General features: G+C 41.9%; 10 protein-coding genes and 1 long non-coding RNA gene across 22 annotated transcripts in view; 4 read left to right on the forward strand and 7 right to left on the reverse strand.

Moving 5' to 3' along the window:
• LOC125017850 (alsin-like) overlaps positions 1 to 11,931 on the forward strand; it is a 24,442-nt gene extending 12,511 nt beyond the window's left edge. The window contains exons 21-41 of one of the 3 annotated variants that reach the window (XM_047601368.1): positions 536 to 664; positions 930 to 953; positions 2,071 to 2,141; positions 2,341 to 2,407; positions 2,491 to 2,669; positions 3,587 to 3,652; positions 3,802 to 3,900; positions 4,247 to 4,411; positions 4,608 to 4,719; positions 4,897 to 4,974; positions 5,091 to 5,227; positions 5,344 to 5,499; positions 6,393 to 6,507; positions 6,839 to 6,996; positions 7,178 to 7,276; positions 7,541 to 7,720; positions 7,805 to 7,850; positions 7,955 to 8,016; positions 8,163 to 8,312; positions 8,789 to 8,885; positions 9,281 to 11,931. In XM_047601368.1, coding sequence (XP_047457324.1) covers positions 536 to 664; positions 930 to 953; positions 2,071 to 2,141; positions 2,341 to 2,407; positions 2,491 to 2,669; positions 3,587 to 3,652; positions 3,802 to 3,900; positions 4,247 to 4,411; positions 4,608 to 4,719; positions 4,897 to 4,974; positions 5,091 to 5,227; positions 5,344 to 5,499; positions 6,393 to 6,507; positions 6,839 to 6,996; positions 7,178 to 7,276; positions 7,541 to 7,720; positions 7,805 to 7,850; positions 7,955 to 8,016; positions 8,163 to 8,312; positions 8,789 to 8,885; positions 9,281 to 9,319 — 2,229 coding nt within the window. In that variant the 3' untranslated portion in view covers positions 9,320 to 11,931. The remainder of the gene's footprint in view (positions 1 to 535; positions 665 to 929; positions 954 to 2,070; positions 2,142 to 2,340; positions 2,408 to 2,490; positions 2,670 to 3,586; positions 3,653 to 3,801; positions 3,901 to 4,246; positions 4,412 to 4,607; positions 4,720 to 4,896; positions 4,975 to 5,090; positions 5,228 to 5,343; positions 5,500 to 6,392; positions 6,508 to 6,838; positions 6,997 to 7,177; positions 7,277 to 7,540; positions 7,721 to 7,804; positions 7,851 to 7,954; positions 8,017 to 8,162; positions 8,313 to 8,788; positions 8,886 to 9,280) is intronic. The other 2 variants (XM_047601369.1, XM_047601370.1) reach the window with 2 other exon arrangements.
• Positions 11,932 to 37,137: 25,206 nt separating this feature from the next.
• LOC125017723 lies at positions 37,138 to 42,199 on the forward strand. Its single transcript, XR_007113877.1, has 4 exons — positions 37,138 to 37,398; positions 38,960 to 39,117; positions 39,387 to 39,459; positions 41,697 to 42,199. It is a non-coding gene; the product is annotated as an uncharacterized LOC125017723 (long non-coding RNA).
• A 1,222-nt stretch (positions 42,200 to 43,421) lies between these two features.
• Positions 43,422 to 73,620, reverse strand: LOC125017470 (TSC22 domain family protein 1-like). Its single transcript, XM_047600709.1, has 3 exons — positions 70,315 to 73,620; positions 46,729 to 46,780; positions 43,422 to 45,178 (listed from the first exon to the last, which is right to left on the reverse strand). Exons 1-3 carry the CDS (start codon positions 72,948 to 72,950, stop codon positions 44,909 to 44,911), a joined length of 2,958 nt encoding a protein of 985 aa, XP_047456665.1. The 5' UTR covers positions 72,951 to 73,620; the 3' UTR covers positions 43,422 to 44,908.
• A 9,560-nt stretch (positions 73,621 to 83,180) lies between these two features.
• LOC125017495 (general transcription factor IIF subunit 2-like) lies at positions 83,181 to 127,037 on the forward strand. 2 transcript variants are annotated; one of them, XM_047600751.1, is made up of 8 exons: positions 83,181 to 83,357; positions 83,668 to 83,741; positions 83,958 to 83,976; positions 84,306 to 84,450; positions 119,504 to 119,585; positions 122,935 to 123,034; positions 124,086 to 124,229; positions 125,747 to 127,037. In XM_047600751.1, exons 1-8 carry the CDS (start codon positions 83,292 to 83,294, stop codon positions 125,879 to 125,881), a joined length of 765 nt encoding a protein of 254 aa, XP_047456707.1. In that variant the 5' UTR covers positions 83,181 to 83,291; the 3' UTR covers positions 125,882 to 127,037. The 2 variants fall into 2 exon arrangements, with proteins under 2 accessions (XP_047456707.1, XP_047456709.1); XM_047600753.1 differs by lacking the exons at positions 83,668 to 83,741; positions 83,958 to 83,976.
• kctd4 (potassium channel tetramerization domain containing 4) lies at positions 101,997 to 103,988 on the reverse strand. Its single transcript, XM_047600750.1, has one exon. It carries the CDS (start codon positions 103,655 to 103,657, stop codon positions 102,881 to 102,883), a length of 777 nt encoding a protein of 258 aa, XP_047456706.1. The 5' UTR covers positions 103,658 to 103,988; the 3' UTR covers positions 101,997 to 102,880.
• tpt1 (tumor protein, translationally-controlled 1) lies at positions 126,710 to 129,654 on the reverse strand. Its single transcript, XM_047600754.1, has 6 exons — positions 129,496 to 129,654; positions 128,504 to 128,577; positions 127,979 to 128,163; positions 127,753 to 127,858; positions 127,547 to 127,660; positions 126,710 to 127,127 (listed from the first exon to the last, which is right to left on the reverse strand). Exons 1-6 carry the CDS (start codon positions 129,521 to 129,523, stop codon positions 127,125 to 127,127), a joined length of 510 nt encoding a protein of 169 aa, XP_047456710.1. The 5' UTR covers positions 129,524 to 129,654; the 3' UTR covers positions 126,710 to 127,124.
• A 762-nt stretch (positions 129,655 to 130,416) lies between these two features.
• On the reverse strand, positions 130,417 to 150,433 carry ranbp2 (RAN binding protein 2). 3 transcript variants are annotated; one of them, XM_047600099.1, is made up of 30 exons: positions 150,253 to 150,433; positions 148,936 to 149,003; positions 148,732 to 148,843; positions 146,087 to 146,239; positions 145,721 to 145,951; positions 145,499 to 145,641; positions 145,152 to 145,347; positions 144,766 to 144,906; positions 144,411 to 144,570; positions 144,088 to 144,269; positions 143,614 to 143,822; positions 143,233 to 143,356; positions 142,431 to 142,592; positions 142,026 to 142,163; positions 141,397 to 141,528; positions 141,013 to 141,243; positions 140,789 to 140,872; positions 140,572 to 140,713; positions 140,392 to 140,453; positions 135,866 to 140,306; positions 135,449 to 135,526; positions 134,370 to 134,546; positions 134,014 to 134,100; positions 133,681 to 133,856; positions 133,184 to 133,488; positions 132,707 to 132,804; positions 132,473 to 132,621; positions 132,113 to 132,386; positions 131,670 to 132,019; positions 130,417 to 131,464 (listed from the first exon to the last, which is right to left on the reverse strand). In XM_047600099.1, exons 1-30 carry the CDS (start codon positions 150,322 to 150,324, stop codon positions 131,159 to 131,161), a joined length of 9,183 nt encoding a protein of 3,060 aa, XP_047456055.1. In that variant the 5' UTR covers positions 150,325 to 150,433; the 3' UTR covers positions 130,417 to 131,158. The 3 variants fall into 3 exon arrangements, with proteins under 3 accessions (XP_047456055.1, XP_047456054.1, XP_047456056.1); XM_047600098.1 differs by having other exon boundaries at positions 132,707 to 132,802; positions 133,179 to 133,488; XM_047600100.1 differs by lacking the exon at positions 135,449 to 135,526 and having other exon boundaries at positions 132,707 to 132,802; positions 133,179 to 133,488.
• A 527-nt stretch (positions 150,434 to 150,960) lies between these two features.
• On the reverse strand, positions 150,961 to 177,261 carry LOC125017440 (LIM and senescent cell antigen-like-containing domain protein 1). Of its 6 annotated transcripts, none has more exons than XM_047600623.1 (11): positions 177,020 to 177,261; positions 159,464 to 159,623; positions 157,771 to 157,837; positions 157,513 to 157,633; positions 157,015 to 157,164; positions 156,471 to 156,621; positions 155,493 to 155,585; positions 154,861 to 154,909; positions 154,651 to 154,726; positions 154,120 to 154,310; positions 150,961 to 153,028 (listed from the first exon to the last, which is right to left on the reverse strand). In XM_047600623.1, exons 1-10 carry the CDS (start codon positions 177,046 to 177,048, stop codon positions 154,166 to 154,168), a joined length of 1,041 nt encoding a protein of 346 aa, XP_047456579.1. In that variant the 5' UTR covers positions 177,049 to 177,261; the 3' UTR covers positions 150,961 to 153,028; positions 154,120 to 154,165. The 6 variants fall into 6 exon arrangements, with proteins under 6 accessions (XP_047456579.1, XP_047456580.1, XP_047456578.1 ...); XM_047600624.1 differs by lacking the exon at positions 177,020 to 177,261 and adding an exon at positions 172,467 to 172,578; XM_047600622.1 differs by lacking the exon at positions 177,020 to 177,261 and adding an exon at positions 169,764 to 170,042.
• A 2,437-nt stretch (positions 177,262 to 179,698) lies between these two features.
• On the reverse strand, positions 179,699 to 198,762 carry LOC125017589 (GRIP and coiled-coil domain-containing protein 2). Its single transcript, XM_047600947.1, has 24 exons — positions 198,564 to 198,762; positions 197,483 to 197,545; positions 197,269 to 197,353; positions 197,107 to 197,186; positions 196,886 to 196,990; positions 196,257 to 196,743; positions 194,305 to 196,121; positions 193,994 to 194,057; positions 193,746 to 193,846; positions 193,486 to 193,584; positions 192,659 to 192,778; positions 191,540 to 191,704; positions 191,224 to 191,328; positions 189,274 to 189,436; positions 188,717 to 188,817; positions 188,344 to 188,421; positions 188,078 to 188,215; positions 186,753 to 186,874; positions 185,954 to 186,130; positions 185,463 to 185,671; positions 183,705 to 183,932; positions 183,471 to 183,610; positions 181,430 to 181,631; positions 179,699 to 181,147 (listed from the first exon to the last, which is right to left on the reverse strand). Exons 1-24 carry the CDS (start codon positions 198,567 to 198,569, stop codon positions 181,074 to 181,076), a joined length of 4,929 nt encoding a protein of 1,642 aa, XP_047456903.1. The 5' UTR covers positions 198,570 to 198,762; the 3' UTR covers positions 179,699 to 181,073.
• On the forward strand, positions 181,683 to 183,215 carry tmem223 (transmembrane protein 223). Its single transcript, XM_047600948.1, has one exon. It carries the CDS (start codon positions 182,366 to 182,368, stop codon positions 183,131 to 183,133), a length of 768 nt encoding a protein of 255 aa, XP_047456904.1. The 5' UTR covers positions 181,683 to 182,365; the 3' UTR covers positions 183,134 to 183,215.
• A 24,920-nt stretch (positions 198,763 to 223,682) lies between the features above and the next one.
• LOC125017255 (high-affinity choline transporter 1-like) overlaps positions 223,683 to 230,966 on the reverse strand; it is an 11,439-nt gene continuing 4,155 nt past the window's right edge. For both annotated transcript variants that reach the window (XM_047600157.1, XM_047600156.1), the window contains 5 exons: positions 230,752 to 230,900; positions 230,434 to 230,577; positions 230,064 to 230,217; positions 228,437 to 228,654; positions 223,683 to 227,684 (listed from right to left, as the gene is read on the reverse strand). In XM_047600157.1, coding sequence (XP_047456113.1) covers positions 227,031 to 227,684; positions 228,437 to 228,654; positions 230,064 to 230,217; positions 230,434 to 230,577; positions 230,752 to 230,900 — 1,319 coding nt within the window. In that variant the 3' untranslated portion in view covers positions 223,683 to 227,030. The remainder of the gene's footprint in view (positions 227,685 to 228,436; positions 228,655 to 230,063; positions 230,218 to 230,433; positions 230,578 to 230,751; positions 230,901 to 230,966) is intronic.

Here is a 230,966-nt window from a genome sequence, read left to right on the forward strand (position 1 = left end):
TATTACTGGGGTTAAAACCTGGTTTAATACACACAGCTCAGGAGTGCAGTTGTCATCAGTGCACAGTAAATGCTACATACACAGTGTGCACTGATCAGGCGTAGCATTATGACCACCGTGGTCGTCAGTGGTTTTAATGTTGTGGCTGATCTGTGTTTGTCAGTGCTCAGATTTATATTATTTGTCGCCATAGATGTGACGATTAAAGCTGACAGCACTGATATACAGAACAAAGTGTGTTTGCTCGCGTGGTAGCGGTGGTCATATGTAAATACAGGTTGTCCCTCTGCTGAGTTTGTCCACCTGGTTAATGGTGGAGTCCTCAGCTGTTCCCACGTGTTATTTTTGGAGCCATGTTTGTCGATAGCGAAGAAGCAGACAGGAAGCGGAGGGAGACGGGAGGGCGTGACGCGCAGAAACGGAGAAGGACTCGAACCGTAGAAGTTGTGATTATGTGGCGCCTGTCGTTGACTGTTCACCTGGCAGAGTGCACCAGTCTGCGAGATTGTGATCTACACGTGTGTTTGTTCTTCAGGAGGTTCTGCGCCTCCCGCGGCGTCGAGTGGTGTGTGAAAGCAGCAACAGATCCCTGACTCCGCAGAACGCCGGGCGGTTCTCCAATCACTGGTTCATACTGTTCAACGACGTGCTGGTTCACACACAGGTACTCAGACACACACACACAGACAGAAAAAAATAACACAAACTAAGCTTTTGTTCTTCTATTGGTGGGGCAGTGCACTTTTTTAGTAGAGACCATGTATTTTTTTCTTAATTACTTAAGTTTATATGCCAAGAAAATATCCACAGGATTGTTGTGTTTCAGATCACACCCAAGCTTCCACTCCAATCTCTGTCTCGCTGACGTTTCTGGACACCTGCGCATAAAGTTTACATGTGTAAAATGTGTTTTTCGTTCATTCATTCAGGGTTCCATTCCCTCTCAAAACTTTGTAAGTATATCTGGCATCAGTTTGCCCTAATTTCACCTCCAGCCACCTGAGCAGTTTAACCCTGAGCTGCAGCAGCTTTGTTGGCCGGCCTCTGTTCAGGGCTTCCACTCTGACAGGTTGGAATGGGATTTCAAGTCAAACTAATAAATGGTAATACAGGACCTCATGCACATTAAAGCTACTATTCAATCAAATCCATTTACCTTTACCTCCTCTGTGCAGTTATTTAGTGAGCAAGTTCCTCAAACTAGACTATAACAGCCAAAATGAATAATAATTTTAATTTAAATTAATTTTATTATTATTTTAATAATTAATTTTATTACATCTATTGTATGTGTGTATGTACATACAGTATAATGTTAAGTCGACTTGAGTTTATGTTCAACAGCATTGGTAGTGTTACATACTTTAACACTGAAGATGTCCTGTGTTATCATTTATTTTTTGCATGTTCTTCTGTCGACTGTTTCTGCCCATGCTGGACTTGAGCTGCTGCCAAACATCCCGCTGTGTGTAGATTTGGGTTTAGAAGACGAGCTTAGGTCTTAGTGGTCGTAGGTCTCAGACAGTGAGGGTCATAGTGAAAGGATCCAAGTCTAATCCAAGAGACAACATCACCTGCTCCAAACTGGTGGACATAACTGTTAAGGAATAAAATACGTTTCGTTGCCTTGTTCTTTGTGTTTCCTCCTCACTGGTTTGGTGTTTGTTTTAGAAAAGTCTAGGTTTTCCCTTCCTTTCCATTTGGTGTGGTGTGATAATAGAAAACCCTGCCACGTCTCTTGTTTAGCATATTTGGAATATAACTGGGAAATGATGCACATTCCTCTTCCTCTTCTATTTCACTCCTTTTTACAGCCCTTTCTGCTCACGTGCACTCAGTAAAACTGAAATCACACTGGACATGTTTTTTGTAACTTCCCTAATTTACCAGCACATGGACTAAACCACAATTGAGCACTAACAGAGGCAAACCTTTTGGTCGTTCTGGTTGCGGTCATGCCTCAAGATACGAGTTTTGCAATCTCAGATTGTGCGATGTTACCAAATATGAGAATTTAAGAAATACACTGTTCTCTCTTTTCTTTTCCTATTCATTTGTGTGTGCTTGCAGTTCTCCACGCATCACGTTTATCCTCTGAGTTGTCTGTGGGTGAAACCAGTTACTGAGGACAGCAGCGGACTGTAAGTGTGTTAATGAATGTCAAAGCTAATATGACTAAAAAACATCCTTCTGGTTGGTGGATACTTCACATTGATTCTGTAACTACAGTCCTAATAAAATTTAAGAAGGAATGGTCAATGTTGTAGAAATGTAGCATTGAATATGTCTTTTTAGTTTTTAGTTCACATTAATTATTGTCTATATGTTGTGTATTTTAAGCTATGCCATCCAAATAACATGTCCAGAGGAGAGTTTCACTTTGGTGGCTTCAACGCCTCAAGAAAAGGTACATTTATGGTTTATACTCTTGGTACCCACTTCTGGTAGCCTGGTTTCCAATAACAGTTGGTTTACCTTGTCTCCCGACAGAACAAGTGGCTACGATCTCTAAACCAGGCGGTGGATCAGGTGATGGGCGGTGGGGGTCAGGGGTCATCGCCCGGGATGACGGCAATGTCTCGCACGGCCTCCTACGCATTCACTGCCGATGAGCGATTCAAAGACGCTCGGTACACCGGGAGCTGGCTGGCGGGACGGGTTCATGGACGGTTAGAGAACTCATTTTACTTTTTGCTTCTTGGTGTTCGTGTGTGCGTCACGAATCTCTGATTTCTATCACTGCAGCCTTTTTGTTAAGGTTGAATGTTCCCTGCTCATACCTCTGACGTTAAACAATTTCACTGCATGTGTAGTTAAGTAGTTAAAATGTCCAGAACCACAAGCATAGTGGACTCAGTACGTTTACCCTGTGCAAAAAAACTAATTATTGCCTTAATCCGACTTTAACTGGACAACTTAAGTGCATGTAAATACGTTGCGCCAACTAAAATCTCCTTATCTGATTAAGACACCCAGATAATGAGGTTGGAAATCGATTTTCTCCAGCGTGTATACGCCTTAATTTGACTTTTAACTGGACAACGCGTGTGCGCATGCACTACAACCGGTGTGCTGGTGTATGATCCTGGAACAAAAATATCCAAGAAAGCTGGTCGCAGAAGAAGAAGATGGTATACAGAGTCGGTAGAAGAACCACCTGAGGGATAGTGCCATGTTATCTGCACCAGAAGTAGCGCGCACATATGTACAAGATTAAAAATAGCTGTACTATTATCTATCTGGTTGTTCTTTGAAATACCACTCTGCCCTATGAAGGACTCTTGTTTTTTATATGACATATTAGGTCCGGAAAGAGGGCCGTATTAACCTCCTGACAAGACACATATCGCCACCTAGTGTGGAGGAGGAGGAGGATATGCTCCCTGTGCATGTAAACGCACTGACTGAGAGAGGGACTGTTCATGATTCTCAAAGCAGGAAACATTTGTGTCAGGACAGCAATGATTACGAACAATTAATTTACATAATTTGCAACACTCCTGTGTCAAGTTCTTGTTTGTTTACCTCCAAACAGCAGCTCTTTAAATGTCAGCTGTGTAAAATAATCACATGTTGTTCTTTACAGAGGAACCATGAAATGGCCGGATGGACGGACGTACAGTGGGAACTTTAAGAATGGACTGGAGGACGGGTCAGTGCTCTAACCTGGTGTAGTAATGATTATCATATTTAGTTAACATATTTAAATACTTGGTGGTGACTATTAGATATTTGCCCACTACAACTGTTCAACTGACAAACAAGGATAAAACTGCTCCTTCAGCATATCTTTCTTTTCAGCTATGGGGAGTGTATAATGCCAAACAAAGTGCTGAACAAAGCAGACATCTATCAGGGACAATGGCGAGAGGGCAAGATCCATGGTTTTGGCAAGTACAAGTCAGTATACACTTTCTACTCCTGTTTTTACAGATAGTCTGTACATAAAGAGACAGCGTCTTCACAAGCTTAGTCATCTTCCTCGTCTCTGAGATGCCTCTGTCTGGTGTTAAGTAGCTGTACTCGACACCAGGTCAGAAAGGTCGGAGTCTTAAAGTCATTAACTCAGGTTAAACAGTGACTCTGGTCACAGGTCAGCAAAACTGAAACATCTCCACAGCACTTTGCCTTGAGCAACCAGCGAGGCGATTGAACCCATAATTTCAGCTGCCTTAGTGCCTTTCTCTGTACTTTTACACGTGGGTCACTGGCTGTGTGTGTTTGTGCGGCTGTGGGTTACACACAGATACGCCACCGGCGAGGTGTACGAGGGCTGTTTCTGTGACGGACAGCGGCACGGCTATGGCATGCTGAGCTCTGGTAAACTGGCCAGGACTTCCTCCAGCGTTTTCATTGGCCACTGGGTTCACGACAAGAAGACGGGATACGGAGTCCACGACGACATCACCAGGTCTCGTTTAAGGCATATTGTGTTAGGCAATTTTTGCGACTGCATCTCCTTCAACAATCTAATAACCTCCTTCAATGATGTAATAATCTCCTTCATAAATCTAATCGTCTCCTTCAGTAATCTAATACGTTTTCTGACCGAACTCTCTGGTTATGCGTCTGCTGTTGTTAGACCTTGATCTCGTTTGTTTCTCAAGAGGTGAGAAGTACATGGGTCTGTGGCTGGATGACCAGCGGCATGGCAACGCTGTGGTCGTCACCCAGCACGGCGTGTACTTCGAAGGGACTTTCAGAGAGAACAAGATGAGTGTAAGTGCACCCACGGGTATGCAAATCTCACTGTTGGTTTTACTGAGTCAACCAGGGCCAGGGGACAAATCCTACTATTGTGATATTACACAAAACTCTAAACTGATGCGGTGAAACAGTTTGAATAATTTATTCTACATTAGATACAGTCTTTGATGGATGAATGTTTCCTCTCAGGGTCCTGGTCTGTTGGTGTCAGAGGATGACACCACTTTTCATGGGGAGTTCTCTGAAGACTGGACCATCAGTGGGAAGGTAGAACACATCTCTGTTTAATCTGACCTGCTTCCTGTTGGTGTATAACATATATATATATATATATATATATGTTTTTCTATCAAATGTATTTCTCCTCACTCCTTCCTCTTCAGGGTGTTTTGACCCTGTCTAACGGTGACTCTCTGGACGGCCAGTTCAGTGGAGAGTGGCGCACGGGGCTGAAGGTGGTCGGAGTGTACAACAAACCAGGCTTCGAGGAGCCTGAAAACAAAGAGAGAAGCAACCTCCAGTCAGTATTATTTATGATTAAAGCTGGCATCGCTTTCCTCAAACACAACCATTATGTTTGTGTGCATTTGTTGCCAGCTGATGACGAGCGTGATGTAACGGTGTAATTGCGCACAGCAGGTTGGGTCTGTACGCGGTGCCTGCAGATCAGAGGTGGATCTGCGTGTTTGATGAGTGCTGGAGTCGCCTGGGCTGTGAAGCCGCTGAGAGAGGAGAGAGGACTACAGCCTGGGAGAACATCGCTGTCACTATAACAACTGCACGACGACAGAGGTAGACACGCGTTCGGCCCCGACCGCGAGCATCTGGGCAGCTTTGCTCATCGGCTTCTGTGATTCTGCTAATGTGATTTGAAATGAAACAAAAGACACAGCATGAAAATATCAGCTTAAATCTGACTGTTTTCACGCCAACGCCGAAACAACTGTGTCGGAGATATAGCTCTTTGTGCACATCCTGTCCAAATGGCAACGGTTCAGAAGTAATTACACACTCGGACTCTAAATGGTTGTGGAGCAGCTGCACGTTTAGACTGATGCAGCTGTCTGTCGGTGTGCGGAGTGAAATGGTGACCGTGCAAGCTAAGAAAGCAATAAAGAAGCTAAAAAAAAACTCTATTGAAAAGATGTCACACATAGTTCATAAAGCAGGTGTGCGACAAATGTTGAAAAATGTAGAGCGAGGGAAAACTTTCTGACTGCACGGAATTCTTTCTTTGTTATGTGGGCGGCCATGTTTCCTTGTCAACAGTGAGGAGAAGACCTGATCGGAATCTCCACCTAGGAATTCAAACCACAGCCGCAAAGAGAAAACCATGGCTGCAGTTCGTAAAACGCACAAAAAAGAAGCCAGTAGAGTCCAGAACAAACTTTGACGGGCTGACAATAAAAAAAAAAAAAAAAAAAACGAAATCAAAGACACGGAAAGAGGAAAGTGTTAAGAAAGCCTCTTCTTGTTCTGTCATGGCGAGCCATGTTCTGCCACGGCCGCATTCACGCACATCCACTAAAAGAGCTGAGACTCTGATGTGGTTTAAGTAATTATCCTGAAACCCTCATAGCTTTAAGGACAAATGTGGAACAAATGCTTAATGTAATCCAATGAGTGCTAATCTTGTACACAGTTGTCAGCTTTAAACTGTGTGACTGTGTGTGTGTGTCTTGTAGCCCAAACCTCAGTAGGTCCCAGAGCAAAGTGCTGGAGTGTTTGGAGTGTATCCCTCAGTATGGAGAACCAGTCACCACTGCGAACTATGACAACGTACGGAGATACCTCACTAAGGTACAAGCGAAGAGAGAAATGATCTGTGACCATCTTTGACCCCCACCGCCTACATCCCTGTCTTTATCTGTGCTTTGAAACAGAAACACTTCTCTATGCAAATCAATACAGTTCAACAGCTCAAAACTACTGATCAGCGCCTTTTTGTGTCATCAGAGCTTCCTCTAAAAGTGTTAAACAGGCAGCTGAGTGCGCATGTGGTTAGAAAGTCCGTGTTGCTTTTGGTTAATACTGTATTTTTAGTGTGAGGTGTGTGCAACTGAATCAAGGTGGTTGTTTTGTAGGTGTAACGCTTTTCCGTTTTTGCTGTGTGTGTGTCCGTGGTTGTCAGGCTTGCGAGACCCCCCACCACCCTCTGGGCTGGCTGCTGGAGACGCTGGTGACGGCCTACAGGATGACCTACGTTGGCGTGGGATCGAACCGCAGGCTGCTCAGACCGGCCGTCCAAGAGGTCCAGGCCTACCTCATACATTTCTACAGGATCATCAGGTCAGATCCTTGTCTTTGTCGGATCTTTGTCCGCCTTCTCGCTGCTCAGTGTCAGCCCGGCCTTCGGTTTGACCCTCGGCGTGTGTTTACAAGTCTTGAACGGAGCTTCAGCTCCGACTCTGAGACGGTGCAGCTGGCCACGCAAACACTTACTGACGCGGAGAAAACGTCTTTCCTGTAGATTTCTGTTTCCGGGGTTACCGGATGATGGGTGCATCCTCCCGGAGCCTCTTCCCCCTCCATCCCAAAGGAGACGTAACTCAAGCAGATCGGACCAAGGGTGAGTGTCATCGCTGCATTCAGAAACACATGCTTCAACTTCACACAATGTGTGTAATGTTGTAGTTCTAATACAGTTTGGAGTTAACAAGTAATTTGCATGCGACATTTCCATTTGTGTACTAGATATGTGGCTCGATGTAACTGGTTCTTTACGCAGTCTGCATTTGACGTTCTAATTCTCGTTTGAACTCACAAATACTGGAAGGATCACGTTGCATTAAATGCTGAACGTCTCCTCCTCCACTGTCTTGTTCTCCTGCAGCGTTGTGGTGGTGAGCTGCTCCTCTCTGCTCCTCCCGCTGCTCCTCCCTCGGCTCTATCCCCCTCTCTTCACTCTGTACAGTCTGGAGGAGGAGCGCGAGGAAGCGCAGTACTGGGAGCGCATCCTTCAGCTCAACAAACAGCCGGACCAGTCCCTGCTCAGCTCTCTGGGGGTGCAGGAGTGAGTTCCCGCGAGCAAACGCACAATCTCCACTCTTTCTGCAAGAAAACCTAAAGCAAAATTTTTTTCCCCTCCCACTTGTAGGAAGTTCTGGCCGTTGTGGAGGTCGATTCTTGGGGAGAAGAAGCAGGTCAGATATTATCTGCTGTCCACCTTGTTATCGCTTTCTGTAAAGATGTGCTGCATTTGTATACACTTATAACTTTTGTCATGTTCTCTGTATCGGCATCACAGATTGTACCCAGCAGTAAAGACGCCTGCTTTGCTTCTGCTGTAGAGACCCTCCAACAAATCAGGTAGCTGCTTTGACTTGATGAGACGTTTCCTTTATGGTTTTATGGGTATTTTAGCCCAGATTTGAGACTGTCAGGGAGTGCGTAGCTCAGTTGCAGGGTCTCTAACAAATTGCTTTAATTATTCATTTTTCCTCCCATGCGTGCAGCACCACATTTACTCCATCAGACAAACTGCTGGTCATCCAGAAGACGTTTGAGGAGTTGAACCTGGAGATAAAACCTTTGCTGGTTGGAGATTACCTGTGGTGCATGGATGATCTGCTGCCGCTCTTCATTTATGTGGTGGTCAGAGCGAGGTGGGCTGTCGCACGTTTTGTTGGTATAACTGCAAGTTGTAGGCGTTTAACGGCCTCAGTTGTGCGTCACATCCACTTCTATTCATACTCTTTGATAATTTAGATCAGGGGTGTTCAACGTTTTTCATGCCAAGGAACCTAAACTGATGGAGAGGTTAAGTAGGGACCCCCAACTACCATATGTGTGTTGTATATTAAGCTCGGCCTAGTGCTGTTTATAAATATACATGATTATTATCATTTTGCATTAAATATTAAGCTATTCAAACATTGCATAGGTTCAAAAACTTCAGGGTGGCCGTGCAACTTCCATAAACATACATACAAACATGGGATTTCACTTGGAGGCTGAAGAGAGTCCCTGCAGTACCCTTGCGGACCCCCTAGGGGTCACGGACCCCTGGTTGGAGACGTATGATTTAGATCAATACTTGTCTGACTGCACGCTGACATGTTTCTGCTGCTCTGCTCTCTAGGATCAGGAACCTCGGAGCTGAGGTCAACCTGATAGATGATCTGATGGACCCCAACATTCAGCACGGAGAGCTGGGACTGATGTTCACGACACTAAAAGTGCGAGCAACGAATTTACTACATAGACACAGAAAAGTACATCACAAACGGTCTCATTTGAGTTTCCGCTGCATCTGAACTTAGATGAACGTTGTACATGTACTTTCTATCCTCATATCAGTACTGGAGCACTTCCTTAATTTGTGAATGAAACTGTGGTAGGTTCAACGTCACTGCTAAAGCAAACTTCATTCCTAAAGTTCCTACATGTTTGGAAAGTACTTCCTCAACATCAGCAACATGGTTAGCATCTGCAGCTATCATACAAGAACTACATATAGCCTCGTCCCTACTTTCTGTGGCTCTCGCGTTTAGTTCCTCAGTCTCTTTTTGACATGTCTTCTCACCTTGACCCATCACCAGCTCAGCTCTGTGTCTGTGTGTCTCCGCTGTAGGCCTGTTACATCCAGATCCGGGAAGAGACAATTATGTAGACAGGAAGTGACTGTCCAGTCCCAGGAAGTGGAAACGGCGACGAACAGAACACACCCAACAGTGGAACATTCAGTTCATCACAGGAAGAGGAAGTCTGACACCTGGCACGCTGTTAAAATTAACGGTATGCTACGTCACGGCATAGGTCCGTTTTCACAGGGCAGCAACACACTGCCCTCTTCTGGACATGTTAGAAAACTGCACGTCTTCATGACGTTTGTTTAGGATTTTCTTTTTTTAGGTTTTCCAATTTCAAGACATTTCAAGAAGTGACAAAGATGAAACAACTGCACTTTTTTTTAGCATTTTATAGTATAAACATGAAGGGTAAGTCACTAGAATTCAGTTTATACTGCACTGTAATTACTTTCTTGGTTAATCTGAGGAAACACTTGAGGAAAAGGGAGTTAACTACGTCACTGACAAAGTCTGGGACATGATTTAATTTTAAGAGGTTAACTGAACTAATCATTTAAATATTTCTCCAGTTAGATCATCAGATGTTTAAATTCACTGAATACTAATACACTGAAACTGGCAGAAAAATGTATTGTAAACTTTGTAAAATAGAAGATGGAAGATTCACACTTGGGCTTGGTTTCAACACATCGTTTTTTTAGGTTTTTACAGAGTGATGTGAGTGCGGGAAAGCCCTCAGTACTTTTCACTGATCTCAGAGCATCTGCAGGAGACACAGGTGGAGTTTAGAGCAGCTGGGTCAAACTGAGCTGACCAGAGATCAGGTTTTACTCGTTTAACGATATCAAACGAGCTGCGAAAATCACAGTTAGCCGACTCGATGAGTTTTATTGTTTGAAGGAGAATGCCTGTGGTTTACCTCCTCGGAAAACAAACTGAACCAAAATCACCAGAACAGAAAGCTATACGTAAAGAGTAAAGACACATTTGACACAGAAAGCAGTTCTGCTTTCACAAACATTCAGTTTCTACATTCCTGTCCTATAACACAGCAGTGAATGTGATCTGGCTGAACTCAGGTCTGGACCTCCTGATGCACCTAACCAGTATAAATTTGACCATCAGGGCAGTGACATGTCGTCACGGAGGGAAATGATTTTGCTCTTGATTAAATAGAATTAATGAGGGAACACGGACTAGCTCAGCAGGAAGGTTAATTCCTCTCTTTGTTATTCTTTGCAGTGTGTGTGTGTGAGTGTGTGTGTGTGTGTGAGAGTGTGTGTGAGAGAGAATGAGTAGATTAAGAACAAATCCAACAAGAAACACTTTTGATTTTAGTTACCATCATCAAAAATGTCCTTGTTGAGCTTCTGCACTGACTTAAATGAAAAGAACGTCTCCACGTCTGCTACGATTGTCTATCACTGCGTGTACTTTATGCATTTAAAGCACCTGTAAACGTGTATTTTTACATCTGGATATTTTAGGGACATGAGAATATTATTTTTAAACCTTCAGTATCTTTCTAAATTGCCACTGTCGTCGAACAAGAAGATTTTTCTGTTCTGACCAAACTTCCATTTCTAGCTCTGATCACTGTCGCAGCCATACGAGTCTTCTTTGAGCATTATCTCCTTTCTTTCCTTAGGAGATCGATGAGATTCATCACTTTTAGAGGGTTTATATGACTTAATTTATTTGTGATTAGAAAGTAATTTAAAGTATTTATTGAAGAATATATTGGTATAAATCATTTCTATAATATAAAAAAAATCTAAATCAAGAATTCCTCTGAAATCCCACCAGCAGCGCCTCTTCTATAATCTGTTGTAACTAAGGACACGTCCACTATTCAGTTCACTGAGAGCTGTGATGTGCTGAGACGTAGACCCAGTGTCATAGGTTAGATTAGCAGCTGTGTGTGCTGCTGTCATGTTAGTGACTTAATGAACTGAGCCTGAACAGACTGGAAAAGACTCGACATACTCTCGTTCAAGTCTCTTGAAATTCCGGACATTTCAACATAAAAGAAATTCTACTGTCTGTTCGGTTTGTGCTGAATGTTTACCTTCAGAAACCTGTTTAAATCCAGGAAGTGACTTCCATGTGTTTCTTTATTTTGGCTGCGCCGCAGGCGTGTGAGGGAGACTGACTTCTTTGACCTCCACTAATATCATTGTTACTGTAAGTTTAAAAGACCACAGATGTTTTCCATGTCTCAGCTCGTCGACGTTAGCTCGTCATCCTCAGAGCTGAAGCTCACATTCGGTCTTCTGTTGTCTTGTATGTGGATTTTCTAACTTTTCGGCAGCCGTTGGTTTGAGATCCACTCAAAATGTTAGAAAGTGTGTGTGCACAGGTTTCAAATGTGCAAGAACTTGTGCATTAATACATTTTAACAACAGTTCTTTCCAGCGTCATATGCTGCGCCATAATGTAGCTGTGGGTGTTTTGCTCCTTCTAAAAAGAACAGAAACCAGCGGCTGCCTGGGAGAAAGAAAACCGCCAGGAGGAAAGAGTCAATGTTGATGTTGTCAATGAGCTGACACATGTAAAATATTTAAGGTGATTATTTTTCTAACCAGGTTTATATTTTTGTAACTTCATGGAAAGAGGTGGTCAGATGAACAGATGAAGATGAAGTGGATGTGTGTTTATTAAGAAAGGGCAATAAACAGATTATGCAAATGTCTCCTTGGGAATGTTTTCTTTCTTTTCCACAGCAGGAAGAAAATATATATGTAAAAGAAATGTACTCAGACCACCGCTGAGGCCTTACTCGCAGCGGAGATTAACAGGATGAAAAGGGAGTCTCATTTTTAACGCTGTATGTCTGTGTTCTCACACATTTTCACCAAAAATGTTGCTACAAATAAACATTGTCTTAATTGTGTCTGCTGTCACCAGTTTAGGACGTACCTAGAAGTAGCCTAAAGAGGGATTTAAAGACCTGACAGGAGCTGGTGGGGACGGCTGATAGCATGGACGTCACGTCTTCGTCTCATAATAAGCTGAACATGGTAAAAAATAATCAGTATTTCTGTACGTGAAAAAGGAATATTATGAGAAGCGGTCAAAAGCCAGACGTAGAGGCCACCTCACTATTTGGCAACTTAACAACGAATCCCCTCTCAGTTTGGATCTCATTTTGGATTCTGGTGCTGTCAAAGTTACTGTGTTAATTGCGGCAATTACTTTAAAGAATTTAACTGGAGAACTGGAAAAAAAAAATGATGTAATTAATGCTGTTGTATTTACTCCTGGTGGCACTTGACCCATTCATTACCTTTCGTCACGTGCACAAACTAGCCAGGTTTGGTTAGGATAACCGCCAGCCTTGTGGCACGAAGATGGATAAGGACGGACTTTTAGGTGGACACTTTCATTTTAAAGAGATGCCCGACGGCATGTTAGACGAAACTAAAGTAATTTGCGCTGAATTTAAGTACCATAAAAGTAACTTGTCTCTGTCGTATCACCTCTAAGCAAAACGCCCCCGTGGGGCCTCGCCAGTCTGCACAAATAAAAAGAAAATAATTTAAACACTTTGTAAATTAATAAACTTAATTCATTTACAATATATTATGTGAATCCTGATATAGATAGATCGATAATCCTTCAGCCTGGAAAACGAGTATAACCCCAACATCCTCCAAACAGGTAAAATGTTCAGTAATCAAAAATGGACACAAGAGGGAGCTAATGTGTCATGAAGGGCAGAAGGACGGAGGTTTTGTCTCCAGGAGTCATCCAGTGTCTGATGGTTCAGTTCAATGTTGCTCTCTGTCTGGACATTTGGACTCATCAGGACTACGTGGCTCGTGCTGAGACAGCAGCTGTAGCCTTCACACACACACACACACACACACACACACACTCCTTACACTCAGGTTGCTGCGACAGTGATGCTGACACCAGGAAATAGCGTGCGTCTGCCTTGATGTCTCTGTCAGGTTCGCTCTCCTGCAGCTGATCCCGTTAAGATGGAGCCGCCCGTGTCACAGCTGCCTTCGGCTGGAGTGGGATCGCACATTAGCACCGGCGTTATGTAACAGGATCAGGTGTCTTTCCCTTGAATAATGCATGTGATTGTTACTCACCAAATGTCGTCACCTGTGTGCCGAGCAGACACGATGATGGATCTCTAATGATATCAGGCCCTGAGCCTGTATCTACAGCATGGGAAGTAAATACTGAACCTGCTGAACCTTTAACGTTTACATATGGGGTTTCTGGGACTGTGCTGGTATTTTTATTTAATTTAACTAACAAACGAGGGAAACACGGTTAATTACTGACATTGTGGTTTTCTATACATCTCCATTTACTGCCAAGAAAAACAGAACTTCCAACTTCTGCTAAATCAGCAGCAGCCTTTAACTGTTCTCTCGTACGGTTTATAATGAATCATTTGACGTTTGACATTTGACACATTCTGTGCAAATCAAAAGTAAAATGACTTCATATTGACTGCTCCAACCTTTTATTTGGTTGTGTTTCTATCAGTTTATACCGTCACTGTCCAGCTGAGAGGTTATTTCTGAAGGAGTGCAGTGATATAAATGTGGTGCATGAATAAAACACCATTTATCAGGAGGTGCAGGTGCAATAAAAAGGTTTCTAAGAGGAGACAAACCCCAGATCACAATAGTGGGCTTTTTCTTTTCTTTTCTTTTTTCTTTTTTATATACCATGACCTGCATGATTGAGAATCTTCATCCTCTTTGATCGTAAACCTGATGAATTACCACCAGACACTATATCTGACGCGTGGTTATTAATATTATTAGTTTAAACATTTCCTCTTTCCAGTCTCGGTGATCTGTAAACCTGGTGTCAAAGCCACGGGTAGTTCAAGGAAACACAGGAACTGCAGGGTGTTTAAAAAAAAAAAAAAAAAAAAAAAAAAGATGTTTGTTTTGGAAAGACTGGAAGAAAAGCTGCTGTTAGTAGACATGGAAACAGTCTGACCTTTAGGAGCTCAGGCGAACCTGCAGCACAGCACACACTCAGAGCTTCTGCCTGTGTCACGATTACACACTTGTATGTGGTTCAAAAATTAAAGGACACAAAAAAGTGAAGCATCCGTTAGAGATAAACTAGTGATCCCTGCAGATGGTTAAAAAGTACAAAAAGAAACTTAGGTTAAATGTAACGGCAAATGTTAGCCTTTATTTGTACGAACCGTTAAAGTAACAGACATGCTCGCTGCAACTGATAGTGTCCCAGGTCTCCAGGATATCTGCGTCCATAACTACAGGAATAAAGAGAAGCAGACATGACATCGTCAGAGGCAGGAAGGAAACAGGCTGAACAAGTGAAAGCATCTGGAGCAAACTGTGTTACTTAGCCTGGCTGGCACTACGGCTACATGGATGGACTCTCATGATTGCCATGAGTTTTTTGTACAAACGTATAAATGGGTTCAGATTTGACTGAAGTAAAGTGGTAAAACTGTGGTAGATGTTTTTTCTTCATCATGCACTTGGAGAAAAAAGTTGAAATTTCGAGAATAAAGTCGAAAGTAGAAAGTAGTGCTGCCTTGTCCACTGATGGAGGGACGTAAACTCCCAGGGTGCGTCTGTGCCTGGCTTCGGGACTCTATGGGTGGATAAGGACACACTCCCAAGCCTTGGAGTTTATGTCGCCACGTCAGCCGACACACTCAAAATTTCAACTTTATTCTTAAAATTTTGACAGAAAAACCTCCTCTGATTTTTTCCTCATGGGTGGCCCTAATACTCTTCTGTAGTTCTCCGTGGCCGCTACGTCATCCACGCCCTTTTTGACAGTTTCTTGGTGCAGATGCTGTCAGCCTGCTCAACCGTGCAGGTTCAAACAGAAATGAAGCTGGAAGGCGCTGAACTGATGACACTGGCTGTAACATCCGTCCTGACAAGTCACCTCTCGATTGTTTCCTCTGCATCATTGGACGCTCCCTTGTTCCACGGAGGACTGTCCTCATCTTTTCCATTTCCTATTTTTCTTTCTCAAAGGCGTTCCTTTCCTAGCATCTCCTTCTGCGTCCAAGACTTTCCTCTTCCTTTATTTTACCTTCAGTTCTTTATTGAAGGCTTTTCTTTCTTTCTTCTTCTCCTGCTGGAAACCTTCTCTTATCTTCTGGATGCCAGGCTTTTCCTTCATGTAGTCCTTCCTCATCATGGCCATCTCTTCCGTCTCTATCATGAAGGATTCATGAAGAATCGGTTTCAGCGTTGAAGGCTTTCCTCTTCATGCCTTCAGTTCTTTACTGAAAGTTTCTCTTTCTCTCTCGGTCTTCTCTTTCTCGGGCTGGTAGACTTTCCTCTCTGTCTTCACTCTCTGCCGTTCTATCTCCAGCCGCTTTTTCTTCCTTTTTATGCGCTCTTCTTTGGGCTAAAGTTCTTCATAGATGTCCTCAAGAGAGAGTCTATTTGGCTTCGGACCTGCATCTGGACCTCCAGCATGTCTTACAACTTCATCACAAATCCAGGTTACACAAACTAATTAACATGTGCAGTATATCTCTATGAGGGTCAGCATTAACCCTGGACCAGTGTGGCAGTCCATCTGTTTTCCTTTCCCGTCATCTTTAGTTTTTTCTTTCTCTATTTTTTCTGATCATCGGTGCTCAGTATGATGAGATGACAGCTCAGCGTCGCTCTCTCGAGTCTCTTCCCATTATGACGATTCATGGAAGCAGTCGACCTCAGCGTGAGGTCACGTCAACTCAAATAAACTCCATCAAGAGTCAAGAGACAAGAGTCAAACGGTAAAATCAAACACTACATGCAGCACCCTTAGGATAATATTAATGCATCAGTTTTGTACAGGAATTTATCATAGACACTCAAAGATGCTTTACATCAGATACATCATTCATTCACTCACACAGTCGCCCCCTAGTGGCCGTAAACTACGTCAGTAGTCACAACTGCCCTGGAGCAGACTGACAGAAACATGGTGGCCAATGCAGCCATGGCGGCCTCACCACCACCAAACATCGCTCACTCACAATCCTACACTGGAGAGTTCCCACTGGAAGCAAAGTGGGTTAAGTGTCTTTCCCAAAGAAACAACGGACAGACTAGAGATAGCATGTTTCAACTTAATGTGGCTGTGACTTTTAGAAGCAGAAATCCAGTATATTTGGGAACAAAGCTGCCATTTGCTTCTGCATTTCAGGGCGTAAATACATTTTCCAACATGGAATCGAGTTAAAACCATCGATTAGATTTAGTTACAGCGTCATCTATGTGGAAGAAAACCAAGTTTAAAGTTAAATAAAAAACATCTATAACATCTAAAGTTTATTGATTGACTTTACGTGAATATATGTATTTAAATAAGGAGAGCTAATCAAGATGCAGCATAAATATTTATTGCAGAAACCTGGACATGTGAATTCCTGTGGTTTTAGGACAGTGGCTTCATGGAGCCGACGAGAAGAGGTGCGGATGGAGCGGAGGAGGACGGCTGCACTGGCTCCGGCCGACAAAAAATACCAATCTCATTATGAATTCACCTTTGCGTAAGATACTCTGTCATTCACCATGCTTGTTTACTGTGTAGTGTAGTGTTGTAGTGCACCTGCCAACATTATGTAAGTGACCTTTAACAATCGTGGACACTTTTCACATTGTTCAGCCAGGTGTGTCTTCACATAACTGCTCCCCACTGTGAAGTATGAATGCCCTTATCCCATACTTGTATTTGTCATTGTGAATGACAACAGACAGAGACAAGGGAGGAAGTGTATTACATTCTCCAAAGGGGAGGATACGACGGCGGGCGTTTCGCCCTGCCTTTTAGAGAGGCCATTGAAGATGTGTACGAATGGTTGTGCCCTCAGACCAGCCCAGTCACGTAACAAGTTTACTCCGTTACTCCTTTATTACGAAGTAGAATCAGACACAACAAAATCACTTTCTAATAGTTTAGGTTTTGAGCATTTTTATTAGTGCATGAAACAATGTCAATAGTGCGGTATTAAATGTAAGAAAAACTAAAATAGTTTGTTTAAAATGTTGAAAAAAAAATGTCCTGCAGCTGAAAATCTAAAGACAATATCACAGACTAGAGGACAAAATGAGCAAAACATTTATTTTTCTAAGGGGCCCACATCGCTCTCTTTTTCTACACAAGAAATTTACTTTTATTGAATTTTTTCAATAATTTTTTTTTTAATGATCAAATGCTTCCTTGTACACACTCAAATGTGCTAACAATTTCCTCAAGATGTACTTGAAATGCCTCATATTAAATGCTGGTACAGCATGTGTTATTGGTCCTTGATCTCCCCTTGACTGTCTGTGAAAATCCACCGTCCTCATTCTGCAGAAACACTGAGCAGAGCTGTAAAGTCAAACTAGCAGCGTCGGTCAGCCCAGAGGTAGATAACAGGGATCTGATTTTTTAGTACGAAGTTGTGTAGTGTCGAGTCATTCATCCCTGTAACCATCAGCTCCACAAACACATTCAGTTTGTTTTGATGACATGCAGAGGATGGGGGTGGAAACGCTTTTTTTTATTTTTTTTTTTTCCATTCAGAAGTTGTTTGAGCTGCAAACTGGCACGTCTTTAAAGAAAAGAAAACGTGCGGCCCTTCCTCCTGATAAAGACTGCTTCTAGTTAACTTTCTCTTTGGTCTAGGTCTGGATTCCCTAACCCTTCTGTGACAATGATCAGTATGTAATGACTCAGTCCTGGCTCAGTGTGACCCAACAGTCTGTTCTACAGGAGGATAACAACCATGTAAGAGCTTGATCCAGTTGTTTCTCTCTGGATTAAATAAATACACTCTCTCTGTGGATGTTTGCTTCACGTCATCAACACTTTATAATTTCTAATTTCGGCACTTATATATGTTTACTGTACACACACACACACACACACACACACACACACACACACACCCATGTATATATCTACATGTACATATATGTATGTGTGTACAATATATTTGACCAAATCTATACCATGTAAGTCACACGGTTCCCTCTCTGTTCATTTGGTCTTTATCAAACTTTAGATGTGCAGCGGTTCTCTTGTGGGAGAGCGGTGATGGTGACATGCACAGCATTCAGCTTCAGTGTTTGTTTGATGGTAGACATTAGGCAAGGCCCGCAGGTACTTAACTGTCACCCCTTTCTTCTCTCGTGAGCCTGAATGATTGTTTTTAGATGGCGTTGAGTTGGATTATTGTCTAGTTTTAAGCCTTAGATTAGGATCTGTTTAGGTTCAGCTCAATAGAATAAAAGAGAGAAAAGTTTTAGTTACATACGCTGCTTCAGTCCCGTGTTAAAGTGTGTGTGAGGGAGTTTGAGAAAACATTTTGACGTGAATTAATGATGTTAATATATTTCTGGCTTGTAGCTTATATATTGTTTAATTGTTTTCACTGCAGTACTCTCACGCCGTCCCTTGTCAGGATCCAGGAGAAAGGGGAGCGACACCGAGAGGAACATTTGTCATCTGGTCACTGTGACTTAATTAGCTGCTCCCATGCTATGTGCTCATTATGGCGACATTCAGTCACCACTCAGGGTGTCGTGTTTCCCAAAGACACGCATAAACACACAGGCAAGTGCACGCAACTACGCCCGCGCACACACCCGCACACACACATACACACGCACACACACGCACACACACGCCCTGGAGCTATACGAGCTGCTGGATGAGAGCTGTGTCTGCCACTAGTCTACATGGCAGTCTGCCGCCACAACAGCTCTTTGTTTGCACTGGTGAAACCAAAGTGACTGAACTTCTCACGAAAGATAAACTCAGCTTGACCTGATCTGACCTGCGCTGTCCCTCAGACGGAGAGAAACCTTTCCTCTGACAGATCTTCTTGTATAATATTTTCTTTCCCTCCGGACTGACCGCAGTTTCCGCATCCATCTCAAAGAGTTTCCTTGTCTTCATCTGTCTTTCATGTGGCTGTTCTGACTTTTTTGACATTTTATTAATAAAAAAACAGGATCTATTGGAAAAATCTCAACATAGTATTGATCATTTTTACATACCTTTACCTATCAATCATTGTGTTTTCCTTCCCTAGCTTAGAACAACTCATTAGCAGATCCCCTTTCAGGTATTCAGCAGGCAGACTAAACACTATTCAGCTCCATTCATTCTCCTCTCATCTTCTGTAACCACTTGTCCTCTAGAGGGTCGTGGGGTAGTTGGAGCCTTTCCCAGCTGTCCTCAGGCGAGAGGCGGGGTAAACCCTGGACAGTCTATCACAGGCTAACACAGAGAGACAGACAACCATTCACACTCAACCTAATGAGCACAATAAGTTGATCACATCTAACTGATCTTAGTCATCAAAAATGTCATTCTTAAAGCAACGAGTTTGCTTTTTTTTTTTTTTAAATTAAAGTCAACTTATTATACTTTACAGTGCAGACACAGGGAGAACGTGCAAACTCCACACATAAGGACTCACTTCCATTCAATTCAGCTTTATTTATATAGCGTCAGTAATGATACAAAACCTGAAACCTCCAGAGCACGCATGAAAGCGACGGTGACAAGGAAAAACTTCTTTTAACAGAAAAAAAGACAGAGAACGAACATCTGTCATAGATACAGATACATCTGACTAAAGCGTACATGCAGAATCTGATGACGACACAAAAACAAGATGTAGCTGATGATGATACATGACAGTTTAACAATATAAGAGGAATCACGGGCAGGTTGGAGCGTTGTTCGTTCAGGTAGGAGCGGATCACTGCAGGCCATGAAGACTGGTTGATGGTTGAAAAACACACCTCCACAAGATGTTTGGTGGTTAATATTCAGTTCAGTTTAATTTGATTTGTGCAGTGCCACTAACAATCTAATATTGTGTCAAGGTGTTGTACAAAGTACGAAAGGCCCAGAACAAGCCCTAATGCAAAAAGTTACTTTCAGTGGAAGCCGGTGGTTTAGAATGACACAGGTCAAAGTTTAACTTACGACCTCTTTTGTGGAGTGAATGAAGCATAAGGCGATGGTGGTCACCCAAACGTCTAGCTGCACTAATGCTCGATGTCACCTTAGCTTTCTGAACTGTGATCACTTATCTCAGGCAATTTACATCATACATAAACAACTCTCTTAGGTTGTTTACCGTAGCAACATGCTGTGTTGATACAGTAAACTGTGCTATTCGTGCAGCATCTAGCGATCCGGTTCCATCTGGATGCACCATTAGGAGCGACGTGAGGATCTTCCCGTAAGCAAGATGTTAATTCACTCGTAGATCTTTCTGTTGATTCTGTAAAAATCAATATTGATATGTGCCTCAGACTTCAAACAGCCAACAGCGAAATTCTAATCGGGCGAGGAGAAGTAAAAATTGAAGAAATGCCAGAGGTTGTTGGCTGAAAACACATCTCTTCTGCTACATGTTCGTACAGTGATGACACAGGCGCCGTCTGCCGTGGTGGTTCACTCTGCAAGGTACCTGGAAGATGAGTCATACACGTTTACTTAGAAATAGTCCTCTGTCTGCTGATGCTTAATTGTAATAATAGTAGTTTATTAGTAGTAGTGGTAGAAGTAAAGGTATTAACTGAAGGTACTCTAACTTTTCTAAGACCAGGGCCTTTTCTCCTCGCCCTCCGTGAGTCCCGTACAATGAAATAATGTTTTACAGATGAAATATGGATTCTGTAAAAGAGCCCGTTGCACAACTAATGTGAGTGCTTTTCTTTCTTTCTTTCTTTTTCTTTGTGCATGCTCTTGGATCCACCTACCGCGGCTTTCCAGTCAAGATCATCAAGCGAGAATTTCCAGGGAAATGCTCCTTAATGAATTACACATGACTCTCTCTGTCAGAGAGAGGCCTGGTCATGTGGAGCATCTTACATCTGTGGAAATAAAAGAAGCGCTAACGGGAGACAGGGTTTACATTCCTGCACCGTGTCACCGTCTCAGCCAACACACACAGTTGCGTCACTGGTGGAGGTCCTCCTTCACATCCGGATGAGGAATGTTGGGGTTAACCATTGTCTACACACAAACAGCCAGGCTAAATATTACCTCAGGGTGATGGTGAAGCAAGCACCATCACTCTCTAGGAATGGGGTCTATACTACCCCAGAACCTAGAGCCGGTGATTTTTAACACGATATACTGACACACAACTACCGCGCTGTACAAAACCACTTGCTTTCAGTTTCGTACGTGCCTACGTTTCAGTTAATTTCGCGCAGAATAAATAAAACATTACCAGTAAAGTTGTGAAACTACTTGGCAGAGAGGTTGCTCCAGGCGTCAGTGTTGTATAAGCGATGTTTGCACGCATAATCAATGCTGAAATCGTGCATATTAGTGGTAACGGTTCAGCTGTTTGCGTATCAAATGTAATATAAAATGATCCGATAAGATACAGTGTTTAAATTCCTCCTGACATCGTAAGACATAAGATGTTTATTTATCCCACGTATGGGGAAATTACCTTGTCACAGCAGCGCAGATATAGGTACGAAAATATGTTCAAGGAACAATAAAAGATAATATCAAATATGAGAGAATGTACAGAATATACAAGAATATACAGCCCTCTCACAGGCAGTTTATACAGAGTGGGCAGGGAATTTAAAAAAAAAATGCTATAAATTGATATAAATTTCTAGGATCAGTTAACATGGACATTGAGGTAATAAGTGCAAGATGTGCAGTGCAATAAAGCCGATTGTTGAGTCTGTAAAAAGGACAAATCAGGTCAAAAAGACGGCCCCAGTTGTGAGTTATTGTTAACTCAGGCTGGTGTGGCCAGGATGGAACTGACACGCTCCAAGTTGTTCTGGCCGCTGTGGGCCGTTGAATCAGTCAAGAGTATAACAGAAGAAGGAAAATAAGATGCTTCCCTTATTTACAACAATGGATTCATTCAGTAGAGGAACATGGTAAAAACAGGCCGTTTTCAGCTGAATCCCGTATTGGTTCCAGCTCATTTCAACTTTTCAGTCACTACCTCCATGTTTCTTTCACTCCTGGAAACTCGTTACAATAACTTGACGTTCACCAGAACTTGTTTATTGCAACCAGAGAATCATATCGGACAGATCGCCAAAGGACCGCGCTGCCCCTCTCAGTCTGATGAAATTCTTTCAGAACTCGATCTTTCAGAACTGTGGTCACCGATTATTAGCAGAACATTAGTGTCTGCGTAAACTGAGCCTTCTCTCTCTTCATGCTCTCCCAGACTTGATGATGGAGAGATCAGGACTCTGTGTGGGTCAGACCATCTGCTGAAGGACTGTATGTTCTCCTCCTGGCTTCTTCTTCCGCACAACTCAATGTCAATCTGGAACAAATCAGAAAACTCCCTGAAGGTTTCACGTGATGGACAGGAATTTAAACACAACTGTTTTTTGATCATAGGGTTGCATTTAGTCATGTATTTCAGATATGGCAGCATGTGTTGATATTTTTTGTTTTGTTTTGTTTTTTTAGCAGCTTGGATGTCCTTTTTGTTTGGTGTGTGAGAGCTCAGTCAGACAATCAGAGCCTGAGTCTGGACAGGAGAGTTTGTGATTATCTACCATGTACCCAAACACAAGGGCAGTGATGTAATCAGGACAGACACTGTCCACTGTGTGTACACACACACACACACTGTTCTTCCCACGTCATCATCTGGGAAAATGAAATAAATAGTCACAGCCTTTCCCTCCCTCGCTCTTGTTTTTGCTGAATTTCCCACCGAGTGCACTGGTCACATGGTGTTAATTAAAGCAAGGGCTTTTTACAGCTCTCGCTGAATGATAGCGGGGAGAATAATGAGCTACAAAAAAACAGTCCACACAGAGTGGCCAGCGTTTCTAGGAAAAGGCCCTTGATCTACGCTGAATTCCTGAAAGTAGTTTAAAAGTGGATGTGAGTCAGTCTAAAAGATTCCCAGAGAGTCTCAGCTTCCTCCACGACTAGTTTCCTTTGAACTTCACCGTGACTCATCGGAGAAACTATCAGGGATGACACTAGCCAGCGGCGGCTGGTGATGAAATTTGATGGGTGGGCTAATAATTGCATAACACCGATTAAATAGTTAACACAGCAGCAAAAGAAACATCGCCTACAACACACACAGTTACATCACTTACAGGTACACTGTGCTTTTTTAGTGCTCTATGCTAGTGGTTCTCATCTGGTCCGGCTTCAGGACCCATCATCTCCCCTTGGTGACAAGCTGTGACCCAAATCAAAGAACATTTTTAACTAAACTAAATTTATCTGCATTTTAATTCAAACCAGAACTCTTCACTTCAGCAACTTAAGACTCAGACACTTAACAGACTTAACAACAAGTGAAAAATCCAACTGCTGAGAAATATTAACAAAAAATGAAAAAATAAAAATTGAATTATGTAGCTTTAGCTGAGAATCCTCAACACCGCACACTGGAAAAAAATAAATTTTCAGTCTAAAGATTTCAGCTCCCCACATGGTAGCCAGCTCACTAACCACTGTATCATCTAACCATGTGTCTCACCATGCTGAATCAGCATTTTTCCGAGTTGTGCTTGTGCTGCATAAATGTTTCAAATCCACAATTCCTTGTTGGGTCCATGCCGTATCTCATCTAAAAAGCAGGCAGGGAAAACAGAAAAGTGAGTTCTAGGACCGATGTGATTCCGGTATCTTAACTTTTCCTCTGAAGACATTGAGGAAAATGGTTTAGGAAGCAAGAAATCCACCTCGTTCATGCTAACGCCGCCATAGCTGAACTTTTTCTACCTCCTCACACTCTGGTAACGGCAGCACCTGTGTCCAATAACCAGCGCCCTGAGGGCTCTGACTGGATTTAGCCCAAATGATCAGTGAAAGAGGGGGCGTGACATGACACCTGTCAATCACTTACAAGAATTAAATGAATGAAAGCAGAATCTATGAGATAGGGCTGTAAAAAATCATCCCATGAAGAGATACTCTATGTTTTTCTTTTGAATCTTTGGTGCTGTAGCTGCCCTTGGTTTCACCAAAACTTGAAACAATCTGTTGCAAGTTATTTAAGAAATACTTTTTTGTGTTACCTTGGGAGGGCTTAGGCTAGTTAGCCCATTTATATCAGCCATCCCTGACTGTAACGTTATATTTAAAGGAAACGTGACAATACATGGAACATGATTTTTTTTTTTTTTTTTTTTTACATGTGCGTTATCTTATTATATATCTTATTCCATACAACACATACCCAATCTACACTCCTGTTTAAAATCTTAACACCAGTTACAAAATTGCAAGAATTTGCATTTTGCACCGTTGGATCTTAAGATGTTTCTAAGTCGACCTTCAAAATGCAGAAATGGGAGGAAGAGACCAAAAAATAACAATTCAACTGAAATAGGCTGTTCATCAGCTGATCAAAAGTTTAAGACCATAGCTCAAAAATCCCCCTCTAAACAGAAATGTTTAGTCTCAAAAAAGGACTCAGTGATGAGTAGCTCCACAGTTCTTGTTGATCACTTCAAAAATTCGTTTTGGCATGCTTGATACAAGTGTTTCCAGAAGGCTAGTGGGAACGTTGCTCCAGGTGGTGAAGATGGCTTCATGAATGGCATCTACTGTTTGGAACTGACGTCCCTTTTTTTAAACTCCCCTTGCCATCCATCTCCAAATGTTCTCAGTTGGATTTAAATCAGGGGAACACGCAGGATGATTCAAAAGAGCGGTGTTATTCTCCTGGAAGAAGTCTTTTGTCTGGTGGGCATTGTGAACTGCAGCATTGTCTTTCTAAAAATCCGGTCATTGCCACACAGACGAGGGCCCTCAGTCGTGAGGGATGCCTGCCGCAACATCTCCACATCACCTGTTTGACGCCCCTGCACAACCTGAAGCTCCATTGTTCCACTGAACGAAAAAGCACCCCAGACGATGATGGCACCCCGTCCACTGTACCGCATAGAAAACATCTCAGGTGGCATCTCCTCATCATGCCAATAACGATGGAAAGCATCAGGACCATCACGTTTATTTTTTTCTCGTCAGGGAATAAAACTTTATTCCACCTTTGAATGTCTCATGTTTGGTGCTTCCTTGCAAAGTCCAAACGGGCAATATTGTGGCGTTGAAGTAGACGTGTCCTTTGAAGACGTTTTATGTTTTTGAAGCTCTTCCCTCGCAGATGCCATCTGATGGTTATTTGGCTGCAGTCGGCACCGGTAATAGACTTAATTTGAGTTGAGGATAGTCCCACGTCTTGGCAGACAGCCAATCGAATGCTCCGGCTCAGTGCTGGTGAGTTTTCTTTGGGTCTACCACTTGACTTTTTTGTTCCATAACCGTCAGGAGCTTTTAAGAAATTCAGTCTGTTATTTTGTAGCTCTGACAGTAAACATCGAGAAGAACCTGTGAATGATTAGCTTTTTGGCTAAATCCCCCAATTAACTCCTGATTAACTCACCTCAAAGTCAAGGGTATTTGAGGTGACTGGCTACTCCTGCTCAACATATAAAACCTCAGTAGCTAGTGTGGCTGGCAGGACGGTATCATAATAAGAGGTGTGTTTGGATCAGTCAGCATTTACTGTGGCCTTAAGAGACCCCAGAATGTTATTTTTTTCCCCCCAGGACACATGTTGTATTTTTGTACCCTCAACCAGGAAGCTTCTGCTCACTCCTCCCATCACTTTCAAGGTTCATACAAGTAGGGCTTTTAACCGTGTTGTTTTTTAGGCGTGTGCTCCTGGTTCTGGTCCAGCTACACCCTGGTTTCAATGGATGAAATGATGGAATTCACAATGGAGACCACCCAGGACAATCACAGCTGGTTGCTGAGCATGTGTGCTCCCAGTCTGTGAGGGACACTGAGGACGGCGATATCAAAAGTTAGGAAATGTCTTTTCCTTAGCTCTTATTTCTGCTTCGAGGGCGAACGTTTGTTTTTTAAGCTTCAGGTTCAAATAAGGAAACTTAAAGGGGGGAAAAAAAACACATCTGCACATGTGGATGTGTATATGTATATACATATGTGTGTATGTGTGTGTGTCTTTGGCTCGCCAAGTGCTGACCCAGTTTCCCGCTGTGGGCTGGCATCACCTGCGAGCAGCAGACAGCTGCACAGAGAGTCATTCACACCGCTGCAAGCATACACACACATATACACCGAGAAGCAGAAACGTGATTGCGTTTGGATCCGTACATTAATGAGTGTGCAGTGCCATATAAGCACGGTGTGAGCATATGTGTGTGTGTGTGTGTTGACCTTGGCAGGCTGATGGAGAGAGGCTTGATGCTCTTTAAACAGTTTTGGACGATTCTGTGGCAGGAAGAGGACATTTTTCCAGCGTGTTTATCCAAAACACACACACACACACACACACACACACACACACACACACACACACACACACTCTCTCTCTCTCAAGTCCTCCGGGTAAAAATAAGCTCACATCTGTGCACTTTAGTCCCTGACGATGATTCTAAATAACTTTTGTTGAAGCGTCCCGCTCACGTATGTTGCATGTCTTACGCTTTCAAAAATACGTGCAGGATGAAAAACAAGCAAGAATCTGCATAAACACACACACATCTTCACGTGACGAAAGGATATCTCTGCTGAATAATTATGTTATTCTTGACTTCAGTTTGTTTTGTGTGTGTGTGCTTGTCGCCTCTGCATATTCATGGTGGAATTCATTCAGGAGGAATATTGAAGTGATCAAGTAGTGAAAGGCCTTTTATTCCACGTTAAAATGATAAACCGGACTCCTTCTTTCACACAGCGTTTTCATCTGAGAGGACACCAACATGGAGGAGAAAAAAAATAGATTGTGTTGCTCATACTGTGAGTGAAATTTAATCACAATGTTTGCTTTCAAATAGACTTCGTTCAGGCTACACCCCATAACACAGATTATAACAAAGACTGTAAATCTGCATTGCAGTCATCATACGTACGGTGGCTTTAACTTGCGTTAAATGTGCAAACTAATATTAATTAGTTTGCACAATAATGGCTGCTGATCAGAGGTGGGTTATAACACACTTATAAAATACATATTCAAAGCAAAGCAAGTCGAACACCTGAACAACGCTCGCGTGCCTCAGAAAATGTGTGCACCTGCAGTGGATGAATACCAGGGCAAAACATGACTCCGGGTTTGTTTATCACAGTAATTGCACACTGTCAAAGCAAAACGGCATGTTGTCAGAACTGTGTGAATCTGGAGGAATGGTGGAGTAAAGCGTAAAGCTGGTCAACCCTAAAGAGAAACAGGTGGATGCAGGTAGAACAGTAAGAAAGCAGAAGACCAGAAGGAGGCTTGTGAACTCTGGCGGAGGCTGAAAAGTAAAGAAAAAGGAGGTATCGTAGAAGCGAGGGAATGCTGTTGTTGCGGAAAAGAGAGCTGAACTTGCACTGAGCCCAAACTTCAGCGCATTCATCTTGACGTCCTCTCTGACGGCAGCCATTTAGCCGATAGAGTGGGGCCAGCTGCACGCAGACAGACGCACACAGGATGAGCTGAAAGTGTTGCCGTGATTTTCTTTGGCTCATTTTGCTGATCCCGAGTGCTGTGCGTTTTTGCTGGCTTCTGCATTTACACTTTGGTCCCCGTCCCCACGTGTGAGTGTGTGTGATCTGTGAGCACGTCTTTGCCGTCGCACACGTACTGTAAGTGCGAACACACGTGTATGTGTGCGCGTGTGTTGGTGACCTCTGACCCTTGTTCTTGCCGTCTCTCGGGGTTTCAGGCTTGCCGCCATTGTGCGCCTTTTGTCTGCGGTTGCTTTGTTTTTCTAATGACTGGCCAGTAAAACCGCAGCGGTTAGCTTGCTAAACCAGTGTGCCGTTTTTGTGTCTCAACACGGCAGGACAATATGAAGCGAACCAGAGCTACACAACTATCGCAAGACCCAAACAAAGAAGTGCTGGGAGCACTAATCGTCAGGACAAAGAGGGATGAGAGACCAAAGACCCAAAGTATCTCCTGTAGGGGGGGCAAGAGAAGGGTGTCCCCAAAGAGAGATGTTTTGAACTAAAAGGCCTTAGTGGCAGCTTTACCTGGGAAAAGTTCTCAAATATGAATGAACGCCACTGTTCTGTGACGTCTCTATCTGATTTCGTGACCCTGTAGCCCTCTGTTTGGGCGTGGCCTCTTACGCACCTGCGTGGAGTTCAGTGACTGTTGTAAGTCTGAAACAACACGTTTTACATTTTATATTCTTCTTAGCAGGTTCCCTTCTTTTTTAAGACTTGACATGGTTGTCCTATCCATCTTAATGGGGTTTAGATGTGGTGATTGTAGAGGCCAGGTCGGCTTATTTTCTTTTGAGTTTCTCTTTAGTTCTTAAGCTTTACTAAACTGACTTTAATATCTTAATGGTGTTTGTGTTGTTTCTCTTTGCAAATTTCAGAGGAGTACATTCTGGATGTGAATGTCTACAGTACTTGAATGGGCTCTTCGTTGTGTACCAACACTGCCTGGACACAGCACAACTGCTATTCTCAAATAAATACAAAATCCTGCTAATTAACTTTGGACAAGTCTCGCCCATCGACTGAGATCAAGTGGCTACTTAATACTGCTAAATATAACAAATACGTTGGATTGACTCAGTTGTCATTGTGACTATTTCAGAATCCTGGAGAAACCTTTTGATGAGAGAGATTGTTATTCTAGCCCGCGTACTGGTTTCTGATGGTTGCTGGCTACCTGACTACCTGAGTGATGTAACACAAACACAAACAACGGTAACAACAACGTGTAACTTCTGGAGTGATCAAAAACATCTTATCTGTCTGTAATTGGAGAAAGTACACATTTATATAAAATCTGGATGTCTTCACTCTTAGTATTGTTATTGACACTATATAGATAAGATCAAAATAAACGGAGTTGGCTTTAGTTTATAGTTTAGAGTCTGTAGTAACGAAGCTACAGGATGCCAGCTTCCAAACACTCAGCAGAGAAAGTCACGTCATAGTGGAAAACAAACACAACACGCTGACTCACGACAGAACACGCTGACGATGATGACCTTGTTGATTAACGCCATGAGATGCATTTGAAATCTTCAGAAAAGAAAATGAGGACTCTTTGGGAGTCATTCGGGCAAAGAAATACAAGTGACTGGACCCTTGTAGACGGCACCAAGCTTGAATTTTGGTTCAAAACAGTGTCTCCCGCTGGCACGCACGTTTCTGAGTAACTGTTGTTGAAAGATGGATGAGTGAGAGGAAACGATAGCGAATCTGAGTCATCACAGCTATCTGTTGTTGGCTGGATTATATGTGCAATGCTTGGAAAGCATGAGGGCACGAGGGCGGGGGCACGAGTGACTTCATGCTCTGGAATGAGAAAGTCAGTGTGCACGTCCAGCCACGTGTGATGTTTAGGTTCACGCATGTGGGTGTGTATCGTGTATCGATCTGGCTTCAGATTACTCGCTTTGAGGAACTCATAGAAATCCTGGGAACTCTCAGGAACTTCATCTCACGTTCAACGACAGGAGTCGAATTTCGATCCTGAAAAGGAGGTTTGCAGTTGCAGATCGTTTCCGTTATGCCATATGTTGCTGTACGTCTTTCACCCACTGTGAAACAACCAGTCAGTGACTCTGTTGTTTCTTTGTGCATCTCAAACAACTCTGCGTTTTCATACTTTATGAAGCTTCTTTCTCGCTTCGTCTTGTTGCTGAGAAGGGTCAGAAAACCAAACTGAAAAGTTATAAGGTGACTTTTAATTATAAAAAAAATAAATTTCAACTCTTAGAAGGTATTACGTCATTCTCCACGAATTCCATCATGTTTTAGTCTATGAGCTATACTTTCAGAGAACAGGTTCACCAACGGGTGGCATCAATTATCCTCTCTGCAAGTAAATGATCCTGGTTACACAGTGTCACTCTCTGAGTCAGATGGAAGATGAGAACATAATAAACAGTATTTAATCAGGAAAAGACTTTTATATTTACCAAATCTTAAGTAGAAACAACTTTTCTCCAACACAATAAATGTGCAAAACTGACATTAAATTAAACAATGTTATGTCTTTATTCTCGGAAATTTGTCTTGGTTGCATTTTGCATATGCTCTTATTAACATGTCATAATCATTATTTCTTCTGTTTGATGTTTAGACTCGGAGACGACCGGCTCTCACACATTCACATCTCAAGGCAGTGCTTGAGTCTGGCATTCAAAGTGGGTCACATAGCTGCTGAGGGAGGGGGTGTTTAGCACTGCGGCACCTCACTCCCCCAGTCTCAGGGGACAGATGAACCAGTTCAGGTAAAACGATGCTCTGAAGTGTTGCTGGGATTATTCTTCTCCTCTCAGTTGTCTTTGTTTTTGCTTTAAAAAGCTGAACGGCTTGTGTGTCAAAGCTGTGGATTTGGAAGATACAAATATACAAATGAAACAACGCGTTTCCTCCAGTCAAGCCAACTTTAATTCAGACTGTTGTCCTTGTTCTGTTTTTTCCCTTCTTTCATCCACTCTTCATTCTCTGTGTTTTCGCTCAGAGATCGTTTTTTTCTACACCCATTTCCAACTACAAAATGCAGCCAGAGTCTGTGAGTGACAGAAGAACACGGAGTGTTTTTCTCTATAATGATCTTCAAAGTAGTGGCCTATGTCTTGTCTTCAACTCTCTCTGTTAAGTAGAACAGTTATATGCGGGCAAAAGCCTTTCATCACAAGTCACAGTTATTCTTGTCACATTGCAAATACCATGTGTTGTAATATGGCTCACTGGTATCCTGGTATCCTCGTACTCCTGAGCGGCTGTTGTTAGCTGTTGTTTTTAGTCTTTTTAGCCTTTTTAGTTTGTCGTGAGGCACTGTTTTTATGGGATCATCCTTGTGCTCCCCAGGTCCTATGTTCTTCTTCTTTCCTCTGTTCCACTTTGTATGTGACCAGGCAACATAGGACCCTAAAAAATAAATAAATAAAAGGGTTAGGGTTAGGGACCCAGGGAACATAGGTACGCCCCCGTTTTTAGTCTGTTGTTAGCCATTGTTTTCAGTATTTTTAGTCTTTTTCAGTCTTTTTATTACTTGTTGATTTTGCTGTCATGTTTTGTTATGTTGATGTCTGTGTGTGGGTGTACAAGCTACTGGAAACTAGACTTTCCCTCCCGGGGATGAATAAATTATTTTTCTATTTCTGTTTCTACATCAAATTTGTCTCAAGATACTTACATATCCCAGAGGGCTATTGTGCTATGCTGGTCAGTGAGTAAATCATCAGCTGTGTTAACTTACTCTCTGAAATACAAATAATGGTGAGTGGAACAAAGTGGCTCATATTTCATATTGGAGAATATGTTAATAAATGTTGATCAACACCAATTTTTACCGAAATCACTGTAACACAGAAAAGAGAGAAGACAACTGAGCAGATGGTTGTGTTGGAGGCAGAATGAAGAAATATTATCTGTGCTTGTCTGGTGCTGGCGGTGGAAGGACACAGATGAGAAAATGTATTTTGGAGCTATCACAGTTGTTGTGGTCAGGTTAAAATTCTGGGAAGATGTAACTAGATATGATGAACTCCCTACAAACCACACCCCATCAACCTTCCACCGTTGAGCACTTTAACTTTACAGGGAAAACATATTCACACTGTGCATAATCTATAACTGAGGGAATGATATTTGGATGCATGTTACTTTATGGACAGCCCCATCTGAGTGACTTCACAGTTGACACTGTTAGCCATGTTGTTAGCCGCGGGCTTCAGCCAAAACTTATCCAAGGCGAGACCGGTGCTAACCTGCTGTGGAAAAGAGATCACAAATTTACGTTTAGTCATTGCGAATGTGCCTGATTATAGTCATAATATTTAAAAATTAAAATTGTTGTCTCAGATTTATATACAGTAGAGACTGATATAACACAGCTTTGAATACATACTTTTTTTAAATGCGATGGGAGCAGCGGCTCGTTTGTGCTCTGAGTGCTGCACTTTTCTGCAGCTTTTAGACCATAAAAAGAAAAGTTTGACATTTTGCGTCTGGCTGAGAGATCGATGAGAGGATCGATAGCAGATAGTTGCTAGACTCTGAGGAAAAAGAAATGCGTTAGGTCTCGCACAAACAGCTATTCCACCTAGAGATCATTTTTAACTTTAGCAGTACTTATTATTATGTTTTCTTGCAGCACGTCTCCACAAGTCCAATGAACATACTCACTCACTCACAAATTGTTGTGCAGAAGAAAGTTTTTCCACAACCTGGCAACCCAGAAGCTGTTAATATTATATATGACTTGAAACTCATCAGCAAAACTTCCATAGCTTAACAACTTTCCATCTTTTACGCCTCATTAGAAAGTGGCACGGTGATTTAATAGTAAATATTTTCAGAAGGGATGTCCTTGCTGGCCGTGTGTGCGACTGTGTTTTGGGGAAAAACACCGCTGGAATATTTTCCTGGGCCCTGCTACAGGCCTGCGCACGTGCGGCAGGAAGTGTCTAAGCTGCAGTGAGATTGACTGCCTCCGTTTGCTGACACAAGGAAGAGCCGAACGCTGGATGTGTGTGAGCTACTGTATATGAAATCACACTCGACGCTCTGTCTGGCAGCATCGAGGGCCAGGTGGCAAATGAGCCTGGCCGATCAAAAGGAAAGAGGGGACTCTGTTTGGGCCGTAACGAGCTCCAGCCCGGCCCGTATGTTTTCATGCAGAGCTTATATGTTTGTTGGAGTCACACCCTCACATGCAGACATCAAATATTTCCTTCTCCTCGCCCGCGGCACCGTCTCCCTTTACCTGAGTACGTCTCTCACGTTTCAGGTTTATTTGACCAGGGTTAACTACTGTTTACACTGCTTTCGTGTCATGGTTGAAATACATGTTTGCGCTGCACATGGTGCCTTTGGACCATAATTACAGAAGCAGCTTTGAGCTAAACAAGCCAGAATTTAGGTCACATACTCTCAATGTCATGGGCTACTGTGGGCGTGGTTTTCTTCAAATGCTTTGAAGTGACAAAAATGATTATGAGTAAAGTCACTTTTGTCGTGCAGAGATGTGCTTCACCTGTGCGCACTCATATATTACCCATCCACATAAATCTCGTCTTTAACGGGGCTCACGTGACATCTCAGGTATTTCCCCCCGTTAAAGTCAGCCACAGCCGCTGTGCCGCACCTGCGTGTGCGCTCACGTTAAGTCGTCTGAACGCCATCCTGCAGACCTTTTACATAATTATCACCCTGAGGAGCTTAAAACGGCCTCGCCGCTCCTGTCTGCGTTCAGTTTGGACTGACAAAGAGCAAAAACATACAGGTCGCTACTCGGTGTTGCTTCCACGATCGGTTATCGCCATGTGTAAATTTAAAACACAGTGTTTGAACAGGTGGGGGGCTTCTGCACGTCTGGTGTGCATACTTGGCCTCGTAGGTTTCTGTGCACTAAACTGAATGCTCTGCATGTTTGACATTGCCGGTTTCTTCGCTGCCAACACACTGACCTCTGACTATACGGCTTATTTTTTAAAAGACATTTTGATAGAGGTGGTCCCACGGCAGACTAAAACTCATCTGAAGGCAAGTTTGAAAGAATATTTATTTTTAAGTGACTGTAAAAAGTAGAAGATGAGACACATGTCACAGAGTCTTCTGCATGAAACTGCAGCAGAAACGACACGGGAGTCTGTCTCGTGTGCTGTAATGACAAAAACATGCTCGTCTACCAGAAGTTTCTCAACCAGCCAATAACAAGTGTGTTTACTCTGAAATGAGTCCATTAGTGTGCGATTTGAACATTTCAACTCAAAGCCAAAAAATGCTGAGATCTGGCATCCACCTGTATTCTCTGTAACGTGACCATGATCTCGGTTTAGTCTTCTCCCCTGCAGCACAGCTCGGTCCTCTCTCTGTCTCTCTCTCTGTCTCTCACACACACACAATGGAGACCCCAGGGTATGTGAAAGAGAGAAGCTTTAAATCCAGGTCGTGCATTGATGGTGACTTTGAACACACAAGGATATTTGATCCGCAGCCACTACCTCTGTTTACTTCCTCACAGCTCTTCAGCCGTCTCTGGCTCTCTCTCTCTCTCATGAAAAGACCATTTTTTCTCTGGAGAACCGGAGCGCAGCAGCTGCAGACCTGTCGTCAGGACGGTGAAGCTGAAGGTTTGCTAAAAGGGGGCGCGTGGAGAAAAGCCTCAGATCAAAACTTCTGCTGTTTTGTTGGCGACTGCTGTTGTAGAGGGTTGCAGCAGAGGAGTCTCAGGAAGACTCGATTAGTGTTCTGTCCAGGGTAAATAAATGAGATAATTTTATTCATCGCACTCATGTTTCCTCTTCTGGGAGTAATTTACACAAATTGTTACAGATTCGCTCATAACCTGGGTCATGACATGCCCTCAATGCCATAAGCGGCTTCGTGATTAGTCCTGATTGTTTGAAAATGGAGCATCACTCCAAATCAAAGTGGGTTGACAATCTGTCTGACCACCGTCAGCGTCGTTTGCTGTGTTCACATCAGCCAAAAAACAGACCTTGGTGAATGGGCGAATGGTTCCTGGTTTCAAAACAACAAGCTAGGTGTGAAAGCACCTTAAGTTTTATCATGACGTTACATGGATGCTGAACATCTCATCTCACTGCAGGAAAAAAAATGTTTTCCACAACGAAACATGGCTTTAATGGAGCACTGTGTTACATAACGCTGGCAGTAATAATCATCCACTGGTCCATCCATTGGTAATTATCGGTACCCTGGAGATCTGGGACTGGAAGCAGCATTTCGAGACAAACAAAATAAATCCGCTGAAAAAGAGCAAAACACTATAAAACACAAAAGTCGCGAATGAGAAGAGATATATTATCAGAGGGAGTAGCCATTAAGGCCGCGAGGACATGGCAAATCCACCCATCAGTGGCATAAAAGCACAATGACAACACTACACAAGATATGTATGTATGATTCTGGACAGTCAGCGTCGTCGCTAAGTTCACAGACGAGCAGCTGGTTATCTAAGTGCACTCCAGACAACAAACAGAGTCCTTCCCTTTGTGCTCGTCAGTCAGCACTTGATCATGAGTCGGCTGCTCAGGCTAGACCTTCTCGTCTCTGCCTCTCTCCATTGGCGGAGTCTGCGTGTCTCTCCCCGAGCAAACCCTTTGATTCAGTTGCCAGGCAACCTCTGCTCTGCCTCTGCCCTCCTTTCACTCGGAGTGGCATACGAGCTCATCCTGTCAGGGAGAATAATTGATGTAAGTAGACTATAAGTGAAACTGAAAACACGGACAAATTAAAGGAATCTGAGTCGTTATTCCTTTAGTCTGCGCGACACAGTCAGGTGTTCAGTCTGCAAAATGAAATGTGAAAACGGTGAGCACGTATCACACTGACCTTAACGGAGCCTGCAAATTGGTGGAAAAGGGCTTTGCTTTAAGGTGCTTTGGAGTCTATCAGCATGAAAAGTCAAGGACTATTTCACTGGGATTTCCAACGATCCCTTAACTCAGTGAGACCTCACGCTACTCCACAAAGATAACAACATTCTCGCAGACGGTTTTTCAGAGGGTAAAACACAACATGTAAAATGCATTAAGAAAAATGTACCCTGCTCATTACGTACTCAGGTGAATTTGTCTTCATGAAGGCTGTAACATTTAGTTTCTGTGAAGCTAACTTTCAGACCAGCTGCGCGATGCACAAGAAACATTCTCGTACATCTTGTGCTAAGTTATAATTAAGTGTTACACAGAGTGCACTTTTCAGAATCTCATCTGGCGAGTATAAACAGTCCAGATCAGGGGGATATATGCAGCCACTCTCCTTGTAATTTCAGTCATGTGTTCTTTTTCGCCTTTTGGAGGTTGTTGTGATTTTATCAAAGGTGTTTTGTGCCCAGCTAAATATGGATCCTTATACCGCAAGATCGGGAATCTCTATAAATTTGTCACACGGCAGTGCCTCGTAAATGGATGTACTGGCTTTCGCGTCCCTCTTGGCAAGATGACATTACTTTTATGGAAGTCTGTGGTTCAGGCATGTGATGTTAGAAAAAATAATATTTGAGTTGGAAAAAAATATGTACATTTTCAGTTACAACTGACCTCTTTTATTAATTATTCAGTTCTTTACTAAAACAGATAGATTCCATGTTAGCTGATCAGTCCAGTGTGTGATCCAGCTGTAGACACAGGTACTTTTGGGTCTGAACCACCTTTGCACACTTCCCGTTGATGGTTGTAGGCTGCAGGTGGGGCCTGGACCTCTGGAAATCCACAATCATCTCTTTGGTTTTGATTTTATTGAGCAGGTGTTGGTTCGCTCTGGACCATGAGGCGATCACTAGATTCTTTTACTCCTTGCTCCTGTCTATCTCTGATACATCTGAATTGCACGGTCATCTGTGAATTTCTGCATATGACATGACTGTGTTTTGCTGAGGTGAATAGCAGATTACTATTATTATTTTGTTCTCATTGTGCTATATCTATTAATGTTCCCACGTATGTTCCCCTAATAAAATGTACTATAACGTACAGAAAAAAATAAACTTTATGGGGCAATTTTTATGGCAAAACAATTTTACATTTATCACACACCAATAAAAAACAAAACAAAATAAAGAACTGACAATAAACAATTGCTCAATGAAGAGAAGAGGCTATTAAAAGAAAAAAATGTGGGCACCATTATAATGAGTTACAATTTATAATCTTATGCGTATGCTCTATATTATTATTATTTATTTATTTATTTATTTACTGTAAATCTAAGTCTGTTATCAGCAGCTGGAGCGCGCCCTGGCCACGCGATCCTCTCCTCCGGCTGCAAAGGGGAACAGTTGTGAAGCTCGCCACTATAAAGCCCGCAGCTTCCTGTAACAACCTTCAAAATAAGAGCTTTTTGCAAACATTTCACCTTTGCGCTCCTTTTGAAACACAGCAAATGACTAAATATTAACCTCACAATGTCTATAAAAGGCAACACGTGATTTTTGTACGCGCTCTTCAAAATACGACACAAGACACGGATTGTCAATGCCCGAACGTGTTTCCGGTTTGGTCGCGGTGCAGGTGTGGTGGCTTGACGCGGGGGTTTGCTGTCGTCAGCCTGCAGCATCAGAAGAAGAATAACAGGCTAAAAACAGACTAATTCATCCCGGCTGCTGCGCTTGTCTTGGAAGATGGTGGCTAAACAGAGGATCCGCATGGCCAACGAGAAACACAGCAAGAACATCACTCAGAGAGGAAACGTGGCCAAGACGCTGGTGAGCCCTAAACCGTCTGAGATGCCAGCTTGACATTATCTCAGATAGGCGACGTTCAGCCCGGCATGAGCACAGCGGCATGATGATGATGATGATGATGATGGTGGTGGTGGTGGTGGTGGTGCCAGCTGTTAGATAAACGTGTCTCACACATACTACCGACGCCACTACCTGTCTGTGATTTATTCACAAGACGTGTTATGAGCCACAGGCTTCAGTTCATTCAGGTGTAATGTATTCAGGTGGATTCAGGCTGCTCGTTACCGCCCTCCGCAACGGATCTGTACGTTTACTTTACACAGGTCAGAGAGTGACAATGAAGGATGAACATGTATTATTAAATTTAATAATAGAATCCATAGAAAACAACCCAAGACAAGGCTGCTATTTTTATGTATAGAAAAACACCATACTTAACATATGTTGCATTTCTAAATGGATTTCCGATGAGACAAGTCAATCAAAATATATTTTATTATTGAATCATTTTATAATAAATGTAATCACCCACTCAGTTCTTCTCAAATCTATTTGAAGATGATCCTGATAAAGCCGGAGGTAGCCCCTTGGTTGAACCCATTGACTGTATATATTACAGTATATAGATTACAGTCAATGGTTTCAACCAAGGGGCTACCTCCGGCTCGGTACAAAGTAAAGATGCAGTTCATCAAGTGACCGCTTGAGGCTGGCTCCAAAAGGGAGCAAACCCCATAGACCCCCCATGTTAAAAAGCCGAATTTTACAGCAATATTAAACATGTTTACAGCCTGGTACAAAGAAAAAAGTGGTTTATTTCACTGTTCAGTACAACTGTTAAGGTTTTATTAAGGTAAATTATTAAGGAATTAAAATTCTGAATAATTAAGGCTGTTCCCACTATGAGTGACAGGCCAGTTTTAGCTCAGTTTTTAGGGTTTCAACTAGGGCCTGTAGGCAGAAAACATAATTCTGCATGCCATTGTATACGATAGTCCTACAACCAATCAGAGCATTGCATGCTTCTCACAAATGCTTTAATCGCTGTAAACCTTTGGTCCTTTTGAGACAATATAGACTTTTCCGATAGCGGCCATTTTGTAAACAAAACCAACTCTGCGGTGCTCAGATTACATCGTTGTTACTCTTCTGCCAGTCGCCACATAAAGCCCACCCAAATGGTCTAATTAGTTCAGCAGAAAATAATTAATTCCGAACTCACAACTAAAATTAGATGGTTGGCTGGCTTGCTTCCAGGATAATAATTTCTGATTATTGCTACTGATTGTTATAAATTTGGTGCCACAATATTCTTGATGCCGTTTTGATAGTCTATTAACCTTTCAAATCTACCGTGGACTTTCCCATGTCTACAGAGAGTGGGCTCTGGGTTGTTCGTTATTGTTCTGCAGTTTACATAGTGGAAGAAAGACTGAGGAGGGTTGTGTATCACTGTATCCATCACAGAACCTTTCTTTCTTTAGACTTTAAGGTCAGCGCTGAGTAAAATCGTAGCTCTTTGTGCATTCCTTAATCTGTAGCTAAAAACACACATCTTTCCACCCCTCTTCTCTTTCTCCAGCGTGGTTTACATCATCACTGAATCACTGACAGGAGAAGCTTCCCCCACAACAGCAGACAAACATGTAGCATGTCCAAACAGATGATATCATCGCGACGATGACAGTCCATCCACTGATGAGCCACAGTGTGATAAACTGCTAACCCTGCACGTTTCAGGTTATAATTACTAGATCCTGGGGTTTCTGCAGTGAGGCTGAGCAACCTTATTTTTATCTTGTTGGATTTGGAAAAACAAGATAAGTTGTCACTGTGGACTTTAAAGCAGAGGGAGAGTCCCAGAAGGAGAAGGAAAAACAACCATCTGAAGGAAACTGGAAACCTCTTTGTAAACCTATCTAGCAGTTTTACTTTCAGTCTGCAGCATCATGTACATTTCTGTTGTAGCAGCGGCGCTAATCTACAATATGTGTGTTTCTTTCCCATAGCGACCGCAGGAGGAGAAGTATCCCGTGGGTCCCTGGCTGCTCGCCCTCTTTGTATTTGTTGTGTGTGGATCAGGTACATAACTTACGTACATATTTTTACCCACACTGAAATACTCTGTGGAAGATCCTTTATTTATAAGGTGCTATCGACATTGTACGATCCATTAGCCTACGGTGTTGGTTAAAAGTATTTATGCCCCTCAAATCTTCTACATTTCTGCGTGAAATTACTCAAAACGAGCAAGGAGACAAGTAGAACCTAATCATTAGCTTTCTGTAACCATTTGTCCCCTTTAGGGTCAGTTTAGTATCACCAGCTAACCTAATGAGCAAATCTGTAGATGGTGGGAGGGGGATCCGCACAGAACATGCAAACACCACTAAACTGTGCCGCCTGAGAACCCAATCAAACAAATTGAAATATTATACTTGTGCATTTATTTCTTCAAGAAAACGAATAATTTGCACGCATCTGTGCATTGCAAAAGCATGTGAACCCTTGTTTTCAGTATCTGCTGTGACCAACAGTAACACCAACTAAATGATTCTGGTAACTGCTGATCAGTCGCCTGCAGCGGCTTGGAGGAATTTTAGCCCATTCCTCAGTTTTGAGATGTTGGTGGGTGTTCTCAGATGAACTGCTGGCTTCAGTTCCTTCCGCAACATTTCTATTGGACTGCGGCTGCGTTCTTTAGCATGGGCGCCGCCATCTTGTATCATCTTGCTGTGCTGTGGCCCGTGATGTCACAGGATTGATTGGCTTGTGATTCCTGTAGTGACAGATAGTGAAAGGGGGAAGAGAGAGCTTGAGAAAGAGTGAAGGTGAAAGATAGATAGCAGAAGACAGGTTATTTTAGTCAGATAGTGAAAGATCCATAGTATGTACTTGTTTAATATTGCATTTTAACGCGTGGTTACAGCTAGCTTAGTTTACCTGCTCCAGCGAGGCGTTGCATGTGTTTCCTCTCGGACATCTTTCAGTGAAAGCACTGCCACTTCCAACACACATAATGTTAAAAGTATGCACGGCAGTGAATACAGGGCTGCAGATTGACTCTGAAACGTTTAGCATCAGTGTACAATAGGTCACACTGACACCAGGTCCTAACTCTAAGCTCTTCTATCCAAATCACCAGTTTGACCACTTCTTCCGCTCTTAGTGGTACCACTGCAGAGTTTTCACGCTGTATCGGTTCAAAACCATATCCAATACGATTTATACCGGGCTCAAGATCTCAAGATCCTCGCCCAGCCTGTGACCTAATCGATTACGTCACTCCGTAGCAGGCAAGCCAGGTGGAAATTACCAAAAATAAACTTCTTAAATCTAGCTTTTAAGAAGCAATTTAGCAACTTTTTAAGATTTGACTTGTTATTTCAGATATAGTTTGCAGTATTAGGATCAATACGTGTACGTTTCATTTCCCCTATAAATGTCCTTTTGTAAAACAACTTGTGTGCTTGGGGTTGTCTTGCTGATGATCCCTGCTTTTTTCTTTCTTTAAAGAAACAGCATTGAACATCACCTGGGTTTTAGTAAATTGATTGGAAACACTTCTGAATGGATGGACTCTAGTTTGGCTTCGATATGAATTTGTAATCCTAGAAGTGCCCTTACTTTTGCATCTCACAGATATGCCATGCTGGCTTATTTGTGTGAAAATCCACCTGATGTTAAGAAAATACTGAGGAATGTAACATCTTTTAAGCTGCACCGTGGTATAAGCTAAGGCATTTTATATGACCCAATATATACTATATATACCTTAAACTTTCAAAGAAACAGCTGGCAGAGTATGTTAGCGTTCGTAAGCACCACCTATACATGTTTAAGCTGAGAGTCGAAGAGGTGATGAATGAGGAGGAAGGGATGATAAAATTCACGCAAGTGTTAAGTTGGATGTAAAATTAGTACACGCCCTCGAGTGCAGGATGAGTCATCAACATGTTTTAAGTTGTTTTTCAGGAAACTCTGATTCCAAAATACCACTAAAAATATGATTTTTTTTTTTTTTGTGAATGTCAGTCTAGGTATTGGTGTATGGGTGACAAATTTTAATGTAGGTCCAGAGTCCAGATAATTCAATTAACTTGAACAGAGAACCTTTTTTCACCATGCTGAGTAAAAAATCAAACATTTCATATACAGGAGCAGTTTTATGTAATGGATTCTTAGTCCTTCAGATCCTTTGAATCCAGTGGAGTATGTCTTGTATCTGCTTTGTCAAACTTACTCTGCAGCCATTTCCTCTGCAGACAATTTTGATTTGTCATTTCAAACTGGCCAGTGACAAGTCTGTGTGCTCTCAGCCATATTTCAGATAATCCAGAGCATTCGTATGGGGATGTGATACAGAAGGTCATTCTCTGTCCCCCTCTTCATGCCTTCACTGAACCCGCCGCCTGCGCACACGCTACCCCACCCCCTCTCTCCAGAGGCCCAGAAACGGATGCCAGACCTTGGAGACAGAAGCTTCCCCCGACCGACCGACCGACCGGCCGACCGCACCACCCACCCCTCCCTTCAGACATCACCCTGCCCTCAGTCAGCGTTTACAGTGTTGCAGTCTGTGGTACTGACAGCTTTTCTATGGACAGTCTAAAACCACGCCGGCTGGAGAACATGTGTGTCTCATTATTTTCACTTGGCACCTGTGCGTACATGTGTAGTGTGTATGTGTGTGTGTGTATGTGAGGGCGTAAGACCGAGCGGCCAGTGACTCCTGCTAACAATGTGCCATACCTGTCTATTTTCACTGTTTGTCTGTGCTGTGTGAGAGGAAGGTTTTTTTCAAATAAATGTTGAGCATTCAGGGATCGCTCACTTTTAATTCTGTTCCCGCAGACTCTCTGTGATTATCAGCGCACGCAATCACCTATGCACGGTGTGCTGGTGTGTTTTGGTGAGTCAAGTTTGAGAACAAACTTGTAGTGGAAATCAGCACGTTGTATATTTAAGTAACTTATTATAAACTGATATACCACAAAATAGGAGGGAATGAACGTATCTGTACGCTCATGTGGTTAGTCACGGTGTATCACATGTTTTTTTTATGGTCAGAATATAATCTAAGAGACATAAAAATACTTAAACGTGTTAAACCCCCCGTCTCTCCTTAAAAGAACTGATTCTCTTCCATTGTTCACACATACGGTAAGAGAAATACACTGGTCAGGCATAACATTATGACCACCTTCCCAATATTGTGTGAGCCTCCCTTGTGCCTCAGTGGCGACTCATCGGAGACTGGACATGGGACTTTTTGAGGGTGTCCTGTGGAGTCTGGTAACAGTATTATTTGTGGGGGGCCTTTGGGTCTTACCGGTTGAGGGAAGGGGATCATCCCACAGATGAGTTTGGGATCTAGTGAATTTGGACACAAACACCTCGTGCTGTTCCGAGTTGTACTTAAACCGTGTTAACGTTAAATTATAACAAGACGGTCATGATGTTGTGGCTGATTGGTGTATGTGCTAATATGATGGTGCTTAACACCATCTGATGTATGTGTATGAGTTCTAAGACAGTGTACGGCTAGTTTGTGTATAGAATCGTATAACCTTAACAATCTCAGGTCTCCAAATGAACAAAACTTCTCTTTGAAGAGCAGGTGTATTCAAAATTGTGTTCATTTATATTAACTAATCAGCCATTATTGAAACGACCAAGCTGAATTGTATGATTGGCCCATGCACACTTCACTGTCGACCTGCTGAACTCCAGCAAAAACACCACTTCACGCTAGTTCAGCAATATGTGCATATGTTTTTAAAATTGAAATATCTCTAAATGAAGTCAGAACAGGTCACCAGTGAAGTCTAAACAGCTAACAAGAGCAGAGCGGCCATTAACCTTGGATTCAATGACAACCTAGAGCGGAGAGGAATTCAGCTGCAGGCCTACTTAACATACCGCGCACACGGGAAACAGTGCGACTCTACAAGTGACTGGCCTCTCAAAAAAATAAAAATAAAACTTAAAACTCCCTGCTCCGACGAGACGCGGAGGCTAAGTAAGAGGCGGTGGGCAGAGCGTTACTCTTCAGTAAGCACGTTTATTGAAAGTTGTGAAGTGCAGCTGTCAAGTGCAGTTGGGGGTATGTATGTTACAATATCTCATCCGGTCTTTGCGGAAAACATGCACAGAACATGAGCATACAACTGATACACAGAGTGAAAAAAGAAAGAACATCTCCAGTTTGTGTGTGTGGTTTTTTTTTTCCTTAAGTAATTGATCCAAAAACTACTTCACTGTCAAAAAAAAAAAAAAAAAGGAAAGAAGGTGCAATAGTCCATAGAGAAACAGAGAGAGCAGAGTGAGAATGGTTTTACAGTTAATGTTGTAGTTAGGGGTATGGACCACGTTGTTGGCTGCGTGTCATCAGTTAAATAACCCAAACTCCTGCCGGTCGACGGTCCTGAAAATACAGCATTAAAAATAGATGACACAGACTGGGCAAGACCAGCGCATTCCTCGCTCATCTGAATCAATCCGTGTGACCTAGATAGCATCTGTTGTTTTTCTTCTTCTCCTCCTCCTCCTCCTCCTCGCTATTTTACAAGGTACTTACACTATACAGAAATATACATCATCTTCTGCCCATCAAACTTTTTAGGAAAAAAAAAAAAAAAAAGTAAATGCAGCTTTAGCCCAATGTCTCAACCCTCACAGTAAAAGTTTAAATTACATGCCACCGCAGGGTCGAGGAAACAGCAATGATGAGCTTTGTCCAGGGCAAAAATGAGGAAAGTGAAATACTGAAAATAGAATATCATCCTCTCCATAAGAAACCGTGATTTGTTCATCCCATCAACCCACAGTTGAAGTAACATCATCAATGCTGCCAAAGTGTTGTTCAAAATTGCCACCCCCCCCCTTCCCTCCCTCCCCCCCTCCCTCCCCATCTCCCCCCATTCCAGATGGGGACTTTGTCATGATAATAGTTGCTCACATTCTTCATTTGTCACTCTGAGAAGGCTTTTTGTCTCTCTCTCTCTCTCTCTCTCTCTCAAGACTATCAACGTGAAACTTAGCCTTGAGAGAGAACCACTTTTATTTACATCATTCAGCAAAATGGGTAACAACAAATGCAATCCTCCATCTCCTACTGCTCAATCACCACCGTCAGTATAATCGACATCACTTAAAATCCAGACACAGGCACAGTGATTTTTTTTTTTTAATCTATAGTTTACGTATATTGTCGCCACTGATAAGCTGTTTTGTTTCTTCTTGGTAAGACATTCTACTTGATGACCAAGGGTTATTTGGCAAATGTTCGATGACAGATCCTCTTCAGAAAACAACCCCCCCATGAAGCGTCATGAGATTGTCGCCCTCCACTGTTCCTTAAAGCGCAGCGCCGCTCGTCCCGCTGGCCGCATCCTTCTGAGATAAATATGTGCAAATTCTTGTCTTAACAGCGCGACCTCCAGCTGTAGAAGGCAAAGTTTGGCTCTGCAGCTGCAGCAGAACTCAGAAAACTGTCAAGTTAGTCAAGTCTGTTGCGTTCAGACCCGGGCTACGCCGAGGGACCGGAGCTGTGCGAGGCGGGCTGGGCGAGGGCGGCGGTGCTCGGGGGTCCCGGCGTGGCGGCCGTCGCGGGGGCGGGCGGGGAACCGGTCTGAACCTGGGCCTGGAACTGGGCCATCTGCTCTGGGCTGGCCAGAGTCTTCAGCAGCGTGTTCTCCTGCTCCAGCTGGGAGTTACGCTCGATCAGTTCCTTGATCTGCTCCTTCAGGACCTCCACCTCCTCACGCACGGCGTACATCAGGTGACTTTTCACCAGGTCCTGAAACAGACGGAGGTGCAGGTTTTATGACTGGAAGTCGTCAATGAAAAGCTCACCTTAAGACTGTCAACCTTATCTAGCATGTGGCTGTCTTGGATTTCTTATCCAAAGTTAAATCACATATCATGAATCGCTGGCCAGAGGATTTATAACAACCTAGGAGAGCTTGACCTCGCAACCCAGACATATACTCATTTGTCAGTTCATTAGGTACACCACCACCACCACCTTTTCTACTACTACTACTACTACTACTACTAGTAAAATTAATGCACTTGAATAATGCACTAAATCTTAGCTTCATGGTATTCAGTACTATGGTAGTTCAAAGTTACCCAGAGAGTCTTGTGTCATTAAATGAACTTTGATAATGTAAAGCATTTATTCAAAATGTAGTACTATTTGTATTTTGGTCAGTGGCTTGTGTTTGATTCAATCCAATTTATTAACAGCACCAAAAACTACATCCTCCAAAACGATCATATAGTTGAATCACCAGATTTCTTACAACGTTTCAAAACAAACTGAACAGTATAACAGCCATGAAGGGACTGTTATATTAGAGTTTATTCCCTTCCACTAGTGCACCTAATGAACTGGGGAGTGAGTGTTGATGTGGCTCATTTATGTGGCTATCAAATGTCTTTCTTTTAAGAGATGGAGACGTGGATCAATGCGACCGATCTGACGCAGACATTATCTCAAAGCATAAGGGACTTTGTAAAGTACATACAGAGCATCTTCACATACATACTTAACTTTCTTGACTTTCTTTTTAAGAGAGCGGAGCCAAATGCAACTCGAGAGTAACACGAGAGACAACATTCCCAAGATCGTCTCACTAAAACCACAATTAGTGATGTCATGCAACAGGGAGAAATTATTTTGCAATAATGTGACACATTGTGTAGAAATGCATATGCACTCCAAATGCATGACAAGGACCAACAAGCACAACAACATGAATTTTTTCCCTAAAAAATAATCCCAACGTGCATATGCATGAAGAAGTGTGTATCTTCATCATATCTGGTGTTAACTCAATAAGCTTTCGATCAAAGTGAAAGCGCGAGGGACAACATTCTCCAGGCGCTACGTCCCGGCCCACTTTTAAGTGTCAGCCAATCAGAGGCCGAGATATTTATAACCACGGGTGTGAGTCTCTGAGTTTGCCTAGCAACAGACCTGACAGCGGCGACAACAGAAACTGAGAAACAAAACAAAACCCGGTGCGACTTTCTGGGAATAAAGCACTGCACATCTACTTTTATGACAACTCAAGGGAGCTCGTTTTCTTATCACGAATTAAAACAATAAAAATGAATCAACAAAAACAATGAAAGTACTCTCACGGCCGTGGATATCTGGATTTAAGTTACACTATTGTCACGTTAGCATAAACAAATGTGCGCATGTAATAATCCTTATTATTATTTTTACTCCACCGTTAGCTGCCGTTTTGTTGCCAGGTGATGAAAAAGTAAATTTCCCGTTACAGTCATATATTTCCCAGGGTGTAGAAAAAGGAAAAAGAGTAGATGAAAACTCACCATTGCCTGCTCAATCTTGTTGTCTATGGCCACAACGCTGGCTCCAGACGAACTGCAAGAGAAGAGACGGAGAGAGAAACACGTTTAAAACCCATCCCGTGCTGCCATGTGTGAAGATGGAGAGAAGCGGAGGCTCCTAACCAGCCTCTTCTCCCTCCACAGAAACGTTGAGTCGTTACAGGAAGCGTCTGGAAATTTCTATAAAATCAAAGGCCGGAGTCTGACTGAACTGAAACCATTCCTTTCCTGGACATCGTTCACGGGGGGGGGGGACACACCGACACACGACTACCTCCATCCCACAGCGGGGACATGACTGAGCCGTACACACACAGGGGCTCCGCGGGGATGTATTTACCTATTGTCGAGCTTGAGGTTGGAGTTGTCCGCGCTCAGTAGCGACGACAGGAACGATATGGAGAAATTTCTCAGCTGGCAGACGCCTAGATCCATGGCCACGGTGTAGCACGGCGTATTCATGCTGTTCATTTTTTTTTTTTTACAGTCCTTTTACAAACAGCCCCGTGTCCCGACTCAACCTCAAAGAGACCAGCTCCGCGAGACACATTCACACGCGCTCTGTCTTTTGTGTGTCTTTCTTTTTTTTTTTTCCCTTTTAAATCAGGTAAAGCTTGTGCACCGATGGCAGCGGTACTGATGCAATCCAAGGTCAGCTCATCTCGACGATGCACAGAAATCTGCAGCTCCGGGCAAGCCCGAATAATTTATCCAGCGACACATCGAGGAGCCGGCTCCTGATTGGCCGAGGCGTGAGGCTGTTTGAATAATTTATGCAGGAACGCCCCCACCTGCCGCTCAGCTGACACGGTTTTGTATAAAATATACGGGCAGCGGAGAGGAGGTGGATGGAACCGGGAAAAACCGGATGGGAGAGGGAAGAAGAAAGAGCCGTAGCACAGAAAAACAGGGCCAGGAAGGAGAGATTTAGGACTGTAAATTACTGCGACAGCGCACATAAATCAGCCCTTCCTCCACTGCTAGTGCAGCCTTGGGCATTTTAAACAGAAAAGAAACTCCCTTTATGTTAACCTTAAAGGTGGAATCTAGGTTGTTTTTTTGTCATGTACGGGAAATAGGAAATATTATAGGTTATTACCCCTATAAACTGAGCAGCATCGGTTAGTAATTCTCATCCTCTAAATGTCTGTTTTACAAGCTATTTGTAATTTTATGCATCATTTACCACAATTTTACTTACTAAGATTGGTAAAATCAACCAAAGCACAGGGTTAATTGTGACCCCTAACACTGTTTACTGTACTCAGACATATATTCAGTGTGGCCCAAAAGAACACAAATTCACACATATTTTCATTCTAAATGTGGATGACTATTGATTATATGTTTTACGCAACGCATATGATGTGCAGAAAAGACAAAATATAAAGTGGATTGGATTACTGAAGCATTTTTCAGATCAGTCAGAAATAAAAGCATGCAGGAGCAAAATGCTTAAGATGGCCAGTGGTACTGTCTTACACGTACAGATGTTGCCCCCGTGAGGCGCTTTATAGTACTGCACAACTGTGGGGCTGAGCCACATTATGATCTAATTAAAAAAAAGTTAATATAGTGAGCACTGAGGAAAGGATGAGAAAATAAAATAAACAGATGACGAAGTAAAAACCTGAAGCTTCTGGAAAGTACATATCCATTCATGCAAAAGATGCCACATTTAAAAACCTTACGTACAACTGACAGTCTAGTGGTTTAACTATACTCAATCCAAGCTTGCTGCCAGATATGGATCTCACAGTTCAGTCTGTCAAATGTCTGTGGTAAGGAGACGGCCCAAAGGGTCTTTGCAACACTGTCTGGTGTGTAGGGAGTATCAGATACACCTAAACCTCCTCCTCCAAACAAAAATTGCCTCAACACCACACACTCACACACACACACACACACACACACACACACACACACACACACACACACACACACACACACACACACACACACACACACACAAAAGCAATTGTCACACATTCCATCTCCACCCAAAATTCTAAACCTCAGCTGTGCAGACAAATTTCCAAGGGAGTCGTTTTTATTTTGTTCATTTCTTTGCAACCATCAGATAAGCCAGCGATGTTTCAGAGGTCATTTAAGAGCAGGCCTAGATTTAGACAGACTTTAACGATCCACAAGGGAAATTACTTGGTCACAGAAACCTTTTTTTTTTCCATAAAAGTAAACGCTCTTAAAAAACACAAGAAAGATAAAATAAAATAAGATTGGATTCAAATAAATTAAAATAATTATTATCCAGTAAAATAAACAGTGCAATCAAAAAAATTTAACTTCAACCTCCACAAGCTTGTATTATCTTTAAAACAGAATAAAGACAAAGAAACAATGCAAAACCATTCATTCATCCCATCATCTTGCTCAACATTATCATCATTATTATTATTATACCTAACTTACAAAAGTGCTTTTAAATCCATTAGCCAGCCAGGGTTTATCAGAGGTAAATATTCCCTACTAGACGTTATCTTTAACACTTTCACCACCAAGGAAACTGCACAGGTCCTATCAAGGGATTTGGATGTAACATTTGATTATGTGGTGGGAAGTATCGGCTCAATGCTGCAGAAAAATGGATTAAGCTTCTCGGTTAATTTATGTGGAATAAGTAGCCACTCACATTACAGAGCATTTTATTCCAACCACTGTTCCTACTTTATTAGGTGGCATGATATCAGCCATTATCTTACTCACAGGCGTCTGATTTTACATACTGGATCTGCCTCACTGCTGACCAACCTTTTTCCAGAATGGTGACATCTGGGAAAGACCACGTGCCAGTCAACTTCACCAGCCCCCATTTCCCCTCTCATCTGACTAATACCAGGATACCATGATACCATGATACCAGGCCTTCTGTGGCTCTGTCAAACAACCAAAGCTCAGTCAAGGAGCCCAAACTAGCTACGGCATATTCCTCTTCGAAAATCTGCTTCTCCTATTCTTATTGCCTCTATTTAGTCTTATATTCACCTATTGTAACTGCAATTAACTGAATCATATCAGTATACCTGTAGAGCCAGAGCATTAGCTCAGTTAGCTGAGCTCAGTTAGGGAAAGACTAAATGATGTCCTCTCATACTGGAGCTGAAAACGGTTCAAATACATGTTCCGCTCTGCACTTGTTTGTTTAAAGGAAAACAATGAAACGATTTGTGAACGTGAGTACTCCTGACACCCTTTTCCCTGGTCACACCCATAAACGCACTCTACAGGCCTCACATTACAAGGTCACATTGAAGATGTGCAATCTTAGGTCGGCTGTACAATTAACCTTTGGGACACTGAATAGTGCTGATGGGTGGCCTTTTCCTCAGGGACTTGAATGATGAAATTCAAATTTACCCACAATTCACAGTTGGGGAAAAGTCTGCCCTAGTTGTGGACAGTGCAATTAGTAGTGTGAACTGATTGTCAGCCCAATTTAAAAAACGTGTCGCCAACTGCCAATGATAAAGAGAAGGTGACAAGAATATGGTGAAGAGTGAGAACGAGAGAGAAAAAGAACCTGGACCAAAGGAACGGAGGAGAGATTCATCGAGTTGTGGCAGCAACACAAGTGTCTAAATAATGTAAGTCGCGGTGCACACCACAACTGTCGCCCTCACAAGAGTTTAGACAAGAGTTTGATGTGTTCAGTTGGCTTTGGTTGTGATCCCTCATCAGGCGCAGTTGTTAAGTTGTTAGGAGGCTTAAGCTAATTTAGGTATCAGCCACACAGTGCGTTAAGCACAAAGTATTAAGCTTTATTAAGCATCAGTACCATGAAGAGAGGCTCAATGATGTCAGCTTCTGCTCACTCTTTATCAGGAGGACAAACACCTAATCCACACTTAACTCTTCCGGTCTCGTCTTTGACTGGAAGAGGTTTTAAGCAATTATCAACACCCAATTAGCCAGTACAGTACAGTACAGTACAGTACAGTACAGTACAGTACAGCCGCTACTCTCGAGAAATAAAACCAACGTGTAACGTCATTTAACTTAGAAGTGCATCTTGGTCTGACAGGATCTATACACGGGTCAAATCTTTTCAATGATTTAAACTACAAATCCAGAGTTAACACGCTACACAACACCAGAGAACAACTGGATTTAAGTCACCGTTTTATAATTCTGTTCAAGGCTTCTTTAAACTTGTTTACATTTTTACTGCTTCACTTGAGACAGGCACAGTGGTACATCATTCAGTTATCTTCACTAAAAGGTTTACAGTATTATTGAGGTTGTCTGATACTTTGCAGACATGTAAACATGTCAAGAATTCTGTTTATTAGTTCTTGCCCCTGACGTGCCGCAAAACACTGGAGAGTTTCGACTGTGTGCGCCCTAACAAGCAGTTGTTGTAGGTAGGTCAGCCAACTGATGTCCTCACTGTAAAACAACACTAGCCCAGTGACCTACTGACAAGAGAAATAACCCAAACTGTATCGAGCCCGCGAATGAGATGCTCTACTTTATGCTGTCTGATGGTAATTAATAGTGAGGGGCGCTATTTTTAAGAAAATCTCCAAAAAAAAAATGTAAATATACCTCAGTTGTAAGACTCAGTTCTCGTGCAAAAACAATAAAAAGCATCTGAAAGGCTTATCTAGTTAAGCAAACACACTGTGGGCTGCACGTGTTGCTATATTGCTGAAAAGTAGGTTAACTTCATGTGAGGTGGACCAGATGGTCGGCAGAATACGACGAGCAATGCAGCGATACAAAAAATAAACACGGTGTGGGTTTCATTACTCATAGCCCCCGAAGATATTAGTAGGTGGGACGTATTTGTACCAAAGCTGCACAAGATCTACTCCGTCTCCACATTCATACGTTTTTACTACACACTCTGTCCTGTTTATTTATCACACATGCAACCTTAAAAGAGTAAAAACAACTGACAGTGTAAACCAACTACTCCTTAATGCTAATGGAAGCTCTGGAGGCATGAACGTCTGAACAGAAAGGACAATATAGCCGTGCAGCCTTTTGTGTGCAGCTACTGTAGTGATTGGGCCGGGCTGCACGACAGTGCACAGACTCCTCGGGGACTCCCTGTCTCTTATTTTACCTTTTGAGATGCTGCTCCAGCTCCCAGAACAAAAGCTTCATCGCCATCTCGTCATGGCCTTGCACTCGCATCCCCCGCGCTCTCATGGATCCGTCCGTCAGCAGGAACATGTACACTCCGAAGTGACCCGGCAGCGCGCCCCGAGCGTCTTTGTTTAGTGTTTTCTAACACTCCCCCCCCCCGCCTTGTTCTTTCTTAAACACAGTGAATAGATCTTGCTCCTATAGATGCATTAGCGACTGCAGCTGCATGGTGAATTAAACGCAGCGTGCCAGGTTACAATGACTGGATACTGTATGTGTGTGCTCCTCATTCTTCCCCTGTGTCATCCATTCGTGTTGAATGGCTGAAGAGTGAGTGAATGAATACAGACACTTACTGGGCGGGTGATGACGTGTGATCATGTGACACCAGGAGTTACATAAACCCTCAACAGAGATTAGCGTGTGGCTCAGTGATTTCCCAGCTCCTACAGTGCGAGCCCTCTGCCCTCTGTGGTCTGTGACATGGCTACGCAAATAAGTCATTTTCACCATCCACTCTTCACCAATTTCAGTCCCACCTAACCGCACTAAACAACCCTGGTGACCAATTAAATTGTCATTAACACATAGTGTTTCTAAGAATATAAACAAATGTTTATAAAAAAAAAAAACAGCATCATTCCCAGTAAGGCATCAAACACATTCAATCAAACTTTGTAAGTTCATTGAACACGTCTTTGTTTCCCCGTGAATTAAAGTGGACGCGCTGGTACAGACGTCAGAGGTGACGGAGATTAAAATGTTTTTCTTGCACATAAGGGTTGGTCACAATCTCTCAGAACTCATTTTCAGTCTTCTCGTCAAAGCTTTAAAAGCAGCCCAGGCATTGAAATCGTGACATTTCACGGAACGTGTGCAGGTTTACGTCGCAGCCCTGTGCGTGATAAAGATAAGACCCTGTGCCCCCGGGTCTTATCCTGTCAATTCTCATTGAAAGTCGGCCTTAAGATGGCTTAAATAGCAAACACAACATGGGCCGCGCGGGGCCTCCTCCGGCTTAGAGACGGGCGGCCGAGAAACAACAGGTAAAGGGTGATCGCAATCCCGGGGATTTCGCTTGTCCTGACACACTCGGACTGCCGCGGTGAATCAGCAGCACATTGGGTGGGTTGTGCGGTGCTATCACAGCGCGCTTACGGCATTTATCTTTGGCTAATCAACCACACTCTCAGTAACACACCTTGACTCACACTCTGACCCTCTGGCCACCTCTCTGCAAACAAACAAATCTGGACTTGTAACTACTTCACGGACTATTTGCTAGTAACTGAATAGTTATTACTTGGTAAAAAAAAATTTCAATTGTCATTAAATCAACATCAAAAACACAGAAAAGAACAAACGTGCATCTTGCTATACTGATTTTGAGCTTCACCAACTCTTCATCAAGACACCAAATAGCACCTGGAAGCAAGAGTTGTCTATTTGTGCATCATCTCAACAAAGTGTTACCACTACAGACAGGAACAGATGGTAATAACAACCTTTTCAGATAATACGCTGTAAAGTACGGGAGATTTACATGACTCCTCATGTGCACGAATGAAACAAACATTTAAAAGTTGGTCCGTGACATCCTCATTACGGTTTTGCCAGTATTTCTTTTATTTTTATTTTTTTCACGTAGATCGTCTTTGTTCTTGGTTTACTTCCCATTTGATTTATTTTCCCCTGAAATATTCTGCAGTGAGTTTCTGGGGGAAATGCAAACTCTAAATGCTAATAAAAGAGTCCTGGCATGTCGCATGAAAAAAAAAAAAAGAGGCCTATTGAATTGTTGAATTGTAAAGGCTTTTGGCTGAGCTGTAGTTTGATAGTGGAAAGCACACACAGACTTTACCAGTAAACCCTGGCAGTGGTTTTTCCATAGTCACACCCTGACTATGGAGAACGACAGAGAGCCACTGAGTGAGTCAGTCAGAGAGGCACGGAGGAATGATGAGTGGTCATTTTGACCTCCATACGTAAGAGAGAGAGAGGCGCTATTGGAGAATTCGGGCTGACAGCAGCAAGTCCTTAGTCCTCACTCTGTGCTAAACTCTGACACACAAGGGAGAGGCAGAGGGAGAGAAGGAGGGACACAGAGAGAGTCAGCCAGAGACAGAAGGCCTGGAATCAACCAGATTCACCGCCTCAGCACAACTACGGTCTCACCGAGTAATGAACTAAGGAAGAAGACAAGCGCTAACAAATGCAAGTTTTAAATGCAGCTTCACTTACGGACTCACTTGATGTCTGATATTCTGAGCAACTTATAACCTCCCTGAGTGGTTGAAATCACAGAGCATTTACATAATCTTACCTTCACCGCTCTAAAAATGTTGAGAGTATGTGCACACACTTTGATACTAAAGAATCAACAAGTAAATACCCTGTAGAGAGAACTGTAATAGCTTTTACACACAATGTGCTTAAAATACTTCATTCAATCAAAATGTAATAGATGATGATTTGCCATTTGTATTTGATTACACTCTGCGCCGCGAAACAGTTTCAGACCAGATCCTTTTCAATGTAGCGCTTCTTAATACACACGGTGCCTGACTGTGTCACTGTGAAGCGTCTCGAAGATGGAAAGTCTGAAAATTCAGTCAGTCTACTGCATTAACTCCTCTTCCAACTAGTAGAACTTATTATAATGATTATGCATGGAAAAAATACTGTGATATACCGTCATACAGACGTTTGAAATAAACTGTCAAAGCCACTTCATTAGTTTCTAGTAGTTATTTAGTATCGATCAAAACTAATCATCATTCACCAGGACTAGGAAATCATTCGTTTTCAGTCCTGATGTGCGTACATTTTGTTTAATGTTTCAGGTGCTACATGAAGCTGCCAGTCGACACATAAGATCCACATAAAACACACGTACACAAAGGACCTTCTGCCTCTGATTGTGGATGATGCCTGCAGTAAGTTTCTCAGTAGATAGCGACAGGAAAAGCAACCCGTTTCAGAATAGGTTCCAATCCTTCCGACCATCACAAGTTACGCAACCCGGACGGTGTGTATGTCGGGTGTGTGAGCACCAGGTTTGAATGATGTGGAGTGAAACCTGGTATTAGAAGGATTAGCAGCTAAAGAACACACAGCGCCGGGTCCAGGGAGCACAGGACAGAAATCATGCTCGCAGCAGCAATAATAAGGGAGGACCAGAAGGGTGAAAGGAGTGGGACGTATCTCCTTACAGAGATGGCAGTTAAGAGTCAATAGTTAACGATGGTCGGAGACTTGAGTGGGCTGAATGAAGATCATGTGCATGTGATGTTTCTTCCGTGGGATTCTCACAGGAAGAGAATCAATGTCACTATTAGGGATGTCCCAATCTGATCACAATCTTATCCCGAACATTTAATATCGAGCCAATCCCAGTACCTGTAAATAAATAAACAACATTTCCTCCACTGAGATTCATAAAGCCTTTTCTTTTTTCTTTCTTTTACTTGTATTCTCCTAGATCACACGCGCACCTACAAATAATTTCCAGAGTAAAGTACTTCCACACGGCACACATGTTTAGTCATGTGGTTACACTCCTCCTCCTTCATTTTTTGGCAGCTTTGACCGAGCCGGCCTCCATTAAAACAAAAGAAAAAAGAGAATGATGTTTTGGTGCTACAGGGATGTGGTTTTGGTTTATAGGAGACCTTAAATAAATAACTACAAACGATCAGGCTTAGCTGATGCCCAGCCTTACGTGATCATGTTAAACATGTCTGGATTGGCCTCTGACTCATCTGGCCTCTTAAAAAAACAACACAGGAACAAATATCCAAACCCATGTAAACCTCTAGAGCAGGTGGTGGTGCCAGACTAGCAGTTAAATAAATCAAAACAGTCTCTAAGCTCAGCTCCCTGTTTCACTACTAGTGTACATCACCTCAATACAGTACCTCTTGTGAGTTGTTCTCGTTTACCTCTCACTAACACGTCTTATCTTTTAGATATGGCGAGATAAGAAAAATGACTCTCGCTGTTGTTGTCTAGGTCACAAGCTGCACAACACGCACACACCTGCTAGACTCCCATACAGCAGAATGTACTCAGCGTGTTTGTGTCGAATGGTGGGAGGCTGATTTTCTCCGAACAGAACTGAGTCATGTGTGTCTCCCTACTCTCCATCTCAACAAACCTCCCTCCAGCATTTTCAGCATTTCTCTGTGACAAATCAGTCCAAGGAGTGGGTAGATGCACAGGCGCTGCGATGCATGTGTAACAGCATCAGTGTCCCCTCAGCGAACCGATGAAGACGTTCAGTCTGCACTGCATGCCTTCCTGCTTTCTTCCTCATTTGTAAGGGAAATGTCCAATCTGACCTAAAATGATCTCAAACTGACCCTGACAATTAGCAAAGTCAACTCTCTTGAGATGGAAGTCAAGTGGACGCTGACCAGTTGCTGATAATGTCACTAATAAAAACTCTGTAGAAGATAATGCTTTGCAACAATGAAATCTACACTCATCAGCCATAACATTATGACCACTCACAGGAGAAGTAAATAACATTAAACCATCTTGTGACAATTCAGTGTTCTGCTGGGAAACTTTTGGACCTGATTCATTCATGTTGTTACTTAGACCAGACTAGGCACCTCCACCTCATAGCAATGACATTCCCTGATGGCAGCATCCATCCCCAGCAGGATGCAGCCTGACACAGACAGAATGGGCTTCATCTTTAGTGAAGTGTTTCCACACACTTGATGACAGGCTGCTAGTTTGCTGCCATGACCCACTGGGCTTCTCACCCGTCTTCTCCGAGGCATCGATGTTGTTATTGTCTCCTGATCACTGACTGGTCCACATCATGCTTAAAGTGTCGTGTCACGGCGGTAAAGTTGGCTGGTCTGCACGGCCTCTAGTGTGTCGTGCTTCTCTCTGACCCACCCAGTGCCGGTACTTGGCAAAATACCAAACCCCACCAAATGTTGATGATGTGTGCAAATATACTCCATGTTGATTTAGGCTGGAGGCCAACATACCAAACACACTGAGGGCCAGGGTGCAGCAGCATTGATCCAGCACTGATCCACCATTGATCCACCATGAAATTCATTAGTTGCTTGCTTCAGCCTTCTCCAGACCTTTCTAAAAATCAGTTTCTTCAAAGCACGCCCATTTCATGAATTGATTCTTGAATCTCCGAGGCAATAACAGATTTAATTTTGCTAACAAATATACAACAATAATACAGCTGACAGAGCAACTGGGAAAGGAAAACAATCATGGATCGGTTTCCCTTGCCTTTCCATCAGCTGCCAAAAGAGGTCAGGGGAGTTAATTACATCAATAACAAGAAAAATTAGGCTACAATCCCCGACCCAGTTCCCTGCCTGAACCCACGTTCAGGGGAGACGCGAGTGCAGAGCAGTGAGTGGATTAACCAGCGGAGGCTCCACCGTCACTGGGCCTAAATCTCTGACGGCAGCAGGGCTATCATAAGCACGGCTTAGTAACCAACCAACCAACAGTCAGAACAATACCGACAGTCCCACCAAGAGTACACAACTTTCACTGAAATGACTACTCTCCAGTCATGTGGGCTCAGGATTTCCTTGTATGGCGTATCAGTTCCCTAGATCTGTTGAGGTACCGGCACACGAAACCGTCATGAAAGAATTGCTGGTAAACAGAGTCGACTGTGATGCCACTTCACGTCAAGGTGTCAAGGTCCAAAACCACAAAGGTTACTATGGAAGTCCAGATACGTACACGTACATCCATCTATATGGAAAAAAAATAGCCGTTCATAGAAACAAGAAGTGCTACGATTAGCTGAGAGGGAAGTTAGAACTACACACAGTCGTACAGATCTGGCCTCTCCTGAATACTGATCATACTGAGCGGTTGGTCTATAGCTTATCCATTTAAGACAACATAAGCGGTAAAAGATGATGGATGGATGGATGATTTATTTACTTCTGACACTTCCATGCTCTCCTGCACCGGTTCTCTGGGCTGAGCAGCTCTCTCATCGACTCCCCTGATGATTCAACACTCTCCGAGGGCAAAACACCATTAAAAACAACCAACCCTCGGCTTAGTTCAGACGCAGTTACAGCTACTGATTAAGCAAACGGGAGGAGGCCTGTCTGCTACTTAATGCAGCTCCCATATGTTTTCTTAACTTGCCGTTAAATATTGCATCAGTTCTGCTCAGTCCCTGCTTTCTGAGTTGCCCTGTTATGGCAAAAGAATGAGGAGGAGACTTCTCATAAGATAGCTACGAGCAGAAAAACTAATCCACAACGCCACCTCCTGGTGACAACCAGTATTCATTTAAGTGATGCCCTATGATTCCTCCAGGAAACTTTCAGCAATTTCAACAAGGGAGACAATTTATTGATTTCTACGCAGACTTTATTTTGCTTTCAAGCTGATGTTAATATGTAACTCTGACCTCTTGAAACTTTGCATTAAAAAAAAGAAAAGAAAAAAAAAACAACAACACATAAAGTGCTGACTCAGTCAAAGACCAACACTGTGAGGTAACATGCTGACGCTATTTGGCCTCGGCCATCAAACGAAGACAAAGGCCAAATAAATCAATCACGCATCAATAAATCCATCCTGCGCAGTCAGGCTACATGCACACGCCCTGCTGGCTGTCTGAAGGTACATGGAGACGTTTGAAGCAGAGGCTGGTGCACACTGCCATCTGCTGTCACATAACGGCTAAACCATGCCTCACTATTAAGTCACTGCCCTTCTAGGTTGCGTGCTCGACTCTAAATAAATGCAGACTCTACACCCGTCTTGCTAATTCACAAGGTATGTCACAAAGCCCTGTCAAATACTTTGCTCCTGTCAGGTATGAAATAACAAGTGTGACTAAATCATTTCTGAAGCTTTGTCATCTCACTGTAGACACTTCTGAAGTCAATGATGTAGTTCTGACGTGCTCGCTAATTAAACACACACGCACAAAAAAACATTTTTTGTAGACAGCTTGTGTATACAGTGTTAAGACCTGAAAAGAAATTTGTGATGCTGTGATGACAGTGTTGATGAACTAAGAAGTTGAGAAAAACAAGTACTTATGTTGAAAAAAAAAAAAAAAGGAAAGAGATTGACTGGTTTCACTATAGTGGAGTTGTATGAGGTACTTATCTTAAATCAGTGAAATAATGGCAGTAGGTTTGGTGGGTCTTGTTTTAGGTAGCTGAAAGATGCATTACCTTTAACCTTATTGAAGTCAATGGGCACACGGGCTTAACTCAGTGCTGAGGTCCTGCCATGACACCGCTGCGAGAATTAATTCATATATTCAAGCGTATAAGAGCAGCATAATGTCCTCAGACACCCTGCGTCACTGGGAGAAAAGAACAGTCCATTCTGTCCACAGCTAATCCCCCTTTTCATTCACAAATAAACATCCTCATTACCTGTCATCACTTATTAAAGCCTATAAGAAGACCTGTCAGCGAAGGTGTACATGGGTGTTTCTCAAATAACAGCCCATTTTCCTCTGGCTTCGGAGTGTAACATTTCACCACTAATTGCCCTATCCACAGTTTGGAAGGGATTTTGGGTCACGGTTAACCTCAATCCAAGAGTTGGATGCGTTACAGCAGCTCAGTGGCCTCAGTGCTGCTCAACAATTCAGTATCCCAACATTTTCCTCAGTATCTCTCGCTCTCTGTTGCAGTTCAATTTAAAATGTGCTCTGTGAAAGATGCTTTGTGCCCCGTAAATGTCACATGACTGCTCCTCAGATGCCGAGGCACATGAAGGCTTTTCAAAAGGATTTTAAACTGCAGCGCTACACTGAATATGTAAATGTCAGAAGAGTTATGAATAACTGACCATCTGAAGCAGGAAACGAAAATCTAAAAACCAACCTTCATAATTTAGCAAAAGGAATATAAACAAAAGAAAAATGAGAGCCATGTGTAATTAAAGATAAGGAAAATACATAAAAAGACACAAGAGGGCTGGAAAACTGGTTTAAGATTTACTTTACTGCATCTGTTTTCTGCCCCAGCAGGAAGGTTAACATGCCTGGAAAGTAGCGCTAAAGCCACGACCCTTTCTGGACAACCTAACAAATATGGCCTCTTTAGGGCCATCACATCGCACAAAGCCTACACGCAGTAGGAAGGGCCTAATGTATGCAGGCTGTTGACAGCTTTCCAACCAGCAGGGGGTAGTACCGCACTGTGTGCAGAGCTGAAAACGGTGTGCAGCAGGCCAGGGTTGGCATTAACGTTCCACTGCCAATAGCTGGAAATGTACCGGCCGTGTTAAGCTGAGAGCAAAACAATGCGAAACTATGGCTGACATATTTGTTGGATCATCTGAAGTAAAGAAACTAGTCTGACAAGTTGACGATATCTGTGGTTTCTGTAAAGGGATGAAGAGCATTGTGCTGCAAATGCTTCAATATGCAGCCAGTCTGGTTTCAAACAGTGGATTCAAAGCTTAATAGCTAAACCTATTTGTCATTCGATTGCAATTCAACAATAGATTGTCACGTGTAAAGTATATGAAATGCCTCTTTACGTGAGCAGCCTAAATACATGTGCGATGAGAACAGTGAATGGAAGTTGAAGTAGAGTGCAGGACGCAGACATGACGAACAGCCAAGTATCTCCGCGCTTTCATCATGCTAATAAAAGAGGCAGCTGGCTAGACTATTGAGGAAAAAAAGGATTTAAAAAAAGAAAAAAAGAAAAAGAAAATTTAACCCCCTCCCTCCAGCAGCCTTCCTCATTCAGCCACAGAGAACAGAGAAGAGGATTAGCTCACACAAAGCGAGAGTGAATGAATTTTAAACCCTATGGGAAAAGACATTCACTGGCTGGAACTCCCACGTCATCACAGCCGAGCAGAAAGGCTGAAGCTATCAGACTCTATTAACTTGAGCAAAGCAGATACCTATAAAATTCTTATTGGCACTTGTTAATAGGCATATTTTTTAGCTTTTCCCAGAGATATGGAAGCCTCTTTATTCACGCCTCGAGCCAAAGGCTTTTGAGAAACATCCTTAAACCAAGTTTTCTGCATGTTTTGCTGGGACAGCTTAAACTCAGGTGCCAACCTCCAAAGAGAAATGATGCCAAGTATTAAAAACTGCAGTTCCTTAAAAGACACAAAAGCGAGTGACGACGTGACGACGGTCATTATAGTTAATTTCCCCAACATTAGCCAATTCACTGGTAACTGGGATAACAAAATCGTAATTCTTTAAGAAAAATGGATGATTCATTGGGTTCGGTGTCACGAACAAGGACACTTCAGCATGAGGTTCATATACCAGGAATAGTACCACTAACCTTCTGGTTTGTGGACAACCCGCTCTACCTGCCAAGCCACAGTCACACAGTCAGACAAAACTTGGTTTGTCTGACTGTGGTTTGTCTTGGGATTTGGATGACGAAACGTATTTGCCTTAAAATAAAAAATAATGAGCCAGTTTGTTCAATCTCACAAGCTCACTGATGAATAAAAGAATTACGACCTGCTACTTTATCAATTACTACTTAGTCTCTATATATTTAGGGTTCCTTTGTAGTTTCAGGTGAACTGACAGAAGCTGAATAGCTGGAAAAGGGAAGGGCTATTTACGCTGATAGCAAAGTCATCCATTGCATTTCTGTGAGTGAGTGTTAAATTCTTGGGGCTGACTGGACAGTGTTCTGCCACAGGAATGTCGGCCATGATTCAGCACATTGCCAGCATGTTTAGTGGGATGACAGCGGCAACCCACCGAAGCCTAAATATAAAAATGCGTGGCTGAAGATGAAACCTCAATCAACACCATTTCATAGTGTTCCACAAATATGTCACATGGTGACGATAACATGAGGTTTCAGAAACCACAAACGTAATTAATTCTTTCCAGCGAGCCTGTCTGTCGGACCAACGTTGAAAGGCTGCACATTTAAAGATCCATTGCGTAGGATTTAGAGGGGTTGTGATAACAATGACGTATAAAACATACTACAAAAAACCATATCACAATCCGAATCATTGCATTTCAGCCATCTTGACTGAGAATGAGCCCTTCGTCATATCTACACAGAGGGTCCGTTCTCCTCCACAGAGTACGCCATGTTGTACTGCCACGTCTCTACAGTAGACTAGACTAGACAAACCAAACATGGCACTAGAGAGGACCTCTTGTGTTTGTTACAGCCGCTGTGGGTTCTGATGCACATGTGGACACATATAGAGATTCTTAATAAAAGCCCCTAGTTATGATGCCATTCCAACTATTAAGAACAAAGTATACAGTATATGAAATTAATACGAAAACATGATCATGTGTTTTCTATCAGTCCCTCTTTAAATTATCGCAGTAATGTGGATATTGGATTTGGCGACAAATAGCGGCAGCCTGGTGGTGGTCCACCTACAAGACTACTGAACATAAACAACCGACTTTCAATCTAACCTTGCCTGCTAGTTCTTATAAAAGTTAAGCTAGTTTATATGTCTGGAGTTGCTTCATCTGGGTTTTAAACCAACTCTCTTTAAATAACTCTCCATGGTCTAACAACAAACAAACATTGGGTTTTTAACAGTGGCGTCAATTACTATTATATAGCTTCACGTGAACGACCAGTGTGAGTCTTTGGGGAGGGGGTTTTGGGGAGGGGAAGGAGCAATAATCCTTTTGGGAGCAATAGGTAAAACAACACAAGTGCAACGTTGCGACAACGATTCGTTACGAGACCGTGGCGGAGTAAATTAGACCCTGGCTGGCCACTGCAGTGTTAACGTCTGAAATGAACGAGCCAACTGGTCATATGCATAACGCTAAATAATCCACTTAAACTGATTACGCTGTAATGACAAAAGATGACAATTTAGTGCAAAAAGAACTATAATAACAATAATACTACTAATTATAATAATAATAGCTTCATCTGGAGCCGTTTTTCATCAAAGTTAGGCAACCAGGGCGATGTGTGCTTGTGTGAATGTGTCCAGGTTGGGAGGGTAATTTTCCTATAGATGAAAGGCGCACTAAAAACACAATCCATTACCATCCATTACAGGCCATTAGTTTCCCACCACACTCTTAAGTGAAACAATCCTGTTTATTGATGGAAAAATAAACCATCAGCAAGAAGGGGGCGCAGACAAACAAAATCAATGACGTAATCGCACGAAGCATACAAATAAGCAGCGAAGACACGGAGCGCTTAATACAGTATTTATCTCCGTTACTCCGTCGTGCACACACGCGCACAAAACAAACAACTTTGTCATTCAGTTCCATTTTGTCATTCATATTTTCACCGCTTGACTTGAAAAGACATAGTAAATATTCAGCAGTGCGTAGCGAACCTCCTGCTCTCTCGCCCTCTCCCACTCACACACAGCATGTTGTCGCTCTGCTGTGTTCTGGTGCTCTCTGGCTCGGTCTATGTAGTAGCAATGGGAGAGGTGTCAGCAGCATAACAAACAACAATTGCTGTTTACTTTTAGCGAAACGCGTTAGCGACGGGCAAACAATCCCCGCATAAAAGGACGTGAGTGAACATGACATTAAGATTTGTGCATTTGTATTAAGTCCGTGGCTCATTTACATGCATGATGTAGGTAAATGATCGAGGTAATGTGGATAAAACAATTTAAAAAAAGCCACAACATTTGGCTAAAAGTGAGTCCTTTGTGTCCTTTTAGTTGGGACTGACATTATTCTCTTGGACAAATTTGTTAATTTGTTTGCTGGGTTTATAAAGAAAGCAACCAATAGGCCCATTTGGATTCTGCACATTACGTCCTGTTTCGTTACAGTTTATCTTAACATGTAACTATACGGTTAAGATGAGGAAAATGTAGGTTACACATCGTAACCTCTGACTCTATGAGTAAAACCTATTCTCATAGAATCATGGGTTATGTGGGGCTGTCACTACTGGGTGAAATTGGATGAAGTTAATACCCTTCTGTGACCCTAAAGGTCCACAAAGGTAAAAACACAGCAACGTACGGGCACAAGCTTTGGACACGTAATAAGGAAAGAATGAATTGGATACTGTACCCCCGGAGCACGCAATAAAGTGGGACTTTACACACTGTAATGGCCCTCATACAGTCCATGGTGAGAGAAAGAAGAAACAGCCTCTTGGCGAGTTTGCAGCAGTGTCACATCTGACACGACTGATAGGCGGCCTATGCTTCCACGTTAATCTGCAATTTTCAAATTCTTTTTGGATTGATAAACAATCTGTGCGGTTAAATGAGGAGGTTGGGAGATACAGACATTTGTATGACTCATGTTGGGCAAAATTTCGGCGGAAGTTTCAGTGGCCATTGTTGAAAGTATAGCAGGAAGTAAAAACAAAAATGTCTATGTGCGTAGGTTATGGCGTCGAGGTTCTGCAGCGCTCTAAAAGAGTCTCGAGTGAGGGAAAACAAATACATTGTGCTAAAAGAAGCAGATGACAGGGCATAGAGGAGCCCAGGATGCCACTTGGCAGACGTCACCATCATCCCTCTAAGGAGGGCTGCGGATGTGAAGTGGATGCTTCTGGTCCTGCTGCAATGTAAGACAGCACAATGGTATCCCGCAGTCAGTGAGGCAACCGCTGTTAACTGCGTTGTGAGCATCCTCTGTAGTGAACAAACAAAGGATGAGTCTGGCTAGCCACAGGTAATAGTTAAGCAGTGGATAGTGCCACCTCATCCGCTGCACTGCTCCGAAGCAGGGGGAAAAGTCTCAGATGAGATAATTCATGAGGAGCTACTCATTCTCTGAAGCATATAAAAACATCTGCCTTCTTTTACGGTAAGGCACGACAGTAAATCTGACAGTCGAGTGCTTTTCGGCCTTAGCTGAAACCGGAGCTAAGAGGAGGAACGTCACAAGATATTTCAGGTATTGGCTCAAAAAGGGGGTTTTCCCAGAGCCTGCAGCGCCGGCGCCTTTCAAACAAGTTCCGATGCTTAAAGCCCAGAACGTTATCATAGATGGAGGTAATTCCTTATCTGGGCCTGTGAAATACTTCACATAAGTGCATGGCACCCAGCCATGGTGAAGCTTCAGAAATCTGAGCCATTACAGAGAGTTGGCCAAACTGTACTGCTAAAAACCGGAGCATCTGGGCACCATGTCTGACATAGTGTACGTTACGAGATTCCATAAGTCAGTGCTCACTAAATCCTAAACAGTACACGGTGGTCAAGAAAACAGAAGACACAATGGGAGGATTGATAAGAACCGCAACAGATGGGTGACAACGCTCAGTCTGGTTCCATGTCTGCTGTGTCCTCGGTGGTTTAAAGTGGCTTCAGTAGACCTGACTAAGTTGGGCTGGGTCAGCTCGGGTTACTTCCGCTGTGCGCTGTGAATTTTGGGGATCTCGTTGATCTCCACACAATGAGCGACAGCCCCAGCACACACCAACTGCCTGCGTTGCCAGAGGGAAGATTACATTCAAAGCAGCCAGCAGCAGAGATAGCCATCATGATGCCAGCCAGCCGGCCACATTCCCCTGAGCTTTCACACATTCAAACACACACACAGACACACACACACACACACTTAGGCCTCGTTCAGACCAACAAAAGCTATGCCACCTCGTTTAATTCAACTAAAAACAAAACTAAAAAATATAGCCTTCTAATTTGTTTTAATTAAAATTTTAGTGTAATAGGGCTTTGGCAAAAATATGCGTTTTGTTAAAAACATCGTTCCTGCTTTAACTTCTCCCACAGTGCAATGCGTTACTGTGGTCACTATGTACAGCGGTCAACGCAATCATAATGTCACATAAACAGTGAGGCCCAACTATGACCACTATGGCCGTGCTGTTTTCTGTCAAAACAACCATTATTAATACTGAACACGCCACAGTTGTTAAACGCTGCTGATACCTGAAACAAGATGTTAAAAAATGACATCTCGAAATACAATACACATTTAATTGACCAGGTGAAAAAAAAATAAATAAACAAGCCGGAGCAAAGCCAGTCGCCAATGTTTGGACACTGTTGCAAGATTAGCCACTATTTATGTAATATGAACGTCGGTGGTGACTGTAGCTTCCTGACTTATTCTGCTCACCGTGTCTGTGAAATGCCAACATATACCGGGGTACACGCAGCACGTCCAGCTCGTGGACGTGGCCAAGTTTCAAATCCTCTGTCCTCACTTCACATAAGCAACATTACCTCACTGTGTGCCAAAATACTGAAAAAAAAAAACACAACCTGAATTGTTTAACACTCCATAACACAAAGCCGTGTAAATAGTGCAGTCGTTGAGGAGAACACTTGTTCAACATTGAACCACCTCACTCTGTTCCTATTACTTTGCAAGCCAAACATGACGTTAGGTGACAAAAACAACCTCACTCAATGGTCAGCTGTACTTTTGTTCTTGTTTTTCCAGTTTGAGATCTTTAAGAGGTACCACCTCTGTTCTAGTGACAAGTAAGACTTTCATGCATTGTAAGAGACAACTGAAAAAATCCATTGGTGTTGGCCAACAAAAATCATAACTGCAAAAATTCACTGAAGAAGAATTGAGCAAAGCCTCGGTTTGTTCTAAGCACCTCAGTTTATGGCTGCTCCCTCGTGTCCATATCCTCTAACGATGTCAATGCAGCTGCAGCCTCTAATTCTCTCCACGGGATCGCTCCTTCCCTTCTACGTAAATATCTTGTCTATTGTCTAACACATATCCTTGTTAATAGCATTTTCTGCCTCATAGTAAAAGATTCCTTTTTTGTTGTTGAAAACATGTTGTTGCAATACAATCACAGATAGATTTTGAACAGTGTTTAGAGCAGAAGCATCGGATTTCCAGAAGTGAAAACGAGAAATCGATGCTGTAAGAGCTTATGGCTCTGCAAAGAAACAATGAAGGCAACATGACCGAAAATAATTATTTTGAGGGTTTTAGCTAAGGAGACACAGAACATGAAAAAAACGCAGTTGTTCAAACTATAACCCCGATTCAGACAAACAGGCAGGGGACATAACCAAAAGAACAAATGCTGACACATCCAGCCACACACAAACACGCACAAACACACACATACACACACCAAGATGCTAAATATCACATCTAAATCCGAAATGAGTTCAGCCTAATGAACCAAGCTAATAGTCGAGATAGCTACCTTATGTCTCTGAGGCTTGAAACGAGAACTAAAATACATGACATAAACACACGCGCAGAGTCTAACAGCACAAAACCACATCCTAACCCACATTACAAAGAGACATGCGTATATCCGCTCGGTAAGGACCTAGTTAGCCCTCCTGCGCACACGTTTGTTACATTTAGCTCAAGCTACTAAACAATGGTCGTTTTATCTGACATCACCATTAATTGCTGATAAACTCCAGCTGTCAATCAGCAGCAGCAGACACACACACACACACACACACACACACACACACACACACACATACACGCGCACACACACAGAATACCAATGCATCCAATTAATGACTTGTCAGCACACATAGAGGAAATGCACACTCCCTTCTTTAAATACGCTCTCTTCTCACACATGACCCGACTCTAGCTCTTATTTAACTGTGTCATTTATGAGGACAGATTTACCCCACTCACCTGAAAATATGTTGACGGGGGCCTCAGAGATGACTTCGGAGACTGTGTGAGCACTGATATGCCCCCCCCCCCCCCATCTAAAAAACACACTCGTAAATACATTCCTACCAGACAAACAACCGAGATGATCTTCTGCAACAAGTACACAACAAAAATGCCCCAAGTCTTTAGCAATGCTTCCATTCCACTTAAATGTATCTTTGCACAAAATGACCATCATTGAACAGTCAATCATATCATATAACCAGTGTCACATGCATAGAGGATAGTCAATAATACTAATATTATTAATACAACAATATGAATATAGTTTAATATTGTTATTCCAATAAAGAAAGCAATGTTGCCACACCCTAACTAGACAATTTGGTCACTGGTGTGCCGCAGAGAAGACAAGCTGTCTAAATACATGAATGAAGCCTTGTGCCTTTAATGAGAATGTCCCAGGTGCCCAGAACTACACACACTGTGAACTATAGTGCAAATTTTGGAAATGGTAGGGTACCTCAGAACGGTCTCAACACACGCATATCTGTTAAAAAATAAAAGTTGGTCAAAAGTTAACTGTGGCAAGACTTAATAAGATCTTTGTTTCCTACCAGAACTCTACAAATAATAATAATAATAATAATCCACATGGACTGCAAAGAGAAACTAACTTTAAACATAGAGAGCAATCATAAGTAATAATAAATATTATCCTATGGAATAATATCCACTATTATTATATTGCATTTAATGTAAGTTAAGATAAACCAACAGGTCCACAGGAACAGCTGGACTACACATTCCCCAATGTTGGGACATTAAGAATGACACCTGTAAAGCACTGACAGGACAGGACAGGACAGGTGACCTCAAATACAATTAATCAGGACAGTAGGTTGTCAAAAAGTTTTTATACAACAAGTATTTCCGACCAAGCAGTCTGACTGGTCAATAAGACATTTAGAACGGGGTCAAATCAGCATTACAGCACGGCTGACTCATCGCTAAAACTATTGCTCCGCCAAGTCTGTGGCAACATTGTATCCATCTCCATGGCAACACTGTAACTATCAGAGCTGGAGCTGGAAACGGATGAAAAACACGCTACAAAATGGATCGGTTTGTTGTTAGCAGCATCTTTGTTATAACTTGGGCAACAAAAGTTAGCAGTTTTTGCTCATTTATTTATTTATTATTGATTTCTGGGACTAGAAAATAATTTCTGTTGTTAGGTTGTTACTAAAGTTCGGATTATTTGCTGTAGTGGTGAACTAGGTTCCATTACACATGGGAGTCTTCTGACGTGACCGATAGTGTTCCGGTTATTAGTCAGAACCCACTTATTTCCATGTAAATGGGAAGCACACTCTCAAACTAATTTAAATTTTGAGAGCAAAATGTCCATCAACATGAATATATATTTAATTATATACTTTATTTTGTTGGCGCAAGTGCCTCGGTCCTGACCGCATCACCGTTGTACTCAAATGACGTTAAAGCACACCCTCTCGGAAAATATTGCTTAATTGAGACGTTTAATTTTGTTATTCATTTAGTATAAAGATTTCAACTTATGAGTCCCAATTTAGTCTTGACACAACTGGGAGTTTGCATCAGATGATGCGACTGTCCTTTCACTGCTGTGCTCGTGTAACTTCTTGTCAGGGAAGGTTCACTTAATCAGAAAAGCAGAGAAATGTGTACAGAAACTCAGCGGTCAGGTTAACTAGCGCTGCTACCGTGACAGCCGAGTTTAACCGCGAGTCTAATTCTCAGAGACAATCTTCTTGATTGCAGCAAGAGCTTTGGTTTTCCACTAATGTGCTGATCATCAAAGACAATAATCTAATAATCTACCTGATCCCAGACAGACTTCACATTCCTCAGAGTTAAACATGTGATAACAGTAGCCATTATTCAGTATCCATCTAACTGAACCATAAAGACTGGGGGGTGGGGGTTATCAGCTCTACTGGGCTTGTCCTCTTTGCAGGCTGATTTCAATTTATGCACACTAAACACCCCGACACCTAATCCGGTAAGGGCTAAAATTTTCACAAGTCAGGAAAAAAAGCTTGTTAAAAAAAGACTGTTAGGAGTTAATGAAAAGTGAGCAATTTCTTGCTGCTGTAAGGTGATTAAAATTCCTTTCTAACTTCAAAATGAGTTCTTAAAACTTATCGGGAAGACATTCCTGAGGATTTTCTTTTTGTTCATAGCAGAGACAGAGAGAGAGCACTTAATACAATCAATAAGCTTTTAGTGAGAAAAAATGATGCGCTTTATTTGCCATGTCAACGACTAACCCCACTATATCTTCCCGAACTCATGAGCTCATCTAAAGGTACAAACAGTGGCCGACATTCATGGTGATGTAGGGTTTCATAACACAATAAGATTAATAAAATAATCCCCTGCTACCACCTACATTGTATTACTAATTAAATAATCACACAATTGCTGTTGCGATTCCTGCTTTTCAACAACAAATGTGCTGAGGGAGTGTGTGCGGAACACTGTGCACCCGACGGAAACTGTGCGCTGTAAGAACGGCAGCCAGGATTCAAGCAAGCAGACAAGGTAAAATGTCAAATCACTGCAGCCACTTGATAAAGACAAGAGACGTCACATCCAGCTGAGCCCTGCACTGTGTCCAACTGACAGAGGACAGACAGAACGTCCGCTGGTTATCTAGGAAAACAACAACTCTTTTCTTCACTCACAACTGCTGCAACAACTAAAGTAATAACTCAACTTCAAAAAGTCACAAGTTTAAACTACAAACACAAATTTTTGTCATGCGCATCTTTGTTGAAACTCAAACACACAGAAAAAAAATATGAAATTAAGAGCAAACAAATCTAACAGAAAAAAAAAACTGAGAAAGGTGACAAAATAAAGTCTCTTACCCATCCTCCTCTCCATCTACAGACTTGAGACCTGGTGCAGTTAAGGCACTGGTGGTGGTGGCGTTGCCCTCGGTTTCCTGACCTTGGCCAGTGTTGGATCGCAACAGAGCTGACTGATGCTGCATGAGCAGCCGCTGAGCATCCTGCAGCTGGGTGGTGGTGAAGGTGGGCAGGCTAGCGTAGAGGGCACTGGCCTGGGCGGCATGAGCCAAGGCCTGGATGCTGCTGTGGTCCTGGGTCAGGCTAACAGAGGATGGCTGACTATGGGGAACCCCTTGCAGGGGCATCCGAGCACTATTCCCGCTGTTGGGCGCTTGAGGCTGGGCCTGATGATCACTCTGTGGATTAGGAGGCACGCTCGGTGCGGGTGCTTGGCTCTGGTGGACTGTCGTGGGCAGGCCTGGGGTTTGGACATGCGTTGGGAGTGACTGTGGCTTCTGCTGCTGGCAATCCAGGTGGCTTGGGTGGCTCTGGGGCTGCTGGCCAAGACCTCCTATGCCAACATGAGAGGGCACACTGGACGTGGCGGCCTTTTGAGAGGGGGGCTGCGTGTGAAGGAGTGCCTGTGTCTGCGGAGGACCACCCATCATCTGGCAAACTCCATTAGCAGGTCCAGAAGGAGCTGACCCGGCCTGGTTGGACAGGGGTTGCGAAGCAGCAGCCTGGGGTACACTTTGCTGTGACTGGGTGTACTCGGGTGGCCTCATCGACCCTGCGGGTGGTTGTTGGGTAGCAGCTGGTTGCTGTGGGGGGGTGGGATAGCCTAACTTCGGCTGCTGGACGCCCACCATGCCCTGTGCGGTTCCTGGGGGCTGACTAGCAACTTGAGCGTAGGTGAGCTGCTGCTGGGTCACAGCGGGGGTAGGAAGTCCAATGGTGGTCTGGTTTGTGGGAGCTGATGGGGCAACAGAAGTCTTCACATGTGGATGGGTGATATCCTGGGAGTGCATCTGAGGCTGGGGTTGAGATACTCCCATGCTTAAGCCACTGGGGATGATTCCTTGATAGCCCTGAGGAGGGGACGCGTAATCCTGGGCATGCTGGGACAATGTGGGCCCACCAGCCTCTCCGCTACATGTGCCCTCAATGTAATGGCTCAATGTACTCATGGTACTACTCACAGAACTACCGCTTGTGCTTTCCCTCTCGGAGGCCCCGGCGAAGCTCTCAGAGACGAACTGACGTACGCTGTGAGACCCCGCGTCCGACGCAGAAGAAGCGGAGGCGGAGGCCGGGGTCTCCTTGTCGTAGAATTCAGTGCATGTCCATCTGCCCTTCTTGAACGGCTCAGAGCTAGAGTCCAGCTTCACCACCCTGAAGCGAGAGCTGGTGGTGGTCACGGCGGGGGCCGGAGCTGAAGATACAGGAGCCGCGGCCACAGCTGTAACGGGAGCACTCGCGGGCTGCAGCACAGCTGATCCAACTCTCCCCTGGATCCCGCTGGGGAGCCCCACGCCTCCAGAGGCACTGACAGCAGCAGCAGCAGCAGCAGCAGCGTTTGTAGTAGCCATAGTGATGTTGGAGTTGACGTTTTGGTGTTGCTGGATCATACTAATGTTAGTGGTGGTCATAAGGTTACCCCCAGTTGGAACACCACCACCGCCGCCGCCGCCGCCTCCTCCTCCACTCCCCCCACTGCTGCTGATAACATTGAGAGGAAAACCACCACTGCTACTGCTAGCACTCGTGCTGATCCCCCCTCTCACAGGCACGTTGGCAGAGCTCAACATATTCACATTACTAACACTGCTGGTCTGGGGATTAACTATGCTAACTGTAGTGCCAGTAGCAGAGCTGTGCATTCCAGGGGCAGATCCCGGGGCCACGATCCCCACGGGCTGAGCAACAATACTCTGGGGGGCAGCCAGGGACACATTCTCTTGAGGGCCCCCCACATTAGAAGGCATTTTCTGGGTGACACAAGGTAAAGCTCCGGAGGCGAGGGCAGACGGGGTGCTCCCGGGTCCAGAGGAAAGAGGGTAGACCTGGGCATGGCTAGGACGATGAGGATGGTGATGGTGCACAGTCCCGTTCACCATGCCGACCCCATGCTGCTGCCCCTGGTTCAGGGCGTGGGGGTGCGAAGGCTGGTTGGGGGAGACGGCTCCGGGGGTCTCCGCCTCGTGGAAATTATTCAGCGTCTCCTCTGAAGAGCTCCTCTCCGCTCCAACTACGTCATTAGCCCGGGAGAGGGAAACGTCGAGGATTTCAGAGGAGGACAGATCCTCCGTGTGGGACTCATCCAAGTCGTCGTAGCTCTCGGTGTCCTCTGCAATACTGTTGTTGGTGCTAACAGATACTTGTGCTGGAGTCACACTTGTTATCTGGAAGCCACTCTTCTTCTTCGTCATCTGAGCTCCGGTGGACTGTGTGGGCTGGGGCTGCAGGCTCAGGCTGTGGGGAGGAGGATGATGAGGACCCGGGGAGGATGAACCGGCAGGGGGCTGGCACTGAATCAACAGGGAGGGCTGATAATCTTCGGCTGAGACGTGGCTGTTATTGACCACCGGGTTCGCCGGCGTTGACAGCGCGGGGCCGCTCCCGCTGCCCGTGTTGCTGCCCCTCCTGTGGAAGAGGGCCGGGTGCGCCATCTTTCTGACACCGCCAGAGTCTCCTGCGGGCTCCGGGTGATGCATTTGGAGAGAAACCGGGCGGTGGTTGGTCTCTGACGGTACGCAGTGAGGTTGCTGCTCGTTAGCGGCGCCGTTTTGACAAAGCTGCGGTGCAACAGACGACACGACCAAAAAAAAATAAATAAATAAATATTTGAAGGAAGAGTCGGGCGGCTGCTCTCAAATATCAGGCAGAGCTGAGCCAATATTTACAGCCCCTCCACAGGACTCGGTGTTACCCTAGTGGCCCCCGCTCCCCAGCTAACGAGTCGTATCCGTTTGAGCCTCCGTTAAACTTTCATTCTGCGAGTCTTCACCAATAGACTTTGCCGCAATAAACCCACGCCACGAGCAGAGCAGCTGCCGAGTGAGTTGGGGTTGTGTTAAATGAATGTTATCCGGACAGACAGACAGAGGAGTAGCGTCATCTAGCTAGCTGCCAGTCTCCATCACCGGCTAGCTAAACTCACAACTGCTGGATTCTCTCAAGCGAAAACAAAAATATTTAAAACAAGCAACCTTTCGTCCGGTGGCGTAAAAAAGCAAATGCGGTCACTCATTGGCGGCGTAAAGGGATTAAATCCATTCCACCGAGTCCTCGTTTCGGTCTCGGTTTTGCTGTATCACTGGTCCTCCCCAGCGTATGTAGCCTCCCCACCGCTGCCCCCTGTCTCTGAGCTGGGACTGGAGGGGAGGGGAGGCCGGATCGATCTAAAGTACAGGCAGTGTCGATAGCACGTCGATATCAGCGTAGGATCGAGCCTTACGTGATGGAATCGATACTTAAGTCTCAGCTTCTCTCTTGTACGATTGCAGGGGTTTCATTAAAGTGGCGTCCTGACTATATTTGTCTAAAATAAATGCTGCTGCTGTCACAGTAGACCTTGGTGTATACATTTATTCCACTGAAGCGTGTTATTTAAATGAACACGTTTACTGGAATTGAAAGAGGTATTTCGTTTTGGAATTGTACAGTAGTTTCTGAACACTGCCTGAAAAGGAATTCGTTTTTTTTTTGTTTTTTTTTTTTGCTTTGCTCCTGGACTCAAAACTTTTATTGTGATAATAAAGTATTTTCTAATTACTTATAGTCTTTGCCCAAATTCTGTACTGGATTTTAACCGATCAAAGGGAAAATCACAAATAGCCTCAAGTAGGTCACGGAAATTCATTCAGATTTAGATTCAAGATTAGATTTAAAAAAAAAATAATAAAAAAATAAAATCGATATCTGTGTCGGGATCGGCGACACTGGCCCTGTATTTGAATGGTATCGGATCGATACCAAATCCGGCGGTATCGTAACCACTACTGTGACGGGGCTGTAGGGGAGGGGAAGGGAGCTCGGTAATATGGCGACCGCGCATGGTCTCTGCTGCCAGACATAAAGCAGTCTGGCCGGGAGAGGCGGAGACGAGCACCGGCACCAACAGGCACGAAGTGTGCCGGAAAGTACCGAGCAGAGGGCGCTCCCTGCTCGGCCCCGGAAAGAAACATCACAATAGATTTAATTTTCTATTCACGCAAAGGAAACATCGTAGACCTTTATGCCTAAATCGGCTTTTAGATTGTTTTCAGAACATGGTGCAATTTTACAATCACGCAGATTTAAAGGAGCCCGTCTCGATTAAAGTAGATAAAATCAGCATGAACATGCTGACACAAAACAAAATCTCCAGCCTCATAACGTAATATTGCCTAAATGATTTTTCAGCGTTTTCATTTTTTTTTTTTTTGTTAGCAAGCACATTGCTATTTTTATTGATATTGTGGCAGTAAGTCGAAAAATTACTAAAGTAATTAGGCTACTAGGTCATATTTTAATTTTAATTTATTGTTATCATTTGAATTTTACTTAACAAAATATTAAATATCTGAAATAAACACAACTCTTTCTCTAAGTATACATTCACAATTAGGTTTCATATATTATACAGCACAGTATATGTGAAGGGAAGTGTACACTTTTATCACTTCTGCTAAAGGAATCCACTTTATTTCGTCATGTACACACACATTATTTGGTATAGTAGTCAAAACAAATGCATTCTAATGCAAAAGTCTTGCACTAAACCTTAGCTTCACAGGGGACATGATATTCAGTATTTGAACTAAAATTAAAGAGAATTCAACTGGGGTTTGAATTGAATTGACACATACGTTTCTATTACTTCACAGCCCCAGAGCAAATACCAGAGACAGTGTGTAAATGGATACAGCTCAAACTACATCCTCCAAAGCGATCACACGGCTGAGCCTCTCTGACGCCGTCTCATCATAAAACGGAGCACCGTCGACAGTCATGACGGGAGGTTAGGGCACAGATATCGCTCCCTGCGGACAATAACGCAATATATTACCCAATGACAAACAGAACCAATATCACAGAGGCTGTAAACATTTGTTGTGGGAGCACAAACATCATCACGGCAGTGTTTCTGAAACAAAGGTGGACAGAGAGCTGCTAGATCCCTCTGCAGACACAGGTGTTGACTGCACTGTGGGATTATTCTACACACAGGTGGTGTTTGGGGCCTCTCTCTCTCTATCTCTCTCTTCCTCTTTCTTGTGTGTTACAGAGGCTGAGAGAAATGTTCACATTTGTTGGCTGGTAACGTTACTGGCTGCAGGTCAATGAACTCTAGTACTGAACTAGTCCAGCATCTCTTTCCTCTGTGTTCTGGTCCTTTCTGTTCGTCTCTGAATCTACATTAATTTCAATTAATCTCTTAAGTGGTTTATAAACTTATCTAAAGTACTTTAAACATGTTCTGAATACCAGTGTGTTTAAATAAGTACTTGTTCAGCCCAAGCTTTGGTGTATATTGAGTTCATCCGTGTACTATCCGGCTAATCATGCGGAGGCTTTATCTCCCACATGAACAGGAAAAGTATTCGTTTGTTTGCTATTGTAAAAATACGAATTTGTTTAGCTGAGTTTTCAGCGGTTAGTTGTTGTGAAAACACAACCGGACGCCAGCAGAAGAGAAGCAGGAGGAGAGAAGGAGGAGATGAGTTAACTAACAGAGAGGAGGACAGAGCCGCGGTTAGCGGAGGGGCGGAGGAGCTAGAAGACAGACAGGCTGTATCCATCGATACAAATGATGGAGGACGAGAGGCTAGCAGGAGCCTATTGCAGTGTAAGCGTCTGGTGCTGTCAGCAGCTTTAAATCACACTGGCACTCCACGGCAACAACAACACAAAAAAAAAAAAAAAAGGCACACTGCACTATTGTGCTGCCGCTCCAACAATAATGAACAATTTATACTCTGAACTCCGCAATCATTTTGTAAAGGCTCTGCTCTGTTCTGAGAGAAAGTAATGATAATTCAGAGCGTATTCAGGGCAACAATTCTCCGTTCTCTGTAAGACTGATCCAGCTGTTGGACCTTCAGCTCGGCCGTTGCTCCTGATTTAATTCAAGAACCACCTGGTTTAACCGTGGGAGCTGTAGCTCAGGCAGAAGGTGGGTGAGCTGCTAATTTAGTGCTGGCAGTCGGGTCCTCATGTCCACGGGCCTCTGAGCAGAAGCCAGAATCAATGTAGTGTAACGAGTGAGCATGAGCAGAGGTAGCAACGCTCTTCACACTGGTTGTGACTTTAACAGCCAACGCTCAAATGAAAGATAACCACAACAATTCAGGGCGGCATATTTGTGTGCACCACGAACTTCAATAATAAAGCGCATTTGAATGAGTAATTTCAGTTCTTGTTTGGGCCACCAAGTTAAAGTTTGCATGATTATTTTTGAGGATGTAGTTTGTGCTGCTGTGGAACTGGATTTCTAGTGGTGGTTTCTAATATTTACCTTAACCCACTGACTAAAATGGGGTTGTCAAAATAACACAAATATGCGTCGGTACAACAGAATACAGTTCAACAGTAACACAAACCACGACCAATGAAAACATAGCTGCTGATCACTATAACCTTCATTGAGCCGAGGTCCAGTCCAAGGCTGCTGCATTAGAAGGCGTTCGTTTTCACCGGCGTTCCCACTGAACTGACGAGTGAGTGTTCCTCTCAGTATACATACATGCAAACTTGCAGAAAGACACACAAACATTCCCAAACATAATATTAACAGTGAAACTGAAATTTCCATTGGGACACCGCGGCTGTTTGATTTAATTTTCCACCACCTGCATCAAGTGACGCAAGTGCTGCACAACTGTGCGAAAGCAGCACTTGCTCATTATTCCATACTTTAAATACTTTTTCCAGACTTCAAACGCTGGACTTTTTACACCACTACAGGTTGTTGAGAGCATAATTATTTTACAAATGAAGACGTATGATGACAGCATAAAATCACATGCCAACTGTATATAAAATAGGTAAAATGACCTCAAGTTTTGCATAGTTTCTTTATGTGTAAGTGTATATTGTTGGTTTTAACTGTATGTAGTAGGACTATAGACAATATTTCCTTTAATTATCTTTACATATATTATTATTCAGGCTCCTGTAGCAGACATGGATTATTGTACTTTAAATATATTCTGCTCTGTTGCTCACTGAGGTATAAGTAGGTGTGGAGATTTCAGTATAAAGGCAGATTTATTTTTCAGAGTTGTTATGATAATGAAACTATATATTATATTAAACTTATCTGTACATTTTTAATTTGTGCGTTGGTACATTAGTACATCATGTTTTTCGTCATGAGTAAAGTCAGATCACATTATGTTCTAGGCGAAATGTCAGAGGGAGTTGGGAACAGTATAGCCCTATACATAACCTTTCAGTGTTTGTTTTGGTTTTGAGTGATCGGGGTGAAGGCCCAAGGATGTGTTCGTTCAGCAGACTCAACCACAATCCGCAAACCCTGAAAAACTCTACCCTGAACGTGACACAGAAAATATGTTTGCGCTTTTGTGGATTGCGGTCCACTGTCCTGACTCACTGGGACATGATGGAATGGAACGATCATCCGAGCCTCCTTTAATGAACCTGTCCCTCCCCTACTGCGATGAATAAATACGTCTGCCGTGGAAAGGGCACTCAGATGGCCTTTCAGATGAAACGGCGCGGCCGAAACAGGGTTCCAATGCTTTTACGTCAAAAAGCTGACCAGCATGTAGTCAGCACGATGAATTAAACAAAGCAGTAACCTTAGATCTCCGCGCCTGAACGGTGAGTGAAAGGGAAACTTGAGTGCAGGCAGTGGAAATACTGCATTTAATAATGAAGGAGAGAATCTAAGATGGCACAGACTCACGTTTAAGACGACTAAAACAACAATTCTTATGCAACCAACATGTCGCAGGGAGGCAAATAAAAAGCTTATGTAATGCATTTTGGGAAAAAAATACACATATATACATATATATAAATATATAATTTGTTGTGCTTTATAATAATGTGAAACTACAACTTATATGTGCTATATGCTGGAGGCAGATGAAGCAGGTTTAAACCTTAAATATAAACCATATTTAAGTATTTTTGTTCCACAATCCTCAACACTTTCCTGTTTCCATGTAATAATAATAATAATAAAAAAATCTGTCCTAATCGTGGTTACATCAGACTAGTGTCAACGCATACGTGCCCCTTTTCTAGTTAGACTAAAAAGGAATTTTGATTTTGGCGCCCCCTTGAGTCCAATAATTGTATTGTGTGAAAATCCATATGAAAGTTTCTAAATCATATTAACAGCTAATGGCTGTAACTTCACAAACACTATTGTATTTCTACTTTATAAATACAATACATGTGCATTATTAAACTATATTTTTTGGGAGCCTTAACTAAAGTGCTCACCACAATCAGATTAGAAATAAAACAGAATATGAATCTGTCAACACTTAATGTGGAGTATATGATACAGCATTCCTGACAGCTTGACAACAAATCTTTCAGGTCATCTCACACATCATATAAATGTGTTTGTGGTACTTTAAAAATTTTCCACATCTGAGGGAGCCATCCACCAGAAAAAATGCACATGGAACAAATATTAATTTGGTTTATCAAGGGCAGTCTGTCATTCTGCAAAAGCCATCCACATAATCAGATGGAGACGTCACCTTTACAGATAAACAGGTATAATCAGCGGAACCATCATCCGGCTGCTCCACAGGAGGATTCGAGTTGTTGTTTTTCCAATATAATACAGAGCTGAGAGGATGGGTGGGCTGCTTTCGTATCACCGGAGCCTTAAATGAACTCACAGCGACAACACTTTGAGTCAAAACAGTAAAAACATCATCACCGATATGCATGACATTTTTAGAGCATCAGACTGGTGCTTGTGGTGAAATGGTGTCAGGAGTGTTGAGTGTTGGTGAGATGAGCGGCTTAATAACACGTCTCTGCACAGTTCCAGTAATGATGGATTAGTATCATTAGCCATTTCAGTGGCCAGCAGATGTGCACTGAGTAGAAAACCGTTGAGAAGGGGTGAAACAGGAAATTTGCAGCACGACTGTGACTGGACAAAACATTAGAATTAACAGCATTAGCAGCAACAGGCAACGTAACATAATTGGAAACATTAAGTTGTACATATCTTTCCAAAATATCTCTATATTTTCTTAGTTTCTTTTTTTTTTGGACTTTCCATTTTAAGGCTTCGTCTGCCTGGTAGGGGCTGCCATGGCAACAGCCTTTCATCCCACTGTGAGCACTTACTGAAGAAATTATAACAATCCTGTTTTGTATTACATTTATCTCAAACCATGCCAGGATCCGAGAGAAATTCTCATCTAGTGAGGCGATTAGAATAAACAACGCCAAGACCCCGGTTTAGCATAAATCAGCAGAGCGCCGCCATTTAAGTCTGCGTGTTGTTCAATATCGCCACCTTTCCCTGAAATACACCCAGAGTGTGGTGGGCAAAAATCAAAGTGAGGACGACCTTGAGAGGAAAGCCAAAACCATCGGCAAGTCGGTGCCAAGTTCATTTTATCCGCGATGAAAGGAGATTGCTGAGCCTTTCAGGCCGCAGAGGACAGACAGAGGATCGCAGGGGTTTCACAGAGTTCTGAACGTGCGTAATAAGAGGAAGTTGGACTTTCAGCACAAGCTGATAAACAGAGTCCGGCAGCCGGGACACTTTAGAGGCTCTGTCCCGACGTCCTGAAGCAGATGAGAGCTTTCACTGTGTTAATCTTTAGTATGTGAATGTGCTGGCGGCTGGTCACTGAAATCTTTGTGTGCCGTCTGTTCCAGGTCACACTGCTGAGAGACACAGTACACCGGGGCCACAGGAAGCTGTATTGCTGCAAATGTATTTAACGCTAGACAGCTCCGGGCTGTCTGTTGTCATAAAAGATACATCAAAAGTATTATACCAACCGAGAGCAGCATTGGTCTGTGGAGATGTTGACTCCTCCACCTCCAAGGCCTCAGTATAGAAGCTGTTTTTGTGTTTTGTGAAAACTTAAAGTGCTGTCATGGTACTATTATTCTTTTTACCTTTTTTTCTAGCCTGAAGGTGGCAAAGAAAATATAACAATTCATCCTCTGGGGCAATGAATAGACATATAATGTCTATCGTTGTGTTGCTTTAAGAAAAAAATAAAAATACAAAGTGGACACAGTTATTGACTATATTGTGATCATCACCATGTTTTTAAACAAAGATGAAAACCTGCAAAACCATACAATTTCACACTATTTAACTAGAATAGATAATTTACCTTGTTAAAGGCAGCAACGTAGCTACATAAACACTGCTGAAAATGAAACGTGTCCATTCATTCATATATAAGCTCCATTTGCAGTTCTAGCAGCTGTCCACAAGATGGCAATGTATACCAATTAGCCGAAGCAGGGTAAAGGACAAATTGTGGTTTAGTCAATCTCTGCATATGTGCATCTCTCATCTCCCCCAGCTCTTCACCGCACTATGAATATGAAAGTGTTCAGATGACACTGAGTCATATATAGACACATACATTCTTTTAACATTGCTACTGATTCAGTTGATCTGGGTTTGTGTCAGTAGAAATACTGCTTTTCATGCAAAGAGCCATTTGTAATCAGAAATGTGCAGCCTTAACCTTAGTGTCACAAACTAAAGATGAAATTGTAAATTGCCCACAGTTTGTGCGTTTTTTTTTTATAAGTTCAGTGTTTCCAGTTCACAGTATGCCTTCTTTGTAGTTTGATGCAAACGCTGATGAAGTGCACTAAGTACTAATTACATGCAGGCCACACACCAGTGATTAATGTTAATGACCTCGAAAGCTAATCTTGATTTACTCCGGTCTCAAGCTCGACATACATAATTTAGTTTGTGAAATAATTAGTGCAGAGCTCGAGTCAACAAGCTCTTAAATAGAAAGCTTTTTAAAAATTATTATCCAGAAAGCATCACGTGTCTAGAAGGAAATGTAATGTGTGTTAGTAAGCAATGATGGTCCAGAAATGATTTCCGTCTAAGGTTTGAGGCTGTATGGCTCCTTTTTTATGGCAAAACTCATTCCGAACCGCATATTTGATGGGATGTGTTTGCATTTTGCAAAATATGAGGATTAAATTTCACATTATCACAGATTCTCAGCCTCAGCTTAATTCAAGAGCTTATTTAAACGGCTGCAATTCAGGTACAACACATCAGAAGTATCCAGCACAGACCCCACAGGATTTATATTTACGTCACTGAGACATGTAAAATACCAATCTGAAGAAAGTGGAAACAGGCTGAACAGTGCATGAAAAACGAGTGCTGCTGTGGGCCCAGCGGAAAGTTAGAGTGCAGGTTTTCTGTCGAGCCACACGGTGACACTACCTGTCTCCGGCTTAAACGTCTTTTCATTCCGATGAGTATCACAAATCATACTTGTTATCATCCAGCCTTGGTTATTTTGTGACAAGTGAATAAGAAAATATTGTGTTTAAACATCTAAATTCTTAAATAGTTTCAGTTTCGTTATTGTTGGTTGACATTTCTTAAAAAGTCCAAGTGTAATTCGTTGACATTTCAGTTTTTGACACGCTTATTCTGCAGTCCATTAAATCTTAAAATGTAAACTGACTTGTTGATTCGCTGTCTCCGATTAAGTGCACTGCCTTGCTCGTCACTTCAGAACGGTGAGTAAGCACTCTCCTTAATTAAGGCTGTTTCATAATTTCACCAGCTCCATTCTGGGACAAGCCTTTGAAAAGAAAATGTTTGATGATGCTCTACGAAAGGTTAAGGTGACCTTGTTTTCTTTGTAGATTAACATCTCAGTAGGACATTCATGTTTAACTGCAGTCTTTCTATGGATATCTAACAATAGATTTCAGCGAATTTGAAAATGAAAACGCAGTAGTTACATAAGGTCACTCTTTGAATGCCTCGACACTGTGAGACGGCGGACAGTCGCCCAACTTATGCAGGTGGTTTGATGGTTTGAATGTTAGCGATGAAAGGAACTTGTGGCCTCGACCGTGGAGATAATACGCATTCTTTGCAGCGCTTGACCCCACCTATATAATCAGAGTGAAGTAGAATTTCTTTCTGTTTAGTGATGATTCAGAGGTTGAAAGTTGTGCCTGAGGTAACGTGACGTCAGTCCCTTGATATAATTTGTGCAAAAAACTATATCAAGTGAGCAATGTTGTATGATTCACTTGCCAGACTAGCTGAAATATGACCTTTGCGTCAAGAATTTATTCCTCAAATTAAATATATGCAGAACAAAAGCTCCTTTGATAAAATGATGGTGGTCTTAGATTTGGACAGAAGGTTTCTCATCCATAAAAGACCTCAGGACCAATGCAGCACCACTGTCCTATTAGTGGGCTTTAATATAACTTTAACTGATGGCCTGCAGTTCATAATACAACAGACACCTGCAATGTTCTTGACTTGTCGTTATGTTATTTTTTTGCTTTTTTGTTTTAAAAAAGTACTAATACTCGACTTTTTTTGTAATTTCACTGCATTTATTTGTTTTCATACATTTATTATTATTTTTTAATATTATATATTACTATATATATATTTTAATATATAATATTATTTATCTTCTGGCCCTACAAAAACATCACACAACACACAGATTCAACAAGGAAGTCAGACAGGACAAAAATAACAGATTTAAACTGGACTGATTTCAAAATAAATCGGACAATTAAACAAATAATTGAATTAATGTTGCAGTCAGCACAAAATTAAATGAATACAGAAGCATTTCAATAAAACTATTTATTGGGAAAAAATATTAATAGCCACAATAATATATATTTTTGATATATATTTATATTGGGTGCGTTTAGTGGTGGATCATTTTTGATTTTGAAAGAGTTAACAGGAAGTAGTATTTTGAAACTCCTAACGCCTAATTGGCTCTTCCTGGGTAAATTGGACCCGCTGCTGCTAACTTTAAACTTTATCCCTCGGTCGATCTGTCGAAACTATTTAAAATATGTCGGAGAAAACGGAGGTTAATCTAAGAGGAGTCAAAGAAAGCAAAGGCGTGTGGCTCGTAAAGGTTTGTTCGTCTGCAAATCATCACAAATTAAACCACTTTGGTTGCGGCTAACGCAAAACTTCAGTACACACGACCTTTAACATAAAAACATGACTGCGCTCTAACAGGTGTATTCAACACCTAAAAGTGATACTTTACCTGAGACCTGATACTTTTTTTTAAGTAATGGTTGTACTTATAAACTTTACAACAGGTGTTTTTATTAGATAGGACCGAAGCTGATTTGTTGAATTTAATTCCTGTGTGTAACTCCATTAGGGGTAGTGATAATTAAGGGACTACATTTCCCCCCCTCTCATTTCTTCCTCAGGTTCCCAAATATTTATCTCAGCAATGGGACAAAGCCACAGAAAAGGGAGAAGTTGGAAACATTACCATTAGAAAGTACGTACCTCCCTCTGCATCCTCACTGGAATATGTATAATTCATTTTAATCATAATTAGAGCTGCAATGATTAGTCAGTGCGGGCAAATTAATCAAAACCTCTTGTTTACCTCCATCTTTAAAGATGTTGCTGTAGGCTGTGGAAACATAATTATCAGTAATTTCCTCACAGCTCTTATCAGTAACTCTTATTCTTCTCATTATGCACCTGACAGGGAGAAAGGTAAAACAGAGGTGAGACAGCTGCGTTTATTCCTGCACAGTCTACGGGTTTATGGACATTTTTCACTGTCAGATCATCTTTTACCACCTGTTTGTTTGACCATAAACACCTCCGTCTCAGATTCAGCAGGAACAATGTTTGTTTGCATTTGTACTGCACATGTTCTGTATTCGATGCACAGTATCACACAGTTTTGCTGTCCTTTTTTTTCTGTGATCACTGCTCTGACCCACCTTCCTTACAGGGATCAATAAGGTCTCAGCATCAGATTTGACGCTCAATCAAAGAGCAGCTTGTCCGTACGATTCGACAGCCTTTTGTTGTGCCTTTTGTTTCTCAGGTACGTTTCAGCCTGAACGAGGAGCTGACCGCTCTGGACGCTGTGGACGAGAAGAATGCGTCACTGCGGGTCCCGAGGGATCATCCTTTCACCATGCACACAGTGGGTGGACAGACCATGGCCGTCTTCAGCCAGAGCGACGCAGGTCAGTCTCTGGCTCTGTACCTCCAGCCCTAGCCTCCCAGTTCCCCTTGTGCTGGATAATATAATCTGCGTTACAGTCTGAACCGGCTGCTGGAGGGTTCGAACTCAAATAGATTCGATAGCGTATGTGATTACTGCGATGCTCCACGGGGCGGTGTGGCTTTTTAGCTTAACAAAACTCTGTATCCTACACCGGCTCAAGACAAAAAAGAAGGGAGGATACAGCAAATCTTGTAAACCTGAACGAAACGGAGACTGAACCTCAGTCTCGGGGTGAAGTCACGTGCAAATTTGTTAATTCTCCAGCTGGAGTTTTTGTTAAAATCAAACCTAAAACTAACATCTTCTAAATGAGTTTCTTGGTGCAGTAATTGATTCAATGAGCTCAAGAGACAGTCGACACTTATTTATATATATAAACAAAAACAACAACACAGACTGGTCGTGACATCATTGATTTAAGAAGTCTCTGTTGTTGGAGTTAATTAGGTTTACATCGCTCTGAAGGGAAAGCTGCTGTTGATACATTCCACATTGATTGTGCTGTAAAATTCATGAGTGTACTCTGAGTGGATTCTGGTGTGCGGCGGACTCTTTGCCGCCAGCCATGATATGTCACATTGCTTCCTGAGCCAGAGGGATTTGCAGGGATTTGCATCAGACCAAGAGCTCAAAAATAGCTGTAACTGTACGACTGGGTGTTTGTGAGAATGTGACCTGTGAATAACGGTAGCATTATAACATTATGGGGGTTACTTTTAACGGGGCGTCTCTATCGGATCGTTTTCATGCTTCCGACTAGTGGAGGTAAATAATCATGAGCAGGGTTTAATTATTTTTTTCAAGGCCACACAAAGGGGAATTACTGGAAATTGAAAAATGAGTAGAAAATGTCATTGGAATGGTACGAAATTGAAGATGAAAACGGTTATTAAGGGAAAACTTTAAATTTGTGAGAGAGTAAATAAAAGGCGGGAGATGGGCTGCTCAAATCGGAAAAACGTTGAGAGCAATTTCGTACCTCCCAGGGTGCCGGCTCCCGGTAACAACAAAATTACTGCTTCTCAGGGTTTTTCAGATGCTTGTTAGGGTGCATGTAAATGGGGGTGTTGGCTTAAAATGAAAAACGTATTTTGAGCCTTCCCCAGGCGAGACCAAATTAGCTTTGGACGAGAGATCAAAACAGTATCCTGATTGGAAATTTTGAATCCAATTGGAGCAGTGAATAGTTTCTCAGTACAGTTTGGAGAGAAACAAAGAAATGTTGGAGGGGGTCAAGCAGTAGTGGAGTCAAATAATCTGTTTCATCATAAATGGGACGGAATTGCAGCTTAATGCATTCGGATGAAAGGCGGAGAAATTTTAAGATTTTCTGATGTTTTTTGATATCTTTTGTTTTATGTGACAACCGTCCTGCGTTTTCACTCGAATGTCACGTTTACCTGGACACAAGTATCCCACCAGTACTCAGAATAATAACACGGCCAGACAAGGAAATGCTTCGTGTACTTGCCTCAATCAGAGCAGACTGACTGGAGTGGAAAGACATTTTAAATTGGAGCACGGTGTTGGCCTTTGGATAATCTGTTCAATCGGAAAATGAGGGAGAAGCGGAAACATGTTTCGTGTTTGAAAAGATGATCGGAGACGGAATGAATGCGAGGAGCACCTTTTAATATGCGGGTCTGTCTTCTCATCTTTGTCGAATGAATGGATTCTCTGTTTTCAATAAAGGGAGGAAGATACTTCTTCTTCTGTTATATTTATGGCAGATTTTAAGCTCCAGAATCATCAACTCAGAAAACTGTTGTTCTGGGTCACGTAAACATAGATAGATAAGATCATTTAATTTAATTTCTTCAGTTTACTACACTTTCCATGTAAATATTTCACATATATAGTTCTTTACAAGGGGTTCACATAGTGGTGTGGTGGTTAGCACTTAGTGATTAGGGCGAGCTGCAAACAAACCATATTGACCATGCGTGTCTATAGATTTAGATGTTGTCATGTGTTTACAGTAACGTTTTAAGACTGAAATAGCAGTCTTTGTGTGAGTGCTCTTTGCTCTGCTGGTCTTGATCAGGATGCAGGTTTCAAAATGCTAAAATAGATCAGAAAGTGAGCTCACAGTATGAACATGTTTCAGTTCAATTGTGAATACCTGATGTGAGCAACACAAAAAACCCTGATAATAACTCACTGAAATATGCTGCTGTTTTTTTTTTCTCATGTTATGTGTTTTGTGTTGATATTCAGTATATCCTGGGATATGAATAAATCATTACATAAACACAAAATGTACTAAAATGATAAAGACATCACAGGAAAGTCACGCAAGATGGACCCTTGGAGATTAGTGAAATATCTTTCCAAGGTCTCCATTCGTGTGGTTTTGTAAATTTGACATGGTTGCACCTTCTTTGGTGGCGTCAGTGACGACATTTACAAGGACACTAGCATTTCATTAGTGTTCAGAGTAACTGGTCAGTCACAAAAATTAATCATCTATTCACCTCAAATGGAAAAGAGGAATGAGAGGTGTGGTGAGAACCCTGCAATTCAAAAGGAAATTATTAAACCTTTGATATCTGATCGTCTGTCTCTGCTTGGAATAAATGTAACGACCTCATTGGATAAACACTGGGTGATGTGATGAGTCTGAAAATATGAATGAAGCTGGAATTCGCATGGGTTCATATTTAGCAGTTTTTGAGCCAGTTCAGATTTGTCGATAAAGATGGTGAAGAACAAGTTTGCTTGTGTTAAAAGTTATATTTTTAATTAATAATTTGGGGTATCAAAATACTTAATGTATGAGAGGATCTGACCGATCAGGCATAACATTATGACCACCTTCCTAAAATTGTGTAGGTCTCTCTTGTGCCTGCAAAACTGTTGTGACTCATCAGAGAATGGACATGATCCTTCTGATGGTGTCCTGTGGTGTCTGACAACAGAATGTTGTTAATGTGGGTTTTTGGGTCCCACGGGTTGAGTTGAGGGGAGGGGCCACTGTGGATCATCCCACAAATAAGTTGGGGATCTAGTGAGTTTGGAGGCCAGGTCAACACCTTGTGCTGTTCTTCATGTTTTTGGAGTTGTACCCAAACCATTTCTGTGTGTGTTTCTGTGTCAGGCTGCATCCTGCTGGGGATGACTGCTGCCATCAAGGAGTGTCCTTACTATGGGGTGGGGGTGTCAGGTACATGTTACATATCTCACCAAACATCCACATGAATGCAAAGTCCAAATGTTTTCCAGCAGAACATTGCACACAAGATGGAATGAAGATGAAAGAAATGTTAGTCACTGTCTTTAAAAGGCATAATATACTTATTTTTATTCTTTAATCTTCTTAGTTCTTAGTTTTTAAATGTATCAGTAGCCAATATATGCAGCCTCTTTGCAGATATAAGACAAGACAGAGTAACTATGAGAAGTGCGACATGTAGTTGATGTACAGATCTGCTCATTTTCAATTAAAGCCTGAAGACTGTGGAACACATTGCTACTTGAACTCAAATGAACTATAAGTCCATCACAACAAAGATTAAGATCTGATTAAAATCAAATCTGTCCTGCTGAATATTTTCTCTACATGTCATAATCATTCCATTGTGCTTTTTACTGTTAAGTGGTATTTTGTGAGAATGAGAATCTATCATATTTAATAAACTGCATCGTCCCTATCAAATAAATAAACTTGAATTCTAAAAAAATAAATAAATAGACAACTGTCTACTTCTACCTGACGCTATTTCACCCTTTGCCTACTTGAAAAGAACGACATCCCGGTCTAACTCTGATCTGTGCAAAGAGCAGCCGGAGCTTGTCATCCATCAGCAGGCCCATTGTTTTAGATTATGAGAGGTAGCCGACTGAAACCGGAAAATTCATTTCAATAATTGTCCCATTAAGCGGAAGACGCACAGGAAGACGGGGTACATTCAAATCTATGAGTACATGAGTACAGGTGGTTTCTGTCGGCAGCAGAGCATCCACCAGGAGAAATGCATGTGAACAGACCAGTCGACCAACATAAAGTATTATCCACACTCATTATGCAGGAAGGACAAGCTGGCAATGCTGGCTGGCAAATATTTGTCCACAAGTCAGTTTGTCTTAGTAGCTGCTTAAAGAGGAGGAACAGGGCCACACTGATGTGGAGAAATGTCTGTTTAAAAAAGCCACAAAATGCTGTTGTTTTGTTGAAGCTTTTGAATGAACATGTTTAGTGTGTATATATTCCCTTCTTTCTAGAATCTGTTTGGTCGTGCAAAATGAAAAGTAATTAATATAGATTAAATAGCAACCTTGTGATTAATGCGATTAAAATTATTAATCATCTGACAGCGCTAATTTATTCAACTATAGTAGGAAATATTAACCAATTATGAAGAACAAACAAACAAACATGTCCTGTAATAATATATCCTGGTGGCTCAGACTTCCTCCTGTCTCTTCAGTTCATATTTAAATAACTTAAAAATCTGATTGCATTTCCCCGGTATCTTATATAGTATTTAAGACGTTAAGTATTGTGATCATATGCAGAGTTACGTGCATCATTTATTGAATGAGGACAGTTGAAATTGTGAATTTATTTAGTCCGCCTAGACAGAAATTGTTGCTGATATCACGTATTGATGCTATTAAAATATTCACATCGGTATTGTGGTGTTGACTTCACCTATTTCAGCTGTGTCACAGTTAGACTCCGCGAGGCAAATTGAAATAAAGCTTTCTCTTCATCAGGGTTTATTCTCTTGCCGCCCTCACTGCACTTTAGATTCACCCACACTTGCATGTGCGTTAATGCCTCCTACATGCGATAATGGATTTCACTTTCTCCTTTTCAAGGACTTTTTCTATTACCCGAGTCTTTTATTCCCACCACAAACGGCTTCGCTTGCAGCATTCGAAAATGCTCTCCGGCTAAAATCTTCAGCAAAGCCAAGGTTTAGAACTTGCCGAGAGACTTCAGTGAAACTTCAAAAGCAGTGGGTGGGCACAAGTGTCAGGGAGGGTCACCAGGATTATAATCTTGCGTTTGTGAATGTGGAAACGCGGTGTTCAGGAGGCGTTGAGTTTTTTTTTTTTTTCTTAAAGGTGGCTAGGTGGCTGGCTTGACCGTGGAAGTGCACTGGAAACAAGCGGTGGGATAATGTCCTCTGAGATGTGGTGGTGTGTAGTCTCTATTTACCTGACCGACGCTCAGCTCCACCCCCACTCGCCCACAGAAAGGTGTGCTGTATGACACCAGTCTCCCACTCACTTTCCCACTTTCTCTTTTGTGAACACGCCAACTTAATCATATCTGCGTACACACATTTTTACTGATTTTAACTGCACCCGCACTAATTCCCTCACACCGACACAAATTGTTCTGATACTTGGACCTCGGATGAAGCAGGTTTACTGTTGGAATTATTAGAAATTATATGCAACAGGTTTGGTCAGCAGTATGATCGGCCATCATCGAATAGTACATAGAAAGTAGCTGTACAGATTTATCGTTTATACTCTTATGTTTTGTGACTATATTGATTATTGTTAACTTCTCTTATTTGTTGATTATTATATTTTATCTCTCATGTGTTTTCTGTTTTAGTACAAAGTGACTTTTTTTTGTGTGGTTTTTAACGTCCCAAAATGGGCTATCGATGTCCATTTGTTAGGGTGTATTGTAATCCAGTCAGCCACGCAGTGTCTAATCCCTCAAAGCCAAACAGGCTGTGTGTCATGCATTCCTCCACCTCTCTTACCCAACTATTCAATGAGCCAACGATTGCAAGAGGTTGCTAATGGTGACAGTCAGTGATTGATACGCACACGAATGGTGTCTGACATGTCTTTTGTACTGTAAGCCCGCTAGCTAAATGTTCCTCCATTATTTCCCCTCTCGTTGTTCTGCTTTGTTCCGGCAAAGGACCAGGTATTGATTAAGAGGTTGCTAAGCAACAGGCTTAGCTGCCACAGAAGCGTGCAGAGGAGAACAGAAAGCCAGATGTAATGCACTGCTCTGTTACAGTATGACTTTCCTCCAGCTGCCTCGATGCGGCTTTCCATTGAAACTTCGCTGTCCCTGAGGTTTTAGAAGATTTGAATTCATCATGTCAGTTTGCAAACTTCTGCAACCTCCAGGATTTACTCAGAGAAAGGTTTCTTGATATGCCGTAGTTGTTGAACTACAATGTGACCACTGTTATTCATTTTTGCAGGAAATTCGTTTTTATTGGATTGCTCTATTCAGCACTCTACGTAAAGATTTTCTCTAAAAAGATGTTTTATACCGAAGGACACATTCACTGAATGAATAATTATCAAACGCAGCTTTATCTATTAGGGTTTTAGGATGGACATTTACTTCAGGCATTTTTGATTCACATGGAATTTGATTTCTAAAGATGAATCAGAGAGGTCTCATTTTTTTTTCCAATCAGTGCTACAACTATGTGTCCTCGAAAAAGAAAATCAACACATCCAAGTGAAAATGCTCTTTTTGTCTTATACCATTGTAAAGTATTGGACTCGTTAAATAGATAAAATATACAATGAACAAAAGTATAGAAGTAATACAAAATAATGTGCAAGGATGTCTTATAAAATCAACTATTCATCATTGAATAAATTTAAAGTTTTGAAAGCTGCATCCTTAGCTTTTATTAACAATCACAAGGCTCCATTAAGACAAACAGAATACATGCAACTGTATAATCACATTTGATTATTGTGACTCGTGTAATATGAAATCTCCAGCTAAGCCCCGTCCACTTGAAACCAGATATAATTTTGACTTTTTAGTTTGTTCCTGTTTATGTCATTAAATAATATGATAATGCTCCTTCCATTCATTATTATTAGGGTTTTCTCTGATAGCAATGACTTGTGGGTTTTGTAGTTTCTACAACTGTAAGCCACATTAAACTGACAGGTAAAAAGCACATTTTATGAAATGAATATGACGATTACAGCAAACTAGCAGTTCAAAGTCTCTTGCCACCTGGAACACTATTTCTTAGTCTGGAAAGAGTTCCCACACATGATGGCTGCTTTTTATTCATTTTGTGGCCCAGCGCATCCCAAACGATCTTCACTGGGCTTATATCAATTCAATTCAATTCAGTTTTATTTATATAGCGCCAATAACAATACAAATCGTCTCAAGACGTTTCACAAAAACCAGCCTGCAACCTCCAGAGCAAGCCTGAATGTCGGGTGATGGTTACTCCATGCCATATGATGCTGTACTCCATCAGTGTCATTGTTGGTTTAACAGCCCTCATTGAGTCTGTGTGTGTTCTGTAGAAAAACAAATGGTGGTACCTATAGGCACAAACCAGGTGGGATTTTGTGTCACAGAATGCTTCGTATCTCTGGATGTTTGTTTGAGATAATCTGTAGTGAAACTTGTCCGAGGTCCGGAGCACACCTCAGCTCGGCTTTGATGTGAACAGGAATGCCACGTCGACCCGCTAATTTACACGATGACGTTGATGTAGCTGCCTGTCACATTCTGATTTTGTCACTGGACAGCGTGTCAGACATTGTAGAAGCTCCAGGGCTGCGAGCAGCTCAAAAACAGAGCAAAGTTTGAAGGGCAGAGATTTTTGTAAATTTTTTCAGTCAAACAAATCAAACATGTTGCTTCGCGATGGTTAATGGAAACGCATAGGTGAATTAGCCCTACGTCATGTTTGGGAAATCACACCAGGGAATCTTGAACTGCGCATGTTCGGCTGCTTTTATATACAGCTTGTATAGTGATATGGTGCACTTTTTACCAATCATGGCAGCGCACTGGCAAGACCGTGAGATCTGCGAGCTACTCTGCATCTGTAGAGAAGCGGAGATTCGGCGCACTTAAATGTGTAATGATGATGTTATTGACGTGATATATGAGAGACGTATGAGAGGGAGGAAAAAACAGACAACTCTCAGAGCTCTCACTTTTTGATGTGAAGGGGGTATAACAAAATCAGCCAGACAAAACTCTGAAATATGCCAACAGTGAGCGATGTCCTCTCTCTTGAAACTGTAGTTTGCGAAGGTGCTTGAAGCCATTCGAGGAAGTGATGTGGCTTGTAGTAATGCCATGTTAATATTATTATAGTGGCAGCAAAATGATTCATTTTTGTCCATTCATTCAAACAACAATAGAAGGCAACTCACTGAAATGACAACACATGGCCATCAGACGCAAACTCCTCCAAAACCAATCAAGTGCGGAGAGATGCAGCCCACACAGGCGATGACGGCAGGACGCTTGTATGTTATGTAAAGTCCCTGTGTGCTCACGCATCTACCATGTGAAAGCATGGACGCAGTATATACAAAAGCAAAACAATAGCCTCGGTGAAGACCTTGGTTCACACTTTCGGATGTGAAGATCCTAACAGACCTCATTAAAAAGTCTTTTTACCAAGAAGTTTATCACATTTACTTTGATCAGCTTCAGTTGGAAACATTTTCGGGTGGCTGTGTTCCCTGTTGTGCTTAGTATTCCTTCAGACACACATGCAGATGCATCACCCTGGGCAAAATACTGGAGACGTGTAAAGCTTTGACCAGCTCTAAAATTAGGCCGTGACCCTCTCTGTTTGAGTTATAGTCACCGGTTTTAATCTGACACTGATGGTGACTGATTGACCTGGCTGTTGCTCTAATCAGGAAACGGTTACTAAGAAGAGAGGGAACATTGACAGAAGCAGATACGTAGGCAGCATTAATTTATTTCTGTCGGCGCGCTGAATATGAAGCAGAAATTGAACATTTGCGTCCTTCGTGTAAAAAGGATAAACTGCTGGAGTTATTGTCTGTATCCTTGTTGGGCATGTGGCGTCGTGCATTAAACCTTTACAACTGTGCAGGCTGCTGGTTGGGTCCTGGACCGACTGCTGTGGGTGTTTGATAGAAGGAGTACGGCTGGCTCAGCTTTGTGTCTTCTTTCCAAAAGTGTGGCTCATGAATTACACAAGGTTTAAAGAGGAATGTCTTTTGACTGAATGCATCTTGAAAAGCATGGCTTTATAGAGAGACGGCACTTAAAACCCGTGCTCTAGTGTGACTGGCTTCATTGAGAGGGATTCAGCTGGCCGGCAGTATGAATATGTCGGCATTTCAGCCGTCCTTGTCTCTGAACTGGGAGTTGTTCATTAATGGTGTTATGGCTGGGCAGTTTCCACGGCTGACGTCAATAAACAGCCTTTCCATGTTTTGTTAGGAGAGTTAAGGCTGTGCTCTGCCTACAATAATCCAATGGGAGGCTTCAGAGTTTCTGCTTCCTGAGCGCTCCGGCCTCTTAGGCATACATGCTGTCAAGGCTGGTTGGAGCTGTCAGCTCTCTCCTGGTGCTCTGCCCTACCTCAGCCTTGCCAGAAATTGCACAGGAAATGCCATTCTCAACATAAAATATGAAAGGCACTGTTGACCCTGACATTTGTTTTTCGTCTTTTATTTATCCCTAAACACTCACTTGAGCTCTGTGCTTTCTCATTTGTTCAGGTCACATTTCCGCTTTCCAAGTAATCAACTTTTATCTGCTTTAAAAGGCTCTCGTGTGCTGTACCGACTCACAAATTAAGCGGAATCACGAAACTCCTCAGCCTCGTGTCCGTACAGTCAGTTGCCAGTTTATTAGCTATATACATGCAAACATATTAGGTATAATATCTTCAACTGGCGCAGTCTAATATAACAACCATGCAGTCAGTCCTCTTCACAAAGGTTATAATGGTCAAGTTTGTTAAAACTGTTTTGAAGAGGGATTAATTCAACTGTATGAAGAGTTTGGAGGCTACAGTTTGAGGTGCTGTTGAACTTCAGCACATTTATATAGAGTTCTTTTTTTTCAGACCTCATTCATGTGAGTTGGATGGTTACAAGTGTAGCTGCTGTAGCTGAAGGAGTCCATTGTAGTTGTGATTCAAATTAAAGGGATTTGTAACATTTATTTGCTTCACTGCTTGTATTAATTGTATGAAGCCATGAGGAAGTGTGGTATATTGTCAAAAAAAGTGTAAAAACAATCCTGTGTAGATGATGGTTGGTGAGAAAGAAAAGCGTTTTGCTTGTTGTCAGTGACTCGGTGAAATACAGGAAAATGTCTGTCAATTAGCTGGAGAGCTTATCAGCTTAGAGAGTGCAGGCAAGTGGGTTGTTTGTATAAATTTATCATTGCATAAAGTAATTTGCTGTATTTAACAGGTTAAAATAATTCTAGATTAGAAATCTATGTTTTCGCTTGAATTTGGCTCATAAATGCAGATCTCTTATTTATGTTGTGCCATTGTCACAGAGAAAAGGCTGCCTGAATCACTGGCTTCTATTCTCCTGAGAGTGTTTGTCGTTGCCCAAGGTGAAAATACGAGTGAGCCAGCAATTGTTCAGCGAGAGAAATGTCATCTGCGCTCTCATTTCTGTTTTGCTTCTTGAAATAAAGGTTTATCCAACCCCTGCTGTGCTCCCACGCAACAGACACGTGACACACCCAGGATAACGATGATGCTCCGTCGCCAGGAGATACGGCGCGTGCTTGTGTCAGTGGCTTCCTGAAAGACTGAAGCATTTTTTAGTGATGTGCATTCTATGAAAATGTGAGAAAAGACCTATTTTGTTGTTCTTGTTTTTATTACTATTAATGGAAGTTTTTTTTGTTCCTTTAGCTCCTTCAGATGAGGCAAATTTTATTCGCAGAAACCACATGAAAACTGCTACGCGTCATGTTAAAACGATTTTAAATTTTTCTACATATTTTTCATGTTTTTCTGGAAACACAGGAGCTGTTTCTCGCCAGCGTGTCTTTTTGTATCTGAGAGCTTGTGCTTTATTTCCACCCCTCTTCACTGCTGCATTTTAAGCCAGGAATCCAATTTACTCTAACAGCCCATTTCTGTATTTAACATCCACAGGCTGAGTTGACCTGCTCCAGTGGGTTTTCAGAGGTGGATTAGAGTCAGCTATTGCCTTGGTAGGAAGTTGTGCGTGTGTATGCGCAAATAAAATCGTTGTTATGCCAGTGCAAATATAATATTTTTTTATTAGGAAAAAGCTTTATTAGCTGTCGACATCGGTTATGACAGAGGACACACAGCCCTTATGTTTGTATTGCTTCTGTGTGAAACGTCTGAGCAAGAAAATCATCTTGTGTTGCGTGGGAGGATTAGGTGGTACTAAAACTTTAGCTTTATTCTGCCGTAAAAACCTTCTCATCCACAACCAGTTTGGTTTTCAGTTGAGAGCTGCTGCTTTGCATTGTCCAAAATCAGTTGAATCTATTGTGTTCATGTTTATAGAGTTAGATTACGTTTTTAAGGAATGTGGTTGCACCAAACTAACAACTATCAGCAAGTAAAGCCAAGAGTGACGTTCCATGAGTTTGTGTTTTCTTTCAAAAGGGGAAGAGTTATTCAGGTAAAATGAAAGATGCAAAATTAGATGTCTGCTTATTATTTTCCTCGTATTTCTTCTTTTCCTCTTGTGCTAAGATAAACAGCTAGTCAGATGTCTGGGAAGATTCTTAGTTATCCAGGTCATGGTTTATCTATGTAAAAACAAAGCCAAGCTAAGAGGTAAACCAAAGCTAGCTGGATTTGTTTTTCTGTAGATGTTTTACCGCTCATCCGAGTGTTTTACAACTGAATTGCAGGTGAGTATTGGGTCATTAGCAGAGTCCAGTCATGTGATGTCCAGGTTATTATTCAAATAAAAACCTAAACTTCCCAGCAGTCATTTAGACCTGAGGAGCCACTTGGGAAAAGTGTCAAAACACCTTAAGGAAACTTCCAGTTGCCTTTGTTTTAGCTATGGTTTTGACAAAGCTGCTTTTTGTCAGAGCGATCTCTCTCATTGTCAGACACCGCTGGTTTAATCTGCTGAAAAGCCGGTGACATTTGTCCGACTAGCGGCAACGCCGACAGTCTGACACCAGGAAACGGCCGACATTTGGCTCGGTGTGTGTGTCACGTCCCTAATGTTGCATGGTTTATGTTCGGCTGCCTGCGACGATGCTCATTTTTGAAGTCTTGGGGTAAATATTTGCCGTGCCCTCCTTCTCAGCCTTGTTGTTTCCATCATAATTTCAACCCACAGTCTTTGTTAGAGTATTTATACTGTGGTCATATCTGACTAAATATATAATACATTTGAGCTACATAATTTGCTCCTCACCTACTCTACACTGTTCCTATTTTTAATTCTTGTTTCATATTCCTCCACGACCTGCAGGGGATACATTACGAAATGGAAGCATCATATCATTAATGAAACTGTTACATGCACACACTTGTGTGTTGCAGCCTCTAACCTGATGTTGTGAGTGTGTTGATTACCACTTTCACACATGTACTAGAAAGGTGGAGGGCAGGTTGGCTCTGATTTCCTCCTCCACATCGTTCTGTCGCTCTGCCTCTGCTCCGCTCTGCTGGAGATCCTTCTCCTATCTTTCTATTTCTGATCTGCCCTCTTTATCCCTTCTGTTGTCTTTGTTTCTGCCTGGCCCCATTTCTTTCTCTGAATTTTTATTTATTTTTCCCTGCCCACTCCATCTATCATGGTCCATGCTGTGCTTCTGATAATGGCATATGGTGTATTTTGTCATTTAGACAGTAGGAGTTTATTCAAATAGGTTTATTTATACAGAACCAGTGGCTTTTTTTTTTTTTTTTTTTTTTTACATTTCAAGGTACTGTTAATGCCTCAGCTGTTCCTGAAACAGGGGGAACTGGGAACACGTTGATTGCTTTTTCTTTTTATTGCAAAGGAGAAGAGGTCTTCAACGGCAAGTAAATGTTATAAATTCTTTCGTGTAGTGTAGATGCCCTTTCATAATCTTTTAAACCCTGTAGAAAAAGGCAAGTTCTTGGGTAAAAAAACTCAAAATTATTAAAGTTATTATAGACAGACGGGCGAGCAGCTTATGAGCACGTGATGTAGGAGTTGAGTTTGCCCGGCAACAGGTGAAAAGACTAAGAAGAGACACGTTGACAGTAGCAAGGTTTGACTTTTTCCTCACTGCCTCTGTTTCCGTCAGCCTCTGCTCGCCTTTGATGAGGCGTGGATCACTCTGACCTTGCGGCTAATAAGTAAACCTGTCACAGTCATAAAAAATGCATGGAGCTGATCTGCAATTAAAAGCAGTCCCAGGTTTGATATTGTTGACTGTGTGGTGTCGGCGCCAGGGCGGGCGTCTCCTCTCGAATGCGCTCATATTTCACCCCGTCGAACACACAATGTGCGTGTTGTACGTTTGTCGTGAGAGTGGGCTGCGGGTGAGTTTGGACTGATGTGGAAGGTTGATGTGGACGAATGAGTCACGATGGGGGTGGTGGCGGCTCGGCCGTCGGTTTGACGACATCGCCTGCTGGAGCAGATGGTTTCAGCCGCCGCGCATGGGAGCACAGTTAGCGGTAAAAGCAGAGATGCATTTATTTCAGAGGTGACTGATTGTCGCTCTCTGTATGGGTTCGCTCTCTAACGACGAGATGGAATAGTATGTGTTGCTGCACACGGCTTTACTTCACAAAGGCTTCTCCATTCAAGCAACACGACGAGATGAATGCTTTTCAGTGTTTGGAACAATTCAATTTAAACATTTGCACTCCCACGAGCTTCCATAAATGGATCTTGACGCATCCGTGCTTCACATAGTTTGGACGAAAGCCAGGCTAGACTTGCTTTGCATTTGGCCCGGCAGCGGGAACATCAGCCGGTGCCAGGGAGGCTTTTTCAGCATTAAACACTGCTATTACACACAAGTGTTGGATTTGTTTTCATGACCCAGTATTTTCAGCCTATTGGTTTCTGACATGCACTAAACACAATGCCTAAGTATTTACCCTCTTAGCTTTTTGTTGCTTTTATATATCATGGTCAATATAAAAAAAATTCCAAAAAAAAAAGTCAAACAAAATAAAAGATTACACAGATTTTTACAAAATAATGTCAATTAATTAAAAATATGGTTCTTTTCTACCTATTAGTACTCGATGAGCTTTACAGGCACAGACACATCTACTCATTCGCTCACACAACACACACACACATTCACACACCAGTGCTACATTTCCTTCGGCCATTATTCCTAACTGTACTAATTTATATGTTGCTCATTCAAAGGAACATTCTGTTTACTGAACATGAAGAGCTTTATAGATGTCTTATTTAGTGTAATGGAAATTATTTAGGGGGAGTTTATAGAAGTCACTTTGGCTTTGTAAACTGGGGCATGTTTTTAAGATAAAGTCATAAAAATATGTAAAAAGAAATCGGCAGTTTCGTTGATATCCCTCACACGTCCCCTCACATATATAATGCGCATGTAAGTAAATTATTGGAATACCTTTAATTATATGACCATCTATTCCTTTAATGTAGCTAATAAAGTATTTCTGCTAATGTTTCATGTTTCATTTTCGATGATCGGAGTTTCTTATCGGTGTAACTTAACATCATTGTGGCTGAAAATACTTTCACCCAGGGAACTTATTTGTTGCCACGCCAGCAGAGGGAGACATGATGTTTTTGAGAAGTCCATTTGTCTGTCTGTTCTTGGAAACATGATATCTCAGGAACACCTTGACAGAATGTCTTCAAATGTGGCACAAATATTCAGTTCCAGGATCTTACAAAACACTGTCTTGGTCATAATTCAATAATAGATACTCTAATTAAGACATGTGAGTCCTGACAGACACAAACTGTTACTTGACTAGTGTGTGTGTGTCATACTACAACAACGCTTAGTTTGTCACAAGCTCAGAGCTTTCCCCCATCATCTCGGAAGAAACTACTTCTGACAAAATTTAAATAATTGCTCTGCTCTTATAGAGGAAACTTATTATGTTACTTCTAAAAATGATGACACACATCAGAGTACAGTGCAGAGAGATAAAAAGAGATCATCCTTGAGGGAAAAGGCTGAGATTTATCTCACAGTCTGGCCTAGTTTTAAAAGGCCAAATAACTTTACCAGGACTGGGAGGGTCTTAAGCGTCTCCCTGAAGGCTCCCGCAGGTGAAACTGCTGCAGTGCAGTGGCACCGAACCTGCACAGACTGATGTGTCGAGGGCTGTGGAGGTGAGAGCAGAGATCAGCATGTTGTGATTAAACTGTTAATTAGCAATCTGACAGAAATTCTGCGTAAGTGATTGTTTCCAAACAAGTAAGTGTAAGTGTAAATGGCTGCTCATAGAGGACAAGATACTGGTAAAATATTGTAGTTTTTTTTTCTTTCAAAAAAAAAGAAAGTAACAAAAGACAAATCAGAAGTTCCCTCTATCTCTTCCTAAAGTCTGCCCCTAGAGCAAACAAATTGAAGGGGACATAGCATGTAATTCTAATTCAGTTTTGGAGCTTTTTATACATTCAGTAGGCAAAAATGTATGCTGTCAGTTTGTAATGAGCTGTCTGAGACTGCAAATGTGTCATTCAATGAGCTGTTTCACATTTAACTCATTCGTGACGTAGATAATTTGTCCTGAACATCAGACCAGCCCCTGAACCCTCTACATTAGAAGTGACAACGCTAGCGAAGCCACATTTCATTTCAACAAACATTGGATACACATATACAGTGATGGGGTCCTGCTCTTTGCTCCGCTGTTAAGGCGTCTAGGTATCTTTACACTGAATCCTAGCCTCAGGAGAAACTAGAGTGAAGTGCTAGTTTGAGCCGTCAATAAACTGTTTCAAAGTAAGCATCACGTTTATTTCATCCTCGAGTCGGCCACTGTTCACTACCTGATGGGTTAGCGGACAGCGGCTCAAAGTAGCTCTCATGTTGTTCTCCACTCTGGGACAAATAGATGGACTGATGTGGCTTCACAGCGTCGTGCTACCGTACTTTACCGATACGCTTAACGATTGCCAAGGTAATGCTACTAGAAGAGCTCATTCTTTGGAGGGAGGGGATGGCACCAAATGGCTTGCGGTGAAAAGGACTATTTTTGCTGAATATGGGTCTGTTTAACACAATGAATGGAAATTTGTAACTGAAGTAGAGCACAGATACCATAGTCATGGTAGAAACTTGTGGAAATAGACATCTGATGTCCCCTGTAAAACTTTAAAACTGCTGTTTAACATTTCTTTGTGTTGGCTAAATGTCCCCCTGGGTTTTAGTACTTCAAGACAGGCTCATAAACAATTGAAGCCAAACTACCGGGGAAAATAAGAAAAATATTTCAGTTGTCAGTAATAAATGTAGTTTCTCTCTCTGGTTCCTACTAATGGAAACAGAGAAAGGTCAGATGAGCGTTGTGATTTTTCTTAAAGATATGATTTGATATAAAATTTAACTTTATACAGTCAAGTCTCAGTTCTATAGTCTTTGCCTAATGTATTTAGAAGATATGATAGAGCATTATGTCATGTGACTCCTTGATTTAATAGAGAACCTAAAGATAGGACTTTTGTCCAATGTGTGGTTATTACAAATTATGAAATAGTGTTTTCAGATTGTTTCAAATCAGCGTTTGAATTTGACGTGGGTATATTGTTACATGAAATTCCCATTCCTTTTATTTTATAGTAGTTTTTTGCCTATTTATTTCCACTTTAAAGCTCAATAACAGGCCACATGGACACAGATGTCTGCTAAAATATCACAGTAATACATGAAGCAACAATACATATTCTGAAGCTCTAGTCTAAACTCTGGCCTGTGGATAATATACTTCCCCATGAAGTTTGTTGAAAATTAAAGTCACTTTCTTGGTCACTTATGTCTTAAGACGCACATTTTTAGATTAAATCACCTTTTTGAACACATGGAAAGTAATTCTGTCAGTTATGAGCATCTAATCTGTGGGAAATAGATTAGACGCAGTAATACCTTTATTAACTATTGACACTGAGATAACCGAGATGGACCCGTGTTTTAAATGTATATTGTATATTGTATATATCCACATTGATACAAGCTTTGTCTGTCTTTTTAAACACTTTTTGTCGTGCTAGCTCCATGTTTCTGTCTTTCCTGTAAACCCATCAAATGCTGTTTACCCCACACACGGCACACATGCTCTAACACCTCTCTTCATATGTTCTCCCATTCAGCAGATTGTCGGAGGTTTACAACACCACAAACTGATGTAAAATTGCTTTCATCAAGCCAGTCTGTTCTGATTGAGGTGTTTTTTGTAATCAATGGCCTTCTTACTCTGACTGGTCTGTTATGTGATTATTTGTTTCATATTTCTGCCCATGTCAATGCAGAATTGGTCTCTTTTTGTACCTCACCTGGAATTAATTTTTGATAAAACTCTGAGACCATTGTGTGTGTGTGTGTGTGTGTATCTGGAACCATCTGGAAACGTAACACTTATAATGCTCCTGTGTGACTCAGTGGATAACAGTCACACACTGTGCAGACGGTAAGTTCAGGTGGATCATGATTAAACAGTTGTCGGTGTAGCTCTTATGCTGCTGATCTAATGCACAGCAAAGAACTGCTCTTGCTCACATTATTAATTGCGGTATTTGACAGGCTTTTGTAACACAGAGCTCTGTACATTACATACACTTGAACACACTCTGGACCAAGAGTTTGAGTCTCACTTTTATTTGCAAAATATTCACATTGAAAAGTAATAGGCATTGTTGTGGCACTGGCTTCACGGAGGCTCACAGCACAAACAAACACACTGTTTTTTTCGTCAGTGCACATGCATCATGCTAGATTCGAAGCCCTTACAATAATCACAGTTCTTTATGCTGCGACTCAGCCTGACATTTGTCCATCTGAAACAATCTTAGTGAGCAGTGGTTTCCCCTTCAGGCTCCACAGAGGCTAATAAACTAAACACGAGCTATTAAACCAACTAAACACTGCACACATGGTGTATAGCGACACACGCGCACACACGCGCACGCACGCACGCACACGCACCCACACACACACACACTGGAGTAAAAGCTGAATGGCACAACAGTGCACATGACGGCTGGTTTTGAAGGCTTGTGCAGCCGTTGACGGAGCAACAGAAGCAGTCCTTGTGCAGAAACAAATCCACTGATAAAGCTGTTGATGTGCAGAATCTCAGTTTAAACCCGCTTCTCTTCACTGTTTCATCCACATTACTGACACTTTTACGTGATGCCTAATCAGATACCTAGTCGATTTAGATATCGTAATTGATCTCGGTCACTGGAATTATATATAAATACTAGTTTACAGAGAAGTGCAAATGTTGATTCCATTCTGCTGCTCCCAAAACCTGATATATATCTTGCGTCTGCCGCCACGAGTGCTCATTAAAGATAAAAACACTGTCCCGTTTGACGGTTCAACCCACCGTTTCTCCCTCCTCTACCAAATAACACATTACAGCTCAGCACGTCTTATAAGAACTCAAACTGACGCTTTACATTAGCGGAGTGGAGGCACTACACTCTTCCCTCTCTATCTCCCCCTCTGTTTCCACTCTCTCCTACTTGACAAAATGCAGGGCCTCGGCCACCACCACGGAGCCTTTGCTGCTGTCGAGGCTGGTGACCAGCTTGAAGCCCGATCTCAGCGCCAGCATCACTGTTTCTAGTTTCAGACAGTCCAGCGTGCACAGGAATGTGCTGTCCTCCTTCAGGACGAGCCGCGAGCCGGGCTCCGACTTGATGAAGTGCCGAAACTGGATCACGTTGGACGAGACCACGAACTCCTCCGGGAAGCCGTCCAGGCGGCTCTTGGAGATCTGCACCAGCCGCGCTTTGACCTTTTCGATGAAGGCGGGGTCGCTGCAGTACACCTTGAGGCCCTGTGACCTCTCGTGGCTGTCCGTCACCTCCAAAAAAGCGGGCTCCCGCTGGGCCGCCCTTTGGCTCTCCCACTCGACCACGGCCTCCACTAGTTCACTCAGGCGGTAAAAGTCGGCCTCCCGTCGCAGGAGCCCCGCCTCCCGGAAGTCGTCGGGCAGCTGGAGCTCCCCGGTCCGGAGGTAGTTGAGCACGTGGCGAAAAACTGGCCCGTCTCTGTCGATGAAGGGGTTGCCCATGGAGTCGGTGTGCTGGACCGCCTTTTTGCCGTTGGCCAGCTCTTCCAGAAAGGACCCCTGCTGCTTGGCAAGGGTGGTCCGGTGGGCGGTGTACAAGAAGCCCCCTACATTGAGGGTGATGGTGCCCGAGGAGGGCTTCTTGAAGCTCTTGCTGGGCTGCAGCAGGTCCGGGTTGATGTGCCTCAGTTCACTCTCCATCCTTCTGAGGTTCCATTCCATTCTCCAGTCGCCCTCTCCAGCCTCGACCCAGCCTCCTCAGAGCTGGTGTGCCCGCGCGTCTCTGTGCGGCACAAACTGAGTCCTTCTTCTTCTTCTTTCTTCTTCTTCTTCTTCTTTTGCTCTTTTGAATCTGTGCGGGTCTGCAGTGCAACTGAGCAAATGATAAGGTGTTGTCAGCTGTCGTATAGCGAGAGTGGACGTGTTTGAGAGTGTGTGATGGTGGATGAGTGAAGACTGTCTGACAGAGGAGCTACAGTGAACTGGGAGCTGAAAACAGACGGAGTCTCGGTGCCGCTCGTGTCCCTCCTCCCTCTCTCGCTCTCTCTTGCTCTCTGTTTGACTCGAGCTCTCTCTCTCTTTAAGAGTGGGTGGGCAGACAGCGTCACACACGGGGAGGAGAGAGAGAGAGGGAATATGAGCAAACAACAGAAGAGTCCGGACTCCAGGAGCTCCTTCTTTCTTTTTCTCTGTCCCTAATTATCTTGGACACAAAGGTGCAAATCTGAGCACTGGCAATTAGTCCACACACACACACACACACACCCTCGTCTCACCAGATGGAGGGGGGGAGGGTTGCTTCCATAATTTCTGTGGTGTGAAATTGTCTCAGCTTGTGAGAGTCTGAATATGAAACTCCTTTTGCAGCCAAATCCATCTGTTTATCACACAGCCCTTCATGTGAACTGGAATCTGTTTGAAAAAGACTAAGATTTAATTTTGGGAAGGTCTGACGTGTTTTGTTTTTTTTTGTTTTTTTTTGTAATTTTTCTCATCTGGTTGTGACAGGGAGAAGTGGGCTGCGAGCCTTACTCATGTAAATGAAAGCCATGCGAATGCTTTTATGTAAATATCGTCTTTTCTCCTGTTCATGAAAGCAGTTCTGTCTTAAACGTTGCCTGTGCTGCGAAGGAAATGGACCAGTCACGGTCGAAGGTGGTCTGGTCACGTAGAACAGGGTTTCCATCCCCCTGTTAAGGGAAGTACAGTAGACTGACCATTTGGTACAAACAGCTCACACCACCGCTGCGAGTGTGTGTGCGTGCGTATTTGTACGTTTCACGGGACCGTGCGCAAACGTGCAAAAATGACAGTCAAACATTAGATATCAAACATGAGCAGATTCACAGAGAGTCTGGCAGGGCTGTGCGTGTTGGGGAAATGTTTTTGGTTTCTGACTGGGTTCAGTGATAACAACATAAAAATGTCTGTACTGCGCAGACGATTAGCCTGGTGCCGCGTGCTCACATTTTGACTCTCAGCGGCTCAGTGGCCGCATTTGATCTGAAATCTGGAGAATTAAACGTCTCTGTATTGGATGTGTTTGGTGCGTATTAGCTGCCAGAGGACGCCTTTTGTCCATCGACGTTGCGTTCGGTCATTAGAGGCTAAAAATCCATGTGTGTTGAATACATTGTGCTGCTGCTTCAGCCGCCACATAGTGAGTTAAAGATTTTTTAAAGCATCAATCCATTTTAAAAGCCCCCCTTCATTTCCATTTCTTTCTTCAACCCTAGATCATGCTGGTCTCTCCCAAGTGTACATTTCACATTTCTCTTTCTATTAGTTACTCTCTTTTGGGAAATAATTAAATCAGACAGGAAAAGTGTGCCCCTGTGTTAAAATCTGTGGTCATTAACTTATTATTTCTCATAAACACTGTAGCCTGCACACTAAATTGATGCTCATGCTCGATCCAGACCCCGACAGCTATTCGTCTGCAGAATTATTTCAGTGCAGATGGTTTGTTACCTACTTTAAATGTGCTTTTTCACCAGAGAGCCAATGCCACTCTATTTGCATAATTTATCAACACTCGCACAGGAGTCTGGCAATGAAAAAATACCTGGATTGTGGCTGTATTTGTTTCTGCTGGGCAACAGAGATGGCTGGCACGCTTTGCAAGGATGTTCATATCTGAGACTGCTCAGTGACAAAATGTTGTTTGTTAAAGTATCTCAGCCCATTTTCTTATGAACTCATCAGGGCCAAGCTGCCATGCAATAAATATCAACGACTTGCTGTGGGACATTTGAATGTCTTGTTTTGTCTGATCAGACCCCAATGATATTCAGTTTATTTGAGTCTGTGTAAAGAGTCAAGTTATGGCAACTCTTCATTTCAGCTCTAAATGTATTTGATCACATTATTGTTAGTCAGGACTGTGGGACTCTAAGGTCTCTGCCTTGTTCCATTTGGTGGTGTTTGTTTGCACTAAGCATCAATTGTAGGTCTGTTTTTAAGCTTAATCCCAGAGACCCAGATGATGCGATGATGCAAGTCATTTTATAATGGTGTTTAAATTTCATTTAGCCAGAGACACCATACTGTATGTAGGAATAGCTCTATTCTCTTGTAAGAAAACAATACACATACCCAATGCATTTGGCAGAAAATTGATTTTATTTTTTCAAAGTTTGTCAAGTAGGCGGAAAAGTGAAGATTTTTCTGCCTCTGTGTTCGCAACTGCCATGGCCGCAGGGACTATGTTTTCTGGTTGTTTGCCCGGCTGCATATATATATAATATGATGTACGTACTTGTACTGTCCTCATGAACGCAATATTGTAGGAATGTCTTAAGGGAATTTCTTCAAATTAGGAACAAACGTTTTCTTGGACTCAAGGATGAACAATTTGTTGTTTTGGCCATAACTCAACACATCACACACTAATCATCACGAAAAACAAAATTTAAGTGTGACAGACGTGGCATCCTGTACAATTATACTGAGATCATCACAAGCTCAGTCACCAAGAGGCGATTAATAATATCCTTGTATTTAATTTTGAGTTTTGCTGTTGCTTTCTAAACCACCACTTGTCATATTCTGATTATGACAACATTTTATGACAGAAATGTGTATTACAATACATGTTTTTATATACAAAAGGTCAAAGGTTAACTTTCGCTGTGACATTATAATGTTCTGCAAAAACACAAAGCATTTATTCTAGTCACTTTTCTCTAATAAACTCAAATTTCACTTTCACTTCACCACTAAATGTTCATGTCTGTCGGCTTGTATTTACACAACAACATGAGACATTCCGCTTGAACGATAATTGCCGCGTCTCTCTTTCATCTCACTAACTAGATAGACTAAATGGAAATAAATGAATTGCTTATTCACCTCAAACCAAAAAGAGAGCAACAGGTGTAGCTCCGCTGATGCGACAGGTGATCAACGGCCTCGAGCTCAGAGCTGAAGCTGAAGATTCGTTCTAACTGGAACACTTCATCCAACGTGTGACTGCTGTGATAATTGATGTGGGTGACTGAGATGCAGCCTTTCCTTGCTTCCCTGTGTGTGTTTATCTGGGAGAAGATCCCAGAGTGGTGGGCGGCACAGTGGGGTGGAGGTTAGTACTGATGCCTCACAGTAAGAACGCTCCGAGTTCAAGTCCAGGCCGACTGAAGCCTTTCTAGGTGGAGTATTGCATGTTCTGCCTGTGTCTGCGTGGGTTTTCTCTGGATCCTCCGGCTTCCTCCCACCATCCAAAGATGTGCTCGTTATGTTCATTAGATTCTAAATTGACTGTAGGTGTGAGTGTGAATGGTTGTCTGTCTCCTCTCTGTATTAGTCCTGAGATAGACTGGAGATCTGTCCAGGGTGTACTCACCTCTCGCCCAACGACGTGACACTCTAGAGGACAAGCACTTACGGAAGACGAGAATGAGAAGATCCCAGAGTGACAGCTGCGTGTGCCTCTGCTGCAATTTTCCCTCATCATTTTGTATCATCATTAACAGCGCTCAAACGAGAACGAGATGCAGAGGTTTGACCTGGTTTCTGCCTCCTCATCGTTAAACTGTCTCGTTGAGGACAATGGTTCTCTGCAAAGTCAGCGAGAATCTGTTTGTCCCGGCTGTAGACACCTCTTTATCAAATCGACAGCTTCGGACGTTCGAATTCAATTTTCCAAAATGCTGCCAGCAAGGATTCTCGTTCCCTTTTAAAGGTGGTGAATTATTCATAGAGCAGCTCTAAGAGCTTGTGGTGTAACATGGAGCCACTGACTGCTGTGAAGCTGGCATGGCAACCACTTAAAATAGGGTCGCGAATGAGCTCAGAGCTGTCAATCCCTTGCTTTATTCATCACGGAGGCCTGTCTGCTGTACAGGGTACTGTATGTGTCAGGGTAAACTGATCATCTATTAGCATTTTATTATTAAATATTGCTCTGGGTTTTAGTAGAATGCGCTGTTATATGGACCTCTGACTTAAATCCTAAACTTTGTGTTTAGTGCTAATTAGCAGATGTTAGCAAGCTAACTCTGACAAACAACCTGTTAAACATCAGCTTGTTATTAGCGTGTCCTCTGGGCCCAAGTACAATCACACAGATCTGCTTTTACTTTTGACTAATCTTTTAAAACTAAAATGAAATCAATTCAAAGATAGATTTTCTTTGTGGTTTAACCTGTGGTTTAACACATTACAACTTAAAAAATCATATTGGACAAATTACACAGTGACAAATACATTATGTAATACACAGCCGAAGCGCAAATGTTAAACCATTTAACTGTAGAATTAAAATATGCAGATTTTTAAGGTGAGATATAGACTCACACCACCACCATCCAGTACTAGTTCAAGTGCCCACCAGTTCTCTCTGTATTCTTAGCACTTCAAAGCTCATTTGCTGCATATGGATGTCACTAATCCACGTTGAAATCAAAACGAGTGGGTTGAATACACTAACAAATGTAGGAAAATCACTTCAAAGTTAACGAATGGAATCATTAAATTTCCTTAATGAAGAAGCCTCTGGGCTTGGCAGAGCTGAGCTCTAATGGAAAATTATATTTGGAGATCCAATCAGTGGCTTTGCCCCTGCCCCCCACCCACATTGATTCCTTGTTGTCATTATGTGTAGTGAAGGCAGGCCTCTGTTACAACTCTGTGTGGGTGTGAAGAAAAAAGGAAAAAGAGCATATAGGCAGTTTTTACCTTTTCTCTGCTGCCACAGGCAGAAAAACTGATGATGTCTAAAGGCCTGGTAGATTAAATTCTGTCCTAAACTGACACAGAAAAGCAAACTTTAGAGAAAAAATGTGCAGCCATGTATGCATTAAAGGTCACTAAACTGGACGCACAAGCAAGATTTCCATTCCCACAGTTATTCACACACACCCCCTATTTGCATATCAATACATGGGTCCGAATTAGTGCAGTTGCACCATTGTTACTGTTCTCCACCAAGGCTAAAGCAGCGGTCGCTATGTGCTCAGCAGAGGCTGTTTATAGCACCTGTATCATTAACTCATCACATGTCAACCATCATCAGAAGGGTAATGATATGTCCATTACTGAGACTTCAAACTAAATGATAGCAAGTTCATGGGAACTATGAAACTGGTAATGATGAGCTCTGAATTGCACAGAGAAATCTTGGATGCAGACATAGAGACATGAACCAAAAACTAATCAAATGGGAGAATCACATCTTTCAGCAGGATAATGATCCAAAGCTCAGCAGCCGCCTGGTGAAAGAATCTTTCCTCTGGGAGAAATCAGAGTCTAGGAATGACCCTCCCAGAGCAAAAAAATCAAAGAGCAGCAAAAACACTGTTAATTCGTCTCTGCTTTAATTTGAATGAAGTGAAAGTTTTGCTGTCTAAAAGAGACATAAGGCCACAGCTATACACCAAGCAGACCTTGTCAAGCAGTTTAGGGACTGTAAACATACCACAAAACCGTCATCTTTAGGGAAAACACTAATTCTTTTCTCTATTTGAATTGTATATCAATTATCATTTAAAACGTAACCTAACTTCTTGGTGTGGAGTGTTTTGCTTGACTGGTGTGATGTCTCTCTTTAAAATAAATGCCATTTGCTTTGACATTTAGTTATCTAATGGAATGGCATTCATGCATTTTTAAGTGCTGTGTTCAGATTATTTTGGGGATACTGGAAAGTCTTGTACATACCGATATTGTACATATTCATAATCTCATTGGTAAGACATATCTACACCGTGCATTTAATTAACTGCTGCTCAAGTGCAGCATGTGATGCATTTCAGCTTTCAGTCAAAAGTCTTTTAAAGATAGGTTTTTATCCTGTGCTATTCATCAGTGATCCAGAATTAAATGTCACACTAGTGGCACTATACCAGCCAAGCCTCTCTCTGGTTGCACAGCTTCTATTTTCTTGTATAACAACTCAAGGAGTAAATAGGCCTGTTCAAGAAAATCTTGAATGACTGAAATCATACTTAGTGTTTAACAAATCAGTCTGTTTTGGCAGAAACTAAATTTGCTTATTATGCAATCATCCATTTTCATCCTATTATCTAAGCTTGGATTGCGGTGGCAGCAGGTTACACAAGGAATCTGAGACATCTGCCTTCACAGCAACACACTCCAGTTCTTCTTTAGGGAGGAAGTTCCCAAGGAGTTTCCGGGCTGGTCTGGATATGTGATCCTCTGAGCTCGCCATACCTGGTAAACCTCCAAAAGGAGGGTCTCTGAAGGTGTTTTCACCAGATGCACAAATCAACTCGACTGGCACCTTTAAACACGCCTGACCTCCCTTACCTACGGTCAGAAACTTTGGGTAGTGACTGAAAGAATGTTTTTATTCCACCTTTATTTAACTAGATAAGGCTCATTCAGTGTATTTACATGCATGTGAAAAAAAACGAATTATTACCTTAATCGGACTATAAAAGGAGAACTTAAGTGAATGTAAACACGTTACTCCAATTAAAATCTCGGAGTTCTCATTATCCGATTGAGACACCCAGATAATGCGATTGAAATTGGAGTCTCCAATCGGATAATGCGTGTGCACATGCTCCACAACCACTGTGCTGGCGTGTGACCCCGGAACAAAACCATCCAAGGAAGTCGATCGAAGAAGAAGAGAAACGGAGCCGCAAGAAGAACCGTCTGAGGAGTAGCGCGGATCTTACCTGCATCAGAAGTAGCGCGAACATTACGTACGAGATTAAAAAATGTATAATAAACAAGAGTCGTTCATGCGGACCTGCATTTCAAACAATGCAGGTCCGCATGAACGACTCTTGTTTATTGTATCGCGTAATAGATCAACTGTGAATCGGGCCATATTAACACGGTACTATCCCGCTGAAAAGACACGTATCGCCACCTACTGTGGAGGAGGAGAACAGTTATTGGATTTTCTTGGGCTGCATGTAAACTGGGACAAGGACTGTAGTCAGAAAGTTGAATTTTGAGCATAGGTCGATTAAGCTCTGCATGTAAACGCACTGATGGAGATCAAGGCCTGGCCAAGAAAGGCAACAGCACACGTCCACAGATAACACACAAATAACAACAATCGTGAAATAAACATTAAAACAAATTGCTGCTCTAAATCATTCTGTCTCATACCTGGTAGTATTAGTAGCCTATATACGTTTTTTTAAGAAACTTATCTTTGCTGCTTATTCAGTCATTTTAACCATTTAATTTGATTTAAATGATGAAAACATGCTGACGTTTGACTACACATTGTAGCGATGCAGAGTGCTTAACTGAGAGATACAAACATTTGTATGACTTGTGTTCGGTGAAATTTCAGGGGGAAGTCTCAGTCGCCATTGTTGAAAGTGAAGCAGGAAGTCCAAACAAAAATAAACCCGACTAGCAAAAAAGACACAGTGCTGACTAGTGGTTGGGTGGTGTTGCTACAGAGTGAGCCAGACTAACGAGCACACAAGTATAAATCACTCACACCGGCATAGGTTACGCGTGAATGTTATGCCGTCAAGATCCCACAGGACTTTAAAAGAGCATTAAAGGTGCTTTAAAGCCAAAACCTCCTCAGTTAACCTTATTTATAAGGTTTATTTTTTCATGATCCAAAACTATCAATTTGAAAATTGTGGAGATGGAGAAGCAGCTGGAAATGCTAAAGCAGAAACATGGTGCTATCAAACGGATCAATCTCAGCTCTTGTGCTTCTGGGGAGGTGCACGATAAGGCACTAGATTCATCACACGGGGGGTAGGGTTCTGCTTTGTCACCGTAGCCTCTGTGTCAACTTAATGCAGAAGTATAAACTGCCTATTACACAAACAATGACAGACCACCAGTCTCTGTTTTTGAGCTGTGATATGAAAAGTTACACTTGACCTTTAGGTCGTCCATTTTAACAAAATGGACGGTGTTTGTTGTACATCCACTGTCCTGCCATTACTTAACACCCTATTAGCAGTAAATGCAACCAGAAAAGAAGCCCTTGAATGTATGTAGTTCTCTGTGAGGTAGTTGATCCCAGAAAGCCCCCAGAAAATACAAAAACCATTTAAAAGTTTAAAAGATGTAAATGTAGTTTAAACAGTTTGCAAGTAAACGTCTATAACCACTGACATATCACCGTTACAATCCTCAGGCTTACAACCATGGACCTGTATTATGTATTTTCTCACCTTACTTAAAGTAAAGCAAATGCATTCTGAATTAACAGTCCTGCGTTAATTTCCCCTTCACGACTGCTACAAGTTTCACTGAATGAAACACTACAGTGGTTCACTTATTTTGCCAAACCCACCTATTAAAATGGGACTGTCAAAATACTGGGAACATTTGTTGGTACAGCACACGACAATTTAGTAGTCCTACACGAAACAAAGTTGAAACAGCGCTCTCACATCTGTCACCCAATGAACTTCATAAATAGTCTTTTATTCGTGCGAAGTGATGTTTTTTTTTGTGCGTGTGTGTGCATACACATCATCAGTACACCTGTTCCAAAACTGCTCCCGAGAAAGTGACAATTGGCATTACCCAGGAAGAGATCACTATCAGACTTCAATAACAACTCAGTCGAAGTCAGAGGCGACAGTGCTGTTTTAGAAAACCTTATAAAAAGATGTACACCAACAGCCCCAGGCACACTGTTGCAGCTGTTTACCGCTTGTGTTTGCATGAAAAAAAACAGTCTCTTAATAGAAGCTGAATGAAGCTTAATACCACTAAACCATGAAGAGAGGAAAGGAAGAGCTGTTAGGCAGCGATAGTTTCCGAATACTGCTGGAGGCTGATGACGTATTTATATACAGTATACACGGCGTATACTGCGTGTTCGTAGCTGAAACATGTATGAGGACCGGTGGTGGGAGACCGTGATGGTGGATGGGGGCCTAGTGGGCGGTGAGCTGTTTGTTGTGTTTAACATTAGGAAGGTCAGAGCTTTGAGGAAAGGGCCTCGAAGCAGATGGAGGTAAGAGATGGAGCGTGAGGGGGTGGACGAGTAACCTCCTCACCCTCGCATTAGTCGCTCTCTGCCTCTGCTGTCTTCACTCAGCCATTTTTCACTTCTATGCTCTTAAAAAATTAGCTAAATGTATTGGCTTTAAATGTATTAACGTGTCTTAAATGCCTTTACACTGATTTATTTCTTTTAATCAAATATAGAATATTAACACTGCAGCCGTGAGTCACAAATGAGCTGGTATGTGCATTCTTCTATATTTGGATCTCTCTTTAATCAGCTGTCTCACTTACTTTGATCGTTGCTTTTATTATTACTATTTATTGTTACTATTTCACATTAAGTTTTACAGAGGAAATGTACCATAACCCTGGGCAATACCCCTGTGTGCTGTTAGCACTACTGTTGTAAGATGAAATGATTTTAGTCTTGAAAATATTTGACATAAAAATTCATCATCTACACTGAGCCTTTGATTTATTCCCACTGGAGCTCCTTTGGTGAAATTTTAGTTTGATCGCAGCTATTGGGCAACTTTAAGAAGTAACTATGACAGAATAAAATGTGGAATGTGGATTCTGGATATGACCTGCGGCAAACGAGTCACCATTAGGCTGCAGGTCTTCTCTCGTCGCTGCTGTCTTTTGTGTTGGGTGTATATTTGCTGGAGCTAAAGCTCTGAAACATAAAAATGTATTTCAATAGACCTATATGATACAAAAGGCCTCCTACTGATGTCATTCCATATTGAAAGAGGCGTGGGTGAATGAGTGAGTTAAAAGCAGGGGGCACTTTACCAGAAACCTATTGTTTGCTTCAATACAAATATCCTGTTGAAGTGCGGGATTGTTGGAAACAATGAGGAATGGAAACGCAAAAAAAGATGGCGAAACCAAGGCGAAATAAAAAGTGGAATAAAAGCAGCTTCAATTATATGTTAAAAGAATAAAGGGGGGAATCTCAACGACCACTGAGCTGCTACACAGCTGCATTCAATGGGTTCAAATGTTGAAATGACGCATGGAGCCACAAATGTATTTATTATTATACTTATGATATTATACATTATTATACTCAAACAGCTTATATTGCATCTGTTGACAGATGTTTTGAGTCATTTTCTGCAAAAATGTAGAAACTTCTGAAGGTCACTTCAAAAAATAACCCTCCGTGACAGCAGGTGGCAGTAGTCTGTATATGTTGACTTAAGTCCTGCGTTCAAGTCCAGAAAGTAGAGGGCCCAGTGAAACCGTGTATGAACCTTAGTTTTCACTATCCGGCTTGACCCCCTTGTGCAACAGTAACCCCCAACTAAACGTTTCTGGTAAGTGTTGGTCAGTTATATAGAATGGTTTGGAGGAATTTTAGCTCGTTCCTCAGTACAAATATTGGTGGGTTTTTAACATAAATTGTTTGCTTTCCAACATTTCATCTTGGAACCATCATTTAGGTCAAGATGGCGGGGTTGCACAGAACGTAGTGTAACGTCCCATTTTACATTATAAGACCTGGTCTTGAACAGAAAACAGCTGTTGCTTCTTATAGTGAATCATCCTTCATCTATATTCAGGATAGTAGTATGTGTCCACACTAGCTTTCTGTTGCTTTGACATTATTGGTTTTAAATTCAGACCTCTGTAATTTAGAGTATGACACAATGGGCAGGCAGAGAGCAAGTATGTGCGCTGCACAGTAATGCGGGGGAAGAGAGATTACGGCTAAAACAAAGAGTGAAGCGTGTATAGGCTGTTATCTCTCTGTCCATATGTAAAGGACATTAAACCACTTACTGCTTAGTGCAAAGGTTTGAGGCACTTGAAATGCTCAGATTCACTTTAAGTAGGGAGGCGTATGGTTGGTCCTGAATTCATTCTGCTCAATAAATGAATGGATATCAAACTACTCAGTCAAATGAAACAAGTCTTTTTCTTGTCACACCAGATAAGGAATAGTCGTAGATTTGTTTCGGATGTAATCATATCCTACTCTGAGGCTCATTGCGTTGCTGGTACCTTGTTGACATGATTTCATTGGTGCAGCTGAATTTCTATATGTGTAAGGGGCAATAAAGTCTTGAATGATAAATGGGTAGGAGAATTAGGATATTAAATGCTTGCTGAAGGTGCAGACCACAACACTGAGATGGCACTTTCATAGTGAAGGCAGTGAGCAGGAGTCTACCGCTTATTTGAAGTGTTCCTCCCACACACAGAAGCCTTGAGCTACACTAGCTGTGGTCAGTTCTCATCCCGTACTCATCCTCTCTATCTACACAGCCTCTGTCTAAACAGACATTTCATTTATACAGTGTCTTGCTGGAACCTGGAAAGAGGAAAGTGGAAGATTAATATGTCAGGAGGGGAAACAATATGCTTGTTCTTGACCCGCTCTTCTACAACGACTTCTATACACAACAACATTAATGCAGAAGAAGGATGCTCGGCAGGACTGTGCATGTGTGCACACATGTTGCTCGTGTGTGGGTGTGTTTTCAGATGCGTCGCTCCCTGCGCTGGCACTCACCAGCCAATAATTGCACATAATTGCATCCATTTGTGGAAAAGACAAAGATGAACATTAGTGAGATCTGGTGACACGCATCGCTAAGTGTTTGTGGCCTCTTTAAGATTGAGAACGGGCGGCCGCGGGCAACTGATCGAACGTTGTGTGACACGTGATGTCAGGTGGCGATGAGATGGTTACTATGGTGACCGCAGCAGTTGTACCTGCTTTTGTTCAGCTTTGGGTAACGCTGAACACAAACCGTACACATGACCTACCATTCTTCTGTCACAATGCTCTGTTATTGAAAATTATAAAAAATACTAAAAGAAAAACTGTGCCAAAGCTGTGCACATTATAAAGCAAAAGTATTTGCTAAAAACTACAGTGCCCAGCTATTTTAGAACTTAGGGAGTTTTTCATTAGGTGGAACAAATTGGCTTGAGGATGAGTATTTCAGGTCACATTTTGCTATACATGTGTAGATGTGTTTTCATCCAATTCTTATTTTATTTATTTGGTTTTTCTTTTTTTTTGGCATCCAATCTAAAAGAAGGTGTTTTCATCAATTCATTAATTGTTCCCTCCCCTTTGATCCTCTCACCATTCTGGCTACCTGTACAAGATAATACAGCACTACTGGAAACCTGTTCATTACTGAGTGATACGGTTTAGTGAACTGATGTGAAATCACCGTACGTGGGTGCAAAAAAAAAAAAAAAAAAAAAAAGCTAGAAAAAAAATGGTTTTGTGGTTTCTGGTTTCAACGTGTGAACCAAAACCTGTTGAATCAACTATGAGGTCCATGGGGTGTCCACGCGTCCCTGATTGGGAGCGAAGACCGGTCTGAGAGAGAGACGTTCAAATGACTGAAAACCTGCGTGTGACAGCACAGGAAGAAGAGCTCGTGCAGGTGGCAATTATGCTGTCTACCACCTTCAGTGTGAACATCCGACCTGGACCACACAGCGACAGGAGAAGGTGGCCTGGTCTCATGGATCACGTTTTCTATACACCATATAGATGCCTGCGTGCGTCGTTTCTCTGTGAAAGAAACGGCAGCGGGATGCACCATGAGAAGAAGGAAAGCCGTTGGAGGCAATCTGTTGCTCTTGGCAGTGTTCTCCTGTGAAACCCTGGCATTCCTGTGAATGGTACTTTACCACGAACCCAAACATTCTTGCAGATTACGGTCACCCCTTCATCACAGTGGCATTCCCTGTTGTCTGTGGCCTGTTTCCGCCATATTCAAAAACTGTTTAGGATGGTTTGTTTTCCTAGGTGTTGACTCGGCCTCCGATCAAACATCTATAGTATGTGCTGGACAGACATGCCCCGTCCGCTGAGGCCTCACTTTGAAACTTGTCCACGTCTCAAGAGATCAGAAGTGTTTTGGCACCACAAGTGGAATATACACATGTTTATGGGATGTATACAAGGGTTATCCGTGACATAAAGAACACCACCGTTAAATTAGCTTAAAAAACGTTATTCCAGTTTTAGTAATGCTACTAAAATATGCCTCCGTCTGTCTGGCATCCCGATCATAAATCATTAAATAGTGCGTTTACAAATACAACGAAGACCTAAATAATGAATGAATACAAAAACGCTTCGCTGCTCGGTGGAAATGACTCATGTGCATCCAGAGTCTGAGCAGTGAAGTACACACATTTAACTGTGCTCATATTTATACACAGTCTGCAAGGAGGTTAGTAGTGCGTGTGCAGATGATTTTAAAGAACCGGCGTGCAAACACGAATATTTTTTACGTTGTTTTGACATGTGGGAGTACATCAATAAAACTCTAACTGCCAGACAATACACCGCATCATCTATGGAAACACAGACCCGGGAATAAATGCTGCTACAAAGAGGCAGGAGCTCACTGACAGGTGATCCTGCCGCGGCGCTGTCATTAGAAACTGACGTCGTTTCAGCTGACGCCTCGGAGGCGGAGACGACTTTGTCTCGGATCTTTTCTTTGCATTTCTCCCACGCGTTTTCAAATGGGAGGGACTAAGACAAAAGGAAAAGATGTGGGAGAGGGGGTGGTGGAGACGGGAGAAAGACTGTAAAAGATTTCACACCTGAAGAGCCTCAGCGGTTGAGGTAAAATGAGATCGGGTCCGTTCGCTGTTAACGTCTCGCCAGCCATTCGTCGCGCTCGCTCCGTTTGCTCTTTGAGTGTCTCTCGCTCTCTTGTTGTTTTGTTGAATAACAGGCGTGAACTGTAGTGGCTATTTGTCCAGAGACAAATCAAACATACAATGCACAATAAGCTGAGCCGCGGCCAATGTGACGCCAACGCTCACCAACTGGACGCCACCATTTCCCGGACAGTCGGTTTAAAAAAAGAAAAAAGAAACTATGAAGGCTGCAACAATAATGATTGGAGAGGTGCTGGAGAAGCATTGAATGGTTTTGGGGGAAAAAAAAAAGGTTGTGGGTGAAATAGTGTTGATTAATTGGCAAAAGCACCTTGAAAAAATACAGAGGACAATGTTCAAGGTTAATCACAAGTGGCAGAATATGTCAAGCTGCCAGTTGTGGATGGTTTTTAGAAGCCTGGTGATGCTAATATACTGACATGACAGTCAGTATTTGCAAGTACAATGTGATTCGTGTTTGAACTAAAAAATATTCTTTGTTCATCTAATCATTGTCATTAAAATGACAATAATTTAATATCATCAAGAAAACATTAATTTCTGGTTTCAGATGTTCTCCTGTGCTTCTAAACATGACTGCGTACACATACAGTGCTTTAGTCTTTTTACCAGTTGTGCACATCTGTTAAAAATAGAAAACTGAATGGATGAAGTACACTGTTCATTCACTGGAATCCGTATCTTTGCAGCCCCTGCGATCCATATACATCTGTATTTAAACAGCTTCCCCCTCGAATGTTCTCTCCTGTTGTGTCAGACTGAATGGGATAGTGTTAGTAAATTATAGCCTTCAATTTTCTGCCAGTTCAGGTTAGGTTCGGGCTTTTAGACGGCACTTTATCTACAGTTCATCTACATTCATATCAAATGTTGCTCCTCGATTTGCTGTGCGTAGGTCTTTTTCATAAACTGGTTTGCGAGACGAGGAAGCAGACTTTAAAACCCTGTAAGTGCACACAGGTGTTAACATGTATCACCAAGCCACCAAGTCTCAATGTAAGGACACTACGAACGTCATCTTCTCTGAAATGCTTCTCAAGCAGGGGCTCGGTTTAGATATAGGAATGCAACTAACTATGGTTTTATCTCTTTTTTTATTTATTATTTTTAATGAGTGACTTCAGTGGTAATTTTGACAGTTTATTTTTGTTTTATCTCTTAGTCTCTACATGTAAATTCTTAATAGTCTTAGTCACATTTTAATCATTTTTATCTTTCACAGTTGTAGCTGATGAGAAGTAATTCCATTTTACTCAACCTTTAATTATTACATTAAGTCAAACTAATTTTGTCAGATATTTTAAATATTTGGACAAAATAGCAGAATTCTTCTCTCAGATAAAAGAAGTAGCTTACAGAGGAAAGAGTCATTCCTGGAACTATGTTAAATGCTAATCCATTCTACACTGAACGCATTTAACAATATGAGAAAAACAGAAGGCAGTAACTTGATATAGTGCAAAACAGCATCGTGAAACGCACTTAGCTGAGATTTATTTAACTTCATAGTTATCTTATTTACCATGATGGAGGCTAGATGGACAGGAGGGTGATGCGCCATCAAATGCTGTATTCTTCCCATTTAATTTGTAGCCACAGAGCTTGTGGCACCTTGCTAGATTACGTTCAACCGCCTGGGATCAGATGATACCAATCCAGTGACTGGGATGTACATTTTAATAAAGTTCATTCATATAATGAAAACTAGAATTGGAGTGAAAAGAAAAATCACATATTGTAAAATATAAACAGAAAAATGCATATTCTTTGCACAGGAAAGATGAAAACAAATAAATATATGTTATATGTCAGTAAAATGCAGATAACAAAGACATTTCTCTACACACTCGCTGTGTGTGTGTGTGTGTGTGTGTGTGTGTGTGTGTGTGTGTGTGTGTGTGTGTGTGTGTGTGTGTGTGTGTGTGTGTGTGTGTGTGAGGGAGAGAGAATAATGGTGAAGCAGCTGAGTCACTGTCTTTGTTGTAGATGAAATCAGCCTGGAGGGGATGGTGGTTCACAGAGCTGAATGCAGACCGGTCGTCACTGACAACTACATGAAGCTGAAGAAGTGAGTGAACTTGAAAATTTCTGTCTCAGACGCCACAGTTTGAAAGGTGGCAGATTCTCACAATTAACTTATATAAGATGAACATAAGTGTTACTGTGCCTCACAGTTTCATTGGGTAAGAAAATTATGTAAGGAACATACTGTATAAAAAAAGTGGACGTAGGCTGTGGCTTTAAAAAGTGAAGCCAGTGCAGAAGTACCTGAAGGCTTGGACACACCAAACCCACACCCACACCCCACGGTGGTCACTAAAAAAACTTTAAACAGGCAGAAGTAATGATAAATAAAATTTACTGCTTTTGCTTTGGTTCAACAGAATAATAATAATAATAATAATAAAAAAAAATAATGAAACTGACTCGGACAAAAATGATGGTACTCCTAGAAAAGACTGAAAATAATTTGACACGCTAGACAAGGTGTGTCCTGTAATTAGCATCCCAAGTGTATTCAGACTTGTAATCATTTAGTCACCACCTCCAAGCAGCTTGATGTTCCTGTAATTACAGTTGCACATATTGAGACGTTTAACGTCCACAGGACTGTAGCCAACCTCCCCGAACATGGCTGCAAGAGAAAAACAGATCACAAGTTGAAGAGAAGGATAATACAAATGATAACCAAAGAGATTTGGTTATCAGACAGAGACAAACTCCAAGTAAACGTACATCAGTGTCACCATGCATCGCTGTTTGAGCCCAAATGGACTTAATGGAAGACGACTGAAGTCTCTCTCTCTATACATATATGTATATATATATATATATGTACACACACACTTTTACACAATTAATACACAGACACACATGTGTATTAATTGACATGAAAGACTTTTAATTATTATTAATTAGATTTGAATATATTGAATGATCCCTGAATATATTGAATTAAACTTTGAATATATTGAATGAATATTTGTATTCTGCCCCACTACGACAGATCAGCAGATAGACAACAGGTCCCAAGAAAAACACTGCAAAACTGGGCAAACAAAATTTACAAATTAATTTTATATAGCGAAACGTTAATGGCAAAATGAATGTATATGCTAATTCTAACATTCGCGATCAGCGAATCCACAACAATAGACTTAGACTGAGACAGACTTTAATGATCCACAAGGGAAATTACTTTGTCACCGTAGCATTGTTGCACATAAAAGTAAACACTCATAAAACCACAAGCATTCCCCAGAGTGTTAACAAGGGCCGCAACCAAATCCTGAGCCCACTGACTCATTTTTGCTGCAGGTGCAGATACAAGATGGCGGCAGTGCATTCAGGGCGTCAGTCAAGGTTCATTCAATATATTCAATGTTTCATTCAATATATTCAAAGTTTCATTCCATATATTCAGGATTTCATTCAATATATTCATGGTTCATTCAATATATTCAAAGTCTAATTCAATATATTCTTTAATGTGGAGGGTACCAACAATTTTGTCCACATATGTAACTCTCAATAGCAGTCTTTCAAGGGGAAACCAGAAGATCCAGGACTTGGTAGGAAGCTAGAATGTGCTACAAAGCTGTCATTTCACAAGTCATGCTGCTCAGCTCATCAACTCTCATCATTCAATACAGCATTACGGTCATTAAGTAAATTATAGTCAATACTCGGAGTACAATACACAGTAGAGCTGCTGATTCAGGAAGTGAGTACCTTATGATTGGCAAGTTATTAATGCGTGGGCTTGTATAATTTCACCTTGCTTCTCTGTACACTTCCCTCTAACCTAAATTTGTTTTCTGCTGGTTGTTGTGTGTGCTAACAGTGGCCACGCCCACATGCAGCCAAAAGAATGTACTTTAAGTCAAAATACAGGAATTCACCAATACCACACATATGTGATGGAAAAATATGATTGGAAACAATAACATTAGGTGTTACAGTTACATTTTATATTTTGTAATATTTAGAGATGCACCTAACAACGGCGACTGGATAATTGGACATAATTAATGAACACATTAGTCAAACAACTGTTCTGCTCAGTTCGCTTTAACCACCAGACAACACAAAGTCTGCGTGAATTCATTCAAACACAGAAAACTGGAGACGTTGGTGATGCGTTGACGGGCGGCATCGCTGCAACTGTTAATTCACGCACACTAAACACTCACAGTCCACTCTGCCTTTAAAACAAAAAAAAAAAAACGGGTTTCTGTCTCCTCTTCCCTGGAATATGTTACTTCAGCCAGAGTTGGTGGATGGCATTGCTATAGCAACAGCATCACGGTGGCAGATGCACTGCTACAATACAACCCAAGGCAAACACACAGCACAGTTTGCGTTAGTGTGTGAAACCATTTCTGTGTCAACCGTCAAACGGGTGAGACGGAGATGATGAAGTGAAAAACAAATGCTTTCTCTGTACCTTCAGACTCTTCTCTGTGGCTGTCCTCAAACAGACAGCAGGCCACCTGGCTGCTGTTCCCCTCAAGCGTAGCAGGGTGATGATATCGGTTCATGGCAGCAAGGAACACACTGAACCTGTCCAATTGTATTTCATTACTTGACAAGAAAACTTTTCACTTTCGGGCCCAGTTCTGTCGTCTCTCATTTGGAGGCCAGCTGACAAATGTTTCTACTTTGCTGCAGTGTTACGCCCCGTCTAGGGGTCTAGGACGTAGCATAAAAAGACCCTCATCTTCCCCAAGTCCCAAGCAGCCAAAAGGACAAAAAGATACTAAATGTGGATCAAGGAATTAAAGAAATGTACTGTATAAACCATAAATCAATTTCGGAGTGAACCCAGGCTAAAATAACAAACAAAGGGAATTCACCTAGAAAACAACCCAAATCTAACCTAACAGAGACAAATAAAATACAAACTCTTCCCTACATCGACCTATCCAAAAACAGGAGAAAAAAGGAATAACAAAAACGTCGGTTCACTCCTACTAATCTTGAGACCGCAAGTAAATCCAAAAGCCAAGAGTAACACAGGTACAGGGTGGTGGCCGGTTGGGAGGTGGGGAGGATGAGGGGCTCACTGACGGTCGCCATCTTGGATTTTTAAATTGCTCCCTCTTCGCTGGTTATCAAATAGGAAGTCGACTTAGGAACCCCCAGCCAATCCCACGTCGGCTACAACACACACCTATCTGAATAAAAAGAGACGGGATGGAAAAGAAAAAACAGGGAGCACCCGCTCCTGCCAAACAAATAACACGACCTCCCAGAATATCTTTGAACACAGGACCTGCTGTTGCTTATTTGGTTAGTTTAACCTCAAGGTGCTGACGACAGCCTTTGCGCTAACAGGCACGTCTGTCACCAGAGATCAAGTTAGATCCCAGAAATCCAAAGCAAACTCTGTCTCTCTCTCTCTCTCTCTCTGTTAGGCTGCAGATTAAAGAATCCATCAAGCCTCAACGTTTGTCACAGCAGCTGGAGCGAGCCGTCACCACCGTCTTCAAGCCTGTGGCCAACCACAATTTCAACGTGAGCAGTAGGAATGCACCACCCACCCTCCGTCCGATCACGCAGAAGCGCTTAGTAACAACATGACAGACACGCACGCAAGCGCACACTGTATGAATGCAGTTGCAGTGTGCCAGAGTGGGCTTTGTCCACTGTTATATCCACTAAAAAGACTTTTCTTATCAGATCGCTAACCTGCCTGCAGGTACATGGCACCTACTTTATAAGTGGAAAAACAGGTCATTGGTGCATTAATGCCACATACTGCCCACCTATGCACCTGACAGTAAGGTAAGTGGTAATATTCAATACATGAGCACATTATCAAGCTTAAATTTACCAGTATCAGGTGTGATACCTGCAAGTCTGTACTTAATATCATTATGACTGATGGTCATAATCACTGGTCAGTTGTATTTCATTACGGTAACATCTGACAGATGGTGAGATATATGAGGCAGCAAGTCAACAAATGGGCTAGAGGAAGGATTTAAGGAACTCTGACAAAGGCCGCAGGTGTCACAACATACAGTGCTTGTTTCATGTGGGGCCTTGTAGCTGCAGGGTCAGGGTGTCCACGCTGACCTCTGGCCACTGCAGTGTGAGTAGGTGGTCTGGTCCGATGTGTCACGTTTTCTCTTCGATCATTTTGAGGGACAGACGGACGGGTGAGTCACTGGTTGGTACTTTTTCAGGGAAAAGTTTCACATGTCAAGTTGAGGTTCTTGGTCTCAGAGCAATTCTTTTAGTCTGCGAGAAGTAATGTAAGATGTAGAGCATAGAGCTGCGGACATTGTCAAACCCGTGGTGTCCAGGACAGCAGGGCAGCAGAAAGGCCATGTTGACCTTTTAGATGAAGTGGTCTCAGTTTGGCCCATGGTGGTGGCTTTCAGCATTTTAGTTTGTGTTAGGAAAGGAGCTGAAACTAACTCGTACTCTAATTTGGACTAGAGCAAACCAACTGTAGGTCTCTAAAACTCATTCAACAAATCATGACATTTGGATCCAAGAATTGTCTTTTAACGTTTACATCAGTAATATTACAAGTAGTAATACGGAGTGTGACTCTAAGGTGGAGTATGAGAAGAAGAAGAAGTCGGAGGGGAAGATGGTGAGGGCTGAGCGGCAGGTGGTGTTGGATATGCTTTTCTCTGCCTTTGAGAAGCACCAGTATTACAACATTAAGGACCTGGTGGACATCACCCAGCAACCTGTGGTGAGCAGCACGCACAGAAACACGTATAACACATGCAACACGAACACTATCACTGAAAAGACTGGGGTCGGGGGGCAATACACCTGCCCACTATCCACCTTACTTTGTTAAATTTGAACAAATCGCCCACGGTGTGACGTTCGGGCCTGTTCACACTCTCTGTTGTGGCTGAAATTTGGGCCAATGCGTGTGCACGCAAACACACACGCACACACACATACATGTGATGAATCAATACAGAGCAGTGGATTTGTTCCAGCTCCCAGTGAACAGCAATGTGTAGGTGCTGATGAGACCTTGAGGTCCTCCTTTCCCTCTGATTGCATCTGATTGCATAACCATCGGCTGAGTAGGAGTCAAACGCCCCACTACACTCCACACCATCATTTCTCTCCTAAAGCACTTGGCTAACACTCAAATTAACTGAACTAAAGTAACCGTAATGCCCATTATGAAAAGTCTTGAAACACAGCGCTGTTATTCATGAGGTAGGGTTGAGTGACTGCGTCTTTAGCAGCTCAACAGAGACACCTAGTGGTCTTTCTGGAGTACGGTGAGAAACGACTGATGAGGAGCAGCTTCCATCGCACAGTTGATCAAACTAAAAAAAGCGCATTTTTACTGCTAAATGAGAAGCTGCTTACACTGAGAGTCATAGCAACGGCAACATTTGAATGAGATTCACAACATAAAAAGACTCAAATTGAACATCAAGCCAAAGGACTCCAACGTGGATAGAAAACGTTCATAGAAAATAGACAAGAGCTTCCTTGATCCTTAATGTTTTTTATCTTGATCATTTCTTGATTTAAATCTGAAATCAGCTTGGCTCTGGTATTATCCACATACCTGATACTGGGATTATTATAATAATATAGATCATGTTAACATAAGATTAGAGATATTAACATTTTTAATTTCATGCCTTTGAAAGGTATAAAACCTCCATCACAAAATGGAGTAGTTTGGTATTTTGGGAAACATTAGTCTACTGCCAACGGCTGTTAAGCCTTAGCACCAAGATCAGGAAAATGTTAAAAACATTACTTTAGAATTAGTAATTTTTACACTTCTATGTTTGTTAAACCAACCAGATATGTTACAAAATGTTACTTAATGAACTTTAAAGATGCTCGTATACTACTGGACAATGCTGGACCAGCTGGTCACCCTTTATTTTCAAACTAAGCTTAATGGCTAATGCTACATATTAACTGTATGTTCTCAGCCAACTCCGGCTCCTTCATGGCAATGCTCTTATTTTACTCATATCTGTTGAAACAGCTGGTACGTTACATGTACCTCTAAAGCTCATAAACACATCATGTGTCATTTTTTTGACTATAAAATGTAATAATTATAGTTTAAAATAAGTGCTCTTTAAGTTGCTGAGAGAACATGGGGGGACACCAAGTAGCTTTGGATCATTTGCTCTGTTGGCTCCATCTGCGTTAATAATGTCTGGTGCCAATGTGTGTAGTCTGTCAGTTTTAACCCACCTTTTCTGTTTGGCACAGACCTACCTTAAAGAAATCATGAGGGAAATTGGGACGTACAACAGCAAGGGAGCACACAAGAGCACCTGGGAGCTGAAGGCCGAGTACCGCCACTACCACTCTGAAGAGGAAGAGGAGGATATGCAGACCGCATAGCACCTGCTAAGTGTACAGATAGAAGCCTCTGCACCCATCAGCTTAAGCAGAAATTCACGAGGCGTTGTTGAGTTTATTATTGCAAAGGTTTGCTGAGAAGAAGCGGATCTTAAATAAACATGGATATTGTTCAGCATGTTGAATCTCAAGCTGGTTTTTGAATTCACGCAAGGACGTCTACACTCGGACCACAGACACTTCCTGGTTGCTGGGTTTAGAGTTAAGGAATCCAGAGTATGAATACTACACATTTTCCTCTACGGATAAACATTAACAGCCATGCTATTAGAAGCATCTGTGACTTACGTGTTGGTGACACTTGTTTCTATTGATGCTGCTTTGCTACAGTTCTCGTTATTAGTTCAACCTGCATGTAAAACGTCTTGCCTTGAGGATGCTCTCTGCAGACTGGTGCACACTAGGTGGATGTGGGTTTTTATTGCACGCTTGTTCAACCTACCACATCATTTTAATGCTCACACATTGTAACACTTTTCATCAGAAGTAACACATGGACGATTTGAAGAGCAAAATGCCTGGCAACTCAGTTCCAGTCATGGTTTTCAACAGTCACTATAGCAACAGGTTTAAGCTGTACAGTGAATCACACATAGGCGAAACCTGCTTCTGAGTATCTGACCACACCCCAGCTAGTCATGAGTCAGCAGGCAGAAGGCCTTATTAGAGCAGGATGACACTGTTTAAGAGGCATAAGGGCGAAAACTAAATCCTAAACAGATTCATCATTTATGCATTTCTCAGTGCACTTGCGAAAAAAAAAATACCAAAATGCCCCTTGCTTCAATCTACAGTAATGCAAAAACAAAGTAGTGGTACTTAATTTTATTTCAAATAAACCAGTTGTATTTTTTTTGTTTTATTGTAGATGGATTCGTATTTAATGCAACGATAAACACGAAGAGGATGTCGGTATAAGTTGTTGCTAAAACAGCCTTCAGTCAGAATCAGAAGCTTTATTCACCGTCCTGTCTTTAGTTTTACCACAAGAACTGGGCCATACCTGGGAGAATAAAAAAAAAAAAAAAAAATAGACACTGCAAAAGCCAAAAGGTTAAAAAATGGATTCAGTGATCATGTTTGATTCGTCCAGATTTAGTTGTAGTACTGTGGGCCATTATATGAATATATAAGATTTCATGTGTCCGTTCAGGCACGATGCAAAGTTCTGCTCCTCAGGTCTGCCTTGAAGCAGCGGTGCGTTCAGCAGATGCGATCCAGGTAGTTACTGTAAGAGAACAGGACAGAGGTTATATACCACACATGTGCACAGGTCCTCCTACACTTTCTGTGAGTATTATGGGTAAATATTTAGCTGAAATACTGTGCATTAGAATAAGCTAGTCACTTATCTATACACTGAACAACCATAACATTACAAACACCTCTGAACTATTCCTGAACCATGTTCGTTGGAAGCGTGCTAGCACCCATTAGCTTTGATGTTCCCAGTCATCAACTTTGAGAACAAAATGTTTACTTTCTGCCCAGTACATTCCACCCACCAACAGACACTGTGATGACCTGGTCCACTGCTATGGCTGATCAGTTCAATTGATCTTGACACCAAGCCCTGGTTTTTCTTGCCAAAACCTGAATGTCCCTAAATAACTAGGGGACGAACTGTTTAAGACTTGGTGTACTTACGACTTTCTCGGCAAGCAGACCGTCCTTGAAGAAAAGCATGTATGGTTTGTCGTCGTCATTGTAGTTCAGCAGTCCCACCATGCCTTCGACGTCCATGTTTTCTCCTGTGAAAAACTGTGGGGAAAACAAATGCGTCAGACGTCACTGGTGCCTGGACATGAATGAGCTGTGTTAAAGAACTGATTTGGTTCTTCAATTGAACCCACCTGATAGTCTTTGAAGTCTTTCATGATGTTGCCAACTCCCACCTTGACCCTGGCTTCAAAGTCTTGCGCCTTCTCTGGGCTCTCCTCCAGCAGCTTGGCCCTAATACTGCACGTGCAAACAGAGTGACATCCTTCAGTGCTAGTACGATGCTGCAGTTTCCCTCATACACGACTTTAAATCTGTATTTATTCTTCTTTGAATCGACCATTCAGCCCCGATACTCACGCTTTCACGTAAGACTTGAGGTATGCCACGTAATCTGCCTTGCGGAAACTCGTCTCTTTGAGTTTGTGGTTGAGGACGATGTCCACGCCACTGGACACCGCGCTGTCGTTGGACTCCACTGCCTCTTCAGCTGAAGCGTTGGCCGCAATTAAGGAATCGTCAAATTGCTCATTCCGGGTGACAATCTAGAAATTTTAAGCACATTCAGTATTCAATGCTTCATGCTGTACTCTCACAGTCCTCTGTGTTTTAAGTAGTTAGTTCACTTCCACTCTCATGACAGCATTCGTGACGTCATGCAAAGACAAGACCACACACTACAAACCGATCACACAGATCAGTCATCAGTCCAGTGACTCAACAAGGAAACATTCTTCTGACTCTTGTGAGTGGGAGTGGGACTTTTTGCTAATTAAAATCTGCCATTCCTCCTGATGGCACGAGTAGAAATTTCACTTGGAATGTCCTTTTTTCCTACTATTGTGTGAGGCTGACCCCAGTTTTACCCATGAACCATCAACTTACGCTTCCATAAACCATGTAGAAGACCTTGTCGTCGGTTTCTTTGTATTTGAAGGTATCCGCGAACATCTCATCACCTGTATCAGACAAAGAGCAGCGACACATCAGAATTAACAGGTGGCCTCTTACTTTCAGAGCTAGAAGTGGCTGTGATTATATTAGAGTCTGGACTCAATAAGGGATAACTCTCAGCTGTGATGTAATTGATACATCAGAATTGTTATAATTTCTCAGAGCGAGTGAGCTTTTTGTTATACCTGGATACAGAGTGTTTACTAAGTACTGCCTTAAAAACTTATTGTTACATTTTTCGTTTACTAGCTCCAGATTATCTACCTTTACTTTAATTTGGCGTTGGTATGTTCAAAATACTACTCTTTATCAATTGGATAAAGACAAGAGGATATTCTGTGTGACTTCCCTACAGATCTTACTGGTCTCACTCACGCTACATTTAACATTTCCATGTAAAATTAAAATTTGTTCTTTTAATTTGTTTTATAATTCTTGGTGGGATGGCTGGGGAGCATGCTGGATAGATTAATCTGGATAATGACTCAACCTTGGTCAACGTTGTTCTAGGTGCGGCACATTTTTTAGAAACATTTGCCGCACAAAAAGTAGATCATCATGGCACAGAAAGGCCACGTAACCACGGTTCTTCGCCGAGGCGAAAGCTTACATTTTATACCGCGGTCTCCCCCCCTTCCCCGGCCAAAGGATCAACCAAACGATTCCCCCCCCCACTTTAGGACAACTCTCCGCGAACTTAACTATGCCCAAATTTAAAGGCTAACGGGCCGCATCATGGCCGATGGGGTGGCTCACAATAGAAACCTATCTGATAGTTTGGAAATTTCCAGTTAGCGCTAACGAGCAGCATGCTAGCACGCATTAGCTTGATAGTACACACATAATAACACGTGAAAAAAAGAACCGCAACGACAGTAGCGACAGACATATACCATGGCAGACGACTCAACCAGGCAACTTACCGCTCAAAATGCACTTGAAGATGATCATTGTGCTGCTTTGTTGTTAACTTGTCCAGAGACAGAGAGAAGGCCGACCGTCCTAAGCGCACGAGACGCAGAAAAAGAGCGAGCAGGCCGCAGGGAAGTGATTTTACATCCTGCTGACGTCACTGCGCCTGGGCTCCAACCTCTGCTGCCCCCCTCCGGCGGGGTGTCCAGAAGTGGTACTACACCTCCGTCAAAGCACGTTTCTGCTTCTATTATTTCAGATAAGATGGGTTTATTCGTCATATCCACAGTTATACACATCAGAACGCACAGGGAAATATAAGGTTGTACCTAACTTAAAATGTTAGCTTGTATATACATGCATTTACAATATTTTAAAGCAGCTGTGTGAATAAGGTGCAGTGGTATTGAAGTCCAGTCAAGGCCCAGAGTTGAGCAGATGGATAGCATTGGGATAAAAACTTTTCTTCAGCCTCTCAGGCTTTGTTCCCAGACTAAAGATACACCTAAGGCACAGTGGTGTGTGAATAGCACTGATGCCTCTCAGATGGTTCAAAGAAGGTCCCGGCCCTTTCTGTGCAGTTTGCTTATTCGCTGTGTGTCCACATGGGTTCTCTCTGGGTACTCCCACACGACTTCCTCCCACTGTCCAATGACATGCTCATTAGGTTCATCAGTGGTTCTGAATTAATTCTGCGTTAGCCCTGTGATGGACTAGTGACCTGTCCACAATGTACCCCGCCTCTCACCCGATGACAGCTGGGACAGGCTCCAGCAGAAAAGCGCTTATAGAAAACAAATGTATGAAGATATTGCCATTGAGCTGTAAAAATCTAGGATTGGAGAACAAAGTAGACAATGGCACCACACGTTTGGCGAGACTGTAGCGAGCAATTTAAAAAGGACAGAACAATTAGAAGCACAACAATCCACTAACTGTAAAGCGGTTTTATTTATCAGCATATTATTTCGGTACAACAAGCACCATTTCAACTTTCATTGTGATTATCTCAAACTATACATGTACTGGGATCCCCTCTGTAAACTTCAATCCAGATCATCCAGCCACCATCATTTCACAAGGAAACGCTGTGAGGTGGCTTTAGTCTATGTGGGTAACTACCTTCAGTGTTAAATCCATTTACACAGGGAAAAACCACCAGGGGCCACCCAACAGCAAAAATAAAGAGGCAGCATTTGGAGAGAAGGCAGGAGTTACAAACCAATAACTGCATTCAATAAACAACCACACCTTTCTTAGTAAGACTTATAGAAATGGGGAAAACACCACAGTGGGTACTTAAGAACATGCAAGACAAGAAATAAACATTAAAAAAGTAGTCCATGTACAATTATACACACAAAATAAACATATAATGACAATTTATTGACAGATCATAAAGACGCAAGTGCAAGAGCCTCCTCCCACATACTACTACACCATGCTTCCCCTCGGTGACACATTATCTAATGGTGAGATAATTATAAACTCCAGCTTGACTGGGGACAGGTCGCAGTGATCCTATAGGATATAATAAGTCTTATGATCAATGCCTAAAGACTAAGGATTTGCTTTTAGCAGGAGGGTATGCACTGCACAAGGAACACGCTGTTATCTTTGTTGGCCCTAGTAACCTCAACCAAGCTGGGAAGCTTGATCGTCATATTTAAAAAGCTACAACAGTCCACAGTCTGTGATGACAAGCTTCTTTGTGGGGTGACCACCCTTTGTGCCCAGCTCTCCCATCTGTTGCACCACGTCCATTCCGTCGCAGACCCAGCCGAAAGCCACGTGTTTGAAGTCCAGGTGTTCGGCTTTCTTCAGGGTTATGAAGAACTGAGAGTTGTTGGTGTCGCGACCCCGATTGGCCATTGACAGGATGCCTGGGCCCGTGTGCCGAACGTCAAAGTTCTCATCCTCGAACTCCGTGCCATAGATGGACTTGCCTCCTGTGCCATCACTCTTGGTAATGTCACCACCCTAAAACACCAATGGGAGACTTCTTAGTCGTGTTATATACATGCAAGTCTGCTATTAACAAACTGCTTTCATTTCTGCCTGCCCTCCAGTATTGATCTGACGTGATGATTAAAAATAACACAGTAGTGCATTAACAGGAAGATAAGTTCCTTTGTATTTTGGAATATTTAAAACTACAGTCTTCTGATCTTGATAAACAACTTACCTGACACATGAACTCTGGTATGACCCGATGGAAGATAGAGTCCCGCAGCCCGAATCCTTTCTCACCAGTACAGAGAGCCCGGAAGTTCTCTGCAGTCTTGGGGACAATATGGGAGAACAGCTCTATAGTAACAGTACCCAGCGGCTGGCCATCAGCTGCCACGGCGAGGAACACCCGCGGGTTACTGTCTCTGGAGTGCTCCTGAACTCTGGACATGTGTGGTGAGGAGAGGCATGAATCGTCGGTCTGGCCCATGCGGCTCTGACACTCGCAGAAGGTCTTCTTGAAGGATTCAGCTATCTCAGGGGTTTTGAACTTGGCTGCCAGCTGCTCCACTACACCATCCCCGTCTGAGCAGACCATCAGAGAGAACAACGTGGGAGAATGAACACGTGCGAGGTGACTGGTTTAAAAACGTGCAGACATTCTGGCTTCATATTTACCTGAGTAGTCAGTGGCAGTCCAAATGAGAGCGTTGGCCGAGGCGTTCATGGGTTTAAGCTCCATGGCCTGGGTGATGGTGTGGTTGGCACACACCCTCAGCACCTGCTCTCTCCTCATCAGGATTCGATAGAAACGTTTGGCTGGGTGGTAGAGGATCTTGATGTCTCCGATGCCTCGCTCCTTCCACTGACTGAGGTCCCGGTCCCACCGGTACAGCTTGGTGCGCTCCTTAAACAGGATCTCCTCATCCTCCTCTCCAGACTTTGTCTCCACCTGATTCACAAACACAAGGGAGACTTGTAGACCTGTACCTCCACCAACAGTCGTCTATTTACTCTCTTGAGAAAACTCAAATGTACCTCAGGTAGTGACACGATAGGCTCAAAGTGAATGTCCACATTATTAGGAGCCTCTTCTTCATCACTTCCCTCCTCATCGTTCTTTGGTGCAGCAGACGCCATTGACCCAAATACTGACGCTCCAGCATTAGCCCACGAGAAATTAGAATCTGCGTCAAGATAAACAGAAGACATGATGAAAACAAGTTTTTGATGATGTTGGTAATTTTTCCACCAAACAATACTGAAGCTAACCTTTTGATCCAAATGCATATCCTTCTGTGGACTGGGCCAGGTCAGCAAAAGAAAAGCCTCCTAACGAGCTGAAGCCGAAGCCAGAAGAGTCGGTGCCTGGAAGAATAAAGTTGTTAAATAGTTAACTGAAAAATTTCAGAAGATAATACTGATCAGGATTCAAAATGATTAATTCATCAACTGATAAGGGGACAAAGAGAACCCTGAATGGATTAAACCAAATGTTATGTTTCAACAAAAAACATAAAACCATAATCTTTAAACTCCTTGTTGAATATCCAAAATACAAGATAAAGTATCCACAATGTTAATTTACTCAGAAAATTAGATATTTAACAGTTATTTCTTGATAAGAATAGTCCGTGGTTCAACTACGTATATATTATTCCAGGCCACAAGTGACGGTGGATGTTGAGATTTGTTAGTAAAATACATTCATAACTTTAAACTTGGCAGCAGAAGTCTCCTATACCTTGTTGACTAGTTGTAGTAGAAGCAGGCGCTGAGGTGTCAGTCCCAACGTCGGACTCTGTTGCCGGGCTCTTCTTAGTGGACAGGTCAATGGGAGCACTGCTGGGACGAGCTTCACTCAGAGACTCAGTTGGCTGGTCTGAAATCTGCTGGTCTGGCACAGAGGTGCTGGCCGAGGAGTCTGCACCACTAGATGATGAGCCTGATGGCTCTGCCGGGGCCTGGGCAGGGCTGATGGAGGCCTGGTCAGGGCTGATGGAGGCCTGGTCAGGGCTGATGGAGGCCTGGTCAGCTGTGTTTAACTGGGCAGCCTGAAACAAATGTAGGAATTAAACTCAAATTATTCCTCCATAGCTTCCTTTCTGGGACACACTACAATATGGATTCAGGTCAACAACATAGATTCCACTGTTACAAAGCGTTGCGTCATCGACTCGACTTTAAAAGAAAACAGGAAGTCGATCATTTATCATGTGGTCCTATCTAAGAGCTGTGTCCATTACCAAGACTTGATGTGCTTTGCGGACTTCCGTGTCAAAGTCTTCAGGCTTGTCGTGGTCAGGGTCGCTATCTGTGGTGCTCAGTCCACAGAAGAAGGTGGGTGGAAGCTGGAGGCTCTTGGCCTTCTCCTCCTCCTCTGGTGTTGGCTTCTTCTCCCACACCACCTGGCAGTCTGGCTCTGCATGCAGCACACATGAGATCAGAATAAGAGAATGACTGGTATGTGGCGCCAGAACTAGATGGAGATTAAATCCACATATTTTTGGCCGAGAATTTATATTAAAATGCTTTTATCCGTCTCAAAATGTCTTTCGAAACACACACGACACACGTACCATCACCACAAGCCGCAGCTTTTTTCTCAGGAGGGTCGGGGTAGAGCTTTCCATTCAAGGCTTTCACTGCAGATTCGTAGTCTTCATCTATAAGTTCAAAACAAATTTAAGACATATTGCTCTTGCATTAGACGTCTACTTACTAAAAAAGAAGAAATATCAAATCCTAGACAACTTGGACAAAGTCAGTGGTCATGAGTGGGCAATGTATTTTTATCAGCTTTGTAGGTTTTAATGAATATTTTGATATCATGACAAGATACAACATTTAATATTTGCAACCAAGAAATGATCTGTAAGTGTGTGTAAAAATTAGTCACATGTAAATCAAGCACGTTTACATCTTTCGGTCTCACCGTCAGTTTGATCGTCGCTGGTGTAGCCCGGGTCATTCTGGTAGCAGAAGAAGGTGAGAGGCAGCTGGAGTTTTTTGGCTAGAGCCGCCTGTTCAGCAGTGGGTTCCCTGACATACACAACCACCACATCATCATCGTCATCTGACCCTGCACTGCCCCCTTCTGCCTGGGAAGACCCTGTGATTGCCAGAAACAATAGAAGCAATGATACAAAGTTACCGGGAAGGCAATGTTTGGATTTATTTCCTTCATAACCACAGAGATGTTAGACACACACGCACTCACACACACACGCACACACACACACGGGTCATGCACATCAATACTGAACAGCATGCATTTGATTAACAACAGTGACGGACCAGTTGTAAGAGCATTTCTGTTTGGTCTCCAGGTTCAACTCTTACTGTGGACACATGGTTGAGTAGCATTAAACAGCATAAATACCTGAGATTATTAGAATCCTAATTAGATTTTGCTGAGGTGCACATCACAGGCGGAAACGGAGTTACATTTCATGCTGTTGCTACACATCCAGCACTAAAAATGGCACGAGTGACGTTCACATGGTGCATTCCTCTCTGAAGGAACGCCCTCTGCTCTCAGCTCACCTTTCAGAAGACATTCAGCTTGTTCTGATGTGTCCTGATGCTATTCACAACTCTGCTTTGGTTCTTTCTAACTAACAGTTAACTATGGTTAACGACATGGTATATTTAAAAATAACAATCCTTTTACTCAAGAGGGACACAGATTCGCCAGGTGATATAGTTATTAGTCACATTATTACTGACTTATATGAAATTATTAAACTGTCATTGCAGGCCATTTCCATCATGGCCCCGATTAGTCTGCAGCTAGAAGTACAAAACTGAGTTAGGTAGATATGGTGCTGTTTCAGGTATTATAATGTCCTATATTGACAAAACAAACTGCATCTCCACACACTGGACATGCAACACATTAGCTTCACAGTTTTTTTTCCCCACTCCGTGCATCCAGGTTATTTCTTTTTGGTAGTAATGGCCAGCCAAGTGAAAGCTGATAAGTGTTAACACACACTGCAGTGGTTAGAGTACCTGGGGATTCAAATTGGGTGGTTGATGTGCTGGTCCAAAAAGCCATTGGGTTATCTTTGAAAAGCCTAAAATCCAGCCCTAAAGGAGGATGAGTTGTTGGGCGAAGAGAAACTAATTGTGAGGCTGGTGTATTATCAGAAAACAATGCCAGAGATGTTAAAATGTGTAATACTATGAGTGTGTGTTTTTACCAAATGTACAGGTATAGCTCACATGTGATTAACCACATATAAAGTGGAAGAATGAGGAGGGAATGTAAACTCTGATATTTATACAGCTTGCGTCAAACTTCTATCCAACTGAAATAATGGAGCAATGAGGTGCAGACAACAGCAGACAGTGGAGTACAACTATAATAAATAGAAACAGCTACACATATACCAATTTAAAACATATAATGTTTCAAGGACTTTTTACCTTTCTCCGGGATTTTAAAGGCAGGAGCTGCAGGTGAGGTCTTGGCAGGGCCTCCTGACCCTTTGGCTTTCAAACCAGATGCAGGCTCCTCAGCAGATTTAGGACTGCCAAAAATCTTGTGAACGGTATCAGTGCCAAAGACAAACTTTGGGGGAGACACCACACTCTTTGGTGGACTGACTGGACTTGGAGACCCAGCTGGACATGGTCTAGTGTCAGGAGAAAGCTCTGTGCGTTCCTTCGTTGTCTCTTCCAAAACAGCAATGGCTGCCTTCCCACATACTGTAGGTGTAACAACCTTTGCTGGTCCTGAAGTTCCACCATCTTGTGGTACGACAACTGTAGGTGTCACTGGAATCATGAGCTCTTCCTTTTCTTGTGCAACTTTGGCCTCATCGAAGACTTGTTTGAATGTATTCGCAGTGTCCTGCAGCTTGAATCTCACAGCCAGCTGCTCAATATTACCCTCTCCTACTTCAGCAAAGTCCATGGCACTCCAGACCCAAGCCTTCTCTGCACCCTTCATAGGTTCCAGCTTCATGGGGGCTGTGATCCAGTGGTTGGCACAGATCTTAAGCACCTGGTCTCGTCTCATAATCAACCTCACTCGCTTGGTATCGTAATTCTGCAGGATCTTGAGGTCACCAATACCCCTCTCCTTCCACTGTCCCAGTTCTTTATCATAGCGATACAGTTTTGCTCTGTGACTGAACACTACTTGTTCATTTTCTTCTCCAGTGGAGATCTCCACCAAATCTGGCAAGGGGACCACAGGTTCAAAGTACTGGCCATCCCGCTCTTCATCCTGGGTCACATCCTGCTCATCATCAGTACCCACTGAGGCTCTGCTCTGGTTAAGCTTGGCAGGTGATTTGGATGGGCTGATGCCAGGTTGGAAGCTGAAACTGAACCCGCCGGTGGATTCCCCAAAACGGAAAAGGTTCTTTCTCAGGGGGCTGCTGGCAATGGGGGAGGCATAGATGGATGAGTCAGTAGTTTCATCTAAAGGGTCTCCTCGGAGGTCATAGTTATCCCACTCCAAGTTGGGGCCAGTTGTTTCAGCATGAGACTTGATAACAAGACTTGACACATCACTGGATGTTGTATTGTCTCCTTGGGTGTCATCGTCTTTGATCTTAGTTTTCTCATCTGTCAAGAAGGATCTTAAGTCTTTCAAACCAGACTTCATTTCCTCTGCTTTCTTAATGAGGTGTGCTGTTCTTCCTGTGTCAACCAGCTTGTGGGGTGTTTGTAAGGGGATATCTAAGAGAAGTCTCTGGCACTCTTCAAACTTTTCTTTAAACTCCTCAGCAAGCTCGGGGCTTTTAAATTTGGCAGCCAACTGTTCTAGTTTGGCATCTCCATCAGAGAAGTCATTGGCCATCCAAATCCACGCTTTGTCTGAGCCAGACAGTGGTTTAAGGTTCATTGTGGTGGTGATCCAGTGGTTGGCGCACACCTTCAGAACCTGTTCTCTTCTCATCAGCACTCTTAGCCGACCATTGGTAGTGTTTTTCAGGAATTTCAGGTTTCCCACACCGCGCTCTTTCCACTGACTGGTGCTGGTGTCGAATCTGAACAATTTTACTCGCTGAGAATAAAGAACCTGTTCATCCTCCTCTCCTGTTACCAGGTCCACCTTGTCAGGCATCTGCACCACTGGTTCAAACTGGATATCATCATTTTCCTCAGTTTTGTACATATCATCCTCGTCCTCATTTAAGGTGTCATTCTTGGTCGGGGTTGCCAGGATTGATGAGAACACTTGCTGACCAGCCCCAGAGAAACCTTTGAAGTCGGGATCACTCTGACCAAACTGGAAGTCCCCTCCAGTCGATTTTGCCAAGTCTGCAAAACTGAAAGAATCGTCTTTTCCAGCAATCAATGGATTCTGATCTTGTTCTGTTTGGCTCTCTGAGGGCATAGATGCATTTTCTGTCTCCTTGTGTTTGTCAGCTATGCTTTTAAGAAAACTGGAGGCTGATCCCGATGCTGGTTGATTACTGGCTGAGGGGGTTTCTTTTGCAGAGTCCTCAATGCCAAACTTGAAGCCACCAGCTGGAATGGGCATTGAAAACGAGAAGCCTGAGGAACTAGTGGCACTAGATCCAGACTGAGGAGCTTCAAACTTAAAAGAAGAGGCTTCCTTTTTTTCTTTGTTTTGACCAAACTGAAAAGCGCTGCCACTTCCAAATGGCATCGTAAATCCAGTGTTAGCAGGCTGATTTGAAGAAGTTCCAAAGCTAAAGTTGAAGTTGGAAGCTGAGGCTGAAGAACCCCTGCTGCTTATGCTTTTAGCATCGGGATTTGGCGTTTGACAGGATACACATTTACTGGCAGAGGCCTTATTTCTCACCAGACAAGCGTCACAATCCCATTCTCCATCCTTCTTGCCAAACAGTGCCTCCAAAGACGGATTCTCATTGGGTTCTCCACAGGAAACACATTTGGCTGCTGATGCGTCATTTCTGACCAGGCAGGCATTGCAGTCCCACTGCCCAACTCCTGATAATGCTGGCAGTTTTGGTGCCGCTACAGCTACGTCTTTTGATTTAGCAGCAGGATTCAAGCTATTACAGGCGACGCATTTATCAGAAGATGCTTCATTTCTTACTTCGCATACATCACAATCCCACTGCCCAGGCTTCTTGCTAAACTGGGCCAATCCAGAGTCAGATGTAGCAGGCTGCAAAGCAGGTGGGTCTGCAGCTGGTGTAGGTGCAGTTGTTTTAACTGGGGCTTTAAAAGCTTTACAAGAAGCACAAGTGTCTGACGAGGATTCATTTCTTGTGGAACATGCCTCACAGACCCACTGTTCTGTTTTTTTTGAAAACCCGGCCCCAAAGCCAAAACCAAAGGTACTGGGTACCATGTCAGCAGGTTTTGAAGAGTTGAACCCAAATGTAAATGAAGAGGGTACGGAGGGGGCAGAAGCTGCAAAAGCACCAAATCCAGTAAATGCAGTGGTAGAACTACTTGGTTTTGATGAATCAGTACCAAATTTGAAAGTAAATGGACTGACTTTGGTTTCACCAGTGGCCTGAATGTCTGGTTTTGAAGTAGCCTTGGGATTGGCATGTTGACATGCAACACACTGCATATCTGTGGGTTTATTTCTTATACAGCACACACTGCACTCCCATTCTCCTTCTTTAAGTGCAAACTGGGCTGCCAGTGATTCAGAACCTTTAAAGCTTTCTTCCTTCTTCTCCGGCTGATTGTGCTTTTCTGGTGTTTTGAATACAATTTTCTGTGCTTCCTCAAACTTTGCTTTGAAAAGTGATGCCTCATCTACAGTTTTGAACCGGATGGCCAGCTGTTCGGGCTTAGGCTCTTCATCTGCATAATCAATGGCATTCCATACCCAGGATTTATCAGAGGCTGCATTGGGTTTCAATAACATATCACCAGTGATGTAGTGGTTTGCACAGATTTTAAGTACCTGCTCCCTTCTCATTAGGAGACGAACCTTTCCTTTAGTATTGTGTTTCAAGATTTTAACATTGCCAATACCACGTTCCTTCCACTCTTTTGTCTCTGTGTCGAATCGATACAACTTTGCCCTGTTGCAAAACATTTCTTCCTCTTCCTCCTCACCTGTTTTTACATCTACTTTGTCAGGAAGAGGCACAATGGGTTCAAAGTGAGGCCCATCTTCATCTTCCTCAACATGAGTGCTGTCATTGTCGCTCTCAACTGCTTTTTCCTGCTCTGGTGCAGACGAGACCAACCCAAACACTGGCTTGGCAATATCCCCAAATTTAAAAGGCTGCTCCACCTTTCCAAACAGACTTCCAGTGGCTGTGCTCTGAGATGAATCAACTGAGCAGTTAGCAACACTTTTATTGCCAAAGGTGAAGATGCCTGGTTTGCTGGGGGACTGGTCCTGAGCTGGAAGCTTCTCTGAAAAAGGATCTGTTTTAGCAGGCATGTCAGATGTCAAAAGGCCAAGCAAACTTTCACTATGTCTGGTTTGGGAAGCAGAGAAAGTGAAATCCCCATCATTGGATTTAAAGTTGGAGTTGAATTTAAGAGCAGCTGAAGGTGTAGAATGGGCCACTGCCCCTGCTCCAAAACTAGGCACCCTGGGGACTTCAGCAGGGGCCTGCTGGCTAAACGAGAGCTTCCCAAACTCCATAGGGTTTCCCTCATTGCCTTTTGGGGGCTGAACAGGGACTATAGATGGCTTAGTGAAGTAGCCAGGTTCAGGTAGGGGAGGGTTTGTAGTTTGTTGGGTAACGCTCTGGCCATAATATTCTTCACTATATGGGGAAAGAAGACTCGTGGCTGGTGATTCAAACCGCAGAGGGGCACCAAAGACTTGCTCTTGTGGAGGGTAGATACAGGGTGCGGCTGTTTGCAATGGAGGTGTGTGAGTGGGCGGCTGGTAGGCATACATATGCTGTTGAGGTGGAATACGGTTCACACTGTACATTGGGCCCTGTGTGAAAGAAAATCAAAATCAAATGTCACTTCAGATACTCTGCACAAGACTATTAATGTAAAGCAATGTTAATGTAAATTACCTTGGTGGGAGTTACATAAGCTGGAGACTGGTTGTAGAACACAGAGGGGCCTGTTGTGGCAACTTAAAAAAAGACAGACATGTATATAAAGATGAGTTAATGATTTCTGTCCAGTACATGTAGGCATAATGATGGGATACACAACTTTAAACACTTTCTATTTCTGTGTAGCATACTTACCAGTTAGAGGGGCCCCATGGTAGGACTGGACTGGGGTAAAAGGTTCCTGCAGGCCTTCTGCTCCATAGGTCTCGCCATACATCTTATGACGAGGAGAGCCTACATTCCCTGATGAGTTGTGTCTCAGGTCGTGAACCTCATTCTGCAAAACAAGGCATCAATAAAAATCTCATCTCTAAGCTGATCTAATGGTGTCTCTAATGTCTCCAGTTCTGACCTTGAGGGCTTCTACTTGCTGGCACAGCATCTGAAGGAGACTTTTCTGGTCCTCTGCCCAATGAGGTGCTGACTTGGGAGAAATCTGAAGAACAGAGATCAATGAATGACAGAAAATTAGATGTGTGGACAAAGAAAATCTGTGCTGAATACAATGTAACCCTACATAAAAAGTAAAAAACTGAGAAGGTCTTCTTAATAGTAGCCAATAATATCTGGACCTACCAGTCGTTTGGAAGGAGATACAATGCTTTTGTTGGGAGAAGGAGTGGAAAACTTAATGTGGGATATTGTTGCACTGGTTTCTGTGGGATGAGCAGGGCTTGAGTGGGTGGGTCCCCTTCGATGCTGCTCCTCCTCCTTCTCGTCCTCTTCATCCATGGCCTCCTCAGTATCCCCCAGCTGCTGGTTTACATCATTCAGAAGGTCCACGACCTCCTCCATGGAAACAGGCAGCTGTACAGAAAAAGAGGGCAATGTACACTCAGCTACAAGCGTCACATTCACTGGTGAAAACATGAAGAAAACTTTTCACAATGTAAAAAACAAAAACGTACTAAACATCCATTGTGATATTCTATGTTGTGAAGGTTAAAAATGGTGACTTGCCTTGTCAATGTCATCTGCATTGGCATTGTAGATCTTAGACAAGTATGTCCTGAATTTTCTCAGAAAAGTGATGCATCTATCTTGAGTCTCCTCAACCCCATTGCTGGCCTCCTCTGACAGCCGCTGATAGATCTGCAAAGAAATCGTCGCACATTGCAGAAAACAAAAAACTGAAAGACAAGCGCAAAAATAGGTAGCACTAGATAGGATATGAGACATGTACTAATGTGATATTACACAAAATTTCACTGATCTGAGTGAATTTTAAGTCTTGATACATATAGGCACTTAAAGGGTATTTTTACCAAAATGTTACCAAGACTGGAAGATGGAGTGGAGGAAAAAAACGTGCTGTCAGTGAAAACAGAAGTGATTCAGTGCTTTTTGTGGCCTTCATGATGAATGCTATGTTCCTTTCAAATATTAACTCATACAATAACTATGTCACTTTCAAAAACGCTTATATCCTCCTGTGTGTTATGTCCTGTTGGTGCTTCTAGTACGTAGAGTAGTCATGGACTCTAGAAAACAAAGACTGGATTCTTGAATTTGTAGTGTGAATAAAATAAAATAAAAAGTCAAATGGCAGAAGCTGAAGTTATCTCAGTTATGTTTCCAGTAAGATTTACCTGAGCTAAATGCCAGGCGGAAGACATGTTATTGATGGTTTCCAGGGTAGCGATGGCCTCCTCTGTTCTACCTTCAATGTCAAGAAGAGCTGCATAAGCTATTTTGGCTTCCTCTTCATAACCTTTCACAGAAGAAACCTGAAAAGAAAACACAGCCATACGGTCCTTAAATCTAATAGGGTAGTTACAAATAAAATGATACATGAATAAGAGTTACACACTACAGGATGTAAGCACTCACAGTATTTCATAGTATAACAGCATAACCATGGCTTGTAAGAGGCAATTTCAAAGACAATAATTATCAGATAATACAGCCATAATCTTCCAGATGGTTAGACTCAGGACTAGCCTTGAAGATAAAGATGGCTACACATAAAATAAATCCATGAAAAAGGTAATAACCTGAATATCTTTGGAAGGAAAGTGTATAAAGAGGGGTTCGAGGGGTTCTGGTATACTGCGTCTGTTTCTGATCTTCTCCAACAGTGGGAGGACAACTTTCCAGTAGTGCACACTGCGGCCGATGTACTCCTTCTGGTCATAGTACGAGTTCACTCCATCACCCTGTGTTGTTAAACATACCAACAGACCTCATGTCAGAAAGAAGGTGAGCTTTATATATTAGCTGAATGTAGGAATGATACACAGAACAACTTTGACACAAGTCATTTTATCAGTCAATAGATTAATGAGGGTCATTATGTCTTATTTTAGATATATATTACTTATACTTATACTTATCTTCACACATATGTCTGACGATAAGAAAATCGTAATATATTACAGAGCCTACTTTAAAATAACAACACATGTTTAAGCCAAAGAAGTGGCACATGTGGCAGTGAAGACATCCTAAACCTAATCCTGTTTAGCAGCTGTAGAGAGAGTGCCAGATACTTTGCAGACACACCTGTCCCTTTCAGTCAAGGTGCTCGGTTACCTAATGCATTTTAAGCTGTCAGTGCAGGTTATCAGAGTTTAAAAGGCTGTCACTAAGCAAACTGATGGTTGTTCTAGCAAATTCAGCAATGTTTTCAATGAAACAAATCTGCTGCAATGTTGATGTTCATGTAGCGTTGTTCATGCAGCCTTTTCTGTAAAAACAGATCATTATCACATGAGGTCCAGAACTTTGAGAGAACATGAAGTGTTTGTAAAACCACTGAGTTTAAGTGTATGCATAACTGTGTGTCTGTGTGCGTACTGTCTGGCTGAGACTTTGAGCCCAGTGGATGGCCATCGCTGGTTGAAGCCCGTGTTTCTCTCCAGCCCTCAGAGTGCTCAGCCCATGCTGCACAATCATCCGCAGCTTGGCCGACATGCCTGGACTGCAAAAGCATGCATCAAAAACACAGAACATTAGGGCTCTACATTGATGACAGTAAAAGTAACAACAGGTCTGCTATAGGAATAAAAACAGTAGAATCTGATCCACTGCTTTTTGGTCCATTTACTAATTCATTATATGAAATGTACAGTAAGACGAGGCCAAATCAAACAGGTTGATATAACCGTTTTTATGTTTGTGATATTTGCTGTTCAAGTCTATATTCTTCTATCTGGATGTTGGCGTTTTGAAACTCACGCTGCTCGTTTGTGAATGAGGCTGTAGATGGCATCCCACCACTCCCTCTGCCTGTCAGTGGTCAAGAGGCGGAGGAGAGGAAGAGGGAGGCAACGAGGCTCATAGAGCTGCTGCTGCTGCTGCTGCTGCTGCTGATTCACTCCACTGCTGATCTTTGCCGTCTCCTGGAGCTGACAGTGGCTACAGAACACCACACCACACAGAAACACCTGGACGGAGAGGAAGAATACATTTCAGGAACAACACATGGACCGAGTGGCAAAGTGTCATTTTGTAGAAAACTGTTAAGTATCAATAACTTGCATAAAATATAAAGTCAAACATGCAGACTGACAGGAGGAAAGAAAAGACCACAAATAAAAGTATTTCTATAAGCAGGATGTCGGAGTTAAATAATTCTCTCATTCATACATTTCATAGCACTCTTGGGACATGTTTTACATTCATCCACCAAACCAGGTGATTCCACCTTACCTCCAGGTCCAACAGGCATATAGATTCTGGTGCATTGGTGTCTAGTTTGGAGGTTCCCAGCATCAGCCTGGGAAAGAGTTGCTGCAGCCAGTCCCGGAGCGCCGGTCTTTGGCCAGAGAGGGCCCACTGTAGGCCCAACCAGCTCAGATGCTGTAACTCGCCATTGTGCAGCAGGATGGCGCCTACACATTAAATAAAAGTTTCAATCACAGATTGAGAGTAGTTACTAGCTACTCATTCCTAGCAGCAACTTCCATTAAAAAAAATAAACTGAATAGATTTTCTGGTTACTTTAATATTCAGTGAGATTATTGATTTTGTACCTGTGTCACATTTGGCCAGATGAGAGATCTCAGGAGCTATGGATCTAATGGAGTGTATGTCATCATTGGCAATAAAGGAAGACGCAGTGGAGGCTTGTGTACCCCACAAGAGTTCAAACAGAGAGTCCTGACCACTACGATTCCCAAAGACCTCCACCACCTACACAGAGAAAATAGGGAGTTAAACATCTGATGAATATAAATGTACAGTTTTTATGTATCACTGCCATTTATGATATTGTGAAGCTAACACAGAAAACACTGTGGCATCGCTTGATTGTTTGCACTTGCATAAAATCTATGACTGAAACAGATACACTGTTTGAGAAAACTAAACCAGAACACAAAGTCGGACCTGTCCGATTAATGTTGATGCATCAGGGCTCAGATTGAGCAACATGTGTCCAGCCTGACTCTGTCGGTCATTGGCCAGGAGCTCCAGGAGCTGTGGGGCTGACTGGTCCCTTTTGGTCCCTTTCGCCTTTGGTCTGGGAACCTTGTTGAAAGACAAACAAAACATCATCAAATCAAAGATCATCTATGTTTGCTCAAATTAAATCTGTAAAAGGAAGGCAAAACTCATCTGCACTTAGAAAAACAGCTTGTAACAGATGAATGACTCGACAAGTCATGTCACCCCGTTAGAGGACACTTCCAACTTAATAATGTAACTTGTAACACTTTTATATTTTATATTATTTCACTACAGTGGATCTGATGAACAGGTAGTTGAGTCAGTACCTGGTATGCCAGCAGGTAGCACAGAGCAGACAGATCAGTGACGGCCCTCCAGGTCTGTTGGCGATCCTGGGCCATTTTCAGCAGCAGTGTGGCGGCGTGCAGATAGAGGTGACCTCTCATCTCCAAAAACACCTCATAAAGGTCGTCTGCATGGCGGCCGGCGACGCTGCTCAGCGTCTGCATAGCTTGGTCAAAACTACACACACAGTTAAAAAAAAATATGTAAAAATAAAACCGAACACAATGTTTTCTGTGTTTATGAAGAAGTGTTGGTGTGATAAAATCAACCTTTGCTTCTGTAGAAATATTCTGTTATAGAATATGTATACAAACGATCTGGGACCTACTTTCTGAGAGCATCTAGGCTGTTTTGCACACTGCTCTGGGAGAGTGTGATTCGCATCAGGCTGCACCGAGCCAACAGCAGCTCTTTCTGGAGGTGTCGACACGCCTTCTCATTGCTGGAGATGCTGGGCTGAGCCAAATATTCCTGAAACAAAGGTCAAACATTATTTGATGCTGTTTGAAGTTTGAAGTACAGGTCTGTGAACACCTGAATCCACACTAACCTGCAGTGTCTGCACCACCACAGTGTACCAGTCCAGACTGTGGCGCAGCAAGCCCCTCTTCTCAGTAGCCAGGCAGTGTTTAACAGCCTGATCCAGCCGGCCATCCTGACAAAACAGCTGAACCAGCTTCACATTCACGTGGGCGTCAGCTGGTCGTGCTGCCAGTTCGGTCTGAAGGAGGTCGAACAACCGGTTCCAGCCCTGCTGACCCTGACGACTCAGGAGACGCTCCTGTGTGGTGAGGCATAGATAAACCAAAATTAGGTCTTGTAGCATCCCTTACTCTTTGTATTTGGATTGTGTGACTAATAAGGACAACATCAGGGCCAGTGGGAAACAGAAGCACCAAAAGTGAAGCAGCCTCACCTTCAGGTTGAAGACCGCTGGGTTCCCTGGCAACGCCTTTGCAGCTCTATCCACCCAAAACTCTGCTCTGCTGTCACATTCCTCCTTACTGACCAGTAACTCCGCCACCTTCAGCACCAGGTCCCTCTGGGCCGGGTTCAAGTCCACTGAGCGCTAGATAAAGAGGTGGTGGTATATTAGTGCTAGGCATACAAAAGCCTGTGGACAAGTGATTTATCCAAAAGCCAGGGTTTCTAAAAACAGCATCGAAGAGATAAAAAGAAAGCTCTGCAAGGTTAATGTCATTTTTTTGTACACACATTTTATATTTCATTTTATTTAATATCTTATTTTTCCTTCTTTGTGCTAACAGAGAACAAAAACTCAACACCTCCTCTTACCTCTCCCACGTTAATAACTGAATATCTTTATTAAACTGGAGATTGCTCTTATGAAAGACCAAACAGTAACAGCCTACACTGGAGGTGCTGTACGATGCATTAAGAACACAATCTAATAGGGCATATTTGACAAGCAGGAGGTCCAGTGGGAGTGTGAAAAGTTGCAATAAAAAGAAATGGAAATGTACAAGGCATAATACCTGGATGGACAATACTGACTTTGCACATTCAGCTTGTGACATAATTGTTCCAATATGCAAACAATATAATACCAGAAAGAGACTTCATTAGAGCGAGCATCAGTTAATATGCAGTTATATTATTAGAACGTGTTAATGAGTGTCTGGATGAAGCCGTCAACGACTCACTGCTGGTAGGATTAAAATCTACTGTAAATGTCAGAGACGCTGCTTCTTCTACAGATAACAAATAAACAATTCTTTATTTGAATCAATTTAAAAGTTTGCTTTGATGGATTACCTACTAAATGATAAACCACATTCCCAGTGTTTCCAATTCCACAGGAATAAACATCTAAAACATTAGCTCAGGAAAATGATCTACAGGAACAAAACCATGCAGAATGTGTGCATCAGAGATGCCACAATTATCAGTATAATATTGAACTCTTCAATTCACCATCCATGGTTAGAAATAAGTTTAGAGCTTAGAATTAATTGCGGCAATTTGAGCTTTGCATTTTTGTGTGGATTTCGTATATGTGTGTGTGGATAAGTCCTGTTGCTAGGACAAGGGAACTCCTCCATGTGAGTAAATATCCAATCACTACAAGCCAAAGTTAGGACAAGCTGACAATGTGTGTGAGACGTCATCAATAACATTTTTTTGTGCATGTCACTTACTCAAATAAACAGATGTGCATCACCCAGCTATATCATAAAGGCAGCATTGCCAAGGCGATGACACTGACATGCAAAAAGCAAAAGTCCCTCACTGATACCTTCCATCACAAATACACCATTTGTTCAGAGCGGCAAAAAATAACAAGGGCAACAAAGATGTTCACTCCTAAGGATTTTCAGCTAGTTCAGTGATTAGAGACGTGTTATATAACAGAACCCTCTTGCACATTTTTCTGCACAGATGTAATTCCTAACCTCTGTGAAACACGGCGCAAACGTATTGAAAGCAAATTAGATGAAGCTCAGAGTCATGCTCTCAGTTGGACCTCAAGGCCAACGGAGAGTAATTACCTCACAGTGACAGTTTACTATATGACGAGAGCATTATTCCAAACTGGCCCCCAATATGAAAGCCAAAAAGCAGTGTCAATCTATGCAGTGTCCCACCTCCTGGGCAAGGTTAAAAAAATACTGTTTTTCCCTTAGAAAACCACCACAGCCCTCCATGCTTTGACTTTGGGAAGCAAATTTTATTATTTATTTTTTTTTGCATTTCATATTAACTAACTTTAACTACTTACAATGCACATGTGTACTTCCTGTACAGGTTTTAGTACCAGCCAAAGTACCAATTTATTTTACCCATCAGAAGTGGTATACATTTATGATTCAGCTGTTTCAGGGGCGTGTACTGGCACAGCAGTCTTTAACCTAAAGACTCTTTTAGAGAACTACGGGACCTTGACGCTGTAACCAGCATCAAAATGAACCGGTGCGAGACATTTATACCTGTGCGCTCCTCAGTCTGTCCTGCTGTGTAACAACACTAGTAGGTGCTGTGTCTTTTTTGAAAGTCGTGTTATTTTTTTGTTTCTGCATACTGCTTCAATTTCCACAATGTTTGTACCTCTAAACATCCTCAGTTAACCTTTCCGCGATGTGTTCTATCTTTTATTAATTGAAAACCAATCGAAATTAAATTCATTTTTTTCAAAATGGAGAAACAGGCGGAAATACTTAAGCGGAAACACACTACTGCCAAGTGGACCAATCACAGCTCGTGTAGTTACATTTCTGAGGTGTTGCATGTCAGCTATGGAGCTAGAGTTTCCGCAGGGTCTGCGTATGCTCTAGGCTGTCATCGTAGCTAGGGGGTGTCAATTTGACTCAGAAAACCAAGCCGCCTATAAACACCTCTTATTTAATCATGTACATTCAGACTATCCTGGTCACTGGGGATTATTTTTGTAACAAAAGTTCACTTTCTACCAAGTAGCAAGTCAGTAAGTAGCAACGTGACATGCGGCTTTTTAGACTGATCATCCACATTCTTCCATACCTTTCAGAAAAAAAACATTTTTGTCCCAACATTTTGTCCCATTGTTTGACACAATCTTTTTACCTTGTAGCATCCTACAGCCTTGTTGACGTCTCCTTCTCTCTCATACAGCTGTCCAAGGAATTTGTGAGCTTTGGGATCTCTCTCCTGGACTTTGAGATACTCCGATACATGCCTAAGACAAGTATAAAACATACAAGATTACAGTCCCTATAATAAGAAGCACTAACACACTAGATCAATAAATAGAGACTCTCGCATGCTTACCTTTTGGCAAGATCATATTCCTTTGCTTCAAAATACAATTTCGCAAATAAAAACCCTTTGACTGGTTTCTGTGGAGAGAAAACACATCAGTGAATCAGACCACCAGCACACAGACACTATGGTTAAAGATTAGCTCTTTCTGATATTTGTTTCAAGGCTCAAACTAGTGTTACTGACTTCTGTAGAGATAATTTGCCTTACTGTTGAAATTTAAATCTTTTGCAGTGACTTCCCTGGTGGCTCTATAGGTATCTGTTGGTAGTATGATCATAAACACTCCAACCATTTGCCTGTTTTTCTATCTTTAGGTAAATATGCAAATCACACTACTACTCCATAAACACACATACAAATATGTGACCTAGTAGCTTGTAGTAGTGCACAGGTGTCAAACATACATCCCACGGGCCAAACGTGGCCCACCAGAGGGTCAAATCCGGCACGCAGCATGAATTTGCAAAGTGTGAATTACATAGCAAACTGCAATTTATCAATGAAATTAACTGCTTTTCCTAATATGTCCATTGTTTTAGTCAGAAGTGGAGACCCATGACTAAACATTAAGCATTCTTAATAAACTTCTTTTCTTTTATTGAAGGATAGTTTAATAAATGTAAACATTCTCCTAATTTACTCGTTCTTCTTTGCACTGAAACAAATGGAAAAGTATGTGGAGCTGTCGTTACTATTATGCTTTTGTGCTGGTCTGGCCCACCTGAGATCAAATGGACTGTATGTGGCCCCTGAACTAAAATGAGTTTGACTGATCATCCTCATTTAGGTTCACTAACACCAAGTCCACAACGAACCAGTAAAGTATAACCAGCTACCAGATCATCTAATCAACAATTAACACGAATATAACAATAGCAGATTTAGGAACATGGTTTGCCGTGAAGCTGCTAACAGGAGATACCTGCTCAGTGTAAAGAAAACAGTTCAGCCATGAACTTGTATTTTTCAGATATGTGAATCCTACTACTCAGCTAATGCTAAGTTAAAGCTACCTAGCATGCTAATTAGCCCAGGGCTACGCTAACAAACCCATGCCGCGCATTTTACGAAAAGAAGGGGAGGACACGACGGGGCGTCATCATGCCGGTTAGCTAAGTATGTCCTGGTAGTCGGCGAGGGCTAACAGAGGTTACACAAAACACTGAATCTGAGCTGTCCGATTTAAAGTAGCCTCAAATAAACCACAAACTAGTGTTTAGTGAACAAGTATACAGGCTGTACCGGCTGGCTAACTGACACATGTCGGTGTGACATGATGGCAGCCGCACGCTAGCATTAGCCGCGGACTTAACTTAATCTTACCTCTTTAAGTGAGGGCGAGGAGCTCTGGACCGAGGATACGTAACGGTCTACTTCGGCCTTACTTCGCCGCATGGCGCGTAGAGTTCCAGAAATTCATAAAGTATTACAGAGCCGACATTAATACCAAGTCCTCTGTCACTTCGTGATATTGATATTGCGCAGTCTCAATACCGTCAAATGGCAGCAGGTCACGTGGGCTTTGAACAGAGCTTCTTAACCAATGAGAACCGAGGATGTGGTTGACGCACAGTGACGCACATTATTTTGAAGGAGAGTGGTCTCTAATGGCTCTGACTCTGTGGACCCCAGACTCTACGTATTAGTTAGAAGTTGAATGGTGTAATTCATATACTTTACACATTATTACATGTAAGAAATACACAATGAATATATGTGTTAAAAAAACATACTGGTAATATATTATATTATCATGTTGTATGACATGCTTTTAACTGGTACTATTTTCCAGGACCGGTAGTTTTTAGCCAAAAAACATTTCAAAAACTACTTTAAAAGCGTAATTGATTATGTCTGATTACCAAAGAATGATCACTGAAACCAGTTTATGCAACTTATTTGAAATCTGAGGGATCGATATACTTGGGTATAATTAAACGAAATTATGTGAACCCTACAGATGTTGTGTTACACTTTGAGAGAGGTAAGATATTGCATTTATTGTAAATCAAAACACACACACACACACTGTTAATACTGACATATGTATTTATTCAGATGAATGGACAGAAATACCTCGGATATAATGACAACTGTCTCAGACATACACTTTGGTGAGTCATCTTGACAAATACTGCACAAATAAAACGGTACGTGTCTGTGCAAGTAGTAATATATCTAATAAAATCATGTACTGAACTAGTTCTGCTTCACAAATATTCAGTCCACTTGATAGATTTAGTTTAACGTGATATGAGTAAGTTGCAGCATTGGTAGTTAAATGCACAACAGTAACAGATTTGGATTTAAAAACTTGCGGAATGTGTTTTCTGCCGAACCTCTCAGAAGAGAAAGGAGCTTTTTATGATAAAATACCATTCAAGTTTGTATTTGGAGGTCGAGAACAGTTGGCTTTCCTTCCTAAGTGAGTCTGAGCCCTGAGGAAGTCAGAGCACCCCCACCCTAAGAGGATCTCTTTCTGTGGATTACAGACAACAGGGGCAAATGTTCCAACATCTAACATTACTCCCACATCCGGTCTCGGCACATGCCACAAGCTATCATGTTGTAACACACAGAATTAACTAATAATCTCGCCACTGCAGACCGTGTTGTGTTCAGTAATTGTGGACGGCGTGTCAGCTGTGTTGTTTTCTGCACGACAGATTTTTTTGGCGTGATCTTTGACTGCCCTCGCGTATTTCATGAAAATGAAAGGAGTTAAAACAAAATCTCAATGTTACACTTAATAATCTTGACACTTTGCATGTGATTATGAACTAAAAAAAAACACAATAAAAAGCAGTTTGAACATACATTGTGATGCATAGCAGTTATTGTAACAAGTCAAAATGCAGGTGATGGTTGAATCCATCGATGCAGCATGTAGGTGTAAAAAGAAACCCAAACAAGTGTTTTTTATGATACTTAGCAAAGTACTAATTAATATTACATAAACTGATATATGGTGCAAAACAGGAAATATTAGTGAGAATATACACACATTCAGTACAACAGCTTTCTTTGGTTTACTAGACTGTAATAGAAATATTATCGGTAACATCAGTCAGAAAGGAGGGACATATTCTTATGCATCACAAGTCAAGTTGATCAACCTGCTAACAAAACTTTCAAGTCCTTATATTATATTCATGTTTTACGTTCTCTTAAAGCACATTGTTATTAAATAAAAGCGACAACAGACACCATCATGTGTTCCTATTAATATATTCTAAATATATATCTGGCAGTGAAATAAGCACGCAGGTGAAAATATAACGATGCAGAATCTGAGCCGAAAGGCACTTAACAGGTAAAGCTAAACCTATAAACTAGCGTCCTGTCCACACCTGGTACTAACACGTGTCCTTAATGATCTGATCACAAGTGGTCGACTCTAAGTACGTCCAGTCAAACCTGACGTTAGAATGCGTCTCCTCCTCAAGTGACCATTTGTGTTAGATGTCAGCTCTGCGCTGTGTATGCAAATGTGTATCATTGGGGAAGCACACATAACAGCCTGAAGCGAGACTGTGAAACGGAAATAATTTGTAATAAAAACTTGACAGGAAAACAGTTACAGTGTGACTTCAGTCAACAGACCTTTTTTTTTTTTTTTAGGTAAGATGCCAACATCAGACATTAATATGATTATATGGCCAATTAATATCAATTTTATGACTGAACTACACACAATCTACATGATAATAAATGAAATAATTTGCCAAAAAGGACTCATGTTAATACTTTAATGCCAGGTGTGAACAGTCCCGCCCGACCAACAACGTGTGACTGTTGGGCGGTACGCCAGGTTTGGGTTCATGAAATGGAGGCTCACTGTATTCAAGCAAGAGTGTTCCACTAAAATAGCAAACCTAAATGTAACATACCAACAATATAAAACACACCAGCTCTATCTCATGTGACTGCAGTTCAGGGCATGGGCCTCGTCTCTCTGTCCCTCCCTGCTGCTTAGCTGTCGCTTTACTTCCGTGCGACGGTTTCAGACAGCTTCTTCAGCCTCTTCTTCAGCTCCAGAGGGAACTTCTCGTAGCACTTCTTACACACTGGCTTCATGTCAAACTCCACAAACTTGTTCCTGTGGAGCAAAGATGAGCACGTTTTGATGTCATCTACATGCATGAAAAATGGTTTGCTGCCTTGCTGGTTCATACCTGGTACACAGTTACACCTTTCAACTTGTTTTGCATCAACACATGGCCAATAGTGAAAAGTGGATATTAACTATTTTTATGGCAAATGGAATGAAACTGTACCATTTTGTATTTGTAACAGGATCATATTGAACTCTGTCCTTGATGCGTAGCACATTTGAACTTTCTAAAATCCTTTAAATAAAGTTTATATAACCTACTTTTATAATTCTACATTTCAGAATGAGGATTTGACTATGTAGTGTAACACAATTTTATCTCTACCTCTGCCAACAAGGTTAGATTTAAACACTGTTCATGTTTGTCAGAAAGTCAGAATGTTTTTTTATTTCACAAGAACTACTGTACTTCCCTTTTTACAACAATTACAGCAATCACGCCTATGTATTTCACTGTGCAAGTGGCAAAGATCCACATAAAGATTAGAATTTTCACCAGTAAAATAACTCAGATTTGAGAATTAAGAAGCCACTGCAGGGTATAGAGTTTCTGATTGTTCTCTCAATTAAATGCCTTTAATTGTGCTAATATTGGCCGGGTCTCCAAACCCTTTTCTTCAGCTGTTCCTGGACGACGCTCCCTCCCGAAGCAGATAATCACTGCCACGCGTCATACCCAGTGGGGCCTCTGCATTTCTACCAGCTCAGGCCAGAAAGCTGCCGGAAGTGATTATGGCTTTACTCTTTACTCTAGACAGACTGGGAGACCCAAGAAACAAAGCCTTGCCTTCGCCATGTGACTGGTCTGATTTTAATGTTTGCAAAGCCGAGGTTACCAGAGCACCACCCTAGGTCCTGACTAATGTTTCCTGCTGAGAAGTGGTCACGAGCTGCAACGCTCCTAGTGTTAAATGACTCAAATGTTGTTTTGTTTATTCATCTACTAAATCTCTTGCTTTTGTCCTTCGGTTTGAAGGCCAAACTACTCAGTATAACAGTGAGAATTAAACATGGCATGGATCAGGTTTGAGATACAATGAGCAAGGAAATGCGAAAGAGAGAAGATGGAAACTGACCAAAAAGAAGAAAAGTTGAAGTGAAGAAGAAAGGAGAAAGAGAGGATCACAGACACATGGGTATCAATAGTTTCTTCTTTTTGTCTTTTGAGTCACGGTCGCGTTTGGCCAGCCGACGCTTCATGTCATCCGGGAGGCGTTCATAGCAGTGTTTGCACACCGGCTTCAGATCCACCTCCACAAACTTTTCCCTGATAGAGCAGGGAGGAAGGAGAGATGGCGAGAGGTGTGAAACAGGGGGAAGAGAAATGTTGTGTGGGAGTAATGAGAGTTAAAGGAGGGGCAGGGGATGGAGAAGGATCATGAGTGGGAGGAGAGATTGAGAAAAATCCCACAGAGGCACAGAACAATAAGGACAGGTGAGAAAATCAGAAAAGAATAGGACTTAAAAACAGACTTAAAACAGAAGCAAATAACAGGTAAGAGAGAAACATGGCAGAACACAAAGAGAAACCTCAGACAGCCACAGAGGATAGAATGAATGACAATTTAAACATCGCAGTGAGTCTCTAAACTCACTGCATAACTTACTTGAGGGTGAGCTTGGTGTTACAGGTTGAACAGGCAAAGCAGTTGACACACCAAGCCTTGTTAAGGGCAGACACCACTGGAAAACAAAACAGAAGAGGAGCAGTCACGTGAGGTGGCTTCTTAGATTCTCATTACAAGTTCCTAATTCAATGGATGAAGTATAACGTTATAAAAGCCCTAATAAAGTTTTATGGTGACGTATCATCTCACCGTCTCCTTCAATAACACGATTGCAGTGGTAGCAAACATCCCCGAAGAGCTGGGCGGGACGAGGAGAGGAAACAGACGGTTAATGCAATGACGAGACACCTTATCAACCTTTATCGAGGCTCATATAACACGCTGTGTAGACTAGAGAGAACCGCTGCTCTCACTGGGTGCTGATCCATGATAACTTATGCTATCAAAACACTGTATGGATTTGGCAAACTGCATGAGAGCAGGTGGAACGTGGCATCCAAAGTTTCTCATACTTATTTGAGAACACAATGGACGTATGTGGTTAATTTTATTATTTACTGGCCAAACATGTTGCATTCAGGTGTAAATGACATTTCCATTTGGACATTAGACTGCAAATGAAACTATTTTACAGACAGCTCCATATTTTCCAAAGGCTTTCCAGGATGACTACAAACCCTATCAATCTTTTTAACATCACTATATATATACTTGAGCAGCTGTGGAGAAATGCATAGCTTCAGTTTCTTGTTAATTTAATCTATCAGAGAGCTGAGCCGGGATATTTCTATATTTTATGATCAGAGGAAGAGAGAGAAAATATGGCAAATATAGTTTCTCTTTGTTCAACATAAATATTCCCAAAATGCGTCGAGTGTTACCTGGTTGTAGTGAGTTTCGCAGTACGCCAGGCCCTTGCGTTCGTAGTGGCGGTGTCCCAGGAAGGGTTTCTCACACTTAGCACACACAAAATGCTGCAAGCAAACCCAAAGCCAAGCACACACGGTTAGAACGGCCACCAGTCAGTCTATCGTCACACGTAGACTTTGTTAAAAGTAGTAGCACAGTCGGACTGTTGTCTGGTTTAGACATCATCAGATCAGACCACAACCGGATCAGTTCAGTCCAGATGTCCTGTTACTGCGTCCACACAGAGACTGGAGGAGATGATCAGAACAGTGACCACTAGAGGGCGCACTAATTGTACAAAACAGGTATGAGAGGAAATAATGGTAGATTATGAGAAATATTAAATACTATACTATATTTACAGTTTTTATTATTATTATTATTATTAATTAACTACATTTTAACTGATTAAACTGATCCCTACATAATCTCATTTTGGGCTTACTAAGCTTATTGGGCTTATTTCAGCTTATTAATTAAAAGATTTGGTAACCTCATATATTAGTGTGACCCTTGTGTGGAAGCTGGGAGACTGTAGCCAGACGGGGACACGGGGCAGCACTCCACACCAGGCCAATCATTAATCCCCTCACCATATCGAAATGTCTCTCACAATAGGCACGACCACCGCGCTCGTAAAACGGGTGGCCCTGAAACGGGCGCTCGCACACAGTGCACACGTGATGCTACGTGTGTGGAGGAGGGAAGACGAGGAAATGGGACGGGTGATGTGAAAACACCGAAGGAAAAAGGGAGAAAATAACAAAGAAACAGACAGAAAAGGCAGGAATGATGTACACAGAGATGGATGTACAGAATCTAACTGTGGACATAAAGTCTGTGAAAATGTAACAAACTGTGGCAATATCTTTTCAAATATGTATTAAGTAAATAAGTAAGGTTTATGTAAATGAGGCTGTTGTAAGAAGCTCCACAGGTCAACATCGCACCTCCACATGCCACTGCTTGCCCATGGCGTTGACCACACGGCCCTCGATGGGTCTCCTACAGGCCCCGCAGATGGGAACACCCATCTTGTCATGGCAGGGTAGACAGTAGAGCTCCCCCTTCAGCTCCCTGGCATCAGCTGTCAGCTCCTTACTGTGGAGATAAAGGGAAACAACTTCAGTTCTACTGACAGTAAATTTCAGTAGGTAGCTGATGTAGATTTTATGGCTGCTGAACTTAGTAACACTTTTAGTCCACTAGAGAGCAGTATTGGGTGTTTAGTGCATCATTATTGTAGCAAGTTAAAAGTGATTCTGTTTTAATTATCTGATCTAAATATTCTTCTTACACTATACATTTGTAGAATATTTTTGGTGGACAGTAAGATTTTTATGTGTGTATTTTAGAGACATGAACTATTTACAGCCCAACACAGCTTGCACCCGCTATCAGTTGTAGCATTGTGTCCGCTCGCTCCCTACATGCTATGAACGAGTTGTGCGGCAGACCCAGACGGTCATGGTTTACATGCGAGTGGATGTTTACCCGCAGTTGTTGCAGTTGAAGTGATCAGGGTGGTAAGGGTCATTCTTGAACAGGAGAGGCTGCTCTTCAATGATAGCGTGACATTTCTGACAGATGTACTTGCCGAGGCCCCGAGCTTTCTCCCTGTTGTGACACGGACGGCACAGGTGCCTAAAGGGAGAGACAAACAAAATAGTTTATTCCACAAGTTGGATCAATAAGGCGACATCTGCCCTGTCATGTTCCTGCAAGGATCCTCATATCACTCTACAGTACAGGTGCAGAATTAATCATTTAATAAAACAGCACATTTAATATTCATCCTAGTAAGTCATTCAAAGCATTCTAGGAGGTTTTTTTATGTGTTTAGTCAAGGTACGTCATCAAAGGACATAGAGTGACCTCACAGCCTCAATGTTGCACCTCCAAGAACCAGTTACAGCTTTTCTCAGATATCGACGAATATTATAATCAGGCGATCACCAGGTAATGATGCAGACTTGTCGTAGAGGAACTGACCTTCCAGCGTTCTTAACAAATCCAACATCTGCGAGCACGGCCTGGCAGATATCACAGCAAAAACAGTCTGGATGCCAACTGTTGTTCATCGCCTTAATCACACGGCCAATGATGAACTCACCTAAGAGAAAGAATGGAGTTCATGTGTTGGCGTGCGACAAGAAACAGGCTTCATCCTGATACGAGCCTGACTGGGAGTAATGGGAGCATGGAAAGAAAACACATGAATGAATGAATTCGGCATTTCACTCTACTTACCACACTGGTGGCAGCAAGGAGCGAACAACATCTGGAAGTCATGTTCACAGTATTTCCTGCCTTCAAACTGTCGAAAGAATTCAAACAATTTGTGCGTAATTAGAAAACGCACGCGACTGTTTATTATTAACTCATTGTAAAAGTCTTCTGTTACATTATGGATGTGTCTCTTTGGGGAGAGACACTTTAGAGGAGCAGCTGTTTAATCTGACTCATCAAACAAGAACTGAGAACTATTACGCAACATGATAACAGCTCTGAAGTATTCCTAAGGATATAGTGGGACAGGACGTACAAGTGTTACATGAATGAATGCATGAATGAACAAATCAATCAATCAATCAATCAGTCCTTTCTTTATGAATATGCAACACAATGGGCAGATATGGGGTTAAATTTCTAGGTCGCATGTCCTAAGTCACAAGGCCTCATGTGACACTAGTCTGTGCAAGCATGGCTACGTGTTGTGTATAAACACGGTTGTATTCCAGCCTTCAAAGAGCTTTGTCTTGGTATTAGCTGGGCAATAGCATTCCTCATTCCTCATTCCCTGACACGGCAGTGTGCATACAAAAATAGTTTGGAATTTCAAATTTCTATTAAACAGAAATGATTGTAAATACTTGCATTTTAATGTGTATTTTAATGTTACAGAGATTCTTTACACTAGTCATATATTATATATTCTTCCTTTAGAACAACCATTAGTATCCAAAAGTAGTTACTAAAGCCTTATCATGTAACACTAACAAAAACAGTGATGATTAAAAACAACCAAGAAGACAAGAAGCACATTTAAGTATTGAAACTACGCCTTATTAGCTAAACCTTATCAGTTAACGGGTTGGACCCCCTTCTGTCTTCAGAGTTGCCTAATTCTTCATGGCACAGATTCAACATGATGCTGGAAACATTCTTCAGGAGTTTGGACATGATGCTATCCTATTCCACCGCACCCTAAAGGAGCTCGCTTCGACTGAAAACCTGATGACTTTGGAGGCCGTTACCCAGTAGATGAGCAGTTTTGAAAAAAAAAAAATCAGGCCTGCCCGTCTGTCTGGCACTAACAACTTGGTTTGAATTTCAGCAGATGACCGTGCCCATGTCTACATGGTCTAAAGGTTAAAGATCTCTGCATTAATGAGCAGCTGAAGAAATGTACCTAATAATGTGACCAGGGATTTTATATCCCACAAAACATATCAGCCTTGTGTTTCATAAAGCAACTTGAACTCTTCCTGCTTCCAGTTTATTCTTCCTATCTTTAGCTTTTCTACTCCTCAAAGTCATTTTAACAGTTTATTTAAAGCAACATGAAAGTTTAATGTAACATCCTTGGCACAGATGTTTATATCGATCCGAGCTATAAGGCCTTGCATCGAGGCCAGTGAGCAAACCGTTAACTGGAAGAGTGCTTTTGGTGATTCAACGCTGCATTAAAGCTGCGTTCACCTTTCTTTATTTACCCCAACTGGAGCGTGTGTTTGGATCATTTGTGTAAGTGGATGTGCACTAACAGCCGCTATGAACTAAACAGTGGTCAGTCTGTATAGAGAAGTGTACGAAAGATCCAATAAATCCAAAAAACATCTGTCCGCGCTGAAGATGAGAGCTGCATCGTACGGACCGATCTTTTTTTTTCTGTTACAACATCACACATTTTTCTGGGGATGATAAAAGAGCAGCGTGTTACCTCGTAGAAGAGTCCCTCTGGGAACTGCTGGAAACACTGGGCGCACACGAAGCACTGCTCGTGGTAGAGTTCACCGTTGCTGTTCACTATCTTCTCCGCTGGGGCGAAGCCGCTCTTGCAGCGCTCACACATGGCGTTGGCCAGCGCGTTGGCCATGTTGCTGAAAGGAAAAGGCCACAATCACGGTCAAAGTGCATAATCGAAGACTCACACGTACTGAAAAACGCATCAAACTTATGATGTACGCGAGTTAAAAATCCACAAATGAATCACGTACAATAGGATAATCCTAAAAGCAATCAGAGATATTTTCTTGTGCTCAGATGACGTGTATGACTACAATGCTGTTACTCCTCCGTCCATCACCACACGAAGCCTTGCCCAGATGATGTGGTAAGTTAGCGGATCTTTGCTGGAGCAATCCAACCTTCAGTGAGGCCAATTACAGTCTGACTTATGTAAAATTTGGTAATGTTTCATGGCATTGCTTTCAGTATAAAATAATTAAGTTAAAGTCTGTTAGGAAGTATTCTGCTGTGTTATAGCTATAGAATTATCTGAACTGATATTGCAGCATGAACAATTTTTTCCCAGCAGGTTATTTTTGTGCTCAAACAATCAATAAATGCTGAAAACCTGTGCCCACGGCGTTAATCGAGGTCATGTTGTGACACGCCTAACCCAGCAGAAGGGGAAAAAAGTGATGTAAGAAGTTCCCAGTCCACACACACGCAGAGATTCCAGGTTTATTTTGGCTCTACCTATCAGGGTGTGGGGATTAGTAATTGTGGGAAACCTACAACTTCTTCGTCTCTCGGGACACAAACCGAAGTAACCGTTCGTCCACCTCGGAGCTGCGATAGCATGCGCAAAACAAATTTATGGTACTGCCCTCTGCTCCTTTCATCGGACTTTTATTGTTGCCTCACTGCAAAACATGCCTGTGATATATCAGTAAGGCCAGCTCCAGGCTCCTATTGTCTTACAATGGACGAACTGGAGCCAGAAACCGTAGCACATAATATTACACAACTGAAAAAGAAAAAACAAAATACATCTATTGTAGAAAATCTGCGCCACATCTGCTCAACTTCACACCAGTCAGTTCATATTTACAACTAGGTTTTATAGTTGTTGACATGGTTTGAATTTCAAGATAAAGCAACAGCTGGCTGATTGGTCCGGTACGCAACCAATGTGTGAAGCACTAAGGGCGGATATCTCTTATTTATGTAGCGGTGTTATGGATGGTAGTGCTGTTAAGTGAACACTCCCCCCCTCGCTCTAATCACGTTACAGATTATTCATTGACTGAATCTTGGATGAAATCCAAACCAAATATAAGTGAAAACCTCAGAACGGCGACGCACTAATTGATAAAAAGCACATGTCCCATTATGCGCTCATAATGCTGTTGTATCTGAGACAAACTGGAAGTAAATATGAATATGTTGCAGGCAGACATGTTGGAAGGGAAAATCAACAATAAAGAGAGAAGTGCTGGGACAGTCCTGGCTCCTCTGCTTTGTTTTAAAGGTCAGAATACCACAGAGTATCCAGGCAACACACACACACGTACACACACATACACACACGTACACACACACACACACACACACACATAAGACCATGTAGGATTTATATGGAGTGATGCCATCTGTTCATTTTAACTTCATTAGATCAACTTGTGAATCATCAAGAATTCCAAAAGCCTCCAGACAAACAATTCACTTCTTCCCATTTTCATAACAAAGCGCGTCTTTAAGAGACGGCGGGAGCACGGTACGTTTCTGTAAAATGACCGCGTTGAAACAAGATGTTTCTGCTCCTCACAAAAACATATTGTTTTATATATATATATATAAACCCTGTCTGGGCTGATATCAAACACACTGAGAGCCCTGCCCTGTCCAAAGGATTTGTGGGAGGAAGTGATACATCCCTTCGGCATTTCCACCCTCCTATCTGCCTCTAGCAGCCTGCGTGAGTCAAAGACAAGTCTATGTACCCTTCTAGTCATAAAACAAAATAAGTTTTCTTCATTAAACCTAATGCAATGAGTTCTGCCAGTCCATATTGCTGTTAACTCCGACTCTTAGAGAGGCTGTGGCTGCTGAAATACACCGTGGTTCAAGAAGGACATGAGCCTGCACCAGCTTCCCACCCAACGTCCAATAGTGTCTCATATAGTCTTTTAAGAAGTAAAGGCCAAATTCCTTTAACACTTTCACTCTCCTGATTCCTCAAAGAGTGGGGTTACTTGGCTGACTTTAGTATTTAACCATTTGAAGGTGTTTTTGTATTTATATGTGCAAATGTGCATCTACATACGTAACTCGTAACTCATTTTTTACATTCATGGTGAACCAGAAAGTATAAATCACTTCAGGGACTATTTTCGAATGAAAAAGGCCCAAGTAGGTTAGGATGCCTTTGAATGCCACATGACAGCCCTGTTAACCCCACCATGCTGGTCTGTGACTATAAAAGGAGTCTGGTAGTCAGCAAAGGGAAAGGATGCAGACCATCACTTGTGTTATGAATACTCGCTTCACTTTGCCTTCTGCGGTCTCCACTTATCCCCAGTTCTTCTCTTTGGCATCACCGCTTTGTTATTCTTTATACACCGACAGTGTCTACAGTCACTATGTATATATTAAAGACGTCCATCAATGACACAGAGTTTGTCGTATTCTGGCTTCTTTTAACAATTCGCCAATTTTACGACGGTGTTTTTCATTTTGACTTTTAATTTCTTTCAATTTTAAAACGGTCGTCACAAGATTCTGAGTCAGTGTCTTTACTGAGCACAAACAATGCTCCACATTGTTCAAACGCAATCATATTGATGTGGACAAGGTCATAAATCTGAATGTAGTAACTGGCAAAAACCAAAATCTTTAAACGAATGGATTATTAACATGCAGTGGAATGGAAGCAAGGTGTGTCTCTACTCTCTATTTGGATGCCAATCCTAACCCTGACCCTAAGTACCAAAAACATGGACATAGTATTATTTATTTAAAAAAAAAGATTTGAATTTAGTTGTTAATTTCTTTAGTTATGGGTTTTTAGTATTCAAAAAAGTCCCCTTCCCATCGTCACCATCAACTGACTGTTCACCAGCGACTTCTACTTCCACTGTTGACCCGGTGGTGATTCTACGTCCATGCCTTCCTACAGACTACGATGAGCCCAGATCAGGCAGAAATACATTTTGTATATTTAGCCTTCCTGTCTCTCAAGCACACATACTTGAAATGCCAGCTGGCATACTCTACTTTGCATAACAACTCCCCCCGGCGCAAATATAGCCTCCCTGTGTGCTCCCTGCTGTAGTGCTCATAGCGATCCTTGCACAAACATAGCACCTAATGCAGCATAAGCAAATCAAACTGGCTGCAAAGACCAGGGTCGAGTTTTATCAAAATTCTTCACATTCTGTAACACTGCAGTAAGCGCTGCGCTTACACCCTAACGTGCGTTTCAAATGCAGCTTTTTTTCCTGCACCGTCATCACTTTAACTGGCCTATCAGGTGACAAAATATATTATTCTTGATCTGAGAAGGTAATTCAAGCATCTGGAAAACTTCCCGCCAGGCTGGAGACAACCAAGCCAGGACATCGGCTCGTAACTCTTGCTCCAATCACACTGCCTGAGAGACAATACAGCGTGTGAGTTATGAGGCATATGAGAGCGGAGATATGTCCCAAGGAATGATAAAGATTCGAAACACCACTATTTTGTAATACAACAACAAAAGCACGCTAACACGATACATGTCGATGGGTTAGAGGCTCTTTTAGAGAAGGTGATGCAGGTTTTATTGTGTGTTTAAAAATCCTGCAGAGCAAAATCTATTACACTATTACATTACGCACTGATAGAATTTCTCTGATCGTGTAAAAGTTATAATAAACAGCTATGAGGTGGTTTCCAGTGACGTTGTTTAATTTTAAAGTAAAACCTTAATTTTAGTCCACAATTAACCACAATGCCTTTGCTTCTGTCCTCTACTTACAAGCGGGCATAAAAATCACAAAACTCCTTATAGACTTTGACATCGCTCTTCCTCCTCTGGGAGTTGGACACGGGGACCTCATCCTCTCCCCCATCGCCGCCCTGAAGCCTCTGGTGGTAGCCGTTCAGGTCTCTGTGAAAACCGCGATCCGGGGCTTCGGCATCCTCGGGTATAGCGTGCGGCAGGGCACGGCCGTTCATCTCCATGCTCCTCTACAACGGATTCAATCAACCGCAAAAGTCCACCTGACGTCCTGCGACTGCCGTCAAAACTCCTCACGCCCCGATAAAAATCCTCCGCAGTCCTTCAGCGTCCAGCGTTCGTGATGGGAATGCAGCAAGCGGCGAGAAGTGTAATCCACGAGACGGAGAAGGAAACACCGACCAGACTGCGCTGGCACTACTCCCCCTCTCTCCCTCTGATACACACACACACACACACACACACACACACACCCTCTCTCTCGGACTCACTCCCCCTTTCTCTCTTCCCCCATCAACTCTTTTTCTCTTTTGCTCACACACTCAGCCCGTCACACTTGCTGTCTATTCTTGGGCAGGTTACGGAAATTAAAGAGCCCACCCTGACGCCTGCCCAGACAGAGGTCACTGTGTCATGGTGCACCACCCCGACACACACACACACTTAGTGTAGCATGTAGGAGGAGGAGGTGGGGGGGGATTTGTATCCTCCTGGATGATATCAATCTTCGTGTGTGTGTGTTAAACTGCTGGAACTCTCAGCTTTTTGGGAGATTTAACAACGCATCTCCAGCCCAGTGTTGCGCAAAGTAGGAATGTCGCACTGAGAAGCAGAGAGGCGAAAAGGGAGACGGATGCCAAAATGACAGGAATAGAGCAAATAACAAACTACTGTTTATTTCAGCGACTGAATAAACACAGTAGAGCACAAAACCAAGCAAAAGTGTTTAGACAAACACACAGGCGCCAAAATATAAGCCAAATGTTGTCTAATCTGTGTGCTCCTACTGATACGGAATACGCAGCTGACGCCAGCTGGAAAAACTGATCTAAGTTAATGGAGAATTAATTGTGACATAGCTGATTTCATTTGGAGGCTCGCTTTGTTTCACCATCAACCACAAGAATCTGTGTCTTTTTCCCTTCGCTTTATCCTTGTGACGCAGCCACACATTCGAACTTTAGGCTTTGGCACGTGACCAGGGTCATGTTTGGCTTTGGTCACCACAATGAGATCAGACTGACAAGCGCAGTTTGAGTCTTTGCACATTTACGCACCATTTCCAAATGCACTTTAACCCCCCTACTGGTAAACAATGTCATGGGATTATTTATGGACTGCTTATTTTTGTCAGTGAAGCCCCCGTGGTAGGATTCAAACTTAGGACATATTGGAAACATGGTATGACTTGTGTCCATAGAACAGCTTGAATATCAGTCTACAACATCTGATAGTACCTATAGAGTTACGATTATGAAATATGCTCATCATCCTTCAAACTCCTTTACTGGCGTAAGGCTCGGCATTCCAGCCAACCCATGACTGACTGCGTCTCTCCTCTGGGTAGATGATACCTCTTTATGTGGTTAAACCAAACTGGCATCTCAAATTAATGACCACTTCCCGAACCATCAAAACAACACCAAGCCTCTTCCGGAAATACACTCTAGTGAAGCAAACACGTTCGACGCTCCGCCGGGGAACAGCCGCTGAGTTAATACTGGAAAATTAAGGCACGACAAACGAATGATTAAATCCATACAAAAAGTAAATTGCAGCAATGTTCTAATTCTGTGTGTGTGTCCTGAGTCCTTCAGTACAACAGTCTCCTACATGACTCCATTCTACAAATAGACATCCAGTGGAGCCTCAACTCCAAACTAGGTGCTGGCAGCTGCTGTTTTGTGTGTGTGTGTGTGTGTGTGTGTGTGTGTGTGTGTGTGTGTATATATGTGTGTGTGAGAGTTTGTATACATAGTAGGGGCCAACTCTACGTAGCCCCAGAACGGGGCTACCAAAAAGAACACCCATTAATTTGCATTTTTCAATCATATCTTTGGCGTCTTTCTAAGCCTGCCTGTTTGAAGGGATCATCAAAGGCTTCTGTATTTTTCCCCTAACGTGACTCGTCTTTCAACTGTTTGTTTTCCATCAAAAGAGGGCCTTGATTCTAAAACGAGTGACACAACACGCCAAACATATCACCAGCTACTATTTAAAACCTCCAGAGCCTTTTAATTGTCTGTTGAGATGGAATCACAGCCACGAGGAACATGTGCTCGGTAACCGGGATACAATGGACAGAGGGTGGGTGCTCCACAGGAAAGTCTCCTCCTTCTTACAGTTATTTAAAAGTATCCCACCCTAAAAGTTAAACGAAACAGGAATAAATTGGTTCCCTCGTATCCGAACTGATCCTCATGAGTTGTGACAAAAGTGACAGCGTAGACACACTACATGCAGTAAAACAGAAATTTACTCAATGATCGCTTTTGTTGCCCAAACACTGAAACATTTTTGGACAGTCTGTAGTCTGAGTCCAAAACCAGGTTGTGCAGGACATTCTTAAGTTGATCTTCTCACCAACTGCAAATCTGAAGATGGGGCCTGTGGCATTATTTAGTTTGTTGTTTAAGTTCATGAGTTTGTTTCTACCATTTAGACAAAGCAATACGAAGATGTAGAGGTTTCCAGTGCCAACGAGAGAGAGAAAGACTGAGAGGGAATGAGAGTGAGCGTTGATGTGGATGTCAACCTGAGCTTAAAAATGGCCACAGCAACTGTCAGCAGGCGACTAAAAGTCTCTGGTGTGTTCCCTCAGTGCGATAGCATTTTGAGACTTCCTAAAGGGGTCATTAAAGTCAGTGGAGGGGTCAAAGTTCAGGTTATCCCTGTCAAATTCTTAGAAAAGGGGTAGAAACTATACTGTCCTGACAGAATGAAATGGGGATTCAAAGCAACAGTTCAGGGTGACGTCATTTTTATTTTTTATCTGCGAATACATGGTAAATTTTTTTTTTTACTATGTATTCCATATAAAAAGAATGCTAGATCAATCTAGAAAGGCTACTTAAACAAAGGCAACTGGACTTTATTTTTTTTCTTCAAGTGGTTTCTACTAAATATCTAGGCAGGAGTTTCTCTTTCATTTAGAAACATCTGTGGAAGTCCATTTGAAAGGGACATGACTTGGGGCCTGTGAACAACACAATACTCATCTGCAGTTACAGGAAGTTGTTCTGATTAACCTGGCTGCTTTCTTCACAATGAGTGGCACTCCACAGTGTAGTCATGTGATCTCACTCCTTGATTTCCTTGGCAAAGACGTGTTTTGTCAGCTTGTGCTGCTGTTGTACATCCACTTACAAGCGATGGCTGTACAACAGAAGTTGGATATGGATATTCACAAAGGAGGAATTTTTTTTCTTGCTGGTGTTTGGATTAGTTTGATTAGCTTATCCTGTAATTTCCTATTTTAACCTCAATTAATGATATACTATATTTTCTTCCAATTGTTTTCTCCTGTTCCTTTGTAATAAGGATAAATTACACTAATAAATAGGAGTTCCTGATAACTAACGAGCAAGCCCGGAAAACCACAAAAATATCTGCAGGGCAGAAAGTATATGAGAATAAATAGAAATTTATCTAATTTATTTTTCAAACTTTTCTTACTTTATGCATTATGCAGACTGCAATTTTAAAATTGGAACACAATGACTTTGCTCAGCTGGGGAAAGACAAGCAGACTCAAATCAAACACACCCTGGTCGCACACACACACACACACTCACTGTGTCAACAGCAACCATGGCAACACAGACATGAGGGCTGCTTGGGCAAAACCTTTTTTTGTCCTCAGGCAAAACATGAAGTGCATTCACACTAGCACAAGCGCACATAACTGAGTGACACACACTGATTAAGTCAGCGTGTAAACATAATTTATGGCTAACATTAATCTGTTTGGCACTTTTTGTCCAGAGGGACCTGCACTATCAAGGGTCCAACCCCTCTTAACTGTTCAGGATATAAAAACATACCGCCCCAAAGCATAATAGTCTTGACTGTAAATTTAGAAGCAATTTGTAAGTACTTATGTTTTTGTACGAAACGATTTAAAGGTCTGAATGTATTTAATGAAATGATTAATTTATTAATTTTGTCACAGGTTTAAATTAAGATCACATTGGACTTAATTATTTATACTTTTCAATTAAGGGTGAGCATCTTATTCTAGTGATTATTGAAGATTTGGATGAAATCAGATCAGTATCTTAGTCCTACTATTAGTTCTGTCCTCATGATAAGCACAGACTAACTAGTGGAATAATATGCTAGTGCATGTGGAGGCTGGACAAGTTTGGCAAAAGAAGGAATTTTTCTTCTAGTTCTGTTTTCGTAGCAGATCATCGATGGCGAAGAATTTTCCTTTGATTGTCATCATGGCATTACAATCAGACAGTGTACCCCAACAAACAGAAAAGAATTCTCCTTTTGCAACAAGCACGTTCTTGTCTAAAGCACAGTGAACCTTTTTCTCACCACCACCAGCGTTTTCTTTTATGCTCAGTTGGTGGAAATTCATGGCGTTACCGTTTTGTACCTCTCTCATGGCTATAGTTTCCCTTCTATTCATCTCCAGCTATGCAGGGCTGCAAAGTGAAAACAATGCATAATAAGTTCCTTAAATGGCAACTTAAGTCTGCCTCCAAGAGTGACTCTATCCCCACTGACCTCACTTTTAAAGTTAACAGAAAAAATAAACACATTCACAGCCTGCTACGCGTTGTCTCCACTGAAATGGCACCATGGCTTCCAGCTGCTTTGAGTGGCAGGTAGATGCCATCTAGCTGCCTCTGGCTGTTTGCGTCAGCGACCAGCCTCAGCTCCGGTGACGCTCCACCTCTTTGGTGTTTGGACATTTAGGATGGGGGCAGCTTGAGAACACTCTAATGCTTCTATGAGATGGCTATAGGTGACATCACAGAAGGTTAGTCTGTCTTTATATTCTGACCATTGCTTTAGTTTAATCTACTTAAAGCCTTTTCAGAATATATCATTTTTTTTACATGTAGCATAGATTAAATGAATGTATCGTATCGTTTGCAACCGTGTATTTTCAAAGCTTTGCCTTGAACGATTGGTCTTGAGATCCTTGTAAACATGAACCCAACATATTATATCAATTACTCCGTGAATGAAATATAGGCCTTGGTGTAAAAGCAAGAAGATTTTTGATTTCAGCTAAGCTGTGTTTTTGCAAAGAATGTAAAAGTCTTCCTTAGTCAGCAAAGATCATGTCTTCGGGCTCCACTACAAAGGCTTCGTTTTTATTTAATAGTGCAAATACTGTGTTCGGGACAACAGCCAGCGTGACAGGTACACATCACCGTGTCACACCACCTGGTGTGAGCTATACTTAAATGGTAGAAGAAGAAGAGGGGAGGCTGCACAGCAAAAAGTGAGGTGTCTGTGGCTCGTCTGGGGACACCTTTAAAGAGAGAGCTCCCTCTTTCCAGCCACATTCCTCACATTGCTACATTCCTCCAACCACCTCACAGGAAGAGAGGGAGAGGGAGAGAGAGATGAGGTGGGAGTGACTTTTGTAGACAAAAAAAAAATCAAATAAAAAAAAAAATCAACAACTATCTGATGTTATCGTATTGTGAAACCGGCATTGCAAAACTCTGCACATATTGTACAAGTCTATTTCTCCAGCTCACATGACTCAGAGGAATTCAACCGACAGCTGATCAAATACTCCACCATATTTAAACTCATCAATCCTTGTGATTACTTTACAAACAGATAAAAGCTTTGGGGGTGGTATGTTTCGTGAGCAACTCTCAAAGGCTTCGACGTTGTGTAAGACGGTGTTAGTCAACTCCAGCCGATAAGCAGCTGGTAAGCCCTTCCAAGAGGCAATAAAACAATCATGGTCCCAAGAACCTGGACACACACTAACACGTTTTGCTAGTACACAATGGTTAAAATTAATTCCTTAATTCTTACGCAGTCCCTCGTTGGACAACAATGTTTAACCGCGGGGACATCGGTAACTATTAACGTGGACAGCAATAGAAGACTGAAACAAAAGCGGCTCAGAGTTTTCGTGGTTTATAAAGCTGCATATATGAGGTTAAAACATTAGACACTGTCAGACTGAGCATGTCATTCAGATGTAGGTCATGACATACAAGGCAACTAACAGCCATCACACGGCTCAATCAACAAGCGGATCCTCCTCAAAACGTTTGACGCAAAATGTTAGCCTTCTCTAAGGTAGACTCACCTGAGGCTGTCTCTTGCCAGACTTCCATAGCTGTCTGGTCTCTCCTGTCTTCGTCGGTACAAGTCTGAGTTTGACAACTCCTTCAGCCTCAAAGAGTTCATCTCCCCTTTGCCTCTCTCTCTCACCCTCCCTCCTTTCCTTCCTTCCTTCCTTTCGACCCCTTGTCTGCTAAGAACACTCAGTCCACACTATTAAGAATGGTCCGAAGAAAGTGTGTTCGTGCGTTTGATTCAAACAGAAAGGTTTAGTCTTGTTTTGCTCTTGCTCTGTCCCATACTCAAGTCTAGGACTCAAACCCTTGGACGAGGACAGATACAGAGGTGTGGCCTCACAGCCTGCACACCTATCAGCTACTTCTTGATCCTCCTCCCCCCTCCTGCAGCAGGTAGAGGGTGAACACATCAGAGGAAAAGAGACAGACAAAGAGCGTCATTGCCTTTTATGACTTTTCCCTCAGTGTCTCTATTGGTCCAAGCTTTGCACCGATGCAGGATGAAAACAACAAAAGGTGATAGTCAGTAAAGTAATCACACTCATTCCAGCCAGATGTTTAAAACACTTCAGCACAGAGGTACAAGTAAGTATAATTTTCAAGTTTCACACTGATCTTAAGCTTCTCTACTGTAAGTGAAAAATAACTTTCCCAGCCAAAACAACAAACTATTGAGAAGCAGTGAAATGTCAACTCATGAATAATTCATTGAAATGTTACGTGGGAACAAGCGCTCCTCTTCCACAGACACAAAACCCCACAGATGCACATTTTCATACGCAGCTGAAAGTTCCCTCTCAGACTTGTTTAATTAAGAACACAGCCATCGAAACTGGAACAGGACTGTTCAGGCGATGGGAAAGCAAACAATTCGGGTTAACAAGCAGCCCGGGATGAAATGTAAACAGAGCTTGTATGTTGGGGACATAAAACATAAATGCAATCTGCAGACTAGGCTGTGTGTTCAAACAAGTGTTTAAAAAGATGAGCAAAGCAGGAATTAGTGTCCGCCGTGGTCATCTTCAACTATTCATTCATTTTACAGTTATCGACTTGATTGAAAAACTGCCCAGAGTGCATCATGGGATCTGCACTTCCCAGTCTGCAGGACATTTGAAGCAGACACCAAAACTACCAAGACTGCTGAACACATGCAGTATTTTTATTTCACTTCCTCATGAGAATTACCCTGCTGTACAGACACTACCAGCCAAAACTTTAGACACACTTTTTCACGACGCTACTCCGTAATATAGAAACCTTTTGTTTCATTTCACATAAAATTACCTTCTATTTGCACGATCGGGGATGTTGCAATATCATTTCACTGCAGCTGTACCCGATTCTGTACATTAAGCACGAAATTAACGAATTAAAACCCTGAACCCAAATAAACACTTTCAATTCTGACTGATGACTTAGTGAAGGTGTCAATTAGTTGTTGGAGTTGGAATCAATAATCAGAATTATTTCTGGATGAACAAATGTTAAGGCAGCCTCTAGGGGAAAAAAAAAAAAGGGTGCATCATTTCAAAATTTGCCTTCTTGGTGGGATTAATTGCTGCTACTTGTCTCATTCCATCAGTGCACAAACAAACATCCACTAAGGTTGGACGGTGTCTGAAGGTCATTGGGAGGAGCAACAGAAAGCATCTCTGTCTTGAATATGCACAGACAGACACATGCCGTGTACCTGTGCACAGTTTGCAATCGCACAGAGTCATTCTCAGCAGCTTGCCTTGACCTGCTCAGCATTCCACACAGATTCGGGAAACACGCACACTCACAGCCGCTGTGCTGAACTTCAACGCAGGTTCACATCCAGGAGCAGGAGCAGCTGCAGCCGGGTCACAGGATGTCTGAGTTTGCCACAACATTCACGATGAATCACAGAATCTCTCCATCCGCTACTTTGTATTTCAGGCAATTTGTAAAAGCATTCACCAAATGTATGAATAAAAAAGAAATCGCAATACAATCATAATACAAATAAGATCTACATCTAAAGGTTAACAGAAGTAAGCAAAACTTAAAGTAAAAGCGTGTTGGACTGAAGCCGTGCACATTAACAACTGCAAATAGCGATTACTGTGTCTTGGAATAAAGCTGTGCGCTGACAAAGTTTTGAGGTGATATAAATGTGTTGACAATGTTGCCTTATATACACACTCACAGACTCATCATTACCACACACACACTCTCCGCCATGATTTCACTGCCACCGAGTGGACATTGCAGGTATTACAGCTGGTTTATAAAGTCTGATGTTGACTGAAAACAAATACAAAACGCAGAAAACGTCATATTATGTTAAATGATTGATGGACACGTGGGAGCACCGACATATTTAATACATACTTCTAAAACTGTGACAAATAAACTGAACAGTATTTATTCATGAATGTTCTTTTCTGTATTTAATTACATCTCATTACCCTTTCCCTGCTGCAATCCCTGATTCAAACCATTTAAGTCTTTGCACAGGAACTATTCTTTGCACAGGCGCTATTTAGTGTTAAATAAAATAAAAAAAATGCGATCATGCCATCGCTCACACCCATAACAGGAAGTGCACACAGCAGTCTAAAAGCTGAGCCACAGTGCAAGATTTCAAATTGACTGTTCTGCAACAAAAAAACAAAACAAAAAAGAAACAAACATCAATGCTCCTGCAATCCTAATAAAATAACAATAAAATAAACTTCTCTTACCAGTGCGGTGACAAACTGCAGAGAGGATATTTCAGTTGTTGCTAAAGTCCCTTTTGGTGTCACTGAAAACACTCCTACTGTTGTTATCTTAGTCCGCATGGCCACATCACTTCCTGTTTGCTGTAGTGTGTGTGTGTGAGGCTGTGAAAGCTTGTGTCCACTTCTGCCTATGTGCTAGTACTGTGTGTGTGAGAGAGATACGAGGAGGCATAAAACCGGCAGGCACGCTTCTAGCAGTGTGTGTGCGTGTGTGTGTGTGATTTAGGCTACTTTTCAGGATGGAGGCAGGGCGTGAGGAGGTCGGGGGAGTTTCAGTTTTTAAACATATGACACGTTAATTTGGTCAAAAATCTGGGAGACAAATGAAAGATAAGTCCTGAAGTACAAATAAAATAGCATGCACATCAGTCATCCTTTATATAGACATCATTGAGGAAGTGCTGGAGGACTATTGCACATCTGTTGCTTGATACTTCCTTTTGCATCATCATTCATTGGTCCTATAAACACACACTTGACATAGACCACGGTCAGCGTAGGTGGAGCAGGAGTCGTTTGTCGGTATGAGTGGTAAATAGGGGCGAGATAATAAAGAACCTCCAAAATTGGTAAAATCACAGATGTTCGCCAAAATCAGATGGAAACAGAAGCTCACGTCTTGTGGATGAGTGGAAAATCGTTTCAGAAATACCTCTTCATGACGAGGCTGCAAGTCAAGGAGGCACTCCAGGGTGTAAGTGGATATATTTTGTTTTCAGTAATCAAGAGTAAATCTCATGACCAGAAACTCAGCAGGAGATGAAAATCCACAATAACATAAATGTCAGGCTGACCTTACCAAAATATATAAAACAGAAAAAAAAAAAACAGAGTTGGAACACAGTTTTCTGGTCTGATGCAAAATCAACCTCTATTAAAATGGTACAAAAAAAGGAAAGTGCAAAAGAAAATAAAGGAACAAGCAAGGATGTCCCAGACAGCTCTTTGTGTCTTAACATAAAACTACAGAAAAACGGAGACATGCAGTGTTACAGTGTTAGAGTTCAACCTGAAAGCAAAGGGACTAAAACAGCGATCACGTATTATTACTATAATGATTGAATATAACAACACACAATTAGGCAGCATTAATCACAGATATCTGACTAATTCTTGAAGTCAGAGAGCAAAAAAAGATTGGGGAGTGTTGCGGTTTCAACCCAGAGACAGTAACTTGAATGAAAAACAGAAAGAGATCAATCAATGAGGTCATCAGAGGATATATAAGTATACATAAAGAAAATAATTTAAAGTGGTATAAAGACTAGTAATTATTCCAGCATCTGCCAGTTGGAAAATGTTCTATGGGAATGAACCACTGCATGGCTTGTTTGTTTGTCTAACTTAGCCACAGTGACACAGGAAGTTGGGACTTTAAATAGAATAGGAGACCTCTGGTGGTCAACAGACCAATATACAAGACAACAAATGGCCAATTACCGTGTCATAATCAAGTTGCAGTTTACATCCATGTCTGTCCAGACTTATACGAATAAACAAGACTTTGAATTAGTGAAAAAAAAGGTGCAAGTGCAAAAAGTATATGGATCACCAGCATAGGTGATGAGTTGTGTTCTGAGTCTTTGAGCACCCAAATCTAACCATTCTCTAAAGCTACCACCGCTTACCCTCAGTAGGGTCGCGGGGGTTTCTGGAGCCTATCCCAGCTGTCTTTGGGTGAGAGTCGGGGTAAACCCTGGACAGGTCGCCAGCCTGTCGCAGGGCTAACACTGAGACAAACAACCATTCACACTCACACCCAGGGTCAATTTAGAGTCTCCAATCAACCTAACGAGCATGTCCACGCAGACACAGGGAGGACATGCAAACTCCACCCAGACCTCCTCGCTGGGAGGCATCAATGCTGACCACCCAGCCGCTGTGCCGCCCTGACTCAAATAGTAAACATAGTAAATGAAAACACGCCTCATGATTTTGACATAGCAATATATTATTATGCCTGTTAAGATTCTCAGTCATCCAGGTTGTGTGTGTGTGTGTGTGTACATATATATATATATATATACAACGACTTTAAGGAAACTCAAAAAGTCCAGTTTTAGCTTTTAGCGTGAGCATGTGTTCATACGAAATGTACATCAAATTAAATGCATTTTAATGTGAAAACACTAGTAGGTCTATAAGGCAACACTCAACATGTAAAAAGTTGATCTGAAGAGTTCAAGTGTAAGGCTGGATTTTAAGTGTTCATCATGCCAATTAACCATCAGTGACATAAACCTGTTAAAGTGTGCTTGAAGAGAAACATCAGACCTCTCCATTAGAACCTAAATAACTTAATGCACTCTTTGTCCCGCATTGTGAGAGGCAGTCATTCAGTATAGCGGCTTTGTGAGTCACGCTTCTTCACACCACACACACACACACACACACACACACACACACAGTTAAATCCCGCGTTACGCGAGTTCACCGCTTCCAAACAAGGACAAGTCCACACTGGAGACTCAGACATTCTTCTAAGCTCTAGTTGTATCAACACCGTGAGGGATCAGATAAAGATGTAATGCACTGGGAATGTAAAAAAAAAAAAATCCTCTGCCTTTTAAAATAAGTTTTAAAAACTCTGCCTATCACAGCTTTTACTGTCCAGTTTGGTGTATGACAGTCATATTGAACGCAGGAGATAATTAACATAGTAGCATTTACACTGGTGGGAGAAAATGTCCTCTGAATAGCCGTCCTCTGGGACTGGATGGGCAGGAAGTGGTTAGGACAGCAGTAACTACTGTCCAGTGACTCAATGTGGACATTCCAGGGAAGGGAGGAGATTAAGCTGCAGAAAAGAGGAACGTCGCCACTCTTTTTATTTAAAAAAATATATAAATAAGCTAAACTGTGCCTGTAACTTATGTCTGATGTGTACTGAAGAAACAGTCTGCACACAAAACTAGAAACACAAGCATCCAAGTCAAGTGGAATCAAGGTTTGAATATTATTTGTCTGGAATGCAACATTTGAGGATGCAAACACAAAACAGCAACATCAGGGTGTTCTCCTTACTTAGCGACATGACGTATTTACACTCACCACTCGTTAGGTACAGTCATGATTATTTAGCCAAGCCCAATGATTAAATGGAGCAAAACAGTAGGAACATGTGTCACAGTACAATTCAACACAAACCACAGCTTACTTAAATTAAAAACACGGTTGAATCAACAGCTCTATCAGCTTTTTCAAACAAATGCCGATGAAACTAAGATTTAATGTTTATTGCTACATTACATGCATTCATTTTCTGCAGTGCACCTAACGTGTATATGATCTTTCCATCCCGGAAGAGACCCCATTTGTGTCACGTCCCTAGGAAGGTCTAGGGGAATTTAGGGACAACTAATGAAGTACAGTCTGGCTGTGTGAAATTAATGTAATATAACAAAACTAGGACTGGCCAACACACTTCCATATTGTCAAACAACAACCAAAAGGCCCAACTACCTTCTCTACTAAAAGTGTAATCAATCCTAGTGTGCATAAACAAAGAATTAGTTTCGAGGTGAGGTGTATGGGGTACCACAATATTACCTTTAGTCACCTTCCATCACTGCTAACATAAATGTTATTAAAAATGTCCACATGTCTCAATAAAAAGGTAAAAAACAAATCAAAACAGTCGCACAACGACAGCAGTAGCTGGGAGCAGAGACTGGATCAAGTGGAAAAATAAGAAGAATAAGTACAATTTGGACACGTGGCTGTCTCCCGTTCAGCCCCGTGTCTGAGTTTTGAGTTCTGTCCACTTCTCTGACTAAAACAGTGGACAATACTAGTGCTTGTATTATTTGCAAACTCACGCACGGGCCAGATCAGACCCTCCGGTGGGCCGCGGGCTGCATATAAGGACACCTGTGCTGTAGTTTCATCCCCTTTGATGTAGGCCATAGGTGGTAACTGGATGACCTGGGGTCGAACCAACCAATCAGCAGGCCCCGTCAGATTTACCAGGTAAAATCACGTATGCTATGCTACCTCATATTTATTTGGTACTGATGCTACAGCAGTGATGACAAAAGAAACATAAAACTTTAGTTATATACTCAACAAACAGAGACTTTTTAGACCAGACTTATTTCAGAAAATCTGTAAGTTTAATTTACTGATAGTTCGGCATGTTTATCTTTAGTATATACCTCATAAACACCACAACCTTTGCAGTATTTATAAGCTGCAGCTAAAAGCTTGCATCAACACACCGGTAGGAGGCGCTGAGTAGCAGCCAAACTGCCCAAGTTGAGATTGAAGCTAATTAACTGTTAGCTAATGCATCTTAACTGTCCACGAGAAGGACTGTTAATCTTTAAACAAACAGAAAAAAGAAGAAGAAAGGGCTGGATATTTCTAAACGGGTGTCTCCCTACTAAGTTAATGAGAAGAACAGCGAGTGGCGAGTGCCTCTTTTCCTCCACCGACAAACTGTCAACTTCCCAACTTTTCAGGGGGGAAAAAAAGTGTCTTTTTTTCAAGGAAGCACTCTCAGACGTCTCACTTACCCGTTTGTCATTTCATTGATGGCGAGCATCTCTGCGCTCCCCCTCGGACCAGACGCGTGTTGTTTTGACCCCGGCTGCAGACGTCCAGATGTTGTACGGTCGGAGGATGTAGTAGCGTTTAGCCTGTAGCAGCCGATTGGTTTTCTTCCAGCGAGCAGAATGGCGAAGCGGGCCTCGCCTCAGCCTCTGTCTCTGCCTCTGTCTCTGTCTCCCTGTCCACCAACCCACCAAGCTACACGGAGGAAGGCCCTTCCGCGTGTGGCTTTAGAAGTAAAAGCATTCCGCGTGAAAAAGAAAGTAAAAAAAAAAAGAAGTCAAATAAAAAGTGATAAAAACTAAATAAATAATCAAAACAAAAAAGCCCAACTGCGTCTTTAAAATGCCCAAATAATGATACTCGAATAAATCTATAAGAAAAAAATGTGAATACATCTAAACTCTCTCTCATAGTCTGAAAACAAAGACTGGTTGATTGATTGACTGATTGATTGTATCAAATAGTAATCACACACACATACATACTCCACTATTGTGCTGATTGATTGATTGATTTTATTTTTTTCAATTCTATTTTTTAGGGGTGTTGGTCTATGGGCTACACTCTATGAAGTTCGTTATTTGGGCAAAGCAGTTTAAATGTCCATTTGCAGTTGAGATGGTGTTGAACGTTATGACCGATAAGTAATTTATGATTCTGATACCGTCTATTGACCTTTTCAGTCCACTTTCAACCTCTCCTTCATAGTCTGCTGTGGAATAACCACGATACTTTTTCCCCAGTCCACCTCAATAGGCATATTTTGCACAAACATACATACCGCTATTGTTGTGCTATTGTTTAACTGTTTACCCTTTTAAATGCTGCAATTTTCCCCTCATTGTACCAATTACATTATTTTCCATGCAACTGTGTATTTTATTGTGTATAGCTGCTATTTTTTTTTTATTGCTCCTGAACCAAAGAGCTGCCAAACACTCCCTGTCACTGTAACACCCTAATTTCCAACATGGGAATAAATAAAGTCATATCTTATCTTCAAATAATTATTATTTATGCCTGAACTCTATTTAGCTGACTCAATAATTAGCAGATAAGATAAGATAAGATAAGATAAGATAAGATAAGATAAGATAAGATACAAATCAAACACAAATCAAGACACACACACACACACACACACACTGAACAGGAACAAAGTGAGAAAGTTGTAGTTGTAGATAAAGTGGCGATAAAAAATAAACCGCATATCAGCTCAGTGAGATCAGAGCTGTGTCCTGTCCAAACAACAGTCTGATGGTAGTGAGAATAAAGGAGTGTCTGAAGCGTTCAGTTGTGCGGCGGGTGGGATGATCTACTGGCTGAATGAGCCGCCCATCAGCCACAGCTCGTCGGGCAGAGCGTCAGAGAGATAGTCTAGGATTGCACTCATTTTGTCCTTCACCCTAAAGACACTGGTCTTTACTGGCCGAGTACAAAGTGTTTTAAGGACACTTTTTACAGTTCTTCTCATTCTTTTCAGTACTTTACTAGCTACTGCTTACGGCGCACGTTTTAGTGAAGATTTCAAAAGCCCCAAAGCTAAAACAAGGCAAATGTGAGTTGATCACATCCAGATAACAGCCCCAAAACTACATGTCCCAACTTCTTATTTTACTTCTTATGAAGAAGCCACAAAAAAGTACTTTTATTTTGAAAGCCAAAGGACCTATGGAGTGATTCTCTGTGCGTCAGTGGCAGCTTCCCATTCAGTCTGCAAGCCTCAACCTATTTACTATTTTTTGGATTTTACTGGCAGGAAACAGCAAGACCCGCCCTGCACAGTCAGACAAGGATCTGCTTTTGTGTCCATACGTTAAAAATGCACGGTATTAGCCCCAAGCCAGCTGCTGGCAGTTTCATCGGTTGCGGTTTTACATACATGGAAACACGTAAAGCATCAGATTTTGACAGAAGGAAAGTTTTCATTTTGTGATCACCGTTAAAACTTAAGCTCAATATGGCGGGTGAGTCCAGTGAGGAAACATTCCCCTGACTAAGAACTGAGTTATTACAGACAGACCTGATGGAGACAACGTGCCTTCTGTCACATCTGGTCTGCAAAGCTCAGCAAAAATAATAATAATTAAAAAAAAGATTAAGACTATTAGGATGGATGCATCACATAACACCAAGGGTAAATAATACGACTGCTCCCTTAAGAAGGCAGGGACGTAACATCATGTTTACGTTTACTCCCAGTGACAGATACAGGAGCGATTGTTTCCTCCCATTGCTGCGTCACGATGCTGCAACCACATTTACTTCCTTAAAAGGGAAGTCCCTACACTCATTTCCCCTCCTTCAAGAGGGATGAGGGCTTTCACGGGAACAAGGCATCCATAGAAAGAACCGGCACTGTACTGATGCATCAATAAATCCATCAATAAACTCAGTGATTCACCAGTTTGAAAACGGTAGGAGAACGTTGTGCATTACCTTTTAATCCTTCTTTATGTAAGTATTTGTGCGTTCATCCTAATTCACTTTGTCATGTTAAATATTTGCAAAACATGTAAAGTACCTGTAGATCACTGCTATATCAAAGTGCATTCAATGAATGTATAAGCAGGAGTGAATGTTAAATATTCTTGCTGATCTTATTGTTGTTTACACCCGTAAATAAATAAATGAGAAAAAAATCACAGATTCTTTTTTTTTTAATTTATCAGACAAAGATGGCAGAATCCAGTTATTCTTACACAGATATGTTATGATAACCTCTCACAGTGTCTCCTATAAAAGCTTAGATAAAAAAATACATTCACTTGTGCAGAATGAAACAAAAAGCTGCCAGCAGAATGAGAAAATGAACAGGCCTGATATCTTCATGAACGGTGTCAGTGTGTAAATATGTCTTGGGGGGGAGGCAGGTTTCTTTCAGGGTTTTTTTTTTTTTTTTTTTTACTGCTTCCACAAAAAGGTCAGAGTTCATGGTAAGACACTGAAGAAAAAAACGAAACGCCAACCATGACACAGGGAGTCTTGTTCAAGGACTCAGCAGGGCAGATGTGCTTGCTGTCAATCTGCGGTCCATCAACAAGACAGCTGTGCAGGTGACTTTGCCACGAATCACGTTCAGTGGTTAAAACGCAGCACTCCCACGAGAGAGACAGAGACTGTAATAATAACAATAAAATGATATTACAGTAAATGTCACAAACCAAACACAGATATAAGGTGAAAACTGTTACTGCTCTTGGTATGTTGGTCAGAGGAGCCTGTGAAATGTGAGAGTGATGACAGACAGTATGTTTCAACCCAATATCTACTGCAAATCACATATATTTAACAAACCTGCTGATCGCTCTCCAAAACTATGTTGCACAAGTAGGCGTCTAAATGTTTATTTTCCTTTGCTTTATGGCTTCTTATGTATGTCAGTTCTTTCAAATGATCAGGAAGGCCATGGAAATGTAAAGTATGTGTGAAAAACACTTGTCCAGTCGTTCAATACACAAGGCCAGAAGAAGTTAAAGTAAAATGATCAAGTAATCAAACTCCTGAAAACGATATTCTTGCTAGTATCAACCCAATATACTTTTATCCCTTCGATTAATCCCTCTCCTCGCAATTTGCTTAATCATGTGGAAAATGATTCACATGGCATGTTGTAGTTAGTTACAGTGTCACATTTTTACTAGCGATGCTTTTTAATGCCTTATGAGGTCCACTTTAAGCAGGAGTCAGCATCATGTCCAGTAAATGTTATTATAAATACATGTGCATATCATCAGAAAGCATAAGGAAGACAAATCTGTCACGGTTAATCTTCATTGGTGAGTCACTAATGTACCTATTGCACTTCAATTTCAAACCATTACACACATTTTGGTTTTCATCACCTCTACCACACACTGTTTTCCGCACACATTCCTTGGTCCCTCCTTCTATCTCCCAACAAAATTGTAAATGCCCCAGTCGCCACTATTTCATATGTACAGAATCACTGCCTCCAATAACGGATTTCACAGAAAAAAAAAGGCTCAGTAATATTGTTTTGGTTGGTCATCAAGTCTATCTGATCCCAGACCAGCTGTGGAGATATGAGGTCCAGCCTGAGCCCCGAGATCCGGCCACCTCCTCCTCACCTGCACAAAAGGGAGGTAAGAGCTTCTTGTTAGAAACAACTGAGACATTATGGGGATGTTAAATCATTAGCACCTTGTGGAGTTTAAATGTGTAATATGAAACAATATTAATGATTTTCTTTTTTAAATAAATTCTTAAGCAGCCAGGGGACAGATTAAATGATATATAATTAAATGTATTAACCTATTTTGACACATGGGTTAACTGCACAGGCTCTTTGGTGATTCACAAAGCAGCAGGTTTCACATTTACAAAAGCTCTTCATCTGCCACATAAAGTACCTTGTGCAATGGCAGCCAGTTTGCTTTTCTCCTCTGGACTGAGCTGTAGCATGGTGTGAATGACAGGCAGGAGCGCCTGCCTCTCGCTGCCAGATCGCAGGAAGATGAACTGCAGCAGGACGTTCTTCAGATACTCCAGATTGGCCACACTCTTCTCCCTCTCCTGGTTTCGCTCCAGACGACGCACTTCACTCTTAAGCAGCTAGGAGGAAGAACACACCGGCAACATTACATCACAAAAATTTAAGCCTTCAAAACGATCAGTCATCTTTTGCTGGAAGCTTCCCACAATCCGCACACCTCAATAGACACAGGAGAGGGTTTTTTTTTTTGGATAATATGTAGACAATAAAATAATATCTGGCAAGGAAGAGGCATTGTGTTGATTGTCACAAGGAAAACAGATAAACAACATACACATACATTTTTTCCATATTATATCAAATTGAAAACACATGTTTGTTTTATAGTTTGCATACATTTTTCTTTATTTCTATTCCAGTTTTAGTTTTAATTTTAGTTTAGCTAAGTTTTGTGAGGTAAGTTGTTTTGCATCTAGTTTTTGTCTACTATAATAAGCTTGGTTTAAATTACAAGGTACCACAACATTAGCACCAACAGCAGGCTTATATATATCTATATATATAGATTTAAAAAAATGAAACTTATTATTTATTTTTCGACTATAAACGTGATAAATATTTTTATGTAATTCATTTAGATTTTGCGCGACCCAAATAGGCGGAGAACATTTTGATCTTTGCGACTTTCCGTAACACCTTACGTCACACGTAACAAGCATGGCGGCGCCCTCTGGACAAGAGAAGTAAAACGAAACATTTTACTCTAGTTAGAGTATCTACTTACAAACCTGGACCGTCTTCGTTTTTACGGTAAATAGGTGCGTGAGGGATCAAGCCGTTTCCTTTATATAAAATGGGTTTAGAGCGTTTGTTCTGTTACTCCAGACATTTCCCACTCGGTAACGTCCAGCGAGTCTTTGGAAATGTGTTGAAGCGATCTTTACCGAGCAGCGGCAGCGTTTGCAACCGAGCCAGTGCTCCAGGACTGTTCGGCGGGTTATTTGTCCACACGGGCCGCCAGCTGACAGCCCGTCGCAGCCTGTGCACCTCGACCCAACTCGCGAGGGATGTCACCTTGTTCGAGCACGACCGGACCCGCTTCTTCCGGCTTCTCTCCGTCTTCTGCGGCGGACAGTTGATCTTCTGGACATACCTGGCTCACTTCGCCTTCACCGGGCTCAGAGACACAGGCGGCAGTGGAAAGAAGGACAAAGCCAAAGCGCCCACCATTACCACTGGGCTGGCGGGGATGTGGAGCTTTGAGATGAACCTGGGGTCAAACTCCTGGAGGTACGGCTTCACGCTGGGATGTCTGGCCGTCGGAGGAGGGATCGTCGGGCTCGGGCTCCTGTTCTGCCGACGCTCTGTCAACTCGGTGGTTTTACATCGAGGTGGAAAGATGGTGACAGTTTGCACGCAGTCACCTCTGGGACCTGGCAAAGGCCGGAAAATAACAGCCCCACTGTCCGAAGTAGCCTGCCACGCCCACAGACAGGAGTCCCCCTCATTCATCCCCCTCCGAGTCAAAGGCCACAAGTTCTACTTCCTTCTGGACAAAGAGGGGACCGTGAACAACGCCAGGCTGTTTGATATCACCGTTGGTGCATACCGGCCAGTTTAAGTTGTGGTTATTACACAAAACTCTTATGGACAACAAATGTATCTGATCGTCTCTGCTCAATTAATAAAATATTTGATATTCAGTATGGTCTCACTTGGATTAATTTCACTGGACTGTTTTTCACTGTGATATGACAATAAAGTTATTCTAATTAATGTTGGCATACCTATGTTTTAAATATAAGTTTTCTTAGAGAGGGTTTTACGATACAATATAAGAATTGCATATTTAAATCTGTGAACTTATCACACTAATAAGGAACTTGCTGAGAAAGTAAACAGATTGATAATATCCTGTTGTTTTCTGCGCGTGTATGCAATTGGATAAATGTACATACTGTGATCTGCTCCATGAGAACAGCATTGGTAGCCTCAGTTTCATGCAGCAGGCTGTTCATGTGCTCCATGCTGCGGGTGGCTGTGCTCAGCTTTTCACTCAGCTCCTGTTTGGTTGGCTCCACCGTCCACACGAATGGCTCTAGAGGACCGAGGCCACACGAGTTCAAATAAGTAAGCTGGTGTCGACACTTGGTGGACTTTATGTTATTAGTGTTATCTGCCATCAAACGCACCTTGCTTGGGGTCTGGAGATGTGAGAAGCTGCTCCAGAGAAGGCAGGGGTGTGAGAGCAGGGGAGGAGTTCTCTGTCTCGGTGGTCTCCATGCCCTCGCCCTCCTCCCTGGCCATAGACTGGAGGTCGCCGAGGGCCACTAGTCCCTGCCCCGCCTGGTTCTGTTCAGTGTTTCTGCGCTGGGCATCTGATGCAGGGTTCTTACGGCTGGACTGGGCCGACACCGAACCTGTGTAATAGGTTGGTAGAAGAGGCACCATCTTTAATGACAGTTTTGGGCCTTTTTAATTTGAATGCACTGTTTTTTAAAAATAATATTACATCCCATTTAATGTGGGTTGTACAAAGTAAGACTAAAAACAAATATACTGTATGTCTTTTTTTATATATTCAGCCAGAAAGTTCAACAGTGAAATTAATTAAATTGTCTTCAAAATGTTTTCAGTTTCAACTATTTGAACCATTTGATCAGACCCACAAAGTCCTCTTAGTTGTAAGTCAGTGTCGTACTCCACTGCAACATGAGGGGGCACCAGACAACCTCAAGTCTACACCGGTTCATCTGGCGTAAAGTGACAACAAGTGTGAAGAGAGGCGTGAGAGGGAAAGATGAGGCACTTGAGAAAGTGGGTGGACAAAAGAGAAAATTGTGATTCATGAACCTCAAACTGAACCAAGAGGCTGGACTCTAAACCAGCTCCCTTATCTCCCCACCTCCTGTCTGACTCTGTGTTATTAGAGCAGCGAATCCTGCAACATGAATTTATTTCATGTGTGAACTATTACCTACTACTACTTATCTTCCTCCTGAGGCAACGCGCCGATTATTACAGTGATCTTGCAGTGGATGCGCACAGATCTGATCAACCAAATCTAGACAACTGTCACTGTTAAAGGCTGAGCACTTCGAGATCCATCAAGCTCTAGTATAAACCACTGAAAAGTACTGAGGGCAGCTGAAAAAGCTGCAGCCTCCACTGGTTTCTAAGTCATAAATGAGAATTTTTGGATTTTTATTTGCAGTCCGTTTTTATGTCCTCCTTAAATGTTAATATTAAAGACTAAATTAAACTGAACGTAGATCAACTGTTACGGCCGCGTTATAGAAAAAGAATACAGGGCCAGTAGTTTTACGACCCACCTGCATCTTAAAGCCAAATAGAGCAGTAAATGCGACTTTCATCAGAAGGCGAATATTGGCCCCACATATCGAGCTAATACTGGCGTCCATGTGTGAGCCGCTAATGATGAGTCTCGCCAGATGTCACTGTGAGTTGTTTGCCACACTGTGAGGCGGTAACAGAGCAGAGGAAGCCTTGCCAACACCTGGCTGTGCTGAAGTGACAGACACCAAACACACACACACACATACACTTACCTTTCCCAGTCCAGACTACGTGTGTTATGTGTGTATTTGCTGTTTGACTCCAGAGGGCAGCTGTGTGGGAGGTGATGAATGAGCTCTCGGAGCTGTTTTACGGATAAACACACTGATACACCCTCTGCTGTTCTCTCGCTGTCTGCCTTCAACCCTCTCATGGAAGGTGAGTGTAAACAAGACGAAGAAAACTTGTGAGCCACTTGATTCTTTGTCAAGTCTCTTTATATGATACCATGTGTGCATCCCTCAAGCTTACTAATGTGTATCCGAGTCACTTTTCTGTTAATTTTGCTGCTTAATAACAAAAGAGATACATTTGTTAACTCGCTCGTTCGCTACTGCTGCTGTAATTGCTTAAATGGCTGTAATTGTGCTTACTGTTTTGGCTCTGCAGGCTGAAGAGCTGCTCCTCGACTCGTGCCAGCTGGCCCTGCAGCGTCTCCACGGTAGCCCGGTGGTCATCCTGCAGCTTCCTCAGCTGCTCCCTGTAAGTCTGACGCTGGGTCTCGACCTGGGAAGACAGGTCAGCCTGAGCCTGGGAAAGGTCCGACCGCAGCGTCACGTTCTCCGATTGCAACGACAAAAGCCTGGAGACGGGGACAGAGCGGGAGGAGGCGTTCAGAATCACACACGCGACAGGACGGTGAAAAGAAGAGTGACAAGAATCTGCCGGGCCCAATCAGGCGGCCCCAGCATGTGTTTGCGTCTCTCTTGATTGCGCAATCACATCTGTGCGGGGAATGTTTACGAGTGATGTAGGACATGTAGTATGTCAACAATGCGGGAGTTATATAGCAATAAATTCCAGCAAGACGGCTTTAAGAACACGGCATCGTAAAAAATACAATCTAAAGTCAAGTCGTATTTACCTCTCCCGGAGCTCGGCCTCTTTGCTGACGGTCTCCTGGAGGATTTTGTTGTGTCTCTCCAGCAGAGTGTCGTGTTCGGCGTGGATCTGCTGCAGCTCTGCTGTGCAGCTCTGGAGACTCTGCTGGCTCTCTGCTAACCTGGTCCTCAGCTGCTCTACCTGAGAAACCAGCTGCTCCCTGCAAGACACAGGACGCAACGCACCTTCATTAAAATCATGTCACTCTTACACTGTTATGCGTATGGTCTCTCCTATGTGAAATTTATTGCATTTTGTCTTATATTTTTGATAACTGCCATTGGCTTTTAATTGTGTTACACCAGTAGTTTTAAATGAATTGTGTTAAATCTGTATAGGACGGTCTTTATAACACATAACCGCATTCAAGCAAAACCTTTTTTTGTTTGCAACTTCATTTTATTATTATGCTTTGTTTTGGCTAAGAATGTATTCATGCAGCCTTCAGGGACTTTGAGGGCGTCATAAAGGATGACAAGCATCAAAACAGCAGCCCTAATTACATTATAGTTCTCCCAATTTTGCACTGAGCAGCAGTATACTGGGATGATTATAATTCCTCTACTGTACGCCTCGGGTGTGAAGGTGAACACCCTCAAATTAAAGAGTCAGCACTTTATCTTCTTAGTGTCTGTTTGATTACACAGTTAAACACAGGAACTGGACTACTGAGCAAACACAGCATAGCAAATATATCGGTGCCACTGTAGTTTAGATACGTTTAATATGTGTTTTCTGATTGGCTCTCTGCAGCTTCCTTTGTGTCTACGTGTCGTCCTTACCTCTCTAGTTTGCCAGAGTCTCCTTCGCTCTGCGCAGTGGTTTTGCTCTTCTGCTGTTTGAGCACGTTGTGGACTCGCACCTTGTAACTCTCAAACTCGCCTGTTGTTTCCAGGAGCTCAGCCTGAAACCAGCACATACATACACACATACATTATTAACAACAAAGCAGACGCTTACTGTAGATTTCCTGATAGACTGCGATTAGTGAGTTCATTTTTATTGGTCAGTTAATAAACAAGATGCAAAAGATAACGCGGTTGAGATAAAACTACCACAGCATGTCCTATGAGCAGCAATAAATACCTGTATTCATTTTCAAGCAGCAGTAGTTTATTCGTCACGCCTCTTTTTTTTTTTTTTTTTTTAATTGCTCTGAATGTAGAATGTGTCTCTCTCTGGACAGACGCCACAAGCTAAACGGCTCAGGTGAATAAAAATGCAAATTTAATCAAGAAAACACATCTGCCTCACTAAATGCTGTTGTGTTTCAGCTCGTGAGTGCAAATGAGGTTGAAAAAAATAAAAATAAAAACAGTTAATGACCAAGTAATCTTCTGCTCATCTCGGCCCATTTCCCCCCATACACAGTGATAATCCTCAAACACAAACCTCTTTCTAATGACAGCCGATTGAAAATCTTATGAAAAGGCTTCACTCCCACATAACATTCATAATATAAGATTCAATTAACTCTTCGCAGTGATGGTGGCAAAATTAACTGTGTAACCACTGCAAGAATGGAGCAGTTTTCTTATTTTCATTTGGGTTAATTGAGAGAAAATATCCTCCACAGATTTCCTATTTGCTGTTTGACTATATCATTTTCTGCAGCTCCTAAACTAATGAATTTACTTTATCCCACTTCATGCTATGGACTCAATAATGTCAGTGATGACATACAGTGCTAATGCTGAAGGAAGAAGACGTTAACGTGCTGATCAGATGACTGTCTCACAGACAATTGAAGGTTTGAGTCATCGATCAAAAACATCCATTCGTTTTTTGTTACAGTTCAGTTCATATTTGTTCATTTTTCTGAGTGTCGGTTATAGATAACAGACAATTAGAAGCTGTCACTTTGGGCACTTTACAAAAAAATGAAAAGATTTAATTATTAACCATAAATAATTGAGAGATTAATAATAAAATAGTCATTAGTTGGAGCTCCATAAAACACGGCTCAATTACTGAGCATGAGCTGGTGCAGCCTTCAGTTCATTTCACTGAAGCACCTCCGACATTACTGCTGACGCGTCCTTGACCGATACATTCTCCCCCCACTCTTTGCTGTGTACATGTGAAATAAAAGACTTGACATTTGTACCTTAGCACTGTCTCTTTCCTGCTGCAGACTCTGAATGCGCTGCTGCAGGGAGCTGCTGGTTCGTTGCTGCTGTTCCAGTGCAGACCTAAGCTGCTCCTGCAGACGATGCCGCTCGGCTGTCAGCTCACACGCCTCGATCTAAACGCGCAAACATGTGGTGTGACATTTGTGCACGGGCAAAATCTTGATCTGTCGATCTGCGTATTTCATTCCATTTCACGCGGAAGGCAAGGAGAAACTGTGCTGTGAAGCGCTGGGTGTGTTACCTTGGAGCTTTCGAGCTGCTGTTGGTGAGCTTCCAGCTCTCCTTTCAGAGAGGCCTGCGACATCATGAGGGAGCTCTCCTGCACACACACACACACACACACACACACACACACACACACACACACACACACACACACACACACACACACACACACACACGCACAAACAAACCCATTTACACAAGCACATCAAAACAAGCAAATGATTAACTATTCCCCACATCTTTAAGGCCTCCATCACAATCATCCCTACAGATGGTTGCATAGCACTATATACATTCATCAGGCTGCAGTATTACACACATGATAGGAAATCCTTCAGGACACGCCAACAAACACACACACACACACACGCGCGCGCACACACACGGACCTGTTTCTTAGAGTCGGCCAAGTCTTTCTTGGTCTTCACCAGCAGCTGTTTCATCTTCGCGGTCTTCTCCTCCCCCTGGTCCAGCTGGGACTTCAAAGCCTCTGGAGAGACCCAAACAGACCCCCGCACACACAGACACACACAGACACACACAGACACACGGACACGCAGAAAAAAAATACATTATATGCATTTTATTTAAAAGAAATCCTTAAACTAAATTTCTGTCATCACACAATTTGTCAGTGTGTAGCAACAGACAATGGAGGGTTACGGTTTCATGGGTATGATGGTAAATTGGTGAATAGCCTGTAAGTTCAGACTAGTGCTCCTAAAAGCTGTAATATATACAAAAAATGTATATGTATATATATTACTTTATCATTCATGCAGATCCGAGCGTCACAATTTAGGTTTTAGGTCAAATTAACCTACAAGGTAACTCATGGAGTCATACTGTGACCAAATACTACTATGCTGATTTTTTACAAGTATGCAATTACTGTACAGACTTAGGACTCATTGTAGAGGTGTCAGTGCGACCCTGTCATCCATACCAATCTCCTGTTTGAGTGTTTCCTCCCTCTGGGTGAGAGTGTTAATCTGGGCCTTTAGCTCCTCGGCGTTCTCATCTTTCTCTGACAGCCTGGAGTTGAGTTCTTTGACCAGACGTTCGTAGTCAGCCATCTCCATGTCCATCAGAGAGCTCTGCTGTGCCTCCTGCAGGCAAAGACAACATAATTCATCATTGCAAGTAAGTTGAAGTTGTCTTTTGGGAAAAAGAAACCACTTGGTAACAATGAAAAGTAATTATCTAGGTTGAATGTTGTTCAGGTTTGTTAAATCTTTCCTTCTGAGCTGTGAATGATGATTTTTCATGTGAAGAGTTGGAAATGGCAACAATGTGGTGAGATATGGCCAAACTGTTTCGCATTTTGCTAGCTATGGCTGAACAGAAGTCTATTCTTCTTCACCAGTGGCATATTTATTATTATTTCTGGCAGTGATAAGCAATACAGCATGTTGCTCCCTATCGCAGGAATTTACAACGCTAGTATTGGAAGGACTTTGACTCATTACGCTGCCTGGCCAAAAATGAAGCCGCCACCTAGATTTAACTAAGCAAATAGGTACGAGCCTCCAATTGGATAATTACTACATGGGTGATTATCTTTCAGCTGGTAACACATCATAGAACCTCAAGTGATGCAATGAGTAGCTCCTCATTTCTTAAACAAGCATGTGGAAAGACACATCCCGTGGTCATGGGAAAGATGAGAAAGGTCAAATCATTCGGCATCAAGCAAAGAAAACGTCTAAGGAGACTGAAGCAGAAACTACTAAAACTGGGTTAAGAACTGTCCAACACATTATGAAAAGCTGGAAACATGGTGGGGAATCATCGTCTTTGAGGGAGAAATGTGAAAAAAAATCAAAAAAATCCGCAATGATGGTGGCAATTACTTAAACGTTTTGTGAAATCAAATCGAAGAAAACAACCGTAGAACTCAGGGCTATGTTTAAAAGTCAAGTTTAAAATCATTTCCACACGTACAGTGTGATGGGAACTCAATGGAGTGGGACTGAACAGGTGTTTACCCTTAGGAAAAGCACTAATCGGTGAGGCTAACTGGGGAAAAAAGGCTTCAGTTTTCTAGGGAGCAAAAAGATTGGACTCTGGGGCAATGGAAGAAGGTCATGTGGTCTGATGATTCCCCAGATTTACCCTGTTCCAGAGTGATGGGGCATCAGGGTAAGAAGAGAGGCAGATGAAGTGATGCACCCATCATACTGTACAAGCCTATGGGGGCAGTGCTACGATCTGGGGTTGTTACAGTTCAGCAACATTATGCCCAAAGAATGAGGTCAGCTGACAACCTGAATAATCTGCACGAGACATCATTTTCAGACATGGATTGTCCACCAGAGTCCAGACCTTAACCCCACTGAGAATCTTTGGGATGTGCCGCAGAAGACTTTGTGCAGTGGTCAGACTCTCCCATAATCAACACAAGATCTTGGTGAAAAATTAATGCAACACCATATGGAAATTAATCTTGAGACTTTGCAGAAGCTTATCAACTCAATGCCACGGTGAATGCTGCTGTAATCAAAGCTAAAGGTGTCCAGCAAAGTATTTTGGTGGGGATTATTTTTTGGCCAGTCAGTATATATATTACTAGGTGTTTTTCATTTGCACTCAAAAATCACTCAAAAATTGTGTGCCTGTGCCTGTGAGCTGAACTGACAAAGTGAACCCATGACAAAGACGGACCTGCTGGCAGCTTTCGTGTACACCGCTACACTATGCAGGTCTCCACTAATGGAAAAGTAACAGCAGCTCCTGCAACGAGGGTTAGAACTGCCCCCGTTCTCGCCCTGAGGTGCTACTGTAGCTCCGGGCTGGCCATCACCAGTCCAGACGCTTGACTGGATCGGGCCTCAGAGACACACACAAGTGTCTGAGAAGCATATGCGTGTTTGTGTGTGTGTGTGTGTGTGTGTACCTTGCGTAGCTGCTCCAGCTCCTGGGCGGTCTGCTGAGACTGCTGCTGCTGCTTGCGAAGCTGGGCTGTCAGCTCTTCTACCTCCTTGGTGGCAGATGACAAATCCTGGAGAGGCGAGAAAAAAAAACACACGTACGCACAAAACAAAAGGGGGTTTCACTTAGTCGTTAGACTTTCGTATACATTATATATTATAAAAAGAATCAACCCTGTAAGAATTACCCCAAAGTGTGTGGTTATATTGTAAAATCTGCTAAAAATGACTTCACATGATTTCTAACCAGCACAGTATAGTAACATCTCTACTTATGTCTACCTTGAGCTTCTGTTCTTTCATCGCTCTCTCAGCCAGCAGGTCTCTGTCTAGACTGGCCGACTGTCTTTGCAGCTCCTGGTTCTTGGTCTCCAGCTGCCTCACTGTGCTCCTCATGGTCTCTATAGCAGTCACCAGGTCCTCCTTCTCACTGCTCAGCGTGTCCTTCTGCAAAATGATCAATATCCTAAATCACCACTATATGACAACTTCTCAATAACAATGCATTTAGTAACAGAATGGGTAAATGGATAAAGATCACTTCCATACAGAAGCTCAGTTTTGACTTTATCCTTGAGGCAAATGCAGGATAATTAGTGATCAGCTGTGGCTTGATTTAATCATGTCAGATGTTGAGAAAAATCTACGATGTTGTAAATTCAATTGCATGTTATACTGAGCTCTTCCAGCTATTTCATGTTCACAGTTTTCACATGAAAATGCTTTTTTTTTTTCCACCAAAGAGGCACCCAACTCGAACGAACACACGTGACACCTTCGAAAGGCACTGAGGCAGATCTGACAGCAGCAGACTCGGTGGGCTTTCTCTGCGAGGAACGCTGAACCACGAGCAGAAGCGGCGGGCGGCAGCCAGCTCCCATCATCTGTCAGCCAAACACTAAAACTGTGATTGGTAAACAGAGACATCCGGACGCACTCCTGAGATCTCGGAGCAGCTCCAGTCTGCGCGCTCCCCTCGAGAGCCGCGTGCGCACACAAGAACGAACTTGAGCCTCGGAAAAACGGTGCTGCGGTAGCAGGCGGCAGATGGAAGCTATACTCCGCTCCATTTACCTGCCTCTTGTTCTCTCACTGGAAGGAGACAGTTATGAGCTTGGGGAAAGGCGTGTATATATATATATATATATATAAAAACAGTTTCTCCCTAGCTCACCCAGTCACATCTGATGGGCTATTTGCAGGCAACGGGCTGTCAAATATCGCTGGGTAAAGGGTTGTGGGCTAAAATGGCTCCGTCTAAATCATACGGAGGCTGAGTTATGATATAAGTATCGAAGAGATGTATTGCTGGACAAAGTGACGCTGCTTAGATTTAGTGGAGGGCGAGAGTAGTTTGGGTGTTTGTTAGCGGTAATGTGTGTGTGTGTGTGTTTGTGTTACCAGTGTGACAGCACTGCTGAGTCGTTTGGTCAGCTCAGCAATCTGTCTCTCCGCCGCCTCCGCCTTCTCCCTCTCCTTATCCAGTTGCTCTGTCTGCCGGTCGTAATCTATCTGCAGGTTCTAATCACACACGCGCACACACATCTTCAATATTCATCACTGTAAGCTGGCGCATTTACATTCGAGCACAGGACAAAACTCTCATTAGACACAACAGAGTGGTTCCGTCTTTACTGGAGACACGGTCGTGAAGCACAGTGCAGTCTGGGGGCTGTTTACGGAGACCACTGGGAGGGATATTATGCACAAAGTCTGTTTTAAAGAGAGCGTGCATCCGCCTGCTAATTAGCTTATACTATAAATATATATATATATATATATATACATATATACAGAAAACACATGTAACTAATCAAATGTTTAATCTCAGCTGTTGGGCTTATACTGTTTTGGTCAAACAATTCGCTTTTCTTCTTCAAAATAAAGCACATGATGCTTTTAATTAGTAGGTAATTATTTAAGAAACATCATAAACACCTGGATATATAAGCAAATATCGCATGTGTTATCTGAGGTGTCTAAGCTAAACTCACCAAACAAATGACAATAGACAGTTACTGGTGCTCTATTATAGAATCTATATTAAAGATGAATATATAGTGTTTTCTTTAATCACCTGATGCATTAATCATTATGATTACTTTTAATTATCACTCATAAGATATATATATATATACTACTACATACTTTGTGAATGTCTTGGAAAATATTTGCTCATGTGCATTACGTCTGAAATCCCTAAAGATCTTGCTCGATCCCAGTCCTACCTTGTAGCCTTCAGCACCATGGATGATATCTTTCATAGAGCTGTTCACTTTCTCCCTCTCCGCCTTCAGGGATTCCACTTCCTCCTTGAGGGTTATAACCTGGAAAACAAAACAAAGTACATTGTTTACTGAGCCAACACTTAATCTTAGCACAGATGTTATGTCGAGCCATCCTTGAAACAGTACAGTCTTATGCTATGACGTGTATAAGGAGTTGGGTCTAAAAGTTAAGATTTCTATAGAAATTTCATTCACACTACCTCTTTCTTACTGATGTCCAGCTCTTTCTTTGCTTTAACAGCAACTGCCTTGATTTTGTGCATCTTCTCGTCCTTCTCTTTGTTTTCTTTCTCCATGAGAGCTGAGGGGAGATGACGTCACAAATACTGGTTTACAGAGTGCAGTTAAAACCAAAACTGTGAAGTGTTTTTCAGGACCATAAATTCAGCAAAAATAACTTTTATTTTTAAATTCTGCTCATTAATGTTGACAAGAATTATCTCTGCACCTATTTTCTTTGTGAGTTCGCTGGTCGCACTTTCTTCAGAAGAAGCAGACTGATCTGCTGATTGCTGGGGATGAGGAAATAGAGAAAAAAAACACTTGTTGGAAAACATACAATCACAAATGTTTTTTTGTTTTTTTACAACTGTAGTCATTTAAAGCTATTATATTTAATATTAATATTTCCATGCGAGAGAAAAAAGAAAACAAACTGGCATCTTTATCTTTACTCAGAATCACATTGCTTTCAGGGTGGACAAGCCCAACCCTCCTCCAAGTGACACAAAATAAACAGACATCAGGCGAACCACTCACCTGGAGGGCAGCCATTTCACTCCTCAGTTGTGATATGAGTGACTCTTTTTCAGTCAGCTGTTCTCTGAGTTCGCTGCTATCTTTCTCCAGGTTCTCCACATTTCTGTCCACCTCCTCTTTCTCATTCTTGTCCTCCTCATCTTTGGCCATGGAAGAAATTTGAGCCTGTAGTTTCTGGTTCTCATCACTAATCTTCTCATTTAATGATTTCATATCCTGCATGTCTCTCTGCAGACCCTCTGTATCCTTCACCACCTCCTCCAGGTTGGCTTTTAACATGTCTCTCTCCTGTTCCAGGTCTCTGATGCGTGCCTGGAACTCCTGTTGCACATCCTCAGAATTGCCGTCAGCTTGAGCCTCTTCGAGGCTTCTCTTCAGCAGGTTCCTCTCCTTTTCTAGCTCATCGGCACGTGTCCGGAGCTCTTCAACCTCCTCCGTGGACTTTTTCAGTACTTCAGAGTGACTTTCCTCCAGTGCTCTCACGGAGGCTGATGCCTGTTCTGCCTCCTCTGTCAGTGAATTCAATTTCACTTCGAGCTGTTGCTTTTCAGACGCCTCCTGCTCCAGGTGAGAATTCAGGTCTGCCAGCTTGGACTCCAGAAGCTCCTTCTCTTTCTGGACCTGGGAAAGCCCAGAGATGGCCTCCTCCAGTTTCTGACCGAAGTCTGCCTTCTCTGTGGTCAGCTCTTTGATCTCGAGCTCTAAAGCGGAAACCCTTTCCTCGCGTCTTCCCATCTCCTCTTTCAGGCTTTCCTCTATCTTATCTCTTTCCTCCTTTAGATGTTGCACCTCTTTCACCTTCTCCTCGTGGAGCTTCTCCAATTCTTTTGTTCTCTCATCGTTCAGCTTTTGCGTTTCATCTTCTTCTTTCTTTAGCTGGTATTCCATTTTGTCTCGCTCTTCAGTTAGTGTAGTAACCATTTGTTTCAGATCCTGTATCATCTTCTCCTTCATCTCCACTTGGGAGATGATCTCCTCGTTCTGTCTGGTCAGATCCTCCACAGATTGTTTTAACTCACTGGCTAATGTTGTTTGTTCCTGCTCAGAAGAAGGGAGTTTCTGGTCCTCCACCAAGGAACCTCCAAGCTTCAGCTTTAGATCTTGCAAACTCTCCATCAGACTGTTTTTCTCCTCCGTAGCTTCTCTCACGGTCACTAACAGTTCGTCCCTCTCCTGGCTGAGTTGCTCTACTTTGTCATGGAGCTCTCTTACGTTATTGGCTCCCTGTTCCTTCATGGCTTGGTACTGTTGAACAAAATCTTTTGTCTTCTCACCCAGCTCTGTTTCTATAGTTTCAAGTATCTGCCTCACGTGGTGGCACTCAGCCAGGGCAGTGTCTCTCTCTTTCGTCAAGGCTTCACACTGGCTCCTCAGCTCCTCATTCAGCTTCAGCTGCTCCTCTGGATTTGTGGAGTTTTGGTCTTGGTCCACGCCGATAACCGATTCTGTGGATGCTTCTTGTTGTTCTGAATTCTGAGTCATTACAGGTTCAGAGGGAGCACTGTCCTTGGACATCTGCAGCTCATTGATTTTGAACTCCATCTCTTCTTTCTCCATCTGAAACTCCTCCTTGGACTTCTCTAGCTCTGCCTCAAGCTCACCCTTCACATTACTGAGCAGGGTGAGTTCATCCTGTAACATGGTGTTCTGGGCTTGAAGGTCTTCCAATGCAGCTCTCAGTCTCCTGGTCTCAGTCTCCTCTACATTGCCTGGGCTTGAGTCAACCTGACTGCAGCCAGACAGTTCCAGCATTTTGGCGATCCCAGACCCACGGCCAGGTTCCTCATCTTCTTCCTGCACATCCTGAAGGTAGCTCTCTGGAAAAATAAAAGGGAGGTCAGCTTAAGCACTCGTTTTAATTAGAATAAAGTCACCACCAAGAAAGTGTGAATAACGCACTGTAACACTTCGTGGTCATGGTCTAAGCTCTGCCTTTTAATAGAGAGTCCTACCTTTGAGAGCAAGCTGCTCAGTTAGCTCCTCGTGTAGCAACAAGAGACGCTCCCTCTCAATCTCACAGTCTTCTTCTAGAGCTCTCATTTCCTCCTCGTGGTGCAGATTCTTCTGAGCCAGCTCCTCCTTCAGGTTCTCCACCTCTTGCTGGGCTTTCGTCAACTCCTGCTGGTGGGTTTCCTGTAGCTCAGCAATCTCCTGGGAATTACGCTGCTGAATTGCTTTCAATTCAGCTCGAAGGGTTTCTAGTTCAGCCGTTAAGCGGACTACTTCTGCACTGGCATGGTCTGCTTGACGCTCCCTTTCTCTTTCACTCTCTCTCTCTCTATCACTCACTTCTCGCTCTTCCAGTAATTTCTGGAAACGAGACACTTCTTCTTGGTGTTTGCTGTTGGATTCCTCAATGGTGCTCTCCAAACTTCGGATTTTCCTTTGGTGGTCTTCAGTCACACGGTCAAGCTCACTTTGCATTGACGCTAGATCATCCTGCACAAACAGATATGTAGCTGGGTTGTGATTTAATTAGAAATACAATCATCTCGATAGATAGATCAGATAATATGCAGATAAGGCTTCTAGAATTGGACCAACATTACACATCACACAGTAAAGTTGTGTTGTATTTCACCTGGGCTTGCTTCTTAGTCTTCTCTAGATCTTTTCGAAACAGTGCAAGACTTTGTTGAGTTTCCGCCTTCTCCAGTAGTAAGGCATCCATCCTCTCAGTCAGCTCCTATTACACACAAACCCACATGATTCACATGATGCAGTGTGAGAAATGAAGAACAGCAAGTTAACACAGGGGCATTTATAGGAGACACACAATGAGATACTGCCCCACCAACGCACCTGTATCAGAGAGGAGTCATCTGGACCGCTGTTACTGTTTTTGGATTGCTGTTTGAGGGATTCAACTTCTTTTTCCAAATCTGAGAAGATAAATAAAACACACATGTGTCTACACCGCTGACCTACACTGCCAAATATAAACACAATGGAATTTACAGCTACCTGCATGTCTGCTCTTCATCTTTTGCATGGCAGCCATCTGCTTTTTGGCAAACTTGATGAGGTCATCTTTGGGCAGGGTGTCCAGCTGAGAACACACCATAAGGTAAAAAAAAGAACCATAAATCTGCACCATAGCTATATAACTAACACCAATGTTTAAACCAATTAAAACAACACAGTATGGGTTATTGTTATCCTTGCTGAAGTGTAGTACCTTTGACTTGGATGCACCTGCTGGTGATGGACTCACAGACTCAGCAGCAGTTCCACCCGGGTCCTTTTCAGTGCCAGAAAAAAAATAAATTATGAACTTTACAAGATAGACATCAAAACAAATAAATGAAAAGTCATAAAGATAATAATGTGGTCAATAATGGTGTGGTTTCTGGATTTTTTTTTCATCTGTACCAAATAACAGTTTAGTGTTACAGTTAGCATACTTCAACTTGGTTCTGCTGATTTATTATGAGCCACTTTTCAATTTCAAAGTTGTAATCTCTTGAAAAAGATAATCTAGTCTCAAAAAACTATTTAAATGACACAAACAAACAAAGGCCAAGGACTATCAATTAAATTCTGCATATTTGTTTTGTATTACAGCACGTCAATTACGTTTATTATTATTGACTTTTATTATGAAATGCAGGTTTAATGTACACTCTCTTGAAGGTTTGAGTTCTAATATAAGAGTACTGCAACAAATCTTAGCTTTATGACTATAATAATTATTAGTTTCTCTGCTGTTAAACAAATTTCAATTAAACACAATTATGTTTTTGTTAATTACACTTAGCCTACGGACAAAATGGGTCTGCCAAAATAATAGAAACATATCCCAGTGCAGCAGAATGCAATTTAATAGCATAACAAACCACAGACTCAAAATGAAAACACCGACGACTCCACAGCTCCCTCAGTCATTTGAGACACATACTTAATACCATACCCTTCGTGAAGCTACGATTTAATGCAAAACTGTCAAATCAAGATGCATTTTTTCCACTAGCGTACGTAGCGTAATGCAGTGGAAAGTGAGTGTATAACATGACGCACTACTGTCAAGTTTTTACTATATGATGGATGACAAGTCTCAGACAAAGCATTTAAATACCAAGGTTTTCGTGGGGAAGGAGTAACACAGAAGGCTGGCCGGGGTAATTCATAATTAATTTACCGTGACAGACTTTCTACTGACAAAAGACAGAGCACTGTGTCTGAGTCAACGTAGAGATACTGCACTTTACTGAAGTAGAGTCAGACTAGCTAAAGCTAAGAGCTCGACACTAAACATTTACCTCCATCTCAGTCGAGCGAGTGTTTATCTTCCTTTTAGCCGCCTGTCAAGCACAGACACCGGGCGGGTGCGTTAACCAGAGACACCCAAACGGAAATCCGCCTTTATTGCCGATTTCTCGGAGACTTAGTGCGAAAACCTCGCCTCTGTTTTGGTTTTTAGCATAGGATTCCACTTAGCAGGCTAAAGCGACGACTGACTTCCGCAATCGTCAACCATGTGACGTCGGTGTAATTTACGTCATCAGCTCAAACACGGAAATAATACATAGGACATAATTACATAGGGAATCCTTGTCCGTCATCAACAAAAGTGCGATTTTCTGTTTAAACAAGACCGAGGAGTGACCGGGAGTGGCTGTTAAAAATGTGCTAAATATTAGGTTATTCATACTATGGTTCTTGGTGAAATGCTTAATCTGTGACGAGTCCGATGTGCATTGTCACTTTTTGCTGGTGATGTGTTTTGTAAGAATAATAATAATAATTTATGTCTCTAAATTTAGCAATTGCATCTTATAATTCAATAATACTGGATTTTCAACCAAAAAATATTGTATATTTTAAAATGTATACATGGCTTACTGTCTCCGGTGTACGGAAACCCTAAGTGGCAATGCATTCATATGTATTATTTCTTCTGTTTTCCATGATAACGAGTTAATCTTTTCTTGAGTTATTAATTTTGGGAAAACAAAGTTTTGTTTTCTAAAGATCTCCAGAAACTTTATTGTTATCTAGGAAACATTAACGCACCAAACAAACGGCTCACCTTACAGTGGGCCTATTATACATTAGGCTATTATTATTATTACTCCATCATTAGTGTTAAGGGCATCCATCCAAAACAGTGGGAATTAACTCATTGTCATGGGACAACAGAGGAAATAATATGTATAAATGCATGGTGGCTTAATGCTTCTGTACTGTAGCTGAGAACTTAAGACTGACTTCTGGTCATTATTACAAGGTCATAAGTTCCATAAAATCCCTCCAGAACTGTCTCCTGCTACCATGATGTTGTTTTTTGGACTATTATTGAGAGGTGGGGGTATCTGCCCTCCCACTGACATCTGGGCTGTCATAAACTCCGTGAATGGGTTAGCTGCACTTCTGTATTCCCACCGCATGAGTTCCAGCCTTATCTGTTGAATATGGAGTGCGTCTGTTTTGACACAAGTGATAGAAGCACTGACAGAGGCAACTTAGCGAGATGCCTCTCATCCTGACAAGGCTGGGATGCTCTGGGCAGAGGGGCAGATATTCCGCCGACTCCCTGTCTCATCTGGAAGGGACCCATCTCTGCTTTCCACCCCGCCTGGGTCAAACACACCCATCCATCACAGCTGCTCCCTTGTTTTCTCCCAGGGCAGGGAGCAGTATTTTGCTGCCATTTTTCTCCCCCCACTCGTGGCCGTCAGTCAGGGATGGCTTTGCAGTAATATAACTGACACTGGCTTGGCGTTCAGGGAGTAATGAATGGCCTGGCTGGGTCTATCAGGAGGAGCAACAGACGCTCTTTCATGCTTCTGTCCTTTATTTTCTATCTCTCTTCCACTTTCTTCTGCTTGTTTTCTTTAACAGTGAACACAATTCAAACTAACACAGAGAGAGGTGCATTCATCATTGTTCTGCTGCTCTTTCTCACCTCATCTGTTTGATTTAATTGAGGAAATAATGGGATGATGATCGTGTCTTGTATGTTACTTTTCTAATACGCTAATCTGATACACATAGCAACTTTTTCATTAAAGATGTTAGTTATGAATAATTTTATTGATTATTCAATTCCTTTTTCTTAGTTAAGTCAATGCATCTCTGTTCAAATGCACTGTAGACGTGCAACAGCATCCTTCCGCAAACGGCTTCATTTCAGTAGTGTGCTCAGTTTTCTTCTGATTTAAACTCAGTACAAATTTAGCAGACACAAACTTTATTAGTGCACGTACAGCAGACTCTTGTCATTTCTTAATCTTATATTAACATCCCAATATGTTAATAGTTTCAAAAAATGAAAACAATCTGTAGACAAACTTGTCTATGACTACTGCCACCTGCTGGTATGTGAGACATCAACTTTGAATTGATTTGGCCCTTCAGTCAAACATACTGTATGAGATTAATCGTTATGGTAAAACGCTGCAGTGAGGGGAGGAGACAAAGTGGTCGTCCTATTCAGCCTCCATTTCCCCATTTTTTTTTTCTTTTTTCTGCTAATCCACTCCAGTGCACTGCACTCAACCTTCCACCCAATCAGTGAAAGGTGACTTTGGGGATGGCAAGGTGGGGTTATTATGTCACTGACCCCTACAGTGTGATTGAAGCATCTCAGTGGGGCCTCTTCAGAAGCCAAGAAAGAGACTCTTTGATTATAACCTATATAAACAACAATTTGACTGTGAGGACACATTCTGATTCAGGCTGAAATAATCACAATAAACAGGGCCACCTGCTTGACAATAAAGACTTGATATTGACAGAATCGGACATACAGGCATCACCACTTTTTTTAATACTCTTGAACCACACTGTCACTCATTCGTAGGAGCATCTATTTAGCTGCCTCCTTCACCAACATCAGAATTTGCATTCTTCTGAATGAGCCGCCCAGATGTCACCTTTACTCAGCATTTATACCGGTCCACTCCTTATTTTGTTCATTGTGTCCTGCATTTGTTTCCTTCCTGACATTCTACCTTCAGGCTGGCAGTACCATTAATGGGGCTGACATTTTAACATATAGCTTTGACATTTTAATGCATTAATGTGGGAACTGAACCTCTCAGATTGTTCTTTTCACTAAGGTAATAAATGGCCAACGCTTGTGCTCCTGAAAGATGACAGAATATGCCATTACGTTCTGAGCAGCTGTTAATAACATTTGCTCTTTACATAACAGGTTAATAGTTAACTCCGTATGTCATAATCTCATGAAAAGGTGATCTATCAGCAGCCGCATAGCATTAATCAAACACAGTTGCTGTAAATTAGATGAGTCTTTTTATGGGCTTTTCATTTCTGAAAACACCAGTGATGAAATATCACTGTTTAGGGGGTATAGTGTTTGCTACGTTTGCGGTCTCAGTGTAGCAGGTTAGCATGCTAACATATGCTAGTTGTCATTATTAGTACAGGGACTGATGGGTGCGTTGTTAGATTTGCACACACATGGCCATGAATCTAAGTATAGAACACATTTAAATGCTGACACAAATTTTGCATTTACCCTCTGGCGACTGCAAATGTCTCCCAAAGTATGTGGTACATTCTGACTCAGAATCAGCTTCATTGGGATATTGGGAAATATTTCAGTCACAATCACAAGCGGAACATTCCTTGTCATTGTGATACTTTTCCTCCAGCAACCACAAATGTCTGAACAAATGACTATGGCAACCAATAACATTTATGTTTTTTTAAATTATATATATAATAATTATTATTATTATTACTATTTTAAGTCTAGAGCAACAGCTTCCACATGAAAAGAAATATGACATGAAAGGTGTTCTTTGTTTACTTCCACAGGCTGAAGTCATGCGAACTTGAAGTTTGTCTCTGCACATACAGCCACACAAAATCAATGAAAATGATTATGCACCATATATCCTAGCTTTCACTCCTTTTGTGCGTTTGTAAATGCGCATGTGCGAGTGTAACAGAAGCAGGTGAGGCCCTTATACCCGGTGATGCTGCTGTATTATTGATGATGTCAGAGTTACATACTGTCAACTAGGCCCCTGACCTGTTGAATCATAACGGCCAGTTGACCTTTGATCCCACCAGCTCTTGGGTTGTCCTTATTTTTTTGAGGCCAAAGCCATTGAGTCCAACACAAAATAATAATAATGACCACATACCAGGATCACATGCTTTTTTTTTTATAATCATCTGCTTCAAACTCATATCAGCTCGTGAGTTGTCATTTCTCTTTTGTGTTCATATGCCAAAGTTTGGTGGCAAACCTTGCTGGAGATTTGTGTCCAGCACATTTATGCTTTTGTTTCCCTGTGAATGAGGGATGGAGTGTTTAAGAAGAAAGAGCAGAAAGTGTAGCGGTTTTCTCTTCCATGCCCATCGGCTGTCAGTGCGTTGCATATAAATAGTTTGGTGGCTCAGCAGGAGAACAGCACTTCATCAAGGGCCACGGGCACAACCTGCATCCGTCTGCACTTACACTAGCACCGAGCCTTGATTACAGCCACCTTCCTCCTCCTCCTCCTCCTCCTCCTCGGCCCCACTCACAGCCCGTCTCTTCCACATGCTTACGCTACATTTCGGACATCCTGTAGAAATGCTGTAGTTTCACTGACTTGTTCCCTGCAGCAACAGAGGTGAAACAAGGTTGTGTTAGTCATCTCTTTTTTGTTGCTGTTTAAATTTGAATGACAAAGCTTCTTCACTGTGAGAGGTTCAAACTATTACAGTTCACAAGCGTTGAAATTAACTTTTTACCAACAGTTTTGATTTTGAATAAAGTATGACTGATTATGAATTATTCTTACGATCGCGAAGCCTAAAACAGGTTCGCACTCAAATAGAACAGCCATTGTAGATATGCAAACGTGTTTTTTTTTAAAACCATCAGTGAGAATGCAATTTTTCAGCATCACCGTGCTGTACATAACTCTGTTGTGCAGTCACCGCGAGCGCTAATGCACACATTCGCTCAGCCTAGTGAGGCAGCCCTGAAGCGTCAGCCCTGTTTAATGCATGATCCTTTCAAATAAACACAGCCGAACATGCAGATAGAAAACACACACGTACACATACACACGCATACACACACGCGCGCAGGCCGGTGTTGATTTCATTACCAGTGCGGGAGAAATGGCACAGTAATGGCTCAGAGAGTGATGAGGCATCTGGATTTACCAATGACAGCCGTTTGCTAAGTGTGACTGAAATACTGCCTCCTCCCTCGCCCTGTCTTCTTCCCCTGCTTCTCTTCTCTCCATCTTTTCTGCTTCTTGCCATTCATCACCAGCCTGGAGGAGCCGTTGCCCCAAACCACCGGCCCGTGGCTGCCCGCACGTGAGCATGCGCATGTATGTATCGAAGACGACTCTTAACCTTCACTGAGTCTATTTCATCCGCACTGTTCAATTTCAATCAGAGCTAATGGAAGTGCTGGAAAACTCTCAGCTCAGCTCAGCTCTCTCTCTTTCTCTCTCTTTCACACACACACACTAGACGTTAATGTCACAAGCAGTTCTAAGTAATTTCTTATTGGTGTACCTCCATGGTTCCCAGCAGGGGACATGGGTGCCGTATGTACAAATATTTAAACATATACTTTGTTCTATTCTCACAAAAATCTAGTACCCAAGTGAGCGGGACACACCTCTGAGACATCTCAGGCTCTGAGACACCGCTCTCAATTGGGTTTTGTGTGTCGGCTGGCAAACTCCTCCCAGTTCACCCTCACTTTCCTAGTGTCAGAGCACCGGTATTTTATGAATGAATATGCGTGAGAAAGTCCGAATGAATCATTAACATATTACAGCAAGATTTGTTTGTTTGTGTGAATGAGCCTCTGTGCAATTCCTAGATTCAACCAAGGGGACAAAAAGGTTGGGGACTATTGCTACAACCATTCAACATAAATGAAAGATAATAACATAACTTATAATTTCAGCGTATGTTAAAGAACCTTCTGGGAGCTATACCTAAGGAGACATATAGCTAGTTCAGATGAAACATGCATGTTACAGATACTTGTACTGATTGTTATGATAATGATAACTGTCAACGTGAAGGATCCCAAAAAAAAACAAAAAACAAAAAAAAAAAACCCCACCATAACTCAGTGGGCACAGAGACCGAAAAGGGTCTACACAATAGAGCGAATGACTGCAAGTCTACAACGGAAAATGGACACTTCTGAACAAAGGTGGAACTGTATTACTCTGTATGTGGATGACTGAGTATGGGTTATTATAAGATTGCTGTGTTTCTGTATGATTGATATTGTATTGCTGTAATTCCCCTTGGTACATGTGATTTACCTTTGTAGTATTTCTGTTGCATGCTATTTACTTGTATTTTAATTCATAGGGTCCGATGACAATGTTTTGTTTTGTAAATGAAAATATCTTAATAAAAAAGTAAAAAAAAAAAAAAAAGAAAGAAAGAAAGAAAGAAAGAAAGAAAGAAAGAAAGAAAGAAGGAAAAAGCAGGACTGGACACCTTTAACTGGTGAAAAATAGGCAACTAATAGACTTATTAGTTTCAGCCATTATTGAAACAGGTTCTTCACCCAAGACAAAGCATACCTGGCTGTTATACCTGGCTGCACGATTCTGGAAAAAATGTGAATCATGATTTTTTTGCTTAGAATTGAGATAAAAAAAGCAGCAAAAAAAAAAATTAAAAATATAAAAAAAATATATAAGCAGCAAAAAACAAACAAATGGTCATTCAAGTAGAGTATCAAACATTGAGATTTCTTTGGAATGTAGAGCATACGACAGTGCTACTTCACTAATTGTGCAATGCACTTCTCTTAGAAAATATTAAAAACAAAGATGGATAGAGCTTTAATCACTGTAGCAACAATTAATATGACTTAAGGTAGGGTATATAAAGTAGAATTATCAAGTAATGAAAAAAAGAAAATAGTTTCAAAGTAAGTAAGCTGACCCTAGGGCTGAAACAAAATTTGAGCATTTATGTTGACTAGTATACAGTATTTTTAGTATTATATATAGTGTTTCTGATTCAAATTTCTGAAAATCAGCACAGTGGTGGGAGCATCATGTTGATAGGAAGCTTGTCAGCAACAAACCCTATATGGCTAAGAGTAAAACTGCTTTATTTTAACCCTTTTTTAAAAAAATGTAATTATATATTTTAAATTCATTCACAGTATTTTGTGGAAATCCGTTCAGGATGTTTTATTTATTTAATAATTGATTTTATAGACACTGTAGATGGGTAGAACTCAGGATAGAATGGAGTGAAGTCCTCCCAGCCCTCACTGATGATGTCACATTGTTTTAGAGATTCACTTATGATGTCACAGTCCTATGGTACCTCAGCATTCCGGAGGGTAAACAAAAGCTCACAGATTCATTACTTTCAGTTAGTAATGATTACAATGAGAAGACAGTTCATAATAACTAAAGTTTGTTCTGAAAAGATATTTTCAAGACGCAATCCTAGTTTGAGTGAAATGGCAACGAAGACAACCACCGCCATGGACCAAACCATGGTCCACAGGAAGAGTACACTCCTCCGACTACAGTGGACACAATTCCCCCCATCATGGATTCTTTCTTCAGATTGGGCACGTTTGCTCTCAGGAAACCCTGAGGACGAAACCAGGTACATGCTGGCGGAGCTGCTAACAGACATTATGGCGCTCATTACAAAATCAACGCTGGCAGAAGTCTCAAGGAGAGGAGTCAAGCCTGGACCTGTTGTCCAGTTTGGAGGACACAGCTTTGTCTCAAGCTCTGGACGCTCCAGATGAGGTTTGCCGGGAAACCTCGTACTCTTTAAGGAGCATCATGTTCAGAGAAATAGGAGCAATGTGTGTCAACTCCATGCACCTTAGCATTAACCCTGCGACTCTAGATAGACGGTACACCACTGCTATCCTAACATTGGATGAAATGGTTGCACCATTAAAATACTACAAGAGTGCACCATGAAGAAGAATATAATGTGCAAACATCAATTGCTCCAGCTGGAACTCAGCCTGGACCAAGACACAAGACACACTGAAGAAGACCAAGAAGAGTCAAAGGTGATGTCTCACACTTTGGAAGAGAAACCTGCACCAGTGTCTCTGACAAGCAGGATTAAGGGCTTCTTCAAAAAGCTACTCTCTACTTAAATGGTCATTCAAGTAGGGTATCAAACATTGAGATTTCCTCAGAATGTGGAAGCATACGTTTTTAAACACGAGTACGGTCCGGGTCTGTGGGTGACTCTTGCCACTACTACCTGGGGTTTCTTTGCCATCAATTTAACTCTCTTTACCGTTGACTTCTCTCCTCTTCTCTCCCTCACTGTTTCCACACACACTCAACTGCAGGCGGGCTTCCTCTGCTGACAGAATCACGTGTTGTAAAGACGCTTTACCATAGGTCGATGGAGGAGTCAGCGGCAGTGCTGCCTTTAGGGGCGCTTGAAAAAAATCCGTTATGAAATGGTAGCATTTGTTTGTGATGCTGCTCGTGAAATAAAATGCTTAAGAATCGTTGTGTTTCGAAATGAGATCACGTGTATGTGTGAATCGAGATCACGATTTTTTAAGGATTTATCGTGCAGCCCTAGTTTGTGGAGATTTCAGTATGTGTGTGTCTGAAACTGTGTCCAGTTTTGGGACTGCCATGCATATTTGAGTAACTTGAGAAATTGCCCCGAGTTCCTTCCCATCCAAATAAAAAATTAAAATATAAAACAAATAAGAACATATTTTTAACTTTATGAAAGTAACACTAAATGTGTCTGTAAGTTGTGTGCGTTTCACATTTCTCGTTCATCTGGAAAATACTAATCAGGGAAAATACTACACTGTGTATATATATTCACTAACACAGAATTTCTATTTAATATTCATTTATTTTACTGAATACGTGTCACATGTCATAACTGTCCTTTGCCATTTCCTTTGTCCACATACTTCAATTCCAAAGTGTATAGCTTCGCAAAATTATGGCTTTTCATTTAGTTCATGAGGATCAGAAAAGCCTGAATCAGCACTAGTGTGCAGTCTCATCATTTAATATTGCTCTCATGTGAGACAGGAAGTGCTTAAGTGTAAGATGTCTTGGCCATCACGATGAGAGCTCTGCACCTCTCCGTATTTAGTAATAGCCGGGGAACGGTTCTCTAATTTTTTCAGCAATTAAGCAGCATCGGTCACTGTCAGAAAACTGGCTCTGAATCGTAAGCACTCCATTAGTGGAATTACAGCAGCTTCGGAGTGCTGCAGATAGAGGGGAATAAAAGAGGGGAGTTAATTCCAACTGGAGATCCATTTGTTATGATATGCTTTTTGCAGAATACCCGGAGTGATGGAAGCAGATTCTAAAATTTACTCTCTGGCAACAACTTAAACTACATTCTACTATAACATATAAACGCATTGCTCTCATATTCAGGTGGGTAAGGGCATGAATGAACAGTTTTTTCAGAATTTGTGGTCTTGTTGAGGAGTGTGCTGACTGGCTGGAGGACTGTCTGGTTAAAGGTATGTGCCATTTTTTACAGTGGAAGATTTGATTATTTTGAGGCTGAGGCTGAATATTCCCCATTAAATCTTATTAAGTACTGGTGTGTGCTGTGACAGTGGTCTACACAGAAACAAAGAAAGTCCCTTGTCTGCAGTACCATGAGGTCTAATTGAGTGTATCTGTTTAGTAACTGGGTTGGTGAGGTCGGAAGCCTACTGACTGGTTAAGTGGTGAGTAGATGAGCCCTCTCTAATGCCCTGGCTAAGCATTCCTGCTGAACCCTGCAACCTATGCATCTGGACAAATGAAACCAATGGCCCTTTCTGGTCTCTCTCCCCTTCATTACTCACTCTGGCGTTTCCATTAAACACGTAATTCCTTTCTGTTTTTTTTTTTTTTTGGTGCCAGTTGAGCATCATGTACACATTTCCAGGGGAATTCTTGTATTCCTCTCTCAGTCTGGTCATCTCCCTCCTGCGTGCTGATCAAGATGAACTGTTGTGTGCAGCCCAAATTAAATCCAGCAAGACCCAGACATCAATAATATATTAGTGGAGCAGTTAGCAGCCAAAAGATATCAGTATTGATCTCCTACTTAGATTCAGCTTGTTTGGACTAGGAGACAAATAGCCTCTCCGCCTCTCTCTGAGAACCCATTTCATTTTACAGAAAGAGCTACTCTACAGTGGTGCTGCCTCTGTGCTACAGTGACAAGAGCAATGTTTGAAAATAGATCTAGGTAAAGGTTTTATTCCCCTAACCTACCTGGTGCCATTATGCTGTTCTCATTTACTTTCATTTCTACAATTCAGACCAAACTGACAGGGCTAAGTGAAGACTTGGAAGTTTATGTGTGTTCAAGCAGTGTTTATAGGTTACGAAATATCACAACTGGAATTCTCCATCAAAATTGATGGAGATCTGCGAGTATGGTTGTCCTCCAATTTAAGCACCAGTCAATCAATAACCTTTAGCCCTCTCGTCTCCCCCCTGGTTTCTTTTATACCTGCTCTTTGTCAAACAAATCAATGGAAAGGGATAATTTGAACAGACTGAAAGGGTTGAGAAACACTGCATGACCAAGGCTGCATGCTAATTGTGGCATTTATTAACTCACTGTTTTTGTGCGTCAGGCATTTCTGTTTGGGGAAACATTTCGACTCTTTGGCCATTTTCTCATTGTCAAAAATATCAAAGTAAAGGAAACACTCTTGACGTTTATTTATCTGTTTTTGCAGTCAGTTTATGAATCACACAAGTTTCAGGTTAAATATTAACTGACAGGTTTTTAAGAAGCCTCTTAAACATGAATTTGTTCATGTGCTACATACTTACAATAACATGAAGAACGTCAAGAACCACAAGCTAAAAATTGTGATGTGATGTGCCAGTATGTTGTATATGTGATTAAGACTGAGAGTTGATGGTTTACTACTGCAGTGACAATGACAAAGACAGTGCGTACGGTCAGCAGCAGTTTAGTTATTAGGCAGCAGATGTACTTGCCGTTGCCTGTGGATCAATTTCAGCAAGAGAGAAGAAGAGACTGCAGTTGCATTAGCCTTGCAAGAAGATATAGCTGTCCAGAAACTAATCTCCTGTTCTTGATGCAAACCCAAAGAAACTGTGTATGTGTGTCCTTCATACTATGTAGGTACGAATATTTTACTCATCACAGTACAACACTATGTTTGGTCCACAAAGCAACAACAGACGGTATGCATTGATGTCACTACTTGGGGCCACGCCCCTCTGAGTGGTAAAAACAGTAAATACAGGGAGACCAGGAAAAATGTGGATTATCAGATCAAATTAAGGACAATTGGACTCGACAATGATCCATACGAACTAGTCTGGATTTGGAATAGTGGACTAGCCTCAGTTTCAATTAGTTTAACTTAGTTTGTGTTCATTTCAGTTATGTGGCTAAATAAAAGATGCTAACACTTTGAGCTTCACTGAGAAGTAATGTTAGCCATACAGTACTGTACTGTCTGACCGTACATTAAGAGGATGATGATGGGCAATATTATTATTATTCCGTTTATTATTTAACTGTTATTTATTGTTGGAACTGAAATAGTTGCTGTCGGCCACAGCTACGCCAAGCGGCGTAACTTAAGAAGTAACTCCAGGACGTAACTTAAGAAGTTACTTAATGTATCAATTCATCAAAAAATACAGCATGAATCAGTATTAGCCGACTCTAAATGTGAACCATAACACCAGGTTTCGGTGCCTAGATTCCAGTTGACTCTTCTAATGCAGCAATCAATTTACTTCTCTTTTCTTTGGCAGCCGGAGATATCTGTAAAAATATATGTCCGACTGCTTTTCAAATATTTTGGTACAGTCAATCGCTCTTTTCGATTAATTTTACAGTTTAGGTGCTATTAAAGCTTATGATTCAGACTAATGCTGCTCATCCTCATGCTCAACTGTCACTTTTTGTCACTCAGTGGTCGTAACCACGGAGACTTCACTCGCAGTGACGTTTCATGCATACCCTCTATACAGGCTATGGTCGTGATACCACAACAACATTGAACGGGAAGTTTCCTCAGGGACTTTGGACTATTTACAAAGCATGGAGCTATATATATTTTTTTCCTGAATTCCTGTCAGACAGTGGAGCATTATTATCTCATTTCCATTTCTGTATCAGCCTCTATGATCTGTGCAATCCCTATGACAGTACAACACAGTCTGAGAAAAATTTTGCATTTACTGATTCGAAAATCATCAACAGGGGACCACAAAGATAGTGACAAATGTTGCCTCAGAAAAAAAAAAATAGTTTAAATGCTTTTTATACAATATCCTGTATACTAAACAAATGTATATTTCTCTGTTAGTGATGGACATACAAACTGTGCTCTGCTGCATCAGCATTCATTCTGGGTCAGCTTTCGTATCTAGAGCAGATAGTCCTTTTGAAACTCTGAGTTGCCCCTGTCACTCAGAATCTGTTGTTTTCCTGACTTCATCAAAGACTTCAGGGCTTTATCCATTTAGCTCTGCACTCTCACTGCCCCCAAACCAAAACCCGCCTCCATAGTGACGCAGATGATGCACTTAACTTACTTTAAGAAGAGACGGAGAAAAGATGCAGCGCTTTGGAGCAGAAAACACAGACTTTTCCACATGCCACAGTATAGTTCAGAAAGAATTTGTCATGGCATTTCAGCACGAAATTAAACAGTTTAATCTAAGCAAGCATGTAAGTGCACACTTTCTAGAGTTAAAGGAAACGTATTTGAATTGTAAACATTGTGATTTCTGTTTTATTGATCACAGTTTAAAGACCATTCCTCTGCATTCTGAAAGGGTGTCCCGGTCCCTAACAGGGCCAATAAATTGGTAAGTGGGTTAGCTTATGTTAGATTTAATTATCTTTCCCTATTCAGCACAGGTAATGTAATTACGCTCTGCCGCTTCCTGTACCGAGTACTGAGGGAGACATGAATCGGAACTGCAGAAGAGTACCGAAAGTACAAAACAGCTATTTGTTTGTGACCAAGACTTTTTTTTTTTTTTCTGTCTGTTGCTCAGTTCACGTTTGTGTCTCTGTAATTAAAACTAACAAGTGAACAAGTGGATAGAGCCACATTTTTATTTTGGGGAGTGTTATGGGGAAGATAAACATATGCTGATTGGACACAGCAGTGGATCGACAGAACATTTATTATGCCTTTCCTGTTCTTAATGTAAAGGCAAAGGGGCTGAATTGTTTGTTCAAATTTCTGCTTAATAGTACACTGCTCAAATAAATTAAAGGAACACTTTTTAATCACAGTTGAACTTCTGTGATATTGATTTGGTCAGTTAAGTAGCAGAGGGAGTTGTTAACGTCTTTGGTGTTGATGAAATTAACAACACATGCATTAGAGGGGCAGCTGACTGTCTTTCACTAGTTTTGCATTTGGGCTAGGATCAGTGTCACTACTGAGAGCATGACCCAATACCTGGACTCTACAGAGTTGCACATCTCCTCCGCATCTCCCTCAGGAACACTGTCAGAGCCCCACAAAATGACCTCCAGCAGAAACAGACTTCTTTGACGATGGCCTGAGGTCCCAACATCCTAGCGGGCCCTGTGTCCACTGCCTGACTGGAGTTTGACTGGCATTTGCTATAGAGCACCAAAACTGGCAGGTCTGCCTCTAGTGCTCTGTGCTTTTCACAGATGAGAGCAGGTTCACCCTGAACACCCTGGCCCCTATACTCCCATGATCTAAATCCAAAAGAACCCCACTGGGGCATTAAGTTTCGGTTCATCCGATGCCACCAAGTTGCACCTCAGACTTGTCCAGGAGCTCTGTGATGCCCTGGTCCAGATCTGAGAGGGGGTAACCCAGGACACCATCCGTTGTCTCATTAGGAGCATGTCATACACATGAGGGTCATAAAAAATACTGAGCATCTTGAGTTTGTGACATGGGGTTTACGCATAACTTGAGTGTCTTTGAATTCAGCTCTCTTTGCATCAAACAGTGTGGCCTGTGGTGTTTCTTTCATTCCTAACACATTACCCACTATATAACAGTGTCATATCAGTACAGATATCCAGCATGATTTTCCCCCATTGAGAGCTGATGTGTTTTTCCGGAAGGTTACTTTAATTCTTTTTGAGCAGCGCATATATAATAACTCACAGCGGTCCGATGGGAGATCTCTTTAGTCGGAGAAGTAATTTTATCTGGTATGTAACCTTCCAGCCTTATTGGGAAGGCGTTCCCTTCAGGCTGCATCACAGCATACGATGACATTAACGCAGCAGTATGAAAACATCAGTGGTCTGCATCATTAGAGCCTCGAGCTACACTCAAATCTAAAAAGGGAAAAACTGAAGAAGACAGTTTTTTTATTTTTTTTTACCTCTAAAAACAAGCTTTTAAGTCAAAGCTTTTGGACATGTCTGCCCATCCATCTATCTATCTGTCTATGGAGACAGTGTGCTCTGCTATAATTAGGTTCTGTTGTGCCACTGGACTCACTTTCTCTTGTTAATTAATCAATTATTAATTGATTAATTAATAAGTAATGTGTCTCCTCAATTAGTGATTACTTATGGGACTGGGATAATCAGCGAGGCTTGATGCACCATGTTCTGTTGTGCTTGGGTTGCAGCCATCGTGCTGCTGGTTTGACGCTCACATGCATATAAAACACACACACACGGCAGAGAAGACGGCCAGTATCCAGACTCACAAACAACCGTTCCTCCTGATTCACGAGCGATGTAAAATTGGACAAAATAATCAAATAAACAACCCGGTCAAGACATTTATACACACACACACAAACATACACACACAGACACACAGACACACACACTCTCTCTCTCTCTTACTCTCTTTATCCAACGCTACCTCTCTCTTAATCTCGGATTGCCTCCTCAGCAGCTGTGCGTTCGCTTGTGTGTCCTTTTGTGCGACGAGGGGGGATGTTGGCAAGCCAAACCGCGCTCCTATCGTATGTCATCTTTAAATGACAGTGTCGTAAAGCATTACGGAGGGCCGAGCAGAGGAGAGAGGGCCTGTCGGGGGCTCTGTTAACCAGATGAATGCTTCTCCTTGTTAGCCTGTTATCCGGCAGCTGGTATCACTTCTAATCAGAAACACATCCTGCCTGCTGCCACAGGTGCTCACAGACACAGAGGGAGTCCAAAAAAATAAAAAATAAACAATTCAGATACGGTTTGACAAATTTGTTCTCGTAACTAATATCCTATCTTGGTCTACTGTAGGGTGATGGTTTGTTACACAGGAGAAACTGAGAAGTCGTCCTTGAAAACATTGTAAAAGGGTTGGAATAAACAACATGCATATTGTACACTATTGTAGGCTGAATTTGACAAATGAGATTGCCTCTCGCTGTCCTCAGGCTTCTAACTGCCAGTGCTTGGTGACAGGTCACCAACTGGTTGAACCACAGAGGATTAGGAACGAGAACTCAGCTTGAAGCTGGCAAGACGGACTGGCACATGACCAGGAGTAGTAGAAGGTTTGGGTCAGTGTTACTACCCAGCTCACTAGGGGTAAAGGTGTGTAACATAAAAAGAACCAGATGGCAACAGGCTCTAAACATAGGTGCTGAATGATTTAAAAGGATCAGATTTTAACATAACAAACGCATAAATAAGGAGGAGCAATAGTGGGCATTGGACGCTACTTAAAGTAATGAAGAAGAACTTGATGGAAGTAAAACGAAAATGGAGTTTTCTATGTAAGCTCTTAAAAAGAACCAGACACGGAACAGGAGTAGCACCCCAAAACCAGGGTACCTGAACATGACATTTTTTTATGACAGCAAACAACTTTAACCTGGCACTAGCAAAGCAGAAGATAATACTAATTTTTAAAGCTCTCAAAGGGTCTAATCGAAACACATGAGTCACAACCAGATTTGAGGACAAACTGACACCAGTGGGACCTGTTTACCACGCCACACTGGCAGCTGAACCCGGCTTTTTAACAGCTCTCCTGATGGGGACAGCAGTCTGATTACTTGTCACTGACACCTGGACACCAGTATAGTCAGGAAGTGTTCCAGGTCCGATGACTTAAAGAGGCAGATAAGACATAGACACGGGCAAAAAGCTCGGTTTTATGAGCAGGCAGATTTTTCTATGGCAGCTTCTGTGCTGTAGTGCTGATTGGAAGTTTTTATTTATTTATTGGGAATGAGTTGGGAAACTTGATATATTTTTCTCAAGTACAATAAATGTCACCCACCAAATTTAAGCCTACAGTTCAAGCAAAGTTTACAAGCTAAATGCTAACTGCATTTGTCTGCCATATAGTGTAAGCTGCAAAATCTATTTGTGGAAAATAGTCCCGTCAACAATCTGGTGATAATTTTCATCTGTAGTATGTTACAAACAAGACAAGTTCAAACATACTGAGAATAGACACATTAATCTAAATGTAGCAGAGTATCAGAGCAAGTATCAGAACAAGATACGGTACAGTACACGTAAAATGTAAAACAAATTCTTATCTTATCTTATCTTATCTTATCTTATCTTATCTTATCTTATCTTATCTTATCTTATCTTATCTTGTCTTTTCAGCTCAGCACAGAATAATAAGAATAATAAATGACAATATCGTAAAAAACTACTATTACTAAAACTACTATGACTAATAGTATATGTGGAGGAGGGATGAAGAAGCGCAACTAAATTAGTTTTTCTTCTAAAATGGCACAACGAGGCACTTTCATATAAACCTTTCAAATTATAATTTCAAATGGAATAAATTATTTATTCGGCTGTTCATCAATCCCGACAGACTGCAGCTTGAATAAATGATAAATTTCATCCGCGCCAAGTGAATGTGTTATTAAATGAAAATCGACAGCTTCAGTTTGAACCCAAAACGCCTTTGATGTCCTCCATAATAATGCACGAGCGCCATTTCACCTGTCAGCTCGCATCTTATTATCTCACTGTCTTTTTTGTTTTCTTTGCTTCAAACAGATCAGAGCATCTTAAGTCGTTCGGAGCTTGCCACCCCCCCTTCCCGCTCCCCCTCAAATTTAACATTCATCCGGGGACATTAAGTAAATCTGAAGACCCCCCCGCTTCTCCCCGAAATGTGGTGTAATACAATTTGTGTACCGAGGGTCGTTCGGGTTCAGCTGATTACGTTACCATTGCTGTGACAAGAGTCAGCTGCTGACAGCTCTTCAGAAAAGAGGAGAGGCCAGCCTCATGCAGCCGGGAATGAGGGTATAAATTGGAAAGAGAGTGGTGATGCAGGGACAGATTGTCTAGTTTGGATTTTTTTTCTGCCTGAATGAGGTGGCTCATTTTATTTCTAGCTCTTTATGCTGAGCTACTGTGAAAAGGTAATTGTACAGTAAAGATATTACAGATAAAAATGGGACTTTTCTTAAGCCCCTCTCTTCCCCTCTTCTCTCCTCTTGGGCCTGTTAAGGCCTAATTGGAGCCGAGCCACTTACTGCCAACGGGATCAATGGGAGAACCAACAGTGGATACACACCATTTTCATTACTTACCACAGCTCAATACTTAAGCAGCCGCCGCAGCAATCAGTTAGTGCAACGGTAATAAGACGGGCTACACATTCTGCCATAAGGCTGAGGCACTTCTGCAAAGTGGCAATATGGTTCACCTGAACCATGTTCCTTAATGGGTGGCTGGCTGATGGTCGTCTTCCATCAGTGATACAAATATAGTGGAGTGCGTTAAATCTGACACTGTCTTAACTGGCTTAACATGTATTGATGTACATTATAAGCTCTGCTAATACATAGCGAGTCCAAATGAATTGAATGGGATCGGTTGACCGACAAGGTTAAGGGGAAGTTTGCGGTTTTTCATTTGTGAAATTAAAAGCACACGTGCGCAAATTGCAGGTCCCATGAGATGCACTGTTGTGTCGTGCAGTTTTTCTACGCAGTGTTACGGTGACAGAAAAATCAATGTCCGTGGCGTATTGTTCGAATGTGTGCGAGAGGGAGCTGCCAACCTCATCACCTGATAAAATACAACGTGCCGCTCTAGTCGCTGTGTTAAAACAAAAGGAAATAGAAAAGATTATTATTGCAATCAGGGCCAACATCCAGTCTGTACAGTATTAAGAGAGAACAACAGAATTGGCTTAACAAGTGAAAACACCTGTGGTTTGTCTAAAGAATAAAAACTGCTTGAGTGCTTTACTGGAATAATGACAGAAGGAGGCTGTATTGAAGGGACATTTTATTCTTTCATGAGAGAAATGGCAAAATAAAGGTGGACCTGCTCCTGAATTTCAGTTTCAACATTACCCTTGACCATTTTCACAGCAGACGTCACAAATGTTATGTAACACAATCATGTTTGGACATGTGCGCCACTATATACACTCCACTGCCTGTTCAGTAGGTACGCTAGCAAAGATGAATGTATTGTGCTAAATCCTCATCCATGACTGTTATAATGTTCAATTTATGTTCAAAAGGAGCGAGAAAGGTGGTAATTCAACTGTATTGTCAGTTCAGAGGATGTGGTCTGTAGTTTTCTACCAAGTCTAATAACTAAGATATGATATATAACTACTATGATAAAATAATAGAAATATGGTACAACACAAGTCAGCAGTACCACAAAACACAGCCCCTAAATTAAAAACACATCCATCATTTTACTCAATTATTTTAGAAATATGCATTTAAATTCAAAAATATAAATTTCATACTGTTCATAATGTGGACTTTTCTGGAAAAAAAAATAAGGTTCTGACTCTGACAAATGTGTCTCAGTGTTTTGTTAATGAAGTTTTTTTTGTCAGAGTATCCAAATGTTGTCTGCCGCTTGCCAGTTTGCATCTGAACTGATTTTATCTCCACCTCTAAACCATGAAGGGTGACTGTAATATATGACGTTGCACGTTAACTCCATTACACTGGAGACATGATATTGTCCATGTCTTATTATCTACCCTAAAGCTGTGCATGTCCAGGGGAATTGTCCAGAGCAAATCCAGATTGCAAACCACAGGCGTAATTTCATTGCCTTTGGCATAGGTATAGTATCTTAGACAGCAACACACAGTCTAGTATAGATGCTTACAATGTGCAAATATTACAAGTCTGACCACCTGTGAGAAATATTAAGATAAAATATGTCTGTATGCAGTATCTTTTTCATACTGTCTGGTGGCGCCACAGGGAAAAAATATTTAATTCTTTCTTTGCTTTTCTTTGTATATGTGTGTGTGTTTGTGTGGGCATTTGTTGAGACTAATGATGCAGATCTGAGTCCTTTTACACACTTTCCTAGCACGGGAGAAGTCTGCACAGAGGCGGGATGTGATATCAGGAGAGTCTGGGATAAATACGATCATCTTTGTTGATTTTCACAGTACGTGAATTATTACTATTGTGACAGTAAGACAGATTCTTGGGTGAAGGCAGGGATGGAAAATTTAAAAATTGGACCACTCTCAAGTAGAAAGCAGTAACCTGTCTCAAAAAGCAGAGGAATCTAATAATCTTAGACCTAAATGAAACTGCCTGGTAGCCTCAGAAGAAATCTCACATTATACCTTTAAATAATCTTCATCAGTACATAAAAGAGTTTCAGTAATTAGTCAATCAGCACCTTGATATAGTACTGTAGTGTTTTTCTTTCTGCCTTTTCCATTCCCAGATCTTCTATCTGTTGCTTTTCTTGCATAACAGGGGAACATTACAGTGATCATTTATAAATCAAAAGTAATAAATGGAAAGAATCAAGCATGGCATTTTGAAGTTTGCCTGAGAACAACAGCATAACATGTTTCTAAGTGATCCATGACTGTTTTTTACAGTCTCTGTTTGTGCTGCAATATTCTTGTCATAGAGCCAGCACTAATAAATTCTCCAGTAATTTATTTTCCCGTCTGCAGCGCTGCAAGCATTAATAAAATGTGCCCTAGGGAACTGGGAGGCTGAGTGTGTGAGTGTGTGTGTGTGCGTTACTGTCATACTTTGCAAGATATATATATCGTTTGACTACAAAAAGCTGGTTACACAAGCACAGAAGCAATTACAGTTGGTGTGCAAATTAAAAATTTAACATTTTAAGATTATTTTACGTGTGCATTTACTGTGCAACTGAAAGAATTCACGTTGCTGGGTACATGTACAGCATGAACAAATCTTTAAAGTTACCGGACTGCACTGAGTCCCCATTGTAGCTGACTAAGGTTGGGTGGTTGCGATGGTTTTTGCCGTCACCATCTTGACAGTGGCCGACTCCCCGTTACTCCTGGCTGATTCAAAATTGAGGAAAGAGGTGGAGTTGGAGTGGTGGGTTGAGGACGTCTGAACAGACAGCTGGGGACCTGTGAAGGCACACACCTGTCACTCAGAGTGGCCGCTTCCCTTTTATTTATGCATAACGTTAATACATACAGTACAGCTGCAACAGGTGACTTTGTACTCAACTGTTAATATGTATTTTAAAATAGTAGCACTGTATATCGGAGTCCAGAGCCGTATATTAAAGAGAATCTGGCCAACTCAATCATGGGCGCCATGTTTGCTACATTGAAGGGAAGATTCTACAGTGTAATCCTTTGGGCTCAGATGTGCTATTTTGAAATAAATGTCTTATTTTCACCATTAACAGGCCTATAACTGTTATTTCCACCATCTGTCAATATGTAAAAGACCCTCACTTAAATATCTCAGCGTCTACTTACTTTACATATCTTGCCTGTAAAATGGTTTGTGGTCAAATCACCTCAGTCAGGGAGCAGAGTTTACCTTCTTCTCGGTCTCCATGTTCATCTATCGCTGTTAAAGGTTTGAAATTACTGAGAAAAATTATAAATACTAAGAATTAGTGAAAATTAATCTAGTCTTACTGTTATTTAGTATTATCATTAGTATTATCATTATAATATTAGCACGCTAGCCATAATAACTTAGCAGTAAACGAGGCAAAGTTACGTGTCAATTAAATTTATCTATCTAAATACAAATTACATGAACACATGGGTTTCACAGTATATATGATGGTAGCTGCTATTTTTCTAAGCCTTTAGTTTTAGATAACTAGCTATCATAAACCTAGCATAAGACTAGGTTAACTGCAAACTTCATTCATTTGTAAAGCAGTGTTGGGCGTTTTTAAGATCAAGGTTCACATTAATGGTGGTGCAACTTTATTTTTCCAATCTAAAATCTTAACAAACGTCAAAGAGAAACATTGACGTTTACCTCACATAATAGGGAGAAATCAGTTGACATCCAGTTCTTCTTTTTAATCTTCTGGTCCCATAACTTTCTCTGTTGTTGTTCGCAGAGGAAACGGTGGAGTTTCCTTAGTGTTTTCCTGATCCTCTGATGGAGCCATGGGCTGAACACTGCGGCATTTTTTAACATTTAATCCAATTTTATTCCCTGTTATTGCCACTTCTCTATGGGTGATCATGGGTTAGATGTATCTAACATGGCGCCCGTGAAACACATGACGAGTTCAAAACCAATCAGCACAGCGGGATAGCTCAGACAGTCCATTCCCTAGTTGGTCAGACTCCTTCTAACATAGGGCTCTGTGGGAGTCTTTAGTAGCCAGCCTCAAGTGTCCATGAAAGGAACTGCAGATTTTATGACACTTCCGCTTTGGCTTGATCTTCTACAACCAGAAAGGAAATCCTCACAAAACCCCATTTTTTCCCCCTTAAAACTCATATAAGCAATAATAACTGACCATAAATTTACAGGATGTCATTTTAAACTGCTAAGAAAACCTGGTTTAGAGAATCTGTTTGTTTTTTTTTTGCTTTTAAAGGAGGAGGTAACTGGTGGGTGGAGACTCTTAGTGCAGCCCATCCCTCATATGAGCTAAGGGTGCCTTAAATGGCCGGCCTTCCCATTTACTTCTCTCTCCTTCCTCCTCTCCCCTCCTCCCTGAGAAGTGGAGCACTTAGTCTAATGTGAATAATGACGATGACTGTTTTCCAGACTGGCCCTTATCCACTGCCCTTATTGAGAAAGCACTAAATGGGCCAAGATTTATTGCAATAAATTACATCATCTCTCTCTCTCTCCTTCTTAGCCTTTGTTCTTCGTCTTTTTTTTTTTTTTTTTTTTTTTTAACTTTACATCTTACATCTCATTATTGCATTTGTTGACCTTTCCCCAGCTAATGTTTGTATTATGCTGTTGCAGCTCAGCCTTCTCTTCTCACCTCAGTCTGCTTTATGGCTCAAATATCAAATCTTACTCTGTTTTCCCATGATGCATTTTAATAATTGTGGACAATATGCACATCCACTCTGGTTTCAGTTAGTATGAAGACAACTTCATTCTCTGTCTTCTGCACCAATTCACTTTCTTTCCAGTAGGCATCTTGGCTTCTAGCTGTTCATCGATTTTACTGCTTCTTTCTATTGTCCTATCAGTTTAAAATGCATGAGGCTACGTTGTCTTGGCTCACACTCTCCCATAAAGACTTATGGATGGCTTAAAGTAATTAACTCTTCTCTTTTGTCAGTGAAAAAAAATCTTAGCAGTGTTTACTACCCAAGCAGTTGCTTCTGCCCAGGATACAGATTTAAAGTAGCAGTAGCAGACTGAGATGTCTTGTTTGACAGACAAGCATAGCTGTGTATTCAGAAACTCCAGAAAAGAAACCTTTGGTATCAGCAAATATTGACAAAATAACAGGACCAAGAACAAACTCCGTAATTGTAGATTCTAGCAAAATATCATGTATATTTACCAATCACCACAAAAAAATGTTAGGACTTGAACCAGACAGATGTAGTCTCTCAATAAAAAGATCATGACCAATGGTACAGCCAAAAAAATAGTTACTTTCAGGTTTTAATCAACACTTTTAGAGTGATTAAAGTGTCAGATGTTGTGTAATTAATAAATTAATGGTACAAAACAGTCTAAGAGCAGAAGTTACTACCAGCACTTCCATTGACCCCACACACTTCCTGTCATACTTGAGAGAATAGGACATGAGCTGTGCTGCAGAGTGTGTTTATGCACATGTCTGTCTGTGTATGTCTGAAGTAGATGTTACTGATGATGCTCAGGGGATTCTCTGCTGTGTTAATAACAGAGAAGGAAGCTTCAGCCAGGACATAGTTTGAGATGTGAAGCCTGTGGCTTGCCTGTAGGCTACATATATAGATACATACAGAAATATATACATATATAACACCCTCCCTTTATCAGCTGGGAGTTCAAACAGAGGTGGTAAACGCAGGATAAACGTCACAGGCTGATGATGCGTCTTTCATAAAGACTCGATTTTCCTCTATTCTCTCATATAATCCTGGCTTTGACTGATGCAAATGATCTTGAATTTTTGGTTATATTTACAAAAAAGAAATAAAATACTAAATATTTGCTGTTTAATAGTATTTTTTGCTGCTATTCTAGCATTAGCTGATTGTGTAGTATAATAACAGTGGAAGGAAAACTCCTAAATAATAAAATACTGCATTTTACAGCAGGCGGCAGAAAAAAAGAAAATCAGTGGTTGAATCAAATCCAATCAATCAATTCAATCAATCAGTTTTTTATGCAAAAAAACAAAAAACAAAAAAACAAACAAAAAAAACAAACAAACAATTAAACTGGTTGTTTCCAAGTGTTTCACCATGCCGTGACATCTATGTCATTAAAGGAAACTTTTTTATGGTTTTAGTATACATATTAATGGAAAGGTTATGATTGCAATATGCACCATTCTGCCTGTTGCTATGCCTATGCCTATGCATATGCTTTAATTTTCATTATTTCATATTTTTTGTTAGCTGTTTCCTTGTTATTGGTCCAACCATAAGCTATTTCATGTATGTGAATGACATTTTTACCTACTCTGTACACAGTATAATCACAGTGAATGCACTTAGGATCAAAACGAAAGCGAGAATAAAATAATAATTAACTGATTCTTTCCTAGTGTGTAACGTTGCTAGTGCTGAATGTGTGATACTTTGACACAAATCAAACACTATACTCTTTAACTTTCTGAACATCATACCAATTGCATATATAGTACGGTACGTCACCTGCAGGCAATTCATCTGACAGTGTGGCGTGTGGTGTGGTTTCGTTGGCACTGACACTAATTAATATTATACCTGCTCACATGCCTCAGCTTCTCCCTACACAAAGAATAATAGTCGGTTAGGCTCTGGGGCTGGGGAAGATGCAGACATGATTCCCAAAGGATGAAGCACTAACAATTACAAAGAGGTAACATCTACACATCTGATTAACAGTTGTGTTGGGGATTGAAAAATGACTGTTGCTGAAAAAAAAAAAAATCACTCAGGGTTTTATCAAATACAGAATTCCTTATTTAAGTATGATGTGTTTCTGTTCATTTACCCAAATACCAAAAACACAGATGTGTGGCGGGGATGTTTAAGTGCTACAGTGTTTCTCATTTACCCATTTTTGCACATACCTGTTTAACAATGGCAGAAGCCGCCATGCAAAGTGCCACTGGGAGCAACTTCAGGTTCAATATCTTGCCCAAGGACTGAACTGCCAGTGCTGACATTAGAGGATAATTATTTCTACCAGCTGAACCACAACCACCCGTGGGACCAAACTTTTCTTCCAATGGACACCATGGGACCTTATTATGGAAAATATTGGGGGTGGTCAATGGCCAGGGACAAACAATTCTTTAATCATGTTTGATCAATTGATGAATTACACGAATCATTTTGTCAAGTGAATTCCCCAATAAGTTGCCAAGGTATCCACTTGAAAAGGCTAGACTTCACCGCATAATTACCTTTCCGTTAACTTCAAATCCTATTTTAATCATGAGGGATGTTTCCTTCATGCCACAGAGCGCTGGATATTCCTCACCCGATGACCTTTTACCATAGATACTTGAGAAGTGTAATACTATTAGGAGAAACGCAATTTGATGGTTTCTTCCATCAGTCAGAGGTCAGATTGACATATAGCGGGTTGGAGTAGTAGAAATACGTGCGCTTGTGTGAGACTGTGTGTGTGTGGTAACAAGAGACTGACAGCTCTGACAGTTTTGACAGTTATAAGATTCTGAGGAGGGCATTTTGATTGACGCTACGAAGCAGACAGCAACACCTAGATTAAACCCTCCAGTAGTCCGTCCACACACACAAGTTATATCTTCATCACTCAGGCGGACAAGAGCTACAGATTTCCACTATTTTCTCGAGACGTACAGTTTCCCTATCTATACATCCTTGCCTATTTCTAGTCTTTAACATAACATTTGACTTAAGCAAATTACAAAATGAGAATAAGACTTTCTTTGTACCCAAAAGTGAGGCAGGCCCATGTGACATGACTGAAAACATAGTTATGTCCCCACAAGTAACACAAGTAAACGCACACATGCAAAAGATGTAACAATGTAATCATGAAGCAGTAATGTAAACATGGAGAAAGAACACCAAATCATCAGTGTGCTAAATTAATATAATTTATTCAACGGACCTCACATGTTTACAACTATACTCTTATAGACACCGCATGAATAAATAAATAGCTGTAATTTCACTGTCCACAAACATAATTTTCAGTGCTGCATTTAAAAGTAGAGTAGTTTCTTCCTTTGCTCTTTATATATATATATATATATATGTATATATACATCACACAAAAATACGGCATTATTTACAACATAGAGCCACAAATGTGTCAGTTCAACTGACATTGATTCTTTTCTCTGTGTGTGTTCAGGTTTATGAATGAACCTGAGCTACGACACTCATCAAATAAGGAGAGACTTTTACATTCACATTTAAGTCAAAAGAGATGACCTGACACTTTGCATAGTGTCAGACCAGCAGTTATCTCGTTCTATGTGAAGCTGAAGCCATTTAGTCATTACGTTGGTGAATCATTGTTCACATAACCGGGTCAGGTCCGATGAGGTCAGGTCAGATGAGGTCAGGTTGGGGTTTAGTGTCTCTTACTGGTCCTCAGCAGATATGACTGTGCCAAAACCTTATAAGCTTTTTCTTTTTTCTTTTTTAATGAACATTGTAGACCTGTAGACCACCTGGTGTGTATTAGTCAGTGAGTAAAGTAAAGTCAGTGAGTAATCAAACAAATGCACCATTTATGCTGTTTGAGTAATATTTTATGGAAACGACAGATTCCAGCAGCATTGAGAAATGGCTCCACCTTAAAAAGATCACTAATGACCATTTTAAAACAATAATGTCTTTATGTATTAATGAGAGTGGGACCACACATGAAAACACGCAATGTTTTCATTCAAACTTGAAGCTAATGTCTAGAAAACGGTTTCCATCCAACTGATGCAATGAAATAGTTACACATGACTGAAGTGAATAGAGCAGAAGAAGTAGCCAAAAGCAAAAGAAGAAGAAACAAAACCAGTCACCTTGACCCATCCACCATAGAAAAACCGAGAGAGGACTTCACAGGTTTTTTCAGTTTTTTCGCAGGTTTCAGGAAGTTGTAATAATTTAACTCACACGCCAGTGAGAATTGGCATGTTTCAATCTGTCTGAGTGATATGTGACAACATGACTCTGACAGGTAGTGTACACAAACGGATGGTTTCTTTGTTTTCTCTACAAGCTGAAACAGCTGATGAAGCCAATTATTTCAATGTTCAACAAGTCAGAACTTGTTTATCCCTAAAAAAAACAAAAAAACACCTCAAGCAAGTATGAAAACTTTTGCAGTTGAATTTTGCCTTTTCCCCAAACTTCTTCATCAAATTATTCTGGGCTAGTGTCCAATTTGGTTTTGATGGTGGACAATAAATTCACATCAGAATGTTACTGGCCTCATCTTGCAACTGATTTTTTTTTCATACAGCTCGTCACGTCTGCAACTCCGATTCAAGCCTGCTCATTATCTATGAACATAGAATTAAGGCAAGTCCACCAAAGACAACACACCACAACAATGCTGAGAGGAGACAAACAAGCAGCCAACAGTAACACTTAACAATGCCACAAAAAGGAAAATCACAAAACTGAAAATTGATTTTGGAAACATATGAAAAAGTATGACAATTCAAGAATAGTACTGGAGAATGTATGATGGTGCTCAATCAGAAACAACTTAAATATCATCACTGTGCACAACACGATGTAGAAGCCTAATAAACCATCGTTTGGAGTCTCTGAGCACAATTAATCAAATGTCCTGAGGGCTGATTGACCAGGGACCGGATCGATAATGACTGGTGCCTTCGACACCATCCCGAGAGGAGCAATCATTTCCTGTCGCCGCTAACCTGCTGTGGCTGGCCAGTCAATACTGCTTTAGGATGAGCAAACAAACCATCATAGACACGCACAAACGTAATTCAGAAAAAAAACTTCTGAGACCACGTTAAAGACCTTGATATGATAAAAGTATACCATACTCTACTGATCATTTTCAAAGCTTACTGTTAATTATCATATTTCCACACTTACAAGATCTGCCTGCTCGACGAATATCATACATGCTTTTGTTGTTATCAGTGTTATTGTTATTTGGTAATGCAGTTGTAAATGCACATTCCTTTAACAATGTTTTCCTTCCTCCAAAATTTGGACAAATACAGAGATTGCAAATGGATTTTCATAAGACACCTGCAACATCACTTTTCCAGGTTTAGTCTGAACTCACATCAGTTTACAATAATGAGAGAGGAACAACTTTGAAAAATGTGCTATTCACAATCAACCAAAGCGACCTGCTGAGCATTTAATAGCTGAAGAGACATATTTTTTCCCTTCAGGAGTTGGTGGAGACCGAAACGGATAAAAGAAAGTGCTGCTCAGTGCATGAATAATCTATTGGTTGCCATTATCCTTAACTGACGTGTATGCAAACATTCATCTTGTTGTGCCGAGAATCAAATCTGAGTTTAGTTTTGATGATGCAACAAGCATATGGTAGCTGCATCATGAATTTATTGTAGAAATTGTTATTACTGATAAATGATGGCAGTGAATGTTCAGAAATGGTTTTTCCAATATGGGATTTTGATCAAGCTTTTGTTTGGCAGGTGTTGTAAGGTGTTGGTCATATAACAGTGGTCTGAGGTTCTCAATGCTTCCAGATTTGGTAACACCAATAAAAAAATTAAGAGCAAGGTGAATACACAAAATGTAATTGGCAAAAATCTACTGTCTTCAAGTTAAAATCAGTGGTGGTAACTTTGAAATTTATTGTAATGTACCTATCTGTACAACGTATATCCTAAAAATATTATTGCTCTATTAATAAATATACTCTACGCAAACATAAAACTCACCGTCTGATGCGTCTAGAGCATTCACTTGATGCCGGTTGCCAGGTGTACACATACGTATGTATGCATGTAAATCAACATACATATACAGTACAATGGTTTGTAGGACACAGCTCGTTGGTTAAATATTGCACTATTCTCATGACCCACAACAAATTGGCCTAGACTTTCTCATATAGTCCTACCATATGTCACTGAAAGTTCATCCAACCATAGTAGCAGCACTTAAAACAAAAGGGTTGTAGATTCAGAGAGCCATGATAAAAAAACACAAGAATGAGTATAATATGCTTTGCACAGCTGACTGAGAGTCAGTTTCTTGGTTCTAGTCAAGGAATCTCAAAAAAGAAGGAGGCACCACATTACCATCATAAAACAAACTTGTGTATTCACTTGGAAACCACAGCAGATTTCTGTTGAGCTGGCTCCCAGTGTGGCAGTAGCAAGTTTCCTGAAGAATGCTGATGCCTCGTTGACTATTCCTTCTTCTTCACATTCCTTGGTTCTAGTTTTCCTTGTGCATTTGTTGTCTAGTCATCATTGTGGAAAGCCTCTGGACTAGAGGCACCGTCATCACTGAGGACCTCAGTGTTGATGAAGGTTCCGGCAAGCGATGGACCCAAAGCTTGATGGACAGGAGCCATCTCTGAAAGAATTATGTTGTCATGGTTGCTTACCAGTGTAGCCTTGTCCATGATTTCCTTGCTATGCTTGGACACCACTGCATCCAGGAAGTCATACTTGTGTGACAGCATACCACTTTCAAATAAGTACTTTGTGAGGTAAGAGAAGACTACATTTGCCAAGAAGGATGCCACCATGGACACGGACTTGAAAGGGAATCTCTGCTGGACAAAGTACTCTACATCACCAGTGAGGTGGTGGATCTTCTCCTGAGTCACCCATCCAGGGTAATAGATGAATGGAGGGAGTTTGAGGTATGGTTCCCCTCCACCAATGCGCAGCAAAAGACCAAAGATGTAGCCAGCCACAGAGCCATAGGTATTGGTGCCCTTGACAAATAAAACACTCAGAAGTTGAGGGAAAATTATGACGTAGACCAGGTCAGAGCTCAGGTACCACAAGCCGTATACCGATCCCGTTAACAAAGCCATTGCAGTGGCGAGAGCTCCAAAGACAAAGATGGTGATGCGCATTACCCAAACAAGCTCACGATCTGAAGCCTGAAGGAGAGAAGAAAATTATGTATAAAATGTGGATAATGTCAAGAGAAGGGAAATTTAAAGAACAGAAATGAAAGCAAAGCTAATGGCTGTATTTTGGTACAGAAGTGCTTTGAGGTGTAATTATTCCATTGTCCAATTCTAAACCATTAAATGTCAGATGTGTAGAGTCCACAGTGACCTACTGGCAGAAATGGAATATATTTATATTTTCATTATTGTATAATCAGCTAACATTTTTGTTAGCTTAGCTTAGCCTTTATATCTACAGATTGAGCTGGTCCTCTTCCATGGGACCTGCTCTGGTATATGACTATGTTTTTATAGTAGGCCAGTAACCCAATTCTGGCTTTTAGTGAGGGGCTCTTTCTCTCACCACTAGGTGTCACTAAATCCTACACACTGTCTCTTTAAAGTTGGCTCATCCCATGGATCTAAATGCATTTAACTCAAAGCAGTATATGTCCAATTTATGGTGGTGCTGAAGGAAAGGTCAGTGTATCACAAAAGTCTTATGTTATCATTGCTATCAAGGTTTTCCATTTTTAAGTACATGTGAACTTGATTGGGATAACACTTTGTGTAGTTTGTAAAGCAAGCATAAATTCAACTTGGGTAGTTGCTTTGGATTTTTGCCTATTTTCTTTCATTTTTCTGAAATGAAAGTAAAATAGATTTTCTGATTAGTTAACCAGTACTGGAAACCACCGGCTCAAACTGATGTGTGTCGGTATTATTGTTGGTGGTCTTACCGATTGTCGAAAGGCGAGCTGATAGATGTTTCTGGCAAACATGGAGCTGGCTGAGAGTATGGATGAGTCTGCTGATGACATTACTGCAGCCGACACCGCCCCCAGACCAAAGAAGGAGATGTACGGTGGGCAGAGGTGCTGAAGCACTATGGGAAGAATCATGTCCGATTCTTCCTTATCCTTCGGAGGGAGGGAACCATACGTTGTTTGATTCCAGTCTGTAAAAGGAAACACTGTCAATAACTTTGTTGAAAATATCTTATATTTGAAATGAACCAAGCAGCAGGATTCTAACAACATTATCTATATTCAATTAAAAAATTTTGGCACACTGAACAAAAAATGGCTGTGCCTCGCATGAGCCACACTGTAATTAAAGTTGAACAGCTTGTACCTGGAAAATGATCCCATTTGAAGACTTAGAAAAAAAAAAACTCTTAAAACAACCTACAGTGTTTTAAATGGACTAATTGTAATTTTTGTTGTGATCCCCAAATTATTCAGACAAAAAGTTCAACTTTGAGACCATATTATTATACGCCTAACTCAGTTTTAGTTGAGACAGTAACAAGAAGAATAGCACTGTTCTTTTTAACCCACCCCTCCTGACAGTTAAATACCACTGATGAGAAACAATATTTTATTCTTCTCTGTGTACACAGGTACTCGGTGAAAAATTATATGACTATAGATAATCCTGAATCTTGATTGTTGAAAGTAAATCTCAAATGTGTAAGAAGATTTTCTGAAAAGGACATTAATCTGAGAGCAGCTAACTCCATTCTTCCATACTTTGTATTTAAACCTGATATTTGGGGGAATGATCTCTGCCCCTTCTTCATCATACGTTGTCCTAACAGATTCTGTTAAAAAAGTGTCAACTTGTAAGTTGACACTATTTGTTTTCCATTCTCTCTTTTGCCTTTAAACCATGTGATCTTCCTCCCCCAGACACACCACAGTCTGTGTTTTTCTTTCCCATCCCTGGATATTTATAAGAAGCAGCTGATTAGCCCTTGTTATAGATGAAGCAGCCTCAGACACTCCACATTAATTAGCTCCTCTTCAGATGTAATATTCACTAAATCGGCATGGTCTGATGGCTCGCTCTTCTGTCCATCGTGACAAGATCTGTCTGCTGTTCATACCCCCCCAGACACTGTTTTCATCTGCATTTACACATCTAAAAAAAAAAAAAAAAAAAAAGGCTGCCGGGCTGTAAACAAGCCACGAAGGCAAAGCCATCTCTTTGATCACATTTTCCATTTTGAATAAAGGATCAGATTCCTGGATGTTTCGATTGTCTTTTGATGTTTCATTAACTGCTTAATAAATATCTGTGTGTATGCACATCGTCCATGGATCAGTGTCGGATTTGTGTGCGTTCGTCTGAGCAGTCTGATTTAACAGCTGCAATCCGGATATCACAGTGTGTGTCAGCAGGTAAATACAGATGAATCAATATTAATTTGTAAAATATTAAATGAGCACGCTGAACAACTTCCTCGTGAAGTTGTGGGCTCAAATCCAGTGCATTTATTTAATTTGATGTATACTTCCCAGGCTTACAATGCCTGATGCACATCAGTGTGTGCGTGTCTTTGTGTTTGTGTGAGTGAGCATTTACCAGTGGAAGCCCCTATAGCTCCTATGAGGACAGAGGGCACGGCCATGACCAAGCAACCGAAGGCAGCGAGGAAGGAAAGGACCTGAGCATAGGTAGCTGAAGAGGCAGAAAGAACCCGTTGAAAATAGACCTGCCAGGGAATCCCCCCCAACATCTAGAAACAGAAACACCATAGTAAATACAGACGCCAAACCAAAGCTTCGCTGTCAACAATCTGCAGGAAATACCACTATGAGGCTCCTTTTAAAAGACTGACTTAAACGCAATCTCACAGGCTGCTTGACTTGAACCAGAATGTGTGTGGAGTTAACTCTGCAATAATGCGGCCTACTTTATCTTGATGAATGCCGTTGCAAAGATTCAAGCTTACCAGCAAAAAGAAGTTGTCCGCCCAGAGCCATTTGTCTTCAGGCTCAATCTTCCCCAGCCAGGGTGACTGATAGATTGCTTCTTTAGCTGTAACGCTGATGTCTGACACGGCAGGATTGGACAGAGCAAAAGGCACACTGATCCACTGATGGAGAGCAGGGAATCAGAATGCAGATTTTACTATAAGATACCTTTTATATGACGAAATATTTTAACATCTGTTAAAAGCACTTATTTAATTTATTGGATTCCATAAAACACAGCGATTTATGATGTCCTTTAGAGTTGCTGACTGCGTAAATGTTGATCACCGACTCACCAAGCCCAGAAAGATACAGAAGAGCTGGACGACATCCGTGTATGCGACCGAGTATAGTCCCCCAACAAGGGTGTAGAAGATAGCTATCAGTGCAGAGATCACCACTGACATGTTGATGTTTATGTCCACGATCACACTGAGAGTGGCACCTGCATGGTAACACAAGCAAACTTAAAGAAAATGCACTGAAATCTGACTAACAGCTACCTTTGTGT

Source organism: Mugil cephalus, chromosome 12 (genome assembly GCF_022458985.1).
Source record: "Mugil cephalus isolate CIBA_MC_2020 chromosome 12, CIBA_Mcephalus_1.1, whole genome shotgun sequence".
In the NCBI taxonomy this organism is placed as follows: domain Eukaryota; kingdom Metazoa; phylum Chordata; class Actinopteri; order Mugiliformes; family Mugilidae; genus Mugil; species Mugil cephalus.

Bases quoted from the DNA above. Each gene is read 5' to 3' on its own strand.
- LOC125017495 (XM_047600751.1), top strand. From the start codon at position 83,292: ATGTCGGAGAAAACGGAGGTTAATCTAAGAGGAGTCAAAGAAAGCAAA. The intron at 84,451-119,503 runs GTCAGTCTCTGG...TCTTTGTTGTAG, and splicing joins CTTCAGCCAGAGCGACGCAG to ATGAAATCAGCCTGGAGGGG. The intron at 119,586-122,934 runs GTGAGTGAACTT...TCTCTCTGTTAG, and splicing joins AACTACATGAAGCTGAAGAA to GCTGCAGATTAAAGAATCCA.
- tpt1 (XM_047600754.1), bottom strand. From the start codon at position 129,523: ATGATCATCTTCAAGTGCATTTTGAGCG. The intron at 128,164-128,503 runs GTAAGTTGATGG...TAAAATTTCTAG, and splicing joins TCTACATGGTTTATGGAAGC to ATTGTCACCCGGAATGAGCA. The intron at 127,859-127,978 runs GTGAGTATCGGG...TTGCACGTGCAG, and splicing joins CTCAAGTCTTACGTGAAAGC to TATTAGGGCCAAGCTGCTGG.
- tmem223 (XM_047600948.1), top strand. From the start codon at position 182,366: ATGGGTTTAGAGCGTTTGTTCTGTTACTCCAGACATTTCCCACTCGGT.
- LOC125017440 (XM_047600620.1), bottom strand. From the start codon at position 163,692: ATGGAGATGAACGGCCGTGCCCTGCCGCACGCTATACCCGAGGATGCC. The intron at 156,622-157,014 runs GTAAACATCCAC...TTATCTCCACAG, and splicing joins TTCAACTGCAACAACTGCGG to TAAGGAGCTGACAGCTGATG. The intron at 154,311-154,650 runs GTAAGTTATGCA...CTGCTCTATCAG, and splicing joins AACACCAAGCTCACCCTCAA to GGAAAAGTTTGTGGAGGTGG.
- LOC125017470 (XM_047600709.1), bottom strand. From the start codon at position 72,950: ATGCATCACCCGGAGCCCGCAGGAGACTCTGGCGGTGTCAGAAAGATG. The intron at 46,781-70,314 runs GTAAGAGACTTT...CTTCTCTTGCAG, and splicing joins GTAGATGGAGAGGAGGATGG to TTCGTCTGGAGCCAGCGTTG. The intron at 45,179-46,728 runs GTGAGTTTTCAT...CGTCTGTTTCAG, and splicing joins ACAAGATTGAGCAGGCAATG to GACCTGGTGAAAAGTCACCT.
- ranbp2 (XM_047600098.1), bottom strand. From the start codon at position 150,324: ATGCGGCGAAGTAAGGCCGAAGTAGACCGTTACGTATCCTCGGTCCAG. The intron at 148,844-148,935 runs GTAAGCATGCGA...TACTTGTCTTAG, and splicing joins GAATATGATCTTGCCAAAAG to GCATGTATCGGAGTATCTCA. The intron at 141,244-141,396 runs GCAAGTCACCAT...TTTTCTGTACAG, and splicing joins ATGCAGATGACATTGACAAG to CTGCCTGTTTCCATGGAGGA.
- LOC125017589 (XM_047600947.1), bottom strand. The intron at 196,122-196,256 runs GTAGGACTCTCT...TTATTTTTCCAG, and splicing joins TGAGCAGCTTGCTCTCAAAG to AGAGCTACCTTCAGGATGTG. The intron at 186,131-186,752 runs GTAAGGACGACA...TGTGTCTTGCAG, and splicing joins GACTCTGGCAAACTAGAGAG to GGAGCAGCTGGTTTCTCAGG.
- kctd4 (XM_047600750.1), bottom strand. From the start codon at position 103,657: ATGGAATGGAACCTCAGAAGGATGGAGAGTGAACTGAGGCACATCAAC.